Source organism: Ambystoma mexicanum, chromosome 2p (assembly GCF_040938575.1).
Source record: "Ambystoma mexicanum isolate Mex_15411 chromosome 2p, UKY_AmexF1_1, whole genome shotgun sequence".
Classification (NCBI taxonomy): domain Eukaryota; kingdom Metazoa; phylum Chordata; class Amphibia; order Caudata; family Ambystomatidae; genus Ambystoma; species Ambystoma mexicanum.
Genome location: NC_090923.1, coordinates 880,994,750 through 881,283,107, shown reverse-complemented (window position 1 = coordinate 881,283,107; position 288,358 = coordinate 880,994,750). Strand labels below are relative to the sequence as shown.

The window sequence follows — 288,358 nt, the reverse complement described above, 5'->3', positions numbered from 1 at the left end:
CCCCACAACTTATCCCATCCACCAGCACAACACCAGCTAGCTCGACCCGAACGAGCCCTGTGCGTCGCTCACAGCGACTCGCTCGCCACACAGACACTGAACTTTCTCCTCCAAATAGGGGGTGTGAATAGGACTAGTCACTAGTGCATGTGGGGATGGAGTAGTTGTGAAGGTGTTGTGGGGCTAGTGGGGGAGGGGTGTTGGGGTATTGGGTGTAGGGGTAGTGGGGGAGGGGGTGTTGGGGTATTGGGTGTAGGGGTAGTGAAAGAGGGGTGTTGGGGTATTGGGTGTGGGGGTAGTGGGGGAGGGGGTGTTGGGGTATTGGGTGTGGGGTAGTGGGGGAGGGGTGTTGGGGTATTGGGTTTGGGGGTAGTGGGGGAGGGGTTGTGGGGTCAATTTGAGGGTACAGTAGTGGTAGGTATTAATGTACATTTGTAAATAGTTATACATTCTTCAATACAGCTGGTGTGTGAAAGAAAAACACATGAGTGGACATTGCTTCTTGAGTGTGTGTCTATTTAATTGTGTACAGTGCCCAGTGCCCAGTGTGACCCATGCCCAGTGCCTTCTCTTTTTCCAGTCCATCAGATGTAGTGGGCAATTAAATATTGCTGTATCGCATGTCCTTTATTTACATTGTGCCGCTGGGGAATTCCAACATCTTCCTCATCATCATCATCATCCTCAGGTGGCATCATGTTCATGTCATGGGGCAGGGGGACTTTGTGCAGGATGCACATGTTATGTTGCATGGCACATACAAACACAATTCTTCCCACCTTCTCAGGCCCGTACATGAGGCCCCACTCCCCCGACCTGCTGAGGCAGCGGAACCGGGCCTTCAACATGCCAAATGTCTGCTCAATGGTGACACGAGTGTGTATGTGTGCACGGTTGTAGTCCTCTTCGTGCCTGTTCACTGGTTGCCTGATGAGGCTCATGAGCCAGCCCTTCAGGGGATACCCGGCATCACCTGCATGGGAGGAAGCGCATGGATACTTGTGGTTATTTTGCTAATCCCATGTTGGCACTGCCTGTACAGTGTTCATGATCAAGAGCTACTAAGGATGCATTACTGTACATGACATGTCCATTTTTGAATGAGCCAGGTAATTGTACTTAGGGGTGCCTCAAGGGTTAGCGGGAATCCCAGCAGTTGCGGTTCCAAGGACCATTCAATGTGAACCTGCACTCTCGCATATCAAGTACAAATGTCCATGATGGGCTCAAATTTCATTGATGTGTTACCAATGGAAATGGACTGTGGATGTACAGTGGATAATCACGCATTGGCATAATTGGCTTCATGTCACACAGTGGTATCCTCAGTATGCATGTCTCCATTTACATGTCTTTTGACACTCTCCCCCATATGAATAGGTTAGATTTACATTGCTGGTATGAGCCACGGGTGAAGGGTTACATTTCTGTGATACGACTGGGTGGTGTTTGGCATGGTGGCACAAAGGTTCTTTGGATGAGTCCTGCTCCTCTCAAATATATCTTGGTGGTAGTCAATGATAGCTGGTTGTAATCTTCTTCATACTTTACCCATTGTACTTGGAGTTGTCCCTTAAGGTGACATGACGGACATGCAGATCTGCAGTGTACCTGTGGAATGAGTGAGGTGACTGATAGTATTCAGTGTGGCAGATGTGTTTCTCTCAGGCAGGGCAGCATGACTCGTGATTCCTCTGCTGAGATCATGTAATTCATGCATTGTCACTACAGGGTGGTGCATTGTGGTACATTTGGGTCATGTTTTCTGATGTTCCAGATACATGTGCTGGTGTGTGCAATGTGTTTGTTTATTGCATGTGCCCACAGCTGTGTAGACTTTGCACATCTGCAAGCATTAGCTGTGATGCACATTCTGTTTAATTTACTAATGTCACAGTTGGAGTTAACCAGGACGCTGTGTGAGGTCTTCTGCCATTCTATTGTGTGTGGTTGCTGTTGTGCTGGTTGGGAATGTGGCAGTTGCTAGGTCTGATTCCTGATCCGACTTTGCCTTCTATTGCCTGACGCAGTGCCTGGTAATGTTTACGCCTATTTGCAGGAGTAATGATGGATTAATGCATGCTGTGTGCACTTCCTCATGGATGCAGTCCTATGCTATGTTCCAACACCCCTCATGTCCCAGCCAGCAGACACATACACTATGCTTGGGAATCCCCCCCAATTAACAGCACTCATGTCCCAGCCAGCAGACACGTACACTATGCTTGGGAACCCCCCAATCAACACCCCTCATGTTCCAGCCAGCAGACATGTACACTATGCTTGGGAATCCCCCCTCAATCAACACCCCTCATGTCCCAGCCAGCAGACACGCACACTATGCTTGGGAATCCCCCCCAATCAACACCACTCATGTCCTAGCCAGCAGACACGTACACTATGCTTGGGAACCCTCCCCCCTAATCAACACCTCCCATGTCCCAGCCAGCAGACACGTACACTATGCTTGGGAATCCCCCCCAATCAACACCCCCCTCATGTCCCAGCTAGCAGACATGTACACTATGCTTGGGAATCCCCCCCAATCAACAGCCCTCATGTCCCAGCTAGCAGACACATACACTATGCTTGGGAATCCCCCCAAACAACACCCCTCATGTCCCAGCCAGCAGACACGTACACTATGCTTGGGATACCCCCACCCCTGCTCAACACCCCGCATGGCCCTGTGGTTAGACTCACCCAGCAGCCAGGTACGTTCTGCAGCATGTCGTGCCATGTAGCGGGGAAGCGTGGAGATGAGCAGCACCATGGCGTCAAGTGTGGAGCCAGGGAATCTTGCACAGCAATGAGTGATGATTTTGCGTGTATTGCACACCATCTGTACATTGAGGGAATGGTACAGCTTCCTGTTGCGGTACACTACCTCCATAGCATGCCGGACAACCAGCTCCACATGTGAGCAATCGAGGGCACTGATTACATTTGGCATGCCTGCCAGTGCATAGAATGCTAGTTTGGTTGCATTCACCTCCTCCATAGTCCGTGGTAACTTGATTTGGTTGCTTTTGTGTTTCAGGAGTGCATCCGTCACCTGCAACAGGGTTGTGAGATTCCATGCAACTGCCCCACTGTGTGCTGATATGTGCCTGTGGCTAAGAAGTGTAGCACAGAGACTACCTTCAGCAAGGTGGGTATGGCTGTCTGGATAATGATCAGGCTCACCAGGTCATCATGAATGAGGTCCACTATTGTGGTGATGGTGTCCCTGTCCAGGTGGTACAGGGTGTGGAACTGAGCAGGGGTTAGGTTAATTGAGCTGACCCTTAGGCGAGGGATTGGTGGCTGCCTGCGGGGTACAACTGCCTGCAAAATGGGTATGTGCTGGCATATTCTCACACTCCTTCTCCTCCTGCGCCTCTGCTGCATTCTCTACCTCTCTGCCTCCACAATGAGTAGCAGTGCAGGCATGCCCTCCAGCTCCAGTACTGCAAGTGCTAATGGTATCATTGTGGATTTGGGAGGGGTGTGGTGTGTGGGAGTGCTCCTTTTGTGCTGTGCCAGACTCCATTACTTCCACCTGTGCTCATTGTGTGCATCTGTGGCAGGTTTCTACACACCTGGTTCCTGTTAACGCCTGCACCGCGATGCCGGTGTTAACAGGATCATTGATTCCCTTATTACTGGCATATCCATGTAGGCAATTGCATGCCCGTGCACCTCTTAACTTAAACTGCGGCATGCTGGTGTCACTGGCATGGCTGCCGAGTGTCGACGCTCATACCTGCGAGGGTGAGGCCGGTCACGGCGGGTCCCTGTCGATGCCACTAACACCGGCATTGCGGCTCCTAATACTCTGGTCCGGTAAACAATGCCGGTACAGTAATACCGGCATCAATTTTACCGGACTGGCAACTTTGTAATGAGGCCCATTGTTGTGAGCAACTAGCTTCTGGTGCTGGTGACCTGGTATCCACATTGAAGCACACTGTGGAGCCTCAAAGCAGCATACGGCTGTTTTGTAAAGCAGTATATAGCTGGGGAAAATTACCTGCTCATTAAAGTGGACAAGTAAGTGGAGGCATCTGGTGAGGTTTTGTTTCTTGGGCGAGTCGTATCCCTCTTCCCCCCTTTCCGAGCTGAGAAAAGGCTGAAAGGTCATAAGAAGAAGCAGTGACTGGCTACTTGAGAAAACAATGTTCAGAAGATGGTCTTAGAAGGGTACGCAGGGCATCTATGTGATGACAGCTACCCCAAGGACAAATATCTGGACAGGGATGTCCTGGAAAGTGCTGGTGCAGGTGGCTGATTGTATGGGCTTCACCTCGCAAGGTGCTTCTGAGACATCAGGAGACAAGAATGCCAGACAGATAAAAAATACCCCCAACATTGTTCTGCACCTCCTCTCAGATATTAGGCACAAAATCCTAACCGCGCGCAGAGACCCAGAATGATATGATATGATATGATATGGCATTTATAGCGTGCCTATACACAATGGATGCCTGTGCTTTGATTTATGTCCAAGTTGTACGTGTTTGGGGGGAATGGCAGGAAGGGGTGAGGCATCCATGTGTGAGTCTGTGAAAGTTGACCATATTCTGGCCACTTCGGTGGGCAGGTCTTCCATGGTGGCAGGGGAGGTGGTGGTAGGGGATCCAGCGGATTGGAAGGAAATGCAGCCTTCATAAATATTTATGCTGGTGCAAATTTGGCTTTGTGGGCAAATACCTATGCATCTTATATGGCTGAGACTGTTTTGGGGGCATTCAGAAGCTGGACAGAGGCATGTGATGGGGTGCAGATCTATTTTGGGGGACATACTGCAGAAGGTGGAACTTTTATCTGACCTGGCCTTTGACAGTGTTCAAGCATAGTAATGGATCTATATTCTTAGGCAAGCGAAACCTGCAACTCAAGGATTGGCATTCTGAAGGACCACAGAAGGCCACTGCAGTGAAGCTTCCAATTGAGGGTGCATAAGATTCATCACATTTATCAAGGTGGTCAAGCTCACTGTGAGAAACCTGAAGGTGTCTCACCCGCTAGTCCCCAGGGATCTGTCATCCAGGTGGCCAGGACATGGTCATCGCGTTTGAGTCCAGTTCCTGGGGGTAGACCAGTGTGGGAGCATAATCTGGATGAGGGGTCTTCGGGGAGTGGAGGAGTGGAAACTGGATGGTGAGACGCGGTGTCCCCTTCCCTGTAACACCTTTACCCCATCCTACCTAGGAACTCAACCCCACCCCCCTTTTCCAACACAAACACTTTCTCAGGGACAGCACACTGTGAGAGAAAACAGACTAACAAGAATAGAGAATAGAAAACGTAACACCCAGAATCAAAGCTGAAGAATCCTGCATTGTGTGTTGGAGGTACCCAGGGTTCTCCCGTGTTGATAGTCAAGGTGAGGAGAATAGTATGCTGCACGATGGTACTGTCCCTGGCTCCTACAACAAAGCAGCACCAGTGAAGGCAGCACAGCCGGTGAGTTGGGGAGACTGATACCAGACCAGTCTGCGTTGAAGCCATGGTTGCAGGCGGCAACATTATATAGAGAAAACTGAAGAGAACAGTGTATGAAGCATATGTGGCAAGCAACAAGAATACAATTAAAACAGCAGATGAGTGACTGAACTTGAAGCCAAGATACGATACTGTAGACAGAGTGGTCTGGCACCACTTGGGTGCTCATTCAAAAGTCTCTTAGGTATCCAACTGAAAGGTGGCAAATGTTTAAAGGAAAAGAATTGTGAAATCAAAGTGGTCTTGCAACGGGTAAAGCCAAACCCTGTGTACATTCGAAAGTCTTTGATAGTTGATATTCATTGAAATTGGTCCGAGTTCGGCCGCGGGAGATTAATTGTGTTAAAAGGGATCTCAGCCAGGCTGAGGGAGATCCGAGGTGAACCGTGAGACATCCGAAAAAGAATATCCTACGAACATTGTGTTAAGAGGATCTGAGCCCGGATGAGGGGGATCCGATGTGAATCATGAGTCATCCGAAAAAGAATATGCTGCAAACATTGTGTTAAGAGGATCTGAGCCCGGATGACGGGGATCCAAGGTGACGAACATTGTGTTAAAGGGATCTGAGCATGGCTGAAGGGGATCCCAGGTGAATAGTGAAACACCTACATTGAGTACTTGTGAGAAACTGAAAAGGGGAAAAGAATTTATAATGTATTTTGTCCCATCGACCCTTTGAATGAAGAGACTTTGATAAGCAAAGAGACTTGAGCACAGAAGGCCCTGATGCTAATGATTAAACTGTATCCTTGTGCTAAAGAAGCCAGAGACTGTGCTGCGCTCGAGTGGACTGCTTTGTCCCATGCTGAAAACGTTGGGAAGGAAGACCAACACTCTGAACATCCTGACATATCATTTTGTGAACACTTCTTTATTTTTTGTAACACTGTTTCCCACACTATTTATATTTAGATGTAAGGATTGGCAATAGGTTTATTAATATAGGCTTTTTTATTTTGACAAGACACCACTGGGACTGCGTTATTATTATTTGATGGTCGTAGCTTGCTCCCATCTATAGATTTAGAGTTAGATAGGCTTTTTTCAAACCCTTTTTGAAGTTCAATAAACACCCTTGAACTGTGGTCACTTGTGTCTGTCTTACTGTTAATACCATGCCTTCCTTATCACCAATAAACTCAAGAAGAAGGCCAAGGTAACCTACAAGTCCAGGACGCAGCATTTCACAAGCATGTCAAGCCACACTCCTCCTCGAAACCCTGGAGCAGGCATAAAGCGAAGGGGAGGTTCCCCAGAATACATTTGAATTCCAGACTCCGCCTAAGGAGGGCCAGATGTCCTGACGGTCGGTGATGCCAGTTGTGGCCAGCCTGCAGCATTTCTCTGAAGAAAGGGATCGCTGGTCATCCAATCCAAGGCCCATCATTTAGCATCGAGTTCCATGCTCCTGCACCTTGGTTAGAGCCTGTCAGAGGATACCATTTGCAACTTTGTGTAATCCTGAGCTTTTTTTTATTTTTGCTATGCAAAGTGATGGTGGTTTTCCCTTTCAGAAAGCAGGCTGTGCAAAACGGGCTTCACTTTCAAAATGCTTCATGCCCAAGCTTATTCTAGCCGTGAGCAGTTGCCTCTTGTTGAACTGAATTGCTGTGTTGAATCTTGTCAAGCCAGCTCGAACATGACGCACCGCAAAATGCCCAGAAACCCAGCTTAATGATGTTGAGTCTCAGAAAGAAGACAAGAAGGTATATAGCAGTAGTTCTGTCCCCCTGGCCTTGTTATATAGGCCCAAGAAACAATTAAGGCCCCATTTGATACCTTCAAGGCATATTCTTGAACTGGCTTGACTTTACTACAAGGCCACTTCCCTACAGATCCTGTTTTTCAATACCCAGAGTGACATTTTCTCCCCAAATCTGCATTCTCTGTGCATCCCATTACAGGGGTGGGTTGTTGGTGTTTTTAGTAGTTTGTCCTTTAGTTTAATTAAAGTCCTATTATTATAGACCCTTGTTTGGACAATTCTTTTATTTTGCTACTTACTGTACTAGTGTTGTTATGGATGTTTCCATGATGGCTCACAGCCTCTTGAAGAGTATAGCCGGCCCTCTGTTCATGTTTCCTTCAAGAAGTGAAGGAGATGTACCATTCATGGTATGCCTGTTTCACCTTTATGATTGAGACCACTGCTTGTCTAGTAGTAATGTGGAACTAAGGTCTTATAATCCCTGCTCATTCCTATATGTTTTGGCTGCAGTAGTCCTTTCATCATAGGGTCAATCCTAATTATGTTACCGAAGGGCAAGGTGAAAAGGTTGGCTCTTCACAACTGCATCCAGAAATTACTGGAAATGGGGTGATCAATGAAACCCCAGTGGACAATATGAGCTGGATGTTCTACTTGATTATTTTCCTTATTCCCAGGGTGTTTGACAGGTTTTGGTTTGTGCTAGGTTTGAAAAACCTCAACCGGTATGTAGTGTGAGAAACCTGAGGGTATTCTCACTCCTACTCCCTTTGGATCTTCTGTGCAGGTGGCCAGGTAAGGCTATCGCTCTTGGATTCTGACCCTGGGGGTGGAAAAACAAGGGATGATCACTGAGGTGGAGGGTGCTTGAGGATTGGGAGTGGGGAACCCTTGGGCGAGACATGGTACCCCCTTTTTCGATTGATGACAAGCCTAACCCTCCCCCCAACCTTTATGGGCTATTATAAACCAGCTCCCCTAATTTTTCCACATGTGACATTTGACAGTACTGGGACGATGAAGAGAAGACTAGGAGTTATGCACACCAACATGCAGCTACACCACTTTGGTACTAAGACGTGGAAGAGGGCCCCAGAGGAGTACCTGTGCCAAGACCAGTCATGTCTTACTAACGAGCCTAACTATAGTCAGGCAATTAAGAGAAAGGACTCACACCTGCAACCCTTTTACACAAGCCAGGTGTATTAAAGGGGTGTGGACAGGAAGTTGGAGAGTGAGAGGTGAGACGCTGATGGGAGCTGTGGTGAGCTGTTCTGCAGTCGAAGAAGCACACTGAGGATTGAAGCAGCTGAGGGTCCCAGCGAGTGTGAAGTGGGAGCAAAAGCTCCACCGGGCAGAGGAGAGGCGAAGGAAGGAGACCAGATGAGAGGTCGTCCTTCATTCTATCAAAATAATTGCTTGTTCTCCTGTGGCACTGCAACAGTACGAGAGTGTCTGAGGGGCAGAGAAAGAACACCTAAAAGGAAGTATCCAAGTTGGTGGCCAGCGCAATATGGAAAATGACTACAAAGTGAGCCGGTGAGCTTTACAGATAGAGAAACCCGGTATCGAGGCTCATAAACTGAAATGCCATTGTTAAATGAGATCAGACAATGTAGCTGAGTGGTTGCGTGCCTTGTTAAAGGAACAAGCATGTTTTCTAAAGTATCCGAACATTATAAATCCTTCTTTTTGAACCAATTCATGAAAGTAAAACTTGTAAAACACGTGAACTGCGAATTGAGAGAAAGCCAATGCATATTAAATACAAACTAAAGGGGAAACTTAAAGAAAGCCAATGCGTATTGAATACCAAAATTTAACATTGAAGCAAACCAGTAAACTTTGAATACTGGATGCATGTGGCACAACGAATAAACCCAAATCTTGAATCTGAATATAGTTAAGCAACATAAGACTGCATTAAACTCTGAACTGCAATTGAATAATACTGAATGATTGTTGCAAAAGGAATGAATCCAAACTTTGAAGCAAAATACATTAAAGGCTGAAGAAAACCCAAACAGCGATCCTTAGATAAGTGAATACAGTGTGACACGGCTACCGTTTGAAAAGGGGTGTGTAACACATGGTAGCAGAGTCACGAGGTGACTAAGGAGAAACAAGAGGAGCCCAAGAGCACACCATTAACCCAGAAACCATTAAGGAAACCAAATAAAGGGGACTTGGTGCACAGAAGCAAGTATCAAGGAACCTGTGTGAGACATCGAAGACTTGGGGAAGGGAACCCTGTCACTTGGCAAATCTATATGTGTTGTCTTGGGATCGGAGTCTCAAGACACACTTTTTGTTTGGATTGTGTTACTTGAAACTTGGGGAAGGGACCCCTGTGGTTGGTTCTGAACTAAGGAGGTACTGGCGTGCATGTGGGTGGGAAATCATTTCAGGACATACCTATGGGAACGAATGTTCAACCGTAAGCCTTTAGTAAACATACTAGGGCTCAGAAATACAGGCCACCATACTCAGAGGTTGGCAGGGCTGGCATACAAAATGCAGGAGTAACATTTCCAGATCGAACACATACCCAGATGGGAGAATAGACACGCAGACTGTTTATACCCCTGACTAAGGACAAAGAAGCAACGTTTGCAAAAAAGAATGGATAATAGCATGGTGCATCAGTAACAGAAGATGCTGAACAAGTAAGTTAAACAATCGAAAAGAATGGTGCACATTAGCAGGGACAGATGAAAATATACGTGAGGAAAGGATGGCCAGGCGGTAGATCACTAGTGCCAGAGTTACAAAGCTACTGGAAAATACAAAACGGTGCAGCATGAGCATGAAGGAGTTCTCATGAGAGGGGATGTATTGATACCTCTAACCAGCTGGGTCACGAGGGACACACAGGAATGACACTAACAAAGAAAAGAATAAGCGAACAATACTGGTGTCCTCAAATGGACACTGAAACGGAAAGGACACTAATTAACTGCACTCTTTGCAAAGAGGGAGATAAGAGAATGATGATCAGAATGCCACCACTACGAACAGTGGAATGACCTAAGGAAGTGGGGGATCAACTGGGTTTACCTTTCATAGGACCAATGGAACTCCTCTCAGTGGAAAACAAATGCACCACTGTCATAGTGGATTATGTGTCAAAATGGTCATAAGTGCACTTTATGTCGAAAATAACAACCTGGATACCCGATGTTAATACTCACAAACAATGGAGTACAATTTGTCTCCAAAGAAATTAGGGAATGCCTCTGTAAGAATGGCGTGCATCACAAGAGGTCCACGTTATATCACCCTCAAGGGAACAGACAAGTGGAGACAATAAATAGATACATAAAGGGAAAAAAACAAGCAGCCTTTAGAGGGGAGCTATATTGCACATATATTTTTGCCACAAAAAGTCCTTTTGGCTACTACAAAAGCCAAAATGGCTACCCTGGTTGTTTAAGCCCGTTCTTTGTGAACCACTGACTTTGTTTGGCCACAATTCTGCTGTCAAGGGTAGGACATGGCCATATTTGGCCAGGCCTCTTTGTAGGATCTGTCCAGATCCTGGGAAGAGCACCTCTATGCTTGGAACTGGTGAGGAATGCTTTAGTGTTCATGTACACTATTGCACATCCTCACCTTGGCTGATGTCAGAAATACCTATGAGCTGGTTATATAGGATTGCATGATGTGGTGCGTTTGCTGAAATCCTCATTCTTACCAGCAGGATTAGTGGGCTGCTAGGGACAGGGTTGGTCCCACAGCTACCTGCTGGGCCTCTCTGAGTGTGGACGAGGTGGGATCCAGTAGGTCCACTGATGAGTAGAAGAAGCAGTACCACCCTGGTGAACCATATGAGGTTAGGAGGGGACTTGGCAAACTACAGGTCCCAGAATTACCAGTGGATCTCTTCTGTTAGCTGGGGATCATCCAAACACTTGGTGTGCTCTGTAAGAAACAATTATAGGGTATTCATAAAACTCCTTCTGGATTTAAGGGATAACTATCAGCAATACCGCCAGACTATGGCACTTCCCTAACAAACATGGAATTTGGTTGAAGACTGTTATCACGAAATCCACAGCCTTCACACAATTCACTTTAGACGTTAGAATGGTTAACCAGGGAAAAGCTTGTGAGACAGATGTTCACGTGCACCATCCAAAGTGTCACGATTACGACGCGACCCAGACGAGGACCGTGTCATGCTACATGGTGGTTGCCATGATGCCTGGGGTCCCACTAGGGACTCCAATTCCCAGCATCTAGTTCCACAGCCCTAACGCAAACGCAACGGCATGACATCACACCTCCCACAATAGTATGTGATGACATCACGTGTCACAAGCGACTGCAATGCCAAACATCTGAATCCGGCACATAAGGAGCTGGCAAGACAACAGAAATTGCTTTCCCAACGCTTCCCGTGAGTAGCTTCCTTGTTGTTCTACACTGTTTGTCCTGTTACCATGCGCTTGTGGTTGGATCCTGTTGAGACCTCGGGCTTTAGATATTGGATTCATGTGGTATTTCCTTCTGGTTTTTGGTGTATTGGAACCCCCCTTTACCATTGTTTTGGACTTCCCTTTTGGATCTGTTACATTGACATTTTGGATATTATTTTCCTGGTTTTTGGACTGCTCTTCTGACACTTGCTGCCATTGGATTCTGAACTACTTAGTTGCACCCTCGTTCCGTTCATGGCAGGTTACCTCCAATTTCTCTTTTGTTTGTTTGTCCTCTCCTTCCTCCCATTTAGCCCTGCCCTCCTGCCGCTCGGGTCAGACCACAACTTTGTTCCTTTATTGTTTCTTTAGTTGTCTCCTGTCATCATACGTTCTCCGGCACCTGCCTGTGTGATCCAGGTAGGAAGCTTGTATTAATAGTTTAGTTTACTACACTCTGAGGTGGCCCTATCCTAATTTGTGTTTTCTCTTTTCTTGCAGTTGGAAGTAGACTTCGGCACTCCTCCTGACCTTTCGGCAGAGTGAAATATCAGTCGAGATACGGTACTCTCAGGAGGAAGGTCTGTCGTGGTTACGCCCCTCCTACTTCATCTGGTTGTGATACCTGCCTGATAAAGAGGGAGCCCCAGCGAGTTACCGGGGCTTGCAAAACCTATGGGAAGTTAGAGGAAAACCCCAGCACCTTTTGAGGGAGGACCAAAAGGTCTGGGAGACGCTGGGCAGAAGCTACTCAAAAGGGGGAGTGTTGTTTGAAAAGGTTGGCTTGGAGGTGGACTTCCACATCTCCTCACACTAAGGAAACCGGGGATCAAAAACCTAGAAGAGCTGTGTCCTAGGATCTTGACCCTCTAGTAGAGTCCTTCACTCTACCAGAGGGTAGCAGTGAGGACACTGTTTTCTGAAGTTCTGAGAAGCCGTGGCACATAAGGCTTGATGATGGAGAGCAAGGTCGAGGATTATCGAAGGGTTGGATAGTGGCATAATGGAACTTTAGAGTGGATGCCGTCAATTATATTTTGAAACCTTTGTACAGTCTGTCCAGTATTTTCCACTGATTTACCTGCACTAGGTGAAGTCCCTGTTGGGAGCACCAAGAAACAGAAAATGACCAGTAGTGTGAGTAGGAGAAAGGTGCTGCTGGTCTATGGGATTTGTTATATATATGGGTTTACTATGCTAGGGGAATGATGAGCATTCATTATGTGGAGTCATTGGGCTTTGCACGATTGATGTCACAATGCACTGCTATGGAACTTAAGATTTGTTATGTATTGTATTTCAGCAGTTGGAGATCCAATGCTGTTCTGGTTGTGGGTCTCAACTATATGTCTGATATGTCTCCTAATAAATCTGCTTTTATCCTCACCTGGTGTTTCTTGCTTCACTACATTGGCGACGAGGATTGGATTCTGAAGAAGTCAGAGAGAACAACCCAGGCAAGCCTTGACGGTGAAGGAGTTCTGAGACCCCCAGTCCGGCGAATCGTTGCAGACCTACCCTGCAGTCCTGTTAGCTTACCCAACGATTGAGGTGGTCTTAGAAGAGTGGATCGTGGTTTCTCTTCATAAGCTGTGTCCAGCGCCGTTATATGCCGCCTGGTACCTGCAGGTGCAGAAGGCGGCAGCTGCCAAACCCGAGCGTTGTCCGGCTGCAACACGACTAGTGGTAATTTGTCGAAGAAGTTTCGGGACACGGCTGTTGCCTTGTTGCTGTGTGAGCCACATGGCGAGTGCAGAGCGGTGCACAAAGTGATACGGCTCTCAGCGAGTTGTGTACGGGATCTAGTGGATCATCTCTCTGAGTTGCGAAGAGTGGGTGGTCCCACCAAATCCCTTCTTCCTGGAGTCGTAACGCCGGCTCACGTGACCCAAAATTGGATACATAGATGGCGAGTGCGTACCTGGTCACATGACAGCATCATAATTTCTTTTCCTTTCAATCTCTGTTGGTTGGGACTGACGCTTTGACCCCAGGAAGTGACAACGAGATTCATCAACCGCCCAGGGCCCTTTTGGGAAGGCGGCGACGTGCTATCTGCTGAAGAAAAAGGTCAAACATACACTATTATTGGTCCAGGTGAGAAACAACGTGGCAGTGTTTGTTGTTGATTAGAAAATTTAACAAAACCTCGGTGACGTGAGTGAAGAAGAGCACTAATGCTATAGAAGATACTGATACAGTTACTGCTAACATGGCTTTGACTGGTGTCCCTGGGCCACAAATGTTCATGCCTACCCCAGGCCCTCCTAGGATCAAGTGGGGCCCATGGAAAAGGGGATTTTTGCATTATGTTAAGGCGACATGTGGCATTGGTATGTCTACGGAAAGGAAAGTATCCATGTTAATGCACTTTTTGGGTTATGAAGGGCAAAGGATTTATGAAACACTGCCTGATATTGCGGAATTGGACATGGAAGATGGTGGTAATGACTTTGACTATGCTTTACTTAAGTTAGACAAACATTTTGAGGCAAAGATCAGCATGGTGTTGGAACGTTATCATTTCGGAATGAGATTCCAACATGATGGCGAGTCAGTAGAAGAATATATTACAGCTTTGAGACATTTGTCATTGAATTGCAAAATTGATGGGTCATTAGATGAACATATAAGGGATCAGTTCATGTTACATTGTTCAAATGATAAGATTCGAGAGGAGGTGTGGCTGAAGGACGATCCTAATTTAGATGAAGTTATAACTATTGCTAAGAGGATAGAGCACACATTGAAATGTGTGGCGAAATTGGGGACAAAAGAGACAAAACCTGTTCAGCCTATTGAAGTTTTAAAGATTAGTGATCCTAAGAAGGGGGGTACTAAGAAAAAAAGGAAATCGAGAAATAAGCCTGTAAGAGGAAATGACTCAGCTCAAAGGAAGAGTGGGGGTGGCCAAGCTCAACTGAGTAATACAAATACTCAGAAGGATGTTACTTATAGTGGTCCAAGAAGAGAGGAACGTTTATGTTTTAGGTGTGGGAGTGCGCGTCACTTATCAACTTCACCAATATGTCCTGGCAGATGAACAAATTGCTCGATATGCAAGAAGTGGGGGCATTTTGAAAATTGCTGTAAAAATTATCGTATAGCTGGGGCTAAAGGGACCATGTTTGTTGAGGATTGTGAGCTTGTATCATCAGGAGAGGGTGAAGAGTATGAGAGTAAGGTGGTCACTGTTAATATGGTGAAATGTTCTGAGAATGATGAGTGCGAACATCCTGCGGCGTGGATTAAGGTGAATGGGCAAGAAGTAAGAATGTTAGCAGACTCTTGTTCTAAGATTACACTAATGTCAAGGGGTACTTATGAAAACATAGTACATGGTCGGATGGAAGATTTAACACCATCTGATAAAAGCCCTGGAGACTATAATGGAGGGAAAATAGAGCTATTGGGGTGCTGCATGGCTCATTTCAGTTTCAAAGGGAGAACGACATATGGCAAAATATATGTTACAAGGAAGGGGGAAACTTTACTCGGGTGGAGAGAACAAAGAGGTTTGGGCATCAAACTGGACCCTAATAGCGAAGAACAGGTCCTAAATATTGGAAGTGTCAGAAGGCCTAGTAGAGGGGAGGATGTTAACAGTGATTTGATAACGAAATACCCCAAAGTCTTCAGTAATGGAGTAGGTTGTCTGAAGGGTATGGTGCACAAGATTACACTGAGAGATGGGAGTAAGCCGGTATGTGCGAAACTGAGACCATTGCCTATGACGATGCGTGATGCTGTGAAGGACGAACTAAAGAAACTGGAAAAGGCGGGTATCATCGAACCAGCCAAGGCTGCAGAATGGATTTCCCATGTTGTGGTGGTAAGGAAGCCAAGTGGTGAATTAAGAGTGTGTATAGACTTAAGAGAATTGAATAAGTGTGTCATAGCCGATCGACATCCACTACCCAATATTGGTGAATTACTGAGTCGAATTGGTAACGCTAAGTTTTTTGCGAAGCTAGACATGGCAAGTGCATACCATCAAATACATTTAGATGCTGAGTCGCCAAAACGTACTGCATTCATTACATATGAAGGAGTTTATCAATTCCGACGTATGCCGTTTGGGCTAATATCTGCTTCATCAGTGTTTCAAAAAGTGATGGACAAATTACTAAAGGGAGTGAAAGATGTCTGGTGCTTCCAAGATGATGTGTTAGTGTGTGGGAAAACTGAAGAGGCATTGAGGGAAAAAGTGGAAGTGGTTTTAAAGATATTCAGAGAGCGTGGAATTACATTACGTGGTCAGAAGTGTGTCTTTTGCACTCGTACGGTGGAGTATTTGGGCCATGAGATATCAGAGGGAGGTCTTAAACCCAGGAGGGATTTAGTTGATGGGATAAGAAGAATGCAAGTTCCGAAAAACAAGGCAGAATTGAGATCATTTTTAGGTACCATAGAATTTTACCATCGTTTTGTAGAAAATGTTGTGGATAGGGTAATAAACTTGAGAGCTCTGCTAAAGAAAGGTGTTGAGTTTGACTGGGATAGAAGTTGCAAAAAGGAGTTTGATGAAATAAAATTGAAAATTGATATGGCGAAACCATTGGCTATGTACGACACCAAGAAGAGGACTATTTTGTCGGTGGATGCTAGCGAAATGGGGATTGGTGTGGTTATGACCCAAGTAGGAGCGGATGGTATGGAAAATGTAGTTTTACATGCTTCGCGCATGTTGAAAGGAGTTGAGTTGAATTACTCGGTTCTAGAAAAGGAGGCTCTAGCGTGTCATTGGGGAATTGAGAAACTGAAAAATTTTGTGTGGGGTCAGGAATTCACTTTGAGAACTGACCATAAATCCTTAAAGGCAATCTTTGAAAGTAAAGGCCAGGATAAAGTCTCAAGAAGAGTTGCATGCTGGGTAACTAGGTTACAATGTCTTAAATTCAATATGGAAGTTGTCCCTGGGAAAAGCAATGTACAAGCCGATTATGCTTCGAGGTTGAGAGTGGATAGTAATGATGATGAAGAGAGTGTAAAATGTGGTTATGTTGGTAATATGGTATTTTCCACCACTGAAAGGGTGATACAGAAAGAAGAGTGGATTGAAGCTCTGCGGTCTGACGATATGTGGAGACGCATTATGGGTTTCGTCAGAGAAGGTTGGCCGGAAAAGAGATTGTTGGCGGGAGAGGAGAGATCTTTGTGGGAAGTAAGATTGGAATTGTCGGTGAGAGATAGCGTATTATATCGGTGGGACAAGTTGGTTGTTCCTGGGAGCTTGAGAAAAAGGCTTGTGGAAATTGCTCATTGCGGTCACATGGGTGTATCCAAGGCTAAGGATGTTATAAAGGCTAATTATTGGTGGCCATGTTGCGATCGCGAAATCGAGAGACTGGTTTGTGAGTGTGTAGTGTGCATTAAATCAGGAAAAAACTTTTCGGCTGTGGTCCAGCCAGTGAGAAAAACGATGATACCGGAAGGTGTGTGGCAAGATCTTGCTATTGATATTCTGGGCCCGGTCGATATGGGTAGGGGGCGAGGGAGGTTTATTATTGTCTTAAAAGATATGTTTTCAAGGTGGACGGAGTTTAACATATTGAGGGATGTTACAAGTCAATCTATTGTGGAGTTTTTAGAGAGTGTTTTTGAGAGGGAGGGATTGCCAAGGATCCTTCTCACAGATAATGGTCCACAATTCACGGGTAAGTTGTTCCAAGAATATCTTTTCAAATGTGGAATTCAGCACAAGAAGACTGCATTATATTATCCACAAGGGAACGGAATGGTTGAGAGAATGAATCGTTGTATAATGGATGGTATTCGAGGTGCAAGTGCATGTGGTAGCGATCGTGAAGTAGCTTTCAAAGAGCGGTTGTATGCTTTACGGATGGCCCCCAACGCTGAAACGAGGGTAAGTCCTTTTGTATTGATGAGAGGGCGAAGAGGGAACACTGTTTTGTCACCGGCATGGTTGGGAAGAGTGAGGGAAACCAATGAGGTCGTAGAGGAAGTAAAAAAAAGAATGAAAGAACGAAAGGGTAAATGGGTTGAGAGGATGAATGAGAAGAAACCAAAGAGGAAGGCAACAATTGTTGAGGTGAGTGATTGGATCAGAATACGGAAACCCGTAATAAACAGGAAAGGGGATCTGTTGTATTCGGATCCCGTTAAGGTTGTCCAAGTGTTCAAAGGGGCCGTTAGGATAGAAAGCGGACAAATTTGGAATTTGTCAAGAGTTGCGAAGTTAAGAAAGTAGATATCACAAATTATCCTTGTGGTGTGTCAACAGTACAACGTCTGCTGATGTTATATTGATATTTCATCATTTGTTTAATACCCAGTTATGTTAAGTTTCATTTGTTATTAATTTTAGGTTTGTGTTCAGATAAGGGGGGGATGTGTTATATATATGGGTTTACTGTGCTAGGGCAATGCCAAGTGTTGCTATGGGGATGATGAGCATTCATTATGTGGAGTCATTGGGCTTTGCACGGTTTGATTTGTTATGTATTGTATTTCGGCAGTTGGAGATCCGATGCTGTTCTGGTTGGGGGTCTCAACTATATGTCTGATACGTCTCCTAATAAATCTGCTTTTATCCTTACCTGGTGTTTCTTGCTTCACTACAGGATTCTGCACCATTTCCCCCACACTCCCTGATATCCCCAAAATCATTCAGCCAGAGACAACGGACTGTTGACTGTGATAGAACTGGAGCTATGACTGGTTGCGTAGTCAGAGGTAAACACAGAGGAAGCTCTGATGCGAAGTGCGCAGTAAGGGAAATCAGGATATTCACCCTGGACTGATCCAAGAGTGTTCTGGCCCAGAACGGGTCACTACTATCATCCTGGAATGATCCCAGAGCGTTCTGGCCCAGAAGGGGTCACTACTATCACCCTGGACTGATCCCAGAGCGTTCTGGCCCAGAAGGGGTCACTACTTTCACCCTGGACTGATCTCAGTGTTATGGCCCAGAAGGGGTCACTCCTATCACCCTGCACTGATCTCAAAGCGTTCTAGCCCAGAAGAGGTCACTACTATCACCCTGGACTGATCCCAGGCGTTCTGGCCCAGAAGGGGTCACTACTTTCACCCTGGACTGATCTCAGTGTTATGGCCCAGAAGGGGTCACTCCTATCACCCTGCACTGATCACAGAGCGTTCTGGCCCAGAAGGGGTCAATACTATCATCCTGGATTGATCCCAGAGCGTTCTGGCCCAGAAGGGGTCACTAATATCACCCGGGACTAATCTCAGAACGTTCTGGCCCATAAGGGGTCACTACTATCACCCTGGATTGACCCCAGAGCGCTTCTGGCCCAGAATGGGTCACTACTATCACCCTGGATTGATCTCAGAATGTTCAAGCCTAGAAGGGGTTACTACTGTCACGCTAGATTGATCTCAGAGCATTTTGGCCCAGAAAGGGATATACTACTATAACCCTGGATTGTTCTTCCAAAGAACTCGGCGCAGAAGAGGAAAGGCGGAAGGCACATAGAAGCAATTTAGCCATTTCAGCTGGAAGTCCTCCAGAAGTTTTCTGGACCAGAAAAAGGATTGCGAAAACCTGTGGATTCCTTCTTGTTGTGGAACTGCGGGTATGAAATGATTCTTGTGATTTCTGCATGCTTCATGTTATGTACGGAACTCGTACACACTAATGATGTTCAGCAATAATGTCAAAGGCAAACAATGACACCCACACTCAGCTTAGGGAATAAAATATACATCTTCTTTATTCTTTTTCTTACCGCTACTACCTCTCCTCCCTTTCCTGTCACATTAACGCTGTGTCCAAGCCCAAGGCCAGCAGACATAGACAGGGGACAAAACTATCATAAGCATAGACATGAGACACTACATCTCCCCCTTACATAAATCACTACATGCCATATTATTCAATTTCCTCATTGCACATTAGTGGTTTTCTGATCACTCTCTAAGATGGATTACAAGGCATAGCCACTTTGGTATCTCTACTAATACAACTATCATCAGTATCTACGTCAGCATCCATATAGTCAGAGCAACTCCCTTGTGAGCTGACTACATCTGCTAGCTCTTCATGATCAGGAGTACATTCTGCAAGTTTCCTGAAGAACGATGAGTTTCTGTTGATGGAACGACCAGAACCTTACGCCAACACCATAGATCCTTGAACTGCTGTTACAATCAGTTAGCTCGGATCAAATGCAGACATATCCTTCTGCACCTGAGATTGGCGTATTATCACAGAGTCACATACTTGTATTTTTGATTTTCTGGCCCTTCAACCATCTGCATAGTTCTTCATTTTCCTTTTGCTTGCGTCATCCTTCTTCCAAGCTTTATGATCCAGGTCTGGACACACCACTAGATCTACCACTTCTGGCAGCCAAGTTCGCACCACTATGCAAAATATCAGGTGCATAGTGAAAGGCTGGCGCAAACTTGAAGAGTGCGTTTAATGTTGGCCATAAAACGTTTCACAGCGCCATTGACCTGAGGCCACAATGGGGTAATCCTTTGATGTTGAAAACCCATATATTCCTCAAACATGGAAAACTCTTGCCCACTAAAAGGTGGACCACTGTCCGACTTTAGGGGAGAAGGAATACCATAGTCGGTAAACATGAGCAGCCGCAGAAGATATTAGATGTACCTCTGGGCAACAAGACATCTCGCCAATGGCCACTAGAACGTATTTACCATTTGTCAGTGGTCCAAACATGTCAATGGCCGCTTCATCCCACATCTTCAGTGGTAACAGTGTCATTTTCAGAGGTTCAGGGAAAGTGCGAGGGGCCACTGACTTGCAGATGATACATGTTTCCAGTGTCTTCTGTATTTTATCGTCCATTTTGGGAAACCACACCTTTGTCCTGAACTGTCACTTGGTGGATACAATCCCTCAGTGTCTTACGTGCGCATGATCTATTACTCGATCGTGCAGGGACGGAGGAATGACGATTCGGCTCTCTTTTAGCAGTAACCCCTGTGGAGAGATGGACAGCACATCCTTCATGAGATGAAATGCCTTGAGTAACTTCCATTCACTCTCCAAAAATAATTCATCACCTCTTCACGAGTCACACCAGTTCCCTGACATCACCTTTGACTTGTGTCAGAGCGTTGTCCTGGAGCACCTCCTTGACGATCTCTGGAATTGTCAATGACTTTCGAAGTGTGTTGTCCACTATATATTTAATGTATATAATGTATATTTAATGTATTTAATGACCTGCCTGTCAGGTTTGCGGTCTGGTGCGGCGCTCCCCAGTTCGTGGGTCCCTGACCTGCTCCTTCCGGGGTTCTGCTGGTTAAGGCCGACGTGGGAGCGGCCAGGTGTATCGGGTGACTTGGAGCCTCCGGTGACTGTTTGGGAGGATCTGTGCCCCTGGTCCTTACGGGGGAACGCTGGGCTGTCTTGGTGCTCGGAGGCATTGGTGCCCTTGGTTCTCGTGGGCTGTTCGGTCAGCGGCAACCGGGGTGTGCGGGACTGGGGCGCTGAAGACCCTTATGTCTGGAGGTGTCGGGGGCCGTTGAGCTGGTGTTTCGCCAGGCCTGTTGACGTTGACGGCGTTGGTTCCTCCGAGGTCGTGTGCCCCTGTGTCCACTAGGAGGAGCTGCTGTGCGCGACCGTTGTCAGGAAGAGAGACAGGGCGTCGTACGCCTTGGACTGTATTTGATCCCTCATGGCGAGCAGGACGGTGATCATGGGGAATGGGGAGACACCGTCTACAGCTGTTAGTGTCATCAATGTTATGTCTCCCTCCAGCGGGGCGATGGATGGCCAGGCACTTCCTTTTCTAGTGTCTGTAGGAGAGTTACACAGCGGGTGTCAATGTAAGGCTCCTGTGAGCAGAGTCGAAATGGAGAGGCAGGAGGGTTGCAGCCACCCTTTGCGGAAGAGGTGTGTGGACTCGGACACTGGAGCAAGGTACTGTGTGCGTCCAAAGAGGACATGTGAAAGGGGATGTCGGTCGTGTGGAGCTGAAGGTTGCAGCAAGGAGGATTTTTGCCGCGTATGTAGTTCCTTGTTGGCTAGCCTCAAGGCTTTTGATCCGGATTTGTATAATTTCTACATGGATCTAAAGGGACTCACCTTGAGTGAGGGTTGAGTTATTATGTGTTGTTGACGCCAGTGTGAGTGCGTGCGAGTGGGTAGCGTTCGTGGCCTCTGTTGTGTGCTTGTGTGGGCCTTGTGGTGCGTATGGTGTGGATGAATATCTGTGGAATGGTATGTGTAATGGCCCTGTCATGTGTGAATTTTGTTTTCTGCAATGTAATGGTAATTAACATGATGATTTTCCCTTGCAGGGTGAGATGCATCCAATGTGTTTTGCAACAAGGGGTGTTCCTTGTACGTTGATGTCATGGGTTGTAGTACTTGTTTAATGATGCATGGGTTCAGGTTTATGGGAATTTTGTCTTTTAGTTCTTACAGGATGGACTCTATGGAAAAAATGTATTAACATTTTTCAGCATGGACGTTAGCTGAGCGTTGTACCATGCAATTTTCTTTTACAGGTTGGACTTTTTGGGGGTGGTTCAACTGTTCGATGGACTTTACATTCAAATTGACATGTTTATTTCACAGTGGGCGGAACACAAAGTCGTGTTCATTGGGAACTTTTGCATGGTTTTGTTTTCCCAATCCCCAGGGAGTTCCTACGGTTGGGGTGTTTTGGGTTGGTATTCCATTCATGTTCAAAGGTATGTGATCATTAAGGGGTGGTTAATTTGTGAATGCTTGTGGAAGAGTGGTGAGTGTATCACCTGTGGTGTTTCTGTTGCGTGTGGTAGTTTTGAGCTTCTACTGTGTTAAGAGTTTAGGTGTAGGTGACTCTTAGTGCAGGTGGTGTCCTTATTAGTGGATAGAGGACCATGACAGCGGCCTATATTGCTATTGACGGGGGCTGAGGGGTGCTATTTGTGGTGTGGATGAGGCCGCTATTGGTGGTGTGCTTGTGGCACATTTGGCGTCAGCTTGGAGGGCATGTGGTGTGCTTCTGGAATTTTTGGCAATGGCTTGGGGCCAAGGGTGTGTTGGGTTTTTTGGCAATGGCTTGGGGCCAAGGGAGTTCAAGAGTTAGTGGTGGTAGGAATTTCTGGTGTTTAACTTCTGGAAAGTTTTCGGTTGGTACTAGGTAGAAATTGTGCGTGAGGGTGGCCGGGCCCTTCAGTAGGTAGCAGGTAGTTGCTCTGGGTTGAGCGGGAATGTACTCGGACGTGGCAGGTCCGTTGTCCTGAGCTCGGGACGGGAGGTGTTGGTGCTTGAAGGGGTTAGAATGTTAGTGTGTTCATTTTGGGCTATGTTATGGGTGTGGCAGGCCCATTTCCCAAGGGTCAGCTTGGGATCGGTGGATGCTCTGTTTTGTTATTTTTAGCTCTCGTGGGTTGGGGCTTCTGGAGCGGGTTGGTTTTGTGTACTCAGGTTGAGGAGTTATGTTTGGTTGCTTTGTGGTTCAATAAGACATTTGGAGTTTTATCCACTTTATAACAATGTTTTAGTGGGTGGCATGTAGTTTGGGGCCTGCATATTTCAGTGATGTGATGGGAGCACCATTTTGGGGGGTAAGGTGTTGGAGTTGGTGGAAATGGATACATTTCATGCTGGCCACACGTTATGTAAGGTTGGAGCATTATAAGGAATGTTTTTTCTTGTGATAATGAACAGGGATTTAATAGTTGTCGTAATGCATATTACGTTTTGGGTATGAGGTGCGCGTGAATGTTGCTGAGCATGGCTTAGAACGTGCAGTGTATGAGTTCAGCGCTAAGTTCTGTATTTGACAGTTGGGGCTAACTATTGCGGCCGGGTGGGATGTGCAGGTGTCGCTCGCTTGCTTACCATCTAACGTGATTGAGGATGGCGCTGTAACAAGTAATAAACTTACCATACATTACTTACCTGCGTGTCAGACTTCTGTAATCTTAAATTACAACAGTGGGCTACCGGAACCACTGAAAATATCACCCTACTTTAACCCCCGCTTTCAACCCCTAGTTATGTTGTGCAGGGGCCACTCCTGTTGTTATGACACATGAAAACATGGGGACTGTGGCAGGGCTCCGGTGAATCCCCTATACCACCTCTGGGTATCTCTTCATGGAGCTGGTGGGTGTCCCGTTTTCCACAACCCCTCTTATACCCACAAAATGGCCATGGTTTTGCCTCTCTCTCTGAAAATTCCTTTTACTACCAAATTCCAAAAGTGAGGAAATACTTACGCCTAAAAATCTTATCAGCCAGGTGCTGATGTTCGCTAAAGGCTAAAGCAAACTTTACAGTACTAGGGCTAACAAGTTTGAATTAAAACAAATTCGCATTCCAGGAAAATTGGTGATTATTGAAAGCCGCGCATATTAAAACGATGTTTGTATGTATGCCACATTTGGAGCTTCTCAAAAACCACGGGCACGGAGCACTTTCTATTTAACTTGCAATACAATAGCATTTCCACCAGGTGGTGGTAAAACACAATGGAAAGGGCACTGCATATTCGTGTTATGCATTCACTGAAACTGACGCCGAAGCTTTGAAATTGGCTTGTTAATGTCAGGGATTCCAAGGCAAACGTTTTTCAAAATCTATCCTGAGGAATGTAATCCGACAGCCACAATTAGACTTGAATACTATAACCTTTCCTTTTGTTTTTTGCAGACCACTTGCTAATTTAAAAGCTTATTTATTTATTTATTTATTTATTTATTTATTACATTTATAGCAGCGCACAAAACCCCGAAGCATCTATGCGCTAGTTACAGTAAGTGCAATATGACAGTCTACATAGTGCAAGGCCACGCATAGGGGTTACAACATATGGGTGGATCTTGAAAAGCAAACTCTTTTTAATTCTTTATTTACAATTTATATACAAAAGCAAAACCTTACAATGACATTCTCCATGAAAGTAGATTACAGAAATAATGTGTATTAACACAAGAAACAGTAAATATATACAATGCACGGACCAAAAAGAGAAAAAAGAAAAATGTATGGTGAAGTCAATAAAAATCAGAACATTTTCCCCAGATCTTGTCAAAGGAGGTCAGCTTGTTTTTCCAAAAATAGATCACCCTTTCAGTCTTCGCAATTTTAAACATTTCCTCAATCCAATCATCTATTGAAGGAGCTGATTTAGTTTTCCGCCCTCGTAGAACCAGGTGCTTACCCACTATAGCCCCACTGAACAACCATTTCCTTTGAGCAAGGCTCAGTTCATTTAACTCAATATCAGCTCCTAATATCATTGTTTTGAAATCTAAATCCAGACTCACATTCAAAATGTGTATACAGGCTTCACATACTTCTGCCCAGAATCTAGAGACTCGCCCACAACTTCCAACGAGCCGATTTCTTGTACACAGCACCAACACTCATCTATGTCTGACAGACCTCTTTTTTTAATCTTTCAGGACACCAATAAACTTGATTTAATATTTTAATTTGATGAGTTCTCTCCCCCAAATTCACAGATCATAAAAGTACATTTTTGCACATATTGTTCCAAATCACGGGGAGATTTCAAAATCAACTCTCCTGCTCCATTCTTCACGCAATTTATCATTACTCTGTTGGTTAGCCACAATCATTTTATATATTCTGCTAGCCAGACCACCCTCTCCAACTTTAGGTTTTGCCAAAAAAAAGTGGCCAAATCCAGTGTTTCAGACCAATCAACAGTACCAATTGATTTCTTTAAACCTTTGTAGGACTTTTCTCACGCCCAACAGAATGTCACGTATGGGACGAGATCAGACCTGTCGCTGCCCACGTTGTGCGACAGTGGAGGCGGATATGACACATATGTTCTGGTCCTGCCCGGCCCTATTTAATTTTTGGAACACAGTTAAAACAAAGAGGCAGGCGGGATCCAGATGCAAGTGTGGTCGCCGGAGTCTTACCTCCTGGGACTGTTCCCGAGGGGTGGCAGGCAGAGGACGCATATGGCAAAATTGAAGGATTTAATATGTATTCTGGCGAAACGTCGCATTGCAATGACATGGAACTTGAGCACATGGCCATCAGTAGAAATGTGGTGGCCAGACCTGAGAAAATTGACAATAGCGGAAACATCAGTGTGGACCAGAGCGGCACAGAAGGGTGAGGGGGAGAGTGGGGCTAAACTGCTCGCATGGAACTCTCTCATCCAGGACCTGTTTCGCACCACAGATGGGCAAAGTTAGCAGGCGGGAATAACATTTTGGTGTAGTTGGATAACAACCGCCACTTAAAATCGAGAAGCCAACGAATGGAGGCCCAATTCGGGTGTAAGTATGGAGTTGGGTAGGTATTTGGGAAGACCAAGGGTGGACTTCCAGATTTTTCCCTGGAGCTTATACAAATAAGGGTCAATTTGAACAAGACAGAGGTCCAGCCCATAAAGAATCAATTATTATTATTATTTATTAATGTGATACAGTTTTGAACAAATGTAAAAAACTTTACACATAAATTAACATCAAATATCTAAAATGCATACATAGAATACAGTAAACGATTCCAAATCTTAGTAAAATCCTTGATACAATTTCTAGATAGTTAATTTATATATGGATTCGGGTCAAGATCTAAAAGAGATGAGAAAAACATCCTATTCTGATTCATAATTAAGATAAAACATTTCATGCTTGCACAACAGAATGTCAATTACTTATCGGGGGATGACCCCCTTGAGTTTAATTTCATGAGAACAACTGCCACTCGCCAGACCTGAAAAAGTGCTAAATGCAATTTAGGGTTATATGTGTTAACACACTGCTTCCAAAAATCTGCTTGGCCCATATAGTCTGTATTATGGACAAATTCGCCCAGATACTTGATGTACTCTGTTCTCATCCTGCCGCAGCTCGTCAACACGTGTTGAGCCGTCTCAGGTTCAGTAGGAAGATCACAAATCCTGCAATATCTTTCTGGTAGGCTTAACCCCAGTGCAGGGCCCTGGGTAGATAGAGTCGGTAAGTGATTGAGGCGCATTAATAGGATAAACCGCCTCAGGTGTTCTGATGGGCACTGATTTAGATAGAGTTGCGCCTTTCCATAGGTATATAGCATAAATAGAATAAAGCTATAGCTTTTCAGACTATTAAGATGTTTAAAATTGTTCTGCCAATCCCACAGGTTGAGGCGATTGCGCATGCTGGTGATCAGGACTTCATTTTCCCGGCCCCATTCAGGTGACCAGCTGATTTCTTCAGTCAGAGATCGAATCTGATTTTCAAATTTAGCCTGTCTACCAGCCGCACAATCTTCCCTGATCGTCAGTAATAGATTGTTTGTTGGTTTATTATTGAGTTTAATATGGAGTTCCATCCTCTTTCTTAATACCATGGCTCTAAGGGAGAAGATTCCTAGCTCAAGTCTAATAATTGCCATGGGAATACACTGTGGAAGGCCGAGGATTTTCCTCCAGAACTTACCCTCTATCAGTTGTAACCATCCTAAGTTCATATTTATCAGTGGGTCTAAACCATACGTCACCATAGGAGCCAAACATTGAATATATAGCTGACGTGCTGCCCAAATTGAGAATCCGCATTGCTCTCGTGTGAATTTATAAACTAAAGCTGTAAATTGAGCAGCTTTTGTTTTGCGCTCCTGGATGCAAGTGAGATAGTTTCCTTTGTTATCAAATTCTACCCCCAAATATCTATACATGTATGTATATTCAATTTCGATCGCACCATCATCATTCTTGGTCTAGCCACGCTACCAACAGTGTATAACAACAACATGGTCTTACTATTGTAAATGCTAGTTCATTGCTTTCTGCATAACGCCATAGCTGTTTGGCTGATCTCAGGATACCACTAAAAGTGTGATCCTTGATCACCAAATCGTCTGCATAAGCTAGAAGTGGGCAGTGGTAGGAACCTAACTTAGGGGGACAATTATTAATCCCTAGGAGACATTTGGGTATATCTGAAATAAACAAGTTATACAATGTTGGAGCCGTAACACATCCTTGCTTTACTCCTCGCATCTGAGGGATGGGTTTGGTTACCGAACCCAAATTGTCCAACCTAACTTGAACAGTATTATTTGAATGTAATAGCTCCAAATAATACAATAGAGGTTCAGGGCAGCCTAGATTCCTCAATTTGTTCCATAGAAGGGAGCGATTGACCGAGTCAAAAGCCGCCTTAAAATCTATATATAGTGCATATAGAGGGGGATTTGAACGAGATAGAGCCTTGTTTCTCAGAGTATTCATAATAAATATATTGTTGGAAGTAGAATAGCCTGCTCTAAAACCACTTTGGAATTGATCTAAAATCCCAGCTTTCTCTACCCATATTAGCAATTCTTTCAGAATAAGTGCTGCAAACAGTTTCCCAGAGCAGTCCAGCATAGATAAGAGCCGGTAGTTCATAGGATCGGACCTGCTACCTTTCTTGAAGACAGGTATGATGATGGCTGCCTGCCAAGATGTCGGAATACCACCTTCGTGTAATATCTTATCAAACAATATTTTCAAGAGGTTTGCCCAAAAGAGGGGGTTACTCCTCAGCACCATATTATCATACCTGGGGCTCGTGAGGTGTTTAAGGCCTTAATTCTTATCTGTAGGTCCTCCACGGAAACTGAGAATGGGGGAATAGGGGGTTTGCTGGCCTTGGGAATGTAAGTCCCAGGGCTGCTCCCCATATTTCTCGTTTCCAAAAAGGAGATCCATTTATCACCTCCTATAGGATTAACCATACTGGGTATAGTTTTCCCCTTCGCCTTCCCCAATATGGACCAAATTTTGCGAGTGTTCTTACCACATAATGTTCTGACTGTATGTTGCCACCTTTCTATCTTCCTTGTGTTTTTGTGTATTTTTAACCATATTTGGTAAGTGGTCTTCAGCTTTCTTATTTTGAGAGCAATCATCCTCTTAGGGTCCGGGCCATTTCTTGTATACCTCATCTCTCCTCTAAGCTTGCGTTTCCTATCTCTGATCGCACGGTCAAATTTTAATTCGTTTGAGGCCTTGCCCGCCATCAGGCCCATTTTATGGGAACCGTGTAGCGCAGAGAACTTACTTATCCAATTTTCTATTTGTTCCGGTGATTTTTGCATAAACAAATTTAATTGTTCAATATCCCACTCTTCGGACGCCCTTGTGGCCTTTAGAATATTATTCGTTGACCAGGAAATGCGATTTAGGGAATGATTAATTACGAGATCTCCCAAATTAACCAATGCAGCATCCGGGTGGCTAAGTCCCAATGATAATATCAGCGGGTCATGATCACTCCATTTGTATTCGCTCACCTTCATATCTTTAACAATTAATGCAATCTCTACACTAGTATAGATATAGTCTAAGGTGCTCACACTGCTCCCATTCTTCCATGTAAATTTACCAGGGCAATCGTTTCTAGTACGACCATTAATTATTTCAAGGTCCCAGCATTCAAAGAAGCCCCTCCAGCACATCCCCTCTATATCCGTATAAGCCTGATTCCATATACTGTTGCTTGTTAGAAGCTGGTTATTACTTGTACCACCACCACTGTTAATTCTACAATTTAAATCCCCGGCCAAAATAACAAAATCTCTACCGTTGGTTACATTCCAATCACTTAAGAGATTATGCAGGGTATCTTGTATACGTTCTCTATGCTTTGCGCCCGGGGGGTTATATATATTTATTAATAATATTTCTTCCCATCTTGCTTTAATCCTGAGGGTCAGAGCAGCAGCACACAGATAGTCACTATCCACTGGGATCATTCTACTTTTCAGCTTATTGGATATCCCTATCGCTAGACCCCCGTATGGTCGTCCGCGTATGCCTTTCTTCGCAAGGGTGTGATAAATAGTGTACCCGTCCATGGCTGTCTGCTGTAGCAGCCAAGTTTCTTGTAATAGAAAGATGGGATATTTACTTATCATTGATAGAGAGCCCTTGTTGGTAAGAAAATGTTGATGACCATGTGTATTCCAGCTTAACAAGGTTTGATCTCATGATTGTTGTAGAACTAGGGGCAGCGAATCTGCCAGCCATTTCAGTGTATTTTGGAGGTCTGCCATCTGTACATTCTTTCCCGTTTTTTGGGTGGGTATACCACTCTTATTTGGGGCTGCCGTTGGCTCAGCACTTGGAAGTAAAGGATCTTCGTTTTCTTTACAAGCATCTACTTCCACCCCCACCTGTAATAGACATTGTTTATGAGATCGAATCAATTGAGCAGATGCCAAGACACAGCAATGGAGGGCTGTCACATTGGGATTGCATACAGTAAGTGGTTCTACAAAAGAGAAGTCCTCCAAGCGGATTACCCGCAATTGTGGGATTAAATGCAGTTTATTCAAAACCTCCGTTCTTGTCAGCCACTTGTCCCTCTTCTTTTGATTTAAGTTTTTGATAATGCATATTTTACTTGTATTAGGAGTATCAATTTCTGTTGTTTCCAGTAGATTAGGAGGTCCCTTGTTGTCCACTTTATGCTGTTCATCTTGGTGCGAGCATATAGTGTCCACTTCAACTGAGCTAGTAGAGAGGTCAGAGTTGGGGTCCTCTATAATCGTGCTGGTGATTTCCTGTGATATATCCGGGATGATCCAACTTGTTAGGGTCCCCATCCCTTTCTTAGCATTTTTCTTGGTTTTTCGCTTCTTACGTTTAGATTTTTTTTTCACGTGTTGCTGGGGCGTTAGTGGCAGGTAAAGGGGAGGCTATTTCGGCCACCAAATTTTTTGAGGCTAGGCGTCTTTGTTGACATCGCTGTTTTTTTGTCAGAGGTATTTCCAAGGCTTTCTCTATAGATTTATCTAAATTGTCGGGTATCATCTGTGGATCCTGTCCCTCATCACCATTAGGGGGATACTGGTTGGGTAGATCTTGCCCCATGGGAATGAGAGGATTGGGTAGCCCCAGCTGTATTATCGAGTTTGCGTGGATCCTCCCACATAGTTTTAGCAGTATTTTCATAGCAAATTGAAGAGAAGCCACTGAGGCTTGCAAATCTATGATGGCTAGGTTGTTACAGACTTCGGAGTTTCCACTGTCTCCTTTGTCCATACGTTCCGGATCTTCAGAGCTTATATAGAGATTTGGGGAAGTTGATAGCCGTTCCTCTGACAGAACCACTGAGGAGATAGAGGAGGGGCGCATGGGGAACGAGCCCGATAAATTTGATGTTGAATTACCTGGTTGTCTTGGGCTAATAAGTCCCCCAGGCTTTTGCTGCCCCCCCTGAGCTGCGTTTAGAACCTGTGCCTCAATCACAAGTGGGCAATCGTTGGATACTGTAGAGGGATTGTTTAATGGGGCCATTGATTTTTGAATTGATAAGCATAAATCTAAGAGGGAGTTGTTATCAATGTCATTAAAGTTAGTGTTATCCAAAGAAATACTGTTGTTATGTTGGACTGGCGATTGATAATTACTGGCTTCCGTTCCTGGTTTATCCCCAGCGTTGGTTGGCTTGGTGTGGATTTTCCCAAACATAGCTGGAATAGTCCCTTTAGTCGATCTTCCCTCCACCTCTGTAGGATTGATATTCTTATTAGCTTTCTGCAATAGAAGGTGCCTGGACCCTTCTTGGCCTTTACGCAGGTTGTATCGAGTTTTGTTCTGCCTGGTTTTGGCCATGGATTTTGATGGATTTTAATCACCCTTCTCCTAAAAAGGGGTAGTGATGAAGAGATAGGTACAGTCGTGTAAATACTATCTCGCTTCGGTTGTATCAGGTTCCACAATGTGTAAGAGCAAGAGTACACTGAGACACTGTGCTTGTAAGTTTATACTATGAATGGCTCACCTCCACAGGTTCCGAGTTGAGAGTAGCGTCACAGCACCGAACAGTCACAAAACAGTCAGCGCCCTTCACTCCTGTCGGGCTTAACGCCGCAAGGGTGGTAGCCTGAGTCTTTTGGCTGCTCCCAAAGTCACGTGATAGATCACGTGCCGTGCGTGGCTCCGCCTCCTCCAGGAAGCGTGTAGCACGGCTGACGGCGGCAAGAGTCGAGGAGCGACTCGCAGTGCCGGTCAGTAAACAGAGCTCCAATTAAGCAAGTTCCAAGGTCTCCACGTAGAGGCGCAATTCACGGAGTGGGAGGCAGCCTGAGTCTTTTGGCTGCTCCCGAAGTCACGTGATAGATCACGTGCCGTGCGTGGCTCCGCCTCCTCCAGGAAGCGTGTAGCACGGCTGACGGCGGCAAGAGTCGAGGAGCGACTCGCAGTGCCGGTCAGTAAACAGAGCTCCAATTAAGCAAGTTCCAAGGTCTCCACGTAGAGGCGCAATTCACGGAGCGGGAGGCAGCCTGAGTCTTTTGGCTGCTCCCGAAGTCACGTGATAGATCACGTGCCGTGCGTGGCTCCGCCTCCTCCAGGAAGCGTGTAGCACGGCTGACGGCGGCAAGAGTCGAGGAGCGACTCGCAGTGCCGGTCAGTAAACAGAGCTCCAATTAAGCAAGTTCCAAGGTCTCCACGTAGAGGCGCAATTCACGGAGCGGGAGGCAGCCTGAGTCTTTTGGCTGCTCCCGAAGTCACGTGATAGATCACGTGCCGTGCGTGGCTCCGCCTCCTCCAGGAAGCGTGTAGCACGGCTGACGGCGGCAAGAGTCGAGGAGCGACTTGCAGTGCCGGTCAGTAAACAGAGCTCCAATTAAGCAAGTTCCAAGGTCTCCACGTAGAGGCGCAATTCACGGAGCGGGAGGCAGCCTGAGTCTTTTGGCTGCACCCGAAGTCACGTGATAGATCACGTGCCGTGCGTGGCTCCGCCTCCTCCAGGAAGCGTGTAGCACGGCTGACGGCGGCAAGAGTCGAGGAGCGACTCGCAGTGCCGGTCAGTAAACAGAGCTCCAATTAAGCAAGTTCCAAGGTCTCCACGTAGAGGCGCAATTCATAAAGAAAGAAATAAATAAAGAATCAATGCCTCCACCTTCATAAGGTAAAAATCAATAAGAGGAGTGAGAGAAAATTTACAATATTTAAAGAAAATGAGTTTCATTTGAGCCATGAAAGGCAACACCTTAGCAGAAAGAGAAGCTTGCCATTTGGTAAGAGAGTTGCTGTTAGAAAGGTTGTACCCTGAATAGGTCAAATTAAGAGAAATATTTATTTCCTTTCAGTTGATAGACCATCTAAAGATACAAAGCTTTTTTTTTAAGAAAAAATAAGAAAAAATAAGGATGTTCGATTTCAGCGGATTGATAGATTGTTCCGTGTACAATAAAGAAAAAAATTATTAAGCTTGTTTTGTAATCCCGATTGAGTACGGTCAAACAGGATGACATCATCTACGAAAGCGAGCCAATTAAGGCATAGAGCACCCATTCTAGCAGCAAAGATATTTGATGAATTCCAAATGCGATTGATGTCGGCAAGGTAAATGTTAAAAAGAACCGCTGCAAGGTTGCATCCCTGCTTGACACCAATCACAGTTGGAATAGCATCAGTCAGCAGACCCTTGCGGTTGATTCAGACTTTGAAATTAGTATTGTGGTGAAGCAGTGAAATAAGCGTGACTATATAGGGAGGGAAACCATAATCTAGCATTTTCTTCCATAACACGTCTCGCACAACACTGTCAAAGGCCGAAGACAGGTCTAGTGATGTCATGAAGATCGGATCATTGGAGGGATGATGAGACATGGTGATAAGGTGTGCAACAATGGTCGCGTTTAATCGAGTTCCCATTGCTTTTCTGAAACCCACCTCTGCTTTAGAAAGAATAGGGTTGGCTGCCATAAAGATCTCTACTTTATTTAAAATGAGCAGGGCAAAAAGGTGGCTGCTACATCAATTAGGGCAATGGGCCGAAAGTTGTTGGGGTCATTTATAGCACCTTTTTTGTGTAGCGGAATAATAATGGTTGTGAGCCAAGAAGTAGGAATAGTTTTAGAATAGAAGGTGGTTCGAAATAACACTAGAAAGGTTTTTGGCCAAAAAAGTGGGTCATCTTTTATTACGCAGGGTGGCAAGCCATACGGCCCAGCGTATTTAGAAGATTTTAGCTTGTGAATATCATGGACAATATCCTCACAAGACCACGGACATTGGGAGGGGATGTACTGAAGTAAGGAAGTTATTTCGAATGGAGTAAAAGGGAGCGGAAGAGTATATTTAGTGTTGAAAAAAGTAAACCAGGACAGACCATCAATAGCTGATTCAAGAGGAGAAGTTGGAAGACTTGAGGGTTTTCTCAAAAGTCTCCATATGTCTTTGATGTTACGTTTGCAAAGATTATGGAGCATTTTTTGATTCACTTCCAGGTGTACTTGGAAACGTTTTTTTTTAGCTCCAATTTATATCGAGCTATAATTTTTTTTTACTAGGCGATACGAAGTATGGTCAGAGGCAAGAATTTTTGCTCTTCTCAGCTCACAGTTTTTGGATTTTTTAAGGAGAGCTATAGAAGAGGAAAAGGTGTTAGAATGGGAAGCGGTTGAAGTTGGCCAAGCGGAACAGGTCATACTGCACAAATGAGACTTAATAATTTTTAAGTTCCATTGTGCAATTTTTTCCATATAAATGGGCAAAACCACATCATTTGTTTCAACCCACAGGTCGCGATTGACTAGAAATGTTAATTTCCTACAGGTCTTGTGGTTCCAATGCATGGATAGCGGATGTGTGTCCATTTGTAAAAGAGCAAAAGAAGGCATAACAGTAAAGCTGCTTGGCATGGACTGTAAGGAGGTATACAAAATCCTATGATCGCCGAGCAGAGGATTGGTAATAACAATGGGGGGAAGGAAACCTGACACCAACCTTGAAGCTACTATGAAATCAATCGAAGAGTTTGCTGCTCCTCTCTGCCAGGTTGTGTAGGTATGCGGTAGAGTGGCGAGAATTAGAAGAATATCCCATTCTAAAAAGTGGATCCAGGTGCGCCCTCTCATAAGCAAAAGCTTATGATAAGCAGACTATCTCATCTTCGAAGAGCTGGGTGTGTCAGCATAGAGAGTGGCATTTAAGTCTCCACCGATAATAATCTCACAATCCCGACCTTGAGAAGTTGCCTCAGAAAGTGCAGAATTCAATGAGGAAATGGCTTTATCTAAAGGTGTAACAACAGGATTCCAATATAAAGAAATTAGTAAAAGGTTTTTGCAGCAGCGGTCCTCCAGTCTAAGTTCTATAATGAAACAAAGTTCGAATGAATAACAGTGCTTAACTATAAATCTCAAGTTATTATTAATACATTTTGCCAACCCCCGAAGGTCTTCCAGTTGATACACATTTAGCAGAAAAGAGGAATGACGAAAATCCAATAAAGTGTAGGTTGATAGTGCACATAGGGCCTCATCACGAGGTCGGCGGTAATGCAGCGGTTTTCTCGTCGAGCGTTATTAGCGCTAACGCCAAGCCCCCCGTCGGATAGTCTGCCAGATCATGAGTTTGCGTGCACGCGCACAGGGACATGGCGGTAGCGCAAATAGCACTCGGCGGGAAAAAAGCCCAAGAACCCGTAAATCCAGCGCACTGTGCGCTTCCGCCATACCGCGCTAATAGCGCTCGGAAAACGCATCACCGCCGGAATGGGAAATAAAGCGGTGGCCATTTTGGAAATCACAATCCATCGGATATCACAGCCCCTGCAAGCCATCCACCCCTGGGAAGAGTGAATTATGTCACAGGAGCGCACTAGGGGCAAGTCAGCCCTGGACAGGGTCAGGAAACCAAAATTCAGTGACCAGGAGCTGGCCGTACTGGTGGAGTAGGCAGATATCCACCATGATGAACTACAGCAGCACAAGACAAGTGGGCAGCATCGTGCACAGATCTGGCGGAACATCAGCAAGAGGGTGTCTGCAGTGGGGCGCGTGCCCCGGGATGGCGAGGACTGTCACAAGCGCCTCAATGACTTGTGTGTCAGAGTACGCGGCATGCTCTCACAGCACAGGAGTGCAAGCAGGGGCACTGGAGGAGGGCCACCACCACCACCTGAACTCCCACCCTGGGAGGAGAAGATGACTGCCCTAATCGACATGGGCACCATAGAGGGAATAGGTGGAGCAGAGGCTGGCACTGGTATCCAGCCGACTGCAGGTGAGTCCCACCACAAATTAATGCATCTTAAAGGACCACAAATGCAGACTCTGAGTGAATGAATGTTCATGAAATGTGTGTGAGGCACTGCAGCCACCCATAACTGAGCCCTTGAACCACTGAACCGTAGTGCCGCCTAGACTCCCCTGCACTGCATCAATACAAGGGGCAGGGGACAGACATCCATTTCCATGGGACAGCTACGTAGAGTGAGAGTGTACATGAATAAACCCCCAGGACCATGTGCATGGTGCATCCCCATCCCACATGTGATGATGGCACACAAACATTTCCGTGCAGTGTTCCTCTACACTCACACATTCCACCAATCACTACATGGGGATTGAACAAAATGCAAGTGCCATGCCTAATCGCTACTGCCTACAATCCCACTTGATGGCATGAACTGCTTGATACTAATGTAGGTTGCCCTGAACTCAATCCACACCCTATGTACCCACAGGCACACGGCGATCTTCACGGGATGACGATGACGGTGAGGAGGCCACTCCATCACAGCGCCCGATGCAGCGTACCTCGACCAGCACCACCACCCCGCAAAGGGGCCGCACGGAAGCGAACCGACACCGGACCCATCCCACATCACCACACCGCAGCCCAACCAGACCGCTGCAGCACCCACATGGCCATAGGGTGTCAGCGCCTAGCTCACCCCAAGCCACCATGCAGACTTCCGATGCAGAGGGAGTCACCTGTGGGTCAGAGCCCGATGTGGGACAGACACCTCCAGCTGTGCCTCAGGCAGGACAGTTGCATTCCCCCAGAAGTAGCGACGCCGAAGGGATGGGAACACAACAGGGGAGCCCAGGGCCAGTCACACAGGGAGCACAAACCCCACATGTGCATGTGCGTCGTGTCCGCACGCCAGAGCCTGATGTAGACACACCATCATATGGCACCCCAGAAGACCGGTACTCACACCACAACAGCCCCATCCAAGCTGCCAACATGTCCCCATGCAACCCCCCCAACAGCGCACAACTGCCAGGCCGGTAGCTGCCGCACCAGGGGTACCTTTTGTCACGGGAGCAGCTGTGATGGGACGTCTGGACATAATTGAGGCCAAACAGGCAAAAGTGGAGTCCATGGCCAAAGTGCACAGCCGGCACATCAAGGCCATCAGCGGGTCCATACAGCATGGCTGCAAGTACATTGCCCGAGACAACGCGCGCACATGGAGAGTGGTGGAGCAATGCACCTCAGCCCTGACAGGTTTTGGCCAAAGGGTACGGGAGTTGTGCGAGGCAGTATCTGCACTAGCTGAGCAGAGAAGAGAATCGAACAACCTTCTCCGTCAGCATCTGCAGGCAACCGGGTCAGTCCCATCAACCTCCATTACACCCACGGAGGGATCCCTTGAGCCTTCACTTAGGCACCGTTCATTGCGCCACCTGAGATCCCACACACCAGAGGGGCCAGGACATGGAAAGCCCCCGCGACCATCATAGATGGACATGGCATTGTTGTGGGTGCCCAGAGAAAATGCACCTACCTGCACTGTTGTGGGGAGTGAACTGTGGGCAGGGGGGATTGTGTGCTGGGTGTTCACTGGGGGGAGGGGGGATTGTGTGCTGGGTGTTCATTGGGGGGACGGGGGATTGTGTGCTGGGTGTTCACTGGGGAAGGGGGGATTATCTGCTGGGTGTTCACTGGGGGTAGGGGGGATGTGTGCTGGATGTTCACTGGGGGGAGGGGGATTGACAATCTTTGAATAAATCACGTTTAAAATTCATACAAAGCATGGACAATTGTGATTGTGATTAAGTGCTCTTTAATGTTCAAGTGACATGTGCAAAATGTAGCCATCACCCGTATCAAAAAAGAATTCTCAATCAAGCCCTGTCTGGCCAACCTCCCCTCCCTCACCCCATTCCTGTGTGCACGTGCAACACCTTCTGGCACATCAACATCTTCACTCCCATCCTCAGGTGGCTGCACATGAGAATTGGGGGGCAGTGGCACATTCCTGCAACAGCAAATGTTGTGCAGCATGGCACATGTAAGTACAATGTTTCCAACTTTTTCAGGTGCATACATCAATGCTCCTCCCGTACGGTCTAAGCACCGGAAGCGTGCCTTCAGCAGTCCAAATTCCCTCTCCACGCAGATGCGTGTACATCCGTGGGCAATGTTGTATGCCCGCTCAGCTGCAGTGTGTGGATGTCGCACAGGGGTCATGAGCCATGTGTACTGGCATATCCAGAATCACCTGCAGGGGAGAGAATGCAGGTATGGGGACAAGGTAGGTTCAGTGGGTGCACAAGGCTCAGTCATCAGTGACATTGTCAGCAGGATCAAGTTCGTGTTGAAGAGGTCATGCTATCTCATTGCAATGTTGGCATCCACTCTTTGACTTCCAGGACATGCATGGTGTGAGGTTGCCATACAGCTGTGTATCTATGTATATGTGAGTTGTTATGTGCATCACACTCATGTATTACATGTGGCCTACTTATCATTTGGTCACTTACATTGTGGAGTGTGCTGTGCTAGGGGCAGCATTGAATCAATGGAGTACTTACAACTTGCAACGCCTCTGTTTCTAAATGTAACAGTACTCTGTCCCTTGTCACTGGAGGAGGGAACCATTCTATCTGCTTGTGCATGCGACATGTGGTTAGCCCATGTGTCATTGGCATTCCCTTTGGCTGCTGTTGCATTTGCTGGTTGGCACTATTATGTACAGTTCTCCAGGTATGTGATTGGCCAATCAGGGGTCAGTGTTTTAGGGGTGTACATTGTCGTTAATCAGACTAGTTTTGTGTAGTGCTTTTGTGGATGTGCCTACTTTCGTGTAACATTGGCATGACTGTCGGGTGGCCAGGGTGGGATGTCTCTGCTGTGTCAGGGTGGGAAGCCATACTGCAACACACACCGGAGGCTTTGTGGTAGTAGGGCTTCCATATGTGACTGTGCTGCCACATGTCTTTGCCATCCAGACTGGGTGTGTTCTGCTGTGTTGGACATGTCCAAGGGTTCTCGTGCAAGGTACAAGCATGGGAATGCTGCAGTGCTGGTGCTGCCTATTGGCATGCAGGGATTTCACTGTGTATGAGCAGCCCCATCAGATGTCATTTAACATGCATTACGGACTACATTTGTACTCCCCCAGCATCCATGTGTTTTGGCCTCTGTGCCTTTCCATGTACGCTGGCAGGGTACAGTTGCGTAGGACCATGGAGTCGTGGGTGGATCCTAGGTAGCGGGCACAGCAGTGGCTGAAGGTGAGGTCAGGGCTACATGTCATCTGCACATTCAGGGAATGGTAATTATTTCGGTTTCTGTAGGCTGCCTCATGTGCCTGGGGTGGTACGAGTGCTACATGTGTGCAGTCCAGGGCTGCTATAACATTCAGAACTTGGGCAATGACATGGAATTGACCCTTCAGCTGGTTCACCTGTGCTGTGTGGCTGGCAATGCAATGTGCTCATTCACATGGATCAACAGTGCATCCAGCACCTGTCCCAGCATGACACTGAAGGTGGACTGGGCCATGCCGTGCATCATGGCAACGGTGTGTTGGTAGCTGCCAGTCCCGAGGAATTGTAGCACGGACACGCGCTTCACAAGCGGGGATACTGCTGTGCTGATGGCTATACAGCTGCCGATGTCATCCTGGATTGTGTCCAGCAACTGGGTGATGATTGCCCTGTCCAGCCTATATTCGGTCACCAACTGGCCATCAGTGTGGGCCCAGGGTGTTGGCCTGACCCTGGGGATGGCTGGCCGCCTTGCTGGTGCTGCTCTCCTCCTCCTTCTCCTCATCCCCACCACCCCATGCGCTCTCAGGGCCCTGGCCTGGTTGGCTGGCCTCTGTAGCTCCAGGCGCAGCAGGTAGATGTCCACATCAAGGCTCCCGGATCCAAATGGCAGCATGGTGTTTGGAAGTGTGTGTTGTGCATGGGTGGGTCCTTTGTAGGCCTCTGATTTGCATTGGTTTCACCCGGGCCCTTATTGCTGCCTCCACCCTGCTCCTGCTGGTGTAATGGTGTTGGGGAGGGTGTGTTGTGCATAGGTGGGTCCTTTGTAGGCCTCTGATTTGCATTGGTTTCACCTGGGCCCTTATTGCTGTTTGCTCCCTGCTCCTGCTGCTGTAATGGTGTTGGGGAGGGTGTGTTGTGCATGGGTGGGTCCTTTGTAGGCCTCTGATTTGCATTGGTTTCACCTGGGCCCTTATGGCTGTGCCCTGTGTTCTTTTAACTCCAGCATTTTGCTAGGGGTATTATCCGCCGCTTTTCTGGCGCTAATAGCGCCTACGCCAGACTCGTGATTGCTATGTTTTAGCACTAATGGATACTGGCGCTTTTACAGCCGACGCGTTTACAGATATTTGTACTCGTGATCCGACGGACCCTTAAATCCGGCGCTGATAGCGTTACCGCCGGATTTAAGGGTTACCGCCAAACTTGTGATGAGGCCGATAGTCTCCTGTATAATAATAAAATAGAAGGAAGTGTATTAGCGGACAGAGACGAGAACCATGCACGCAGATTTTTAAAACCGCAGCAATTCCATGAAAGAATGGAAAGACAGGAAGATTATGAGGCAGGTTTAGATTCCCCACCATGTGCCGCGGCTTTGATCAAGGGATCTAGCCACGTTAGTCCATTTAGGACGGAAGCCAAGGATGTCAGTTGTCACTTTGCTTAGCTTTTCTCTTCTTCTATATTAATTATAAGTCTTAATGTCTTTTTAAACAATCGCACAATGTTCACATTAGGTCCCTCTCGTTCAGGCTCAGACCTCCATAACACTTTTCCAACTTAAAACAGAGACTTCCAAAGGGCGATCACGTCTCACCGGGTCACTCAGTTGGCCTACGGCAAGCGCAAGTTTCATTCATCACAGTTCGCACAGCGTTCCCCTCAGCCGGCCGCAAATGCCAGTTCCACAATAACAAAACTTCTGCCGTGTGTCAATGACTTTCGATTGTACAAGGGATTTGGCTCTGCCCTTGGTTGACCACCTTAAAACCTTATACCGGCCTCCCTACGGCCTCTTGGTACTTGTAGTTTCTTTGCTCACAATGTTTAAAACAGTCTCTTTGTTCAGGAGAGGGGTACCAGCCAGAGACCTTCAACTGAGCACCCACGTGGCGCCAGACCGCTCTATCTCTGGTACAAAGTTTATTCACAAAAGACCTCCTGTCTATCTTCTTTATGTTGCCACTGCAAGGGGGGCGCTGTTGCGTGGCTATAAAGATGGCCGCCGCCTGATAAGCACTGGCTACGACACAAACATCCTTAATACTATCCGGCATTTAACCGGACTGCTCACCCTCCAGGGCCGTTGATTTGGAAACTTGAATGTATGAAGCATAATTAGAGCGCAAAAACAGCCTGAATCGGGGTCTGGGAGACCTGGAAGGAGGAAGTTCCAACTCTCCCCCTCTGACCCAACCTCAGAAAAACAGGCGAGAGAGAGCCAGGCATAGACTTGTGCATGTAGGAGAGAATAGGACTCCTGGAAGCGCTCCCCGCCAAGCAGCAGGCGAGCGTGGGCTCTGCTGCTTAGACCCCCTGAGATCAGGGGGCCGCAGCGTGATTGTTCGCGCTTCCCCCCACAGAGTATCTGGCTTGGCAGCGGGGAAGCGTGGTGACTGTTACCTGCGCACAGCTAGCAAAACGCCCGACGGCAGCTCCAGTAAGCGGCATACCGATACACCACAGGTGAGATCCTGCCTGCGAAGGCAATCGCCTGCAGTCATATATGCGGCCCGCGGGTCCTACGCATTGGGATAAGTGGAACAGCACTGCTATGGCACAACAGTGCCATTACAACTGATCACCCACTTTAGGTACGAACACGCGGACCCCCACTGCTCTGCATATAAAGTGGAAGCCTGCCTCTAATAACTCTAGATCGCTGCAGTTGTAGCGGATGCTTTATACAACTCCCCCATTATAAGTAGCAGCACCTAAGTACATGAAGAGGCTGTGGGCGAATAGTGCTGCTCTACACAGGTAATTTCCTGGACTAACGGCTGGGGGATTCTTGTAATGCACACGATCCGAGATCTCTCTGGAAGCACACATAACTCCTGATTGAGGCTCTCAATTGAAATTGATTGAGGACACTGAAACTGAGCTGCGAAGACGGACGGGGCGAACCCAGACCGCTGAGGGGAATGGCCCACTGTGACACTCCGGCCCACTCTTGGAAGGGTAGGGTCTAAACTTGGTGGTAGGGGCTAAACTATCAAATTACAGATTAGCAGCTACAGCAGGAACCTGTAAAGCATAGGGAGTGGCCATAATAATACCTGCAGAGTGAAGTGGCGCTATGCTGTGGATAAAGTAGCTGCAAGAACAGTGCGGCATAGCTCTGGTGGAAGGGGCAGAACACCCTTCTATAAGATTCTGGAGCGACAATCCTAGTCTACGTTGAGGAAGGTCTCTGGATTCGGCTGTTCCCGGACATCAGCCCCTCAGTACAAGAACAACACAAGACTTTCCAGTCAGTAAAGAAAATCCTACGTGGAAAGGAGGTGCAATACTCAATGGTATGCCCGGCCAAACTCAGGGTATTGCACAATGGCTCAATGACATTCTTCACCTCAACGGAAGCGGCAACGCGCTTTGATATGAACCTCCCGGACCCAGAGAGAACACCTGACTCTCACCCTGATGGCGCTTGTATATCCTTTTCGGCCCAATACCATGGCAGCCTCAAGAGGATACATTGAAGGCTCCTGAGGGAAGGAGCGGTCCCGTGGAATAACATGCAGTGGTCGTCACCACAAGAAGCGTTGTGGCCGCCCTCGGCGCTCCGTTAACCGCAGACACTGCAGTGCTTGTTGAAGGGTTGTTAATGGGGTATGTTCAGGGGGGGTGGGACAAAGGGGCCGGTTGGTTAATGTTTCTGGCGTGGGTGGGTAAGGGAGGGCATGGGGATGGGGTATAAGGGTAGCTCATTTGTTTTAGTTTATATAGGCAATAAAGGGAATGACTCGAAGGTCCACAATATGCACAACTACAGGGTCCAGTCAAATAGGACATAGACCTTGAGGAACCTAATTCTACCATCAGTAAAATGGGTACACCCAACATAAAGAAGAAATCAGACCACACAGTGTCCATAATGTCATGGAAAATACGAGTATTCACTAACCAGAAGAAAGGCTGCTTAATCACTAACTACAGCCAGAACCATAACATAAATATACTGTGCCTGCAAGAAACATACCTGGCTCGGTAGGTGCCCCTCCCTAGACTACCCGGATGGGGTATCCACAGATACTACTCCTCTTACACTACGAATTCTAGGGGTGTGGCGGTCTACATACATGGCTCCCTGGAGATTAAGCTCCAGGAGCACATCAGGGATTAGGACAGTTGTTATATTATACAGGCTGGGGAAATCACTGGTTCAAAGCTTATGGTGATAAATATATATGCACCCAACACTGACTCCCCCGATTTCTTCCATCAGTGCGCCAATCACATCCATACATTCCCAGGCTATAAAATCATCTGGTTGGAAAACTTCAACATGGCCCTCACACTAACACTGGATAGGTCCTCTTCAGTGCAACCAACACTGCCACATGCAGCCCAAGCATGGTCAACTATCGCTCAATACCACAATCTCCACGATGTGTGTCGAGAAATGTATCCCACTGTTAGAGAGTATACAGTCTTGTCAGGGGTGCATGGCAGCTCCTCGAGAATTGATTACATCACATCTACCCCATCCATAGTTAGGTCAGTGACAGATGCTAGTATACTTCCCCGAACCCTCTTAGACCATTCCCCAGTCTTCATCCGTATAGCTGGTCTGATGGGACCCCAGAAACAACTACGCTGGCGATTCAGGGCCACAGCTCTGGAATACGTTGCTTTCCGGGGGAAATTGGTCAAGACATATAGACCTACTTTCAAACCAATGTAGGCTTGGTACCCAATGCAGGGGTGAAATGGGAGGCCTTTAAAGTATATGTCGTTCCGTCAAAGACCTAGAAGAGATAAATAATATTTTCTGTGAGTACTATGACCAACTATATACATCCCGCCCCAATACGGGGCATGATATCATAATGCAATATCTAGATGAGATAGCCTTCGGGTGGCTAGACTCAGACCAGCGAGAGGCCCTAAATTCACCCATAACGGACGAGGAGATCCGCAAAGCAATACTCTCTCTCCTAAACGGTAAGGCCCCTGGACTTGACGGAATTACGGCCGAATTCTATAAAGCATATTTAGACCACCTTCTCCCAAGTTTGCGGGATATGTTTGATAATGCCCTGCATATGGGTACCCTCCCGGACTCAACAAAAACCGTACTAGTGACAGTACTCCTTACGCCAGAGAAGGACCCCCGAAAATGTACATCATACAGACCACTGTTGTTAATTAACACTGACAATAAAATACTCACAAAAATAGTGGCGGACCACCTCTTGTCGCACATGCCTGCATTGGTTCTGCCCAACAAAGCAGGCTTCATACCGGGCCTGTCAACCCAAAATAATTTGAGATGGCTGTTCACACTTCTGCATAATGTTGACCCAGAGATCCCCATGGCAGTAGTGGCGCTGGATGCGGAGAAGGCCTTTGACTCCGTGGAGTGGCCCTTCCTGTTTGAGGTCCTTCGCCGCTTCAGGCTTGGATTGAATTTCATGCTTTGGATACGCCTCTTGTACACTGCACCTAAGGCAGCATTGTACACAAACGGGATAACATCAGAATATATCTATCCAACACGGGACACACGACAAGGATGTCCTCTTTCACCGATCCTGTTTGCTCTTGCAGTAGCACCACCTGCCTATCACATCCGCACATCGAGGCATACGAATACACTCGTACCTCGCTATGGTTTCTCTCTATGCGGACAATATATTACTTTAAGTCAAACATCCTAGGCTGAACTTACCCCCGCTGACACAGGAAGTAGTTCGGTTTGGGGAACTTTCGGGATTAAGAATTAATTGGAATAAATTGGAGGTGCTACCCTGACCCCTAGCGTTCAACAAACAGATGTAGGAGACAAGTTCCGCTGGTGCCCCCAGGGCATAAGGTATCTGGCCGTCCTGGTGATCATGTCAGTGGGAGAGCTCTATAGGGAAAACTACGTCAAGGTGTTGGAACTATTGGAACACAGGGTAGACTCCTGGATCCTACTGCCCATCTCTCAGGCGGCACGTATGGCACTAGTGAAGATGGTTATCCTGCCCAAACTACTTTACATTTTCAACACAGTACCCACCTGGCCTCCCACACACTTCTGGTCTCGAGTCAAAAGCCTAATGATACGTTTAGCCTGGGCTGGTTAGCAGGACAGGATATCCTATGACACCTTTTCACTCCCCTATAAACAAGGTGGACTGGAATACCCTGACTTATTTATACTTTCTGGCGGCACAGATTCAATATATAGCAGGTTGGAGATCCCCCACATCCGATTTCCCACATTCTCACATAGCCAAGGCTGTAGAGAGTCTGAATGACATATCAAGAACACTCGGGGGTACCTGACCAAGAGTCCCACGTACCGAGGTTCAACCCATAGCGGTGACATGTAAGGCTTGGGAGCAAATCTCTCAGCTGATTGGATCTGGCACCTGCTACTCCCCGGACTTACCCATATACAATATCCAAGGGATCCCCATCACTTGAGAGAACCTTCCAGATACATTTTCAGAGATTGGAGGTCCAGGCGCTGGGAGATGTAATACATGAAGAACAGTTCATAAATTGGGAAAGCCTAAGAGCCGGGGGTGAGTGGACACCGGTGACAATGCTCCTATACTTCAGACTGAGGGAAGCACTAAGATCCAAATGGCCCATGTTTCCCCAAGCCCCCTGCCCCACCCAATTCTGCAATATGTGCTTAACCCACTATCCACCAAGAAATTGGTATCAATCATATATAAGATGGCCACGGGGAGGAGGGTGGTGGAAGGGCAGGCGTATAGAAATGCCTGGGAAAATGCTCTGAAGGTCGAGTAAGTGAAGAACACTGGAAACTTATCTGTATGCAGACACGTAACTTGTCCTTAAACAATAGGTTCAGGCTAATACACTATAAATTCCTGCACCAAGCCTACTACTCCCCAGCCCATCTATCCAGATTCTTCTCTGAAAGGGCCTCCTCCTGCAAACGATGAAAAGCACACCATGCCGATTTTTACCATGTGGTATGGACATGTCCACAAACAAGATCCTTCTGGGGGAAGATTGAGGAGGCAATGTCTGGAATGTTATCAACAACACGGGACTATTCCCCTACATTATGGCTCCTCGCACGGATTGGAGAAGGGCCCTGCCTTGAGAAGAGGCTGTTTGGGATGGCCACGGTAATAGCTAGATACCTGATAGCAAGGGCATGGGGGAAATGTAATGCACCCTGTTTTTCGAGATGGCTAGAGCTCATGAATGTATGTGAACAAAGAGAGATTCTGTATGCAGCCACGCTTCCAATCAGCAGCCGACCGCTGGACTACTGGCCCCCATTCAGGCAATACTTCTCGGACCAGAAACAAGTTGAAGGGCTGTTGAGGACCGTCAGTAATGCAAAAACAGGACCTTGCTCTCAGGGAAGAGGGAAGTGGGAAGTGATATTGTAATGGTATCATGAACGACAGAGACTACTTGAGGAGGCACATAATTAGTAGGAGACTGCCTATGGAACAACTCTATTCAACAAAACTTGTATATTAGTGAACTTGGTTACTGCGGTAATGGGCCTCACAACATGGATGGACCGTTATAATACCAAGGTATCCTATTGTGTATGATCTTGACTCTGCAATATCCTGTGTGCGGTACCATGAGCCTGATGGGGGGAGAGGAGGGGACCTGGGGGATTGCCTATTAGCTTGGATTTCGTAACTGTAGTTGAACTCCAAGCTACCTTTGACTATGATGGGAAGAGTGGCATTATTAAAGATGGTGGTACTGCCCAGGCTATTACATTATTTTGCTAACATCCTACACATGATACCCAAGTGATTTTTTATGAAACTACAGAGCAAATGCAGGGGGTTTATATGGCATAATTCTAGGGATAGAATAGCATTATGGAAGTTACAAAACGTGTATGAGCAAGGAGGTGTTAGATTGACAAACTTTGAAGTATATTATCTGGCTAGTCAACTCCAATATCTAGCAAGATCAAGCACTTGAGTCTAAACTGTTGAATGCAAAATGCACCCCTTATTTCTTGAACGAGAGGATGTGGTTGCCAAAACAACAGAGGATGGGAGAGGGTAGACTATTAGACCTGGGAGGGAAGATGTGGCGCAGAGCTTGCCAGTTAATGGAGAATCCGTCCCCGTATTCCCCACAGATTCCGCTAGTAGCACTAGAAGGAGTAGATCAGCAAATGAGGCTGAATATCAGAAGGACGTAGAGTGACAGTCCTGCCCTGCTACAGAGGACTGCTCTCCCTCCTACCTGCTTTCTGAGTCTTTTCACCATTGTTGTGCTGGTGGGTGGACCCACAGTACAAAAGCACATTTGCGCCGCGGAGCGGCCGCGGAGTGGACGTAGAGTGACAGTCCTGCCCTGCTACAGAGGACTGCTCTCCCTCCTACCTGCTTTCTGAGTCTTTTCACCATTGTTGTGCTGGTGGGTGGACCCACAGTACAAAAGCACATTTGCGCCGCGGAGCGGCCGCGGAGTGGACGTAGAGTGACAGTCCTGCCCTGCTACAGAGGACTGCTCTCCCTCCTACCTGCTTTCTGAGTCTTTTCACCATTGTTGTGCTGGTGGGTGGACCCACAGTACAAAAGCACATTTGCGCCGCGGAGTGGACGTAGAGGGACAGTCCTGCAGTCCTGGCAGGCCGGGCAGCCAGAGCCAGGGTCGTCATGGACTCCCCTCCCCCCCTTGAAGAGGACGTTGGATGGTGTCTGCGCAGCGCTTGCTTCAGACCGCACACAGCAGCTTCCACACCAACAAAAAAAACAATAACTTTGCAAGATATAACCAATGCAAAGTTGGACCAGCCATCACGTCCAAAACCATGAGGGAAGCCCAAGGCCACCAAACCGCCCAACATATCCCAAATAAACACCAACTTTATTGAACCGACAAACCTGGAGCCGTCCGCCCCTGAGACGGGGCGTTCCATTGTGGAGTCTGTGGACGCGGCGTCCGTGGAACTTGTGCCTGGGGCCTGGACGTTGACAGTCGGCGTTGACGCACCTGCCCCTAGTTCGCCGCCCCCTCGCCCGCTAGCATCGCCTCTCGGAGGGGGGTCACCGCTTGTTAGGGCGGGGGCGGCCACACAGGGTCGGACACACCCCCAAGCCAGACGCGGTGAGGGCGAGGCGGGAGCAGTGCCTGCGGGAGGCGGGGTCTCGGTCCTCCCCGGCGCCCCGGGTCCCGGCCTTCCACCCTCGGTTTCTCCTGGGGAGGGGGCGCCGGGAGTTGCAGAGGGGGTGGGCACGCGGACCCGGGTGCCACTGGCAGTGACAGCCCCGGATCATGAGCCCCGGGAAGGAGGGGGCCTCGATGAGCACTGCGGGGAGACCTCGAGGGGAGGAGTGACTGCCCTGCCTTTGGTTCCCCTGCCGGTTGGATTACAGCGACCAGAGCCAGACCTGAAGGCGACCGAAGCTCCTCCCCCGGAAAACATTTCAAATGTGCAGGCTCAGATCCATGTGGAGCCAAGCAAAGGAATTTTGCCACCCCCGGGGATGTCAAGTCAAGAAACACATGAGGACCTGACGACAAACGACAAAAAACGTCAAAGACCTACACAATCCCAAAAAACGGGGAGTATTCATAGTAGAAAAAATGTGAAAAGCCTAATAAAGGGGTTATTGACCAAAGGAAAAGGTCTAGCCCGGAAAAAAATCATAAACATTGATTGCAGTGCCACAAACTTGAGAGACTTTTTTAACCTTAAGTCAGCAATTAACAACGTTAGAAGGTTTGAACTAACTGATCTAGTAATCCTAGAGGCTTTGAAGGACTGTATGCAGGCCTCTAAACAGAGACGGATTGAACATTGCACATCACAGGCCCCTCTTAACTCGCCAAAGGAGGATCTTAACCTAGCTGGGCCGAGCAAAGAGCAGTCGCCCTACAACAACAGAGCCCCAAGTTCCCAAAAACGGTCGGCTCCTCAAACATCTCTGAACCAAGAGTCGGCCGAGGTGTCAGAAAGCCCCATCATAGTACAAAGGACTGCGGCCAAATCTCCTACTTTGAAGGAGAATGACTTGCCTCTCTCCTCACTACTAGAGATTAAAACTCCAACATTAACAGAAATCTCAGCGGCATCTAACACTATCATTGCACATCCGGAACCTAATGATTTGAAACATGCGACAAATTCAAAATCAACCACTAAAGACTTAACCACCGCTATAGACCTAGATAAAACTTCTCCACCAACATCTATACTTATTAATCTCACGGAAAGGCCGTACTTGGATCAAGAAAAGTGTGGCGGGAAAATGGAGGGGCAAGAGCCGACGCCGGCGCAAGGAGAAAACAACAAAAACACAATCACAAAGATTGATGAAGATCCTCTGGAAAATGCACAAAACAAGTTGGTTCAAAACTTCAGTCTACAGACAAACGGCACATCATCACGTTCAAAAAACAATTTCCAAACATTCAGTACTGACCAAGAGTTCTGTGACCACTCAAATCTGCCCAAATTATGCAGAAAATCAACAGACTTTACTAAACCACATCGCTTGTTCCAAGCAGACTCCCCGCCTCATTGGCTCGACCCTTTTGTGAAAGGGAGAACACCTTTACCCATAGAGCAAAACCTGAGAACTTCCATGGCAAACAATTTGGACACGCCTGCAATTATGTCGACAGTGAAAATCGCTCTCTGTCCTTTTATGAAGTTGTATGAAGGGATAAGCGACACATTGAAAGACCACACGTCAATCCAAGCATCGTTATTGACTAAATTGTCCTTTCTGGAAGCCTACATCATATCACAGGAAAACAACAAAGCAAGCAAAGTCCAAATGAGGGTCCTAGGTCCAGTAGGGACTAGGCCTGACCAGCTCCCAATAAGACCATCTAACAAAGAAGTAGGTACCCAAACAGCCCTCAGGATCGATCTAACTGAGAGCTCAAGTGCACCGTTGACAGCAGCAAAGGCCAAATCAAACGGGATGTCAAAGCTTGAGACGAGCAAAACTGCACCAATGTTAGAGCCAGTATTCATGTTAAACAACCCCAATAAAGGGACGTCCAAAGAAAATGCTAAGCCGAGAAACAAGCCTGGAAGAAAAACACCCTTGGTGGCATCAGCGGAAATAGCAACGACAATTGAAGTCTTGAGTACAAACAAGTCACCAATGACAACAGAAGAATTCTTGCAGCACGATGACTTGATGAACTTGAGTACTTATTCCGACGACGAAGTTCCGCAAAAAATAAGAACTGAAAAAACAAAAAAGGAGTTAGTAATTGTAACTCCCCGACACCTAGAAAATCCAAATAAACTCAATAAAAAAGAAGAAAAAGTTCATGAAGTCCAGCAAAAAATAAGAGTTGAGAAACCAAGAAATGAGTCCACAACTAGAACTCCTCGATACTCAGAGAACCTAAGTAAACTCAATAAAGAAGACGAAAAAGCTCACAGAGTGGAGAGTGGACACGAAAAAAGTAGACAAGGAAATTGAAAAGGGTCTACGAACACTGCAAAACCAGGAAACGACACGAGTTCTCTGCGGAAGCCATATAAGAGACACGATAGATTGTCTTCTCCCCAGAGAGCAACTAAAAGGCATAAGACATCGCCAGAGCAAAGCGAAACATCGCATGAGACTTCAAATCTCCATTACGTCTCGCAAAATGGAAAAGTACAACAAAGTACACATTAAAAAAGAGACCACAAGATGGATCATGAAACTAGAACAGATCGAGGCTGTCGACGATGAAATCACGCTAATTCGTGGCTCAGTGCTCGCTTTGTTCAGTTACATTCCGTCATTACACCAAATAAGATCTGAAGACTTAATACTTGTTGACCCGAGTCATAAACGGGGAAAGGCATTGGCCCACTTGTATATTGCTTCTAAGAATATTAAAAGTCAACTGGAAAAAGACTCCAACAAACTGCTTAAAATGGGGTATGACCTAACAGAGTCAATGAGAGAGATTACTTCAAGGCTCGGCGTAGCTCCGCTTTTGCGTAAGCGTGGCCCGAGTCAGAAACAAGACACAGAGGTTACAAATCATTTTCAAGATTGAAGGGAGAAATCCAAGGATCATTTTAAGGAAACTAGAAATTACAGTCGAGTCGAAAATAGCCGACTGGAAAAGTCTCCAGAGGAAGCATCGGGAGGGCACTGCCCAAGGGCATCGAGGAGGGACAGAAAGTGCAGTGAAAGAGAGCACACAGCCTCAAAGAGACCCTCCGCAAAGTCTCACCACGACCTATCGAGGTCAAACACTCGTGGACATGACGTGAAAACAGCTAAGACGGTGGTCTTCTCTAGTAAATATCCGGTAAGAAACCTGTGGGCTTGGCTCCCAAAAATGCTACAAAAACAACATCAAAGTTAGCAACCCTTGACCCCGGAGCATGCCGACCGACTACAACGCTACTCAAATCCAGCTACAGGAGAAATAAAGCTTTGCTCCTGGAATACAAGAGGCCATGGTCATCTCACGGCACCTAGTGACGTAAAACTAACAGAATTTGATGTCCTCTGTTTCCAGGAGACTTGGCTAACAGAGCCGCCCTCCCTCGACGGGTATGAAATATTCTTGGCCCCCGCTAAAAAGGGCCCATTAGGGCGTCCTTCATCGGGAATTTTGACAGCGATTCGACATAATTGTGATCTGTCTCACGCAAAAGTGTTGAGAAGCAATCAATTCTTACTTATGATTAGTTCAAAGTTGGCCGAGTCTAAAACAAACAAAGTAAAAAACGGAAAATCGACAATAGCTATAATGAACATTTACTGGAATCCATCCGCTGTTGAAGCCAGTCATTTTTTGACATCGATTGAACAAGCCATCGACTTTGCTACTGCCACATACGCTGCCTCATACTTACTGCTGTGTGGAAACATCAATGCTTATTGTTGCCAGGGAAAACAAAAAGAAAACTCAGCACAAACAGCCTCGTCCCCAGTCTCAAGAGGGATGGCCTGGGCTAAATTGATGTCATCTCGAGAATTACACAACATGAGCGAGGTCCTGCCTAAAGACACCTTCCTCCCCACGTGGGAAAATGGACCATCCAGTGCAACGACGACTATATTTATGTCTCTGTCAGTCTGGTCAGATTAATCACGACATACGGGGTGACACGGACCAGCAAAAGCGACCATAACTTGTTTAACGTCACCTGGCCCATAGAACAGAGTCTAACTCCAAAGTCAACCACGCTCTTGGAAACATATACTGGAGGAACAAAAATAAAATTGTCAGCTAAAGCAATAATCGACCTCAAACAAAAGTACTGTGCTCAAAACTCCAGCACTCTAGTAAATGAGACTGACTATCTACCACTCTTAGAGATCTACAAAAAGAAGAGGGGCCCTAAAAACAACGTAGAATCTAGGAAGCACGTGTATGACAATCTTTTAGTCGAAAAAAGGAAAGTGCTAATAAAAGTGAAGAGGATAGCCCTAGCACAAGGCCCCATTAAAACAAATAAGACAGTAATAGAGGCCACCAGGGTATACAAATCATGGCTCAAGCACCATCGAGCGACACTATACCAGCAAGATGCTGAGGAAATCCAAATAGCAATAGGAGGGAGCAAAAGCCGAGAATTCGGGTCGCTCTTAAATTCAACTACACCACAAGAGAAATCATCTATAATCAACAACGTAGGGGAATCTGTTTGGGTGAACTTCTTCAGAACTCTTTTTGCACCACCAGAAACAACTAGGGCAATTAAGCAGAACTCTGAACCAGCACAATGGATCATTTTGGATGATCGCGAAGACATAAGCCGCCAGATCAGGTCACTCAAGAATTCCAGAGCACCCGGTCCTGACGGGGTAACAAACGTGGATCTCAAGGCACACCCCGAAGAATGGACAGCGCTCTTGTGTGAAATCTTTCGCAGATGTGCCCAATCAAAATCAATCCTGCCATCATGGAAGTCAGCGACGGTGGTGCCCATTTTCAAAAAAGGGAACAAGAATGATCTGGCAAACTACCGCCCAATCGCCTTGCTAGATTGCATAGGTAAAGTGTTTGGGTCCCTCCTCCTAAATGAATTTAAAGCGTGGGCAAAAATGGCGCCTTGCGATGACCATTTACAAACTGGGTTTAAGAAAAACTTCGGCACATCTGCAAATATCCTGATAATGAACACCATGAAACGTAAAGTGCTTGAGGGAGGTCCCAGGATTTTCATTGTTTTTGTGGATCTTACCCAGGCCTTTGACCGTGTAGACAGGGCTCTGCTATGGGACAAGTTAGAAGCATGGAACTGCCCTCCCTCTATCTTAGAACCTATCAAAGCCCTGTACTCGGAAACCAACATGAGGGTGCGCTTGGATCAACAAGGACTCCTATCCACTCTGATTCCCACGCAAAGGGGTGTTAAACAAGGATGCCCGTTGGCTCCGGCATTGTTCTTGGCATTCCTTGGAGACATCAAAACATCTGAAGAAACCGTTCGAAGTTTTCCACCAAAAATTGGGAAATCTCATGTGGGAAGGCTCCTTTATGCAGACGACGTGATACTCCTAGATTATACACCAATAGGACTGCAACGTCAGCTGAGCAACCTTCAGTTATATATGGAAAGAAACAATCTCGAGATAAACGAAAAGAAAACCAAACTTATGTCTCTGTCCAAAAGCATAAGACCCAATGCAAAAACTAAACTAGTGCTGAATAAGAACCAGATTGAAAACGTCGCGGAATTTAAATATCTGGGCGTTATTCTGGACAACTCCAAAAATGAGATAGGAATGCAAAATCTCCTAAAAGAAAAAACAAGAAAACTTACGGCACAAGGCAGAGCCATTGATAGGAAATTTGGCCGATTTTCGTTGATCCCGGTGATCAACTTTTACAAAATGAAGGTTGTCCCAACCCTAGTTTACGGAGCAGACGCTATGCCCAACATTCCTTCATCTCTTTGGCCTACCCTGGAGGCAACATTTTGGCGGGCTATCCTCGGGCTTCCAAAATGCGTGCCGATAGCCTGCATAAGACAAGAACTCAGTCTACTTTCTCTCGAGGGATCAGTAAGATGTAACTCTATAATGCTTTACCGCAAATGCCAACTCGCGGAAAACCCCTCAGTATACTACCTGATCCAACAAGAAATAAACAACCAAAATTGCCAGATGTTAAACAGCTGGTCAAATCGGATCAAGGAAATCCTCCAAGAAGTTTCATCTGATGTAGAGACTCTCAACAACAATCCAGTAAAAGTACTGAATAGAGTGAAGGAATTCGACTGGATCAAAACAGCCGAGAAAGCCGCCTCTAACAAGCTAACGAGACATCTGCCGGTGAACATTCGCAAACTGAACGAGCTTCAACCGTTCATCAAGCTGTTTCCGTCCTAGCCTGCAAGGTACCTGTAATCAAGAGCAAGATTGAACTTGTTACACACGAATGAGATTCTATTCATACGGGGGCGTGCGTCAACAAACGCCTGCAGATTTTGTGGACAAACGGAAGTAATCGAAACCATTTGCCACTTGCTGCTTTCTTGTCCTGGGACTTTGAAGTTAAGATCATCGTATCTGAGACATATTTTTTCGGACTTTGTGTTGCAGGATGAAGCACTTTGCTGGGCAAGGCTAATAGCGGGCGACACGACTCCATGGCTGCTGGCATCCTACAACATCTTACGCAGCTTACAAGAAACCTTCCAGGACCCAACAGATTTAGTGGCGACTTGCACCTCACTAACTTCTTTACCACAATAAATAAACTGCTTCGTTGAGAGTTCCTCAGAGACTCAAGAAAGGAAAAACGATAAAACAGAGACAAATAGAAAATCACTTCTTTTGTAAAAATCTTAAAGATTAAAACACAAAAAAAAAAGAATATCACAAGAAAATGGGAATCGGTGGGTATAGTGACAATGGGAAATGTGTGGTGAGACGGGCAGGTGAAGGAGTTTGGAATATTGGTGGAGGACACAGGGTTACATCAGGGACAGCATATCACGTATTCTAGGCTGATGAGGATTATCAAAGGAACGTTGCCCGCAGTGGTGTTGGCCCAACAGCCCGAGAGTGTCATAGAAACCTTTTATGACGTGTGTGAAGGGGGCCACAAGGTATCCCATATATATGAGTTGCTGATGACTAAGGTTGGGAAAGTGGTGGTCCAGACAAGATTAAACTGGGAGGAAGATGTGGGGGAATCAATGGAAGACGGGCTGTGGGTCAGAGCGCAAGGATACCATAAAAAGGTATCAAGAAATGCGAGGTTACAATAAATTCAGTTATATGTCACTCTTCGAGCATACATGACCCTGAAGAAAATAGCTAAGTTTGAACACACTGCGACACAGACATGTCCGAAATGTGGGGAAGTGAATGCAGAAATGGTACATATGTTTTGGTCATACCCTGAAATAGGAGCATTCTGGAGGGAGGCAGAAAAAGAGATAAACTTAGACGTGAGCTCCCCTTGGGAGTGCCTGTTGGGGGTGGGGGGGTTCCCCAGGCCCTGCAGAACTAAACATGTGAGCAAACTCAAAGACCTGGCGTATATATTAGCTAAACGTAGAATAGCAATGAGCTGGAAAGTGAGCAGGAAACCGCAGGCACAGGTCTGGTGGCAAGATCTTAAGAAATGGGTGAATGCCGAAACAACGGTGTGGTATGAAGCAGCAGGCAGGGGGAGGAGGAGGAAGCAAACACGTTGATTGCCTGGAGACACATAATAGCGATACTATTCGCGTCAGACCGAGAAAACCGGGGAGGAGATAGCCCTGTAGGGGCGGAGTAGCCCAGGAAAAGTTGGTAGGACCGTGTGTGGGATGATAGGAAGGCGCTGTAGGCTGGGGGGAGAGTTGGGGTTTGGGGAGGGCAAAAATGCAACATGAAACTGTACGTAAGAGTTAATATGTACGATGTTTTGTTGTGCTGTATGGTTGTCATGTTGGAAAATAATAACAAATATTTAAAAAAATGAGTTGAATAGTTAAATAAACCAATAAAGAAAGTTAAAAAAAAATTAAATAAATAATTTTGCCACTGCAACCTTGAGCCCAACAGAGTCCAGTCAACTATCAGGTTCTTCCGACTCACCGGCTGTGCAGAACTCGTTGGCGGTTCCTTTGCTGCTGAAGTCAAGTACGGTACCACGATGACAACCTTGTCTCCCCGCCCTGGCTATCAGTGCGGGAGGGTGCTGTGAACCGCTGACATCTCCCAGCTGCGATTCTCGGTCTTATGTTTCTTTCATCTGAGGCTTTGCAGTTCTTTGTTGAAAAGGACAAGGGCAAGTCCCTTCTTGACGCTCTTTCCGGTCTCGCCGCCTTTCTCCTCAGTATGAACTGCTGTCCTGGAATGGCTGCTTCCTCGTGCGTTTGTCCTTTGCTCGGAGTGTGTTATTGTGCTTGCCCTTTTATCTCTATGGGGAAGGGAAAGGGTAGTCAGGCGTGTGTAGTTGTTAGTAATTGCCTGTCTCTGCCTGACCCTTGTGTTGGGACATGTCAGGTAAACGGCTCGGATATTACTCGGTTGTCGTTCACTCTGTGAGAAAGTGTTTGTGTTGGAAAATGGAGGGGGTAGAGTTTCTATGTATCCTACTGGGCAGGATGGTGAAAAGGTGTCATAAGTAAGGGGATGCCGCATCTCACCCTTCCATTTCCCACTTCCACTTCCCGGGAACCACTTATCCAGGTGATCCTCCCTCACTGGTCCACCCCCAGGAACTGGATCCAATAGCGATGGCCGTGTCCTGTCCGCCAGGATGACAGATCCCCGGAGACTAGTGAGTGAGACACATTCAGGCTTCTCACAGTGCCCTGTGTATGGTTGGGGAGCAGGGATAGTCTCTGCCTTGGATGCTCAGTCTTCGCCTCCGACAGAGGGCTTTGGAAAGTCAACTCACCCAACAGAGGTCCAATTAATTCTTCCTCAGGTTTTTGTTGAAGGATGATTCAAACAAGAAGTGGGAGACTTACTTTAAAGTACTGTAAAGTAAGTTCAGGTCCGCCCCGATGTGTGAACTTATTGCGCGCAGATGTCCATAAAGTAGCTGAATAGAAGGAGACAGACACTAAAGTTGCATCAGCGGAAACAGGCATACAAACACTCAAAGTTACAAGTCTCCCAACTGGTACAAATGACAAAAGCTCTGATGGCGAGGGCAGAAGATGCAGAGGGATGCTCACGCAGAAACAATACACGCACTATAGGCCTGCCGGAAGGCGAAGAGGGTGAGCCCATGGAGCTATTTCTGGAGGACTGGTTGCAACATCAGTTGGGCTCCAAAGGCCTCTCGGGATGGTTCCCTGTGCGCAAACCTCCACCAGGAACCCGCCCTGGCCAGTGATAGTGTGCATATTTGACTACAGGGACCGGGACGGTATCCTCCAGATGGCAAGACAACGTGGACCAATACCCATGGGTCAGTCCTCATATTCGGGTCCATTTTGATTAAATTAAGTGTACCCTGAGAAATAATGGAATGCGATACATGCTCCTCTACCCAGCTCGTCTAAAGATAATAAGATGGGAGAAAAAATGGTTCTGCAACTCTCTGGAAGAGGCCTGGCATGGAGGGAAGTTGGACAACCACGGCTGCCCCGGGCCAAGCAAGGAACAAGCCACAAATCCCCTGCGGGCCCAATGGGAGGTTGGGTACGAGAAACAGCAAACGCATTTCAAGGTAGCCCAAAGTGGGTAAGGTAACTGTAGTGGAAGATGGCACCTTACAGATAACGGCAGAAGAAACCAGAAAGGAACAGGGGAGAACACCCAGGCGAAAGAACTGATTTATGGGAAGGACTCCCCAGATCGACTGGAGGACTCACCTAATTCGGACTCCTGAAATGATGAAGAAGCAGAGGCTGAACTCTGGACACTACAGGAGGTCCTAAAGGACTGAACTAAGGGCGGCAGAACGGTGGAAGGGGTCATGGAAGAGGATAACAGCTCAAACCCCTGCTTTAGGAGCAGGCCCACTCCCTGCCAACTCCCTCGCCCCCTCCCTGACGGTCCCACAAGCGCTCACAATACAGGAACTCTCTGTAGATACCCCCATGTTAGAGGGCGAGTTTCCTGAAGTTTAATTAGATGGTCACAGGTTGGGGGGATTATGGGGTGGTGGGATCAGGGAATGGGAGGGGGATTCAGGACAACCAGTAAAAATCAGTTCATCCAACTCAGGGTAGGAGACAACGCGGGCAGTACTCAAGCATCAGAAGACACAGGGGGCCAAGGAGGAGAAGAACCCACACAAAAATGGGTAGCCTAACTATAATCACTTTAAATGTGTGGGGGATGAGGCAAGCCAAGAAACGTAGGGAAATATTGAGTCCTCTAAAACGGTGGAGGGTACAAATTGCTTTGCTCCAGGAAACGCACCTGATAGAGGCAGACTTTGGCAAAGTGAAAGCTGCATGGAGTGGAGAGATGTATGGTTCACAATACTCCACATACTCCAGAGGCATCCTGACGTGGATAGCCAGAGGGACTCCGCTACAGGTCTCCAAGGTTCTTCGTCATGAAGCGGGGAGGACACTGATCCTGCTGGGCACTATAGAGGGGAAAGAGATCAACATAATTAATTCCTACGCCCAAAACATAGATAAAGATACTTACCTTCCAGGGTGACGGTACTGTTGGGGGGCCACATACACAGAGAGACAATATGGGGAGGGGATTTCAACTGCCCACCCTACCCGCAGTTAGATAGGTCAGGACTGGGAGCATTGCATAAACCAATGGCAACACAATCCTCGAGGAAGGTGATGTCAGACCTGTCCCTACTGGACATATGGAGGGAACAGAAGGGCGACGAACGGGGCTACTCCTTTTTCTCCCACCCACATGGTACTCACTCCTGTATAGATATTCTTCTGGTGGGGGGACTGTGTCATGAATTATGGGGAAACTGAGTATCTAGGGAAAACGTTATTGAATCATGCTCCCCTACAGACTCCACTAAAATGGGGAAAGAAGAGAGGGGCAATACCCACATGAAGACTTGGCTGGGGGGGCACTAAGAGATGACCATTATAGGAAAGACATTAGACGGGCTATCAGGGAGTTCTTTGAACACAGTGATGACTCGATAGAGGTCTACGCTATAATGTGGGATGCATTTAAGGTGACTATACAGGGGAAATTCATAGGGGCCACCCACAGTCTGAGAGTGAAACTGGAATCCTAGCTAAAAAAGTGCTGAAACTAAGATACAAACGTTAGAGATGGATATAGCTGGGGGCACCCTCTGTGGTGCAGAGTTAGTAAAGGAAAGAGTGGTGAGAGGCGAGGTGCAGGAAAGATCGGGCAAACACAACTACGCTCAGTACACCCAGCAAATTCACAGGGAGGGGGACAAAGCGGAACGGTTACTAGCCTGGCTTCTCAGGCGGTGGAACCTGAGTAACATGATCACCCGAATCGTAATGGATGGAGGGGAAAATATACATACACAAGAAGGAATTAATAGGGAGTTCTGCAACTTCTATACACAAGCAGGGAGCCGCTAGAAGTTGAGGTGATGGTGGACATATGAGACCAAGCCTGTCTGCTGAAACTACCAGCTACACTCTGAGGAATTAGAGAATCCACTAACAGAGGAGGAAATTAAGGAGGCGATTGGGAGGTCCCCGGGAGGAGATGGACTCCTGGTGGAATTCTATGCGACGTATCCTGAGTTCCTATCTCCCAAACTGAAAATCTTGTACGATAAAGCATTCCAGATAGGGGAACTAAGGTAATCCATGCGGGAAGCAATAATTGCAGTCCTGGCCAAACCAGGGAAAGACCTGCACAGATTCAAGTCTTAACCGTCTCATTTCCCTCTTAAATGTGGATGGGAAAATCTTGGCCAAGGTGAAAGCCAACCGACTAACGGAGCACATGGGGGGGAGGGCTGATCCATCATGACCAGTAATATTTTGTAGAGGGCAGGAACACGACCATGAACCTGAGGTGTTTGCAACACGTTCTGCAAAGAACCGGGAAAGCAGATAGGGAGCTGGTGGTAGTAGCCTTGGATACCATCAAGGCATTTGACTCAGTGGAATGGGAGTGGCTCTTTCAGGTCCTGATCCAAATAGGCATAGGTCCAAACATGAGACAATGGATAAAGCTTATGTATCAAAATCCCCTAGCAAGGGTAAAAACGGATAAGGACGTTTACCCCAGGTGGACACTGGAAAGGGGAACATGCCAGGGCTGCCCTCTCTCTCCTATCCTCTTTGCTCTTGCTCTGGAGCCCCTAGCAAACATTATCCGAGACACGTTTAGGGACGCAGGCATAATGGTGGATGGGCAGCGGCATATTGTCTCTCTTTACTCAGACGATGTCCTCTTGCATGTACGAAACCCTGATGGTCCCGCGACTGAGGGTAATTGGGTGCCAAAAAAAAAAAGGTTCACAGGGAGGAGGGTTCAGGGTGCTAGGTCTAACAAAAGAAAAAAGGGGTCGAACCTTAAATATTATTCGATCCTACAGCTGTATGTTATAGTCTGAGAGAGGAAGAGTGTCTAGTAATACTTAGAGTAAGGAACATATCTTGTTGATCGGTTGAAATATGCAATTGAGAGAACAACGCCTCTTTGAGTGTGGATAAACGATCAGAGTCGAGGAGTTCGACAATTCGGTTTTCTCCTTCTCGAGGTACCACAATTTGGGAAAAGATAATCATAGTGTGAGAACTGGGTATATTAAAACCAACACTATGAACAATGAAATCCTAGGGATTTGATTTTCTAGGTGCCAATTGCGCACACAGTGTATCATGTTTGTATTACTTGCAGTATTAATTAACAAGCCATCAGATGTTGTATAATGATGGAAATAACAAGTTGCTACACCCGTTTATTTGATGTATTATCAAATAGAATTGATTAATGCTTTTGTATGTAACAGCAGTTTGATCCTTTGATACCAACCTATATATTTCTTTAAAACAAAGGGGGGTCTGGGAATCTCTCTACCAGCACGAACACAGCCTAATGACCTGTTCTTGGGTGAATAACCCCTGGGAGAGACTCTACCAAGTCTTTAGCTCACTGTCCTTTTCACAGAGAAGAAATTTCCCTGCATATCAGCCTTTGTCCTGCCCAGGGGCAGTCCAGCGCCGAAATGCTAGGCAATTCTCCTCTGAACAAGAGTACCATCAGTAACCCCATACACGTGTTTCAGCCTTGTTGGGCATCATCAGTGAGGTGAAACTGTTGCCTCTCTAAGAACAGTGAGCAAGGGGTCCACGTCTGGATCGCCCTGTTAACTTAGGGTGAAACCCAAAGTTAATTTATTCAAAACAAAGGGGGGTCTGGGAATCTCTCTACCAGCACGAACACAGCCTAATGACCTGTTCTTGGGTGAATAACCCCTGGGAGAGACTCTACCAAGTCTTTAGCTCACTGTCCTTTTCACAGAGAAGAAATTTCCCTGCATATCAGCCTTTGTCCTGCCCAGGGGCAGTCCAGCGCCGAAATGCTAGGCAATTCTCCTCTGAACAAGAGTACCATCAGTAACCCCATACACGTGTTTCAGCCTTGTTGGGCATCATCAGTGAGGTGAAACTGTTGCCTCTCTAAGAACAGTGAGCAAGGGGTCCACGTCTGGATCGCCCTGTTAACTTAGGGTGAAACCCAAAGTTAATTTATTCAAAACAAAGGGGGGTCTGGGAATCTCTCTACCAGCACGAACACAGCCTAATGACCTGTTCTTGGGTGAATAACCCCTGGGAGAGACTCTACCAAGTCTTTAGCTCACTGTCCTTTTCACAGAGAAGAAATTTCCCTGCATATCAGCCTTTGTCCTGCCCAGGGGCAGTCCAGCGCCGAAATGCTAGGCAATTCTCCTCTGAACAAGAGTACCATCAGTAACCCCATACACGTGTTTCAGCCTTGTTGGGCATCATCAGTGAGGTGAAACTGTTGCCTCTCTAAGAACAGTGAGCAAGGGGTCCACGTCTGGATCGCCCTGTTAACTTAGGGTGAAACCCAAAGTTAATTTATTCAAAACAAAGGGGGGTCTGGGAATCTCTCTACCAGCACGAACACAGCCTAATGACCTGTTCTTGGGTGAATAACCCCTGGGAGAGACTCTACCAAGTCTTTAGCTCACTGTCCTTTTCACAGAGAAGAAATTTCCCTGCATATCAGCCTTTGTCCTGCCCAGGGGCAGTCCAGCGCCGAAATGCTAGGCAATTCTCCTCTGAACAAGAGTACCATCAGTAACCCCATACACGTGTTTCAGCCTTGTTGGGCATCATCAGTGAGGTGAAACTGTTGCCTCTCTAAGAACAGTGAGCAAGGGGTCCACGTCTGGATCGCCCTGTTAACTTAGGGTGAAACCCAAAGTTAATTTATTCAAAACAATTCTTAGAGAGGCAACAGTTTCACCTCACTGATGATGCCCAACAAGGCTGAAACACGTGTATGGGGTTACTGATGGTACTCTTGTTCAGAGGAGAATTGCCTAGCATTTCGGCGCTGGACTGCCCCTGGGCAGGACAAAGGCTGATATGCGGGGAAATTTCTTCTCTGTGAAAAGGACAGTGAGCTAAAGACTTGGTAGAGTCTCTCCCAGGGGTTATTCACCCAAGAACAGGTCATTGGGCTGTGTTCGTGCTGGTAGAGAGATTCCCAGACCCCCCTTTGTTTGCATACATTAACTTTGGGTTTCACCCTAAGTTAACAGGGCAATCCAGACGTGGACCCCTTGCTCACTGTTCTTAGAGAGGCAACAGTTTCACCTCACTGATGATGCCCAACAAGGCTGAAACACGTGTATGGGGTTACTGATGGTACTCTTGTTCAGAGGAGAATTGCCTAGCATTTCGGCGCTGGACTGCCCCTGGGCAGGACAAAGGCTGATATGCGGGGAAATTTCTTCTCTGTGAAAAGGACAGTGAGCTAAAGACTTGGTAGAGTCTCTCCCAGGGGTTATTCACCCAAGAACAGGTCATTGGGCTGTGTTCGTGCTGGTAGAGAGATTCCCAGACCCCCCTTTGTTTGCATACATTAACTTTGGGTTTCACCCTAAGTTAACAGGGCAATCCAGACGTGGACCCCTTGCTCACTGTTCTTAGAGAGGCAACAGTTTCACCTCACTGATGATGCCCAACAAGGCTGAAACACGTGTATGGGGTTACTGATGGTACTCTTGTTCAGAGGAGAATTGCCTAGCATTTCGGCGCTGGACTGCCCCTGGGCAGGACAAAGGCTGATATGCGGGGAAATTTCTTCTCTGTGAAAAGGACAGTGAGCTAAAGACTTGGTAGAGTCTCTCCCAGGGGTTATTCACCCAAGAACAGGTCATTGGGCTGTGTTCGTGCTGGTAGAGAGATTCCCAGACCCCCCTTTGTTTGCATACATTAACTTTGGGTTTCACCCTAAGTTAACAGGGCAATCCAGACGTGGACCCCTTGCTCACTGTTCTTAGAGAGGCAACAGTTTCACCTCACTGATGATGCCCAACAAGGCTGAAACACGTGTATGGGGTTACTGATGGTACTCTTGTTCAGAGGAGAATTGCCTAGCATTTCGGCGCTGGACTGCCCCTGGGCAGGACAAAGGCTGATATGCGGGGAAATTTCTTCTCTGTGAAAAGGACAGTGAGCTAAAGACTTGGTAGAGTCTCTCCCAGGGGTTATTCACCCAAGAACAGGTCATTGGGCTGTGTTCGTGCTGGTAGAGAGATTCCCAGACCCCCCTTTGTTTGCATACATTAACTTTGGGTTTCACCCTAAGTTAACAGGGCAATCCAGACGTGGACCCCTTGCTCACTGTTCTTAGAGAGGCAACAGTTTCACCTCACTGATGATGCCCAACAAGGCTGAAACACGTGTATGGGGTTACTGATGGTACTCTTGTTCAGAGGAGAATTGCCTAGCATTTCGGCGCTGGACTGCCCCTGGGCAGGACAAAGGCTGATATGCGGGGAAATTTCTTCTCTGTGAAAAGGACAGTGAGCTAAAGACTTGGTAGAGTCTCTCCCAGGGGTTATTCACCCAAGAACAGGTCATTGGGCTGTGTTCGTGCTGGTAGAGAGATTCCCAGACCCCCCTTTGTTTGCATACATTAACTTTGGGTTTCACCCTAAGTTAACAGGGCAATCCAGACGTGGACCCCTTGCTCACTGTTCTTAGAGAGGCAACAGTTTCACCTCACTGATGATGCCCAACAAGGCTGAAACACGTGTATGGGGTTACTGATGGTACTCTTGTTCAGAGGAGAATTGCCTAGCATTTCGGCGCTGGACTGCCCCTGGGCAGGACAAAGGCTGATATGCGGGGAAATTTCTTCTCTGTGAAAAGGACAGTGAGCTAAAGACTTGGTAGAGTCTCTCCCAGGGGTTATTCACCCAAGAACAGGTCATTGGGCTGTGTTCGTGCTGGTAGAGAGATTCCCAGACCCCCCTTTGTTTGCATACATTAACTTTGGGTTTCACCCTAAGTTAACAGGGCAATCCAGACGTGGACCCCTTGCTCACTGTTCTTAGAGAGGCAACAGTTTCACCTCACTGATGATGCCCAACAAGGCTGAAACACGTGTATGGGGTTACTGATGGTACTCTTGTTCAGAGGAGAATTGCCTAGCATTTCGGCGCTGGACTGCCCCTGGGCAGGACAAAGGCTGATATGCGGGGAAATTTCTTCTCTGTGAAAAGGACAGTGAGCTAAAGACTTGGTAGAGTCTCTCCCAGGGGTTATTCACCCAAGAACAGGTCATTGGGCTGTGTTCGTGCTGGTAGAGAGATTCCCAGACCCCCCTTTGTTTGCATACATTAACTTTGGGTTTCACCCTAAGTTAACAGGGCAATCCAGACGTGGACCCCTTGCTCACTGTTCTTAGAGAGGCAACAGTTTCACCTCACTGATGATGCCCAACAAGGCTGAAACACGTGTATGGGGTTACTGATGGTACTCTTGTTCAGAGGAGAATTGCCTAGCATTTCGGCGCTGGACTGCCCCTGGGCAGGACAAAGGCTGATATGCGGGGAAATTTCTTCTCTGTGAAAAGGACAGTGAGCTAAAGACTTGGTAGAGTCTCTCCCAGGGGTTATTCACCCAAGAACAGGTCATTGGGCTGTGTTCGTGCTGGTAGAGAGATTCCCAGACCCCCCTTTGTTTGCATACATTAACTTTGGGTTTCACCCTAAGTTAACAGGGCAATCCAGACGTGGACCCCTTGCTCACTGTTCTTAGAGAGGCAACAGTTTCACCTCACTGATGATGCCCAACAAGGCTGAAACACGTGTATGGGGTTACTGATGGTACTCTTGTTCAGAGGAGAATTGCCTAGCATTTCGGCGCTGGACTGCCCCTGGGCAGGACAAAGGCTGATATGCGGGGAAATTTCTTCTCTGTGAAAAGGACAGTGAGCTAAAGACTTGGTAGAGTCTCTCCCAGGGGTTATTCACCCAAGAACAGGTCATTGGGCTGTGTTCGTGCTGGTAGAGAGATTCCCAGACCCCCCTTTGTTTGCATACATTAACTTTGGGTTTCACCCTAAGTTAACAGGGCAATCCAGACGTGGACCCCTTGCTCACTGTTCTTAGAGAGGCAATAGTTTCACCTCACTGATGATGCCCAACAAGGCTGAAACACGTGTATGGGGTTACTGATGGTACTCTTGTTCAGAGGAGAATTGCCTAGCATTTCGGCGCTGGACTGCCCCTGGGCAGGACAAAGGCTGATATGCGGGGAAATTTCTTCTCTGTGAAAAGGACAGTGAGCTAAAGACTTGGTAGAGTCTCTCCCAGGGGTTATTCACCCAAGAACAGGTCATTGGGCTGTGTTCGTGCTGGTAGAGAGATTCCCAGACCCCCCTTTGTTTGTATATATTTCTTTAAGGTTGCTTTTCAGGGCATCATGAGGATTAGATAGGGTACATAATTTATTTGCGTTTTGGGATCTTCATTTGGTTTATTGTACACATACACTCCCACCAAGTAGGAAGGTCCAACACCCTAGAGTGGGGTGTGCCTGTGTGAGAATAGCATGGGCTTCAATTTATATCAGTTGAATCATATCCCACATCTGACACCATAGGTAAGGAGCTCATAGTGGCAACAGTAAAGACAGAGACACAAGTGATCACAATTCAAGGGTGTTTATTTTATTTTATTTAAGTACATTTTTATTAACATTTCCAACATAATATAGCATTAAACAACCCCTCCTCCCCCTCCACCCCAGGTTCGGTCCTGAGCCATCAATATGTCCAAGTTGCACTTTGTAGAGTGCCCAAGTCTTTTCATTCCCCCGAGTTCTTTTCAAAATCCAGCTGTCCGTGGAATCCTCTCTCAAAGGCCTCTCAGTGTTTACTTTTGCTATCCTATGTTGAACCCAATATTCTCATCCTCCTCGGGCACTATGTCGTTCTTCCCATTGCTGGAGGAATCCCAACACCAGAGACCAGTCTGCGAGGAAGCCGTTATGGTCCCTCTGTATGGAGTAGGTTGCCCATTCCGAGGTTACAAATTTCCACACCTTTCCCACCCATTCATGTTCTTGGGGAGGATCTTTTGATTTCCACTTCTGCGCCAGGGTAAGTGCCCCCGCCATCAGCAGTATGACATAAACTTTTCATTCCGCCCTAGTGGGTAGGTAATCTAGGTGAGCCCCCATGCCCAACAGCACCAGACCTTTATTTCCCCTTGACGTTGACCCCAAGGTAGCCGCTAGCGCTTCTAAAATTATTCCCCAGCACCTCTGGATATGTGGACGTTCCCACCACATGTGGCTCCTTCTACCCTCCATGCTATGTTCCCTCCAGCTCATTTTTGACACTGTACTGTAACTCTTGTGTAGCCTAGCCGGGGTTAGTGCCATTGTACCATCAGTTTCACCCACATCTCCTGAGTTTGGATGGACCTGGTCAGTTTGGGAATACGCCTCTACAGTTGTTGCCAGTCCTCTCCCTCTATTGTCTGGCCTATTGAATCCTCCCATTTATTCATATATAGTCTCCACCCTAACTCCTCTCCCTGTTTGACCTTTGAAAATATTGCCCTCACTATGTGATCGTTCCCTGTTCCTGTTGCTAGATATTTTTCAAACTGGGTTAGAGCTCGGGTCACCCCTTCCCTCACTGGGCTCTGCATTACCCAGTGCCCTAGCTCGGCATATCTATACCTTTCCCCTCTCCCAGCCCGAATTCATCTTTACATTGGTTAAATGTTTTATTTTCTGTTCCATCAAACAGGTCCTGAATTTTGTGACACCCCCACTCTGTCCATCCTCAAAAGCCCTTTCTTCCCACCCCAGGTGAGAACTGTCGGTTGTCAAATATTGGAGTAAATGGCGATGGGAATGTTGTAAATCGGGCTCTTTTCACCAACTCGTCCCAGGCATCCCCCACCACTGCCACTATTTAGCTCTGATACATGTTTGCCGGTCTATCTGCCTTCGGTTTCCACAATTCCTCTGCTAGGATCCCTCCCACCACCGCCTCATCCATTGCCCTCCATAGTTTTCCCTGATCGTCACTCAAAAAGTCCCTGAGGGCCCTCGTCTGTGCCACCAAATGGTATACATGAAAATCTGCTTGTCCCATTCCCCCCCTGTTTCTAGGCAGCATCATAACTTGTCTCGACAAACTCTGATTTTTTTTTATTCCATATGAACCTTCCTGGTTGTTTCCGTAGTACTCGAAAGAAAGACTCAGGGATCTTTATTGGGAGGGTTGTGAAGTGCTACAAAAGCTGAGGGAGGACCACCATTTTTAGACTATTAATTCTGCCCATCCATGTGACATTCAGTGGGCCCCAGTCCACCAGTTTGTTTTTAACTCTCTCTAGGAGGGGTGGGTCGTTAGCCTCAAACATCGTTTCCAAAGATATGTGCTTCTCCACCCATCTGTAGGGAAAATCTTTCCTAATCTCGGCCTCTATGGTTGGGGAAGTAGACAAGTTCAGTATTTCAGATTTATGGGTATTAATCTTAAATCCTGCTACTGTTCGGAACTACTGTAGCACGCTGTCCATTGCCCTAAGGGACATGGCTGGATCTTGTAGCGTTAATAACATGTCATCCGCAAAAGCAGCCATTTTATTTTCTATGCCTCCGAAGGAGATCCCTTTTATCTCTCTATTTGCCCTGAATGCTTCCAGCAAAGGTTCCAAGTGAATCGCGTACAGTAGGGGCGATAAAGGGCATCCCTGCTTCGTGCCTCTTTGAACTCTAATGGTGGTTGACAGCTGGCCATTGCTTGCCAAGCATATTAAAGGGTTCTGATAGATGGCCTTGACTCTTGATATAAACTTCTCACCGAAACCCATCCTCTGCATCGTTAGAAAGAGCAACTGCCATTCCACTCTGTCAAAGGCCTTTTCAACATCCATGGCGACTAGGGCTCCCACCCTTTTTATTTGTTTTATCTATGAGGTGAGCTATCTTCCTAGTACTGTCGCTAGTTTTCCTTCTCTTGATAAAGCTGAATTGGTCTGGGGTACCTAGTTGGGGGAGTATATGTTCTAACCAATGTGCTAGGACTTTCGTATACATTTTAGCGTTCACATTAATCAGGGCGATTGGTCTATACGATCCGCAGGAGGCAGGGTCTTTACTGTGTTTGGGCAGTATAACCACTTTTGACTCCTCCCTAGATTGGGCAATTTTCTTAGTCCTTCCGGATTCATTAAAAAGAGGACCATCTATGGAAGCAACATTTCTCTGAAGGCCCTGTAGAATTCTGTGGTGAATCTGTGCGGACCAGGGGATTTGTTGAGATGTAGAGAAGAGATGGCTCTCCTCACCTCCTCGCTAGTATATCATGGTACAGTGCTAATCTCTCCTGCTAAGAGATTTTTGTTAACCTCTTGCTGGCCAAGTAACCCTTCTGCTCTTCCTGAGGTGCCCCTTCTGAACTGTACAGATGAGAGTAGAATTTACCAAATTCCCGGGTAATATCTTCCGTCTACATGCTCATCCCCTCTCCCTCCAATTTTTTTTCAAAATGGTCTTAGCTTTTTCCTCCCTTTTCAACATACTCACCAGCAACCTATCTGCCTTGTTTGCTTTAACATAATACTTGTGTTTGAGAAATGAAAAGGACCGCAGCGCAACCCGGATATGGAATAATATGGCATTTATAGCATGCCTATACACAAGTGTTTCAAGGCACGATGAGGCAATGGAGGGGAAACAGAGGGAAGACAGAGACAACGGTCTTACTAGGCCAGGAGACATTGAGATCGCGTAAGTGCAGGGGAGGTGGGAAAGGGAAATGTGCAGGGGGAAAGGGGAGGGGGCAGTGCAGTACATAGGATAACAGTAAAATAAATAAAGATAGTAAATAAAAGTGCAGCCAGCTGGTGGCAAGTGCAAGGGTATGTGCAGACATCAGGTGTCAAGTGCTAGTAGGGGCTGTAGGGATACAGAAACAGTCCCTGGGTTCAAGAGTTGGCAGGAGGGCAGTACAGGTGTGCAACTGGTGGGGCCTGGGCCCGAGTTCAGAGGGTAGCCAGGTAACCAGTGCAGTTTCAGAATCAGCCAGGAGATCAGCAGGGGAGAGGAGGAGAGAAAGCAGAAACAAAGAGGAAGGTCTTGAGGTGCTTCCAGAACCAGAGATTGTTCTCCTCAAGTTTCAGATAGGTGTGGTGGCTGTTCCATAGGGTGGCCCCAGCAGAAAAAAGAGATCTACCTATCTACTTGTAGAAGCGACTAACCCTGAGGGAGTTGGAGGCGGATGAGCGAAGAGCTTGAGAAGGAAGCTATTTAGGAAGAGAGAGTTGAAGGTATTGAGGTCCGAGGCCCCAGAAGGCCTTGTGGACAATGCAGAGGTTTTTTAACTTAATCCTCGCCGCCACTGGGAGCCAGTGCAGAAATTTCGGTCCTGGAGAGATACTATCCCTGGGCTTGAGGCCAAGGACAAGTCTCGCAGTCCTGTTTTGGATGAGTTGCACAGGGCGGAGAGTAGAGACAGGCAGATTTAGAAAGAGGCTGTTGCTGTAGTTCAGCCTAGAGAGAACCAGAGCTCTGGAGACAGTGAGCTTCTGGGGGAAGGTGAGGAAAGGAAGAATACTTCTGAGGAGGTGCAGCTGGTAGTGTGACTTCTTAGAGACGTCAGAGATGTGAGGAGAGAAGGAAAGTGGGGAGTTAAAGATGACACCAAGGTTTTTAGCCTCACAGGTGGTAGCAGGAAGAGGGCCAAGAGAAGCTGGCCAGAGAGGGACAGGAAAGGAGGGAGCATGTGTGCCGATTGAGGAGAATCTCGCTCTTACTGGCATTAAGGCAGACATCATTGGTGGCACACAACTCCTGGATGGCGGACAGACAGTCAGAGATGAGAGAAGGAGAAGAGGCGGCTGAGGCCAGCCCGAAGATGAGCTGAGTGTCATCCGCATAGCACTGAAAGTTGGGGCAGACAGTGGCAATGCAGTGGGCAAGAAGTGTCAGCTATTGGTTGAACAACCAGGGAAAGAGGTTAGACCCCTGGAGAACACCACAGTTAGAGATAGAGATAGAGGAGCGGAAAGACCCAAGTTGAACCGGGGAGGGTCGATCGGAAAGGAAGGAGGTCAGCAAAGCCAGGTCCTGATCGGTGATGCCCAGGTTATCACGGAAACGGTTGAGCAGGATGGCATGGTTGACCGTGTAAATGGCAGAAGAGAGATCAAGTAAGATGAGGACACATGGGGTGTTGGAATCGAGGTTGGAGAGCAGGTCTTCACGGATGTTCAGGAGAGCAGTTTCCGTGCTTCTGACAGTTCTGGAGCCAGACTGATGGTCATGAAGACAACCACCAGATTCAAAGTGAAGATTAAGCTGGGAGATGGACAGTTTTTCCAGGAGTTTGCCCAGGAAAGGAGTGAGGGAGATTGGGCGATAGTTAGCCAGGCAGGAAGGGCCGGCAGAGGATTTCTTAAGAAGAGGGTGTACAAGGGAGTACTTCAGGGGGGACTGAAAGACTCCATTGGCGAAGGCGTGGTTGCAGAAATCAGCCAGAGCAGGAGCCAGGGTGTCAATGTGGTCCTTGATGGTTTTGGAGGAACAGGGGTGAACCTGTTTTGGTGAGACTTTCATAGATCGGACTTGTCTAGAAAACTTGTCTGAGGAGAACAGGGGAAAGGCAGAGAAGGAAGGAGGAGAGGTGGCCGAAGAAGGGCCAGAGGAAGAGCAAGGAGCAGAGGGAGGAGGAGGAGAGGAAGAGAGAGAGGACAGGATGTCCTGAGTTTTAGAGATGAAATGAGGAGCCGGGGCCGTGCAGAGGGCCTGGGAGGGGGCAGGAGAGGTAGAGACTGCAGCAGGATTGGCTAGCTCCTTGCAGATTTTAAAGAGTTTGGCCGAGTTGTAAGATGCCGTGGAGACACAGGCTTGGATGTGGGCTCTCTTATTGGTGCGGACAGAGAGCTGGTATTGCCTTTGTAGCAGGCGGCAGGCCAGTTTGTCAGAGGATGTACTAGAAGCACACCATTTCCTCTCAGCCACCAGGCACTTGCGCTTAAGGGTGACGAGGTCTGAGTCGTACCAAGAGTTGCAATTGGCTTTGGGCTTCAAGCGGATCCTCATGACAGGAGCAAGAACATCAATAGTATCAGATATAGCAGAGTGGAGCATGGAAAGGGCTGTGTCAGGGTGTGAGTCAGCCAAGGGAGGGGGAGAAATTGGGGGCGAAAGCCTCAACTGATACATGCTTCATGGGTTGGATAACCGAGAATGTATGTGGCAGTGCTGGGGTTGGCTTGGCCCGAGGGGTAGGGATGGTGAGATGGGAGGAAAGGAGAACGTGGTCACTCCAGGGGAAAGGAGTGGTGAGAGGGGTCAAAAGGGGAAGGTCTGAAGAGATCAGAACATCCAGAGTGTGGCCTGCAGAGTGAGTCGGGCCAGAGGGAAGAATAGAGAGTGAGATAGAGTCGCAGAGGTCACAAAAGAGTCCAGTGGAAGGACAGGAAGCATCCAGGTGGATGTTGAAATCTCCAAGAAGGGGGAGTTGAGTGGTTGAGACCAGGAGGGAAGAGGAGAGGTCCGCCCACTCAGAGAGGATAAAGGAGATCTGATCAGGTGGCCGATAGATGGTAGCCACAGTAAGGGAATGGCCAGGAGAGAGAGAGAGCCTGCAGACAAGGCATTCGAAAGAGTAGTAGGCCTGCATAGGAATGACAGAGGCAGGAATCCACTCAGGGAAGATCAAGGCTATACCCCCTCCGGAACGGTTGGATCTGGGCGCAGAGATGATCTTGTAGCCATCAGGGAGGAGAGTGTCAAAGCTCGTGACAGAGCTGGCCGTGAACCATGTCTTGGTGAGACCGAGGACATCAAGGTCAAGTTCCTCCAGGAGGCGGCAGATGTCAGATGAGTGTTTAACAGCTGAGCGAGAGTTTAGAGTGGCAATATGGAGAAGGTGGCCATCCTTGAAAGACTTCTGGGGAGGGGTACAAATCAAAGGTGCACCCTGCAGAGGTGTAGATGCAGCCCGAGGGGGGGGCAGGAGAGGTAGAAGGAGAGGGCAAGATAGCCTACAGCAGGGGGAGGCGTGGAGGCCGTGGAGGGGAGAGAGGGGACAGCAGGAGAAGAAAGGAAATTGATGAGGCGCGGAAGCGTCTATCAAAGAGGAGGAAGTTGACTTGAGGGCCTTGGACCAAGACGGTACCATGCAAGTAAACATTAATGATGACCTTAGAGGAGTGGAAGGAGGCCAGGAGGGCCTTACACTGGGTGCCACCATTATGGGAGAGGAAGAGAAGGAGAGAGCAAAGAGACCATATGTAGAGTCCATCGGTCTGGCGAGGGAACGACAAAGAGAATGTCGGTGAAAGTTTGCCTGGAGGAGGCACTGGTATAGGTATCAGCGATAGGGAGGCCTGGGTTGGAGACCAGGATGTCCTTTTTAAACTTCTTCGTACCAGATTTACTGAGGAGAGCAATATAGTCGATAGAGAAACAGAAAAGATGGGAGAGACAAAGAGCACCATAGAGTAGGTAGGGAGAGGAGAGAAGAGGGTGGGAGTAGGAAGGGGTAGGGGAGAACCCTAGGGAAGGACACAGGGCAGAGTTCAAACAGGGTTCAAGCAGACGAGACAGAGAGACGAGACAAGTTGACAATTGGACAAGACGACAGGCGCGTAGATAGTGGTAGAAAGGTTCGCTAGTTGAGTGCTTTTCCTTTCACAATGTAATTTTAACAACAGGGGAAAACACACCTAAGTTTGAGAGTCCTGAGTAGTGAGGAAAAGGCCTAGGTTTCAAATGCAATTTTAAATCCTTTCACAATGCAATTTTGAGTACAGGAGAAAACACACCTAAGTTTGAGAGTCCTGAGTAGTGAGGAAAAGGCCTAGGTTTCAAATGCAAATTTTAAATACTTTCACAATGCAATTTTGAGTACAGGAGAAAACACACCTAAGTTTGAGAGTCCTGAGTAGAGGGAAAAAGACCTAGGTTTCAAATGCAAATTTTAAATACTTTCACAATGCAATTTTGAGTACAGGAGAAAACACACCTATGTTTGAGAGTCCTGAGTAGTGGGGAAAAGGCCTAGGTTTCAAATGCAATTTTAAATACTTAACAATGCAATTTTGAATACAGGAGAAAACACACCTGAATTTTAGAGTCTGCTATATGGTTAGATTTGCAGGCTAGACAGAGGTTCTAAACCTAACCCAGGCCACTCCTACCTTCCTTAGTCACTGCTGGTTGATGGCTGGCCACTGGCTTCCCCTGCTGATACCTGCAGACACAAGTTGGAGCCGCCTCAGTGGGAGCCGCCCTTGGCCTTGGTGCCCTTAGCCGCAGGGGCTGCTGGGCAGAGGGCTGCCCTGGGAAGGTCAGATATAACAGGTGGAGGGGCCAATCAGCATTGGCGGGAGGGCTGGGGGCAGGAGGAGGGTTAACAGACAAGGGGAAGCGAGTCAGGGAAGGGAGAAGGGAAAGGGACATCGGACAGGTGGAAATTAAGTTAAACACACAAAATGGGCAAAAACAGATGCAGCAGCTGGGGGGGCTGACCTACTCACCCTCTAGGCAGCACATGAAGTGTGCTCACACCGCTCAGCCAAGGCAACTACCTCGTCAGACTAGTGGACTGTGGCCGAGGGCCAATCAGGGTTGGAGGGAGGGCTGGGAAGTGGAAGGAGGGTTAACAGACAAGGGGAAGCAAGTCAGGGAAAGGAGAAGGGAAAGGGGCGTTGGAGCAAAACCACTTTATCATGCACTCGTTTTGGTCCCGAGGATTAGGGGATTTGATTTGATTTGTTTATTTGCATAGCGCTCCCAGCCCGTGGGCATCTGGGCGCATTTCCTACATAGGTTACAGAAGTACAGAGGCAATAACAATTTGCAGATTACAATTTACAAGATGAGGAGAGCATAGATATACAAGATTTACATAATTACATAGGTCAAGAGGAGGTGAGCATAAATATATAAGATTTACATAATTACATAGGTATATTTCTTACAAATTGCAAGAGGAACATTTGTCTGGGTTTAGATCCTTTTCAAATTGCAGGTGAGTCAAATAGCAGAGGGGTATATAAGGTTCTCTTGCTAGGAGCCATGTCTTGGCATTCCTTTTGAATGGGTCGTGGGCCTGTTCAATTCTTATTGGAGTGGTAATGTATTCCAAAATTTGGCTGCGAGGACGGGGAAGCTGCTCCCTCCTGCCTTTTGTAGCTTGAAGTGGGGTACTTTAAGGCAGTGTGCTTGCGCCGATCTCAAAGGGCGGTTTGCGTTTCTGCGTGCATCGATCATGGAGCTCCCAGCTCGGTGGCCATCTTCGAATTCCTGTTCTCATGGGTGTTTATTAAACAGTATAGGTAGGTTGGAAAAACACCTAATCTAAATCTAAATCTAAGATAGGAGCAAGCTTCGACCAACAAATAATAATGAGGCAATCCTTACTCTAAATACAAAAAAGAAGTGTGAGATAATATTGATATGAAAGAAGGAAGTGTTCTTAAATAATAAGCCACAATGTGCTAGTCGGGGTCACCCCCACGTTTTCAGCACGGGGCAAGGTAAGGCTTTGGAGCACAGCACACGCTCAAGTTTACCAGCACGAGCTAGCAGTTCCGCCTTCAGCAATCAGGACCTTCAGTGGTTAAGTCCCTTTTCTACCAAAAAAAAGTATCTTGCCTCTGTACACCTGATGTATAAAAATAATAAACAAAGAGTTCTGTTTTCACATATACTGTGGTGATGCCTTTTCCACCCCTGGATCGCCCTCTTTCGGGCGCAGATCCCTAGAATTTTCCTTAATGATATCAGGACCTCTGTTAGCTATGTTTTCTTGCTTTCGAGGGCCTGATAGGTTCAGAGTAAAAGATTCAACAAAAAAGTTCTAGAGTTCTTTTTGGGTTTTACTTGGGTGACAGTTCTTCATCCCTGGGTTCCCATTTTTCCGGGCTCAGACCCCTCTCAAATATTAGCTTTTCTTTATCTGAGGGTTTTCTGACATAGCATGCATTCAAAAAGCTTTTATTTTAATACTTTGCTTTGTTGCATTCACGGGTAGTGAGTGTTGGTTTCTCACCCTTGGATACCCCTCTTCCGGGTGCAGATCCCACTCGAACTTTTAGCCTCCCTCTGCCGGCTTCACTATGGCCGTCAATAAAAATCTTCTTAGTGTCATTCACGAAGCTTAATGTCTTTTTAAACAGTTCACTGTGGGCATCCCTCGGCTGGGTTCACTCTTGTCAACACACTGTTTACAAGACCCCTGTATGACCACTTTGACCCACTTTTCGCCTTTCCCAAGGCCTTCTGGATATGTTAGCTTCAAAAATCGGGTAATCGCTCAGAGTTTCCTGAGTGAGCATCCATGTGGTGCCGGACTACTCTGTTGCCGGTTTTCCCCCTTTTAGCATTGATAGCTCTTTATGCTTTCACAGTTCAATTAGCCGCTTGCTACTTTTTGTTCAACACAGTTCAGTTTCTTATCGACTCTCCCCTCGACTCACCAGCTGTGATGAACCGCTTGGCTTTCTTTCTCTTTGGAGTTAAGGTTGTTACCATGGAGACAAGCATCTCTCCCCGGCTTGGTTATCAGCGGAGGAGGGTCTTGTGTACCATTGACATCTGCTGCAACACACGCTGGCTATTGTTTGCGGTCTTACGATTCCTTCTGCAGAGGTTTCACTGGCCTTGGTCGGAAAGGGCAAGATTGCTTCTCTCCTTGTCACCCTCTCAGTATGCACCGTCTTTCTCCTCCTCTTGAACTGCCGTACTGAGTTAGCACTCACATCGTGCGGTTTGCCTTGCTAATTTTGCACTCTTCTGTTCCACCTTTTATCTCTGTGGGGAAGGGAGAGGGCCGTCAGGTGTATGTGGTTCTGGTTAATTGCCTCACTTTGCCTGACCCTGGTGTTGGGACATGTCAGGTAAATGGCTTGAGTTTTGGTCTGTCTTCCTTCGTAATATGCAAAAGTGTTTGCGTCGGAAAAGGGGGGGCTAAAGTGTTTGTGTATCCTACGTGGTAGGTTGGGGAAAGGTTGTCATAAGAAGGGGGTTACCACGTCCCACCCGTCAGTATTCCACTTCCACTCCTCAAGGACCCCCATCCAGGTGATCCTCCCTCACTGGTCCACCCCCAAGAACTGGATGAGGTCAGACAGAACAGTGATCTTCTGGAATAAGTAGCCAGGGCCACCCACAATCTTGAATAGCAAACAGAGGATCTGGAAAATCAGTCCCGCAGGTCGAACATTCAGCTGAAAGGCCTGAGCGAAGCAATCCTAGATGCGGATCTGAGATACACGATACATCAATGCTTTGGAAGCGTTCTGATGGATATACAACCTCAAGAAGTGAGGATAGACCGGTACACAGGGTGGGCCCCAAGAGACAGGGTTCAGGGATGAGACAGAGAGACGTCCTGGTGGCTCTTTCACCGTACACAATGAAAGATGGCATATTGCGTGCAGCAAGGGCTCAACCAGGAGTAACAGTCAACAGTGTCCAAATCCAACTCTTTCAGGACCTGGCGCTATCCACACTGCAAAAAAGGAAAGCCATGAACCCGGTGACTAAAGTGTTAATTCCCAAACACATTCCTTACAAGTGGACGTTCCCGTTTGGGCTCCTTTTCTCATGAGATGTGTGAGAAACCAGAAAGTGTCTCACTGACTAGTCCCTGAGGATCTGTCATCCAGGTGGCCAGGAAAGGGCCATCGCTTTTGAATCCAGTTCCTAGGGGTGGACCACATGAACACTTTCACACAGACAGCCTGCTCTGGGAGAAAACAGACTCATAACCAAGCATTTTACATGATATGTCCCACTACTATGGTCAGGCAATTACTGTTAACAACTCACACCTGACCTCCATTAAGCTACCCCACACACATAAAAGATGGAGTACGAGAGCACACTCTGATCGAGGCAAAGCACACGAAGGGACAATGTTTTCCAGACGGCAGCTGAACAAAGGAAGAAAGGCGGCAAACCGAGAAGGGAGAGCAAGGATGTAAATACCCTTGACCTTTCCGGTGAGAAACCGTTGCTTTCCAAAAACCTTCAGATTAAAAGGCATAAGGCCAGGAAACCAGATTGAAGAATCCTGCATTGTGTGTTGGAGATACCCGGGGCCCTCCTACATGACTGGCCAAGTCGGGGAGGAGCAGTAGCCGCTGTGTTACCGTCCTTGGCTCCAGGATCAAAGCAGCCTCAGAGAATGCAACACAGCCAGTGAGTTGGGGACACCGATGCAAGACCGGTCTGTGTTGAAGTCAAGGGTGTAAGCAGCAACATTGTATGAAGAGCGCAAGAGCAAAGAATATTTACACGTGCAATGAAAGACATGAGTAAATCTCAATTACTGATGAATGTTTGAACTTTAATATGAATCAGAAAAGGTACGAGACAAAGTAACAGAGTGATCTAGCACCGCGGTTGTGCTCAATCGAAGGTCTCTGTGTAATGTACTCAGCCAGGAAGTGGCAGAGACAAAAGAAATAAAGTGAAACTTATAGATGAAGTGAATAGAAGTGGTCCTGCGATAGTTTAAGAAAAATCTATCGCACAGTCGAAAATCTTTTGATAACAAAAAGAAAGCAAAGAAAGTAAGATTTTATGGTACAAGGCCAATCGAGGGAGACCCGTGGCCCGAGCCCGATCGAGACAGACACATTGTAAACTTGTGTTTAAGGGGGTCCAATCCCAGCTGAGGGAGACCCATGGTGAACATTAAACCTGAGAACTTGTGAATGTGAAAATCCTGATGAGAAAGGAACTTTGGTACTTGTTTGTTATGCCAGGCGCGCTGCAATAAGAGACTTTTATGGGGAAAGAGACTTTGGCGCAGAAGGCCCCGATACCTTTGTTTTGAACTGCATCCTCATGGTAGAGAAGGCAGAGTGTGTGTGAAGCTCGAGTGTGCCACCTTGTCCCATGCTGAAAACCAGGGGAAAGGGAAGCCACTATCGTGACATTGTTTCTTGAACACTTTTCTTTTGCATACATCGTTTTCCCACACTATTTGTATTTAGAAGTAAGGATTGGCAATAGGTTTATTAGTATAGGCTCTTACATTTTGACAGAGACTCCACTAGGATGTGTTATTATTATTTGATGATCGTAGCTTGCTCCCAACCATAGATTTAGGGTTAGTTAGGCGTTCAATCAACCCATTGAAGTTCAATAAACACCCTTAAACTATGATCACTTGTGTCTGTCTTTACTGTTTGATACCATGCCTTCTTTACAGATGGCAGGCAACAGCGAGTTACGACGTGCGACGAGGGACTGTCAGTGATGAACATGGAGGAAGAAGGAGGGCATCCGACATGAGCCTTTAGAACTACGTCTCCTAAAGAAGGCAATTAAACCCTGGGAATGGTCTGGAGGGTGGGAGAGGTGGGGCAACAATGGCATAAAACGGAAAGCCCCCTAGATAAAGTAGGGGATGCAAGTCCCACAGAAGAGAATTGACAATGCACCAGGGGATGTTGTACTTTAGTCACTTAAGCAGCTTATACTAACAGCAGGAGTAAAGTGGAATATTGGATTACCGAGACGCTGATTGCCAACTGCGGGTAGGCGGTGGGTGGAATAGGCTTAGACAAAGGGAGGGCAGTTGGGGAAGTAACATGGAATCTGATGGGGGTGTAGTTCACCCCCACTGGGGTGGTTCCTGGGGTTGAACCAGGACCGATGCCCCAGGATAGCATCTGGGGTGGTTCTTAGGAACACTGGCCCTGACTGGGGAACGAGAAAGGGGAGGGGGGGAATATGGTACAGGGGTTAGGGAGGAATGGAGTTGAGTTGAAGGATGTTTGGGGAAGGGCCTGAGCGGAGGGGAGGGGGTTGGAAGAAGGGCGGGAAATGTGGTGGGGGGACCCATGCCTGTAGAAAAAGTTCAAAATGCACTAAAGCTCCGGTAAAGGCAATGAAGAGGGAGAAACCCGTACAAGGAAAAATTACACAATTGTATCACATAACGTAAGCAGGTTCAATTCCTGTGTCAAGCGCAAAAAAGTCAAATGGCAAATAAAATGCTGTCTAGCATATATAATAATGCTCCAGGGGACTCACATAAAGAAAACAGATAAGTCTATTCCCCGCTTTAACCAATTCACACAGCTTTAAGAAGCAAACGTGCAGGGGAAACCAGCAGGGGTATTAATAAGACTCAGGAGCTCACTTCAAGCAAAGGTACAACACATGCTAGAGGACAAACAGCAGAGGTTTCTATTTTTGCAAGTACAATTGGGACATAGGAGGGTGATCCTGGGAATGATCTATGTGCCAAATACAGGACAAGAAGGATTCTTACGAGAGGCCCTATTAAAACTAGAAAGGTTTGCAATCAGAGAGAATATCTTCTCTGCGATTTCAATTTGGCATTGGACCCCAATAAAGATAGAAGTTCAGGAAGTAGCCATGGGGGAAGTTCCCCTACCAAACTCTTAAAGGAGAACTTTGATAACGTAGCCCTCAAAGATGTCTGGTGAGTTAAGAGAGGGGAGGAAAGTGGGTTCACCTGTTTCTCACACGTATATCAGACCCTGTCCAGAAACAACTATGTCTGGATGTCAGCAGCCCTCCTGGGAGAGATAGAAGATGTAAATATAGGAGCAATATCGCTATCAGATCTTGCACCACTGATGGTAACTATAAAGAGATGTGAACCACGCAGAGGACTGTGGGCCTGGACATTTCCCCGGGAGATATTATCAAATGTAACAGTGGTGGAGTGGTTGGGAGACAGAATAGACAAGCACTTTGCAGACAATGACAACCAGGAAGTGACACAAGAGGGAATTTGGGAGGCATTTAAAGTGGTAATGCAGGGAGGGACCATAGCTCTTCAGTCCCAAAAGCAGAGACTAAGAGCAGCTATGGAAACAGAATTAGAATCCAAGATACGGGAGATCATGCTGGCCTTCGCAGGGAAAACGTGTAAAGTCATATCCACACAATTGAAAGAGATTAGAGCCCAATTAGAACTACTTTGCAAGTGCAGGGCGGAACAATCCCTACTGAGCACAAGGCAGCGCTATAATATAAGCTGTAACAGAGCGAACAGGCTATTAGCCAGGCAACTGAGAAGGGCCGAGGCTAAACGCACTATACCGGCCATGAAACAACCAGATGGGTCGATAGTTACAGATACAGAGACGATAGTGGGCTCTTTTGAGAAATCCCTTCCAACAGGCAGTGAAGCAATATTTCAGGCAAATCCAAACACGGAAACGTACATCCTCTGATAGGGAGCGACTGGAGGAAGATATCACTGTGGAAGAAGAGGACAAGTTAATCAAGACCCAGATGGGTTTCCGGCATGCTTCTATCAAAAGTATTGCAAACATCTGTGCCCAAGGTTGGTTCTTCCTTTCAATTCAATAAGCTACAGAGGAACAGTGACCCATTCAATGATGGAGGCGAAAGTAGTGGTGCTCAGCAAACCCAATAAAGACCAGACGATCTGCGGGTCCTATCAGCCCATTGCATTATTGAACCTGGGCGCCAAGATTTATATAGGAGTCCTTGTGGCCAGACTGCCACCTCTTCTACCTGATCTGATTGGTTCAGACCAATTGGGATTAATAAAGGGACAACAAACATGAGACAGCATTAGGAAGTTGTAGCACCTGATAGAGAAGGTGGAGCTTCGTCGGGTTTCCGGCGGTGCTGATATCACTTGATGCCGAGAAGGCTTTCATCTGAGTCGAATGGCTGTCCTTATTTGAGACGATGGAGCATATGGGGATGGTCCCTAGATTCATAAGCATGGTTAAGGCCAACTACAATAATCCTACGATGCGGCTCTCTATTAATTCTCACCTATCGTACAAAGTACAAATTTCACGAGGCAGAAGACAAGGATGCCCCTTGCCCCACTCCTTCATGCGGTATAGTTAGAAGCTCTTTTAATTGCTATCAGGCAAGACTCAGCTATACAGGTTATACGGGTTGGGGAAGAGGAGCACAAAACAGCAGCCTTTGCGGACGATATGATGATGATGCTAACAAAGCCAGAAACCTCAATTGCAGCGCTACTGAACGAACTATCCATTATGGAGAAGGTCGCGGGCTGAAGGTTAATATTTCCAAATCTGAGCTGCTTAGCTTCTGGCTTACCAAGACTCAGATAACAAACTTACTAGCGTTTTCCCTGTTTAAAATAGCTAGGAACACCATCGCCTATCTGGGAGTAAATCTAAGGAACTCTATTTCAGGCATATATGGAGCAAACTACCCGGTGCTGCTCGATAAGATAAAAGGAGATCTTAACAAATGGACCGCAATGCTCATATCATGGCTGGGCAGGATAGCTACAATGAAAATGATCATGCTTCCTAGATTACTCGGCTCCCCATTAAGGTTCCACGGTCATATTTCAAGCCAGTCAACAAGTTAATATCGCAAGTCATATGTCAAAGCAAATGTCCTAGGATAGCCCTAGAGTCTTTGATGGCTCTTAGATTGAAGGGGGGACTAGGTCCTCCAAACTTCGCTGAATACTATGAAGCTGCCCAATTGCGGGTTCTACGCAAACGGCTCTCGAATGATATGACCAAGCCATGGGCTAGGATGGATCGGGCGGTAGCAGGAGCACACTTGGAAGGACTACTATGGCTAAAGAGGCAAGATAGGCCCTGAAATGTAGGCTTGAGCCAGATAATATCAGTGGTTTGAGATCTATGGGAACGCCTTCTTAGACAGGAACACCTAACCATGAACCCGTCCCCTTTCCCCCCACTGTTCGGAAATCTGCAGTTCTCTCCCGGGATGAGTCAGGGCTCCTTCGTATGATGGCAAGAAGTGGGGTATAGAAAAGTGAAAGATATGATGGTGGAGGGAGAGATCGTGACATTCGAGGAGTGTAAGCAACAACTTGAGCTGACAGAAAAAGACAGGATGGAATATTATCAGATGAGACACTGGTTGAAGCAACCTGAAATGAAATGGGCAGTGCATAGGGATCTTACGCTGTTTGGGAAGTTTATTACAATGCATACAGGGGGCAAACAGCTTGTGTCAAAGTGGGTGCGATCTTACAGGGAGAGGGCTCAGACCTACATGGGCATATATATAGCAATGGCAAAAGACACTAGGGGAAGAAATTCCTATAAGCTACTGGGAGAACCTCTGGGAACAAATACAGAAATTAACCAGATCCATCCAAATCAGAGCGGCCTGGTACAAGATTAAGGTACAGGGGCATTACACACCAGAAAGATTGCATATGATGTACCTGGTGGTAACGCAAGAATGTTGGAGGGGATGCTCTGGGAGTGGTCAGATACAACAGATGGTGTGTGGGTCTCCAACCTATTCCCCTAAGGAATGGATGTGTGGACTTTTGGACCCAGAGTTCCAAATCCCTATGAAACCTCAATGCAAAGCATTTATGATGCTGCTAATAGCGGCCTGGTTAGTGTTGGATAGGAAATGGATACAAAAGGCACCTCCCACAAACATAGAAGTGTGCCCATCCTCCTCTCTGTGAAAGTTCAATCTAGAAGTGTGCCCAATAGCCTCTCTGTGAAAGTTGAATCTAGAAGTGTGCCCAATAGCCTTGCTGTGAAAAGTTGAATCTAGAAGTGTGCCCATTAGCCACACTGTGAAAGCTGAATTTAGTAGTGTGCCCATCCTCCTCTCTGTGAAAGTTGAATCTAGAAGTGTGCCCAATAGCCTCTCTGTGAAAGTTGAATCTAGAAGTGTGCCCATTAGCTTCTAAGTAAAAGTTGAATTTAGAAGTGCATTTAGAAGTTGAATTTAGAAGTGTGCCCTATTACTTCGCTGTGAAAAGTTGAATCTAGGAGTGTGCCCAACAGCCTCTCTGTGAAAGCTGAATTTAGATTTGTGCCCAATAGCTTCTAAGTAAAAGTTTAATTTAGAAGTGCATTTAGAAGTTGAATTTAGAAGTGTGCCCATCCTCCTCTCTGTGAAAGTTGAATCTAGAAGTGTGCCCAATAGCCTCTCTGTGAAAGTTGAATTTAGAAGTGTGCCCATCCTCCTCTCTGTGAAAGTTCAATCTAGAAGTGTGCCCAATAGCCTCTCTGTGAAAGTTGAATTTCGAAGTGTGCCCAATATCCTCTGTGAACGTTGAATTTAGATGTGTGCCCATCTTCCTCTCTGTGAAAGTTGAATCTAGAAGTGTGCCCAATAGCCTCTCTGTGAAAGTTGAATTTAGAAGTGTGCCCAATATCCTCTCTGTGAAAAGCTGAAGCTAAAAGTGTGCCCAATAGCCTCTCTGTGGAAAGTTGAATTTAGAAGTGTGCCCAATATCCTCTGCGAAAGTTGAATTTAGAAGTGGCCTATCCGCCTCTCTGTGAAAGTTGAATCTAGAAGTGTGCCCAATAGCCTCTCTGTGAAAGTTGAATCTAGAAGTGTGCCCAATAGCCTCTCTGTGAAAGTTGAATCTAGAAGTGTGCCCAATAGCCTCTCTGTGAAAGCTGAATTTAGAAGTGTGCCCAATAGCTTCTAAGTAAAAGTTGAATTTAGAATTGCAACCAATAGCCTCTCTGTGAAAGCTGAATTTAGAAGTGTGCCCAATAGCTTCTATGTGGAAGTTGAATTTAGAAGTGTGCCCAATAGGCTCTTGTGAAAGTTGAATCTAGAAGTGTGCCCAATAGCCTCGCTGTGAAAAGTTGAATTTAGAATTGCATTTCGAAGTTGAATTTAGAAGTGCACCCAACAGCCACTCTGTGAAAAGTTGAATCTAGAAGTGTGCCCAATAGCCTCGCTGTGAAAAGTTGAATTTAGAAGTGCATTTCGAAGTTGAATTTAGAAGTGCACCCAACAGCCACTCTGTGAAAAGGTGAATCTAGAAGTGTGCCCAATTACCTCTCTGTGAAAGTTGAATCTAGAAGTGTGCCCAATAGCCTCTCTGTGAAAGCTGAATTTAGAAGTGCGCCCAATAGCCTCTCTTTGAAAGCTGAATTTAGAAGTGTGCCCAATAGCCTCTCTGTGAAAGTTGAATTTAGAGGTGTGCCTGATAGCTTATATGTGAAAGTTGAATTTAGAAGTGCATTTAGAAGTTGAATTTAGAAGTGCACCCAACAGCCACTCTGTGAAAAGTTGAATCTAGAAGTGTGCCCAATAGCCTCTCTGTGAAAGATGAATCTAGAAGTGTGCCCAATAGCCTCTCTGTGAAAGCTGAATTTAGAAGGGCGCCCAATAGCCTCTTTGTGAAAGCTGAATTTAGAACTGCACCCAATAGCCTCTCTGTGAAAGCTGAATTTAGAAGTGCGCCCAATAGCCTCTCTGTGAAAGCTGAATTTAGAAGTGTGCCCAATAGCCTCTCTGTGAAAGTTGAATTTAGAAGTTTGCCTGATAGCTTATATGTGAAAGTTGAATTTAGAAGTGCATTTAGAAGTTGAATTTAGAAGTGCGCCCAATAGCCTCAGTGTGAAAGTTGAATTTAGAAGTGTGCCCAATAGAACTCTATGTAAAAGTTGAATTTAGAAGTGTGCCCAATAGCTTATATGTGAAAGTTGAATTTAGAAGTGTGCCCAATAGACTCTATGTGAAAGTTGAATTTAGAAGTGTGCCCATTAGCTCCTATGTGAAAGCTGAAATTAGAACTGCGCCCAATAGCCTCTATGTGAAAGTTGAATTAGAAGTGTGCCCAATAGACTCTACGTGAAAGTTGAATTTAGAAGTGTGCCCAATAGCTTCTATGTGAAAGTTGAATTTAGAAGAGTGCCCATTAGCTCCTATGTGAAAGCTGAAATTTGAACTGCGCCCAATAGCCTCTCTATGAAAGTTGAATCTAGAAGTGTGCCCAATAGCTTCTGTGTGAAAGTGAATTTAGAAGGGCGCCCAAAAGCCTCTCTGTGAAAGTTGAATTTAGAAGCGTGCCCAATATCCTATAGTCTACTAGCATGACCGGTTGAACCGACTAATCTCCTTAATAACCTCTCTGTGCAAAGTTGATTTTAGAGTTATGCCTAATACCCTCCCTGTATAAAGTTGAATTGAGAAGAGTGCCTATCAGCATGCCCTAGTTGAACTGACTAGTGTCCAGAATAGTCTCTCTGCACATAGTTCAATTTAGAAGTGTACCTAATAGCGTGCCCCGGTGAAGTTAGAAATGTGCCTAATAACCTCTCAGTGCAAGACTTGAATTCAGAAATGCGCCTAAACATCCCCTCTGTGCAAAGCTGAATTTAGAATTGAGAAGTGTACCTAATAGTGTTCCCCAATCGAACTGACTTGTGTCCCTAATAGTCTCCCTGTTCAAAGTTGAAATTAGAAATGTGCCTAATAGCGTGCTCTGGTTGAACTTAGAAGGGTGCTCAATAGTCCACCCTGGTTGAATTTGGAACAGTGCCCAATTTCCGCTCTGTATAAAGTTGTAACTAAAAGTGTCCCTAATAGCCTCACTGTACAAAACTTGTAGGTAGAAGCGTGCCTAAATATCCCTTCTGTGCAAAGTCTAACTTAGAAGTATACCTAATAGCATATCTGTGTAATGTAGAATTTAGAACTGTGCCTAATAGTCTAATATCCCCTCTATACAAAATTGAATTTAGAAGTTGGCCTAATATCATCTCTGTGTACTATTGAATTTAGAAGTGCACCTAATAGTCTACTATCATCTCTGTGTAAAGTTGAATCTAGAAGTGTGCCTAAAAGCGTATCTGTGCAAAACTCGAATTTAGAAGCGTGCCTAAATATCTGTGCCTAAATATCTGTGCAAAACTCGAATTTAGAAGCATGCCTAAATATCCCCTCAGCCCAAAGTTGAAGTTAGAAGTGTCCCTAAATATCCTCTTTGTGCAAAGCTAAACTTAGAAGTAGACTTAATAGCGCACCGAATTTAGAAGTGTGCCTAACAACGCACCCTAGTTGAATCCAGAAGTATTCCTAATACCCTCTCTGTGCAAATTGAACTTGGAAGTGTGCCTAATAAGCTCTCTGTATACACTGAACTTGGAAGTATGCCTAATATCCTCTCTGTGTACATAATATCTCTTTCTGTGAAATAGTGTGCCCAGTAGCATTCAGTTAGTAGCTGAATATAGAAGCATTCCTAATATACTATCTGTACAAAACTCAAATTTAGAAGTGAGCCTAATGGCGCCCCTTGTTTGAATCTAGAAGTGTGCCTAATAGCTGAATTTAGAACTACAATTAGAAAGCCCTCCTAAACTTCTCCTAAAAGTCCAACTAAAACCATACCTGTGGTGTTGCTACATTCAATTTCTCCCTAATAGCTTACCTGTATTCCAGCTTACTAGAAGAAAGCCTACCCAACAGCGTAACTGTGCTGTAGCTGCAACTAAACAGGCCACCTAATCAGCATATCCTAAGGTCTAGCTACCTTAGAGAACCTCAAAATGGCCTAATATCTGCAACCTAGTACAACTAGTACACTAAAACCTAGAACAAGTGAATAATATCACCCGGCTTAGTGGAACCCTGAAACCAAGACTAATCTCACCCAGTGATATAGCCGAATTTATAAAGTCCAATAAACTGTAAGTTGCTCTTGAAACCACACCTAATAGCTTGTACTAATCATGAGTGCACCCATTCCACCAGGGTTTGCCGGAAACGACCACCGTGGACTGCCCCCACTCCACGGTCTGCCTTCCCTCCTGTCCCCCCGCCCCAAATCATCCCACCATCCTTCACATTCCCTACCCTTCCCCTCTCCAAACACCAAGCCAGAGAGGCACGATGGCGAGCCAACCACCCTAAGACCACTGCTCCCCGAACCCCACCACCGACCAGCCTACGTTGATCATGCCCGTTCCCCTCACTATCATAACGGGTACACCCCGCCCTGCAATCATCCACCCCCCACCTTTCGCACAAACTCCCACCACTCCCCCGACCGCACCCTTTCCCCTCCCTAAAAACTGCACTTCTAGCCCTAGCAAGAACCGAAGCCTCATCCCTCTCCCACACTCCAATCGCAACAAAGACACTAAAGAGGAAACGTACCTGGTCCCCCTCAATCTCTCAGCACTCTTTGCCTCCCCTATCTCGACCCACCACCTCTTTCCCCCAATCACCTCCTTCCCCCCTCACCTCACCCTTCCTGAAACCCCTGTCCCTCGATTTCTCATCAACTGCCACTGAAACTCCTAACTGCCACACCCCACCCTCAAATCCCCCGAGCCAAACCCAATCATCCTAATGCACGCAGCCACCCACTCCCGCCCGAAACCCGCCAACATTTCTGCTCGCCCACTATTCCCGTCGATCATCAAACGCCCTACCCCTCTCCCTCTCCAGCTTCCACTTTCTCCGCCCCCACCCCTTCCACTCCAGCTCCGACACCAACCTGGCCTGCTGAAGTGAACTGCATCCTATTCAATGCCTGATCCGTAGCAAAAAACAGACACTGCATCTTTGACCTCCTCACCTCTGACAAACCAGACCTGGTTTTTATCACCGAAACTTGGTTCTCTGACAACTTCGCCCCAATCGCCAATGAAGCCTTCCCCCATGACTACTCCCTCATCCCACTGAACCGTCCCTCTAGAGGTGGGGGAGTAGCATTCATCTTCAAGTCTCACTTCCATGCCGCAATCATCGACAACCAACCTTTCATTCCTTCCTGCGAATCACTCCTCGTTAAAATACCCCTCTCCCCGTCGTTCTCACACAACTTCCTAATAATCTACAGGCCCCCTGGCTACGATAGACAATTCTCAAACAAACTATGCAACTCTATTGTCACCCTTCAACTAAACCATCCCAACCTCACCCTTCTTGGCGACTTCAACATATGGCTCGACATCCCCACCAACCCTATGACACACTCTCTGGTTGACGGTCTAGACGCATTTAACCTCCAACCCCACATAAATGGCCCCACTCACTATAAAGGACACACTCTTGATGCCATCTTTAGCTCCCACAATCTGATTCATTTAAACCCCCCCACACCTATCATCTGGTCCGATCACTTCATTGTCTCTTTCGCCATTCGCTCACCCGACCCCCTTCCCGTACTAGAATCTGAACCTCTGAATCTACGCAAATGCTGGAAAAAACGAATATACGTTCCGGACCTAGCCGACGCACTCCTCCAGTCTCCACCACCTACCTGCCAACTCAAGAAACAACTAACCCCCGACGCCTTTGACTCATGGCTCAGCGCATCACTAATGCGTTCACACCCTCTTGCAAACCATCAACCCGCCATCGCCTGTTCCCCAGACGGTTCACTCCTGAGTTGAAGACCACTAAACAGCTATATAAATACCTAGAACGCAAATGGCAGAAAGACAAAACCCACGAGAGCAAAGCCACCTTGGCCCGACACCTTCATCAGTACAAGGCCGAAATCCGGAAAGCAAAAAAAGCCCACTACAACTCCCGAATCCTAAACTGCAAAAACCCCACCAAAGAACTTCACAAAATCATCTCTGAATTCACCAAACCGGCACGCACCACGACCGTCCCGACCCCCTCACAATATCTGTGTGACTCACTCTCTCTCCACTTTTAAACCATGGCTCTCGAAAGAACAAATGCTCTAGCCACCAAAATGGCTCTCTTACATCCACCAGGCAATACTCCCCCCATACCGGCCAACCCTCCGCCTGCGACCACTACGCAACGAACATTCGAATCCTTTAGTCCAATATCACCAGACCAATTTCTCAAACTTCTATCTGCCCGCAAACCATCTGGCTCTCGGCTGGACCCTTGCCCGGCCACAACCCTCAAAGAAATGTTCGCTTCCACCTGCGCAGGAGAACTCGCAAGATCCATCATAAATTACTCCCTTTCCTCTGGTATCTTTCCCGACGCATTAAAAACGGTTCATGTCAAACCTCTAATAAAAAAACCTTCCCTCGACCCTCTCGAGCCCAAAAACTACCGCCCCATCTCAAACACCAGGTTCCTTGCCAAACTCATTGACCGAACCGCCTACTCCCAACTAAATGCCTTTGTCGAAGCCAACAATCTCCTAGACCCCACACAATCAGGTTTCAGAGCCCGTCACGGAACTGAAACCACCCTAACCTCAATCTGGGATGACCTTAAAATGACGGCAGACTCCGCGGGATGCACCGCATTAATCCTTCTTGACATATCCGCCGCCTTCGACACAATCAATCACTCAATCCCCCTGGACCGCCTCCACTCCCTAGGAATTCGTGGAACCGCTCTTAAATGGATAGCTTCATTCCTCAAAGATAGGTACCAAATAACGATACTCTCCACCTATTCCTCCCAAGCCCGACCAGTCGACACGGGAGTCCCACAAGGAGCATGCCTATCTTCCCTCCTGTTCAATCTCTACTTGATCACCCTCCCACCGATAATTCACTCACACAACATCATGTGTTACAACTACGCCGACGACACTCAACTAATTCTAAAACTTCTGAACTCAAAACCTAACTCCTGACCTGACCTGGCCTCCTGCCTCCTTGACATAGAGCTCTGCATGACCCAAAGCCACCTCTTGTTAAACCCCTCCAAAACTGAAATCATGGTATGTGGCAACTCCGAATTTCTTCCGCACCCACTACCCTGGCCATCCGCCATGGGAAACTCACCGACCCCCTCCAACTCAGTGAAAAATCTTGGATGCACCCTTGACTCCGACCTAACACTCTTGCGCCAGGTCAACAACGTCTCAAAGTCCTGCCACTACCACCTTAAAACCCTTAGGCGCATCTTTCCATATCTCTCCTTCCCCAGCAGACTCTCCGCGGTCTAATCAATCGTTATATCAAGACTGGACTACGCAAACCCCCTATACCTCGGAGTCCACGCGTACCAACTGAATAAACTCCTAAGGGCACAAAACGCTGCAGCCAAACTCCTACTTGCGGTCGGCCGAAGAGACCACATCTCCCCAGCCCTTAAGACGCTGAACTGGCTTCCAGTGGCCTGAAGGGTGACTTTCAAAACCTTATGCATCTCCCATCGAGCATTGCATAAAACCGGACCTCAATATCTTCAAGACAAGCTAAAACCCTATCACCCTCCACGCACCCTAAGATCAAGCTCAGCCGGCCTCCTAGTCATACCTAAGACAAACTCAGTCAGGTTAGGCGCATCGTCATTCTCAGCCTTGGCCCCCACGCTGTGGAACTCACTCCTTCCCCACATCCGTCTAACTGAGGATTTAATGTCTTTCCACAAACTACTGAAAACCTTGCTCTTCCCCTAAAACCAACCCGTACGCAAACTAACCCAAACAGACTAACAGCATCTCAATGAAACCAATCCAACAAACTACCTGATGCGAGAAATCGACAGCTAATAACCCCTAATATAAACTAAAAGGGCAAACAGAATTAAACGAATAAAGTAGATCAAAACAGTGAAGTGGATAATAAGAATAAATCATACGGAAACAGCAATGAGATTTAAACTAATGAAATGGATATAATGCAGGATGAATGAACGAAGTGAATGGCGTGGATGAAATAGTTAGATTGGATGAAGCATGTGGAATGGATGAATGCGCTGAGTGGAAGAATGCATTGAACAGATGAGTATATAGATCGGATGAGTGTGTAGATCGGATGAGTGTGTAGATCGTATGACTGTATAGAATGGAGGAATATGTCGAGCGGATGTGTGTGTAGAGCGGTTGGGTGTGTAGAACGGACGAGTGTGGAGAGCGGATGAGTGCGTAAATACAGCGAAGGCAGTACAACGCAGGAGTGTATAGAACAGATGAACGTGCAGAACGAGTGAGCGTAAACCAGATGAGTGTGTAGAGCGGATGAGTATGTAGAGCGGACGAATGTGGATAGCGGATGAGTACAGAAGTGCAGAGAGTGTGTAGATCGCTGGGGCAGATGAATGTGCAGACCTGACGAATGTATAGAGCGGATGAGTGTATAGAGCGGATGAGTGTATAGAGCGGATGAGGGTATAGAGCAGATGAGTGTAGAGAGCAGATGAATATATAGAACGGATTACTGCGTATGAGCGAACGACTTTATAGGGCTGATGAGTGCATATAGCATATAGCAGTTGAATGCATGGAAAGAACGAGTGCTCGAGTGGATGAGTGCGGGGAGCGGAGAAGTGCGGGGAGCAGAGAAGTGCGGGGAGCAGAGAAGTGCGGGGAGCGGATGAGTGTGGGGAGCGGATGAGTGTGGGGAGCGGATGAGTGCGGGGAGCTGGTGAGTGCGGGGAGCGGGTGAGTTACATAGACCGGATGAGTTGCGTAGAACGGATAAGTATGTAGAACAGATGAGTGCGGAATGCATGCAGAGCAGATGAGTGCGTAGAACGGATGAGTGCGGGGAGCAGATGGATAAGCAGAGCGGGAAGGATGAGCAGAGTGGAAGAATGTGTAGAGTGGATGATTGCATTGAACAGACTAGTGGGTAGAGCAGACAAATGCATATGAGCGAATGAGTACATATGAAAAGAGGGGTACGTAGAGCGGATGAGTGCGTAGAGCTGATGAGTGCATAGAGCAGATGAGTGCGTAGAGCGGGTGAGTGAGTAAAACAGATGAATGTGTAGAGCGTGTGAGGGCATAAAGCGAATGAGTGCCTAGAGTGAACGAGTGCCTAGAGCGGACGAGTGGCGTAGAGCGGACGAGTTGTATAGATCGGATGAGTTGCGTAGAGCGGATGAGTTGCGTAGAGCGGACGAGTTGCGTAGAGCGGATGAGTACGTAGAACAAATGAGTGCGTAGAACAGATGAGTGCAGAATACATGCAGTGTGGATGAGTGCGTAGAACGGATGAGAATGTAGAGCTGCTGAATGCGTAGAGCGGACGGAACGAGTGAAATATGTAGATGGAACGGATGTCGTATATGGATAGAACAAGTGATGTATGTGAATAGAACTGACCACATATATGGATGGAACAGGTGTTGTACGTGGATGGAACAGGTGACGTATATGGATGGAATGGGTGCCGTATGTGGATGGATCGGGTGCCGTATGTGGATGGATCGGGTGCCATAAGTGGATGGAACGGGTGACGTACGTGGATGAAACATGTGAAATAGATGGATGGAAAGGATGAAGTATGAAGATGGTACGGGTGAAATATGTAGATGGAGTGCATAAAACAACTTAGAATACACGGAATGGTACGGGGGAAATATGTGGATGGAGTGCATAAAACAACTTAGAATACACGGATCGGAGTAAATAGAGCAGATTTGAGTGCGTGGGGCGGACAGGAGTGCGTGGGGTGGACAGGAGTGCGTGTGGTGGAGACGAGTGCGTGTGGCAGAAATGAGTGCGCGGGGCAGAAGGGAGTGCGCAGGGCAGACAGGAGTGCGCGAGGCAGACTGGAGTACGTGGGTCGGACTGGAGTGCGCGGGGCGACTGGGGTGCGCGGGGCAGACTGGAGTGCGTGGGGCGGACTGGAGTGCGTGGGGCGGACTGGAGTGCATGGGGCAGACTGGAGTGCGTAAGTGCGTCGGGCGGACTGGAGTATGTAGAACAGACTAAGATGCATGGAGTGGACTGGAGTGCAGGGAACGGACTGGAGATCATGGAACGGACTGGCGCGCATAGAATTGCGCAACGTATATCGTATTGTTTGGAGTGCAGGGAACGTTTGAAAGAGCATATAACCTATCATATCACACCACCACGATTACTCTCTTCTTTACACCACCACTCAACTAGAACACAGAGATACTATGACACCATTCGGTATAACTGTTCTCATACCAACATCTGCCGCACATTCCCCATCATTCTAAGTAAACACTCCTGGTTACACACCCCCCAGCCAAGCGTTCCCCTCAGGCCTAACGCAGCCACATTCGGTCTGGATAAATCCTGCCAGAACGAACACATACTCCTGATCTCTCAACCACCACACCTACCGCTAAGAAGCAGCTATCACACGAATACCGCACCTGCTGCACACATATCCGGTGCTCACACGCACCTTTGACTCTCTCTACTCTCTCTACTGATCCGAACTTCGGTTCCCAAGGGCGTTCAACCTACCAGCGCCTTCAGACCATACCAATGGTATATAAGGCACTATATAAATGCAAAATAACATAACATAACATAAACTGTGGGGGATAGTAGCTATGGAATGGGTGAAATATGGGATAGAGAAAGAGCCAAATACCAGCAGGAGTGGGAAATGGTATTAGATTTCCTTCGGAGAGACTATATGCAACAATGGTGCCCCCAGAACATGAGAATACTGGAGATAATCTAGAAGTTGGGTTACTTCTTGAGGAGATAACTTATGTACTGCCTTACTGGACTTGGAATCGGACATGGGGAAGGGAGGAAAATTGGGGGGAGTGAATAGGGTGAGGGGATTGTTCTTTTGGTTTTTGTTATTTACTGTACATGCTGGAAATACCAATAAAAATATGTTTTTTTAAAAAAAAGGGATGCATAAGACCTGTCAGAGGAGAAGTGGCAGAGCAAAAGGGAATGGGGGATCACCCAAGCTCCTTCCACGTGTGTCTGGTTGCGCCCCATACCACCTGCTTGACCCCTAACTTATTTTGACATTGCAGATTGCGATTACATGCGGAAAGGTCCCAAACGCTTTTGCACATTACAATGCATACAACCTAAGCATGGTCAGTGGAGCTTTGTGGCATGCTCATTGCTTTTCCCAATCTTCAGGCTGTTTAGTTTCATTGGTGTAGGAGCCAAGAGGTGAGCAGTGATTGGTGACAGCACCTTGGGGTGTTGGAGCAGAATTGCCATTTCTCTACTTTTATTTGCATTGATTTACTTTCTGTAAATGCCCAATAACATCTGTAACCCAAAACCAGCCTGGAAAAGACATAGATGCTGTAATTGTTTTTAACTCCTGTGACGAATCCCCAGATTTCGTCACTTCTCCCCAAAGGGGAGCCCCTTCCCATGAGGCCAGGCAGGTGAGGCTGCGGGTGGTACTCAGTGGGTGGATCTCATGGGGAGGGAAGCCCCCTATAGGATTAGTGACAACCTGGGTAGAACATGGTATCCCCACAACCCACCTTACCCTAGCCCACCAGCCCATACCAGTGCAATTACCACTGTTCCCATGTGTTTCTCTTATACTTCAAGTATAGGAAATACTGGGAAGAGGAAGGGGAAGTGCAAGGAATATCCAACTAGAGTTCAACTTCACAACACCAAGATAAAGATGGGCTCTATCAATTTAAGGGAGACTGATCCATTTAGTACTGGGGAGAGGAAGAGTAGTGACGACCCAAATAGAGTTCTCCTTCCTAATACCAAGACAAGGATGAACTCTGTTAGTTCTTGGGAGGTTGATACATTCAGTACTGAGATGAGGAAGAGGCGCAGAGTACTAAGGAGTAACCAGCAGAACCAAAGTGCGCAGTCTAGTCAATGTGGACTTGATCAGTGTTTAAAAAAAGAGCAAGGACTCAGACTAATGTCGAGCCCTCCCTGGAGGAACCAGGAGTTTAGAGAAGGAAACACTGGAGTGAAGGCAGACAGGGATGCCACAAAGGGAGCACACCGCCACAACGAGGGTCGGGCGTCTAGGAACCGCTCCACAAAGGTGGAGGAAGTAGTTCCTGGGGCCCCTTTGGGACGGCAAACGTGCAGAGCAGGAAGCACAATTGCTGGAAGGAAATTTCTGTCATGGAGCCGCCGCAAGCAGAAGGAGACCGCTGACCTGCAAGGAAACACTGAGGAGAGCCAGAATCATCACCAGAGCCCTGAGAGCATTGCGCACCACAGAGAAAGGTATGCAAGTAAGAGAGGGGGTTAAAGTGGCCCAAGACAATGGTGTAAAAGCTGGGAACCTGGAGGGAAACAAGAGTCAAAGGTCTGGGATTCCAACCCCGACAATACAAAGAGATCTGAGAGCTTCCAAGTTAATCATTATAGCCTCAGTACCTGGCAGGGGAGTATACCAGGTGGACTGAATGTGTAGAGAACCAAGTGTGAGTCTGAAACCAACACCCATAAAGGAAAGCAAGGCATCCAGGTTAATCATCCTAGTCTCAGTACCTGGCAGGAGAGCATACCAGGTGTACTGTATCTGTGATTCTGTGACCCGAACCCACAAAGCATCTTTGTTGATCCTCATAAGAATAGTACCTGGCAGGAGAGTATACCAGGTGAATTGTGCACGTAAGTATGGGACTCGCACCCATTGAAGTATCCTCATCAATCTTAAGAATCACAACGCCTAACAGCGAAGAGAGTCAGGTTGACTGTGAGTACTAAAGTAAAACAAAGTAAAGGAAGCATTACCCTTGACACAGCTTCATGAACATTGTAAAAGCAAATATTGGACTAACTGAGAAACTAAGTTGGTGATAAGACCAGGAGAAAGGAGTTATACCCCCTGGCGCTTTGTGAACATTTTGTGAACAGCCAAGAGAGGAGATTTTTTCTCTTGGCCCTCTAAGAAGGTTGAAAACTGGGGAAGGGAGTCATACCCCCCTGGTGCTTTATGAACATTTTGCAAACAGCCAGGAGAGGAGAGCCAACCTCTTGGCACTATAGGAAGTCTGAGACCAGGGGAAGGGAGTCATATCCGGTGGTGGTTTTTAATAAACATATTGTGACAAAAAAGGAAGCCATTCTTTTGGCATCCTAAGGAATCTGAGAAAGACCTGGGGAAGAAGAACATTCCCGCAGGAATTGTGAACATTGTGAAGATAAGAGACTTAATTTTCTTTGCCCTTTTGTGGAGAGTCAGTCCAAGGAACCTTTTGAGACTTTGTTTTGGCCACTTTTTATTAATGTATTTATTTCTAATGTGCCGAAAACCTGCAGGCATCATGGCACACAAAAACACAGCAGTACAAACATCCATGACAGGACCATTCCATACCCTTGACAAAGAACAGAGAGCGAGAGAGAGAGAGAGAGACATTCTTCTGAACTAAGAAGATCATCCTTTTTTCTTTTGTTGATTTAGAATGTAAGGGAAGGAAATAGGTTTCTGAGAATACGGTGGACCATTTACTTTTTTTTACAAGACCTCCTGATAGAATCCTTAGTTTATTTGAGGCAGGGAAACCCTATTCTGAATAGGGACAGTTAGGGTTTTCTTTTTCTTTTGGTTTTAATAACAGTCCATAACCAACAACACACCACCCATGTGTCAGTTTTCTATTTCGGCACCCTTACTGTCGCCACTCAGGTCCCATGTCGCAGCCTCCGCTGCCTGCCTTAAATTTGCGTGCCTGCACATCAGCCATCAGCTATTTGGTGCCTGCACATCAGCCATCAGCAGGGGACCAGTTGCTGTGTCCAACCCTGCTGGTGGACTGGCTGGTGCCTTGGCTGGAGGGAACAAGGACACTGGCACACACTGGCCTATCACATTGAAAAGGGACATTTCAAAAAGGGGGGAAATTAGTTTGTATGCCATGAATGTGGGGGCCCACACGATTAATAGGATTTACAGTGGCAAACTAGTGTGTGTGGTCAACACCATCACTAAAGTGTTTGACAGTGGTAATACAGGCCTATAGTTTGGCACAGACAGCATGAAAATTTTTTACAGGGCAGTGCTAGCATGTATGATAGACACAGGCATCATGAACATGTGCTTTACAGTGGCAATACTGGCATATACTGCAGACTGATCAGCTTCATGGAAGTGTTTTACAGTGGCACTACTAGCATATATTTGGTAATGCTGGCATATATCATAGACATAGGCACTAAGAACAATTGCATCACAGTGCCTGCCTATGCTGGCATATATTCTGGACACAGGCATCATGAAATGTGGTACAATGCTCCTGGTAACTCTGTGTGAACTGGCATTCATTTATTGGATTTTTCTACAGAACCAATTGTAAATTGTTTGGCTTTTTGCCCGGTTTTATCAATACTTTTGATTTAATATGCGCCATTTCAATCCATTATTTAAAAAATTAAATCTTTTGGGTGGAGCACCACCCAAACCCTTTGACATTCGTTCTGCTCCCTTGATAAACTTGGTCACTCACATAGATTCAGGGAAAATATTCACGCTCCTCCATTAAAAATATCTACAGCTGCCACTGACCTGGTATCATTGATAATCGAAATGTCACATCAGGATCCCCATTGCCTCAGCACCAAAAACTTGGTGAAGAGAAGAACTCCTCATCAAGTAAGGACTAAGACACGGATCAATGAAAGTGGAGGTAAAGACTGCTCCTGACCATATTTATCGGGAGAGAAAACCAGCACACAGAGAAAAACTTGGTTTTAAACATAAATGTGCTTAAGCCCAGAAAAATATGTCACTGCATTAAAATTAGAAATAAGAAGAGCAGTATAAAAGTCATACTTTCGTCATCTGCTCTTTGCTTGGGTTCCATTCTCCTCCTTTTGTTCCAATGTAGTTTCGTTTTTAAAATAATTTTCTGATTACAAACGTGCCGGCATTTTGTTTTAAATACACCCCCTATTTTGCTATTAAATACACCAATACATGAATTTACTTTTTCGTTGGGATTGCTCCACAAAAACACGCTACATATCACACACACACTTTGGTCATACATCATGAACAACAGATGACTATGGGTTCTTAATTATTAAAAACACAAGAAAATCTCACTCGCCAGCAGATGGAAATCAAAGGAAGGCCCCCTTCTTCCCCTGTGGTGGACCAAGGTCTGGGACATTCTGGTGTCGGAAAAGGTCACGGCAGCCAAACATGGGACATTATCCCGCTTCATAGATTGCTGGGACCCAGTCTTGGAATATGACGGAGCCTTCCCAGCCCTGACCTTCCAGCCACGACAAGCGAGACTCTTCATTCGGCCGAGGAGCAGTTGGAGGGACAGTGAGAAGGGAAGGACTTTAAGGGAAAAGGACCAAGCCGCCTGAACAATGGTATAAGGGGTGGGGGGATGAGGGGAAACTAGGGGTTACAAGCGATACCATTGTCTCTGCACAACTGTAAACTGCTGCATCTAGATTTAAATGAAGTTGTTCAAAAAAGCAAACACAAGGAAGCCTTCCAGAGTATCCTGTGTTTAAGTAACTATGCCCTATTTCAGTCCCAGCATGCAATATTAATAACCTTGACTTTGTGACAGTGGGGCCGACTTGGCAGCTTTGCAAACCTTTTATGGTATATACCTCTTAGTGGGGGCCTCAAAAACATGAAAGCATTTCCCAGGATGTGCACGACTAAGATTATGGATTGGGTAAAATAAGACCGCCCACATTGAAAAGGCACTCGCAGTTCCCCAGCTGCAGCAAATGCAGCATGTGCTTTCCCTCTGCATCACTCACTCTCTCTTAACATCTCTTTATCACTCTCCCCCCCAACACTCTTAGCAGCATGAACATGTTTTACAGTGGCAATGCTAGCCTATATTTGAGCAGGAGTTCGAATTATTTGTAGACACACCTAACTAAAAGGGGGGACAGCATTGGCAACTTTCTAAGGCACTGAGACTACTATGGCAATCACCCCTGAGTCAGGTGTCGGACATGGCCGGTAACGGCCTGCCAGCCTAAGCCTAGGCAGGCCCAAGCAAAGCGAGGGCTGGGTGCCATTACTGGCCATGTCCGCCCCCTGGCAAGGGGGTGATAGGCATTCACACACCGGGATTCATCCAGGGTACGAAAGGTTTATTTATTTTATCCCAGAGATTGGCTGCGCATATTGGGCAACACCAGTCTCCAGAGAAAAAAATAATTTTAAAAAAAGATGGCTGCCGCCATATCAAAAGGGACTAAGGGAGTCATTACGAGTTTGGTGGTGTATGAAAAAAGTGGAGGTAATAACATTTACCTCCATTCTTCCCGCACTGCCAAACTATAAGTTTGCCGGTACTACCTATGCCAGTATTACCGTATGGTAATATCGTACATTTTTGGAGGTAAAGTGGAGCAGTTACCTCCAGCTGGAGATAACTCCTCCACTTTACCTAAAAAAATCACGGGTATTACTATCCGGTAAAACCAGCACAGGTAATACCGGCAAAAATCCCCAAAAGTGTCCTATGGGGATTAACACTGGCAAACCGCCACTTGTAATCAGCTGCTATTACCACCAGAGGTTATACCTCCAGTGGCAGTACGGCCTGCCCAAGTGGCAGTATTGGTAATTCCATTTGCCGGTATTCTAGTGGATTTATAGCCAGAATACCGGCATACTCGTAAGGAGTCTCTGGGCCTCATTACACGGAAGGCGGTGAACCATGGCGCTATTAGCGCCATGGTTCATGCCGGTAAAATACCGGCACCGCCTTGGTGGAAAGGGGAATTACCGCCCCATTCCAAGGTTGGGGGGGCGGTAATTCCCCCTTCCACCATTGCCCTTCCCCATTCCCATTTTTGCCCCATAGGGCTCTATGGGAATGGGGAAGGCGCTAATTACGGTACCGCAAATTGCAGTACCGTAATTAGCTCCACTGGTCCCTTTGCGGGTTGGTTTTTAATGCCTTAATGGTTTTTAAGTAGCTGCAAGCAGGAGCAGCGCCGAAAACCGGCGGACCGGAGCTTTGAAGTGTGGAGGGAGGGACAGAGAGAGGGGGTGGGGAAAGGTTATGTTTTGTTTTGGAGGTTGGGAGGGAGGGTGGGGAGGTAACAGGGAGGGGCTCCGTGTTGCCTCCCCACAATAAATAAATAAATAAAAGATATTGCGATCCCTGGAAGGGCCTCAGGTGGCTGGAAGGAGCAGGCGGTATATAGTGTATTCTCGGCCATATTACAGCCACCTGATTGGCTGAGCGCCCTTCCACAGATGTGAATGGAGGATGCATATTCTAAATACCAAAGCTAAATGTACTAATAGCAATTTATGAACTGCTACTGTGCTGATGCTCATATCATGAATAAAATGTGTTTTTGAAATGTTATCAGATGTAATTTTTTTAAAATCGTGTGGGGCGCATGTTGGCTCCACCCCCAATCCCACCCCAAAGGGTTATAGACACGCCCCCAATGTCATGACCCCACCCTGGTGCTTCACATTTTTTTAATTATTGAGAGCTGCCAGTGGGTAGCAGTGCTATGTAACCTGCCCTGAGGTTAGCGTTATGTGGCCAGGAAAGAGTTTAGTATCTGCCTTATTTATCCAGACCTGATTGAAGACGAGTGGCCGCCCATTTCGAAATGAGGTTTGGGGTTCACCTGGCCTACATCTGTAAAAAAAAACAGCATGCATGTGGCAACAAAAACGCATTGATGTCATGTACTTTAAGGTTTTCAAATGCAAGAAGGCAGTGTAAAAAAATGGAAAAAACGTTTTTGTGGCAGAAGCCGTTTCAGTTCATGCATCGTATGCCAGGAGCACATTTTTGACCACACGAGCAATATATTACTTATTTATTTATTTATTTGCATTCATCAAGCGCGCTTGCAGCCCATGAGGCATCGAGACGCTGTTACAGATGATAAGCAGACTTGAGTTACAGGCGGGTGCCCAATGGGCTCATGGTTACACAGTAACGAACAAATATGCAGGGAATTGCTCAAACCAATTCGTGATAGATATTCTGTTTAGACAAACAGTCTAGTTTTGATAGCCTTGCGGAAGGCTAGGTGTGATTCAATCAGTCTTAGGTGAGGTGGCAGTGCGTTCCAGTGCGTGGCTGCTTGGGTGGGGAAGCTGGAACCTCCAGCGCGCACCTTTCGTGAGGTAGGTGTGACAATCGTGTTGGCATAGCGTGATCTTAGGGGTCTAGTGGCCGTGTGCCTGATGATTCTGTCGATCAGGTAGGGCGGGGCGAGCTCGTGGAGGCATTTGTGGATGAGGGCAAGCGTTTTAAAGACAATTCTCTCTTTGACAGGGAGCCAGTGGGCTTGCCTTCTGATTTCAGAGATGTGGTCTCTTCTGGCGGTATCTGTGGCTGCCCTGAGCGCATTGTTTTGAGCTAGCTGCAGTTTGGCCACGTTTTTGCTGGAGGTCCCAGCGAGGAGGGCATTGCAATAGTCTAGCCTTGACCCGATAATTGCCTTGGAAATGGTGAGGCAATTGTGGCGGGCCAGGAAGGGCCTAGCAGCGTTGAGGATTTTAGAGTAATAGGCTGAAGAGGTGGCGATAGCATTGACCTGTCTGTCCATGGAAAGGTCGGAGTCAAGGTAGACTCCGAGGGTCTTAACATGGTTTGAGACCTTGATAGGAATGTTATCGATGGTGAAGGAGGAGTACTGGTCTCCAAGGTTGCCCAATGTGAAAGGTGATCCTATGAGGAGGAGTTCAGTTTTTTCACTATTGAGGCAAAGCCAGTTCTTTGCCATCGAGGATTGGATGGTGGAGTAGATAGTGGTGAGGGTGTTAGTGTCTGCTAGGTAGTCACCCGAGAGTGGGATGAGTACCTGTGTGTCATCTGCGTAATTGGTGTAGGATATGCCAAGGGAATCCAAGATGCTGAACAGGGGCCTTGTGAAAAGGTTGTAAAGCGTAGGTGCTATATAGGACCCCTGGGGAACACCGCAGGTGAGGAGGCTCGGGGTGGCGGATGCAGACTCCGAGAAGACTTTCATGGCCCTTTCTTGGAGGAAGGAGGTGATCCATTGACAGGCTTTCGGGGAGAAGTTGGCTTGGGTGGCTAGATGGTGGCACGAGGTGTTGTGGTCCACGAGATCAAAGGCTGCGGATAGATCAAGGAGCAGTAGGAGAGCAGGTTTGCCTGCATCTCTAAGATCATCCATTTGATTCTTAAGGTCTAGGAGGGCCGTTTCAGTGCCGTGCCATGGGCAGAATCCAGATTGCTGCAGGCCTAGGAGCCGGTTATCCTCTAAGAACTTCTGGACTTGCAGGTAAGCTGCTTTGTCCAAGATTTTGAGCAGGAAGGGTACAGTGGTAATAGGTGTGGTAATAGGTCTGTAATTACCAGGGACTGTGGGGTCAAGCGAGGGTTTTTTGAGGAGTGGGCGCACCCAAGCTTCCTTGAGTCCAGACGGGACATGGTCTGACTGGAAGGAGGAGTTGATAAAAGCTGTAAGGAAGGGGGCTAGGGTAGGTGATGAGTCTTTGATGAGGCTAGCTGGGCAGGCGTCGCCCCCTTGCAATTGGAGGGTTTGATGGAGTTGAGCAGGGTGATGACCTCTCGCTCAGTGATACCTTTGAATTCAAATAAAGGGGAGGCGTTGGTCTTGATGGGTGGCTCAGCGCGCAAGTTGGCTATGATATTGGAGAGGGCTTTTTGGTGGCTGCGGATTTTGGTTTGGAGGGTGTTGAGCTTGTCTAGCATGGCCGACTGAATGCTATTACACCACTTATCATCTTTGATGATTGATGGGGCGGGGGGCAGATGATTTTTCCAGTTCCCTAAAGATGGTGAATAGTTCCTTGGACCCTGACTTGGCTTCCGCGATCCTGGTGTTAAAGGAGGCGCCCTTGGCTAAGGTAATGTTAGTCTTGTAGGATTTGGAGATGGTTTTGAACTTCTGTTTGATGGCTTCAGATGGGCTAGCCTTCCAAGCAGAGAGGGCAGTCCTTTTTTGCGCACGTTGTTCAAGAAGTTCTTTGGAGAACCATCAGTTGGCATGTTTGGCTTTTTTTGAGTTTTTTAGGGTCAATGGAGCAATGGCGTCAACGGCTAACGTGATGATATCCTTAAAGGTGTCAGCTAAGGTTTTGGGGTTGTTAGAGGAGGGAGCCTGGAGGGCAGGGTTGAGGAGGTAGGGTGTTAGATTCTCAACTGTGAGAAGGCGAGAGCTCCTAGCGTAGGTTGCTGGGCACGGTGGGGGGGGGGGGGCGAAGGCCACTCTCTTAGTTCCGAGGGTGAATTGAATGTAGTGGTGGTCCGACCAAGGGATGGGGGTGTTGGCAGTGATGAGAAGGGAGCAGTTGTGATGACTGATCCAGTCGAGGGTGCGCCCTTTTATTTGAGTGTGCGAAGCCGAGGTTGGACAGGGCTTTCTTGAGGGATTTCGCAGGGGGGCCCTTGGGGTCGTTCAGCCCTAGGTTGAGGTCACCCAGAAGTAAGACCCGTGATGATTATATTAAATGGAATTGGAAGAATGTAGTCAGTGCCACATAGATAAAGAACTTCCGTTGCGAGAGGCAGCAGCGTGATTCAGAGGTTATAAGAGGACATACGTTTCCTTAAGAAAATTGCAATTGGGGATCTCTGTTTATCACTTGTGTCGCATAAAAGGAGCCCCACTTCGAACGTCATCAATCTCCAAGCATTTTCACTGCCCCACACGAGAAAGCTAAATGCAGGATAAAATATGTTTGTTATGCTGTGCAGGGGTGAAAGGATCCACACCACACACAATTTATATATCGCCTTTATTCTTGTACACCTCTGTCTCCTTCCAAATGTCTTTTCCTTTCTGCCGCCTTCCTCGTTCCACCTCCTCCCATGTGGCCCTCCTATCAGGTGGGTCCATGCAGATGTCACCTGGTGACATCTAAAAGGGGCAGTGTCCCACTGCTGCCGCAACATCACCCCCTCACAAATGTCCTTTGGTCGTCGCAACATTCTTCCACCAGGTCCAGTGATCTCTTGGTCACCCTCTGAGGACTGCCTCCTTTCTCTCAAGTGTCCCTTCCAGACCTCCACCTTCTTGCTCACTGTTGCTTTCAAGCTCTCCAGCATCCTTCTGCGGGTGTCCTGGCGAGTCGTCATTAGTTTCTGCCTGTCTGTTGGTTTCCACATCCTCCTCCTTTCTTCTGAATAGATGTTTGAAGTGTGAAGCGTTCCTTGTCAGTTCTTGCTCTCCACTCTGTGAGGGGTCAGAAATGAGAGACGGACACAAGGTTGTTGTATTCGTGATCAAAGACATTTTATTAAATAAAAATGGGTTGGAAAAACGCCTCTCTAACCCTATTCTTAAGAGGCACTTCCATACCCACAAACTAAAACTAAGGATCTTTCTGTGTCAGGATGTCAGTAAATGAAAACCTGTTCTTGTGTCTAAAGCAACCCATCCTGACTATCACACTTGTAAACAAACAACAAAAGGTGCAAGGAAATGTCTTTAACTTGATGGTAGAAAAAGTGTTGAAAACCAAAAGTGTTAGAATGACTCTAACGAAAATGTTCTAAAAAAAAAAGACCTGTGGATCCAGAAGGATGTCCCCTCCCCTGGATTCTTAAACAGGTTGGTATATTGTCTCTTTAGCTAACAATTCCTTTGTGTCTTTACTGGACCCACTGGACCCGCAAAGTTCAATCAGAACGTTCGGTAATAGTCCTTCTGTAAAGGTTCTTGTAACTTTGCAGATTATCTGGTATACTCCCCTGCCAAGAATATTTAGACAATTTTCAGCGGTCGGGTGTACTCGCCTGCCAGGACTTCTCTTTAGGGTTTTCAATCACCCGGTGTACTCTCATTCCAAGAATCTTTGTACAATTTCAACTGCCTGGTATACTCACCTGCCATGACTTCTTATGTGTTTCTAAGTTCCTTGATCTACCACAACAGCATGTATCATGTGGTGCTTGGTATATCTATTTGTGATAATATTTGCTCAAACCTCTGAACCCACATTGGCATCTCATGTGTCTGTATTTGATTGGGTTGGCCTTTACACTTTGTCTTGTCTGCATTCAAACATTCTTCTTATTGAATCTTGCATTTGTACTTTGCCTTAGCTGCATTCAGCCAAACCTTGCCTTTGTATTTTACCTTGGTTGCATTCAAACATTATCTTACTGGGTGTTGAATCTGTACTTTGCATTGACTGCATTCAAACAAACTTTGTTTTTGTATATTTTCTGCATTAGCAATCTTGTACCATTCAATCACTTGTTGGTATGTTTGTCAGAATGCCCCGGGGTCCCCAGCTGTTTTGGGAAGACTCACCAGTTTCTTCCAGCATTTCTGATGCTGCTCACACTACTGCGTTATGGCTTCTGCAGCCGACTTCCAGCATGGCTCTCTTATCACATGCCAGCTTTCCCTCACGACTTGGGGTGAAGACTGCTGTACCATTGAGCTGCCCAACCTCCAGGAGCTTCTGCGCTGCTAACGGCATCTCCACAGCCCTCCTTGCTCGGACACAGCATCCTTCTCCCTGTCCTGACAGCCTTCTCTGCTTTGCCATCTCTCTCTGTATTTTATTGGGATTTGTCTTTATACTTTGGCTTGTCTGCATTCAAACATTTTTCTTATTGAATCTTGCCTTTGCAGTTTGCCTTGGCTGCATTCAAACAAACTTTGCCTTTGTACTTTACCTCGGCTGCATTTAAACAAACTTAGACTTTGTACTTTGCATTGTCTGCATTCAAATACAAACTTTGCCTTTGTACTTTGCATTGTCTGCATTCAAACATTCTTCTTATTGGGTGTTGAATCTATACTTTGCCTTGACTGCATTCAAATAAACTTTGCTTTTGTATAGTTTCTGCATTAGCAATCTTGTACCATTCAATCAGTTGTTGGCGCAGTTGTTCCCAGCTGCTTTGGGCAGACTCAACGGTTTCTTCCAGCGTCTCTGATGCTGCTTGTGTTTCTGCAGTATGGCTTCTCCATTCTATTTCAAGTTCGGAGTATGCAGACACTTCCCCAACATCCAGCGCGACTCTGTGGTCATACGCCAGCTTTCATTTGCGGCCCGCCCGACCTCCAGGAGATTCTGCACTGATCTCGGCATCTCCATGGCACTCCTTCCTTGCATGCAGTGTCTCCATCCCTGTCCCAGTGACCTTCTCTGCTTCGTCAGCTTTCTCTGTGTGCCTCGCGTTCAGGAGCCCCAGTGTGGATGACAAAGTCCCGTTCTGCACTGCTCACTGCACCTCTCTCTTCAATAGCACGGTTACCGTTTTTAAATGTCCTGCTCATTGCAGGTTTTGAAAAACAACTAGTCTGCATGTTGTACTACAAGCTCCTGTCACTTTGCACAAACTCCCTTGTCCTCATCTCAGTACCTGAAAGGTTATTGGAGTTGAAGTCCATACGTTTCTTTGGGCTTTTAACTCCTGGATGGTTTTTCTCACGGATTTCACAAAAAGACACATCAAGAACAAAAGGTGTTATGTGTGAATTGTGGGTGTTTGGGAGAAAGGTGGGGGCCTGACTAGAATGATGATAGGCCATTAAGAATTCAGGTATCAGAGGGTCTGCCTCATGGGGAAGTGGGGAACAATGTGACTCCTCCAATGAAGTCATGACATGTCCCCGGTAGTTGTCTCCTCCCATGTGATCCTCCCTCATTTAACCACCCCCAGGGTCAGGATCAGGTAGTGGCTGCCGTCCCCTGGCCACATGGGAGGAGGTCACTTCCGGGGAATCAGTGATCCTTTCACTGCTACTACATGGAAAGTGGTGGCTGCGTATCTTGAGACCGTCTTCCTCTGTTATCATTGTCTTATTAGTACTTCATCTCCTGCCCTGAACTCCTTCGGTCTTGCTCCTCTTCTCTGGTCAGCTTCTTCCTTCACCCAGCGTTTGCTCAATGCATCATTTTCTTTCACCTCTGCATTGTTGTCTCTACGATCTGCTGGCATTTTGATGAGTCTCTTGTTCACTTGATATGCCATCATGATTTTGGCTGGTGCCTTCCCTGTGGCCTCATTTGGTGTATTTCTGTAGTCTCTTAGCATCCTGCAAAAGGCCTGCTGTGTTGATGTGCCTTCGAAGATTGCTCTTTGAATTGTCTTTTTGTTCGATGACGTGAATCTCTCGGCCACCCCGTTGGCTTGTGGCTATAGTGGCATATTTTTCTGGTGAATGCAATCCATGTGCCTTGCACATTTTGTTGCATTGCATTGCTATTGAATGGGTTTGTTTGACTATTGGGAACCTGAAGAATTAATCTATCATTACCAATAGGTGCTCCCCTGATTCCATCGGACCGTAGAAATCCATGGCGACTCTGTGCCATGGCTTATCCGCGATCTCTGTATGTTATAAGTGTAGCAGGAGGAGTTCTCCTGGCCATGCACTGGCATGGTAGGCAGTGGCGTATCGTGTATTCCACAAGGGTGTCCATGAATGGGAACTACATGTGTTGGTGAAGTAGTTTCTTTGTGTTTTCTGCGTCCCTGAGTCCATCTTGGGCTGTCCGTAAGACCAACCTCCTTAGCGGCATGGGCATAATGAGGAGGCAGCCTCTGAGCAGTATCTTCTGATCCATTACTGCTAGCTCTGTATGTATCTTCGCAAGTCGCACCAGCTCTGACCTGCTTGCCTTGGGGTGGAATTAAAATTGCCTGCTGAAGTTACGCCATTTGTTGTGGTTGTTAGCTGTATAGCCATTACCAGTGATGGATCTCTTGCTGACTCCTGTGCCAGTGCCTCGCGCAGGAAGCGCTGGGGGCATCGCGCTGGCTGTAACGTAATGGATGTACTCTGCATCCCCTTTTCTTGTTGTTGGCTGAATAACACCAGGTGCGAAATGTGATCTTGTGGGTTGCAATTCCTGCCTGGCCTGTACATGATGGTGTAGTTGTATTCTTGTAGGTGGACCCCCCACCTCTCGATCCTTGGCAGCATCTTGGTGCAAGGATTCCCAAATAAGAAGAGCAAGGCTTGGTGATCCGTCACCAGGGTGAATCTTTTCCCTATGATGAAGTTATGGAAATGCTCACATACCCAGATGGCGGCCAGGCTCTCCTTTTTGGCCTGTGAGTATGTGCTCTCTGTGGGTGGCAGGGCCCTGCTGGCGTAGGCCATGATGTGTCATGGTTGTGACTGCTCCTCTTCAGTTTTGGCAAGGATGGACCCTAACCCCACTGGACGTGCATCGACAACGATTTCAGTCTGCCAGGTCGGGTTGAAGTAAACTAGCCATTTCACTTCTGCAAGGGCTGCTTTGATGTCATCGAATACCATTTGGCGCTCGTCCGTCCACTGGAATGTGGAGTCCTTCTGCAGGAGGCGGTGCAGGGGTTTGGTCTGTGTGACATAGTGCAGGAGGTACCTGGCGCAATAACCCGCCATGCCAAGGAAAGATCACATTTTGGATATCTGGATGGGGGCTGACAGAATAGTGATCGTGCGGACCTTGTCCAAGTCTGGTGTCATCCCCTCATCCCAAAAAATGTGCCCAAGGAACCCCAGTTTCTTCCTGTTGATGTTCAATTTTTCAGAGTTAAGTGTCAACCCTGATTCTTGTAATGCTTCACAGACGGCCGTCAGTGCCTGGTCATGTCCCCCTTGAGGTGTACCAATCACCAAAATGTCATTGCTATAGTTGAACACTGACTTTATGGGGAGGATGACGTGGCGGGTGGCCTCCTGGAATATCTCCGCCACTGAGAACATTCCGAAAATGTAAACGTTGGTATCGAAACAATCTCTCGTGCATGGAGAACGTTGCTATCACACTGGATGTAGCTCCAGCTGATGGTGTCCCTGGTTTAAGTTTAGCGTGGAAAACGTTGTGGCCTTGTTTAATTGAACAATCATGTTCTCTATGTTGGGACCAGGGTGACGTTCTCAATGAATGGCTGTATTGGCAACCTTCATGCTGATGCACAGCCTAATGCGACCCCTGTCCTTTGATACTTTTACCAAGGGGGATATTCATGGTATCGGGCCAGTGCTCGCTCTATGATGTCGTGTTGTAGCAGCTGATGGATCTCCTGTGACACTGCATGCTGTAGATGGAACCCAACCCGTCTTGGGTGCTGGGGGACAGGACTTACTGAGTCATCAAATGCAGTTTGACTATCATTCCTTTTAGTTTGCCTAGCCCTTGGAATAATGCTGCAAACTTTGTCCTTATCATGTCTTTGGGCAGTGGTGTGGGCATCATTGTGCATATGGTGTCCCTGCCGCTGCGTGGTCCTGTGTTGCACTGCACTGTGTCTGTGGTCTGGTAGTGTATATCAATGAGGCCTACTTGGTTGGCCGTCTTGTAGCTGAAGAGGTAGCTTCCTTTGGTGGGGCTGTGTACCACATGGATAGTGGCTATTGTCGATCAGTCTTTGTGTACCAGCGTGCGTTGAAATTGATCAACCGATTGTGGTGGCTTGCTTGCGCCACACTGGAAAATTCTTGCTGTTGGTTTTGCGAGGACATGTTCATCTGCTTTTTGTAGGAATTCCTGCTCACTGTGAGGAACCTGAGGGCATCCTCACTTCTGTTCCCCCTGGATCCTCCTCTCAGGTGGCCAGGGAAGGGCCATCGACCTTGGATCCTGACCCTGAGGGTGGAGACGAGAGGGAGGATCACCTGGGTGGAGTGACCTTAGGGAGTGGGGAGAGGATGTCTTTGGGTGAGACATGGTATCCCCCTTTCCCTTCTAAAAAGGAACCCTATAGTCCCCCTGCCTTTATAGGATATTATCAGTCTTTGGCCCTTTCTGCTAACCAAAATATCTCACAGCCATTTTCCTTTAAGGCTGGGACGAGGAAGAAGCTACTGGGAGTAATGCACACTTCCATACATTCACACCACTCTAGTACTGAGATGAGGGAGAGGGCTGTAGAGGAGTACTATTGTAAAAGTGAGGCATGTTAAGCTAATTAGCTTAAAGAGATACTGCGCTCAAAAATGTAATTGTCCCAAGCGTTCAGGCATGTGTTTTTAAGCATAATGTGATCAATCGTTAAAAAAAATTCCTATGCATCTTACCTTAGTTTTCCTCACTTTTACACATGCACAAACAATGGGTTGGGTGCAGCCATCTTGTGCTAATCTTATTCATTGCAGCATCGCCCTAGGTTCAAATGCCCTTGCAGCACTAAATCATATCACCCGCCCCTGAAGCTGACATCACTAGACGCTTATGCCCCTTTTCTCAACGCCAATGCACGTCTCGTGTCAAGGTTCTCTGTGCGTAAGCTATTGACGTGACTCCATGGAAATGGCCAGACGCTTCTTTCCTCAATAAGTATAAACAGACCCCTTCTCATCAGACAACATCAGAGTTGCTTTTTAAATTGTTTCACTGTCTTCTTTTTTTGGAATACCTGTGACTCGGTTCTGCTCTGTTCAGCTATCTTCGTTGCACGAACCCCCTGCGAACAGATACTTACACTAGCATTACTATTGTTTTCAATCGTTACTTGCGTTTTATTTAAAAACTTTGTCGTATAATGGCAACAATACAGGCCTACCAGTACGTGCCTGAGTATTCCGAGGAGGAACTAATGGAAAGAGAAAGATGCGGAAATCATGGGGAATCGAACAATAGTTGGGAAGATGAATCACCGGATCATGAACCTGAGCCTAGTCGCATGGAAGACGTTTCCACCTGGTGTACCTGCAATCGCTGCAAGGTCATGCCAACCGAGGTGGAGAACTGCTGCTGCAAAGAAATCTCTGGATGCTTGGCCTACATATCAGAAGAAGACACACCACTGCTATGCGTTACCGAGCTGCATGACCTCAAGGCAGTCTGCCTGACAAGGTCCGTGTTGAGGATTATGATGGTGCTTATGCACAAACTACGCACAACAGTTCACCCTCGCAATCCAAGTAACAAGTAAGTGTACTCTAGATGTGATCTCATTTTGACCACTGAGACGACTAACATTTCATGTTTGTCTCCTACATTGTCGTAACTTTGAGAGATCACTGACAAATGAATGTAGTCTGCAAATTGATTGTTCATCGCTGACGTGTCTTTCACTTTCAACTAAGAAACATTATTTCTCTGCGGCCCAAACCGTTATGGATTGAATGGGTGTTCACTTTTGTAATGTGTCAAGACTTCAAAGCCCAAGTTCATTTATCCATGAAGTAACTTTTGTACGGGCAACTATGCCATAGAATAGAGGGTGCATTTTCAAGTATACAATTTGTAGTTTCTATGGATCCATCAACATCACCGAAATAAATTAAATACAAATGAGCAAATACGAATAGTTTTTTCAATTTTTCAGTGAATCAAGAACATGCTCACTTGTTTATGAGGGACATAAAAGAATGGTTGGTGCCCCTTTAGGCTCACCTCGTCCGCATAAATCCATCCATCCCCACTCCATTATGCCACACTCTGGTACTAGGTGGGTGTGAACGGCCAAGGTGCCAAACACCATGTACACTTCAAAAGGGTTCTTCTGCATGGTGACCATTGTTCTCATGGCCTCCCCAGACCCAGTGTCTCCAGGATCCCCTCTTCAAGATCCCTCCCCTGCAATCCACATAAGTGTGTCTCCCTTAAGCAGTGTTCTGGGCTTTTTGTGCTTGCCTCATGCCCATTCATCCCCCCTCCAATATCAATGGCAGTTTGCACCTGTGGCCATGCACTCGTAAGGTGGCTGGGAGGATGGGAACGGCCAAGGTGCCAAACACCATGTACACTTCAAAAGGGTTCTTCTACACTCTGACCATTGTTCTCATGGCCTGCCATGACTCAGTGTCTCCAGGCTCCCCTCTTTAAGACCCCACCCCTGCAAACCACATAAGTGTGTCTCCCTTCAGCAGTGTTCCGGGCTTTTTGCGTTTGCCTCATGCCCTTTCCCCCCCGCTCCAGTATCAATGGCAGCTAGCACCTGTGGCCATGCGCTCGCAAGGGGGCTGGGAGAATGGAAATGGCCAAGGTGCCAAACACCATATACACTTCAAATGGGTTCTTCTGCACAGTGACTATTGTTCTCATGGCCTCCCCAGACCCAGTGTCTCAGGCCCCCCGCTTCAAGACCCCACCACAAAAACCGTCACAGATTCACATACACACCCACTTTTCTAATCCTTTATTAACAACTTTTTACAGGAGAACATCTCTGAGCTCTGCAAGGTATCTCTTTATTGTGCTACCTGTTTCCCGGCTACTTGCTCCCCTGCTTGCTGAATCAGCTTGTTTGTTCATCCAGGCAAGGGTAGGTCACCTATTTACTTCTCTATATTCATCGATTGCTGATCTAAAATTTTTGATCTATTTCCACCGAATGTACCCAGTATTGTAATGTTAATTTATCTCAGTGACTTCACCATTGTCCAATGTTTCAAGTATTTTGATAAATAGCACATTGCATCAATATCCATTGTAATAGAATGGCATCTTTCGTGGTGCATGTCTGTAAGCATGTTTCCTTTTGATGCATGAAAGTATATTCAAGGGACAAGTAACACGTAATGATTTGCGGTATACTAATCAATTCTGTAAGAAAGTCATTGCCGTGTTCATTCGACTAGGTTACACAGGTTTTCCTTCTTTGACTAAAACAAATATTGCATAGAAAGCTGTGTTATTATTCCATCAATCACATGCATACAGTATAATTTTTTTAAATTATTTATATTTTTTTATACAGATCTTATAGACCATACAAGAATGCCTGGTTGTATGGTTTTCGGTTGCCCTTTGGTTGCCCTTCTAGGAACCATGCCAAAAGTCCAGGCATAGTCCTGCATACATTCCCGAAGGATATATATTTAATAAGAAGATGGGTTAAATATTCTGTTTTTCTAGTGGACGAGATTGAAAGTAGAGCACAGAATGACTTGAAGGATGTGAGGGACAATCGATTCCACATCGGTAGCCTGCACTTTACAGATGATATGTATGAACAATCCAAGTACACAAAAAAGCATTGACCCATAATTTGTCGTAAATTGCTTCCAAATGCAATTCCAACTCAATTTATACACACGCTGCCTCAGGTGAGTCCTGGATGATGAATTAGCTGTCTTGGTTGTTATGTAGGAAGATGGTCTGCTTAAATAAATATGATCTACGATCTCTCTATCTAATTAGGGTAGGGTAGGGTATTGAAAAGGTAACTTCGTGAACTGATTGGTGCTTTCGGTGTATATTTACTTAAAATGTGTCTTACTAAAGTTTGCATAGTTACCAGATTGTATTGAATTTTTACTATTCTACATTTTACTATACTACATCCGTCCCCGCTTTCTGGAGCCTCTAATAAATCAAGGAATTATGACCACTAGAAAACAATGGCATAGTGCCCTTTAAAAGAAGCAAAATGTTTTCGTAATCGTTTGCTTAACTTGTCCCTTTTTTTCGTAGAGCACACTGATGGAAGCACAGACCCTCACAAGTGATGAAACCACTGACACGTCCAGTATCCCAATAGTGAGCCCTACCGACATGCACAAAGTGATATTCTCAAGCGTTGGATCTGCCCAAAGATGTTGTTTGCCAAACAGATTTCACATTGGAGCAATTACTAATTGGGCCACAGCGTGGTCCAGTCAATAAGCAGACTTGTGTTGCTTATGCCCAATAGCTGGAAACTGAATGGAATATGACTACCGATCCATGCAAAGTAGCCATGGACCATTGCTAGCATGTGACAACTGGACAAATGGACACGATGAAGCTGAATACAATGAAGATGCATTGCCATTCCTCTTAGACCCCTTGACACAAACTACACCTGCAAAAGAATTTCCACCTAACAAAACATTCAATGTTACCTGTTTCTCCAATTCATGTGCAAATATCACAACATGAACTAACAGAGACTGAAGCTTCAAAGCAATTGACCGAGGAACTTGCTAAAGATCTCAACTTCCGTTTGCACGATTTGTCCACCATAGTCAAGTCACAAACCACATTCATGCCGGACGATTGGCTAAGAAAGGAGCAAAAATACATTGTATTCGACAGCTACAGTAATCTGCTAGAGATTGTACAGATGCTGGAATGTGTCCATACATTGAGGGGAAACATATGGGGGCAACCATTGGTAAATGTTTCTCGTGTATTACAAGGCACTAACCTGAAAATCCAAGCCAGCTGTGTCCACCTCCATAATACATTTTCATGGTCCACTCAACCGATGCTGGGCAAAGTGCCAGCTGGAAATCTACTATGTTCAGCAGCTTTACTTTTCAGTGGGTCGACTTTCGGTAAGATTTCCCGTTTCTGTCAATTTGTGGGAGTTGAGTTCCTTGCTAAAACCCAGTACTACAAATATCAAAAGGAATTTTTATTCCCCGCTATTAATCAAGCCTGGAAAATTGAACAGATGTCAATTGAAAGCACATTCTCTGGCAAAGGTTTCTGGCTAGCTGGCGACGGACAGTGTGACAGCCCCGGATTTTCTGCAAAGTACTGCACATACCACTTTCAAGACATGGAAAGTAAAATAATGGCGAGTTTGGTGATCGTGCAGGTGTCCGAATGTACATCTTCTGTGGCCATGGAGAAACATGGTTTGATCAAATCAGTCGAACATCTTTAATCGAGGGGAATGCAAATAGACTTGATAGCCCCACACAGGCATATTTCAATAGCCAAGGCCATGCAAGAGCATTTCCCCAACATTTGTCATCAATTTGATGCATGGCATATTGCCAAATCAGTCAATAAAAAATACCAGCTGCTGGTAAATAAAAGGGTTCAGAAAATATTTTAACATGGTGTCAGTCTATCAGCAACCATCTTTGGTGGAGCTCCAAAACTTGTGATGGGTCTGTAGAAATTCTACTTGAAAAATGGCATTCATTGATGCACCATTGTTCCAACGTGCACTCATGGACAGAAAACCAACATTTTCATGATTGTGCACATGGACCTTTATCGAAGGAGCAGGAACGCAAGAAGAAGTGGTTGGTGCCATGTTCACCTCCACACAAAGTTCTTGAGAGGATCGTTGTCACGCCACTTTTGGGGAGACCGGGGTCTGTTGCACCCGCTCCCTCTCCCATCTCCTGGCGGATCTACCCGCGCTTTCGCACTTGGGTGTTCGCCGGGGGAAGAGGTGCTAGGGCCGGTGCTAGAGGGCTGCGGCGCATGCGCGGGAAACCACTGTCTCGGTTCCGCGCATGCGCCGTAGATTGGGCCTCCGCGCTGGGAAGGGCTTGCCTTCCAAGCCTCGTTCTGGGTCCGCCAGCGCTCAGAGACGAAACGGCTTGCGTTCCAGGCCTCGCGAGTGCCGGCGGCCCATAAGAGGAACTGCGAGCAGTAGCAAATCGTGTCTCAACGCGGTTGCTACGGTCGTGTTGCTCGCTCCTGCTTCTTATGGTTCCTGTTCCCTGTGCCTGGTCTTGCTTCAGCTCCAGCCTTCTCTTTGGTCTCCCTGCCTTGCTGTCCCCAGCCTGCCTGGTTCCCAGTCTCCTGTTACCTGCTTGGGTTCTCCTTGGCTCCTGTCAGTTTCACGAGCCTCCCTGGGGTCCAGTTCCCAGTCCCCTTCTTTTCCCTGGGGACCCCTGCTCCTTGTCCTGGGTTCTCCCTGGGTCTTTCTGGGCTTAGCCTCTCCTCCAGCTTTCCTCGGGCCCTCGTTCACTGTCCTTGGATTTACCTTAGGGATCCCAACTCGTGGTGGTCTCCCCTCCCAATCTGGTTCCCTCTTCCTGTCTGGACCTGCCTGGTGCCTCATCCTTTGGACCTAGTGTACCTCGAGCAGATCAGTCATTCCAGACCAGTTACGTGAAGCTGCTTGAACTTGTCTCCCTGTGGACTGGGGGCCTTACCTTGTATTCATCTGAGAGGTTCCTGGACTATCTTGCTTCATCACCGGATCACGTACCTTTGGAATAAACTCTTTTGGACTTCACCCGTATCCAGTAACTTTCCATCAGACTGTGGCCTCTCCTGCCTGTGCTTGCACAGTCCCTTCGTCACGTTAATCAGGAGAGTGCTTTCCGTGACGCTGGGAGTTGGTCCATTCACCACCCTGTGTCATTAGGGTGGTGGAGAGGCTGGTTCCCCAAGTCACATGCTCGTCATTTCACTGGATGCAGCCTGGCAGTCCCAACTAGATCCACTGTCAAGAAAACAGGTACACAGTTCTCACGCACTTCTCTGCTTGACAGATTGAGACGCCTGCCTTCAGACCCAGAGATGGAGGATTCGCAAGAGATGCGGAACGAATTACAAGCACTCAGAGCGGAGATGACCGCCTTACGCCAGGAAAATCAGACTCTACGCCAAATGATAACCCAAGGGGCTATGCGTACCTCGCAGGTTGAAGGATCCTTGACACATACAACACCAATCAAGTTCGATGGAGATCCACGTCGAGTGGCTGAATTTTGTAACCACTGTCGAATCCATTTTCTTTTCAGGTCGACACATTTCAACAACGATAAAGCCAAGATTGGCTACATCTTGGGGAATTTAACCGGGAATGCGCTGGCCTGGGCGACTCCGTTTGTAGTAACAAACAGTCCGACTCTGAATGACTTTGCAGCCTTTGAAAAAGCATTCCTCGAGGTTTTCCAGACGCCAAACCTGGCCTCCGCTGCGCAGAATCAACTGATGGATTTAAAACAGGGGAGTGCCGACATGATAACATACATCAGTCGCTTCCGCCTATTGGCAACCGATTCCCAATGGCCTGAAATCACACAAAAAACTCTGTTTCGTCGTGGGCTGAGAGAGGAGTACAAGGATGAGCTACTCCACATTCCTGAACCAGAGTCTCTTCAACATTTAATCGATCAGGTGCTCCGAATTGATCAGAGACTGGCAGAACGAAAGGCCGAGAGACGTCGGCTTGAGAGAAGTTCTCCCAGAACGACCAGTTTACCTGCCGGATCGTTTGGTTCTACCGAGTCTGGGCCAGAGCCAATGCAATTGGGTGCCATGAGGGGTCCGTTATCTGAGGAAGAGAGAAGACGGAGAAGAACGTTTCGGTTATGTCTCTATTGTGGAGCTGCCGGGCATTATCTGGGTACGTGCCCCTTACGACCCCAGAAGAAGAAAGAGGGAAACTAGAGGACCTGTCGCGTATTGGGAAGGCAGCGACAGGTCCCATTTCCTCCTCAGATCTTTCCCCGTTTTGCTCAGAACTTTACCCCATGAAACCCGCAGTGTTACAGACTTTGAAGATTCAGATCAAGTTGCCTGACAGAACCCTGGAAGTGTTTGGCCTGTTGGATAGCGGGGCTTCCGGCAATTACATTGATGAGACCTTTGCTTCTGTAAACCGGATTCCACTCCTGCCCAGACCCACTGCTCTGCCCGTGGAAGTCATCGACGGAACCCCTTTGTCTTCCGGACCCGTCCGTCAATGTACAGTGGGCCTACTTCTTCAGATTGCCAACCATTTTGAAAACCTCGCTTTGGATGTTATCAAGTCCCCTACCTACAAGGTGGTTTTGGGGTTACCCTGGCTGCAACATCATAATCCGGCAATTGATTGGAGAACGCACACTTTGACCTTCTCCTCCGCAGTTTGTGCCCAGAAGTGCGGTTTGTCCGCTCCGATCCGAGCTTCTTCGACCCCCTTGGAATCTATTGGCAAAGGGGTCAGTGTGTGTTCCACCTCTCAAGTTCCACTGGTATATGCTGATTTTGGACAAGTGTTTTCTGAACCAGGCGATATACCTCTACCACCACATCGCTCGTTTGATTGTTCAATCGAGTTGTTACCGGACTGCGTGATTCCTCATGGGAAACTGTACGCTTTGACACGGGACGAGAGACAAGTGCTTCAAGACTACTTGTCGGATTTTTTACAGAAAGGATACATAGTTCCGTCCAAGTCGCCCGCAGGGTTTCCCCTGTTTTTTGTGAAGAAGAAAGAGGGCACTTTGAGACCTTGTGTGGACTATCGACAACTAAACGACATAACTATCAAAGACCGGTACCCACTTCCATTTATTCGCAGTATCCTGGAAACTCTACACACAGCCCGGATCTTTACCAAACTAGACTTACGTGGAGCCTATCACCTTGTGCGCATCAAGAGTGGAGATGAATGGAAGACTGCATTTAAGACACCTTTTGGGCATTTCAAGTATAGAGTCATGCCATTCGGTCTGTGTAACGCCCCAGCTATCTTTCAACGGTTCATGGACAACATCTTTGGTGATCTTATTGGCTTGTCGGTCTGGGTATATCTGGACGATATCCTGGTTTTTTCCAGAACCATCGAAGAACATGTGGGACATGTACGTGAGGTCCTTCGCCGTCTGTCTCTCAATCATTTATTCGCAAAGGAGGAGAAATGCTGCTTTCACCTGCCCAGTATAGAATTCTTGGGGTTTGTGATCAATCAGGACGGGGTAGAGATGGATCCCAAGAAAGTTCGAGCTATTCAGGAGTGGAAACAACCCCATGACATAAAATCTTTACAACGCTTCTTGGGATTCGCTAATTTCTATAGGCGCTTTATTCCACGGTTTTCTCAAATCTCAGCGCCCCTCACCAGGCTGACCAGCAGTAAGATCATTTTCAAGTGGGATTCCCTTGTGTCTCAGGCATTCGACACCTTGAAGTCGGCCTTCATGGCCGCCCCGATTTTGCGTCACCCACAGGATGACTTACCATATATTGTGGAAGCAGACGCTTCGAATTTCGCAGTTGGGGCGGTTCTCCTGCAAAGAGATCCGGTTACGTCTGTTGAACATCCAGTGGCCTACTTCTCACGCAAGTTGAATCCCAGCGAAAGAAATTATGCGGTCATCGAGAAGGAGCTGTTGGCCATCAAAACCGCATTTGAGGAATGGAGGCATCACCTACTTGGAGCCCGTTTTTCGGTAGAGGTTCGTACCGATCATCGTAACCTGCAGTACCTGCGCTCCCTGCAATGTCGAACGCCCCATCAGGCTAGGTGGGCCTTCTTTTTATCCCCATTCGTGTTTCATGTCACATATGTCCCGGGAGCCTCCAACTTGAAGGCGGATGCCCTCTCCCGATCACTGGAAAAAGTGGAAGAAACGTCCAGTTCGGATCAGCCGCTGATTTCCCCTCACCATTTCCTGTTGACGTTGTCTCCTCGTCTACAGTCAATTGCGGATGCCACCCGGACGGATCCTGAAAGATCGGCCCTTCTTCGGCGAATGTCAGTATCTGAGCATGACGGGCTCCTGTTTTGCCGGAAGAGGCTTTACATCCCCAAGGGTACGATTCGAGATGGCATATTGCATGGGTTTCATGATTCACCTATTGGGGGTCATCGAGGGGTGAGAGCTACACGTGAGCTGATATCCCGACAGTTTTGGTGGCCTAGGTGGGCTACCGACGTCCAGAAATACATCGAGAGTTGTCCCGTCTGTGCCCAATGTAAGGTTTCTAGAAGACGACCTTTGGGACTGCTAGTACCCACAGAATTAGCACCATACCCATGGCATACCATCGCTATGGATTTTGTGGTCGATCTACCTCCTTCTAACGGGTTTACTTGTATCATGGTCGTGGTGGATAGCTTCACTAAATATGCTCATTTCATCCCGTTTAACAGGATCCCTACAGCTACTCAGATGGCTTCAGCTTTTTTCCATGAGATCTATCGACTACATGGTCTTCCTGAAAAGATTATCCCGGATCGTGGTTCTCAATTTCTCTCTGCTTTCTGGAACAAGGTGTGTGGTCATCTGGGAATTCGTAAAGCTTTGAGCTCTGGCTATCACCCGCAGACCAACGGGCTCACCGAAAGGACAAATCAGACTCTGGAGGAGTATCTCTGTTGTTTTGCTAACGCAACTCAGTCCAACTGGAAGGCGTACCTAGATCTTGCAGAAGTCTCCTACAACAATACTGTCCACGCTTCTATTGGAGTTAGTCCGTTCTTCTGCTCAGCGGGTCAACATCCCAAGTTGGTGCCATTTCATCCCGTGCCCACCAGTACAGTTCCATCTGCTGATGTCATGGTCTCTACCATTCAACGACAACAGGAATTGGCTTGCAGGATCCTGAAGGAAGCCAAGGAGCGGATGAAGGCCCAGGCTGACAGGAAAAGGAGTGTGGAACCAGACTTTCGGGTTGGGGATAGGGTTTGGTTGTCATCCAAGAACCTGCCACTTCGCAATTTACCGGTCAAATTAGCTCCCCGGTATTTTGGTCCGTTCAAAATCACCAAACGGTTGTCTTCTGTGGCCTTTCGCCTTCAGCTACCTCCTTCTTGGCATGTACACCCTGTTTTCCATGTCTCCCTATTGAAGCCCTATGTGGTCGATCCCTATGGCCGATCCTGTCCTCGCCCAGCCTCTGTCCTTGTGCAAGGGGTCCCAGAATTCGAGGTTCAGGAGATTTGCGATGCCCGCTATCGCAGGGGGGTGCTTCATTTTTTGGTTGATTGGAAGGGGTACCCAGCTTGTGATCGTACTTGGGAACCACGTCGGCATGTGCATGCTCCCCGCTTGGTTCGCGAGTTCTATGATCGATTTCCTTGGAAGCCTGGGGCCCCAGGCCTTTCTGGGAGGGGGCATAGTGTCACGCCACTTTTGGGGAGACCGTGGTCTGTTGCACCCGCTCCCTCTCCCACCTCCTGGCGGATCTACCCGCGCTTTCGCGCTTGGGCATTCGCCGGGGGAAGAGGTGCTAGAGCCGGTGCTAGAGGGCTGCAGCGCATGCGCGGGAAACCACTGTCTCGGTTCCGCGCATGCGCCGTAGATTGGGCCTCCGCGCTGGGAAGGGCTTGCCTTCCAAGCCTCGTTCTGGGTCCGCCGGCGCTCGGAGATGAAACGGCTTGCGTTCCAGGCCTCGCGAGTGCCGGCGGCCCATAAGAGTAACCGCGAGCAGTAGCAAATCGCGTCTCAACGCGGTTGCTACGGTCGTGTTGCTCGCTCCTGCTTCTTATGGTTCCTGTTCCCTGTGCCTGGTCTTGCTTCAGCTCCAGCCTTCTCTTTGGTCTCCCTGCCTTGCTGGTCCCCAGCCTGCCTGGTTCCCAGTCTCCTGTTACCTGCTTGGGTTCTCCTTGGCTCCTGTCTGTTTCACGAGCCTCCCTGGGGTCCAGTTCCCAGTCCCCTTCTTTTCCCTGGGGACCCCTGCTCCTTGTCCTGGGTTCTCCCTGGGTCTTTCTGGGCTTAGCCTCTCCTCCAGCTTTCCTGGGGCCATCGTTCACTGTCCTTGGATTTACCTTAGGGATCCCAACTCGTGGTGGTCTCCCCTCCCAATCTGGTTAACTCTTCCTGTCTGGACCTGCCTGGTGCCTCATTCTTTGGACCTACTGTACCTCGAGCAGATCAGTCATTCCAGACCAGTTACGTGAAGCTGCTTGAACTTGTCTCCCTGTGGACTGGGGGCCTTACCTTGTATTCATCTGAGAGGTTCCTGGACTATCTTGCTTCATCACCGGATCACGTACCTTTGGAATAAACTCTTTTGGACTTCACCCGTATCCAGTAACTTTCCATCAGACTGTGGCCTCTCCTGCCTGTGCTTGCACAGTCCCTTCATCACGTTAATCAGGAGAGTGCTTTCCGTGACGCTGGGAGTTGGTCCATTCACCACCCTGTGTCATTAGGGTGGTGGAGAGGCTGGTTCCCCGAGTCACATGCTCGTCATTTCACTGGATGCAGCCTGGCGGTCCCAACTAGATCCACTGTCAAGAAAACAGGTACACAGTTCTCACGCACTTCTCTGCTTGACAATCGTGTACCATAAAACTCTTTCAAGAGACCTGAAAAGACTCACAGAATTCCGTCATACCAGAGATTTGGAAGTGTTCCATAATATGTGCCTAAAGTACAGGCCCAAAAGGTTGCATTTTGGCATAGACGATATGGAGGACAGAACAAGACTAGCTGTACTTGCGCACAACGAGAACGTTGGGAGGGAACAAGTAAAAACTGCTGGAAACTTCGGGATGCTTTGTTACCTCTTGGCCTTTACAAAACGAAGCAAACAATGGGTGGCCAAGCCAATATACCAGGAAATGGAATACGAATTTGTGAACGATCAGACATTGACTGTGTTGGCCATGCATACTCATGGAATTGATCCTGATTATGTTCCTAGGACACATACAATGCCACAAAACATTGCAAACAAGCCCTGTCCGCCTAAAGCGGAACTTGTTGAAAAGTTGACTTCCCGATTTATGTGTTTGTACCTGTCTTCATAATGTGCTCACAGTAACATTTTTGATATGTTCCCCAATGTTTGGACATTCTACATCAACAATCAAATGCTATCACACTCAATTTCAATGCTATAAAAAGTATTGTAAAGTATTTAATTATGCAGATTTAATCCAGTGTATGATTCATTAATGTATATCTTTTACCGTCCCTTCATTTATATTATTGGTCCTCGATTGATAAGAAAAATGTCTGTAGTTGCTATTGGTGACATATTTCATAATAGAATTGCCGTAGCACATCGGCACTGCACTGCCCATTTGGACTGCTGAACTACTGATCGGCAAATGGATATTTGCCATCAGGCAAAGGTACATTGAGGCTTGCATGGCACTCGTGTTGATGGCCTATGGTGAGTAAGATTTTCATAGCAATAATCAATCGCCTGACCTGTGTCAACCCCATAACTTACAGAACGTTTTGCTTTAGCAGTGTATTATTTTTATAAACACCTCAGCGAGTGGGCACCTTATTACACACTCACAGAGTATTTTGGTCTTTTAATGCGTGTTTGTGTTTGGGTTCTCCATAGCTCTACATAGCTTACCATAGCGTCCAAATTGTCTTTTCAAATGTATCCCCTTTGTCAACTTTTTGGCAATAAAGGCCTGTTTTTGCTATGTTGCCATACAGTGTAACTCTGGGTTTTGCTTTGCATGAGCCCCTCCCTGTGACCTTCCTTGTTTTCTCCCCGCCCACTCTCCCACCCTTTCTCATCTCTCCCAATCTATCTACGGTGCTCTCTGTCTCTCTTATCTTTTCTAACTGCTTCTCTATCGACTATCCTGCTCTCCTCACTAAATCTGCTAGGAGGAAGTTTAAAAAGGACATCCTGGTCTCCAACCCAGGCCTCCCTATCGCTGATACCTATTCCAGTGCTTCCTCCAGGCAAACCCTCACCAACATCCTCTTTGTCGTACCCTCGCCATACCTATGGAATCTACATATGGTATCTGTGCTCTCTCCTTTCTCTTCTCATTCCTATGCAGGCCTACTCATCTTTCAAATGCATCTTCTGTAGACTCTCTCTCTCTCTCTCCTGGCCATTCCATTACTGTGGCTATCATCTATCGGCCACCTGGTCAGAGCTCCTCCTGGCTGTTCAACCAATATTTGGCACTTCTTGCCCACCACATTTCCGCTCTCTTCCCCAACTTTCAGTGCTATGCGGATGACACTCATCTCATTTTCAGGCTCCCTTCCGCCACCACTTCTCCTTCCCTCATCTCTGACTGTCTGCTATCCAGGAGTAGTGTGCCGCCAATGATCTCTGCCTTGATGCCTGTAAGCCCGAGATTCTCCTCATCAGCACACCTGCTCCCTCCTTTCTTGTCACTCTCTGGCCAGCCTCTCTTGCCCCTCTTCCTGCTCCCGCCTGTGAGGCTAAAAACCTTGGTGTCATCTTCGACTATTCACTCTCCTTCTCTCCTCCATCTCTTAAAGTCACACTACCAGCTGCAACTCCTCAGAGGGATTCTTCCTTTCCTCGCCTTCGCCTTCCTCTCCTTACCCCATAAGATCCTTGTCTCCAGAGGTCTGGTTCTATCTAGTCTGGACTACTGCAACAGCCTCTTTCTAAATGTGCCTGCCTCTACTCTCCGACCTCTGTAACTCATCCAAAACAGGACTGCAAGACTTGTCCTTGGCCTCAAGTCCAGGGATCGTATCTCTCCAGGAATGGAATCTCTGCACTGGCTCCCAGTGGCAGCAAGGATTAAGTTCAAAACCCTCTGCATTGTCCACAAGGCCTTCTGAGGCCTAGGTCCTCAATATCTTCAACTCTCCCTTCGTAAATACCTTCCTACTCAAACTCTTTGCTACTCCACTTCCAACTTCCTCTGGGTAAGTCGTTTCTCCAAGCAACGAGTTGGTGGTAGATCTTTTTTTCTGCTGGGGCCTCCCTCTGGAAAAGCCTCCCTGCCTCTCTAAAACTTGAGGAGAACCATCTCCGGTTCCAGAAGCACCTCAAGACCTTATTCTTTGCTTCTGCTTTCTCCACTCCTCTACCCTGCTGATATCCTGGCTGAAACTGAAACTGCACTGGTTACCTGGCTCCCCTCCGATCAGATCACGGGCCCATGTCCCCTCCCTGCCAGTTGCACACCTGCACTGCCCCCTGGCAACCCTTGCACTCGGGGACTATTTCTATATCCCTACAGCCCCCTACCAGCACTTGACACCTGATGTCTGCACTTACCCTTGCACTGCCACCAGCTGGCAGCACTTTTTATTTATTGGGCCTCATTACACGGTAGGCGCTAAAAAACGGGATTTACCGGCATGGCGCTATTAGCGTGTCCGCCCTCACAGGAGACCGCCAATAGCGCACCATTACGAGTAAGCGGACACGCGCATAGGGCCATGCCGGTAAATGACCCTACCGCCATGGCGCAAAAGCACCTTACCGGGCCCGCCCAAAGTGCTGATAGCACCTCCGCCCTCACTGTACATGCTATTTGCGGTCACCGCTATTAGCGATGACCGCTATTTGCATCGACCGTTAAATAGCGGAAGCGGAAATAGCGTCATCGCACCGGAACGGGAAAGAGCACGGCGGCCATCTTTAAAAACACAATCCATTGCCATCCTCTGCCCCCTGGACCATATTGGAGTAGTGAGCTGTGTGAAATCGACCGTGACACCTGCATCATGCCCAAGGCCCTGAAGAAAACATGTGACAGGCAGCGGAAGGAAAAGTACACCAACGAGGAACTGGTCATGTTGACGCAGACCCTTGCAGAGCATGCAGAGGTCGTCTTTGCAAATGATATGCGCCGTGCCACCTTGCTCAAGAAGAAAGCCATCTGGGAGGAGGTGGCAGTCAAAGTCAGTGCCGTGGGCACCAGCACGCGCACTGTGCGCGAATGCAGGAAGAGGTGGGACGACCTCAGGCTGCGGGTGAGGGGCATCCTGGCGGAGAACCACCGCATGGCTCCCCAATACGCCTGAAGGAATGGGAGGAGACATGCGCCAACATGATTGCCACCGGGAGCATTGAGGGAGTGGGCAGCATGGAGGTCGGCGTGGCTACCACTTCTGATGCAGGTGAGTGTACACATGACAGGATGCGGTGTGAATGCACAGTCACCCCCATATGTGAGCCCAGACCCCACTCATGCATGGACACACATCCACACATCCACACACATCCACACATCCACCCATCCATCACCATGTCAGTGTCAGACCCAAACACACACACACATGCACACATCACCAGAGACAAGTCCCAAACTCAAACATGCATGGATGAGGCACTGAACTGGCACATCACCTGCATCCATAACTGCTAAGTCCCAATGTCCACAACTGCATAATCAGTGTAATTTACATTGAGTATATTGAAATGCAACCAATGACATCCCCCTTCTCGTCCCTGACAGGCTCACATACAGATGGGGAGGATGCTGCTGATGCATCAAAGGCACCACCTACATCAAAGAGGCCAAGGGCACAGGAGCTGGAGAAACCCCTGCAACATCCAGGGGCAAGGGTGGTAGGCCACACCTGAAGAGTGGCAGCCTACGTCACAGTGCCACTGCCAGGGCAGCAGTAGCTGCACCACCAACTGTGGCCCCACCACCGGAGGCAAACCCACTGGCAACAATGCCAGACACCCAGGGCCCACCATCAGCTGCGGCAAGCTCTGCTGGTGAGGCAGCCGCCACTGGCCCCCAGTCCGATCCAGAGGACACCCTACTCCAGCACATGGAGATGCACACCCCAAGCCCCCCAGGAAGCCCAGAGCCCATGGCATCCCAGACCCCTGGTTCTGATGGGACTTACGAGGACACCAACCCTGCAATAATGTCACCCATGCTACCATCACCAGTTGCATTGGAGCCATCTGTGGGCACGGCATCCAATGCACGGTCACCCGGCACTGATCAGCAATTCATCGCCATCCTGCAGCGCCAACAGGAGCTGACCGTGCTGGTTGGGCAGCATGTCGCTGAGGCAGCAAATCTCACCGAGAAGATAGTCCAGACGGCGAGGCACTCCACTGAGCGCATGGACGCCAACACGGACAGGATATGCAATGAAATTGCAAGTCTTAGGGAGGTGCTTGTCCGCATAGCAGACACAATGGACCGCCACTTTCACCCACAAGGCCAGTCTGCCCCATCCTCGACTTCCGGGTCGACTCAAACAAGCCCCCTCAGGCGCTCGATGAGAACCACCAGGCGCACGTCTGGCAACCCTCAAGACCCTTCCAAGGACAATTGCAATTAGGGGGCTAATGGGGATACCCCGGTGTGCATTGGCCATGGCAGAAATGGCAGAGACATGAGGGACTGTTGTGGGGGGTGGTGGGAAGGGTGTTATGGGTCTGTTGGGGGGGGGAAGGGTGTTGGGATGTTGTGGTGGGGGGTGGGAAGGGTGTTATGGGTCTGTTGGGGGGGGAAGGGTGGTGGGATGTTTTTGGGCTTGCACTACTACACCTTCATGTCACCCAATACACTGGTTTCTGAACAAAACACAGGCTTGGACATCTTCATTGTGTGTGTGTACTTTATTGGCAACAGGGTCCATAGCGTGCTTCAAAACATACACCAGTGCATTACCCCCCATATCCATGTGACAGTACGGAAACATGTTCCTCAGAATATTTGGTGGATCAGATGCTGTCTCACAGCACGTCCCTCCTGGCCATCCCCTCTTGCAACACCTGCATCCCCTTCACCTCCGTCCTCATCACATCATCATCCTCATCAGGTGCTTCTATTTCTACGTCAGGGGGCAGTGGCACATTCCGTCTGATACACATATTGTGCAACATGACACATGCCATGGTGATCTTGGACACCTTCTCATGTCCATACAGGAGAGCACCACCAGACCTGCTAATGCACCTGAAACGTGACTTCAATTGTCCAAAAGTCTGCTCGATCACGATGCGGGTACGGGTATATGCACGATTGTATTCCTCCTCGTGCATGTTCTGTGGGTTCCGTACAGGTGTGAGGAGCCAGGGCTTCAGGGGATAGCCCGCATCACCTGTATGGGGGAATGAACGGGGTCCTGTTACTGTTCACCTCAAGATCGGCCTGTTCACATCACACAAATTGACATTGCATTGGGATTCAAGTACTAAATTGACAGCATTCATGCAGATGGTCTGTGTGACAGCAACGTGCAAGGGGGAGGTCGACCCTGCAAGTAGAAATGCCACATTCATGCCTCCAACAGTAATTGACATGTCCTGGGTGAGGCCAGGTCTTAGGTGTCCCTGGCCCATACAAATTAGGTAACACAATGCTAGTGTACTGACATCCTGACGCCGATGTTGCCATGCTGTGAAGCATCACTTCAGTGGTGCCATAGGTGTGTGGTTCAGTGCTATGTCTAGGGGTGATCCCTTTGCATGCATTCAAGGGCGCGTTGCTGGATTGATGTTGTGCTGCACTGATTCTGTATTACGGTCTTGACACCATGTTGCAGGTTTGTGTAATATGTGGCGTGGCATGATGTGCAATGTGGATGGATGTGTGATATTTTGCAACCTGCATTGTTCACAATGTTCTGCACCTTCGAATTGCATGTGGGTTCCTCTCAAGTACATCGTGGCCTTCCCTGGTGGACATTGGCGTACATCTGTATGTCCATTTTCCCTACGGACGCCAGTCAACACCCAGTTGGAGTATGTATCTCCCCCCCCCATTCACACCCAGTTGGAGTATGTATCTCTCCCCCCCCATTCACACCCAGTTGGAGTATGTATCTCTCCCCCCCCAAATCACGCAGCCATGTGCTTGCCCTGCTACTCACCAAGTAGCCACGAACGTTGTCCGGTGTGTCGCTCCATGTAGCGTGGGATAGTTGAGTTCCGCAGAACCATGGAATCATGTGTTGATCCTGGGAATCTGGCACAGCAATGTGTGATTATCTTGTTGGCGTCACATACCATTTGGACATTGATGGAGTGGAATTGCTTCCTGTTTCGGTACACTACTTCATTGTGATGTGGGACCACCAATTTCACATGGGTACAGTCGATGGCCCCGATGCAACTTGGAATGCCTGCCAGTGAATAGAAGCCAACTTTTGTGTTTGCAATCTCCTGGGCAGTCTGTGGCATGGATATGTGTTCAGGTGCATGCTTCAGGAGTGCATCGAGTACCTGGTTCAGCGTGCGTGAGAATACTGGTTGTGAGATGCCATGCATCTGTCCCACTGTATGCTGATAGGTGCCTGTGGCCAGGAAGTGGAGCACACTCACCACCTTCAGTAGCGGGGGGATGGCAGTTCTGATGTCTATGAGGCTCACAATGTCGTCGTGGATCATGTCCACGATGCTGGTGATGGTAGCCCTGTCCAGACGGTACAGGGTGTGTATCTGCTCAGGGGTCAGGTTGAATGGACTGGCTCTGATCCTGGGTATTGGTGGGTGCCTCTGTGGTATGATTAGGTGGCGTTGTGGTGCCTGCTGTGCCTGTCTTGCCCTCCTCCTCCTCCTCCTCCTCCTGCGTCTCCTTTGTGCTGCCTGTTGTTGTAGCAGCTGCGCTGCAATGAGGTCCTCCAGGCCTTGTATTGCTGCCAGTATTGGAACCATCTTGGTGTGGGGAGGGGTGTGGGAAGGGGTGTGGTGTGCTCCTTTTGAGCTGCCACAGTCTCCATTGCCTTCACCTGTGCTGATTTGGTGCACCTGTGGCAGGTGGGAACACTGCTCATTTCCCTTAACGGGTGGTCCGCGATGCCGGTATTTGCACCATGGCGGTAAGGGGTTTGGGGGGATTTACCATGCCGCTATTAGCATGTGCACTGGCCTTGTGATGCTGTGCTAATAGCGGCATGGCGTAATTAACGGGATGGAGGGTCGCGCGCACGCGGCCTGCCCGCTATTAGTGGCACCGTGATTAGCGGTGCCGCTAATAGCGGTGTGCCGGGTCGTGATCCACATGGGGATTTAACGTTACCGGTAATACATTACCGGTAACGTTAAATCCCTACCGCCATCCGTGTAATGAGGCCCATTGTCTTTATGATGACTGTTTATCATATGCACTGCACTGCCCGCCCATTCCCCCTGCACTTTTCCCTCTTCCCCCCTCCACTGCACTTGCGCGATCACAATATCACCTGGCCTAGTGAAGGAACCCAGCTTGCACGTGTCCCAAAAACCAACAGAAATAAAGCAAACCCACGTCATGGGAATGAGACCAGGAGATTAATTGCAAGGATAAGAAAGTTTATATAATCATAAAAATTGCCAGCAAAGAACTCTGCTGCCCGAGAGCGCTCTGCTGAAACATTGCAAGGTCAGCACATTGAAAGGGCAAACAGCATCACTTTTGACGACATGAATAGGAAGCACATTCTAGCATCGGATTGGTGAGGGGCAAGATGACAATTGACCGCCATCTCTCTGTTGCTCTTGGCACACGTGGGTCAGCTGGGTTCATCTCCACGGTGTGAAGGTCAGGGCAAGGGAGCAATGCATCTATCTAACTAAACTAAACAACAGGAACTGATAATGCAGAAATAATGGCACACGCACACATAAAATCTTGCATGAATAGGGGTACTTAGGTCACATGAGCTAATATATTGCATTCTAACCTCTAACCTTTGGAATCTATGTGATACCACAATCTCTGTACCCAGGTGCCCACCCTAAAGGTTTGATATGCCATCGGCCCTGCGTGTTTACTCATGAGATAGGTAGACGTGTTTTGCTTTTTGGGAGACTATATTACTACATAGGATTAGGGCTGTGATGTGGGTACTGGAGTCCTGGAGTGAGCGGGACACAAGAGGTTCTGATGGATATCAGCATGAAAGGAACTGAGGGGTCTGAGCTGGTGGGCTCTGGCCTGGCGGGGTGTAGGCTGTGAGGACACAGGCAGTTTAGTAGAGATGAATGGGAACTTGGGCTTATGACTTGTTACTGTCTCACGCTCTCCGCAGAGCACATACTTCCGTGAGAACAGGGCTCACGCAGAGCTGTCAAGGTGGAGGTGATGGTGTGGGCTGACTGTGCAAGGAGCTGGGGATGCGAGAGCTACATTTCTACAGAGAGATGGATTTTCGGGCCTAGTAGAAAGATGGTGTTGGGCCTAGTTCAGAATAGTTTTCTAATGCAGGGCTAGAAGCAATAGTGTATGTGTTATTTTCTATGGGGTGTGGTGTAACAGAATGTCGACAGGGGTGGCTACGTCTCCCCCCTTGGTTATTACATATGTTATGTTTCTAGGGGGGGCAAGGATTGTCTCCTTCCCAACACTAGTAAGATTGTTGTCTCTGTCTTCCCTCTGTTCCCCCTCCATTGCCTCGTCACGCCTTGAAGCACTTGTGCATAGGCGCGTTATAAATGCCATATCATATCATCATAGGATAACATGGTCTGTTTTAGACAGAGACAAAAGGAATCTTAGGTTACAACAGCCTTTCAGTGGCTTGTAGTATCGGTTTTACTTACCTTGAGTGTAACTGTTATGCAAAACTAACTTGAAGTAATTGCTTCCCCTACTCTGAATCGAAAAGCAAATGTAATTGAATATTACACCCCAAGGTCCAACTCCCCTAAATTGACAGTTATCCAGAATACAATTCATAGGTTTATACCGGTCCTATCATATGAGTATCAGAAGATCAGAAAAATGTATTGTCCAGTTTATTACACAATGTGATTTCTTGCTGAGAGTCACGGTACAATGGATAGGGACTAGTAAACGAATTCGATGTTGGCTTGGTTAGCCTGCACTCACCATGTATTTTCACGTTTTGAACTCTGATCTGCCGCTAAGGGCACATCCTACTCGAATAGTGGGAAACAATTCTTCATTGCCTCAGGCACCTTCCTGACTTGCTACGGCCTTCCCAAGAAGAAACGCATTTTGCTTGAATGTCGCGATTGTGCGCTTTCGCGCCCTACTGCAATGTTGAGCACAAGGCTACCGACATCTCAGGTACGCATCAGAAAGTTAGGGAACGAATCAGAAAAATTGTTTAACGCTCATCCTCGCTTACCCTATGCACTTGAAGAGCCAATTGACACAAGGCCTAGTCAGATCATGAATGCAACTAACTTGGTTTGGGCAAGCAGTGTAACCTGTCTTGCTTGAATGTAGACAGGGAGGATTCAGGTGGGCTGGATAGTCTGAACGGACATGCATAAATTATAGATGGCAGTGTGCAATTGAAGCCTTTCCCCTGTTACACTCCCAACATAACGAATACAAACCTCTCGGGAAAGAAGTCAAGAGATAGCTTGCAGGGTTTAACAAGGTTAACTTTTTCCGAAATAAAAAAAAAATCTTCAAAGGTGTCTGCTCTTCGAGAATGTTGAGACTCCAGAATAAATGATTTTGCCTATAGAAAGGCCACAGCGTCATGAATGACATCACGTATAGGTTCATAACCCGCACTTGTGCTGGGTAAAAAAGTATTCATGATCACGCTGCATAGGTTCATAACCCGCACTTGTGCTGGGTAAAAAAGTATTCATGATCACGCTGCATTGGTGGATGCCAGCAAACAATTTGTTTATTTTTCAGGCGTATTTCGAATGCAACGTTGATCAGCTGGGCTCATCACTCCCATAGAGTGAAGGTCACTTTGTGGGATGATGCTTGTGGGGATAGAAGAAATTAATCAGTTCACACTGACACGTCTTGTCTGGTATGTTTTATTATTGTAGAATTCTTTCACAAAAACGAAACCTACCACGCATCCATGCTGAAAACAAGCTTCAATTGTTATTCAACCTTGGATGAAAGGGAGCAAACGCTAGGTTTGAAGGACAGAATGTGTTGAATACCCGCAAAAATTATAACATTTACTATATCGAAAGTGGACATTGGAACATTAACAGGCCGATTCATGGAATAAATGTGCGCCGAAAATTCCGGCGCAGAGGGGCCTATAAAATAGCGAAAAGCGCAGGGAAACCAGCGCACGTCGATTCATGGAAGGTCCGTGCGTAAGAAAAGCATAGGACGTGCGCTGAAAAAGTGCGCGGCGCACGCCGGCGCACAGGTCAACCAACGGCGTGCGCCACGGCCACTGCGCTATCACTCCGAGCGCAGCGCACAGCTCTAAAGTAGGCGGAACACAGGGCGGGACACTCGGAATGGGGAATAAAATGGGGCACAACACTCGGAATGGGGAAGAATGTGGGCGGCACGGGGAAGTACAGGAGGCAAGTGCGCGGAACGCCCACACGCTCTCCGGCAACACGTATTCATGGATTCGAACAGGGCAAAACAGCGCTCGATCAAACCAGCGCACAGGCCCAAAAACGTACGCCACAAGTAAGCAGGCGGTAGCGTCCCGATGCACTCAACGAAAGTGCGCCAAAACCTGCGCCAACAAATACCACCCACATACAGCAATGGGCCATACCGTGACCCCAAAGGACTAATGATGTGCAAAGGTGTACGCCATTTACACGGACACCCACTGTTCAAAAATTCACGCGTGTGTGTACAACGGGTTGCGCGAGAAGTCACTCGCGCGATTGCCCTGGGTACGTGTATCCCGGGGTGCGGGGAAGTCCCACACGCGATTGCCCTGGCCACGTCGATACCAGGGGTGCGTGTGAAGTTCCACACGCGAAAAGCCAGGGTACGTCATTTACAGGGGTGCGCGGGAAGTTTCACACGCGAAAAGCTAGGCTACGGGAATTCCAGGGGTGCGCGTGAAATCCTACACGCGAAAAACTAGGGTACGTCATTTACAGGGGTGCGCGGGAAGTTTCACACGCGAAAAGCTAGGCTACGGGAATTCCAGGGGTGCGCGTGAAATCCTACACGCGAAAAACTAGGGTACGTCATTTACAGGGGTGCGCGGGAAGTCCCACACGCGATTACAGCAGGGTACGTGTATTTCAGGGGTGCGCGGGAAGTTCCACACGCGAATAGCCTGGCCGCATGTATTTCAGGGGTGCGCGGGAAGTTCCACACGCGAATAGCCTGGGTGCGTGTATTTCAGGGGTGCGCGGGAATTTCCACACGCGAATAGGCTGGGCGCGTGTATTACAGGGGTGCGCGGGAAGTCCCACACGCGATTACAGCAGGGTACGTGTATTTCAGGGGTGCGCGGGAATTTCCACACGCGAATAGCCTGGGCGCGTGTATTTCAGGGGTGCGCGGGAATTATCACACGCGATTTGGCTTGGTACGTGTATTACAGGGGTGCGCGCGAAGTCCCACACGCGATTACAGCAGGGTACGTGTATTTCAGGGGTGCGCGGGAAGTTCCACAGGCGAATAGCCTGGCCGCGTGTATTTCAGGGGTGCGCGGGAAGTTCCACACGCGAATAGGCTGGGCGCGTGTATTTCAGGGGTGCGCGGGAAGTTCCACACGCGAATAGCCTGGGCGCGTGTATTTCAGGGGTGCGCGGGAAGTTCCACACGCGAATAGCCTGGGCGCGTGTATTTCAGGGGTGCGCGGGAATTTCCACACGCGAATAGGCTGGGCGCGTGTTTTTCAGGGGTGCGCGGGAATTTCCACACGCGAATAGGCTGGGCGCGTGTATTTCAGGGGTGCGTGGGAAGTTCCACACGCGAATAGCCTGGGCGCGTGTATTTCAGTGGTGCGCGGGAAGTTCCACACGCAAATAGCCTGGGCGCGTGTATTTCTGGGGTGCGCGGGAATTTGCACACGCGAATAGGCTGGGCGCGTGTATTTCAGGGGTGCGCGGGAATTATCACACGCGATTTGGCTTGGTACGTGTATTACAGGGGTGCGTGCGAAGTTACACACGCGATTAGGCTGGCTGGGTCCTGTCACCCTCGACGGCCCCTGCAGGCAGCCCACAAAACAGGGGACTACCCTGCACACCTGCTCATGTCTCCCACCACCCCCACCCCCCCAGTCACCAGGGGTACCCTCCACCAGGCCCCCACTCATGTCTCCCACCACCCCCACCCCCCAGCAGTGCAGGGGCAGCCTCCACCAGGCCCCCAACCATGTCTCCCACCACCCCCACCCCCCAGCAGTGCAGGGGCAGCCTCCACCAGGCCCACACTCATGTCTCCCACCACCCCCACCCCCCAGTCACCAGGGGCACCCTCCACCAGGCCCCCAACCATGTCTCCCACCACCCCCACCCCCACCCCCCCAGTCACCAGGGGCACCCTCCACCAGGCCCCCACTCATGTCACCCACCACCCCCACCCCCCCAGTCACCAGGGGCACCCTCCACCAGGCCCCCACTCATGTCTCCCACCACCCCCACCCCCCAGCAGTGCAGGGGCACCCTCCACCAGGCCCCCACTCATGTCCCCTATCACCCCCACCCCCCCGCCACCAGGGGCACCCTCCACCAGGCCCACACTCATGTCTCCCACCACCCCCACCCCCCCAGTCACCAGGGGCACCCTCCACCAGGCCCCCAACCATGTCTCCCACCACCCCCACCCCCCACCATCCAGGGGCACCCTCCACCAGGCCCCCACTCATGTCTCCCACCACCCCCACCCCCCCAGTCACCAGGGGCACCCTCCACCAGGCCCCCAACCATGTCTCCCACCACCCCCACCCCCCCAGTCACCAGGGGCACCCTCCACCAGGCCCCCACTCATGTCACCCACCACCCCCACCCCCCCAGTCACCAGGGGCACCCTCCACCAGGCCCCCAACCATGTCTCCCACCACCCCCACCCCCCACCATCCAGGGGCACCCTCCACCAGGCCCCCACTCATGTCTCCCACCACCCCCACCCCCCAGCAGTGCAGGGGCAGGCTCCACCAGGCCCCCACCCATGCCTCCCACCACCCCCACCCCCCCGCCACCAGGGGCACCCTCCACCAGGCCCCCACTCATGTCACCCACCACCCCCACCCCCCGCCACCAGGGGCACCCTCCACCAGGCCCCCACCCATGCCTCCCACCACCCCCACCCCCCACCATCTAGGGGCACCCTCCACCAGGCCCCCACTCATGTCACCCACCACCCCCACCCCCCCAGTCACCAGGGGCACCCTCCACCAGGCCCCCAACCATGTCTCCCACCACCCCCACCCCCCACCATCCAGGGGCACCCTCCACCAGGCCCCCACTCATGTCTCCCACCACCCCCACCCCCCAGCAGTGCAGGGGCAGGCTCCACCAGGCCCCCACCCATGCCTCCCACCACCCCCACCCCCCCGCCACCAGGGGCACCCTCCACCAGGCCCCCACTCATGTCTCCCACCACCCCCACCCCCCACCATCCAGGGGCACCCTCCACCAGGCCCCCACTCATGTCACCCACCACCCCCACCCCCCCAGTCACCAGGGGCACCCTCCACCAGGCCCCCACTCATGTCACCCACCACCCCCACCCCCCCAGTCACCAGGGGCACCCTCCACCAGGCCCCCACTCATGTCTCCCACCACCCCCACCCCCCAGCAGTGCAGGGGCAGGCTCCACCAGGCCCGCAACCATGTCTCCCACCACCCCCACCCCCCAGCAGTGCAGGGGCAGCCTCCACCAGGCCCCCAACCATGTCTCCCACCACCCCCACCCCCCCAGTCACCAGGGGCACCCTCCACCAGGCCCCCAACCATGTCTCCCACCACCCCCACCCCCCCAGTCACCAGGGGCACCCTCCACCAGGCCCCCAACCATTTCTCCCACCACCCCCACCATCCAGGGGCACCCTCCACCAGGCCCCCACTCATGTCTCCCACCCCCCCCACCCCCCAGCAGTGCAGGGGCAGGCTCCACCAGGCCCCCACCCATGCCTCCCACCACCCCCACCCCCCCGCCACCAGGGGCACCCTCCACCAGGCCCCCACTCATGTCACCCACCACCCCCACCCCCCCGCCACCAGGGGCACCCTCCACCAGGCCCCCACCCATGCCTCCCACCACCCCCACCCCCCACCATCTAGGGGCACCCTCCACCAGGCCCCCACTCATGTCACCCACCACCCCCACCCCCCCAGTCACCAGGGGCACCCTCCACCAGGCCCCCACTCATGTCTCCCACCACCCCCACCCCCCAGCAGTGCAGGGGCAGCCTCCACCAGGCCCCCACTCATGTCACCCACCACCCCCACCCCCCCGCCACCAGGGGCACCCTCCACCAGGCCCCCACCCATGCCTCCCACCACCCCCACCCCCCACCATCTAGGGGCACCCTCCACCAGGCCCCCACTCATGTCACCCACCACCCCCACCCCCCCAGTCACCAGGGGCACCCTCCACCAGGCCCCCACTCATGTCTCCCACCACCCCCACCCCCCAGCAGTGCAGGGGCAGCCTCCACCAGGCCCACACTCATGTCTCCCACCACCCCCACCCCCCCAGTCACCAGGGGCACCCTCCACCAGGCCCCCACCCATGCCTCCCACCACCCCCACCCCCCTGCCACCAGGGGCACCCTCCACCAGGCCCCCACTCATGTCTCCCACCACCCCCACCCCCCAGCACTGTGGGGAACCTGCCAGCAGGCCCCCACACATGTCCCCCTGGCCCCAGGTCCTGACGATACACAATCATGGCAGTAATGGCCAGCATACCCAGCACAAACACCCAGGCAAGGATTGCATCCACCCACATAGTGAATGCAATCACATGACACAACCCCAATGCCAAGTATGCAAAAGAACACATGTCCGTCACACACACATACACAATGGGTGCAAGTGAATGTCAAAACCCATATCATGACATGTAACAAACCAATGAGAAAATAACACAAGTGTAAGAAAATATAAAAAATGTATTAAATACCAAAAATAAGTGAAATTTTCAAACATACAACGATGTGGCTAAGTAAATAAATGGTTCATGTCCGAGAACAAAAGTGATAAACAAAAAAACAAAGGAAAAAAAAATTAAAATGAATTTGTCCAAAGCAATATCATGTAATAGGAAATTAATGAAAAACCATTACGTCATGGTGAAAACAATAAGAAATTAAAAAAATGTATCTCCCCAAAAAAACAAACTATATACAGGAATGTTCCAGGGTCCATGAGCCCAACACCAAAAATGAAACCTACCACTAACTAATGAAAAATATATGTACAAAAAAGTGGCCATTGTCCGAGCGGTCCAAAATAATAAAAATAAATAAAGGAAACCTAGCACTAACTAACTAAATAACTATATACAAAGGCAGCGGGCAAGTCCTGCGGCTCACTTGGTGATGTTGCTGGCCAGGGCATCATCGAACTCCATGTCGATGTCCTGGAGGCGGGACTCTGTCCTGGCCCCGAGGTCTCGCAGGGACAACCCCATGTCCACCTCAAACTCCCTGCGAGCTTCCTCGAGGCACTCAGCCCGCCTCAATGCCCGACGCATGGAGAACTCCGCCCTGACCATGGCGAGCCGCTCCTCTTCCGCCCGCTGCCGCTCCGCACCTATCCGCTGGCCAAACTCCTCCCACACGGAACACACCATCATCCCAGGGTTGCCCTGCCCTCCGGCCGATGCCTGCCCCTCGGATCTTGATGGCCCCGAGCCATGATGCCTCCCACGTCGAGCCCGCTGCTGCCTCCGACGCCACTGCCTCTGCCAGCACGACGGCATCCAGGCTGATGGAAACCACCGACGCCGTCGTGCACGTGCCCTGCCCGATGATGCCGTCACATCTTCCATCTGCTGGGGTCCACTTGCTGTGTTGTCCACCCCTGCTGGACCTCCGACTCCCAACTGTGGCAGGGATGGGATCCCCACCGAGCTGGCTGCATTGGTCGGGGCAGGTCCACAGGGGGCCCTGGTGGCATCTGGGCCGGAAGACGGCAAGGAGAACGACCGGTGGATAGCCTGCACAGAGGAGGAGAGGGCCGTCAGATTGGCCAACACATGCAGGAAACCCCCGAACATGGCCGATCCCAATTGGGCCACGTCGGCACGGTGCACTTCGTGATGACGTGCGTGCTCCTCCCGGGAAGCACGCATGTCATCACAAATCACAGCCGTGCGCATCGCGACCCCAATCAGGACCTTCTCCATGCGGCCAGGGGTTACCACGTCCGCAGGTGGAGGGGAGTCAGGTGACATGGACATCCCCTCTACCTGCGGACGGGCCTGGGACGGGGCATCCCTGCTGGTGCATGGTGGTGCACTCACAGGGTCAGGGACAGTGACATGCACAGGCCCCTCCACGGTGACCTGTGCTGCCTCCTGCCCCTGGCCCTGGACTGCACCACTTGCACCAGCAGGGATGCTCCCACCAGGCCCCATGTGTGCACCAGTGTCGGCCTCCTCCTCCTCTGTGCAAACCACCAACCTGGATGGCTCCTCACCGTCTCCCGCCGTAGCAGGCCCCTGTGGGGGCTCACCCACCCCTTCCGCTGCAGCCGTGGGGGCATCCCCGCCGCCTTGCTCCACAGCGCCGTCTCCGCCCTCTTCTTCACTAGCCGCTGCGTAGAGGGAGACAAAGGACACAAGCATCAGGCTACTGTACAATGGTCCCCTAGACAGGAAGCAATAGCAGATGAGCACCACTGTCAAAGTACACTTCCATCATGTCCCTCCACAACACATGGGTCAGTCCAGGCAAAACACACACAGTAACAGGCATGGTGCATGCCATGGACATTTCCATGCATGTCCAATGGACTCTAGAAACATTCAATGATATGTAACTCACATGCATCATGGCTCATGCATATCACATGCACACACTTCACCTCAGTCACATCCATCTGGCCCCAAACACACCGAACACAGGCGAAACAAGGGTAAGTTGGGTGCGTCACTGAATCTGTGCATTGTCACACACATGTGTCATGCATCCATGGCATGCACAAGTCACAGACACGCAGGTCAGGCACACAGACATGGCTACCATATATGTACCTGGCATCAGCACCCATCCTTCACCCCCATCCATGTCCAGGTACAGAGACTGGCATGCTCTCATGTCCAAAATCTGCATAGGGCTCCCCATGCCGCATTTCAACACATGCAACAACCATGTGGGTCACACATCACTGGTCGCACATGCATTACCATGATGTCCCTGCACACATACATGCATACATGGCCCATGGCACACATACAGGCAAGTATCATAGAACCAGCACACCGCAACATGCCCTGTCTCACACAGTAATGCTTGGACACATACCGCTCAACTCCAGACGGGCCTCCCTCTCAAGGACCTGGGCGTGGAGCGCTGGGCGTACGCGTTCCAGGACCCTCTTCTGGATGGAACTCATGCGGCCCCGGCCCCCCTCCACGAGGCGCCGGGCCTTCACAAGGGTCCTGGACCTCAAGTCCTCCCAGCGCTTCTTGATCTTCTGGACGTTGCGGGTTGCCACCCCCTCCGCGTTGATGGCAACCACACAGTCGGCCCAGATCCTCTCCCGTCCTTCCTTGCTGGCGCGGGACGATCCAAAGAGGGCATCATACTGCCCCAGGACATGCTCCACCAGGACACCAACTTCGGTGGCAGTGAAGCTGGTGCCCCTCTGCCCCTCTGGCCTGGGGTTGCCACTGGTGCCAGATGTGGAAGTGCCCGACATGGCAACCCCAGAGGCAGGTGTGGGTGGGCAACTGGGTCCTGGGGCTGGGCTGTGGAGCGATGTAATCCCAGTTGGGAGTCTTCAGTTCCAGCAGGGGTGGACACAGCAACTGGACCCCTGCAGATGGCTGATGTGCAGGCACCAAATGGCAGGGCACGGTGGCAGCAGGCAGGCAGGCAGGCAGCAGCAGATAGCATGTGGGAGGCTGCTCGGGGCACTGGGGGGCAGTAACTCGGCCTTCTGGGCAGGAGCATGGTGTTCCGTGTGTTTTCGGGTGGCCAGCTTGATACGGAGTGATTTGGCACCTGAAAATCCTGCACGTCAGCGTGAAATCCGAGGAAAGGCCCTTAGCGCGTAAGCGCGTCAGCACGCATACGCGATTCTATTGGACCAGAGTCCCTCAGCGCATAAGCGCGTCTGACGTGACCCGCACGGGCGTTCCCCACTCAGCACGTGATGACGGAACACACGTGGAAATACTGCACGTCAGAGTGTCATCGCGTGATTGGCCTATGTACGTGTATTTCATTGCGTGTAATTGGACAAAAGTGCGCGTACACGCGATTGGCCTATGTACGTGTATTTAATGGGTGCGCGGCCACTTACACACGCAAGTACGTCAGCGAACCTGTATCCCGTGGTGCGTGTGAATTTCCACACGCTATTGGACTGGGAACTGGATTCCAGGGGTGCGCGGGTCACACGCTGTATCCCGTGGTGCGTGTGAATTTCCACACGCTATTGGACTGGGAACTGGATTCCAGGGGTGCGCGGGTCACACGCTGTATCCCGTGGTGCGTGTGAATTTCCACACGCTATTGGACTGGGAACTGGATTCCAGGGGTGCGCGGGTCACACGCTCGCCTAGAACACGCGCAAAGCATAAAATTGCGGACTTTAACAATAACAAGCTCAGACGCCAGGATGAACATACCGTTCCTAGCAGCAGTGGCAGTGGGCTACCAAAGGAGGAGGAGGAGGATAGTCAGGGCCAGAATATTCACACCCAGAACCAGCCTTTTCGGGATGCCTGATGACCAGGTGTATGGGAGGTACAGGTTTCCACCACACATCATACTGGACCTGGTGACTGAGTGGGAGGATGACCTCACATCACCCACCCTGTGCTCCCAAGCACTCAGCCCCCTGGAGAAGGTCCTCAATGTACTGCACTTCTTAGCCACTGGATCATTTCAGCAGACAAGTGCCATAGTGGGTGGGGTGTCACAGGCCACCCAGTCACGCTGCCTACACCAGGTCTTGAACATCATGACTGCACGCCCATCAGTCCGCAGGCACATATACCTGCCCAGAACACCTGCAGAAAGGCATGCTGCCGCCCTGGATTTTTACGGAGTGGCACGATTCCCCAAAGTGCTAGGTGCCATCGACTGCACCCATGTGGCTCTACGTCCCCCCAGGGCATCAGAGCACATCTATAGGAACCGCAAGCACTGGCATTCCATCAACGTGCAGGTAGTATGTAATGCCAAGGGAATCATCACCTCAGTATATGCCAACTATCCCGGGTCCACCCACGACAGCTTCATTTACCGAATGTCCACCCTATGCCGGGACATAGATGCTGGGCGGCATGGCGATACATGGCTGCTTGGTGAGTATGTATGCCACTGCACATGCATGCATGTTGGATACTGAGCAAGGTCACAACCCCACCAATGATACCAATCACCACCTCCACAGGGGACAGTGCCTACCCTCTCAGCCCCCACATGATGACGCCAATTCGGAACCCCACCACGCCACCCCAGGTAAGATATAACACAGCCCACATTACAACCAGGGGCATAGTGGAGCGCACATTCGGAGTGCTAAAGTCACGCTTTCGCTCCCTTGACCGTTCTGGCGGGCAGCTGTTATACGCTCCCCCAGTAGTGTGCAGGATCATAGTGGCAGCATGTGTCCTGCACAACGTTGCAACACGCCGGGGCCTGGCCGTGGACATGGTGGTGGCCCCACATCCCCAACCACATGCACAGCCGCTGCGCATGGGAGGGGAAAGGGCACGGGGGGAGGCAGCCCGTACACAGCTAGTGGCTAATTACTTCACATAGAAATCACACCCCTGTGGAGTGCACACTGCCCTGGCACATTCCATCTGACAATCAATGATGACTCAACCTGACACTGATCCTGAATGTCTGGAGAATGAACCGGGAATACCATGTCAGCCTGAGATTGTTCACCTGGAAGTGTCACAATGTGTGCATCCCTACCCACACAGACACCACCAATGCAGTTTTGTGAAGTTACACATTGAAGCAGCTAAAATGAATACCCACTTGCAAAATGCAACAAGAGGACAGTGCCATGTCAGCCAACCCAACCCCAGCACCGCCACACGACACACCGTGCCATGTCATGCTAATTGCAGGTAAACAAAGTAATCCCCACAACATGACATCAGTCTCACTATGTACAGTGGCACTATTAGAAACCTGCAACACCTGAAATGCTCACAGCAATGCCGGACCAACAACATACTTGAGCACTTAGTACCATTAACATGACATCACAAATGTTACATATTAGTAGTCTCACCACCTGGAAATGCCTGCACTCCCACCACTACCAACTGTGCAGTGTTGTCGCCATGTAGAGTTGTAGGTGCACTGCTGCCAACATGGTCCCCATCTCCAGACTAGAGGTCCTTGTGTGGACATGAGGAAGGGACCTGCAAATTGGGAGGTAGACACAGAAGAAGAGTTACACATCAATGCAACATGCAGTGTACAACACAACAGCAATATGCACTATGAATGTATACACAGTATTGACTACAGACTGGCCACACAGCTCATGGGAGTCCAACGTCACTGTGTAATTCACTGTCACTTGGGCACACCCTTTGCAAGCCCATGGAAACGGGAAGCAGGAGGGGTGTGTGTGACTCAAACCCAAGCATCTGAACCAAATACATTACAAGCCTGCATGTGCCCAGCCACAATGCAGCGTATGCCCACAGGAACCACGGAAGCCAACAGATCGAAGCCAACAGATCGAAGCCAACAGATCGAAGCCAACAGATCGAATCCAACAGATCGAAGCCAACAGATTGTCCCAAAAAAATTGGGAATAAAAGAAATCAAAATAAAAATAAAAATAAGAAGCAATCAAAAATGGCCATTGATGGGCCCGGGGGGGTTGGGGAGGCCACCCAGGAGGTCCGAGGACAGGATGCACACCAGAACCCACCTGCGTGGATCCTGGGAAGATAAAACACCTCCATGGGCTCATGGCCCACACGGCTACCCTATTGTGGGAGTATCACTGCTGTCGCTATTATCACCCTGTGCAGCTGCATCCGGAGGTGGTTGCACTATGGGAGGCAGCCCACGCAAGGCCCTAGTCTGCTCCTCCATGGCTGCAAGCATGCGGGTGTGGTAGGTCTGGTTCTGGAGGATGAGTGTGCGGAGGTCCCCATGCAACAACTCACGGGATGCCCGGACCTCCGCCCTCGTTGCCTGCATCTCAGCTGAGAGCGTACGGGTGAGACGCTCCAGCTGCTGTTCTGTCCTTTGGTGTGTTGAAGCCTCAAGCTCAACAAGAGTCGTCCTGAGGTGAAGGAGCTCCTGCCTCAGGGCTTCCCTGTGGCCCTGGGACTCAATGGAGATGGCCTCCTGCAGAGTCGCCAGTGCCGCCCGCCTGTCCCTGTTGGACCCCAACATGTCCTCCCTGTGTGACTGGCAGATGGAGTCGGTTGCCTGCTCTAGTCGCTCCATCAGCCTTTCTGGGGGGACAATGGAAGTGGCCACCCTATCCATGGCCTGAGCCATCATCTCGGATGATGCAGCCTGTTGGGTAGCCATACCGTAAATGGATTGCTCCCATGCGGTATTGCCGGGTGGCGTACGGCCACCACGTCGGCGGGCACCACACCTGTCTGGGGCAAGGCGAACTGCGCCTTGCTGTGCCGGCACTGCCTGAGGCTGCAGGACTGCATTCCCCCTCTGATCTGCTGGCCCAGGAACAGGATCAGATGTCGCGGAGTGTGACCCTGCATCCCTAACCACCGAAGGCGTAGCTGCCAACACCGACATCCCCATGGAGGGTACTGACCCTGGTGCAGGTGGGTGAGACAGAACAGAATCCCTCCCTGGAACACTCACCTGCGACGGCACGTAGGTCTCATCCGAATCAACACCTGAGTACAGCTCGGGGGAGGTGCAGCCAGAGACACCCCTTGAGAGCACGACCTGCAGCACTTGTGGGTTCTCCCCCACCACCACACCACGTCCCTCACTGGTGGTTGGTCGGCCCTGGGACACCTCCTGGGTCTGCACCATCTCCACAACCCCAGCAGTATCAGGTGCGTCTTCCCCTGCAAAGACATGAAAACAAAGAAATGGAAACAGGCATTAGCACCATGGCACACATTGAGGGCTGAGAAGCAAGAGAACCAGTACTTGATTGACACATGTCCCACATGACTAAAACCCTCCCATGCATGCACCCTCACTGCGTATGAAGTGCAGGCAAATGGCACACACTGATGACACCAAGATGGAAGATGAACACATTTTCTGCATGCTGCCTGGCAGTGGCATCACACATTGGCCTGTGATTGGCAGGTGAAACACACATGCCATCACACAGATGGCATGTACCATTGCTATTGAGTGAAGATGGAGAGGAGGGCAGCACCTATTCATTCAGTCCAGTTCCCGCATGTAATAGCTTTTCTAATTCTAACAGGTCAGATTTTTCACCTGGAGCTGCCAGTCTGAAATGGTCAAATTGCACAGGGACATGTGTGTACAAATGATATCCAGGTAACAAAGTCACTCCACTTTACCATACCCATGTCAGACATGTGACTAGTGGACAGCGACATGCCTAGTGAAAGTGGTGGAATGCAAACAAACTGACTGAATGAACAGTGAAAAAGAAGCAAATATGTTGTGTCAAGGTGACACTTCAAGGGCAACTGGCGTGCAGTTGTGCTAGATGTCTACTGTTGGCAGAAGGGATACTGCTATGGCCAAATGCAGCTGCGCAGGAAGGATTGCATGAAGCACATGGCTGACCCATACGACTCAGGCGCACACACTCTCACCTGGCACCCGAACAGAAGCCCTCACACACACACCATGCACATGGATGACACACACATGCATGTGCACTCACCGGACAATGCCTCGTAATCAGCCAGATCTCCCACGCCTTGGATCTGTTCCTCCGTGACGTAGGTCCCAGCGACTGACTCATGTGGAGTGAGTTCCATGTCTACTACTGGAGACCCACCTCCAGTCACTAGAGTTGCGGCATGACTTGAGGCCATCTTACTCTTTGCCCTGCGCTTTAGGTCATTCCAGCGCTTATAGCAATCATTGGCTGTGCGCCTCACGATTCCAAGGGCACTTACGATGTCCGCAACGGTCTGCCAGTGTGCCTGGCGTTGTGCAGGTGTGGTCTTGGATCCTGCAACAATGACCATCTCGTTGTCATGTCCGGACACATACTCGACAAGTGCATTCAGTTCGTCATCCGTGAAGCTGGGCTTCCTGGACGGGCCGGACTGTGTAGCCGTGTCTGGGGCATCAGCCTGTGCCGGACGAGCACTCTTCCTCTTCCGCTTGGAAGGTGGTGGTGATCCTGAGTGTCCTGCGCCGCTCTGGACACTAGGGGCAGGAGCCCTGGTGGACTCTGTATCAGGAGTGTGGGATTGCACACTCAGCATGGGAGTTGGTGCAGGCATTGGCTCTAGTGTGATGGTGTCAGGGGGAATGTCAGCAGCATGGACTAGGACCGACACTGTCCTGGCTGGGTGTGTGAGGGCTGGGGTGGATGGAGCCGCAGCTGCCCCTGCAGCCTCTCCGCCCTGCCTCCTTGGTGCAGCAGATGACCTTGCTGCCCCAGATCCACGTGGCATGATGGCATCAACGTGCACCAGCGCACGTGTCGTAGCCCTGCTGACCTGGAAGTCAGCCATGGAGTCAGCCAGGTCTGGTGCCACAATGGGCTGGTCCAACAAGGGCTGAGCATGGATGGTGTCAGCCACTTCAGCCTCAACGGGAGGGGGGGAAGGGGGGAGGGGGGGGGGGGATGATGGGTGCCCTTGACTGGTCCTCCACACATGGGGGGACAGGCTCACCCTGCAAGTTACGACCACGTCCCCTACCGGATCCACCACGGCCACCACTTGTGGCTCTTCCACCTTTGCCACCCTTACGGAATCCTCGCCTCCCAGCCATGGCACTGATATTAATGTGCGTATGGGAGTGGCTGTAGACAATTGTCCTGGGCAATTGGGGGTCAAAGGGGTTGGGTACCAGATGGTAATTGTACCCTAGTGCTCTAGCACGGCTGATTGTAACCCCTGGGGAAAGATGACGGGTCACGCAACGCACAGGAGGCCCAAAAAAGGGAGATGACGTGCACGCAACCCCTCCTAGACCACGTGTGCAGAAAGAAAAACCTGCACTACGCTGTGGCACCCAGTAACACAAGAATGAACGTATGCGTGTCACACGCAGCCTAGAATGACCTCTGAAGGGGTAGGCTACACACGGGGCAAGCACAGAAGTTGGATACGTGCGTGACTCACCGTCTGCCAGGTAAAAGAGCGTGAAAAAAAAGCGCGTTTGGCTGGCTAAACCCCCGCCAAAAGAAGATGTGTACGCTGTCTGAGAAGACAGGACAACAGTAGAAGGGGACACTGTTTGAGGGAACAGGCCCAGGTAAACCAGTAAAAGAGAAAAAAGAGAAAAAGCTGTCAGAGGTAACAGGGAATACGAACTGGAAACGCCGTGAAGTAAATCGCGTGTGAAACGACAAGAAGTACAGAATTCACCCACTCGCTCTCCACGAAAAGCACGTACAAGGAAATGGTGTTCTACATGTACCTTATATACAGGCCCACACGTACAGCGTCACTTACGCGGCGTGTACGTTCACCAATCACACGCTTTGTCACTCCTGCGTGTAGATCCATTTTCACCAATCACACGCTTTGTCACTTCTGCGTGTAGATCCATTTTCACCAATCACACGCTTTGTCACTTCTACGTGTAGATCCATTTTCACCAATCACACGCTTTGACACTGGGACGTGTCACGCAACAATTTCCTGCACGTGCAGGTGACTATAGGCGCGCATATGCTGTTGACGGGTTTACGCGCTAAGGGCCTTTGCTGACGTGTGGGATTTCACTCCCTATCAGGCTGTCCACGCGTTCACACACGAGAGACCACGCTCCTGGCCAGGAGGCCAAATTACTGCCCCCCAGAGCCCTGAGCACGCTCCCACCTGCCATCTGCTGCTGCCTGACTGCCTGCTGGCCACGTGCCCCACAGTGCTGGTGGGTGGGGGTGTTGGGAGACATGGGTGGGGGCCTGGTGGAGGGTGCCCCTGCACTGGTGGGGGTGGTGGGAGACATGGGTGGGGGCCTGGTGGAGGGTGCCCCTGGTGGCGGGGGGGTGGGGGTGGTGGGAGACATGGGTGGGGGCCTGGTGGAGGCTGCCCCTGGTGGCGGGGGGTGGGGGTGGTGGGAGACATGGGTGGGGGCCTGGTGGAGGCTGCCCCTGCACTGCTGGGGGTTGGGGGGGTGGGAGGCATGGGTGGGGGCCTGGTGGAGGCTGCCCCTGGTGGCGGGGGGGTGGGGGTGGTGGGAGACATGGGTGGGGGCGTGGTGGAGGCTGCCCCTGCACTGCTGGGGGTTGGGGGTGGTGGGAGGCATGGGTGGGGGCCTGGTGGAGGCTGCCCCTGCACTGCTGGGGGTTGGGGGTGGTGGGAGGCATGGGTGGGGGCCTGGTGGAGGCTGCCCCTGGTGGCGTGAGGGTGGTGGGAGACATGGGTGGGGGCCTGGTGGAGAGTGCCCCTGGTGGCGGGGGGGTGGGGGTGGTGGGAGACATGGGTGGGGGCCTGGTGGAGGCTGCCCCTGCACTGCTGGGGGTTGGGGGTGGTGGGAGGCATGGGTGGGGGCCTGGTGGAGGCTGCCCCTGGTGGCGGGAGGGTGGGGGTGGTGGAAGACATGAGTGGGGGCCTGGTGGAGGGTGCCCCTGGATGGTGGGGGTTGGGGGTGGTGGGAGGCATGGGTGGGGGCCTGGTGGAGGCTGACCCTGGTGGCGGGGGGGTGGGGGTGGTGGGAGACATGAGTGGGGGCCTGGTGGAGGGTGCCCCTGGATGGTGGGGGCTGGGGGTGGTGGGAGACATGAGTGGGGGCCTGGTGGAGGCTGCCCCTGGTGGCGGGGGGGGTGGGGGTGGTGGGAGACATGGGTGGGGGCCTGGTGGAGAGTGCCCCTGGTGGCGGGGGGGGTGGGGGTGGTGGGAGACATGGGTGGGGGCCTGGTGGAGGCTGCCCCTGCACTGCTGGGGGTTGGGGGTGGTGGGAGGCATGGGTGGGGGCCTGGTGGAGGCTGCCCCTGCACTGCTGGGGGTTGGGAGTGGTGGGAGGCATGGGTGGGGGCCTGGTGGAGGCTGCCCCTGGTGGCGGGGGGGGTGGGGGTGGTGGGAGACATGGGTGGGGGCCTGGTGGAGGCTGCCCCTGGTGGCGGGGGGGTGGGGGTGGTGGGAGACATGGGTGGGGGCATGGTGGAGGCTGCCCCTGCACTACTGGGGGTTGGGGGTGGTGGGAGGCATGGGTGGGGGCCTGGTGGAGGCTGCCCCTGCACTGCTGGGGGTTGGGGGTGGTGGGAGGCATGGGTGGGGGCCTGGTGGAGAGTGCCCCTGGTGGCGGGGGGGTGGGGGTGGTGGGAGACATGGGTGGGGGCCTGGTGGAGGCTGCCCCTGCACTGCTGGGGGTGGGGGTGGTGGGAGGCATGGGTGGGGGCCTGGTGGAGGCTGCCCCTGGTGGCGTGAGGGTGGGGGTGGTGGGAGACATGGGTGGGGGCCTGGTGGAGAGTGCCCCTGGTGGCGGGGGGTGGGGGTGGTGGGAGACATGGGTGGGGGCCTGGTGGAGGCTGCCCCTGCACTGCTGGGGGTTGGGGGTGGTGGGAGGCATGGGTGGGGGCCTGGTGGAGGCTGCCCCTGGTGGCGGGAGGGTGGAGGTGGTGGGAGACATGAGTGGGGGCCTGGTGGAGGGTGCCCCTGGATGGTGGGGGTTGGGGGTGGTGGGAGACATGGGTGGGGGCCTGGTGGAGGCTGCCCCTGGTGGCGGGGGGTGGGGGTGGTGGGAGACATGAGTGGGGGCCTGGTGGAGGGTGCCCCTGGATGGTGGGGGCTGGGGGTGGTGGGAGACATGAGTGGGGGCCTGGTGGAGGCTGCCCCTGGTGGCGGGGGGGGTGGGGGTGGTGGGAGACATGGGTGGGGGCCTGGTGGAGAGTGCCCCTGGTGGCGGGGGGGGTGGGGGTGGTGGGAGACATGGGTGGGGGCCTGGTGGAGGCTGCCCCTGCACTGCTGGGGGTTGGGGGTGGTGGGAGGCATGGGTGGGGGCCTGGTGGAGGCTGCCCCTGCACTGCTGGGGGTTGGGGGTGGTGGGAGGCATGGGTGGGGGCCTGGTGGAGGCTGCCCCTGGTGGCGGGGGGGGGGTGGGGGGTGGTGGGAGACATGGGTGGGGGCCTGGTGGAGGCTGCCCCTGGTGGCGGGGGGGTGGGGGTGGTGGGAGACATGGGTGGGGGCGTGGTGGAGGCTGCCCCTGCACTACTGGGGGTTGGGGGTGGTGGGAGGCATGGGTGGGGGCCTGGTGGAGGCTGCCCCTGCACTGCTGGGGGTTGGGGGTGGTGGGAGGCATGGGTGGGGGCCTGGTGGAGGCTGCCCCTGGTGGCGGGAGGGTGGGGGTGGTGGGAGACATGGGTGGGGGCCTGGTGGAGGCTGCCCCTGGTGGCGGGGGGGTGGGGGTGGTGGGAGACATGGGTGGGGGCGTGGTGGAGGCTGCCCCTGCACTGCTGGGGGTTGGGGGTGGTGGGAGGCATGGGTGGGGGCCTGGTGGAGGCTGCCCCTGCACTGCTGGGGGTTGGGGGTGGTGGGAGGCATGGGTGGGGGCCTGGTGGAGGCTGCCCCTGGTGGCGGGAGGGTGGGGGTGGTGGGAGACATGGGTGGGGGCCTGGTGGAGAGTGCCCCTGGTGGCGGGGGGGTGGGGGTGGTGGGAGACATGGGTGGGGGCCTGGTGGAGGCTGCCCCTGCACTGCTGGGGGTTGGGGGTGGTGGGAGGCATGGGTGGGGGCCTGGTGGAGGCTGCCCCTGGTGGCGGGAGGGTGGGGGTGGTGGGAGACATGAGTGGGGGCCTGGTGGAGGGTGCCCCTGGATGGTGGGGGTTGGGGGTGGTGGGAGGCATGGGTGGGGGCCTGGTGGAGGCTGCCCCTGGTGGCGGGGGGGTGGGGGTGGTGGGAGACATGAGTGGGGGCCTGGTGGAGGGTGCCCCTGGATGGTGGGGGCTGGGGGTAGGTGGGAGACATGAGTGGGGGCCTGGTGGAGGCTGCCCCTGGTGGCGGGGGGGGTGGGGGTGGTGGGAGACATGGGTGGGGGCCTGGTGGAGAGTGCCCCTGGTGGCGGGGGGGTGGGGGTGGTGGGAGACATGGGTGGGGGCCTGGTGGAGGCTGCCCCTGCACTGCTGGGGGTTGGGGGTGGTGGGAGGCATGGGTGGGGGCCTGGTGGAGGCTGCCCCTGCACTGCTGGGGGTTGGGGGTGGTGGGAGGCATGGGTGGGGGCCTGGTGGAGGCTGCCCCTGGTGGCGGGGGCGTGGGGGTGGTGGGAGACATGGGTGGGGGCCTGGTGGAGGCTGCCCATGGTGGCGGGGGGGTGGGGGTGGTGGGAGACATGGGTGGGGGCGTGGTGGAGGCTGCCCCTGCACTACTGGGGGTTGGGGGTGGTGGGAGGCATGGGTGGGGGCCTGGTGGAGGCTGCCCCTGCACTGCTGGGGGTGGGGGTGGTGGGAGGCATGGGTGGGGGCCTGGTGGAGGTTGCCCCTGGTGGCGGGGGGGTGGGGGTGGTGGGAGACATGGGTGGGGGCGTGGTGGAGGCTGCCCCTGCACTATTGGGGGTTGGGGGTGGTGGGAGGCATGGGTGGGGGCCTGGTGGAGGCTGCCCCTGCACTGCTGGGGGTTGGGGGTGGTGGGAGGCATGGGTGGGGGCCTGGTGGAGGCTGCCCCTGGTGGCGGGGGGGTGGGGGTGGTGGGAGACATGGGTGGGGGCCTGGTGGAGGCTGCCCCTGCACTGCTGGGGGTTGGGGGTGGTGGGAGGCATGGGTGGGGGCCTGGTGGAGGCTGCCCCTGCACTGCTGGGGGTTGGGGGTGGTGGGAGGCATGGGTGGGGGCCTGGTGGAGGCTGCCCCTGGTGGCGGGGGGGTGGGGGTGGTGGGAGACATGGGTGGGGGCCTGGTGGAGGCTGCCCCTGCACTGCTGGGGGTTGGGGGTGGTGGGAGGCATGGGTGGGGGCCTGGTGGAGGCTGCCCCTGCACTGCTGGGGGTTGGGGGTGGTGGGAGGCATGGGTGGGGGCCTGGTGGAGGCTGCCCCTGGTGGCGTGAGGGTGGGGGTGGTGGGAGACATGAGTGGGGGCCTGGTGGAGGGTGCCCCTGGATGGTGGGGGTTGGGGGTGGTGGGAGGCATGGGTGGGGGACTGGTGGAGGCTGCCCCTGCACTGCTGGGGGTTGGGGGTGGTGGGAGGCATGGGTGGGGGCCTGGTGGAGGCTGCCCCTGGTGGCGGGGGGGTGGGGGTGGTGGGAGACATGGGTGGGGGCGTGGTGGAGGCTGCCCCTGCACTGCTGGGGGTTGGGGGTGGTGGGAGGCATGGGTGGGGGCCTGGTGGAGGCTGCCCCTGCACTGCTGGGGGTTGGGGGTGGTGGGAGGCATGGGTGGGGGCCTGGTGGAGGCTGCCCCTGGTGGCGTGAGGGTGGGGGTGGTGGGAGACATGGGTGGGGGCCTGGTGGAGAGTGCCCCTGGTGGCGGGGGGGTGGGGGTGGTGGGAGACATGGGTGGGGGCCTGGTGGAGGCTGCCCCTGCACTGCTGGGGGTTGGGGGTGGTGGGAGGCATGGGTGGGGGCCTGGTGGAGGCTGCCCCTGGTGGCGGGAGGGTGGGGGTGGTGGGAGACATGAGTGGGGGCCTGGTGGAGGGTGCCCCTGGATGGTGGGGGTTGGGGGTGGTGGGAGGCATGGTGGGGGCCTGGTGGAGGCTGCCCCTGGTGGCGGGGGGGTGGGGGTGGTGGGAGACATGAGTGGGGGCCTGGTGGAGGGTGCCCCTGGATGGTGGGGGCTGGGGGTGGTGGGAGACATGAGTGGGGGCCTGGTGGAGGCTGCCCCTGGTGGCGGGGGGGGGTGGGGGTGGTGGGAGACATGGGTGGGGGCCTGGTGGAGAGTGCCCCTGGTGGCGGGGGGGTGGGGGTGGTGGGAGACATGGGTGGGGGCCTGGTGGAGGCTGCCCCTGCACTGCTGGGGGTTGGGGGTGGTGGGAGGCATGGGTGGGGGCCTGGTGGAGGCTGCCCCTGCACTGCTGGGGGTTGGGGGTGGTGGGAGGCATGGGTGGGGGCCTGGTGGAGGCTGCCCCTGGTGGCGGGGGGGTGGGGGTGGTGGGAGACATGGGTGGGGGCCTGGTGGAGGCTGCCCCTGGTGGCGGGGGGGTGGGGGTGGTGGGAGACATGGGTGGGGGCGTGGTGGAGGCTGCCCCTGCACTACTGGGGGTTGGGGGTGGTGGGAGGCATGGGTGGGGGCCTGGTGGAGGCTGCCCCTGCACTGCTGGGGGTTGGGGGTGGTGGGAGGCATGGGTGGGGGCCTGGTGGAGGCTGCCCCTGGTGGCGGGAGGGTGGGGGTGGTGGGAGACATGGGTGGGGGCCTGGTGGAGGCTGCCCCTGGTGGCGGGGGGGTGGGGGTGGTGGGAGACATGGGTGGGGGCGTGGTGGAGGCTGCCCCTGCACTGCTGGGGGTTGGGAGTGGTGGGAGGCATGGGTGGGGGCCTGGTGGAGGCTGCCCCTGCACTGCTGGGGGTTGGGGGTGGTGGGAGGCATGGGTGGGGGCCTGGTGGAGGCTGCCCCTGGTGGCGGGAGGGTGGGGGTGGTGGGAGACATGGGTGGGGGCCTGGTGGAGGCTGCCCCTGGTGGCGGGGGGGTGGGGGTGGTGGGAGACATGGGTGGGGGCGTGGTGGAGGCTGCCCCTGCACTGCTGGGGGTTGGGGGTGGTGGGAGGCATGGGTGGGGGCCTGGTGGAGGCTGCCCCTGCACTGCTGGGTGTTGGGGGTGGTGGGAGGCATGGGTGGGGGCCTGGTGGAGGCTGCCCCTGGTGGCGGGAGGGTGGGGGTGGTGGGAGACATGGGTGGGGGCCTGGTGGAGGCTGCCCCTGGTGGCGGGGGGTGGGGGTGGTGGGAGACATGGGTGGGGGCCTGGTGGAGGCTGCCCCTGCACTGCTGGGGGGTGGGGGTGCAGGGGGACATGAGCAGGTGTGCAGGGTAGTCCCCTGTTTTGTAGGCTGCCTGCAGGGGCCGTGGAGGGTGTACAGGGAACACCTGTGAGGACCCACCCAGCCTAATCGCGTGTGACTTCCCACGCACCCCTGTAATACACGTACCCAGCCAAATCGCGTGTGATGATTCCTGCGCACCCCTGTAATACACGTACCCTGGCTAATCGCGTGTTAAACTTCCCGCATACCCCTGTAATACACGTACCCTGGCCAATTGCGTGTTAAACTTCCCGCGTACCCCTGTAATACACGTACCCTGGCTAATCGCGTGTTAAACTTCCCGCGTACCCCTGTAATACACGTACCCTGGCTAATCGCATGTTAAACTTCCCGCATACCCCTGTAATACACGTACCCTGGCTAATCGCGTGTTAAACTTCCCGCGTACCCCTGTAATACACGTACCCTGGCTAATCGCATGTTAAACTTACCGCATACCCCTGTAATACACGTACCCTGGCTAATCGCGTGTTATACTTCCCGCGTACCCCTGTAATACACGTACCCTGGCTAATCGCGTGTATAACTTCACGCGTACCCCTGATATGCACGTTACCCGCTTTGCGTTCCTTGTTTGGCAGCCCTGTAAACTGGTCCAGGGTTAGCGCAGCCCTTTGCGATGATTTAGCGATTTTGATGGCTTTTCCTTGCGCGAGGGCGTTCTTGGGGGCGTTACTGGCGCTGCTGCAGGGTCGCTGCGATACTCTGCGCCACGGCTGGTTTGGGAGCCTAAAATCCATGAATACGCTGTGCGCCGGATTCGGTTTTGGCGCACGCGGCTGGCGCAGACTAGACTATCGTACGCGCACGCTGTGCGCCAGCCGCGTGCGCTACTTGTGCGCTGAATTCTATGAATTACCCTCTTAGTTTCAATTTATGCAAACCGTTGTTCTGGGAGGACACTCTGAGTTATGACAAGAGAATGGAACTACCAAACATAATGTAAGTTCAGCTGTCCATAATATTTTTTAGACTAAAAATGGTATTTGTGCTGTGTGCATATGGAACAATTCAGCAACGTACGAATATCCCATTTGACGAAAATTGTGTACACAATACGTTGTTCCGTTGATAAAATGTATACCCGGCCATATTAAAAAAAACAATTGCGTAACTAGCAGTTTGTTGGTAACTCTACTAATAATTGTTATTTGTGTATAGTTTAAAGAGGAATGAGTAAAGGTTTGATTTTTTTTATTGCTTACTGACATTGTTATGGGTTGTTAGTTGGAGCATATTGTGACGATTATTCATCGACGACCCACAACCTGTATGCAGGCTAGCGATATCTAAACCACTTTGGCCCATGGAATATCAGGGTGTGTTATCAACGTTGCATTGTTGGATGTGCCGGGGGCAGAACATTTTTTAAGGGATCTTAGTTTGCTTTCCGATATATAATATTCCCATTTCCGTTATAATGCCATCTGTCTGGTGTTCCATTTATCCGTCAGCTTCTCCATCACATTGGGAGCTATACCTACTTCACAGCGCTAATCTTTCATGCACATCATAGTCTCAAATACTCCCCCATGTTGTCTGTGTGTGTCCATTATTTGTGGTTTGTGTTCGTTATTAGGTTTCATCCGGTGCAGAATTACAGGGTAAATGGATACATTTGAATAAAGAACGGCTGTTAAAATATATATGTTATGTTATCTACACAGATATATTGTGCTGTTCTGCAAATGCCATAGTTGCCAGCTACCGTGGGACGGTTTCTTCACACAACAATGGCATATACGCCTAAACGCATCGATTTGCATCACCCTCATTTGGGACGATAGACCGGGACCGATATGCCCTTTGGTGGTACCAGCGACAAGGAGCAACCTGTCATCATTTATGGTCTAGCAAGAAGCTGATGCCAAAGCCTTGCAATTGAAGGTGCGTTGAATCCGCCTCTTCTCCTGAAAGGAACACTATGTGCTTCATTATAAAGTTTTGATGCTCTAACCCAAGAACATACAACAATTGGTCTTTGATCGAAATCAGCAGATCATGATAATGTTGTTTTTGAAGCATTCTATGTTAAATAAAAGCACTTGCTAAATTGCTGATAAATGATGTTCCCTTTAAAAATATTGTTTTCAAATCCGTTTTGGGACACACTGTGAGAGAATGTGTGTGTTGATCTTCCGGGTTCTGCGTTAACTGATGTTATGACATGGGTGATGACTGGGGGCGTTTGGCTATGCTGCCCACTAACGTCATAGAAATAGGTGGAGCATATCATTTGGAATAGTAATGACAGCTTCAGGGGTGGGTGATATGATTTAGTGCTGCGAGAGCACTTGAACTTAGGGCGATGCAGCAACGGATAAGATTAGCACAAGATGGCCGCGCCCAACCTGTTGTTTTCGCATGTGTAAAAGTGAGGAAAACTAAGGTAAGATGCATAGGAATTCTTTTTACGATCGATCACATTATGCTTAAAACACATGCCTGAACTCTCGGGACAATAACATTTTTGAGCGCACTATTCCATTAATTATGGTCAGGCAGCCAGAATGAAGGACTTACACCTGAAACCACTTCATAGGTCTTAGGTGTATAAAATGAGGTTCTGCACAGCATTAGGAGAGAAGTATCCGGAAGAGAACCATGCTGGTGTGAACTTTCCAGTAGAAAACACGGTGTACAGAGACAGAGCGGGCAGAAGAGGAACCATCTGGAGTGAAGCCAGGTTGAGCAGGAGGACAGAAAGGATGCTGAGGCCAGCGCAGGCCATGCAAAGGTCAAGAAGCCTGCCACCCCCTTTTCCCAGTGTCCACAGCAGGAGCTGTGGGACACTGAACGCTCTCAACCGCCACAAGCCATTGGTAGCCTCCGCTAGAGGAGAGTGGGGCTACGTGCAGCTGAAACCAAGGACGGCGAGCGCTTCTCGCAGAAGCTCATGTGAGGAACAGGCAGAGCTTGAAGAAACAGAGAAGCAGAATCGGGAAGCCAGGAGGAGCGATAAGAGGCTGGTGAGTTTAAGAGAAGGGAACACTCAAACCGGGGCACTCTGGACCTGGAGAAAGGCAAAAGGGCATAGCAAACGAACCAAGAATTATTATAATTGCTATGGAAGATTGAACTTCAATGTTGTTGAATGCCGATCAAGTTGCAAGTTGGCATAAGTACTTTTAAATGTGCTGCAAGCATAGCTCAATATTGAATAAAGCTGAAAATGGTTACAAGTATCCCTGAGAGTGCTACAAGCATGCAACGTATTATAAGTACTTTTTGTGAATCCTGCAACCATTGTTAAATACCGAACTAACTGAGAGGTGTGATGAACCTATGTGAATACAGCTTGAGATCTAAGCAAATGATGAACACTTATGAGCAAGGTGAAAGCAAGATGGTGTAAAAAGGGGAATACCACGGAATGAGTTATGTGAAATACACGTTGTGGCAAAGTCAAGAGAATGCCAAGGAGGATCTGAAATCAGTGTTGATTGATATATTTGAAGAAAAAAGAAGTGTAACAAAGTGCCATGGGTTATCGATTGCGTGCCCTGTAATGGGTGGACCCTGTGGTCCGACAACTGTGCCGAGGAAAAGCAAATGTGGAGAAGCTTGCATTCTGCTACCATTGTATGTGCCTGAGAAACCCAGAGAGAGGAAAAGGAACCTTTGTGAACTGTTGAAAAGCCGGAATGGTTAAGGAGTTGAATTGGAACTATTTTGAAAGTCAAGAGACTTGAACTATTTGTTGTTTGGAAACCTGGAACTGTGTTGACCTCTTGGGGAAGTCAACCCTGGAACATTCAGAACTTTATCGAACTCTTGGGGAAGGGTATCCCAAGGTCTTTTGGGAATTTTTCAGAACTTGGGGAAGGGAAGCTGAACTTAAGCCATGAGCTGGAAGAAGCTCAGAACTTTGTTTTGACCACAATTTATTTTGATAGTGATATCCCTACACATTTTATATGGTTAGTTGTGAGGGCAAGTATAGATTTGGACACAGACAGACTTTTAAGTTGAACCTACTGGCACAGACTTTCCTTAGTTTTCTTTAGGTAGGCAAATCCAAACTTAGAATAGGGCAAGTTAGGCCTTACTCCATCCTGACATTTAAGAAAATAAAACATATATTTAGAAAGTTGAATCCGGTGTCTGTGTCTTACTTCATGATGCCTTCATCTCACCCATGATGTTGACGGTGGCTTCTGCGTCTATGAGAAAGCAGTGATTCATTCAGCTTAAGTTGAGTAATTACTCTCGGGGCTTCTTCCTCCTTCTAGCCCTTATGCATTAAGTTTGCGTACTCATCTGAATAGGGTGCATAGTCTTGGTAATAGTCTTGTCGTTCATTGTAGAAGTGATGTTGTGGGTGATCCCTGTATCCCAGGTGTGGGTTTGGTGGGCCATCGCATTCATTCCTGCGTCGTGCATATGGACCAAGGAGTTCTTCCCCTTGTTCAGTTTCATAGTCTAGTGTCTCTTTAATTGCTTGTATGTACTTGCATGGTCCTGGGGGCTGTCCTTGAATTGTCCTCCATTGCCCCTTTGTCTCCAGGGTGTCATGGTGCTCGATCTCATCATGGGGAATGGCTTTACATCCCTGCAGACTGTTTGAAAGTGTCCCTCTCTGCTGCAGTTTGAACATTGCTGAGTGATCGCTGGACAGACTCCTATGTGAGGGAATGCAAATCTGCATCTGTAGCATGATCCCTGGGGTCTAACGGCCTGGTGAATTGGTGCTTGTGAACGACTAGGTGCTCTTCCTGTCATTTGTGGTCTGTTGCCTGGTCGTTGCATGTGTAGGGCCGCTTTCATTTCCCCTTTCTCCGTCCTTTTATTTTGTGGGGTGTCCATGGTTGCTGCTTGAATATTGACTCTTTCATAGTGTAGAGAAGCAGGTGGACACCTTCTCACTGCCCCCCCCCTTAGCACCGTCCTATTGGATTGACAGACTATGAGCCACAATTGGGAAACCATGCATGAATCCTTGCAATATTCCTGTACCACGTTGAGTATATGAGAGACGATATGCACTCAGGCAATCATTTAGAGCATACCCACAAGATGACATAATGGAGAAAAGTTACCAAGAAGGATGCACTTTGCCGACCTGTCGAAATGCAACCATGAACAGAACGGATGAGGGCAGACTAATTGGGAAAACAAGGGGAGAGCTGATGTATCACAAGCACCTGGGTTTTGTTTCAATGTACATGCTGCTAGCGAGCCAAATGTCTAGGGTTGGATTTGGGTTGCCAACCAATCAGAAAAGCCTGCCATGCACTTTTACATACAATGTTTCAAGTATTATCTCGCTGCCATATTCTCTGCTGTAATCAGTGTTATACGTATTTGGAAGTAGCTCAGGGCATGTCCTACAGACAAGGTACCACCAATGGGAGACTAATATTCACGCATTCTATATGTAGACATGTTCGCCTAATCCAATCCCACCCCTCAAAAGGTTTTTGTAATATGCCACGTAGGATGACATCATAGATAATGCATCTAGCATTATATAAACTAAGTGTAACCAAAAAGACATTGGGCCTCATTATGAGGTTGCCGCCAACCCCATAACAACGGATCCGGCGCCTAACTTCACATTGCCACTGGAACATTACAAGTCCCGGCGGCACAAGAAGTCAGGCCCCAGATTTTCTAAGTCCCCATTCCCATGGAGTACATGGGACTCCATGGGAGTGGGGAGACAGAGCGGGGAAGACGGAAGCACCGGCACAGTTGCTAACAGTGCCGATGCTTCCACGACAACTCTGCCTAAAGGGGGATCATGCGCCAGGCAGGGTCAGACCTGCCGTGCGCAGCGGCCCCGGCAGGCAGACTCGTAGTTTGGCAAAAACAAGGGTGCCGGTGAGCTTACCGCCACCCTTGTTCCCAGACCTTCACACTTGTAATGAGGCCCATTGTGATCCTGCATGAATCAATTTGATAAAAGATGATGCACCCTGCCTTCCTTCATTGAGATAAAAGCAGCATTTTACCATCTTCTTTGAGTCTGTCCAGTTATTTGGTCAGAGAAATGTTATTGGTAATTCCATCTAGCACAAAGACGCTTCAAGGTGCTAGAACACATTTGGTAGCGGTACAGATGGTTCAGGTCTAATTGATCTAGAACCCAGACCTAGACTCCTGGACGATCGACAACTCTCTCATCACGAGCCAGACGATTGCAGAATTTCCTTAGGAGAGCAGCGCGCAATCAATCACGTGATCAACATACCGTCGACAGGTCCCCCTTTGATGAAATTCCTGTCCGATCCCCGTAGGTGCCCCGCAGATGAAAGGCAAACTGGTCAATTGAGGGAGAGTCGATGCCGAAGCATTCGAGATGAACCACGAATGTAAGTAGACCATTGCAGCTGGTAAAAACATAGAGGGGAGGGCTGTAATTGTGTTATGTTGTATATATAAGAGACATAAAGAGTAAAATAACACAATTACAGTCCCTCCCCTCTATGTGTTTTCCCCTCCCCTCCCCTCTGGATTTTTGGGGATTTTCAAAGGAAAAGAGATAAGAATACCTCGAATTCATGGGCTCAAGAGAGACGGAAAGAGCACACGTTATAGCTCCATATTGGAGTTTTAAGGATTCCTAAAGGCAGAGCCAGTTAGAAGAGCGTGTGTCAAACTCCCAGATAGAGTAACAAAAAGAGAGGAGTTACATTTACTAAGACAGTAAAGGAAGGCGTACATAAGGGGAATATATATATATATATATATATAATATTGAAAGTGCACCTATGTAAGGGGTGTAATATGTTTGTATAAAGGATAACATGTTCCAAAAAATTGAACGATAAATAAGAAATGGTAGCATTAATACATAAATAAATAACGATTTTTTTTCCTTGCATTTTTTGAACTAAGGATTGTTGACTTCAATCTAGTAGCTAGAAACACACGAAACCAAAATATAAATAAAGAAGACAGTTTAAAGATACTAAAAATAACGAATGATATAAAAATAATTAACAGAAAGTGTAAACGAAGGAGCAAGAAGAACAGTGTCAATAGGTTCTTTCAAAAAATAATCAATAAAGGTAGGGAAAATATTCAGATTTCCTGGAATACGAGCAGCGATTGATGGTGCCTGCTCAAATATATTAAAACGATATATTTAATAAACTTGGAAGGAAGAGGAAAAAATTGGGTAAGTATTCGCAGTCTGAATTGACTTGTCATCATGGAAGAAACACCTCTCACACATGTATGCAGAACATTACTAAGATATACAGCCAAAATTAGACGGTATCATTCCGAATGAATTAAGGGCACGACCAATAAGACATTTGTGCCCTGGCCTCCAGGAAGTTTGTTGTCAAATACGGTATTATGTAATCTGGTGACATATTTACATGCCACACATAAGGGAAAGAAGCTAGAGAAAAGATTGGCAGTATTGGAGCTCTGGAAAATGTACCAGAATGCGAAAGAAGACCCAGTCTACAGGGAGTGGATGCTTAGTCAGCATAAAGGGGAAGATGTAACACCTTCAGCTCCTCTTTCCCCTCCCTTGAAACAAGACGTAGAGGATAAAGAGGAGGGATTTTACCCTCTAAAGGAACTGAAAGCAGCAGCAGAGTATGTTAATCCACAATACGAAACTTCTGCCTATACTAGTGAAGAAGAGAGTAAAAGCAGAGAACGCAAATATATACAGACACCCGATGAAAGTAAACAGCATGATGAGAAAAGGGATATACAGAATAAACAGATAGAGACAGAGGAAGAGGCAGAGAAACGAAAATTAATAAAGGATATAGCTAAAGGTACGACAACAGTACAGAACGCATGAATGGGAGGACACATATTGCTGAAACTGGATGATAAAGGTATTGATGGAGTTTGAGAAAGAGAGGAAAGGGAAGAGCGAGATAAGAAAGCAAAAGAGAAAGAAGAAGAGGGGCTATAAAAACAAGGAATGTAAGCAAAGGGAAGAACAAAGAAAGCATGAGATGAAAAGAGAAAAGGAGGTGCTAGAAGAAGAGAAACAAAAAGAAGTAGAAGCCCAAAGACTGAAAGCATGAAGTTTACAAAGACAGCGAGAGGAATTAAGGGAAATAAGGAGAAGAGATGAAGAAATGAACAGAAGTAGGGGATTTAAAGATGACATTGAATATTTATTCTGTAGAAGCACGATACCCATAGAAATGCAAGAACGAACCGAAGAAGAGAGAGGGTCACAACCGTCCCGTGGAGGTTTGCACGGATTATTAGAGATACCAACATGGAGAGAAGAAGACAGAGACCAAAGGGACAAGGATTGGGAAATGATATTTCCAAAGGAGGGATAAGGATGGATATAAAACCCAAGAGGGTGAACAAGGAGTCTATCTTAGACAAATAGGAAGAAGCTTAGATGACGTCAGAGCATACGGTCATTGAACATTGGCCTCATTACGAGTGTGCCGGTCCGTTAACAACAGTGCCGGTAAGCTACTGGCACCGTTGTTACCAGACCAGCACACTTCGAGGTCTGCGAGCGGGTGCCTTTCCTGGAGGGCGAAACGGCACCCACTCGCAGACCTTGCCGGATGCACCGGCACCATTTGTAAATGGTGCCGGTGCATCCGTCCTCCCCATTCCCATTGAGTCCAATGAGACTCAAATGGGAATGGGGAGTAATATTTTCGGGTGCCCGGCAATAGGGAATTTACCGGGACCGCTGGGGCTGTAATGCCCCGGTAGGTCCCCATTGCCGGGCGCTGGAAAAGTTTACCGGCATGGCTACTGTCGTACTCATAAGGAGGCCCATTATCTTTAAATAGGTTAGATCTTGTTGACGTGGAAGAGAACAATAGTCATACGAGTTGGGGCGTAATAATGTCAGACGAGGAAAGGAAACAAAATAAGAAGATGCGAGAAGAGGAGGCATATGGACTTTCAAGAGAAGCAAGTGTAGATAAAGGGGTAAAATTGTTAGATCTAGAAGACCCTATAAGAAGAATACCAGAACCAATTCCATATACTCAACAATCACAAGTACGACCGCAAAGTACAGCGGATGCGTACGCGCTCTATGTGAACAGATTGAGGGCATTGCCAGGGAGAAAACAAGCAGGCAATGATAATGCTACCTGGGGAACAAGGAGTGTGGGTAGGTATGACCAAGGACAAGGCTTTACACAGTTCCCACTATTAGAGAAAGAAGAGGATGGATATATACCTTGCCATAGATAAGCAAAATTTCAAATGCACACTGCCAAGTTTGACTTCCGGTGCGGGAAAATGGATTAAGGAATTAATTAGAGAAAAGGAGGTCAGGAATGACTTTAGCTATACGTGACATAAAAGGCCTATTACCAGCTATTCTGGGGGAGAGAGCTGATGACATTTGGAGAAGAACAGAGTACCCAAAAGTAACTGTGCAAAACACAGTGCACGATAGAGCATCATTCAATAATTGTAGAGCAAATATATAGCGAGTGCTTAGAGTACAGTATCCAGATACATCGGATATTGGGGCGATGATGAATAAGAAAATGAGGGAGGATGAAGACCCCATTGCTTTTATTCAGGATATTCAGGATAGATGGAGTTCAGAGAGGCACAAACCGTGGGATAAAACGGTAGCAATATTTTATCACATATTATGTCAGGGACTGCCAGAACCAGTACAGAGACAGTTAGAGAAACAGGTGGGAATGGAAGCAAAACCATGGCCAGAGATACATAAGAAGAAAGCCGAAGGTAGAAAGCAAGAAGAGGCGAAGTTGGTGCAGAAGAAATTATCAAAGTTCGCCATAGAGGGAGCAATGTGTATAAGTAAAGAGGGAAGCACGATGCAATTGATGCAGTTCCCACAATTAAATAATATAGCCAATACCCAAGATCAGAGTGGGTATAATTATATGCCCAGAGGCAGAGGGAATGGGCCTCGTGGAGGAGGACGAGGAGGATTTAAGCAAGTGTCAATGCAGACACAATTGTCACAACCTCAGCAAATCCAACAAGCACCAATGCAGACACAGTCATTACAGGGGCCACAATAGCAAACACTTATGCAAATGCAACAGGCAACCACCCAACAAATACAATATATCCCAATGCAACAGATCGGTGCATCCCAATGACAAATGGACAGGGGAGCTACACAAGCAGCAAAACCCAAATTAGGGAGTGTGACTGTAGTGGGAGGGAATCCTTTCACAGGCACTGGGATAAATGTATACCGACAATAGGATAGCCCACAGGACAACCTGATGTGTTCAGTACTATCTGTAACACCAGACCCCGAAGAGGAACCAAGGGTCAAGGTGTCAATAGGAAGCAAGACATTCTCATTTCTTGTAGGCACTGGAGCGACTCGTTCCTGTGTCGGTGAGGGAAAATATCCACTGTCAGGCATTGCCATGAATGTTCAGGGATTTTCTGGGGTGACAAATCTAGTTCCATTTAGAAATTATTCATTTTTATAGGGGAGCACAACATGTCTATGCCATTAATATACTCTAAAAAGACACCATTGAATATATTTGTCATGATGCCTACCCCCGAGGACCCAGACCAAGTCCAGCAACCCCGGAAGCAGGCATCAAGTTATACTAAGCACACCCAACAGCCCCTGCTAGGGGCTATTTGGGTGCAGTCCTTGCGCCTATGGCGCCTGTAACGCTCACCTGATTCCCACGGAGGCACCGATCTGTTCTGGAATGCTATGACCTCTTCTAAGGTGATGCGCAGGACTCGGAAGACGGACTGGACCGGACCCCCAAACCTCGCCTGTCTGGCCCGTAGAAGAATCCTTCTGTAGATGGAAAAGGGGATTAACTGTCTGCTGGATAATGTGTCGGATTCCCCCCTTCCCCCTCTCACACTCCTCGAACCCCCTCCGCGATTCCCCATAGAGTCTCACCTTAGAGTCTGAAAGGACGAGCTCTCCATCCTGCTTCCGATGCAGGGGCGCGTTGATTTCCAGTTACTTCACTGGATCTTGGGTTTGGTGAGTATTCAACTCCGCTTGACTTTTCCGATATGAGGCCGTAAGTATTCAGTTGCAAAAGTTCAAGCCTTAATTGTCCGTTGTCCTTTTCTCTATTTAAGATGTAGGATGAAGAATCCGCCTAGAGGAATGGTTTCGCCGAAGGTAACTCTGGTGAGTCTTTTTGATGGATGGTTCCCTTAGTGATCTTGCTTTCACCCACTAATGCCTGTGTCTTTTTCCCCTTAAGGGCCGGAGTACGGAAGTGCCAAAGAAGCGGCGCCGACCCGAGGTGAGGAAAGATTGTCCCAACAATAATCAGGTAAGTCTTAAGGTGGAAGAATCAGGCCTTCCTCGATCTGTTCCTTCGCTCACCTTTGGTTTGTCTCTTTTTCCCCTTAGGGGCCAGGGTACGGCAGTGCCAAAGAAGCGGCGCCGACCCGAGGTGTGGAAAGATTGTCCCAACAAAATCAGGTAAGTCTTAAGGTGGAAGAATCAGGCCTTCCTCAAGCTGTTCCTTCGCTCACCTTTGTTTTGTCTCTTTTTCTCCTTAGGCGGTGAAAGGCGACAGATGGTGCCAATGGTGGCTGAAGAGCCCGAGGGCGCCTCGTGAAGGGGAGTGGAACGCGGCGCTGCAGCGAGCGATGCAATGCGCTTCTAAAAATAATGTCTTTTCTCAGGATCGTCGGAGTGATGGTTCCGGACTCCGGATGGAGGTAGGTAAAGTTCAATTATTCACCTTGCTCTCCTTTCCTTCCTTTTCAGGTGTTCCAGGTTGTAGGCGGGCGTGGCTGGAGTCAGGATGCATGAGCAGACACGGTGAGCGTCCAGCTGCTAGATGCAGAACAACGCGAAGGGTGAGCTGCTGCCTGGGCGTGGTTTAAATAGCCCCCAAAGTAGTTCCAGGTAAGTATTCTTCCTCAGTCACGCCCGAGTGGTAAAATAGTCCCATAGGTAAAATAGTCCCTTTCAGACCTCAAGGAGGTCTGGATCCGGCAGCATGGTCTGCATCAGGTAAGTCCATCCAAGCACTCCCATAATGAGCCTGGCGCCTATGGTGCCAGGACTGATGCCTTCTATGAGCCTGGCGCCAAAGGCGCCAGGACAATGTTCAAAGAGCCCCTACAAGGGGTTGCTCGGTCCCTCCCTGGGGACATGATGTCTGCTTTCGGGGACGCTGGCCCTGAACTGGCTTCCCGGGAGTAGGCATCATGACAGCACTCTCCCCCAAGGCCCCTCCCAAGATTGTTCCCTCCGGGGGTTTTGGTTTGTTTGGGAAGATCCGGTGGAATTTCTTAATTAATCGAGGTGCATGTACATGTTCACTGGGTTCCCACGACCTCTCCTGAGGCCCGTATCCCTTCCAATCGATTAGATAGAAAAGTTTTGACCTTAACATCTTTGAATCTAAAATGCTCTTCACCTCGAATTCAGGTTCTCCATCTATTTGAATGGGTTCTGGAGGCTTGATTAGTCTGGTTCCAGGTTGCACTGGTTTCAAAAGTGACACATGAAAAACAGGGTGAATTTGCATGTTAGCTGGTAAATCAAGTTTAACGGCCGCTGGATTGATTATGGCCGTAATGGAGTAAGGCCCGAGATATTTTGGATTAAAAGTTCGAGGTCCCTTGAGCGATAAGTGCCTGGTAGCCAGCCATACTTGGTCCCCAATCTGGTACTGAGGTGCTTCACTCCGATGCAGGTCAGCATTCTTCTTGTATTTTCTCTTGGCTTGTTGTAAATGTGTAGTTGCTTCTTTGAAGGCTTGGGTAATTGTAGAATGCAGATGGTCCACTGCGGGCATTCCGAGGCCTTGAGGCGAGTCGAGGTCTGAGGTTCGAGGGTGATGCCCATATAAAGTATAAAAAGGACTTTGCCCAGTTCCAGAGTGTACCGAATTATTATATGCATATTCGGCTATCCAAAGAATGTCTTTCCAGTTACTTTCAGATTGCTGCAACATACACCGTAAATATTGCTCAAGGGTCTGATTCGTCCTCTCTGTTTGACCATCGGTCTGAGGGTGGTGACTCGTCGATAATCTTACATCGATTTGTGCCAATTGACAACATCTACGCCAAAAGTGGGAAATGAATTGGCTTCCCCGGTCTGAGATTAGTACAGACGGGAATCCATGTAAACAAACAATATTTTCAAGGAATTCTTTGGCTAGAACTGAAGCTGAAGGTAAACCTTTCAATGGAATGAAGTGGGCCATTTTGGAAAATAAATCCACAATAACAAGAATAGTGTTATTTCCTGAACAAGGAGGTAAATCCGTAATAAAATCCAATGACAGGGTGTGCCAAGGTGCTGGCGGAATGTCTAAAGGTTGAAGGAGACCTGCTGGTCTTTTCTTTTGGCCTTTATTTTGGGCGCAAACACCACAGGACATCACAAATGATTTAACATCTTTTCGCCAAGAAGGCCACCAGAATTGTCGTTTCACCTTTTCTTCTGTCTTGGCAATACCGGGGTGCCCCTCTATTAGTGTATCATGATAATGAGAAATAACGAGCTCTTGTAATTCCTTGTGTGGCACAAATAAGCGGCACCCTTGGAAATAAGGTAAATCATTATTTATAGTAAAGTCAGATCCCTTTTGTACCCAATCCTGTAAGTCTGTAGGGTCCAGGAGTTGTTTAACTCTAGCTTGAATGTCTTCAAGCGTTTGTAGAGAAGTCATGCCCAAAATTCTCTGTTCGGGAACTATCGGTACAGGTTCTGAGTTAGTATCAGTTTCTCCCATTCCTATTCGGGATAGAGCGTCCGCTTTGCCATTCTTACAGCCAGGACGGTAGGTGATTACAAAATCGAATTCCGCAAAAAACAAAGCCCAACGGAGCTGTCGAGATGACTGAGCCTTGGCGGTCTTTAAATACTGTAAGTTCCGGTGGTCGGTGGTCACCGTGATGGTATGTCTAGCGCCAAGTAGATAATGCCGCCAGGCTTTAAAGGCGGATTTAATGGCTAACAGTTCTTTGTCAGTGATTGTGTAGTTAACCTCGGGTGCCGAGAATTTTCTGGACCAAAATGCAACGGGATGCAGTTGGTTAGTTTCGGGATCTCTTTGAGACAGGACAGCTCCCATGGCTAGGCTGGATGCGTCAGTTTCGACGACATAAGGGAGATCTGGGCGCGGGTGCTTCAATACAGGTGCAGAGGTAAATTTAGCTTTTAGTTCCTGAAAGGCCTGCTCGGCTTCTTCAGACCATTCGAAACGTTTATTTTTCCTTAAGAGCGCAGTGATGGGTTGAACAACACGAGAGCATTCCGGGATAAACCTGCGATAAAAATTGGCAAAGCCAAGCATGCTTTGAACACCTTTCACGGAGCTTGGCGATGGCCATTTGAGGATAGCATCCACTTTTCGTGAGTCCATGCGGACTCCTTTAGGTTTCAGGATGAAACCAAGAAACTCGACTTCCGTGGCATGGAAAACACATTTTTCAAGTTTAGCAAATAGTTTGTGTTGGCGCAATTTCTCGAGAACTGCCCTGACATGTTTTCTATGATCAGATTCCGAAGAGGAGTACACAAGAATGTCATCGATATATACGACAACACAAACGTCGATGAGTTCCCGAAAGACATTGTTCATGAAGTATTGGAAGGCAGCCGGTGCATTGCACAATCCGAAAGGCATCCCCTGGTACTCGAATAGCACATATTTGGTGCGGAAGGCAGTTTTCCATTCATCGCCTTCCTTTATTCGCACCAGATGGTAGGCCCCCCGGAGATCTAACTTGGTGTATATGCAGGCATCCTTCACCTGGTCAAGGAGTTCAGGGATCAGAGGCAAAGGGTATCGGTTTTTAACAGTTATCTGGTTCAATGCGCGGTAGTCAATACAAGTTCTGAGGTCGCCTTCTTTTTTAGGCACGAAGAATAAAGCCGAGGATGCAGGAGACTTAGACGGGCGAATAAAACCATTGGTTAGGTACTGATCTAGATATTGTCGTAAATGAAGATTCTCGGGTTCGGTAAGGGCATAGGATCTGCTGCAAGGGGGTTGTGCACCGGGCAATAGATCGATCTGGCAATCGTACGACCTGTGAGGCGGTAGAGTGTTGGCCTGTTCCTTTTGGAAGACGTCTTGAAATTCTTGGTATTCTGGCGGTATTTGCAAAATGACAGGGGTTACTGTAGCTAGGCCAATATTTGGATTTCTTGGATAACAGGTTTGTGCACAATCTGGAAAGGTTATCCTCTTTGCTCGCCAGTCAATTCGAGGATTATGTGTTTCCAACCAAGGGATTCCTAGAATTACTTGAAATTGCGGAGCCTTGATTACATCAAACACAATTGCCTCCCGATGTCCATCTTGACCCAACAATGTCACTTCAGTAGTGGAGTGTGTTACCGGCCCAGAGGCGATTTCGGTTCCATCCACTGTGGTGATGACATCCTTACTGGTTTTAGGGCAAAGAGGGAGGTTGATCCTGGAAGCCAATTCACGATCCACATAGTTTCCTATAGCCCCACTATCGATGTATGCCTTAATGGCATGTAACCGCCCAGGCTTCTTCGGATTTACGAGGACCATTGGCATGATGAAATGCGAGGTCACAGAGTTAGTTTTTAAGCTCGGCAAGCGGACCCCTACGCTTGTCGGGCGTGGTCGTTTCCCGACTCAGATTCCATCAGGTTCTTATCAGCGACTCCTACCGCCTTCTTAGACGGTTTTATAGGGCAATCTCGTAAAGTGTCCAGAACCCCCACAATAAAGGCATAATTGCATTTGCTGTCTTCGTTCACGCTCTTTTTGAGTTAAAGGTCCTTTAACCCCTCCAATTTGCATAGGTTCAGCAACATCGGCACCCTTGGGGTTAACATGGGTTTTGACCAAAACCCGGGTCTCAAACTTGGACCGATCTGCCTTTCTCTTTTGAAGCCTGTGATCTAATTGGACCACCAAGTCTATATATTCAGAGCAGTCTTGGCGTGGATTTACGACCTGGGCCAGGACATCCTTAAGTTCTCCACGTAGACCTCGATGGAATAACGTGATTCTTTTATCCTCCGGCCATCCAGTCTCCACAATTAACCTATTGAAGGTCGCGATATAGGCTAAGAGGTCCTGGTTACCCTGTCGTAGGGATAGAAGCTTGTTGTCCAGGGCCTGTCCCTGAGAATGCCGCGCAAAAAGTCTTTCCATGCTTGTCTGGAAGGCTTGAAAGTTCCGAAGAATTGGGTCATCTTGAGTAACCAGTGGAACTGACCAATCCGCAGCACAGCCGCTGAGATATGATAGTACAAAAGCGACCTTGGTTTGGTCGTTAGGGAAGGCCCCAGGTCTGCAGAGGAAGTGCAATCGGCATTGATTCATGAATACGGTGAACCTTTTGGGGTCCCCGGCAAAATGTTCCGGTGGGGCCAGTGACATATTTCCAGGTAGATTAATTTGCACGGGGTTATTTGAAACCACTGGGGCGGAATTACCCCCAGAACCTGGTAAAGGAGTTTGACCAGCCTGACCTTGTAATAGCTGTCTGGCAAGATCATCCGTTTGTTCTTTAGATACAATTAACTCTCTCCTGAGGGCATTCGTCTCCTGGCGAGCGGAATGAACTTCAGCCCGTAATTCCCCCAATAGCTGGGCCAGCTGGTCTGTCTCGGAAGTCTCCATAGCGCCCGCGTGGGAAATTGTAGGTAGGCTTCGCGTTCTGTAACGCTCACCTGATTCCCACGGAGGCGCCAATCTGTTCTGGACTGCTATGACCTCTTCTAAGGTGATGCGCAGGACTCGGAGACGGACTGGACCGGACCCCCAAACCTCGCCTGTCTGGCCCGTAGAAGAATCCTTCTGTAGATGGAAAAGGGGATTAACTGTCTGCTGGATAAGGTGTCGGATTCCCCCCCTTCACCCTCTCACACTCCTCGAACCCCCTCCGCGATTCCCCGTAGAGTCTCACCTTAGAGTCTGAAAGGACGAGCTCTCCATCCTGCTTCCGATGCAGGGGCGCGTTGATTTCCAGTTACTTCACTGGATCTCAGGTTTGGTGAGTATTCAACTCTGCTTGACTTTTCCGATATGAGGCCGTAAGTATTCAGTTGCAAAAGTTCAAGCCTTAATTGTCCGTTGTCCTTTTCTCTATTTCAGATGTAGGATGAAGAATCCGCGTAGAGGAATGGATTCGCCGAAGGTAACTCTGGTGAGTCTTTTTGATGGATGGTTCCCTTAGTGATCTTGCTTTCACCCACTAATGCGTGTGTCTTTTTCCCCTTAGGGGCCGGGGTACGGAAGTGCCAAAGAAGCGGCGCCGAGGTGAGGAAAGATTGTCCCAACAATAATCAGGTAAGTCTTAAGGTGGAAGAATCAGGCCTTCCTCCATCTGTTCCTTCGCTCACCTTTGTTTTGTCTTTTTTTCCCCCTTAGGGGCCGGGGCACGGCGGTGCCAAAGAAGCGGCGCCGACCCGAGGTGTGGAAAGATTGTCCCAACAAAATCAGGTAAGTCTTAAGGTGGAAGAATCAGGCCTTCCTCAAGCTGTTCCTTCGCTCACCTTTGTTTTGTCTCTTTTTCTCCTTAGGCGCTGAAAGGTGACGGATGGTGCCAATGGTGGCTGAAGAGCCCGAGGGCGCCTCGTGAAGGTGAGTGGAGCGCGGCACTGCAGCGAGCGATGCAATGCGCTTCTAAAAATAATGTCTTTTCTCAGGATCGTCGGAGTGATGGTTCCGGACTCCGGATGGAGGTAGGTAAAGTTCAATTATTCACCTTTCTCTCCTTTCCTTCCTTTTCAGGTGTTCCAGGTTGCAGGCGGGCGTGGCTGGAGCCAGGATGCAGGAGCAGACACGGTGAACGTCCAGCTGCTAGATGCAGAACAATGCAAAGCGTGAGATGCTGTCTGGGCGTGGTTTAAATAGCCTCCAAAGTAGTTCCAGGTAAGTATTCTTCCTCAGCCACGCCCGAGTGGTAAAATAGTCCCATAGGTAAAATAGTCCCTTTCAGACCTCAAGGAGGTCTGGATCCGGCAGCATGGTCTGCATCAGGTAAGTCCATCCAAGCACTCCCATAATGAGCCTGGCGCCTATGGTGCCAGGACTGATGTCTTCTATGAGCCTGGCGCCAAAGGCGCCAGGACAATGTCCAAAGAGCCCCTATAAGGGGTTGCTGGGTCCCTCCCTGGGGACATGATGTCTGCTTTCGGGGACGCTGGCCCTGAACTGGCTTCCCGGGAGTAGGCATCATGACAGCGCCAGGCTCATATGGAGAGTCAGTCATGGCGCCATAGGCGCCAGGCTCATAGATTAAAACTTACCTGATGCAGACCATGCTGCAAACTCACCTGATGCAGACCATGCTGCAAGAGCTCCAAGCCAAAGGAGGCTTGGAAGGGACTACTTTACCTAAGGGACTAGTTTTTACTCGGGTGGGCCTGGGGAGGAATACTTACGCGGGACTACTTTGGAGGCTATTTAAACCACGCCCGAAGAGCAGCACATGCTTCGCGTTATTCTGCATCCAGCAGCGTAACGCTCACCGTGCCTGCAAGTCTGCATCCAGTCTTCTGCCACGCCCGCCTCGAGTCCAGAGCTCCTAGAAAAAGGGGAGAGAAGGAGAAAAGGTTAGAACAAGATCAATACCTTTGATCCTTACCTGAATTCCTGATCCATCGCGCCTTGGAGCTGGAAGAAAGAAGTTATTTTATGCGCGTTGCCTCGCCTGCAGCAGCGCCGCGCTGAACTCACCGGCCTTCGCAGCATCTTCAAATTCCACCGCATCCTTCTGCATGCTCCTGCCGCACTCCACCGCCTAAGGGGAAGACAAGAACAGCAAGGTGAGCCAAGGGAATACACAGAGGCAATATTAGTTACCCACCATAGACTTACCTGATTTTACCACCGGGGGTACTATTCCTCTTCACGGGTCGGCGCAGCTTCCACTGCATCCTCGCCGAACCCCGGCCCCTAAGGGGAAACAAACAGAGAGCAAGGTAAAACAAAGGGACAAACAAGGGGAAACCTCCTCACCATAATAGACTTACCTGATTTTACCGCCGGAGGCATTATTCCCCGAGACTTCATATTTTCTCTCAGCGCCTGAATAAGGGAGAAAGCAACAGGTTACATATTGACATTATTTTATCGAACTGTGTTGGATAATACAAATCCTTACCTGAATATTACCGGTTGCCACGAGGAACTCTTCGCTAGGGTTAAGCTGCAACCTGCAAGGAATCGGACAAGAGTGAAAGTCAGACATTTGAACTCTTACGAACTACATACTTACAGCATCTTGCCGGGAATCTCAGAGTCAATATTATTCTGGAACTCACCAATTCCTTCGAGCCAGTGAAACAACTGGTTATCAACGCGCCCCTGCGGTCAATGCAGGATGGAGAGCTCATCTTTTCAAACCATCAGGTGAGACTATAAGAGGGGAAGTCAAAGGTGATCAGTGGGGAGAACAGCAGGAGTGGGGGAGGGTTAACGCTCAACTCCACTGGTGGTTAATTCCCTTTCTCCATTTGCAGAAGAATATTCCTACGGGCCAAGCAAACGAAGCTAGGTGGGCCAGTCCAGTCCGTCATCTCGGCACTATGCGTCACAGTGGTGGAGGCCGCAGCTGTCCAGTTCAGATCGACGCCCCTGTGGGAGCCAGGTGAGCATAACAATATTAGGACATGATTTAGAGCTTAACATGACAATGGGCCTCATTACGACCCTGGTGGTAGCCGTGCCCTTACTAAGGGCATGGCTGCCGCTGGTAATGATTTTTTACCGGGTCCCAGAAAAGGGCAATAGCCGGGTCATGCCAACCTTGGCGGACCCGGTAATTGCCCTTTTCTGCGACCTGGTAAAAATGAATCCCCATTCCCATTTGAACCTTATAGGGCTCAATGGAAATGAGGAGGATGCCAACACCGGGCCCGTTAATGACGGGCCCATTGTTAGCATCCTGGACTGCTAGTGGAACCCGCTAAGGACACCTGGTCTGACCAGGCGTTCCTTAGCGGGTCCGCAGCAGTCCTCATAATAGGGCAGCCCGCAATGAACGGTGCTGGTCCTGTACCGGCACCGTTCATTATGGGACTGCCAGGGTCGTAATGAGGCCCAATATATTTTACTGACTAAGGCATAGTGTGTTCAACTCCCAGGATATATTATATGAATGCGAGGGAATTTATATTAGCCTTTTCATGAAAGAAAGCCTTAAGGGGAGTCCCTCTAGACAAAGAAGTGTTTTTATATGGAGTGACCGTTATAAGCATGGTTACCTAAATTGGCAGGTTAAGTAATAAGGATGCCTGATGCATTTTTGTTCAGGCCAGAAATCCCTGTTTATTGAGGATGGGCAAGGTATTCCTCTGGAATTAGAAGCAGCAGTGGTAAGACAAGGGTGATGCTTCATGGGACAGACGATGAGGGAAGGGGATGGAGAACAGTGATAGCCCTCAATGAAGGATATAGAGTGGCAGATTTGACAGATGAAGAACTGTTCAGGGATGACTATTCAGATGATGAGTTAGTATTCTTTATGTCTCACTTATTGGATTAAAGTTGAGAACATGGAGGTACCACAAATAATGGCGTTGGTCAAAATGAAATCGCCATTTTTTCAGGACGATGTGGAAAAGGTGCCAAGTGTGTTATCGACTACAAGTTCATATGCCGTGGGCCCACTGAAAGGAGTGGGAGCAGTGAAAGTTAAGCTTAAAACAAGAGCTATTTTGCTATGTGCAAAACAGTTCCCGATGTCCAGAGAAGCAGATGAGGGAATATTTGAAACTATATCTGCCCTAATGAAACACAGCATTGTAGCACCCACCATCAGATACTCCATGCAACACGGCTGTGTACCCTGACAAAAAATCAAAGGTGTGGGGGTTGTGGAGATTTATACAGGATCTCTGCCCCCTAAATAATATAGTCGAAGCAGAGTTTCCTTTAGTTCTATACCCTGAGACAATATTTTGCAATATCCCATCAGCAGCTAGATATTTTACTGTTGTCGATTTGAAAAATGCATTTTTCTCAATTCCCCTACACAAAGACTCACAAGATTTGACTTCCTTTCCATATAGAATGATTTGTCTAAAACATACTTCTTTGGCCCAGGGGTACTGTGTGCCCCCTTCTATTTTTAATAGAGTCCTTGAGATGGACTTGGGAAATGTTCAGCTCGAAAGCACCATAATTCAATACGTGGATGACATTTTAGTGTGCAGTGAGATAGAAGAAAAATGTAGAGAAGACTCTTTCAAATTTATGACGATACTTGCAGAAAAAGGGTATAAAGTAGACAAAGAAAAATGTCAGTATTGTCAAGAAAAAGTATTATACATAGGCCAGGGGGGTGTGGCTTGAGGTCATGCCGTAAGGACGCCTTCACCCGCGGCTCCTTCCCTGATCCTGGAAAGATCCTGCAATCTTCATTTAAAAGACACAACCGGGTGGCTTTGCGCATACCAGTGGACACGGCAGGCATTTCTCCAGCCCCCGGACCACAGGAATCACAAAACCAGAGTGCGGGCGGGAGAGGAGACGACGGTGAAGCTGAGGCCCCCCGGGCTCCAAGATGGCCGACGCGACATCAGCTTGGCAGTGAGGGGAGGAGCGTATGGGATGCACGGCACTGAGCAAGCCCGCCGGCGCTGTGTGCTCTGGCACACTGAGAAGGTGCTGCGGAGGACGCCGGGGGACACAGAGATCTACTGTGGTGGCTGCCTGAACTCCCTCGCGCGCTAGGGCGAGGCTGCAGTCCTAAGAGCGCAGGTGGGCCGCCTCCTGCTGCAGGCGGCCTGGGCTGCCCATGGTATGCGCCCGCTGCCCTGGAGCACGGTGGTGCGGCCCCGCTGAAGGTGGATGAAGATGGGGCGCCCTGCCCTAATTGAGGATCGGCGTGTGCGGGCTGGGAAGTAACTGCCACTCTCGGCACACGTGTGCAGTGAAACGCTGAGAGGGACAAAAGGTACGTGGCACATCTGCGCTCCCACAGTCCACGGGGATAAACATATTGCGAGCACAGGGGCTAGGGCCCTGTGACACCTGGACACAACCTCCTGTGGTCCCCCACAGCTCGCGGGTGACGCTGGCCATAGCGTGGGTGGGGAGACGCAACAATGGATGACCCAGAGCTGGGACACCATCCTCGGGACCACTACAAGGCACTGGGCAGGGTGCTGAAGTCCACTGCCTGCCATATCACGCTGGGGATAATTCATCCTGTGCCGAACCGAGGGCATCAGAGCTCAGGGGAGGTCTTTATTTGCTGGGTTTGCATCCTGTACACTAATCCCAAGGCAAGGGTAAAAACAGGGAGGTTGGTGTCTGCAATCTGGGACATTGAGAGGGGGACTAGGCAGCGCTGCCCGCTCTCCCCAATGCTGTACGTCCTGGGCCTTGAACCTATAGCGATATACCTTCGGAAACAGTACTTAGATGCGGGTATCTGGGTCGGGGGAGCGGGGCATCTACTGTCACTCTATGAGGATGACGTGCTTTTATATGTCAGGGACCCACATCTAAACGTCCCAGTAATCCTAGACATACTGGACAATTATGCCAAGGTATTCGGAATCAGCTTTAGCAGATCCAAATCCTGCATATTCCCAATAGCCGGACTGAGAGAGAGAGACTCCAGCACGCTACCTGCGGTTGGCCTCAGATGGGAAACTGTTTTGTTTAAGTACCTGGGGGTCAACATCAAACACACGCTTGAACAACTACATGAACATAACACGGCTAGAGTGCTGCATGGCATGAGAACTCCATGAAGTTCTGGGCCAAGCTACCGTTACCACTACTAGGCAAAGTAGCCATCACCAAGATAATCATTCTCCCGAGGTTCCTATACTTATTTAACAATGTGCATTATTATATCAAGGCTTCCTTCTTTCGCACAAGTGTAGAAGCTGATCCGGGGGTTCCTATGGGGCGCTGCTCGCCACAGACTTTCACTAAAAACACTATACCTGCCATACGACCAGGGGGGCATGAAACTGCCAGATCTAGAAAAGTATTACCTGGCAACCCAACTTAGCCACGTGGTCAAGTGGCTGTCCAATGACCCCACCTCGGAGACTATCTTGCTACAACAGTTGGTTACGCCAACCACACTAAAAGAAGCACTCTGGGTAACCCTTGGGTGGTGGAGCACACTCCAATGGTGGTAACGCTGGGGAGGAAAATATGGAAGAGGACACGAGCTGTACTAAAGGTCACGCACCCTTGCTCGCCAGAAATACCAATAGCGGCAGGCGCATGCCAGGACAGCACAGACTTGGCGGCGCTGCGAAGATGGGAGGGGAATGCAATATACACGTGGGGAGACATGTATGACGAGGGGACCTTCAGGGAGTTCAGCTCAATACAAGAATGGGAAAGGGTCCCCGGCGGACAGTTCCTGTGGTACCAACAGGTTCGAAAGGTGGCCAGAGATGGCTGGGAGGGCTGGCCGCATGAGCCGCAGGCTGAACCAATCCTCACCCTGATGTACAGCCTTGTCGATGGCTGGCTCCCAGTCTCTAGACTATATAGCATGCTCATAGACACACCCAACCCCAAGAGAGCAGCGCTAAAAGAACAATGGGAGGAAGACTTGGGCACGACATTAACCGAACAGGACTGGGAGAGGGCACTGAGCTACCCCAGGGCAGTGTCACGAAATCACTGTTTCAAATTGATACAGCTGAATGTGTTGTACCGCACCTACATGACCCCACACAGGATAGCTACCTTCAATAAGAAGGCTAGTTTGCAATGCCCATGGTGCGGAAGGGAGGAAGCTGACATGATACACATGTTCTGGGGCTGTGAGTGGGTGAGGGATTTCTGATCACGAATAGAACAAGCTTGCAGAGCAGCCGGTGTTGCCCGGTATGAGTGGTCACCAAGGGAGTGCCTGCTTGGAACTTACCCCAGGATCAGCAAACATAAACATGTGCTCAGATTCATGGACCTTGCATGTATCCTGGCCAAAAGAACCATTACCATGTCATGGAAGAGGTTTGGGGGCCACAATACCAACTCTGGCACAGGGAATTTGAGAGATGGGCGGAGGCTGAAACTAAGGAATGGATTGAGGCGGTCAACAGATCAGGGTTGGATGGCAACGACAAATGGGTTGCTTGGAAAACACTCGTATGGGACATTTCACCCATCTGACGACAAACCCCCATGAATGAACTGCACACCATGAAGTGCGCCCTCCCATGCCCAGGCGGCAAACTGCCCACTCCTATTACATGAGAACCGGGGGGGATGCCTCGTGGAAAGGGGCAAGAACTGCACCCCGGACACCGGGATGCCCACTCGGTCCCATGTCCCCACATGCCAAGATTGTATTAGATAGCTGCTTGACCTGTTTTGTTCGGTTTGACAGTTATTATCAAAAACTGGCATTACTGCATGATCTAATCAACCTCATGTAACACAAAATGTTTTTACTAAATGACAATAAAAATATTTAAAAATAAATATACATAGTACAGTTAATCTCGCATGAAGAAAAGTGACAACATGAAAGTGCAGACGCCATTATGAGAACCGTACAGCCAAAAATGGTGAGACAAATGCAGCAATTTTTAGGTCTATGCAATTATTGCAGGGCCTGTGTCTTTGACTACCGTACATATATTAGACCACTCTTAAAAGCGCTTAAAGAGGCACAGGTGGCTAAAACAAAATGTGTGTGCACAGAAAACATGACTGAAGGATTTAATGAATTAAAAAATGTGATTATTACAGCTCCTGTATTAGGAATTACAAATTGCATTGAATAATTTTACTTATTTAAATGGAGAAGTCATGACAGCAGTCCTTACACAGAAAACGACATTAAGATATGGTCATAAACCATTATCTTATTACAGTGGGATTTTAGATTCAGTTATGAAAGGACACTATCCTTGCAAACAATCTTCGGCAGCTGCTGCATTTGTCATAGAAAAGGCTTCAAGTATAATTATGGGGTGGTCTGTAACTCTATTTGTAGAGCATGTATTATTTGAAATTTTGGAAAACCCCAAAAGTACATTGACTACTCAAAGAGCATCGGGGTACAAGGTGATTATCTTGAACCCTGCAATCAAAAGTGTTAGGTGTAGCACAATTAATCCAGCAATGTTTATAGCTGAACCAGTGGGAGAAGGCGATGATGTACATGACTGTGTTACATAAACTGAGTGTTATAATGATATTCCCCATGTTAGAGAGAATGCTTTAGGAAGAAGGGAAGTGGTTTTCATTGATGGTTCATCTAGAATCGATCAAAAAACAGGGGTGAGACATTCGGGATCAGCAATAGTAAAACTGACCCGAGGAGGTACATTTGAAGTATTGATAAGTAGAAGATTGCCTTGCCTGCTACCTATTCAGCACAGGCTGCAGAATTATCTGCGCTTATTGATGCACTACAACATTTTGAGGATAAGGAAGTGACGGTGTACTCTGACTCAACCTATGTGAAGTCAACTGTACACACAGGCATGTTATGTTGGAAGAGGAGGGGCTTCCTTTGCGCAGACGGCACTCCAGTGCAACATGCAGGGCTATTAGACAAGCTCATTGAAGCCTTAAGCTTTCCAGAAACCATAGCCATCGTGAAATGTGCAGCGCATTCAAAAAGAACAGATTTAATCTCTTGTGGGAATGAAGCCGCAGACTTAGAGGCCAAACGTGCCGCATATTATTGAACCCTAGTTGAAGATGAGATAAAAGATACAGGGAAAGCGGCAGGGCGATGCATGTTGGTTAAAGAAGGATTTAATATGATGTCCATTGTACAGTTAATTGAGCTACATGGATGAGCATGGAAAGAAGAAAAGGAGCTATGGAAAAAGCAGGGGTGTTGTTTATCCCCAACTGATACAATTTGGAGGCAGGACAGTACAGGAAATCCAGTTATGCTTCTAACATTGTTGAGAGTAGCATTGGAGCAGCTCCATTACCCAGTGCATGTGACTCAAGAGAGTCTAGCTGCTACTATAGCAGAAAACTGGTTTGTGCCGAACCTCAGCGAACATGTGGCACAGTTCATTGTAAACTGTATTTATTGTGTGCCCAGAATTTACAGCAGGACACACCCTGCGAAAGGTGAGAGGAGCAATCCCTAGACCTAATGGCCCCTTCCAGCATCTGCATAAAGCTTATATGGATATGTTGCAAACATGTAATGGTTATCAATACATGTTAGTTGTAGTATGTCCCTTTTCTAGATGGATCAAAGCAGGTCCGTCCACACATCCCGATGTTGCATGTGCTGCAAAGTTTCTAGTCCGCAAAGTGTTTCCAAGATGAGGTGTGTGCAAAGTTTTGCGATCCAATAATTGACCGCATTTTGTGAATTAACTCTTTGAAAATATAGTCTCACTCTTAGGCATCAAGCATAAGTTTGCTTCGGCCTATCACCCACAAGCCAACGGGATATGTGAGAAATTAAATTGCCTTCTGGAGGAGAGAATAGCAAAGCTTAAAATGACATTGAAGAAGGGATGGCTGCATTGTCTACCCCTTTCATTGTATGCATTACGCAACCAGCCTGGTTCAGATCACCATTTAACGCCCCATGAGTTGGTGACTGGATACCGAATGAGAACTCCTCTCACCCCTTCCACCCAACAAGGGCAAATACAGATGCCCACAGTGTAGCTGTCATGACTACTGGGTTTCCCCTCACAAGGTCTTCCAAAGTTTCTTGGCTAACTGCATATAGGTCCTGGGCTAAGGGAAAGTAGGACCTGGCTATGCTGTTCCTTGCATTGGGATGTGCAGCCTAGTTGTCCTCACAATTTCAGTATTTAAGCCCCTCCCCCTTTACGTTCCGCGCTTCGCGTCTGTTTTCTTTGCTTGGATGCTTACCGCGGATCGAAGTTCCCTTCAAGATTCACCTCACCACCCTTTCATTGTTTCATGGTTTTTAGTCTCTGGTCCGGTGAACCCGTTATTAATTGTTTCCCTTTACCCTGTTCATTCATGTAATTCGCCTTCTGTGAACCGCGATACTTTTGTGGTGAAACCTTCCATTCGAAGTAATTCAGCGGCAACGTTCCTGTTTGCACTCTATGCCGCCTGTATATTCCTTGCATGTTCATTTGGTGGTGGCTAGAGCGTTTATGCGTTGCGCACATTGGTATTTCCTGTCAGGTATCGAGTGTCGGGGCTCCAGCACTCGAACGCATGTGAGGAGTGTGGTTGTTTAATGACTTCACAGAAGGCTAGTGTGTGTGTATACTAGGCATACCTTGTTTAGGGTTTTAGAAAATTCTGTCATAGAACACAAAAGGGAGTCTGTCAATAATTTCACGTAGGTTTTTAGGTTCCCAATAGCTGTGACATTTTAGTGGAAATTTTGATGAACAGTTACACGTCTTTTGAATCCGCAATTGTTTAAAAACTGCATTCTTTATCATTATTTATTTTGGAATACGGAGTCATTAGGAATTCCCGTGGCATTCAAAATTGGTGCCCCTTTTAGTTTTCACCTCAGGTTGTGTTTAGTCATGTGTCACACCTCACATTATGGTTCCACTCTAGTCCAGTTCTAGGGTTTAGGAGTCATTCCATTTTGAATTAGAGTTGTCGGTGGACCATTCCTACAGTGCCTTTAGTGGTTCCATCTCCAGTTCTCTTGTGCACACACTCCACTGTAGCCCTTCCTCATAAGTCCCTGTCTCACCTCCCCCTTCTTCAGAACTCGCGCCCCTGCGCTGAAGCAGGATGGATAGCCCACCATATCCCAATCTAAGGTAAGAGTAGTGAGGTTTCACGGAAGGGTTAGAGAAGGATTGTAGACACTCCCAGGCAACCTTGGGGAGTTATCTATTGATCTGTGTCCCTGTGTTTACTCTTAGATTTCAAGTCTAAAGAACTTTGGGGTACAGGAAGTGAAAAGGTGAGAACAAGGCACTCTGAGAAGAGAGTTAGAACTATAGGGAGTGGTGTCCCCGCAGAGTCAGGTAAGCGTTACAGAACGCGAAGCCGTACTGAAAAATACTCTGCCTGGACATCATGGGATATTCTGAGGTAGATCAGCTCACCCAACTATTGGGAGAATTAAGAACTGAAGTCCTTGCAGCCCGGTCTGAAACTAGTGCTCTTAGAAGAGAACTAGGAATAAATAGAGAACAGACTGAAGAACTAGCTCGTCAACTGTTACAGAAGCAAGCAGGGCAGGTGCCTTTACCCCATGGTAGTGATCAGGCCTCTTCCTCCACTTCGCCCCCAGTTCCTGTTCAGGTGGTTATTCCAGGGAATATACCCTTGGCTCCTCCGGAGCGCTTTACAGGGGACCCAAAAAGGTTCGCAGTGTTTTTAAATCAGTGCAGATTACACTTTCTGTGCAGGCCAGGAGTATTTCCCAATGACCAATCGAAGGTAGCCTTTGTGTTGTCCTATCTGGGAGGTGTTGCGGCAGATTGGTCCATTCCCCTGGTAAATAGGGATGATCCAGTATTACAAAACTTCACAGAATTTCAACGAGAATTAGAGAAACTGTTTGCTCGTCACACGCAAGGACAAGCTCTGGACAATGAGTTGCTGGGCCTCATTACAACCCAGGCGGTAAGTTCCCTACTTTACCACCATGGTGTAAACTCTGTTTACACCATGGTGGATGGCGGATTTACCGCCCCATTCCAAGGTGAGTGGGGCGGTAAATCCCCATTCCCCATTTACCCTTCCCCATTCCCATTTTTGCCCCATAGGGCATAATGGGAGTGGGGAAGGCGCTAATTACGGCACCGTAAATTACGGTGCCGTAATTAGCACCAAGGCGGGTTAGCGCCTTGCATTTTAATGCCTGCTAAAAGCAGACATTAAAATGATAATCAGGCGTTAAGGGTTAACGGCGCCGACGGCGCCGTTAAACCCTTAACGCCTGGGTTGTAATGAGGCCCGCTGTCTTTAAAGCAGGGCAACCAAGAGCTGCTTGCATATGTTGCAACATTTAATAGGTTGGTGGCAGAAACCAATTGGCCTACAGAAAAGAGAACAATACTATTCTATCGTGGTCTACGCAGTGAATTGAAAGATGTTTTGGCTCAAGTCGTCAACCCGCCTGAAGGCATAACGGATTTTATAGATTTAACTATCCAATTGGATCATCGTCTTCAGGACAGGAGAACAGATCGAGCTCGTCAAGACAATCGACCCTTTCTGGTCCGTCCCAGAGAACCAGTGGTTAAGTCGGGAGTGGATGCTCATTCGGAACCCATGCAGTTGGGTGGAATCAGAGGCCCAATATCTCAAGCTGAGCGAGAGAAGAGACAATTGCAGTTGTGTTTATATTGTGGCAAGGCTGGTCACTTTTTGAAAGATTGCCCAGTGAAACCTGCTCGAAAACCCCTAGGAGGAGTTAATCAGGACAAAAAAGAACAGATGGCGGAAAACTGCAGTGCCCGACAAGTCTAGAGGTCCGCTTGTCGAGCATGGAAAGGGTTACAGCGACCTCACACTTTGTGTTCCCTATTATCCTTTTTAATCCGGAAACTCCCACCGAAAGGCATGCATTAATGGCATACATTGACTGTGGGGCAGTTGGCAATTACATGGATCAGCATCTGGCAAGCAAATTGGGATTCTCTTTAAGGAATAAGTTGGAAGCCGAGAATGTTTCCGGGGTCGATGGCACTCCATTGGTGTCAGGACCTGTTACACAGTGCACCAACCCACTCACTATGCTTTGCCAGGAAGGACACAAGGAGAGGATCTCTTTTGACCTAATTCGAGCTCCACAATTACAAGTCCTCTTGGGTATACCCTGGCTGGAGAAGCATAACCCTATTATTGATTGGTGTGCCCGGACCCTGACCTTCCCCTCTAAGTGTCAGAGTGTGTGTTTTTCAACAGAAGGATCACAAGTTACAAGACAACCTGAGGCATCTACTCAATCTACCTTGGGTCTAATAGGTTCATTGCCAGGTGAATATCAAAGATTCCAGGATATATTTCAAGAAGAAAGACAAGCAGAAGTATTACCGCCACATAGACCGTATGACTGTCAAATTGACCTCATTCCAGGAGCTCAGCTTCCGTGCAGTAGAATTTATGCCCTCACAGAAAAAGAGAATGCACACTTGAAGTCTTATCTGGACCAGTACTTAGCCAATGGGTTTATTAGGTCATCCAAGTCACCAGCGGTGTCCCCTCTTTTTTTGTGCCCAAGAAAGAGGTTGATTTAAGAACATGTATTGATTACAGAGCCTTAAACCAAATTACTGTGAAGAATCGATATCCTCTCCCCCTTATTTCAACTTTACTGGAGCAGGTGAAACAGGCACGAGTATTCACTAAGCTTGATCTGAGAGGTGCCTATCACCTTATCCGTATTAAGGAAGGTGAGGAGTGGACAACCGCATTTCGAACGCAGTTTGGGCTCTTCGAATATCAGGTTATGCCCTTTGGGCTTTGCAATGCTCCAGCAGCCTTTCAGTCATTTATGAATGACATCCTTAGAGAATTGTTGGACATCTGTGTGGTGGTTTATGTGGATGACATTCTCATCTTCTCTGCAAACCATTCGGATCATGTGAAGCATGTAACATCAGTGCTGCAAATACTGAAGGATAACTCTTTGTACGTTAAATTAGGGAAATGTCAGTTTCATGTCCCGGAAGTGGAGTTTTTGGGTTTTATTCTGTCTGCACGAGGAATTAAGATGGACAACAGAAAAGTTGATGCCATTCTATCTTGGCCCGCCCCTACTTCAGTCAAAGGAATTCAGAGTTTTCTTGGATTTGCCAATTTTTATAGGCGATTTGTTTCTGATTTTTCTCGCCTAGTTCATCCCATTACCTCGTTACTCAGAAAAAATAGAAAATTTGATTGGACTAAGGAAGCGGATGAAGCGTTTAAAAAATTAAAGGAGCGATTCACCGCCGCACCAGTTCTCCAACATCCAAGACCTGACCTTCCGTTTGTTGTTGAAACGGATGCTCAAATGTTGCCATGGGAGCTGTTTTGTCTCAGCGCAATCCCAACACCCAAGAACTGCACCCAGTGGCCTTTTGGTCTAAGAATTTCTCCGCTGCTGAACTGAACTACACCATCACCGATAATGAGCTTTTGGCAATTAAGTGTGCACTAAAAGAATGGAGGCACCATCTGCTCGGAGCAAGACACACTGTGACCATTTTCACTGACCATCGCAACTTGCAATATTTGCGCTCTGCAAAGGCACAATCCTCGAGACAGTTGCGATGGGCTCTCTTTTTTGCCGAATATGATCTCATCATTACCTTCAGACCAGGAGTGCGAAATGGTAAGGCGGATGCCTTATCGCGTATCGGGAACGGTGATGGAGCTTATGTGCCTATGAATCCAGTGGAAATCATTTCTGGAGAGAAGGTACTTGGAGTTATGGACACTGCTTATTCGACATTTGAAGAACTACAAAATGAGATTAGAACCAGCATGCCTAAGGACGAGTTGATGAGATGGGAGTTGAAAGGAGAACGTTTCACTATGTTGGATGGCGTACCTTTCTATCAGGAACGCCTGTACTTACCCACACCGAAACTGCAAGAACAAGTCATTGCTAATTATCATGGAGCCCTGCTGGAAGGTCATCCCGGAATCACTAAGACTTTGGAAAAGATAAAGAGATCGTACTGGTGGCCAACTTGGAGAAAAGATGTCATTCAGTATTTGAAAACATGTGGCAACAGCGCTCAAAATAAAGCTCAAACCACACACAATTTCGATGGACTTCATCACAGATTTACCAAATTGTGAAGGTTTTGATACCATTTTAGTGGTAGTGAACTTATTCTCAAAGATGGCGCATTTTATCGCATTGAAGGGACTCCCTTCAGCTGCAGTGTTGGCAAAGACTTTTCTGGAGAATATCGTGAAGTTGCATGGCTTCCCCACAATAGTGGTTTCAGATCGGGGAAGTCAATTTGTCTTTAAATTTTGGAAGAAGTGTTGCGAGTTGGCAAAAATTGATGTATGCCTGTCCACGAGCCATCATCCCCAAACTGATGGCCAAACTGAGCGAACCAACCAAACCCTGGAGCAGTATCTCAGATGCATGCTACATCAACTTGAAGACACCTGGCTAAACGTTTTATGGATTGCAGAATATGCATATAATAACTCAGTGCATACCTCCACTGGATTGAGTCCTTTCTACACCCTGCACGGCAGGCATCCTCGTACATCAGCCTACGACCCACCGGAACCTTTGGAAATGCCAGCAGTTAAGTGTCTGCATGAAAAAATCACTACAGCCATTGCTCAAGCAAGGGAACATTTATCTTTGGCTAAGGAGTCCCAGAAGAAATTTGCTGACAGCAAAAGATGTAATGCTCCTGAGTGTAAGGTGGGGAATTTGGTGTGATTATCCACTCAGAATTTGGCCTTAAAGGGATCGCGAAAATTCCTTCCACGATTCCTGGGACCCTTTGCCATTGAGAAAGTAATCAATCCCGTAGCCATGAAACTCATCCTTCCAAGAACCATGAAGATCCACTCAGTGTTTCATGTTTCCCTTTTAAAACCAGTTTATCCAAACACCCGAATCCAAGAGGCTCCAGCTCTGGTGGAAGTGGAGAATGATGAGCTGGAGTATGAAGTTAAGGCCATCTTGGACTCAAAGATTGTGCGTAATAAACTGTACTACTTAGTGGATTGGAAAGGTTACGGTCCTCAGGACAGAACATGGGAACCTTTTGAAAACCTTCACGCCCCTAGGTTGCTAAAGACATTTCATCGAAATAACCTGTGCAAACCTGGGAGGGGGAGTTCCAGTCCCGGAGGGGCTTTGGGGGAGAGTACTGTCATGACTACTGGGTTTCCCCTCACAAGGTCTTCCAAAGTTTCTTGGCTAACTGCATATAGGTCCTGGGCTAAGGGGAAGTAGGACCTGGCTATGCTGTTCGACACTTCCTCATCCTCCAACATGGCTCCCAGGGAAATTCCTTGCATTGGGCTGTGCAGCCTAGTTGTCCTCACGATTTCAGTATTTAAGCCCCCTCCCCCTTTACGTTCCGCGCCTCGCGTCTGTTTTCTTTGCTTGTACGCTTACCGCGGATCGAAGTTCCTTTCAAGATTCACCTCAGCACCCTTTCATTGTTTCATGGTTTTTAGTCTCTGGTCCAGTGCCCCCATTATTAGTTGTTTCCCTTTACCCTGTTCATTCATGTAATTCGCCTTCTGTGAACTGCGATACTTTTGTGGTGAAACCTTCCATTCGAAGTAAGTCAGCGGCAACGTTCCTGTTTGCACTCTATGCCGCCTGTATATTCCTTGCATGCTCATTTGGTGGTGGCTAGAGCGTTTATGCGTTGCGCACATTGGTATTTCCTGTCAGGTATCGAGTGTCGGGGCTCCGGCACTCGAATGCATGTGAGGAGTGTGGTTGTTTAATCACTTCACAGAAGGCTAGTGTGTGTATATTAGGCATACCTTGTTTAGGGTTTTAGGAAATTCTGTCATAGAACACAAAAGGGAGTCTGTCAATAATTTTACGTAGGTTTTTAGGTTCCCAATAGCTGTGACATTTTAGATGAACAGTTACACGTCTTTTGTATCCGCAATTGTTTAATAACTGCATTCTTTATCATTATTTATTTTGGAATACAGAATCATTAGGAATTCCCGTGACATTCAAAATTGGTGCCCGTTTTAGTGTTCTCCTCAGGTGGTGTTTAGTCATGTGTCACATCTCACATTATGGTTCCACTCTAGTCCAGTTCTAGGGTTTAAGAGTCATTCCATTTTGAATTAGAGTTGTCGGTGGACCATTCCTACAGTGCCTTTAGTGGTTCCATCTCCAGTTCTCTTGTGCACACACTCCACTGTAGCCCTTCCTCATAAGTCCCTGTCTCACCTCCCCCTTCTTCAGAACTCGCGCCCCTGCGCTGAAGCAGGATGGATAGCCCACCATATACCAATCTAAGGTAAGAGTAGTGAGGTTTCACGGAAGGGTTAGAGAAGGGTTGTAGACAGTCCCAGGCAACCTTGGGGAGTTATCTATTGATCTGTGTCCCTGTGTTTACTCTTAGATTCCAAGTCTAAAGAACTTTGGGGTACAGGAAGCAAAAAGGTGAGAACAATGCACTCTGAGAAGAGAGTTAGAACTATAGGGAGTGGTGTCCCCGCAGAGTCAGGTAAGAGTTACAGAAGCAAAGGCATTAGGTGACAAGATGCATGATTATTTGAAAACGATGACTTAAAGCATTTCTTTTATTTCTCAACAGATCAAAAACCAACAGGAGGGGTCAAAAGTGAACAAAGAGGACAATTTGCTTATTAGTTTGGAAGACTCATTAAAACCTCCATTACTGTACCCAGGGGACCAGGTGCTAGTAAGAAAATGGGCCTCATTAGAAGCTTGCTGGTCCGGTAACAACGGTACCAGTAAGCTTGCCGGTACCGTTGTTACCGGAATGGTAAACTTCGAGGTCTGCTCGCAGGTGTCTTTCCGCCCACCATCTCACGAATGGTGCAGGTGCATCCGGACTCCCCATTCCCATTGAGTCCGATGGGACTCAATTGGAATGGGGACTCATATTTACTGGCGCCCGGGAATGGCCAATTACTGGGTCTGCCACGGTCATATTGCCCCGGTAATTGCCCATTTCTCTGCGCCAGGAAAAAAATGGTTCCGGCGGCAGCCATGCCGGTTTTACCGCCACGGCTACCGCCGGTCTCATAATGAGGCCCAATATGTTTGTACCTGGAATACCCCTAGTTTTAATGGACCTATGAGGTGAAGGAAGTAAGCCCTACAGCCGCGAAGCTCAACGGCCGACGGGCTTGAATCCATCTGCACGATATCAAGCCCTATAAAGGTGAACCATTGAGCTCTCCTGCACCTACCCCCAGTGAAGCAAGTATCCGCAGTGAAGCAATATAAGAGTGGCAAAGAATGACAATGCAATCTATGGTCAAGATCACCGATAAAGAACGTGAAAGATTTCTAGATTAGGGTTGTTTTATGAACTGATTAATGTAACCATAATGTCATGATGCCTGCCCCCGGAAGGCCAGACCAGGCCCGGAAACAGGCATCATGCCACTTGGAGCATGCCCAAAAGCCCCAGTTAGGGGCTGTTTGGGTGCAGTCCTGGCGCCATGGGCGCCAGGCTCATTATTGATAACTTACCTGAAGCAGACCATGCTGCATACTCACCTGAGACAGACCATGCTGCATGAAGACTCAAGCCAAATGAGGCTTAGGAGGGACTATTTTACTGAAGGGACTATTTTGTTACTTGGGTGGGGCTGTGGAAGAATACTTACCTGGAACTTCTTCCAAGGCTATTTAAACCACGCCCGGACAGCCACACGTGCTTTGCGTTATTCTGCTTGCTGCAGCGTAACGCTCATCGTGTTTTTAGCAGCTCCAGTCTTCAGCCACGCCCGCTTCAGTCCTGGGACTCCTGAAACAAGAAGAAAAGAAGGATAAAGGTTAGAACAGGAGTTTTAACTTTAATCCTTAGCTGAATCCTGATCCATCTCGCCGCGGAGCTGAAAGACAGAAGTCTTTGAAGCATCGCTTTGCATTCCTACGGCGCCGCGCTGAACTCACCTGCTTGGCGGTACTTCAGCATTCCATCACGCTCTCTCCATCTCGCGGCCGCCCTCCGACACCTAAGGAGACAAAGACAGCAAGGTGAGCAAGGGGACTCTCTAAGGCTATACAAGCTACCCCCAAGGACTTACCTGATTTACCACGGGGGGTGCTCACCTCATCTCGGGTCGGCGCAGTCAACTCTGCTTCATCGCCGTACCCCGGCCCCTAAGGGGAAAATCACAATAGACTTACCTGAATCTTACCAATTGCCATTTGGAAATCTTCGAGTGGATTAATCGGCAACCTGCAAGGAATCGGACAGAGTGAAGATCAGACATTTGAACTCTTATGAACAATTGGACTTTAGAGTCAATACTGGAATTTACCAATTCCTCTACGCCAGTGAAGTAACTGGTCATCAACGCGCCCCTGCGGTCGACGCAGGATGGAGAGCTCATCCTTCCAAACCATCAGGTGAGACTAAGGAGGGGACATCAAGAGTGATCTGTGGGAAGACAACGGGAGTGGGGAAGGTGGGTTGACACTCAATTCCACGGGTGGTTAATTCCCTTTCTCCTTTGCAGAAGAATATTCCTGCAAGCCAGATGAACTAGGCTGAGCGGGCCAGTCCAGTCAGTCATCTCGGCGGTACACGTCACGCTGGTGGAAACAACAGCAGCCCAGTTCCGGTCGACACCGCGTGGGAACCAGGTGAGCGTAACACATAATCATGGAACACTTTTCCTAGATTAAGCCAAAAGAGATAATATGAGAAGAGTTTGTACATTGAAAAAAGAAAAGAGGAAAAACATTTTTTGATCTTCAGTGAATATACCTATTATTATATTGGTATACTCATTCTTAGTTATTCTTTTGTCTTACATTTGTGAAACATATCCAGCTTTTACCCAAAGGGGAATAAACAATGTCGTATTTCTGGAGAACCCCAAGAATAGTTGGATCATTTGGAGAGTGATAATTGAAGCAATACTCCAATTTCTGCTATAGAATTGATTAAAACAGGAGGTAATATATTTGCATATTTATACAATGGAGAAGCTTCAACAGTTTAGAGATTCATTGCCTTCTAGGAAATTGGTAGGCTTTCATGTGATCTTAACAGTGATATCAATCGGTTCTAGGATTTGTGTTTCCCTCCTCATTATGATGGCCTTCAGAAATGTTATAAATGATGATAGCATAATGAATGGTACAGAAACATCTACTGTTCTCTCTGCCAAAGATATAATGGCCAGATTTCATAATACAACAATGCACCTGGTTCGACAAAGAAGAGAGAGTGGGGAAGATCGTCAAACTATAAACACATATTTAGATGAAGCAGTACATTAAAAAAATTACCTATGGTATCAACACATGAAAGAAGTGGGAAGAAGTAAGTCGGACAAAAGATGTTATGTATGTTTTTTGATATCCTATGCCTTGTCAACATCCAAAATATTCATAGCTACAGAAGTAACAATTAAAAAGGCACACTGTTTGACACACCTTGCACTTTGCCTAACCGGAGGACAATTCCATGGTATGGCTGAATAAGAATACAAATCAGAGAGAAGATGATTATGTACAGGATACAAAATCAAGAGAAAACAAAAACACAATGCATCGAATTATCAAATATGAACAAACTGGAATGAATGGAGTAGGCATCAAGAGGGGGGAGAACAAGATGTTGAACTGCAAGGGCAAGAGTGAAGAAGAAATACGAATATGTTGCGAGAGAGGACAACTGCAAATAAAGTGGACAGTGCTTACTCTTAGAGGATGGTCCGAAGGATTGGTTGTGTGCCAAAACACTGCCATTAACGGGACAATGGGAAGCAGTCGCGATGAATGCCGAAAAGGAATTTAAAGACCAGTAGCCCGAAAATGTAAAATCACTGACTTGGGTTGATGATGGTGGGGACCATTACATATATTGCCCCAAAAGAATGCATCATTGTGCTACAGAAATAATGGTACAATAAAAGTTGGAGAAAACATCAAGCGTGGCTGTATTTTCAATGTTCCAGGCATGAAAGGTGGAACCGCAGTCCTGATGGATCCTTTTTAGGCCTGTGGAACAAGAGCATGTATAAAGTTACCATCAGACTGAGGTGGACTTTGTTCATTAGTACTGGCAAGCATACCAGCCTTGGTAGTACCGCAGAGCGACCTACAGATAATACACTTCCCAAAGAGGAATGCACACCTGAGGAAGAGAAGATCGCTTCATAGAAATTGACAAAAAAGAGAGAATGGGCCTCATTCCGAGTCTGGTGGTAAAAATCCGGTGTTACCGTGATGGCGGAAACAAGGTAGAATTATGCCACATGCATCCCCTATCTAAGGAACCGGTGCCACCGCCATCACGGTAACACCAGTGGAGACGGATGTACCGCCACCAAAGTTGGCAGTGCATCCACCTCTGCCGCGTGCATGCCGGATGTAGCGGCACCACGGACACAGAGTACACATACACCAGAACCGTAAATAACGTGATCGCCAGAACAGAAAAGAGCCCGGCGGCCATTACAAAAATATCAATTCATTGCAATCCCCCTGTGCTGGAAGCCATCCACCCCTTCTGAGTGCCTGAGCTAATCAAGGGATATGTCAGCCAGGATCATGCAAACCAACCAGCGCAATCCACGCTTTGGTGAAGCTGAGCTCAACGTGCTTGTTGATCTCATTGTGGAGCATGTCGGGAGCTTTTTTCAGCAGCCCAGTGCCGCAGCACGCAGCTCTGGAGGAAGGCAATCTGGGCGGAAGTTGCCCGGAAGGTGACTGCTGTGGGGGGCACACCACGCAGTGTCATGGGCTGTCACAAGCGCTGGGAAGACCTGTGCCTGAGGGTGCGCAACCTCCTTGCTGCACACCGCAGGCACTGCATAGCTACCAGTGGTGGACCATCCTCCCCCATAAAGCTGCTGCCCAGGGAGGAGAAGTGCAGCAGTGTGCTGCATATGGTCGGGATTGAGGGAGTTGGTGCACTGGAGGCGGGAGCCGGGATACCTGTTGAGGCTTGTGAGTACAGAAAGTGCACAAATGTAAAGCACACACTTGCCCACACTGCACCCCCATACTACCACTGCACTGAAATGGCCATAGCACTGCCCACATCACCCAGACCCGAACCAGCACTTCCATGGCCCCCCCCACCTAGTCAATGTGGTGCAAAGGAAGTCACATGCCCTGCCTCCCATACTTCCCCATACACAACCACATGACAAGGCACCACACAGTGGCCCACATCCTGACTGTGGGGGTCCTGAAACAAGGATGCCTGTAAGTTCACCGGCACACATGTCACTGGACCGGCACACACATGATGATGCCCCATTACAGTGGCTGCCAGGGCTGCAATGCCCAACAGGCCTGTCCCTGGCAGGTGCTGGGGCCCTGACATGTTAAGTTGCCAAGGAAGCACCAGCACTGTCAACAACGTTGCAGCTGCTTCTGTGTAGCCACTCCCATATATTCCTATGGGACTCTATGGGGATGTGGATCATGAAAAATTCTGGTACCTGACTTCCCGGCCTCTGGACTTGTAATAGGCCAGTGGCAACGAGAAGTCAGGCGCTTGTAATTGTTTATGGGTCCAGCGGCAACCCGCCGTAGCACCGGCAGGGTTACCGCCAAATCCGTAATGAGGCCCAGTGTCACCTGCACACTGCATTACACCCACCCCCTGAGGGGACTCCCATACACACCTGCATGGACAACATGGGTACAGCCTTGACCATGCACCCAGCCCCCCCCCACTTACCAGCATCTGAGAACACTGATAAACAACTCATAGCCAGCCTCTACTGCCAAGTAAAAAAAACAGATTTCTTTTTTTTTTATTATTGATATCGTTGAAATGAATTAACTTTTCAATACAAAATATTACATACAATTGATCTTAAAAAGTACATAAGATTAAGAATTAAGAAAGAATTCATTATAATTGATTAAGGCGTTAAAATTGATGCATTAGGATAGTGTACAATTCACATGAACAATAAGAGGGAAAAAGAAGTTATTCAATTCAGTTCATATAAAAACACGTCTAACTAGAAATACTGAGAACGAGAAAATTCAACATGCCATTCCTGGATAAATGATAGGGAACTCAAGTAAACAGCAACAACTATTTAACAGGTTAAGTTCACTCCATAAAGAAAATTGACAATGGCAATTTGAAGAGAAACATTGGTCGTCAGCAATAATGTGGACCATCTTTCTACTGATTCTAAGTTCCCTAAATAGCTACAATGCCATGAGAAAAATTGTAAGCGTTTTTGAATTAGCGCGGGGCAAAGCGAAAGTACATGCTCTAAGGTTTCTAAGGCTTTAGTATCACCGCAAAATCTACAAAAGGAGGCCACCTCCTCACTGCCCTTCCGTTTGGCCAAAAGTTCATGAGTGTGCCATAAGTTCAGGCGCATTCTGAGGATGGCTGAGCGTGTTCTCTTACAGGGAAACTTTAAGAGATAAGGTTCAATACATCCCAACCTCTTATGTCGAAATTTTTCAGGAATTGCAGACTTATATTGCAAGCATTTGTTTCCAGTGTTAATCCAATCATTGCGGTATATTAATTGTTTTACTTTGTTTGGATTGGTCAAGAGCAATTTAAGTGATGCATCTGCCTCTACCAAAGTGCGATAAATTGCCCGCAACCACCGTTTGACAAAACAGTGTTCAGTATGAAAAATATAATTTGACAAAAATTGTAAAATATTGTGCTCACGGTGAGGTAGGGGAGTTTTCCGCAATAAGGCACAAGTTCTCCACTGATACTGGGCATAAAGAGAAGTGAGACCCAATTCATACCGTATCCAGACGATCGGAATACATTGAGGCAGCTGAAGAATGGCTTTCCAGAATTTGCCTTCGAGCTTATCAAAGACTTTTGGTAGCCATGGTGATTGAGACTCTAAACCATATAGGATACATGGGGTGGCTTTTTGTTTCCAAAAGAGGACAGCTGGTTGCATCGAAAAAGCACCATATCGATGCATTATAATTTTGGTTTGGGAGATAGCAGAGTTAAGCTTACACTTAATAGCATCGAGGTGAGCATTAGCAGTGACACTGACATCAAAGACCATACCAAGGTAAACATAGCTTGATACTATCGCCAGATTTATATGATTAATGGACCAAGATGAAAGAGATCTTGTTGTATTACGTGGTCTGTAGACGACAACTTGGGTTTTGGTTGTATTCACATGTAAATCATTGGCCAGTATATAGCTATTAAAGCCATCAAGAAGTTTTTGTAGTCCAACTGGAGTTTTGGAAACTAACACCAAGTCGTCGGCATACATTAAAGTTTGGATCTGGCAATTGTTTATCCTGGGGGAGTCCGATGTTATTTCCTCGAAAACCTTGCGCACGTCATACATAAAGTAGTTGAAGATTGCTGACGCAAGAAGGCAGCCTTGTTTAAGGCCACGAGCAGTTGCAATTGCTCTAGATAGAGGACCTTCTAGGTTCAGTCTAATGCGCACTGAATAATTTGTTGTAGAGTGGGCGGACACTTATCTCTGGAAAGTTTTGCAAAGAGAATTGGACGAGAGATGGCATCAAATGCCGTGTGGAGATCCACAAAAGCAAAATAAAGTGCTTGTTTGGTATTTTGCGCTTGAGATTTAAGAGCGTTAAGACAGAACACGTTAATGTTTGTGCCTAGCCTTGCAAGGAAGCCCGTTTGAAACGGGTCTCTTGCATGGGCTGCTTTGGTCCAGATGTTAAAGTCCCTCAAAATAAGTTTTGAAAAAAGCTTTCCAGGGGCATCAAGAAGGGCAATGGGTCTATAATTGCACGGTAAAGTGCGGTCGCCCTTTTTGTGAATAGGAACTATAATAGATGTTTTCCAAGAGTTGGGAATCTCGCGAGTCCTGATGATAGATTGGAAGAGATTATTTAATATTTCAGCCCACTTTGTAGGGTTCAATTTAAACATATGATTACTAAGGCCATCAGGGCCTTTAGCCTGAGAAGAGCTAATATGTCTGATGTATTCTTCAAGTATAAGTGGGCAACAAGCAAGAGACCAACGCTCGGAATCGCTAGGTAGTTTGACCAAAGGCACAAAAGACGAGTCTGCATATAGGCTAGAATAGTGTTCAATCCATTGGGTCTCAGTAACACTGGAGACCTGTAAAGTACCTTGAGATGTATTAGCACATCGGTTGAAAATTGCCCAAGTTTCGGCCGTATTCTTATTTGCTATTAATTTGAGCATATGTTCACCATCTAGTTGTAAAATGTGTGCACGATGTTGTTTCATCCAATTATGGAATTTGCTTTTAACGATTCGCAACTGTTGAATGGAGTTAGGCAAATTCATTTTGGGAATCATTCTTTTTTCATTATGGTATTCAGTCTTTTTACCCTTGATTAATGGATTGAAGGTATGTTTGTGTGGAAGGAGCTCATTACTCTTCATACGGGAATCAAAAGTAAGGAGAAGGTTAGTATACTGTTTCGGACAAATAGAGCTATCATTTAAGATGATTAAACGAGCGAAAAAGGACAAGTTACTATTTGACCAACAAAGGCGCGTTTTAGCATTATTGACTATTAGGTCATTCGTATAGTATGACCTTTTGATGGGTAAATAATTCCACTTAATTGTAAGTACTAGTAGGTGGTGATCACTATGTACTTGTGGAAATATTTTAAAAGTGCTTATTTGTCCAGTTAGGTTGGTATGTGTATACATATAATCTATTGTAGTAGATATGGAACCTCTATGCCATGTAGGCTGCGCCGGAATATCACCTTGAATTTCACCATTGGTCATGTGAAAATGGCGATTTGACATAAAGGAGGTCCATCGCTTAACCTTCTCCATTGTGATTTTTCCTTTAGGATTAATACAGTCCAAGTTAAGATCACCTACGATAAGTGTATCTGTAATACCTTGGGAGAGGAATACCAAATCTAAAAGTCTGGACAAACCTGAATAGAAAGCAGTATCAGTCAACCCTAAAGGATTGCGATAGATATTAATCAATGCAATGGTATGTGCTGGCCCTATAATCTTGACAAGTTGGATAAAGGCAGAAACGGAATCCCAGGCTTCAATGGCGAAACCACTGGAAATGTTTACTCCTGTCAATAAACCTGATGATGGTCGACCTCTTTGACTCCCAATGGCTGGAAGCAGAACAATCTCGTAATTGTTCCATACAGGTGTTTGCAGGAGCCAAGTTTCCTGAAATGCTATTATATCCATGACAGCTGGGAAGTTAGCAATAGAGGTTTGTAGATGAGAATAACCTCTAGTGTTAATGAGATGGGCTTTAAATGTTTCTAATGGTTATGACATATACGACTCGGCACGACCAATGTTCTGCATCAAAGGGAGGCTTGCGCTAGATTGATAAGATGGTTGCTTTACATTAGAGTCCTCATTTATAAATGCTGGGTCTTGTGCTAATAAGAACCCCATCGAAAATAATTGCATTTTTGATTTCCAGATGGTATTTAGAACGATACCCGAAGGTATCCACAAACGCACCACTGAACAAGTATTCTCAGAGATAAATTCAATCTGCTCAATGTCACTCGAGCTTATGTCTTCGAGCTCCACCACTTCAGAGAAGATGTTGAGCACACTACAGCGGTTTAAATCATAGGTGCCAAAGTTTCCTCCTCGACACTTCAAAATTAAAGAATGGCATTTGCGCCGTGCCAAGGGATGAGAAGTGGGTACCACTGGGATGTTATTTTGGGAATTGTGGGTTACAGAATAAAAAGGATCCTTTAGATTAGGTTTAGGTAGATCTGAAACGTGAGATGGAGTAGCGTAAGAGCGATTGTCAGTACGCAGAGAAGATTGTTGAATTACTATGGATGTTGGCATAGAACTCGGTAAGAGCCACTGGCTCAGCGACGAATTTGGACCATTTGGTTTTTGGGGAAGCTTAGAAGGGATAGACTGAGAGCAGGAGGCCAAATAGGCATCCACAGCCTCACGTATTTGTTCCGCCGAGACTGTGGTGGAAGAGTCAATGCTTTTTTTGGAGGCTGAAGACACAATTTTGTCACTAACAACTAGGTTTGTTTGGCCTTTACATGTGTTGGGAAGTCGGCAAGTGGAGGCTAACTCAAGTTCACGAATCAAAGCATCTAAGGGAGGATGGCTAGAGGCCATGGTAGTAATCGACACTGGAGACGACACTGGGATAGTGGACCCAATATTGGACTGTAAAGGGTTCTGACACGGAGGTGGGGCAGTTAAAATCAGGTTTGGAGGAGACGCTACAATATTAGCCAGAGGTACAGTAGGAAGTCCTAAAATGGATTTAGGATTCTGCAGAAAAGAGGTAGGAAGCACTAAGGAAGAGGATATTGCTATTAATTTTGTAGGATCGAGAGTTTGAACTGGCTTACTTGCCAAAGAAGCAGTTGTCGCTTGAGTCAGAGGACAAGAATTTGCACTACTAATAGTAGAAACTGAATCGGGAACGAGCGGAGGTGAAAGCAGTTTAGACACTGACGCTTGTATTGGATCTTGAGGAGCTTGTGGAGCTACCAAAGACTCAGGTACCGGGATTAAAGTTTGAAAGAAAGTTTTCATAGTTTGCTTCTGTAATGTCAGAGTAAACAGATTAGAGTTTTTCTTGTTTTTTTTCTGGGTATTATAAGAAATTTTGGAGGTCTTTTTTCTGTTTTTTCTTGCGGGTAAGTACGTAATATCATTTCCTTTCTCAACAGTAATCGCAGAAGACATAGGGGCTGGGGGGGTGAGAGCACTAAGGTAGAAGAATCAGTTGGGAGAATGGTGTGTGCATCATTCACCAGATCATAAGTGGTGGCAGGATTCAGCCGTCCTTCAGAAGTAATAATATCCGCAATTGCCGGTATAATCGTCGGAGGTGGAAAATTAAGGGACATGGGAATTGTAGATCCGATGGTCACAATTGAAATATCGTCATCATGAGCATTGTTAGTGGTACAAGAATCGCGAGGATTTGATGACAGATTATCAGCTAAAGTGTTGAGTAGTACTAAGGTTTTGTGTGCTTCCACTGAATGAGCAGTAACTTTGGCGTCTAGACATTCAAATAGTTTAAACAGACTTCGCAAATTTAGCTGCATAGCGGCCAAAGTAATGTCGGATGTTGATAGAGCAACCCTGGCTTCTATTGGGAGGGAAGCCGAAGGGAGATGAGAATCAACTGGTAATATAGTCCGCACTGATGATGTTGTTGTAACAGGAGATAGGCTCTTAGATGGCATATTTGTTTTGTCCACCAGATTAGCTAAAGAAGTGTTAGATGGATTCTGAGAAGAGAGTTTTCCCACAGCACTTTGAAAGGAAAGTTCCTGTGGGACTTGTATTTGGACTCTGCGAGGAGTCGGATAGACAAAGGAAATTGAAGGGGAAGTTGGTGAACACTCCAAACGTGAACTGGCTGAAATAAGATTAATTACGCTCTGAGAATCCTGCAGTATCGAATTGTTCGAATCAGAGTGTCTAGCATGTAGTGAGAGTTCAGGCTCGAAACATGGAGAGGACGTTAAAGGTCTATCCAAGTACGTAGCGCCTCTTCTTTTCGTAGTCATACATGGCAAGGGTGTATGCAACATTGTGTTGCCTGAGAGTGGAAGAGCCGCTCTCATGGCGTCACTTTTAGTGTGTTCCTTCGTTAAGGGCTCATTGGGAGACAGAGTCTCAAAAACTGGGAGAACTTCACTAATGTGATCAAGGGTTGATGGGATCTTTGTGCAATGGGAGCTACCTGACATAGTAACAGAAGGAAGATGGACAATCCTACGAGAAAGACAAGGGAGTCGTGCCGCAGGTATTGTCAATCCCTTCTGACGTAAATTTTGAGGCATACCCGAAGTTAATAAATAGGCCATATGAAACAAATCAGAAATGGCCAACAATTCAAATTTGAAAATTAGAAGAAATACAAAATTGAGTTTTTCTCAATGGTATCACAACAATAGACACACAGTGGTTGGATTGGGTGCTTTCAAGGTTCGAGTAAAATGCTTAAAATAGAATATAACAGACACTTGGTTCTCTAGATTCAAGCAAAGGTTCACAATTTATCCAGCCACAGGGTAAGGAACGCCCGACAGCTTAAGGAGCTGCCAGAGTCCGTCTCTCCCCCCTTACCCTTATGGCAATTGAGGGCTTATGTAGCTTACGGAACAGAACAAAGTACCTCTAAACTTGAGTACTCACTGCACACGGACACGACCACAGCCAAACAGCAAAACAGCGTCTCCAGCCCTTACTGCCTCCACGGCTTAACGCCGCGGGGGTGGTTGAGCCGGCACTAAATGCGGGCTGTGAGTCACGTGATTCGTCACGTGACCGCAACGAAGTCCGCCTCCTCCAGGAAGCGAGGTGTATCCAGCAAGAGCAGCGCTCGCAGTGCTGGTTTAGCAAAGTATGCAACAGGCAGGTGGGTAAGGAGTCAGCAGGGCACTCCTTGAAAGGTAATTAGCAGACGCCGCTCAGGCGCTTGAGCCGGCACTAAATGCGGGCTGTGAGTCATGTGATTCGTCACGTGACCGCAACGAAGTCCGCCTCCTCCAGGAAGCGAGGTGTATCCAGCAAGAGCAGCGCTCGCAGTGCTGGTTTAGCAAAGTATGCAACAGGCAGGTGGGTAAGGAGTCAGCAGGGCACTCCTTGAAAGTTAATTAGCAGACGCCGCTCAAGCGCTTGAGCCGGCACTAAATGCGGGCTGTGAGTCACGTGATTCGTCACTTGACCGCAACAAAGTCCGCCTCCTCCAGGAAGCGAGTTGTATCCAGTAAGAACAGCGCTCGCAGTGCTGGTTTAGCAAAGTATGCAGCAGGCAGGCGGGTAAGGAGTCAGCAGGGCACTCCTTGAAAGGTAATTAGTAAGGTAAAAAACAGAATCCATGACGCAGACACTGCGCATCCTTGCCGTGAGTACTGCATATGTGTCTGCCGTGCTGCCACTGCCACCAGAGCACAACCCTGGTAGGCCTCACCTCCACGCACACATGGGCACCCACCCACCCAATGGGGAGTACATGTTCCTTACATGACCCTGCCAGCCCTACCACAAAAACCCCACACACATCCTGGGCATGCAACCAGGTCACACATCGACTCCAGGCACGCACCCCCCGAATGCCACCCTCAACACATCAGAACTACCTGCACACAGGCAGGCCGACATGCCACTAACCACAGCCAAATTCGGGTGTACATGGAAGCAGTCCCAGCACAGCTGTGTTTCATGTGCCGCCTGCACAGTGCATGAAGCTGTGGCCACACAACACATGCATGTGTTTGACATACCATGCAGCACTGCATGCCCCCACAATGTAATGCTGCACAATCACCCTGTTGCATGTAACTGCAATCCCCCAGATGCCAACGAGAGAGAAGGAGGGCAGGAGCCCATCCCACACCTCGCTGCGTGACTGTTTCTGAAGAAGCTGTACCCCATCCAGATTACAGCACTCAAGTGGGTAAGCCAGCCTGGCTACACTAATTTCTACAATCTACCTTGTGCCGTTGTGCCCGTGCTGCAACCCTGATCACCAGCAATCTCCTTTGTGTCTTGGAAACACACATGTAGTCGACAGAAAATGGCCGACGCTGAAATTGTTGATCTGGTTGCTAGGCAACCCTCGAAGTGAGCAGCGCTCCTGGATTGGGCGCTCTGCCTGATTTCCGGGCCTGCACAATGCCGGAAGGCGAGAGCTGGCCCTTTCCATCGAAGGCCCCCGTATAAAGCCCTTGCTGCCTATCTGTGCCCATCCAAGACTACACGGGACGCACGACACCCCTCTCTGTCCATTGTTACCCGTCGGACTGAGCAACGACCTCACCATGCACCTCAGTCCAGCCAACTTGCATTCGATCCTGAAAGACTACATTTCACAAGATTTCTCGAAGCATGAACCCTGCCGACAAACTATACCATTTGGTAAGCATGCTACTTCAGACCTCCACCCCATACTGTATGCTACCATTTTTGCTAATTGCGAAGCCGCCGCAATATCCAATCGCAGTACCCACAACAGATGATCGGATTGTGCATGTCACGTCCCTCCGCGCATTGACCTTACAGAACTCTTACTGCCTCGAAATGCGGTATACCGTTCATGTTGCCCATCCCCACTTTTAAAATATTAGTCACCCATACCCTAACCGTCGTAAGCAATCATGATAGTACTGCATAATAACTTAGTGACACCGATCCCTGCCAGTCTTTACTAAGACACTAACGGCCCCACAGCTCGCCTATTACGTCGCCAGTGGGTGGTACTATTATTGTTACGGTTAGAAATTGTGTCACTGTTAACCTAATGCACTAGCAGTGTTCCATATCCAAATATATTTAGCCTATCTTGTCTCTGGTACGCTGCATTGTCCCATACCTAATGTACTGTGATTCTAATGCTTTCAAACTGATTCAAACTGTGCCACATCTAGCCTATTGCATTGCTAATATCCTGTTATATCCTATCTAGTGTACTCCTAGGATATTGTGATGTCAGTTATCTAATTGTTTTAATGTTTCATACTGTGCCACATTTACATCACTGTATTATTAGACTTCTGTATTTAACCACTCCAGTCCACCTTGTTGCCTGGAAAGTGCATTGCTCTGTACTCTGTTCACCATGACTTCAGCGACGTAAACTGTGCCAATTGTTAGCCTACCACAATATCAAGTGTACTACATAAGTTCCCTATTTGTCTTTTGCAAATGTATCAAACTGCACTGGTCCACACCTAGGCCACCGCGTGGCCAGCGCTCGGCAACCAATCCCGGGAAATGTAACTGTGGTTTCAATATCCTACATAGTATGTATATTCCACCCCCCACCCCCATAGCTAGTCTTTGGCTCTTGTCAACAGCCACCTTACACCTTGCTATAGCAATTAACCACTATCAACCAAAATCTCTATATTCAACCTTAAACATGACATCCTCTACGCTAGTGGAAATCAAACCTAACAAATTCTTTCCCCCACTTAAGCACAGCCTACCTGACTCCAATACTAGACTGACCCTATTCCTCCCAGAATTAAAACTTAGTTCAAGTAACTACAATACTAACAGCTATACTCCCACCCTTGACAATGGACTAATCTGCCGTGCCCTATCCAAATTAAAAATACAAGATAAGGGGGGGCGCTGTTGCGCTTAAAGAAAATGGACGCTTGAGTGTGAGTTCTGGACCAGGGGATCTCCTGAACGCAGAAACGTGCTGTGGTACAATTAATTTCCTCGTGAAGAGACAACTATCTGTGTGCTAGCGCTTTCCCCCGGCACCTGCTGCAAAATCGCATGGCGGGGCCTCGCGCAGCAAAGATATTGCAGTTACAAAAGAGACCAGGAATCTCCTTTACCCTGACCCGCATCTCGCTTCCAAGGGAGGCGGACCCTTGCAGGTGCGAGCGCTGTGGCGTCGGAGGCCTGCGTGGGGGAGGGGCACCCCGGTGTCCTGGCTGGCCCGCCTCCCGCTTTGTTGGGGAACATCGGCTACGGCTCAGCGAAGGACTCAGCTGGCTCACGGGCGCATATACACTTAGCCTGGTGCCCCTTCAGATAGCGGCCGCATGTTGGAAACAGACAACGGAGCATGCAGAATCGCCCGTGCAGCCCTGTGCTGGTCTCGCAGCGATTCTCCTGTTGCCGCAGAGCGTGGCGAATCCACCCAGCATATGGGCCTGAGATGGGACATGACTAGGAGCCACGACCGGATTACCTGCGTGCGTTCCTGGGGAGGTGAGAAGTGGCCCTCTGTGAGGACTGGTGGGCATTGGGCACTAAGCGCGGTCCCGACGCAGTGAGTACGGGGGATTAACAGCCTGCGTAAAGTGCCAATTACCCTTCCAGCTGCACGAATTCTGCCTTGTCCCGCGTGGCGAGGCAACGACGTTGGGTCCCTGCGCACTGTGACTGCCGCGGCGCAGCCCCCAGCCCTTATCCGGCCCGGCAGCAGCGGGAATGGCTGATCAACCTGCGGTGCAGGCCCCTCCTGATCCAAGTTATGGTCCGGCGATTGCTCAAGCCCACTGTCCCACACGTGTGAGCGGCTCTCCTCCGCATTCTACCAAGGCCTGGGGGTCCACGACGGATTACACCAATGACTAGTCCCTTGCAGGCTCCTACACCCATTGAAAGCCGTGGAGGCCACCATACGTGGGGGAACACAACCCATCCGGATGATGGAGAACTTGTCCCAAGGAGACACCGCTGTGGATGCTCTCCCACCAGGCGCCTACCTTCCCGCGCCCAACTTAATATTGTTGAAGCTCCTTACCAGGTTTCACGACACGCTCCAACTCCTCGAGCTCATATCCCACGGCCCTTCTCCATTATCGTGCGGGCTGATCTCTCTGAGACTACTCGGTCCCCCGGCCGTGTCTGAGTACTGGGACACGAATTGGAGCACAGGGATCTCCCAACTGACCTCCCACAAATCAGTTGAGTGGACAATCGCACCTTTCATCATTTATCTGGGTCCTAATACTCCAAAGTCAGTCTACCCTTGCGCATACACCCGCCAGAGGTGCCCTTGACGAACGGCTGGGGCTATTACCACACGGATAATAGACACTGCACTTCTGAGCCTCCCCTATTACCTCCTGCTGTACTGTCACCTGACAACTGACCCACGCATCGCTCGTTCATCAAACAAGGGACCCCACTGCCAACACGGTCCTGCTGTCTGCTAGCAACTGGTATTGGATACCCACTCCCCTTGCGGATACCTGCTGAAGGTAAAACATCTGATCCCATCAGACTGCAGCCGCTCCGGGTGCGCCATGCAACTCGTCCTGTGTGGCTGCAGCTGGGACCATGACAAAAGGAGCTCATAAGAAGCAGAGCTCCATCAATATGTTTGCGAAAACGCCACCAAAGTCCTCGGAGCTTGCGCCCGAGCCAGAACCTATCACAGAAAATTCTGGACTACATGCGTGAAGGATTCGCAACCCTACACTCTAAATTGGACGACATGAATGGGACCATATCATCAATCAAAGCCCACATGGAAAAAACGGACACCCGAGTTACGGAAGTAGAGTCTAGGGTTGGAGTAGCTGACGATGACATTACCGCCCTTCGAGCGGAGCTGGCCACGCTTTCCAGACAGGTGCTGGATGTCAGTAAGAAGAATGAAGATCTCGAATCGTGCTCTAGACGCAACAACCTGCGCATTATCGGGGTCCCAGAGAATAAGATAGACAGTCCTATGGAAGACTACATTGAACCTACTTTGCTCATGCTACTGATTCCTCAAAACTCTCCCCACAATTTGCAATAGAGAGATCCCACCGAGCCTTGATAGCCAAACCTAGGCCAGTTGCGCCTCCTTGCCCAATCATTACCGCAATTGAGACTTGCTTCTTCGGGTGGCGAGAGCCAAAGGGGAACTCTTCCTTGGCTCCTCCAGGATCCACTTATATCCTGACTTCTCCGTGTCTGTCCAACAGGAGCGCAAGACCTTCCTGGCTGCTAAAAAGAGGCTGCGAGACCTGGGGGTCAAATACTCGATGCTTTACCTGGCCAAACTCAGGATTGAACACTCAAATTAAGTCTACTTTTTCACCATCCCCGAGGAAGCCTCCAAATTCATTGACGAACATTTCCCAGGATGATCATACACATTCCAGTAACCAGGCTTGTGACGCTCTGTCTATCGATATCCTTGTATCAATTCCTGTTGTGTACCGGAGCCTGGTGGAGCTGGCCACAGGATCCACGGTTTACTCCAATCCAGTTGGTTCCTTGGCCAATGTCACGCACCTGTTCCCTTCACCCGTTATATGTCTTCTTCGCACTATGTACCACTAAAATGCCTAGTCTTTCCTGTTTTTGGAGCACTACCGCTCATAGCTGCCGCACAGCCCCACAGGCGATGCTGCCACTGTTTCTGGTATTGTTGGTCATTTTCGGGGTGTTCACCCCTCTGTTTCAGAGAAGGGTGCGTGTGGTGGAGGGTTGGGAGGGGTGTTATGTTAAAAATTGATTGACATCAAGCGGGACCCGAGAATGCTTGAACATATCCAGTCTTACAGTTTCCAATCAGGGGCCTATTCGCACCAATTTCTGACTCAACATCCTGTTTCGCAAATGCACACTAAATGGACCGATGACAGTTGATAATCTAGTTTGTATGAGTTGGAATATTAGGGGGCTGGGTAATTATGCAAAGATGCGAAAGCTAGAGCTATATATTGAACGGCACAGAGTGAAGTTGCTCTTTTTGCAAGAAACCCATGCACGCTCCGGTGGATGCAAGAGGTTTGCTAAATCCTAGGGCCCCCAACGATACTATGCGGATTACTCCACCCGGAATCATGGTGTCATGACCTTGATACACAATAGTCTTAAGTTCCAGCATAAAGCGGTCCATGTAGACACCCTAGGCCGCTATGTTTTGATGTTTGGGACCCTATTGGACTGTGAAATTGTACTCCTCAATGTATACGGCCCCTATGTGGAGGACCACAAATTTTACACACACCTGTCCTCCTTATTGACAGGGTTTCCTCTTGTCCCTATCCTCTGGGGTGGGGACGTCAATGCAATTTTAGACGTAGATCTGGATAGGTCGGGCTCCAGGCCCCGTCAACTCACTAGAACCATTATAGAAATCCAGATACAGGTAATGGTAACAGATGCTTTTATTCCTCAGTGCACGACTCATCGATAGGAGGCTTGTGTCAGATATACTAATCAGAACCATTACACACGTGGCAATTCTTCCCAGAACATTCTCTGATCATTCCCCAGTGATAGTCTCCCTAGATTGGGGGTCTTATAACAACTTCCTTCGGTCCTGGAGATTGAAACCGCATGCTCTATTAGATGTGACTTTTAGGTCCGAACTGGAAACCACCATAGACGATTTCTTTACATTAGATACTGGTACAGTCCGCATACAGGCTACCCTTTGCAACTAGTTTAAAGCCTAAATTATAGGCATAGCGATCTCCAAGGAATCTGGGATCCTTAAGGTGATCCGGTGTGACATTGCAAGGAGTGAATCCCAACTCTCCTCTCTTGAGACCCAATATGCCCTCTCACAGTCACTCACTACCCTTTCTGATATTGGCATGGAGCTTGACACATTCCGCTCCCATGCAGAGAGGGGAGAGTTAATTCCTGGATGACCCCCACTCAGCTCGCAGGTATGGAGAAGGAGGGCGCCCTGGCCGTGTCCTGGCTAGGCTCCTCCGGGAGGTGTCCGGCAGGTGTCCGGCTCGCCCCATATCCCAGCTATTGAGCGTCCTGATGGCACATTGGCCTTGTCGTCACAAGCTATCAATACATAATTTTGCTTATTTTACGAATCCCTGTATTCCAACATTGACAGTGTGCCGGCAGAGGATGTTGAGGCATACTTGGACAGCCTCCCACTTTCGGTCCTTTCACCGAGAAATGGGATTCTCTGGATATACCTATTACACTTGACAAAATCTCTAAAGCCATGGACTCTGGGAAAGCCCCTGGCTCTATGGCCTCCCAGTTGAATTTTATAAGCAGTACAAAACCTGCCTGCTCCCTCATTTACATGCACTTTGGGAGGAATCATGTGAACTGGGTATCCTCGCCCATCCCTTTGTGAGGCTATAATCTCAATGCTCCTCAAACTAGGAAAATCCCCCACCCAATGTGGCTCGTACCAACCACTTTCCCTTATTAACTGCGATGTTAATATCTTTGTCAAAGTGCTAGCTCTGAGACTGGCCCCATATTTGACTTATATTATACACCCAGATCAGGCGGGATTTATCCCGGAATGCTCTACATCCCTTAATCTGCTGTGTCTCTTTAATATCCTTGCCTGTACAGATCCAAGCATACAAGCCGTGGCAGCCACCCTGGACATGCAGAAGGCGTTTGATTCCATTTTCTGGAGCTACCTCTGGCGGGTTCTTGAGAAATGCAACTTCGGGCCCCATTTCTCATGCCTGGGTTAGACTTCTCTACTCTCATCCAGTAGCCAGGGTCCGCACTGAAGGACAGATGCTCGACCCCCTTCCAAATTGCCCCTTCTCTACGTTTATCTTTGCCATCACCATTGAACCCCTGGCTGAAAGGATACATCAAGGACCAGCACCCATAGGTCTGAGACTTGTTGGCTCACCCAAGATCATTTCCCTATATGCCGACGATACTCTCCTCTTCATTTGCTCCCCTGCGGACAATCTAGTCCCGATACAAGACAACGTCATACACTTTGGTGAGAACTCTGGTCTCAAAGTAAACTGCTCCAAATCTAGCTTATTTCCATTGATCGAAGCTACGCTCCCCCTCCCGACCCGCACGGGTTCACGTGGTCACAGAATGAGCTCACCGTAGTCGTCGCTCGTCAACCTGATCCTCTACATGCAGCCAATTTCGGGAAATATCTTGCTACATTCACTAAGAAATGCACGGGCTGGGCTGGGCTGCGCTGCCGATTTCACTAGCAGGCAAAATTGGTATACTGAAAATGATCGTACTTCCCCAACTCCTCTACAAGCTCCTCAATATCCCATGGTGGCCAGGCAGTGAGTTCTTTCAATCATTGACTCGCATCGTAATAACTTCCTGTGGCATTCTGGTGCGGTCCGCCTTAAATTAGACACTCTAACTGCACCCATGTTTAAGGGCGGCCTTAGTGCCCCTAATTTCGAAAGGTATTGGATTGTAGCCAGGCACAACATGCCTCATACTGGTTTGTACTTGCGGATCCCCGACCGCATAACAGGCTCAAGCGGCTTGCTGTGGTGGACCGCGATATCCGCTCCCCATTCCTCCCCTCACAACATGTTAAATTTGAACCTCTGGACCCTGTAGGTTCTACATCACTGGCCTTAACTAAACTACTGAGATGGACTGCCACCCCTCACCCCTTTCATGGTAATCTTCCCCTATGGAACTTCCCCCGTATTTCCCTGGCTGCAATACATCGCTGGGCTGGCCAGGGATTCAGGGATGTTCGAAATGTCTTTCATCAGGGTAACTTTATTGAATGGCCAGCCCTTCCTATATCCCTGCGTAGGAAACCCTCCCATTGGCTCCAATATATAGGTCTTCGCTGTTCCCTTAAAAGGAGATACCCGTGATTTCCTGTAATTACACCGGATGATCCCATATTAGATAAACTCCTGAATACCATGCCCTTTAGAGAGAAGGTCTACAGACTGTACGCTTTACTTCAGGCAAGGGCCTCCCCTCCCTTTGATAAACTCAGACGTATTTGGGGGCAGATTTGGGGATTGAAATGACTGACCAGTGTTGGAGCCACATGTGTGCTCGCATCGCTGACATCTCATTTAACACTCTCTTTAAGCTGATCCAATTGAAAGTGCTCCACAGATTCCATTACACTCCAATTAGACTACACCATATGTCGAAGGACCACCCCCCCAAGTGCCCCAGATGCGGCTTGGACGATGCAAATTACATGCATATGTAGTGGTCTTGCCCGCACCTCTCCCATTTTTGGGAAGAGGTTTGCTCCACGCTGTCTGACATTCTGGATTGCACGATCACCCCGACTCCTCTGGTATGTCTATTTCACAATCTCCCGGAACTGGGCCGCAACGCCAAAAAACGAACAGGTTTGTGTATGTTGTTGGCTGTTCGTTGTATACTGCTGTGCTGACTCTGCCCGGGGGTCCCCACACATACTCAGTGGCTTCGAGCTGTGACTTGGGCTTCGGATATGGAGGAGGCTTGGTCGGCCCAGCAATCATTGGTATCACGACCCAGGAATATCTGGGCTTCATTCCGTACCTATATCTCCTCTATGTCAGCAGACACTGATACAGACTCTGATGACCCCTCCTCTCTAATCCCAATTACTGGTTAAAAGTTCTGCCTTGACTGTTACTCCATCATGTACACTTGCATATTATGTTTCCTGCCGGTCTCCTACCCCCAGCACATGTCACACCTATATTGTGTATAATGATTGTATTTCAGTTTACTGCTTGCAAGCTACTAGTTCTCTTGTTGTAATGTCGAGCATAATAAATAAAGTTTAAAAAACAAAAAAAGAAATGCAAGATTAGGCTCTCAAGTCACATATCTACTCAGACCTTACCTCGGAATAAACCTATCCTGTCACCTCAGTCAGATCATCATACACCCATTTCTAACCAGTCTAAAAAACCTTGCTTACAGCATATCACCAGCACCATTCCCTTCACCACTATGCTAATCCCCAACCCCTACCTGAACTCACCAGCCCAAGTTGGAACACTTTGCTGCCAAACCCACTCCTAATCCTTGCGCTTTGTATCCTAGGAACCTCAGACTAGACTCCAGATTCCCATGCGCAGCCCCACGATCATACATTCCCTCCATTGCCACCAAATCTCTCATTAACTCTGTCAAACATACACAAACACCCAAGATAATACCGACGAAGAACACCCCACTCAAAGTTCCCTCTAATATCGACGATATCAATCATACCACTGACAAAGTTACCACGATTAAGGGTGCCCTTATTAATGCAAGGTCTCTCCCTGCCCATGCGCTGGATATTGGAGACTATATCATAGCCCAAGATCTATGCCATTACGGAGACCTGGCTACACTCAGCAGCAGAACCATTACTCTCACTTGCCATCCCCAATGGCTACTCCATCACTAGATGCGACTGAGATTTCAATCCAAAAACGCAGGTGTTGCCTTCATCTCCAGAAGCTTCTTAAACCTTAGACTCTTCCACAATCAGCATATCCCCATCAACTGAGCTATTGTCCGTCAAGTCGCCTGTCTCACCCACCCAAACTATCACCATGGACCTCATCTACAGGCCACCTGGAACAGTCTCCACCTTTGCAGATGACATCACCACCCTCCTATCAGCCAACACCAAACCCAACTCACAAATCATCTTACTATGTGATTTCAATCCTGGTTTCCAAGATCCTGAGGACCATAAAGCCTGAGACATCGCCAGTACCTTAACTGAACTGGGCTTCTCCCATCGTATTCAGGAACCCATCCACATCAAAGGGAGAACCCTTGATTGGTTGGTTGATTTGAAATGCAGCATCATCATAGTGTCCAACATACCCTGCACCTGGTCGGATCACCATATGATAACCTTTAACATCATATCGAATAACCAATGTTCTAAACAGATCATCGCACCTCCCATCAGCACGAGAAACAAAAGGGAGAAACTGCTCTCACTAATACTATCCGGACTAAGCAATGCCTCAGCATCGTGCGCTGACCCGTACGGTCCTAGTTAACACCTTTAATCAAACCACACTCAAAGCCATCAACACCATTGTCCCACTTAAACTACGGAAACGCAAACCTTGCGCACACCTCAACTCTTGGTTCACGCCACATCTTAGACTATTATGTAAGGAAAAGGGTAGCGCAGAGGCCCGTTGGAAAAGCCTACCCTCAGTCGCGAATAAAGACAGCCTTACACTAGCATCTCTCAATTACAAAGAGGCAATCTTCCAAGCCAAAAAAGACACGTATAACAATCGGATTTCGCAAGCCAAATCAAGCACCAAAGAGCTCTTTAAGATACTTAAAGAACTAGAATCACTGTCAGCTCCTCCCGATACCTGTGTCAAAGATAGTACATGGTGCGCTAATATTCAAAAAGTGCTCTTAGATAAAATCACCATGCTAAAATTAACGCCAAAAAAAGTAGCTTATCGGTTGACCTACAGTATAATATTCCCACTGGAGCATTTCACCTCCCCCACCGCCCAACACAGCCAAGAACCTTTTATCTTTGCACCACTTTCCATCAAAGAGGTAGAAAAGTTCATCCTCAAAGTTAAACCATCTAATTGCCAGAGTGACACCTGCCCAGCCCCCATCATTAAGGAGGCAACCAATGAACTAGCACCATTTATCACCGCCCTTATAAACGCCTCATTCAACACAGGCATCGTGCCTGATAACCTTAAGGATGCTTGTGTCCTCCCCCCCACTTAAAAAAACGTTGTTAGACCCGAACACCCCTACTAACTACAGGCCCATCACCGCCGTCCCCTTCTTACTCAAAATCCTGGACAGAGCTGCTTACTTGCAAATCCAGGATTATCTAGAATCTAATAATCTCCTTGGCCTTAGACAATCTGGCTTCCGTCCTAGGCACGGAACAGAAACAGCGCTAATCGATCTAAAAATGCAAATTGAAGACCTTAAAGATAACAGCAAGCTGGCCTTCTTATTACTGCTCGACTTATCGGCAGCATTTGATCTGGTTAACCAGCAAATTCTCTGCCAACATCTCAAATCAGCAGCCCACTTTTCTGACAAAGCTAACACATGGATTAGATCCTTTTTGTGTAATAGATCCATTAGGGTCTTCTCCCCCTTGGCCTCTGCTGAACCTTCCCCAGTTCTGTATGGGGTCCCACAAGGATCATACGTATCACCCACACTTTACCATGTGTTCACTAAGCCCCTTTCAATATTGTTGACTATTTGGGTGTCATCTACACTAACTACGCAGATGGCAACAAAATACTCATCCCCATCACCAGAGACCACATAGTTGACTCCAAAGCACTAATCGATGTCTACCTGGTCATCCAGGCCTGGATGGCACAACACAGGCTCTGTCTTAACGATAAGACAGCTGCTCCTCCTTGGATCCCAATACAGACACAACAGATTAGATCCAGCCTTCAAATCTTTCACCATCGACGGCAACATCATAAAGGTATCCAAGGACACAAAAACCCTAGGCATTTATCTTGATTCTACACTATCTCTAACAAGACAAACTAACGCTGTAATATCCTCTTCAGCCTACACATGTAAACTTATCACAGCCTGTAGACCATTCCTCACCACGGCCAACTGCATCACCCTTGATAGAACCCTCATTATGTCGAAACTCGACTATTGCAAAGCGCTCTATCTAGGGACCAGTCAGCGGAACTTAAGTAATTTACAGGTAACACAAAACAGCGCCATCAGGGCAGCACTAGATTTCCTGAGAAATCATCATATCTCTGACACTAGACGTAGCCTACACTGGCTATCTGTCACCCCAAGAATCTCCCTCAAAACTCTCTCACTCACGCACAAATGCCTAGCCAACCAGGCACCTAAATACCTGGCGAACCTCTTCGCACCCAACACCTCCAATCGCCCTCATAGAGCAGCCCAAGTACACTGCCTTTCACTACCAATGCAGAAAGCACGGGGTGGCAGCTTCCCAGTGCTCGTCACCAAGCTGTGGAATTCGCTTCCTAGTCCACTCAGATCTGAACCCTCATTACACTCCTTCAAAAGTAAAACTAAAACCTGGCTTGTAGCGCAGGACGGTTAAAGCCAACTCCTAACACTTTATTCATAACATCCTACGCTGCCCACTGTTGCTTTGCTCTGCCGTCTTGACAAACACATTGTAAATATTATTGTATGTAATTGGATATGTATAATGTTCTATATTTGCTGTCTCTGTATATTTATGCTATTGTAACCTTTAATGAAATGCGCCCAGATGCCTTGGGGCCAGGCGCGCTATACAAATAAAAAAAATACAAATACAAACTGTACAATTGTTAGCCAGGCAGGTCAGTGACATCATGTTTTTCATTTACCCACAGAGACATCATCTGACACGGACGGTGGCCAACCTGAGACATCAAAGGGCACCGGACGTGCAAGGCGCATGTCACAACGCCCGTCAACATCCCGTGGCAGTACATCTGGCAGTGTGCACATGCACCAGACAGCCCCTGTGGTGTATTCCCCAGCTGCCCCTGTGCCCCAGGCACCACCTTTGGTGGGTACCCCAGCTGCCCCTGTGCCACAGGCAGCTCCTGTGGCAGACACCCCAGCTGCGACAGACCACCTGGCAGTATCTACAGTAGCACAAGCACACACAAGGGGAATGGCATGGGGACATGCACCAGCCCCACCCCAGCCGCCTGACTACCATGCCACTGACACCAGTGATGGGTATGCAGCTGGAGATGCTGGACTTCAAACGGGGGACGACACTGATCACACGCCGGATGTGAGCGTGACATTCAGCCCCATGAGCCTACCAAGCCCACAGCGCTCACACTACCCCTCTGTCCGGGAAATGAATGCGCATCTCAGACGCATGGAGGAGCGTCAGAACACACTCACTGCCCTGGTGCAGCATGACCTTGAGGAGTTCAGCCTCATGAGGAAAGCAACCACACCAATGGACAGTGGGTTGCCCGTGCACTTGGGCAGTCAACTGTGGCCACTGTACATTTGGCTAGGAAGGTCTGTTAGGGTAACAGCATCCAGTCACTATTGCTGACACAATGACACTGGCCCTCCAGGTATGCATCGCCCGAATCGCCAGCGACCACACACCGTTGGCCTCCACCAGCTCCATGCCTGCGAGCTCCCAGCTAGGCAGCCCTAGGAGGCGATCCATGCAACTGTCTCGCACGGCACACAAGTACACACATGCCGCCAAGCGTGGGCACAAGTAGGGCATAACCATGGACATGGCAAGGATCACACATGGGCATACAACACTTGCACCACGTATGACTAGCTAGAGAGGGGGAAGGTAAATTGGTGAGAGGGAGGGGGTTGATAGTTGAGAGTGATAGTTGGGGAAGGGAGGGTAAGTTGGGGAGGAGGAGTGGGGGTTGACAGTTTGGAGTGATAGTTGGGGAGGGGGTAGGGTAAGTTGGGCAGGGTGTTAATGGTCCATCTGCTGTTAAAAGGCTTAATTTACAAGTCACTTGGTTCTGCATATAAATCACAACTGGACATTCTGTTTCTGCGTGAGTATTAAGTGTTTAATCGAATGTGCTCAAAAGATGGGCCACCAGTTGTGCACCATGTGCTTGTGAGTAGTGTTCAAAAGAAGTTGTTTACCAGTGCATCCCATGCATGTTGTCCATCCATGGCCTCCGAGCGGGGTCGCAATGGCATCCTGTCATCGTTGTCATCCCCATCCTCCTCCTCATCATGATCCATGTCCAGGGGCAGTGCAATGTTGCGTCTAATACACATATTGTGCAACATTGCACAGGCCAGGACAATCTCGCCCACCTTTATGGGGCTATACATGAGGCAGCAGAACCTTGCCTTGGGTAGTACTAATGTCCGTAGAATAGTGCCCCCTGTACGGATATGTGCACAGTTGTAGGTCTCTTCATGCATGTTCTGTGGCATCTAACGGGTGTCATCAGCCATGACGTGAGGTGTTATAAGGCATCAGCTGCATGAGCGTGACAGAAGGGGGATGGAATCATTGTGTCACTGTAATGCCATAACCACATTCAAATGGTTGGTTACTCATTTGATCTGAGAGTGTTCGGTGTGCTCACTGTCTGCAGTCATATATTGAAATGGCCTTGAATGCTTCTACGTGTTTGTTTTGCTGGTATGGAAACATGAGTGCGTGTCTGCCTACTAGGAGCCACGTATCTTGTACGATGCTAACAATCAGTCTACCGCACCCGCAGCACCCAAGAGACTGGCGCTGCTGGCCCGGTAGGGAGTGTGCTCACGGGAGCACGAGCAACGTTTTCAACCGTGCCAAACCTCTGATGTCCATATCCCCATTGTGTAATATGGCACTCCATGGTAAGGGGGACTTGCAATTTACAGGCTCCTGGCTTCCTGTGCCACAGCAACCTGTAATGGCCCTGTGGCACCGGTAAGCCAGTTGCATGTAAGGTGTCTGGTGTCCGGCACAAACCCGGCGGGTGCACGGTCGGGATTCCCGCAGGCCTCCGGATGTGGCCCATGTGCGTGCTCGCTTTGATGTCTCTCACATATTGATGCCCAATCCCACTGCATTGTTGCTTCATGTTGAGTGTTTTGCTTGCTTCACCATGCTATTGTACATCCACGGAGTGCTCATATGTCAATTTGCATGCCTGTGATCACAGCTATTTGTATCATGATGGCACACAGATGTGCATCCATTTGGGATATATGCACATGTGTGCAGTGATACATTTTTTTCGTTCATCACACATGATGCAGCATGGGTGTGGTTGTCAATCATTGTCAGAATTGGGCACTGTTTGCAGTGGGTGTATGCCCTGTAATGTGCACTTGGTGCTTGCTGAACAGTTGTGTAGGGGATGGTGAGTTGCTGAGAGGCATGGAGACAATTGCCTTACTCCCTATGCAGGGTTGTTGACTGGTTGTTTTGTAGTAAGTTTTCCCTCACTGATTCTCACACACCTTGACATGTTGGCCTATGCCTCCATGGCGTCCTTCTATGTCCATTGCTTCAGCCCATACTGTGTCCCTTGATATGTTGTAATTTGCTCATCACTGACATTCATTCATGTGTGCCACATTCAGGTGCACATACATGTCACATGCATATGGGTATGTTCTCCTGTGACAGGCATGTGTACTGGCTACATGCTGTGGGGTTCACTGATGATGGTGTGTAGGAGTGCATTTATTTGACTTGTCTGTGATGCACGTGGTGGGTGATGTGCACTTTTGTAGGTTGTCGGATGCATTCTGGTACATTTGGTACTTTTATGTTGCCTCAATGACTTCTGAGGGATTGGGTGTGATCCGTATGCCCGTTTGGTACAAGCCTTTCAAATATCACATGTACACCATACCTTTGAAATCAGGGATGCAATGTATGTGTGTTAGGATGCATTTGCCACATGCTCTGCTGACTGTGCATCTATCCCTCCCCCCCACAGAGGGCATGCATTGGTCATTCTACTCACCAAACAGCCAGGTGCACTCTGGTGAGGTGCCTATTGTTAGGAAAGTTTCCCATTTATGTGTAATTTTCCCTCCAGTTGTGAACCCCCCCCCATCTTTTTGCTGTTGTCTGACAAGCCTAGCCTGACTTTTGCCAATGGAGCACAGCCTTCTTCTGCACTCTGCCGGGTTTTCCCTCACTTTGTTATGGGGAAACCGACATGCCCTTAAAGACAGTCAGTACTGGGAGACTTTGTTTCCCTTAGTCCTTGCCTATGTTGCAACTTTTCTGCAACATGTTACAAGTACACAAAGTACCTTACACTACAGTGCGCTTGGGTCTACCTTTCGTTTCCAAAGGCCTTAAACTCCCTCAAAGGATTCTTTGGTAGAAGTACAGATGTGCTTTGGACAAGGCTGGTGGCAGCTTTTACTTTCACTTATTTTTAACCCTTTCTTGCCATGCAAACCGCTTTTACAGTGGTTGGCACAGGAAGGTGGCCTGGCTCCACAATAGCCATGCCACAAGGTTCTTTGTCCTGTCCTTTGGCTATCTTGTCCCTTTGCCTTCCCAAGGTTGAGCAGACCCAGGTCAGTCCTTATTTGGTCATGCATTCTCCCACGAAACGCCAAGCTTTCACAGGCTTCTGTGTGCCTTGTGTGTGTGCCTCCAGGACGTGGGCTGGACTGTCTAGTTCCAATACACATCCTGGTTGCCAGAGAGTCTGGTGTGCTGGGAATAACTGGAACCACTGTGCTCCGTGATTGGTCCACATCTGGTGTGCCTGTATGTGAGCAGATTTCCCACTGGGTCCTCTTCATTTTGGCGCAAAGGAGATTCTGGATAAGAGAAAGCTCCAAACACCCATACCAGGTCAATCTCTTGAGTTCTCACTGAACGTAGGATAGGATCTAAGCATCCTGAAACCAAGAAGCCGAGTCGAGGAACCGCTGGTGACCTGCTGGAAGATTTGGCACCCTGAGCCAGCTGTTGTCCCGCAGGACCCCTCTGCATCTGATCGAATTTAGAAGGTCTGCAAAGGCGCTTCGACCCATTTGAATAGTGGGAACAACTATTCACGGCACCTTCATCTTAACCTGCAAGCGAGCCTCTTCAGAAGTGTTCCTGGGCCAGCCAGCAAACCAGCTTGTGCAGGACCTTTGCTCTGAAACCGCCGCCATTTCAAGTTGACACATGACACTTGGTAGATCGTAAGCACTGGGTCCAAGGCACTCTTCTGCTGAGTTGCGTACACCTAGGCACCCTAGGTCTGGAATTAGGAGAGTACGCCTGAACCCGAGTGCACGCAGTCACCGTCTCACCCAGCCGTGGTGACGAACTTCACAGGTGCCTTGCTGCTGTGCCCCTCTGTGTCCTAAATCCCACTGCAGTGAAACTGGCTTGATAACTTCATCAGGAGCAGAGATATCACACCTGTCCTGCCACAGAATCATCGCTGTAACTCAGCCGCTGAAAGCTGCAGACCCGCACAATTGCTGCATTTGAACCTGCAACTGAAGTGGACTCGACTGACGAAGTTTGGTCCGCAGTGCCCCTGGGGTCAGTGAGTACTTGCAACCCTTACCAGTGGCCCCTAGTGCATCCATCAATTTGTACGCTCTAGTGTCCCCCGACGGCCACTCACCTTTCCACAGGTAGCCTGTGCTACCATCCTATTCCCAACTCCTGGAACCTGTTCTGCCCTCTTGGGGAGACCCTCCTTGAATAGTGGGAACTTATTCTTCATCGCCTCCACACCTTCCTGAGTCAGTACAGCCCCTGCAAGAGACCCCGTTTTGGCTCTAGCGCACCAATGCATGCACCTGCATCTGAAAGTACTTTCAGGCTCCACTCTTCGTAGGGACTGGACTGCCTCTTAGTTAGGGTATTAGCAACTTTGAGGCTTTGGTACTCACAGTTTGATGGTCGCTGCGTCTTAGTCAGGCGAATTGTGACAGTGTCCCACAGGGTGTTCAGAGGACAGCTACTGGGCTCTGTGCACCCCGTGGGCAGCGCCCTTGGGACATCCTCTTGGGGAAGAAAACCTGCTGGTGTGGGTAGAAGGAAGTCCACAAACAAAAGAAAACAAGGCAACTTTGCCTTATTATAACTGCCGCTTCTCAGTTGGCCTCTAGAGAGGGCTGCAAGTTCCCAAAATATTTATATCCAACGTTCTCATAGAGTCAAAGCATCAGTTAGATCCGTGCAGTTTTGGCCAGGAATGTTTTATTCACATCCCTGTTTTTCTAATTAAATTTATTCTGAATGTGATCTGTTGGGCGATCATATTTTGCAATCAATATACATTTAGCCAATGCATTTCGGTGTAAACCTTCATCAGGGCTGTACATAGGCTCTTGATTACATCATCAAGCTATGCATAGTCATACATTTGTCAATACAAGTTCATTGAATGATTTGTATACAATACATAAACAAATTCACACATACCATTTTGTTTATCCCCCGAATATTCAATTGGTACGCCAGAAAAAATAAATGAAAAACAGAAATTTTCATTTAGTATCAGCGTTACAAAATTCTATGTACACAGTTTAAGGACAGAAGAGTGTCCTACCTGATCACTTTCAATGCGCTCTCTCTGTCAAATCTGGTAAAGGCTTTTCTTTTTGCAACCCTCACGGCTCCAGCCACGTGTGTTGTAGATGCGTGGTGAAACGCATATGTTAATTGTGTCTCTGTGAAAGAAACAGGCTATTTAGACAGCCGTTCTAGTATGTCTTTAATGATTGTATGAATCAAAGCGGCGGATGTTCTCCGACATTTACCTTCAGTTCCTGCGTTGTTCTGCCTTCTGCAGAGAGACATGCACGCGCATGTCTCTTAGTTCTATTTAAACGTTGCCTTGGAGATGGAGTCGAGGCGCCGATGTCCGACACTAATGCCAGAGCACGTACGCCTCGTGCCCCACCCCCGGGTGATTACCCTGGGGCAGGGATGTCTCCATGACAACTCCTGAAACGCCATGTGTTACCAAGCTGTCAGTGCCGTTCTCGTTCATTCAATGAACTTGTATTGACAAATGTATGACGATGCGTAGCTTGATGATGTAATCAAGAGCCTATATACAGCCCTGATGAAGGTTTACACCGAAATGCATTGGCTAAATGTATATTGATGGCAAAATATGATCGCCCAACAGATCACATTCAGAATAAATTTAATTAGAAAAACAGGGATGTGAATAAAACATTCCTGGCCAAAACTGCACAGATCTAACTGATGCTTTGACTCTATGAGAACCTTGGATATAAATATTTTGGGAACTTGCAGCCCTCTCTAGGGGCCAACTGAGAAGCGCCAGTTATAATAAGGCAAAGTTGCCTTGTTTTCTTTTGTTTGTGGCTTATGGAGGTCCTTGTGCTATAGCACCAGTTTAAACTGGCAGCTCCAGGTCAAAATTATTGGAAACTAACTGAGAGAAGTACACATTGAATAGAAGGGAGTAAACATAGTGGTGCCCACCTCTCCGGTATTTTTTCTAGAGGGAAGTCCACACATCATAGAGAAGCCTTGTGGAGGTGAAGAAGAAGCTGTTGAAGACCTTGTGGCAGTGGATGTAGGAGGCAGGCTGAATTCAATATTAGGAACAGTTGAAAGGAGTCCAATGCCAGGTTTGAACCAGGAAGAAGAAGAAAGGAAGAGGAAGAGAAGGTGAGATGGATAAAAAAGGAAATGGTGATGGGGAAGCAAGTGCGAAGGCAGAAGGAATAATTAAAAAGGAAGGAGCTGAGAAGGCTCAAGGCAAAAGAAATATACCCTGGGATGCAAGCACCCAGAAAACCAGACAGGAAAGTAACGAAGGAAGAGAGGTAACTTCGCTGCAGCTGGCGGAGCGCGAGTACCGGAATGGAAAGGGCAGGCAAGATAAGCGATGGAATGGCAAGAGGAGAAAGGAGCAGAGTGCAAGAGAGCGCTAGCGAGAGTAGTTGAACTCTGAGTGGACAGAAGCAAGGAATCCCAATTTGGAACAGAACGAAAGGGGGATGTATGAGAGCACCGAAGGCGCAGAATGAAGAAATGCAACAAAGTTGCATTTCGCAAGGAAGGGAAAAAATACAGTGTTTTGCGAGAGCAAACCGTGATGCTAGGCGAATTTACTGCACTTACCTACCTCATCGGAACGGCAACCTTTAAAGAGATCAGTAACACACGGCCGTCGACCATGTTGAAAAAGACTAGATCTGGAACTTGTTCTTCTACTTATGGCATCAAGGAGGTAATGGGAATGGTACTTTCTCCAGTTCCTCCATAATGTTCGAGGGGTCTTCCTAACATAGGGATTGATTGATGAAGAACTGCCTAAAGTCTATTTGCACTGTTTGCTCCCTTTCTTCATAGGTTGTGGACCCATTCTGTGCACTATTCCTTTAGGTCACTTGGTAACTGTATATATGTTTCATAGTAGTGTTGTATTGGTTTGAAGTATTACTGTTGATATTTGTTTTGTGTTTGATTTCAAAGGCCTTGAATAAATCTATATGTATTTTTGATATATACGCCTGACTGGGAGTAATTTGTAGTGTCCTTTACTGTGTGTGCTCATTGTGACCTTTCAGTCACCCTCGCCCCGCCCGAGACCTAGTCTTGACCGCCGCCAATGCTACCTTGATTGGTTTGGCTTGTCCAGAAGGTTACTCTGTTCCAAGAAACTAGGCTGGCCTTCTGAATCTCTGCCCACCATGTCAGAGTTCAGAAATCCATCTGAACACCTATTTACCCCCACACACCCACTACACAGAGGTCATGCATTGGTCATTCTACTCACCCAACAGCTAGGTGCACTCTGGTGAGTGCCTATTTACCCCCATCCGTACTACACAGATGTCATGCATTGGTCATTCTACTCACCCAACAGCCAGGTGCACTCTAGTGAGTGCCTATTTACCCTCCCTCCACTACACATAGGTCATGCATTGGTCACTCTACTCACCAAACAGCCAGGTGTGCGCTCTGCTGTGCCGTGCCATGTACCCTGGCAACGTGGTGTTCCACAAGACCATTGAGTCATGGGTGGATCCCGGAAACCGTGAGCAACAATGGGTGATGAGGTGTTCAGCATCACAGACCATCTGCATATTCAGGGAGTGGATTTGTTTGCGGTTTCTATACCCTGCCTCAACGGCATGTCTGGCCACGAACTCCACATGGGTGCAATCTAACACACTGGTGCAATTAGTCATGCCTGCCAGGGCATGGAAGGCCATTTTGGTGGCATTAACCTGGGCAGGGGTTCGGGGTAGGGTGATGTGGTCTGCAACATGGCGCAGCAGTGCATCCAGTACCTGGAACAAGACCCTTGAAAAACAGTGTTGTGACAGCCTGTGCAGCTTACCCACCCACGGTGTGTTGGTATGTGCCGGTTGCAAGGAAGTGCAGTACCGACACTGCCTTCAGCAAGGGGGGATTGCAGTCCGTATATTTATCAGGCTGCTGATGTCATCATGAATGAGGGTGACAATTGATGTTATGGTCTCCCTGTCAAGCCGATACAAGGTGTGGATTTGGCTTGGGGTCAGGTTCCAGGGCAACGCCCTGATGCAGGGTATTGGTGGATGCCTGTGGGGTGCTAGCTGCTGGCCATTGATGTTATGCATGGCCAACTGGTTCCTCATTCACCTCCTGTGCCTACGCCACCCCCTCTGCCTCTCTGCTGCTTCATCCTCAATCCCTCCTTCAGTTTCCCCAGCCCAACTGCTGCTACAGTGACTGCCAGCATGGTTGTGTTGTGAGGTGGGTTGGGTGTGATTGTGGTCCTTTTGTACCTTCCGAGTGGTCAATGGTGTGCAGCTGGGCTAATTCAGGTCACCTGTGGCCTGTTGGGCAGCATGGTTGTGTTGGGAGGGGGGTTTGGTGTGGTCCTTTTGTACATTCACAGTGGCCAATGGTGTGCAGTTGGGCTCATTTTGGACTCCTGGGGCCTGTTGCTGCTCACCTGGCACTGTTTAACGCCTGGTCCGCGGTGCCGGTATTACAGGCGCAGTATTCACAGCGCCACCGGCATTTTTATGGCAGTGTTTTTCTGTGTAGGCGGTACTCTGAGTGTACACGTACTAACGCTGTGCTGGTAATTAAGGCACGTCCGGCGACCCTTTCCACAGTTTACGGTCACAGTGCTTTTTGTTCAACGCACCCTCAATTTAAGCCATTTCTGAGTTCTGCCCCTCTGACTCCGACCTTCCTGTTGTCTTGTCTTGTTCGTTCTTTGTGCGCCCTGAGGCCCTCGGGTGAATTGGCACATTACCCAAAATTTTAATAAATAAATAAGATGACACCCCGAACCAAGACGGAGAGGCCTGAGCCCTCCCAAATATGGATGTTAACAAACATTGAATCATGCCAACATAATATGAGTGCTGGAAAAAATTAAGAACAGGTCCGCTCCGTTATAGGCTGCTCACAATGATCTCTGAATGAGATACAAGCAGAAGACAGATTAGCAGGTCAAGAGCGGGCCTGTGATGATTTTTGCTATACACGGTGGAAATTGTCGCTACTTGGTCGGAACGGGTGACTAAGTCCACTAGGAGATGGCTACACCACCTTGATCCACACGGATTGTCCACACAACTTTGTTGCAGACCTAATGACCGGTGTCAGAGAATTGGCACAACCGCCAATGAGCATCGGTTGGCCCGAACGGATAGACCTGCAGGGCACTGTTTGTATCCCATGTTCAGGGGCTTGTTGGTAATGTTTTGTTTAATATACCTAAATTGTACTAAGATGCCTGCCTTCTACCTTACAACTCACACTGGGATAAGGGTCAAACAGAACCTCTTACTGCATAAAAAACGTAACGCCACTAAATGTGCCAAACATAGAATTAATATGGTCATGTACATTCTACCACACACAGAAAGAGCTTGGGGGACCACAGACCGTGGCCACAAAATGACAACACTAAAAGACCATGACATAGATAAATATTCTGACATGGAATGTGAGGAGCCTTGGCTCATACATTTGCAGAAACAGAGTTAAATCATATCTCCAGCACAAAAAGGTTTCAATTGCCCTGCTACAGGAAACCCACCTGATGGCTGAAGAGCAAGAAGTAGTGGCCAAATGCTGGGGTGGCACTGTGCACGGGTCTCCATACTCCAAGTTTGGTTGCTCATATGGGTTGCTGACATGCTTCCGTTTCGGTTACTGAACCTAGATAAGGATGCGGGAGGCCGATACATAATTCTGCAGGGCTACCTTGGTAATAAAGAACTATCCATAGTGAATTCCTATTTCCTGAACTATGTGATGCCCTCACACATACAGACCCTTGCGCACATATTACCCCATATAGGGATATCTTTTTTATATGGGGGGGACTTCAACTGCCTACGAGATATGACACATGACAGATCCACTCTATCCAGGAGCGACCAGTCCCGGGCTACCACAGCACTTAACACTACAGTCACTGACCTGGATTTAGTAGATGTCTGGAGGGAGCTCCATCCTGGGACCAGGGAATACTACTTTTTTTTGTCCCCACATAAATTGTACAACAGAATAGACTATGGGCCTCATCACGAGTTTGGCGGTAACCTTTAAATGCGGCGGTAAAGCTATTACCGCTGCATTTAAGGGTCTGCCAAATCACGAGTTTGGCAAGATTTACCCCCAGCTCAGAACTGGGGGTAAATCTGCCGTGAATTTGCATTTTTCTGGTGCTATTACCGCATGCAAATACCGCCACGGTAGTAGTGCTGAAAATTCCCCATTGGGCCCAAAGGGGAATGGGGAATTCCTGAATGGGCCCAATGGGGAATTACCAGTCTGACAAACCCATGATCCGGTGCCAATAGTGCTGGGGGGGTTGGCGGTAACGCTAATAGCCCCGGCGGTATTACTGCCGGGATACCGCCCAACTCGTGATGAGGCCCTATGTCTTTGCCGGGTACTGGCCAACTACCTGAATTTGTAGGTGCGGAATACATGGGTAGTACCATATCTGATCACTCCCCACAAATAGTCTTATGGGCTCAGGGAACGCCCAGAACCCCCATCCCGACGTGATGCATGCCCACAGATGCATCATTAGATCTTGCCTTTAGAGAACAACTTTGTGTTATGCTGAGTTCTTGCCTGAAAGATAACGTGGGCAGTGTAGATAGCTGGGGAATTATTTGGGAAACCTTGAAAGTTGTGACTAGGGGTGAGATCATTGCTGGCGTGGCAGGCATCTGAAAGAAGCTAAGAGGAGAGCTTGAAACCCTTGAAGCTAGAGTGAAGGAGCTAGAGGGGTTGGATCCCGGTAAGCCATCGTCTGAGAGAGTCCTTGGGGAGATCAAATCTAAATGCCGAACTGCAAGGGAGAAATTATCAAAGCTTGACTACGTCACTAAGACGACATGGACACACACTGAGGGAAGCAAGTCTGGGAAATGATTAGCTTGGCTATGTCAAAAAGAACACCCTAAAGCACCAATCACCCTATTACATGATGAATGCAGAGCCCCATGGCGAGTACAAACAGTAATCAATGAGATATTTGCTAGTTACTATGCCAAGCTGTACAGCCACAACAGACAAACACCTCCCGAAGAAATTGCAGAGGCCTTCACAGCGATTAAACTCCCGAAGCTCACTACTAGCCACTGGGACCACTTGGATCAGATCTTCATGCTACAAGAGCTAGGGGAAGCGATAACTTTACTAGCTTCTGGTAAGACACCAGGAGTTGACGGCCTCCTGGTGGAATTTTACAAAACATACCAAACCACCATAGCTCCGATACTTTTAAAAGTTTTCGAAGAGGCTTTTGACACTGGCACACTCCCCAGCACTATGCGATCAACACTAGTAGTCCCGGTCCTTAAACCCGGAAAGCTTGCTGAAACATGAGACTCATACCACCTACTGGCCATGCTAAACTATGATTTAACACTACTCACTACCATGCTGGCCACACGACTTCGCTGGTGCATTGCTACATTAATACATTCTGACCAGAGCGGATATGTGCCAGATACTGGGAGCAGCCTCTTGCCATGGAATAAGTGCCGCATAACATCCTGCATCTGCGGGTCTGGGCTGGTGCATAAAGCGGCCCAAGCTCCCGGTACAATTGGCGAAGGTGCTGCGGCAAAGCGGGATGCTGATCCGGTGACTGGGGAAATCACTGCATTACTCCGAAAAATAATGGATGTATTGGCCAGATGAGTAAGGGCCCGCGTGAACCTGTTGATTCTTTGGGCTGCGTTGCAACGTGGGTCTCCCGCTAACCTGAACATTCTATCCCACCGGGAGGGAGGTAAGACCCAGGGAATTAACACTATGGACGAGATACATAATTACAACTGAGAGGCCCCATTACAGCCCACGACTTGCAGCGTAGGCACGGGTCACCTCAGAAGAGAACGATGATGACACGTTAGAACCTTGTGTTACACTGTGATGTGGGATTCCCTCAGACATGCTCTTTGTAACGCGCCGGAAGGGAGGCAGGACCCATGAGTAAACAGTGTGGATGATACGCGTCCCTGCAACAGAGAAGCTCCATTACAACACTCGTTCTGCAACGAGGGCACGGAACGCTTGAACACTGACAACACGCAAACCCAAAAAATAGCACGATCTGGGCCCTGAAACACCTACTAGACCTCTGTGTATACCGACACGTCTGCCTCCGCCGGACAAACCACTGGAGCTCCTACCTTAGTTTGCCCTGTGAACACGATACCCGAGCCCCAGCTCTCTATCAAGGACACCTACGAACACAGAGAGTACCCTAAATTGCTGATTCTCAGACTAGGACTGCAGGACTTTCTCAGATTACTACCCGATGATCTACTAAGAATTGCATGTCGATACGACTGCTGGGATGCTCATATTTACACTACAAAGTGCATTTGTATACTACTCTTTCTAGCAATACAAACACAATGGTCAAGGACAAAATAAAAAAGACCTCCATCCAGAGCAAAATGGACCAATATGCGACAAATGTCACTAATGTGCCTGCAGATCAGGCAACACAAAGCAACACCTCTGTAATATAAGAGTCCCTCTCCCTAAAGGACATGATGGCCGCTATAGCAAATTCCTGTTCCTCCATGGAAACCAAAATGGACGGCATAAGTGCAGAGGTCAGATTCCTAAGTCACGATCTACAAAAACTGTCCTCCCGCATGGGAGAGGCGGAACACTGGATTTCCGAGGCGGAGGACGGACTCAAAACTGTGGAACAGCAAATGTTGAATGTGAAGATGTGGCTCAAAACAATGGAAGACCGCATTGATGATGGAGAGGGCAGATCACGGTGCAACATTGAGCGTATACTGGGGCTCCACGAGAAAGCAGAGGGGCCTAGTATGGAGCTCTTCCTTGAACAATGGCTAGTGAATATTTTTCCTCCCAAAACTTTTTCAAACTTCTTTTCTGTGGAGAGAGCTCACTGCATGCCATCGAGGAGGCCTACCGCGGGCGTGCCACCACTCACAATCATCGCCAAACTATTGAATTATAGGGATCAAGATGCACTGCTTCAAATGGCCCGGCGAAAGGATCCATTTCATTTAATGGATCTCGGATTGCTTTCTTCCCGGATTATACCAGAGAAGTGCAGCGCGCCAGACAATTCTTTGACCAGTTGAAGCAACACCTATACTCCATCAACATCAAATATGGTCTGCTGTTCCCAGCGCAACTAAAGATTTACCACAAATCCACCAGGGTGCACTACAATGACCCCCGCGAGGCATGGTGCCGGGCCGAACTTGGAGGGCGACTGGGGCCCCGAAAGGGATGGTGTGAGCAATACATCCAGGTCTCGCCCTAAACAACCTCCCTTGGGACAATTACTGTATAGGCAGGAATGGGCCCTGGCTGCACCCATAGAAAACACCTGAGCTTAGCAAGCCAGAGGTATATGGAGACAGCAAAGACACTAGCAACCTAATACACACCCGACTGCTGTGCAAGCACTTCCTGGTGCTCTGCAACGGATTGGACCACAGGGCTGCAGCGGCTTTAGCAACTGTTGTGCAGTTCAGCGCACCACGCCCCATGTCTGATAGTTCTAACGCTGATGGCAGGTTACCATAGTTACCAGCAAGGGTTGGGGCGACAGATGCTTCAGGTTGGGGCGGAGAATGGGGTGCGGGAAAGGGAGGTTGTTTGTTTTTGTTTGAAAGTTAAATTGCCTTGAATAGTCACACATTCACTTACCCAAATCACAATCCACGCAGAAATGACACAACCCACACTCTACTTAACAATCAAGCAGACCCTCGACTTACATGCTCGAAATGGCCGGAAACAAGAACACATCCCTCAGATTTGTCACGTGGAATGTCAATGGCCTGGGTTAGGTATCAAATGTCTTGTTACCCAATTTCTTAACAGACACTCCCCTGACATTGGCCTCCTCACCGAGACACCCTTTTTCGTAGAACAAACTATTGCACAGCAATACATGGAGGCTTCTCTATGGGCTCCAGGGGGGCCTTGGTTTTACTACACAAACGCCTTCCCTTTACACTGGCATTGGTGGAACAGAGATGCATAGGTAGATTTGTGATGATACATGGCAATGTGTGGGGAGAAACCATAGGTATACTGGCAATATATGCCCCGCCACCACTCATGGCAGAACTACTTGATGACATCATAGCCATAATCACGAGCCATCGACCCGACTTATGGATCCTTGGTGGTGACTTTAACAATGTCATGGATATAACACTAGATCGTACACATATGCGCAGACGGAACCCTAATATACCCACAAAACTAGCGGCCTTTGCTTCAGCACTGGGTTTAAGTTATGTGTGACAAGAGCTTCACCCACAAGACCGTGCACATAGGGTGACTACCGCAACCCTGCTTCATCTGGGAATCTCTCATCATTAACCCTTGATGGTGGAGATAAGCACGAATAGACCAACCCCACCCTTCTCTTGGCGACTGAATAACTACTACCTCGGCTTCCCGGAGTTTGTAGCCCATATCCAAAGTAAGACTACTGACTATTTTGAAATCAACAACGGCACCGTGAACAGCCCAGAAATGATGTGGGAAGCCTATATCCACAAAAAAGAAACTGCATCTCCAAAACGTACTGGACGCAGAAAAAGAATCGGCTGAATGGGAGGCAAAATACATACTCACTGGGTCGGCCGAAACACACTGATCCCTCCTAACGGCCAGGAAGCGCCTCCGTAATATTGCCCTGGATAACGGCAAACACGCTCACTGGGAAATGTGCACCCGAATTTATGAAACCGGCGTTAAGCTGACAAGATACTAGCCTGGCTTGAAAAGCAGGATGTAGGCCACCTTCATGTTAGGGAAATAAGGACGACACAAAACAAGGTGGCTCAAACAGACCGCAACATCGCCAAAGCCTTCACGGACTACTATGCTGCAGTATATAAGAGCCCGACCCTTCCGATAAATGATACGATACTCTAGGACATTACACTCCCCCGTCTGTCCGATGCCCAGCGAATGCAACTAGACAGGGATGTTACTGAGTCTGAAATTGCAGAGGCCATCACCAAATTACACTCTGGTAAGACACTGGGTCCCCATGGAAACATGGAAGAAACTAAGAGGGGAAATAAATGGCAACCCCTCTACATAAAATGTTTCTTTACTGTAAGGATCAGGGAACCCTCTCTCCTGATCTACGCAATGCTAACATTGTGGTCATCTCCAAACCAGGGAAACCTCCTGAACTATGTACCGCCTATAGACCAATCTCACTGATCAATAGTGAACCGAAATTTCTTGCAAAAGCACTTGCAAATAGACTTCAAGTAGTAATCTCCTCCCTAATTCGCCTGGACCAATGCGGTTTTATGTCAGACAAATCAACGCGTATGAACATTTGCCGATTTTACCTGCTGTTAGAGCGGGCAACTGTCCTTCAAGAACCTCTTGCGCTATAAGCTATTGATTTTGAGAAAGCTTTTGACTCAGTAATATGGGAGAGTCTTTGGATAATCATGTGGAAGATGGGATTCGGGGGAGACCTTTCTCGGCTGGGTCCAGTTATTTTACAAAGCCCCACTGGCAGAAGTCAGAGTCAATGGCTGGCCCTCCAAAACGTCCTCGCTGGGTAGAGGAACGTGCCAAGGTGCCCCCTGTCCCCACTATTATTTGCAATCGCCATTGAACCCCCTTTCTAGTGCTACTCAGCCAGACTGTACCATGCACAGGATTTTGGTGGCCAGGAGGTGGGGAAGACAAAGTTCCCTATATGCTGAAGACCTCCTGCTATATCTGAGTGACCCGACCCGCTCCTGTCCAATTGTCACCCAAATTCTAGAACAGTATGGTACATTTAGAGGATTTTGAGTCAACTGAAGTAAATCTGTTGTCTTCCCATTCAAAGGAGCAGACCACACACTTCCATCATGCTGCCCATACCATATCAAAAACAGTCACTTTCGCTATTTGGGGATTTAAATTACAGTGGATCTCTCAGAATATCTCACCCGCAACCTACACCCGATCACTGAACGATTCTCTACTGACGTCCGACATAGGGCACTGCTTCCATTGACCTTGTTGGGTAAACTGGACCTTTTTAAGATGTTAGCGCTGCCACGCTTTTTATATGTTATGCAAAATGCCTCCTTAAAAATCCCCGATTCAGAGTTTCATAGGATGGATGGTATCCCTAGGAGCCTCCTCTCGGGAGGAGGACACCCACACATTTCTCTACGCACGCTACAACGTTCAATTTGAGGGGGTATAGGGCTACCGCACCTCAAAGCATATTAATGGGCGAGTCAAATGATGGTCGTCAATGATGTGATTCATGGAGACCAGGAACAGCCACCCACATGTTCGTGCAGAGGTCATGGAATTGCAGGACATGTCACCACTCGTGAACCTATACCAACCACTTGGTAGATCTCCCTCCACCCCTCGGACGATGGCAGCACATACTGCATTCATATGGAGGGAGGCACACAAGTATATTGGCTGGAATAACAAGGTAACCCCACTACAACCCTCATAGCATAATTGTAACCTAGCAGAAGTAGACAAACTGCTGGTTTGGCCGGAATGGGTGGAGGTCCGGGTCAGGGTGGTGGGGGACATACTCACTGAAGGAAAATTCATCTCTTTTGAGGAGTTGAGGCGCAGATTTGGACTCCCAAACACAGAACGGTACCACTATCTACAAATCACCCATGCACTGCATAAGCAGTGCATAAGCACCTTCCCGCACTGTTTGACAGTCTCTTGGAACAAATACCCACCAAGGTCACCTCCACATTATATAATGTCATAACTGCCTTTGCATCACTGGAATTGCTTAGCCTTAAAGCAAAATGGGAGGTGGATGTTGGCGGATGTTGGAGCCATTGAACCGGAGGACTGGATACTTCTTCTGATACAACTTAAGATCCTACATAGGGTGTACTACCCCAGGGTCATGTTATATCGATGGAACGGAGCTACTAGCCCAAACTGCCTACACTGTCTGGGGAGGAAGGTTTGATTGATTGATTGATATTTTATTTCTATCGCGCTCGTACACAAGTGTTTCAGAGCGCGACAAGGCAAGGGAGGGGAACAGGGGAGAAAGAAACAGCGATCTTACTAGGCCCAGTGACATTGAGAATGCGCAAGTGCATGGGAGAGGGGGAGGGGAAAAGTGCATGGAAGGGGGAGAGGTGGAAAGTGCGAAGCAGAGGAGAAACAGATAAATAACAAAAAATAAATAATAAAGGCAACAAACAGTGGTAATGCAACCAACAATGTGCAAGTGCTAGGTTTCAGGCAGCAGACAGGGTAGATCTGATAAGTGCAGGAAGAAAAAGGGGGGGCTGTATGGGTACAGATACAGACCCCAGTGCAAGGGGTGGCCCGGAGGCAGTGCGGGAGGGTAGCAGGATGAGCAGGTACCTGGGCCCAAAGGACAGAGGGTGGCCAGGTGCACGGTGCCAAGAGAGAACAGATCAGCAGGGGAGAGGGGGAGCGAAGGCAGAAGAAAAGAGGAAGGTCTTGAAGTGCTTCCGGAACCAGAGATGGTTCTCCTCAAGTTTTAGAGTGGCAGGGAGGCTGTTCCAGAGGGAGGCCCAGCCGAAGACAGAGATCTACCCCCAGATCGTTTCTTAGAAAAACGACTGACCCTGAGTGAGTTGGAGGTAGAGGAGCGAAGAGCTCGAGAGGGGAGGTATTTGCAGAGGGATAGCTGAAGATATTTTGGACCCAAGCCCAGAAAACCTTGTGGACAATGCAGAGGGTTTTGAATTTAATCCTTGCATACACTGGGAGCCAGTGGAGAGATTTCAGAGCTGGAGAGATACGATCCCAGGGCTTGAGGCCAAGGACAAGTCTTGCAGTCCTGTTCTGGATTAGTTGCAGAGGGCAGAGAGTAGAGGCAGGTAGATTTAGATAGAGGCTATTACAGTAGTCCAAGCTAGAGAGAACCAGAGCTTGAGATACCATGAGCTTCTGGGGGAAGGAGAGGAAAGGCAGAGTACCTCTGAGGAGGTGCAGTCGGAAATTTGACTTTTTAGAGACCTCAGACATGTGGGCGGAGAAGGAAAGGGTGGAGTCAAAGATAACCCGAGGTTCTTAGCCTCGCAGGTGGGGTAGGAGGAGGGCCAAGGGAGGCCGGCCAGAGAGTGAGGGGAAGGGAGGGTGAAGGTGTGCCGATGAGGAGGATCTCCGTCTTGCTGGCATTTAGACAAAGATCATTGGCAGCACACCAATCTTGACCATGGTACGTTCATTCATATCCTGTGGGAATGCCCTCAGATGCAGCGCTTCTGGTAACAATGCTGTGATAAACTGACAAGAGTGTTGGGGAAAGAGGTACCGATGGATCCCAAGATGTTACTGTTGGGCATTAATGAGGAGGGATTTGCTAATCGATATGAGAAACCTTTCCTGTACACAACGATTCGATTGATCAAGCGTAATACTGCTCGGCGGTGGGGGTCCCAGGAGTGAACCCTCTTTGTACAATGGGTTGCTGAGGTAGACATATGTATGGCCATGGAACACACATATATACAGCACAAGGGTGCCCCGAAAAGGCAAGAAAGATTTGGAGCAAGTGTGAAGAAGGGAATTGACACTGACATTGTGATTGAATTTCTGTGTGGTGGGCCTGGGGGTGATTGCCTAATGCGAATATGGAACATGAAAGTAATGAAAATCCTGATATGTGATGATGAAGTGAATGTCTGTTATGATTTGTGACTAAAAATCAATAAAATTGTTATATTACAAAAAGAATGTATCGTGCAATGCTAGATTCAGACTCATAAAGATGAACTTGCTCCACCGCACATACATGACTCCCTCCAGAGTGGCCAAATTTAAAAAAGATGCATCCTCTAACTGTCCCCCGTGCGGTCAATATAATGCTCACCTAATGAGTATGTTCTGGGAGCGCAGGTGTTAGGGAGAATTCTCATTTAATGGCTAATTTCCCTTACCTATAGAGTCCCCCAGCAGCTTTGCTGGATTTGAAGAGTTTATTTCTTTTTACCTGCTAAGAGTGAGACTCTTTTTCCCACTCGTAGGCATTTTTGCTACGTGTGTTCTAGGCTATTTTTGTGTTTAATGCCTATGGGATCTTTTCTCTCACCCATAGGAACCATCTTTATGCACATGTGTCACACAGCATCCTCTGTGCCGTGACACAGGGGTGTCGTAGTGACCCCCAAAAAAAGACTTCATGCCCTGGGACTGACTACTGTCTCCCAGGGCATGTAAAGTTCCCATTGACTTTACTAGTTGGTTTTTATGAACTTAACCAGTACACCCCATCTTAATATGGAAGTACTGGAAGGGGTTGATAGTTTTTCCCCTATGTTCATTTTCGAGAGGGTACCTTAAAGTCCCCCTCTACAAAGTTTCTGGCTGGTGGCAGTGGTTACTACCTTTTATATTCGACCGTGAATATTTCTCTATGGGATTTTTCCATTGTTCGAGGCTACCACTTTCACTGACAGCCTCTAACATAACGCCGGTTTCTTTTATTATTAACTTTACTCCGGTAGGTTTTATTTGCCAGAACTTTGATAAAACTTCCTTCTCGAGTCTTACTCCATTTTCCTAACCCAGGTCGGGGATCCTTTGTTCGTCCTTTTGGCGGGCTTCTGCCAAGAAGCCCTCCATTCGGCGCCACTGAGTCTGGGGTGGGTCTGTTGTTTGGGAGGAGGAGTAGAACCCCCGGACAGAGTTGCCACAGCAGCTCAGGTCGCACTCTAACCTGATAGGCTGGAGGGTCTCCCGCCAAGAAGACCACTCCACTGTGTGAGTGACAGCTAGGCTGTATGAATGGGTCTCTTTCTGCATAAAAGCACGGTCCTGAGGACTGGAAGAGCAAGACGTCGCCACTGGAACTACGGAACCGAAGGGAAGAGAAGCCAGAGACATCTTCAGCATCTACACCACCGGTGAAGCCCTGCCGGATCGTCTCACCACTTTTCTTCCACACGATGAGAGAAGATCTCCAGCTGTTACATTTTCTATGCGGAATGCCGGCGCCGGCTCATCCGCGGCGTTCACGCGAAGAACAGCACACTCACGGGCTCCCCTCTGGAATCGATACAGGTTGCCATGGCGCTTGTTTACACGCCAGCGTGTCTCGTGTCAGCTGACACCTTACAGGCATGAGGAACGCGCACCAAAACCACGCCCCCCTGTACTTTAAAAGCACCGCTACTCGTACAGCTCACTGCTGCTAATTGTAGCATTACTCTCCTTGCGGTTACGCTCCGTATTCCCTTCTAACATCCAGTCAGTGCTCTATTTGATCTCCTGGTTCCCGACGCTTGGCTATTCTCTTTGAACTGCATTTGGATACTCCTTTGGTTTTGGTTACGCCCGCTCCATTACTGACCTGGACTCCTTCACGGACTGCCTGCCTTTTTCCTCAGTGACTTCCTGTTGCTACGGCTCACTAAGGTACTCTATTTGGTTGTCCTCTGTTCTCGTCCACGGTCTCTTTGTTGTTTCCCTGAGCCCATTTTCACCTGCAATTATCATGAACTGTTCATACTAGAGAACCCCTCTCTGCTGGGTTCCACCGTATATTTACTTTTGGACTTGGTTGCTGCATCTTTTGGGACTTCAGCATTCTATAGTGAATCACTCGCCAAGTGCATATTGTGACGCTTTCCGGTACATGCACCAACCCGTCACTAGTGCGACCCTCGTGCCGCTTGGGTTACTCTCCTGTACTAACCTTCCTTTTTTTATTTTATCCTTTCGTTGTTTCCCTCCATTTGGACTTTACTCATTCCTGCCAACTCTTCCTTCAGGTCTGTATTTGAATTACTTATCCATTTTCTGGGATGATCTAGTTTACTACATTGATGTATAGGGTAATAGTTCTATTTCTTTTATAGGTGCATTCCTACAGCAGATTCCACTCCTCAAACCCCGCCTAGGTACTCCTTAGTACTATTGTTTTCTTGCGTTCCTTTCATACCTTGACTCTTCTAACCATCTTTGTATTCCTTTGCAGCATTGGTTTGACGGTGTGTGTTCTCCCCACTCTTTTAGGCGATTGGCAATTCTGCCTGTTCAGGTTGAAACAGCAGAGAGGCACATCGCAGAAAAGAGCCCCTCCTTGAGGAAGCCTGAATCTTAGAATTCAGGGGGTGTCGGGTTACCAGAGGCTGTCTTGTGAATATCTGTGGAAACTACCGTCTCCAAGGTCGCCTATCTACAGGCAGTGATCGATTTCCGGAGCGGTGAGTAACAGAATTAGCAGCCTTATAATGTCCACAGAGGCTAGGGATGGCTTGACACAGATTGTGCAAATGGTCACGGATTTGAGAACCGACCTGACCAATGCTCAAGAGGCACTACGCCAGCGCATGGACGCTATCCAGGCCTTGGTGACTACTCCGGCCCCGCAGGTAACCAGCGCGTGGGCTACGGCTCGGGGTCTGGTTTTCCAGCTCCTACTCAGGAGTCGGCACCCATCATGCTTCCCACACAATTCCCTCTGGCACCCCCAGAACGCTTCCTGGGGGATCCTAAACAATACAGGACTTTCATTAATCAGTGTAAATTACACTTCTTGTGCCGTCCTCCTTCTTTTCCCACTTCTACCACTAAGGCTGCGTTTGTCTTGTCACATTTGGGTGGCACCGCGACCGCTTAGGCAAACCCATTATTAGAATCCAACAGCCATGTGCTTTACAATTGTGATGCTCTTCTTACGATGATGAGTAAAGTATTTGATACACGCTACACTACTCAAGCTACCGATCTGGAGTTACTAAAGCATAGACAAGGAAATAATTCCCTCTTGGTTTATTTAGCCCGCTTTAATCAACTGGCAGCTGAGACAGATTGGCCCGAAGAGAAGAAGACTGCAATCTTTTATCAGGGTCTCTCTGACGAATTGAAGGACATACTCTCCACTGTTCCGATCATTCCCACAGCCTTCGGAGCATTGCTTGATTTAGTCCTCCAAATCGACACTCGCAAAACTGAACGACGAGGCGAGAAGAAATCTACCCTATTTGTCTCAGCACCTGCGGAAACCTCTTCCACTACGCTTCCTGCTCCTGAACCAATGCAGATTGGTGTTGTCAGGGGTCCGCTCACCCCCGCTCAACGTGAACATCGAAGGTCAAATACCCTGTGCATGTATTACGGGGCCTCTGATCATTTGTTGCCCGAATGTCCTAAAAAGCCCAAAAGAAAGGCGGGAAACGCCAAATCCCGACAGTAGACGGAGTCCCTACGTCGGGAAGAGCTACTCTGGACTCTCCTTTGTCTAGTATTACTCAGTTGATTCAGCTTCCTGTCCGTTTTACTGTGAACCAGGGAGGGACATTCAAAGCAATGGCAGTGATAGATTCGGGAGCAACGGGTAATTATGTGGACCAATGCTTTGCTTCTATGTCTGGAATACCACTAATTCGCAAACCTACTCCTGAACTGGTTAATGCAGTTGACGGGTCAGTTCTTGTCTCTGGTATGGTGACACATCAGGCGGTTCCTTTGGTCATGAGCACTGACAAAGGCTATACAGAAGAGATAACTTTTGACGTTATTAAAGCCCCTGCCTACAAGGTCATCCTGGGTATCCCGTGGCTGCACTTCCACAACCCTGCCATTGATTGGTCAACTCACTTGATCCAGTTTCCCTCTAATGTCTGCAATACCCGCTGCACTTCGTTGCCTGGAATCAGCCAGGACAGCCCTGCTAGAGCGCTAGTATCCTCTACTATGCATGTTGGGGCCATTTCTAACACGGTTACCTCCATGGTCCCCTCTCAATTGCAGATTTGTTTGACAAAGGGATGGCGGTGTCATGATCTCTGCTTCCAAAAGGTCAGGGTTTTCCCAACTCCCTTGGAAGCAGATTCATAACCCAGGTTGCGAGTGCCAACCAGTCCCAATTGGGACCTTTTGGACCCAGTCCTGACGCCAGTGGCACCAGGCTCATAAATATGCCCAGTCGCAGCGCTGGAAGCGCCGAGCTCATAATGCTTGGGTGGACTTACCTGCAGCAGACCATGCTGCTTACTTGCCTGCCAGTTGAAGCCTCTGATCCTCTTCTGTTTGGAACTTCTTTTCCTGTTGGGTGGGGCAGGAGCCACTCCCTAGGTTCAGAACACTGGAACTCTTCTGGAAAGCAGGAACTCTTTTCTTACCTAGGTGTGGCTGTGGAAGGAGACACCTAAGCACTACAGGAGGCTATTTAAACCACACCCGATGGATGAATCTTGCTTTGCGTTATTCTGCATCCTCTGCAGCAGAACGCTCATCGTGTCTTCTGCATCTGATCCTGGGCCTAAGGAAAAAGGATTACCATCCTGATTCCAGTCTTCAGCAACACCTATAAAGACAAGAAAGAACAGGTTAGCATTACGGTCTTCAGTGACAGCTCTTCACTTACCTGGGCCATCGGCTGTCACCAACGCCTCGCGCTGCATTCTGAAAGACAAAGGCTTACCTACTCTTCGTGCGCTCCGGAGGTCTTCACACTGCATTCCGGCATCTGAAAGACAAAAGCTTACCAACTCTTTGCACGCTCCGGAGGCCTTCGGCGCTGCATCCCGCATCTGAAAGACAAAACAAGGTGCGTTTAAAGACATTGGGGAACTTTAATACTCACGTGCCATTACTCCTTTCCACATCTAACCCAGTGGGTATTCCGGCACCCTGCAGCCGCTCCGAACTTGTACCTGCAAAATAAAAAGACAGTTAGAGCGCATCGTGAAGCAGGCAACAAGCGCTTACTTACGTGCTTCCAGGCGCTTCTATTCATCACACGGGCTCCATCTTCAACTCACTTCAGCCCGTCATCCACCGTCGCCGGAACCCTGCAAAACAAGAGACATCATTACTGAAGACTTTAAAGACATTAGAATTACTCGAAACTTACCGTTCGTGCAGTAAACGACGGACAGCAGTCCTCTGAAGTCAAGAGGCCTGCTCCCCTTATCCAGTGAAGAAACTGGTTACAGCACCCTGCCCCGAGGCAGATGGAGAGCACGGCGTTCACTTACCTAATGTGAGAGCGTTAACCTTCGGGGTTCTACAGGAGAAGAGAAAGGGAAGAAGAGAGAGACATTCAATAACCCAGTTCATTAATCCCATATTTTCTATCTGCAGACATCTTACCCTTCGAGTCAAACATACAGTGCACAGAGGTCCAGCCCAAAGAGCCAGCCGTGTGTTACACATCACCTTTGAAGATACGGTATACGCCCAGTCAAGACCGGCGCCTCTATGGGAATCAGGGACCGGCGCCTCTACGGGAATCAGGTGAGCGTTACAGGCGGAGGTCCTAGCCCCGCATCGGATCTATGATTGCCCAATAGACCTAATACCGGGAATGAAGATACCCACTGGTAGAGTGTACTCACTCACCCTCAAGGAGGATGCAGTATTGAAAGAGTACATTGACAAGGCACTTTCAATGGGCTTTATCCACCTGTGACAATGTGCTGGGCTGTTCATACATATAAATGTTTCTGTACCGGGGAAAAAAACACTGTTAAAGCCTGGATATGAAGCAGGAAGCAAATCCTGTATGGACCTTCCTCTAATGAGACTGTATGTTTTGGTATCCTAGGAAACCGGTGCTGACGAGGAGGAGGCGAATCCCAACGGTTTCAGCTGGGCTTACTGAGGTGAACAGCTGACAACGTGAGGGAGAGATAAAAATGTCTACGCCGTTGCGCGGACTACAATAATAGTTTGTCTGGTTGATCGAGGTTGCCGAGTGAGCAGCGAGAAAGGCACCGCTGTTGGGCTCACCCTGTATGAACAAGGAAAGGCAGCGCCATTGCGCTTGTTTACAAATACTTTAGAAAGACGACCGTTGTCGCTCATTATAAGGAAATATTGAAGTAGCGCCGTTGCGTTGTGCCAGCAGAACGGAAACGACCGCTGTCAGTATCCCGAAGAAGGAGGAGGAGCGCTGTTGCGCAGCGAAGAGGGAGAGAGCCAGAACGGAAGTCTCTGCTGAGGTTGGAAGCGAAGAAGAGTCGGAAACTACATCGGACCAGAAACCGTAAAGTATACATGAGATGAGTGAAGGATGTGGAGGCGTGTCGACTGAGTCACATCAATGGAGAAAGGAAAGTGTATTTCTAAGAGAAAGATGAAGGGCCATATTTGATCAAACAAACGAACGAGAGTGCCTGAATAGCAGACGGAGCGAAAGTCTCGCAGAAACAAGTGAAGGGACAGAGAGCTACCGAAAGAGAGAGAGAGAGAGAGAAAGAGAAGTTTGAGGAAAAGGTTTGTGTAAAGAGCAGAGAAACGACAAAGCTTGAAAGTAGATAAAAAGAACAAGTTGGCACCAAGACCTTATGCTTCAGAACCCTCAGTGAAGCACTGCTGTGATATCTAAAACACAACTAAACATAAGAAGTAAAAAAATAAAGAGAAAGAGACTATTGTTTCTGACAAGTTGTTTCAAAGCAAGGGAAGGAGAAATACAGAGATTAGTAGTAAACAACAGGAAGTAAAAAGAATCGCTGTTGAAGATACTGGGAAGAAAACAAAGAGAGAGAGAGAGACATAAGGGAAAGAGAACAATATAAAGACTATTAAGATCACCAAGAACTTACTTGCTTTGTCTGCAGTCATTAAACCTCCCATGAAGACTCCAAGGCGATGAGAAGACATATCCTTTTCCAGTAGACCTAGGAAAGAAATTTAGTAGTTAATAAAAGAAGTGGGTTCTCTTGTGATTCACACCAACTACTTATTGGCTCAGACTCATTTTATGCAATACTAAATTGACAAACGTCACACCACCCCTCGAAGTCTCCAATGGCGTCTCCACTCTTTTTCGTCCCCAAAAAAGAAGGGGATTTACATCCCTGTATTGATTATCGTGCACTAAACGCAGCTACCATTAAAAATCAGTATCCCCTTCCTCTGATTTCGGTCCACCTCGATCAACTGGGCTTGTTTAAATTCTTCACTAAGTTAGACCTCCAAGGGGCCTTCAATCTGGTACGCATGAGAGAGGGGGACGAGTGGAAGACTGCATTCAAGACACGCTATGGTCTATTTGAATACCTGGTGATGCCTTTTGGACTCTGTAATGCCCTGGCTACCTTCCAGGCATTCATGAATGACCTATTTCACAATATCTTAGATCAATATGTCGTAATTTATCTGGATGGCATATTGATCTGTTCACAGAACCTGACGGATCATATCCAACACGTCAAGACAGTACTTCAAAGACCACCATTTATTTGTAAAGGCAGAAAAATGCATTTTTCATGCATCTGAAGTTGAGTTTCTGGGATGCAACCTTACTGACCAGGGAGTACGTATGAGTCAGTCTAAGATAAAAGCTGTCTTGGAGTGGCCGGTGCCCAAGACTATCAAAGCTTTGCAATCATTTCTGGGTTTCTCCAACTTTTACCGGTGATTCATCAATAGTTTTTCTGAGATCTCTGCGCCTCTCACCTCCTTGACCAGTGCTAAGGTGCCGTATGTTTGGTCACCGGAGGCTCAAAAGGTATTCGACCAGCTGAAATCTGCCTTTACTACAGCTCTGGTTCTTAAGCATCCTGACTCGGATTTTCCTTTCTTTGTGGAAGCAGACGCTTCAGGCTATGCGGTTGGCGCTGTCTTATCGCAACAATGCCCACACTCAGGCGAAGTGCATCCCATCGCCTATTATTCCCGCAAGCTGACGCCCCATGAGAGAAACTATTCTATCACGGAACCCGAACTTCTAGCCATTAGAGATGCCTTCCTGGAATGGAACAGAGTAACAGAGTGTTTAACAGAGTGTTTAGCCCCCATCTTCTGGGGGCTAAACACTCTGTTACGGTCTACTCTGATCACAGACTTCTTCTGGCCTTCAAATCAATTAAGTGCCTCACTGCCGGACAAGCGCGTTGGCACTTGTTTTTTTCACAATATCGGTTTGTTATCACCTATCGTCCTGCTAACGCTCAGATATCTGCTGATGCTCTCTCCCTCCTTCCTACGGGGAATCATTGCCTACGGTCCGAGCCATTGTTTCTACTGCCAAACAAAGTCATCTGTGGGTGTTCAGTTCAGCCTTCCTTGCGTTCCATCATTACTGATTGGGTTTCTACCCATCCTACGGAGATCGCTGAACTCAACTTGGAATTGGTGCAAGGATTGCCCTTCATTCAGGGGCACGTCTTCATCCCACCGGGACAGGCCCGGATCTTGGCTCTTCAGTGGTCCCATGACTCGCTGATTGCAGTGCATCCGGGGACTCAAAAGACGTTGGAGGCTTTACGACTTTGGGCCTGGTGGTCCACCATGTCTAGAGACATACAAGACTACATCACGACCTGTGCCATCTGCGCTCAATGCAAGTCTTCGAGAGCTAAACCTATGGGTTTGTTACAACCTTTACCGATCCCGTACAAACCCTAGCAGATGGTGTCAATGGATTTCATTGTCGACCTACCAGATATACAAGGATGCAACACCACATGGGTAGTTGTTGACTATTTTACGAAGTATGCCTTATTCGTGCCCTGTTCCGGATTACCGTCTGCCCCAGGGATGGCTAGATTGTACATGATGAATGTATTTCGCTTTTTTGGACTGCCTTCTGTCATCGTCTCCGACCGGGTAACACAATGTACCTCACGGTTCTGGAAAGCTCTTACTGCTTCCCTTGGTATTGAGGATAGGTATTCATCAGTGTACCACCCTCAGACGGACGGGCAGACTGAAAGAACCAATTCCACCATTGAACAGTATCTACGTTGTTTATGTCTACAGTTTCAGCAGTCTTGGCTCACGTCCTTGCCACAAGCGGAATTCGCATATAACAATTCTATGCACACGTCCACTGGGGTCTCTCCGTTTTTTGCTCTGTATGGTTGTCATCCTAGGACGCTTCCTCTTGATCCAACTCTGCCTGGTTCCAATCCAGCTGCACGTGACTGTATGTAATCTGGACCAAATACATTGAGATGTCCGATTACATTTGCTTCATGTTCAGAACCGTGCCAAGAAATCTGCGGACCTGCATCGTTCTCCAGCACCAACCTACCAAATCGGCTCGAAGGTGTGGCTTTCCTCCCGTAATTTAAAGATAGCAGGGAAGCGCTCTCTACTGCCTCGATTCGTGGGTCCTTTTGTTGTCTCTGCTGTCATTAACCCTGCTGCGGTCCGGTTGTCTCTGCCCCATTCCTGGCGCATTCACCCTGTTTTTCATGTCTCTCTGGTTAAACCCTTCTTCCGCTCTACTCGGTTGCTGAAACTGCCTCCTCCCGTTCTGGTAGATGGTGAGGAGGAGTATGAGGTCTCCGGCATACTGGACTGCCGGTTTTCTGGGGGAACTGTGCGGTACTTAGTGGATTGGAAGGGTTTCGGTCCTGAGGACCGCACTTGGGAACCTTTTGCCAACTTGCATTGTCCCGATCTATTGAGGGAGTTCCACTCTGCCAGGGGGTTGCCGGTGTCTTTGGGGGCGGATGCTGTTACATTTTCTATGTGGAATGCCGGCGCCGTCTCATCCGCGGCGTTCACGCGAAGAACAGCACACTCACGGACTCCCCTCTGGAATCGATACAGGTTGCCATGGTGCTTGTTTACACGCTGGCGTGTCTCGCGTCAGCCGACACCTTGCAGGCGTGAGGAACGCGCACCAAAACCACGCCCCCCTGTACTTTAAAAGCACAGCTACTCGTACAGCTCACTGCTGCTAATTGTAGCGTTACTCTCCTTGCGGTTACGCTCCGTATTCCCTTCTGACATCCAGTCAGTGCTCCATTTGATCTCCTGGTTCCCGACGCTTGGCTATTCTCTTTGGACTGCATTTGGATACTCCTTTGGTTTTTGTTACGCCCGCTCCATTACTGACCTGGACTCCTTCACGGACTGCCTGCCTTTTTCCTCAGTGACTTCCTGTTGCTACGGCTCACTAAGGTACTCTATTTGGTTGTCCTCTGTTCTCGTCCATGGTCTCTTTGTTGTTTCCTGAGCCCATTTTCACCTGCAATTATCCTGAACTGTTCATACTAGAGAACCCCTCTCTGCTGGGTTCCACCGTATATTTACTTTTGGACTTGGTTGCTGCATCTTTTGGGACTTCAGCATTCTACAGTGAATCACTCGCCAAGTGCATATTGTGACGCTTTCCGGTACATGCACCAACCCGTCACTAGTGCGACCCTCGTGCCGCTCGGGTTACTCTCCTGTACTAACCTTCCTTTTTTTTATTTTTCCTTTCTTTGTTTCCCTCCATTTGGACTTCACTCATTCTTGTCAACTCTTCCTTCAGGTCTGTGTTTGAATTACTTATCCATTTTCTGGGATGATCTAGTTTACTAGATTGACGTATAGGGTAATAGTTCTATTTCTTTTATAGGTGCATTCCTATAGCAGATTCCACTCCTCAAGCACCGGCTAGGTACTCCTTAGTACTATTGTTTTCTTGCGTTCCTTTCATACCTTGACTCTTCTAACCATCTTTGTATTCCTTTGCAGCATTGGTTTGGCGGTGTGTGTTCTCCCCGCTCTTTTAGGCGATTGGCAATTCTGCCTGTTCAGGTTGAAACAGCAGAGAGGCACATTGCAGAAAAGAGCCCCTCCTTGAGGAAGCCTGAATCTTAGAATTCAGGGGGTGTCGGGTTACCAGAGGCTGTCTTGTGAATATCTGTGGAAACTACTGTCTCCAAGGGCGCCTATCTACAGGCAGTGATTGATTTCCGGAGCGGTGAGTAACATCAGCAGAGGAGCCTCCTTCCCTTGAGCTGGTGGGGTCAACCAGTTCTTCACCTATCGCATTCTCGGACCTGCCTTGGTCGACTCGACAGTGCCCCGCACTTGAAGACCGGATAGCCAGGCAGCTATCTACCCGGACTGCGATTAAAAGGAGCATACCTTTTAAACTTTGTGGCTGGTTTCATCCCTGGGTAGTGCCGCGACTCGAACCTTCCTCCACGACGAGAGCCTCTCTTACTCTGTTGGACCCCTCGACCTGCCGGAACTACCAGGAACAACCGCAAGAGCCACTTCTCCACGTTTAAGGTACATTGTTCCGCCAGGCCGCCCTTTCTCCGTGGTAGCCCTAAAGGTGTTTTAAATCGTTTAACTACTTGTGGGGTCAGCCGCCCTCTCTCTTAACATTGTCTTTTGCCTTGCATCTACCTCTTCAAAGGTTTTCTACTAAACACTTGGCTGCAGCTACAAGAAAATGTTTGCACCTGAGCTCTTGGTCCTGTACTACTGACTCCGGCTCAGGCCTATTGACTCTGGCTGATTTGTTAGATCTGCTCTCACTAGGTTTGTTTTCAATGAGAAATGTGTTGATGCACCTAAATCCTCTAAACCCCTCTTCCTTCCTACTGTTTTAACTTGTGGAGTGCCATTTTGCTCAGTTTTCATTCACTTGTCTTTTGGTTAAAGTGTTACTGTGCATTACTTGTTCACAAAACTTCAGGGAAGTGTTGCTAGGGGGGTGTCTGAAGATATTTCGGTTTAACTCGTACTTTCCCTCCCTTTCGTTGAATTGGTAGAGTGCCATTTGTAGTAGGTTTTCACTGTGCCGTTTTGCTCAGTTTTCACTATACCGCAAACATGTCTACAATTGAATAGGGAGCTGTACATGCTTTTCTTTTGTCTAAACTTAACTTACTTTATTAACTGTGATCTTTGTGTTGACTTAGAAGTGTATAAAATAAATATATATTCTCTTTTTTTTAATACAAAACTTTGGTCAGTGTTTCCTTGCTCCATAGTACTGTACTATCTATTGTGTCAACCCTGAATACTGCTCATCTCCCTCTTGAGATAAGTCTGACTGCTCAGCCACAGCTACCAACTAAATCTTTGTGGTACAGACTTATACCAAAGGGGATTTATTGCTCTCACCTGTAGTCCTAATCTGGGGTAGTGCTCCCTAAGGGAACTGCCCTGGATTCTGCCTAACAGCGGCTGACACAGTGTTTCTGGTCCCGAATCAAACAGACCTGTGAAAGAGCGGGGATCCAAAGATTCCAATGGAACCAACTCAAATGCATCCTGGGAGCCTACCCCAGAATGAATAAGCATGAACACATCTGTAAAGGTATGGGCCAAGCTTGTATACTGGCCAAAGGATGTATAACAATGACCTGGAAATCACACAAAGGCGCACAATTTGAAGCTTGGCTCAGAGAGTTTAAGCACTGGAGCGAAGCTGAGACCACTGTATGGGGAGGGACAATAGAGACACATGGAGAGATGTTACACTCAACTTTGAAGCTTGGAAAGCACTTTTCAATTCTGTTTTTTACCCCTCGGGTGATAGGCCACTGTGAACTCTTTCTACAGATATTGTTGACTCATACTTGCTATCTTTGTAACATTTAGATTGTATGGACTGAACTAGACCATTCTGCTGAAATATTAACGGCGCACTACTCAGTTGGCCCAAAACGAGATATGTCATGTTACTAAACATGGAGTGACAGAAAATGATTTTGTAATATTTGGTATTTTGTTATTTGTATTATTTGTTTTTGATGCCCTGGTTGTAACACAGGAAAATTACAGATGTGGACACTGTACTCTAGAGGAGCAGTTGACACCTTCTCCCTAATCTCTGCCTCCTTATCACCGTCCTATTGGAATGACAAAGAGCCACAATTGGGAACCCATGTATGAATCCTTGCAATATTCCTGCACTACATTGAGTATATGAGAGACGATATGCGCTCAGGCAATCATTTAGAGTGTACCCACAAGCTGACATAATGAAGGAAAGTTACCAAGAAGGACGCTCTTTGCCGAGCTGTCGAAATGCAGTCATGAACAGAATGGATGCACGTTAAAACAAAGTCTGACGACACTGAAAGAACGTCATAAAGAAGATGCAAGAACCTATGCTGAAACGATATAAAAATACTTAAGGCGACATAACTGAAGCACTCAGAGAATCATGTACCCCATGATACAGTAATCATGAACATAAAGAAAATTAAGTGACTCACTGGTCAATAACTGTAAATAAGCCGAAACGCAAGGTAGAAAGACCATATAGAAGCTTGCTAATGAGAAGTATATATTCAATGTTTAGCATGACCATTAGAAGAAGATGGACAACAGCTTATGTCAATCAACCCAGCTACCTCAAAATACAAGCCCAGGGTCTTAAAGTGAAAAGATGAAGTTGTTTTTCCCTTGCAAAATAGAGGAATACATTGGCCTAGGACCAAGGATGCTATTTCGAGATATGAAGGCAAAGTACAAAGGGAGTCCAATGAGCAGACCTTGTGGGAAGGACATATTTCTCAAGATTAGGAGTAACAAGAACATTTAGGGATGCCAGGTATTGGACAATTAAAGTGCATAAAGCTTATATGGGGTAGAGTGAGGAAGGGCCTCATTACAAGGCCGGCGGTAAGGGGTTAACGGCGCCGGTAAGGATGCCGGTGCCGTTAACCCCTTACCGCCGCATTACGAGGTCCCTTAGCGGGTCCCGCTAAGGACGGCTGGTTTTACCAGCCCCCCTTAGCGGGAGCCGCTAAGGGACCAGGGAGCGAATGACGGGCCCGTTATTAATGGGCCCTTTATTAGCTCCCTCCCCATTCCCATTGAGCCCTATGGGGGCTCGAATGGGGATGGGTATTTTGAATGGGGATTTACCGGGTCCTCCAATGTTGGAATGACCCGGTAAATCCCCATTCAAGGAACCCGGACCCAGACATGAGTTTGGAGGCAGCCAAGGCGCTAATAGCACCATGGCTACCTCCAAACTCGTAATAACCCCCCAAGTCTCTAACGGCCAAAAGGAGAAACTGCACACATAATAATTTCATCAAATAGTGCTGAATACACTGTTGAAATTGACAAATTCATGGTCTTGTAACACGTGACGAAGAGCTTGCAAACAAGGGCTATTCATTAGGCTTGAAGCTAAAATAATGGTGTGCCTACACTCCCTTGAATGTTCTGAGACAGTGCAGACTGGCAAGGTCAGCCTTCAAACAGAGGACACTGGCATGAGGCGTACCGATGAGAGAGGGTAGACTAATTGGGAAAAAAAGAGAGGGATGACGTATCTCCAAGCACCTGGGTTTCATTTCTATGTAGGTGCTGCTAGCGAGACGAATGTCCATGGTTGGATATGGGTTGTCAACCTATCAGAAAAGCCTGCCATACAATGTTGCAAGTATAATCCTACTGCCATATTCTCTGTTGTAATCATTGTTATACGTATTCAGAAGCAGATCCGGGCGTGTCCTACAGACAAGGGACCACCAATAGGAGACTAATGTGCATGCATTCCATATGTAGACCTGTTCCCATAATCCAATCCCACCCCTCAATGGGTTTTTGTAATATGCCACATAGGATGACTTCATAGATGACGCATCTATCATTATATAAACTAAGTATAACCACAAAGACATTGGGCCTCATTAGGAGTTTGGAGGTAGCCATGCCGTTCATACCGGCATGGCTACCCCCAAACCGGGTACCGGGTCGGGTCCCAAAAATAGTGAATTACCGGGCCATGCAAACTTTAGCGGGACCGAAAATTCCCATTATTGGGACCTGGACCCGGTACATCCCCATTCCCATTTGAGCCCCCATAGGGCTCAATGGGGAGGATGCTAACAACTGACTCGTTAATGACGGATCCGTTGTTAGCATCCTGGTTTGCTCGCAGGTGGCGGTATGCACGTCTGGTCTGGACCAGACGTGCATTCCGCCACCCGCGAGGAAACCCGGAATGTGGCGGCCCAGAATGAACGGTGCCGGTAACTCTCCGGCACAGGTCATTCCGCGGCCGCTAGACTCCTAATGAGGCCCATTGTTATCCTGCATGAATCGATTTCATAAATGATGATGCATCCTGCTTTCCTTCATTGAGATAAAAACTGTATTTTACCGTCTTCTATGAGTCTTTCCGGTTATTTGGTCTGAGACATTTTATTGGTAATTCCATCTACCACAAAAACGCTTCAAGGTGCTAGAGCACAATAGACTCTTGTAAGCTCGATGATGTCATCCAGCAGGAGGGGCCATTTGAGTAGTTGTTTTCTGAATGTAGACGAGGAACACCCCCTCAATGACTCTCAGTTTGATGGCCTCATCAGAAAACTGTGTATTAGCTTTTGCTGCAGCCGTAGTATGAATTTGTCAATGGTCTCCTGGGCTTCTTGCATGCATTAGTTAAATACATATTGTTCATAATCTGTTTGGCTGAATGATTAGCTTATTGTTTAATGCTTCTATCAGGGTGTCATATGTCACTCTTTAAGCTTCCGGTATTGTCGTTATGATGGCTTTGATTTCCTTCCCTGCTAAGTTGGTGAATACGTCGGATATGGCTAATGACTTGTCTTCCCCCACTGCTTTGACAAGGTCATTAAAGCCCTCAATCCATCCCACCCATCAGGGGCCCTTGTCATGTTGCAGCAGCAATTGGAATGGAAATGACTTGCAGTTGAATGCCCCCTTTGAGTTCGATGGGGACGGTCCTGAGGGCCCTGTGCACCCTGTTCCATGGTGGTCTTTCTACTGTGTCCACCAATGTAGACCCTGACTGTCTGAGGGAGGGACAGAGGTGCGAGACTTGTGGTTGGATGTCTGAGCAGGCGTCTATGTGGGTTGTGCTCTATTAACGTGGAGGCTGGCGGGTAGTTGGAGGTGAGCCTGCATCAAGTCTGGAATGCCTACAGGACAGATGGTCTGGATGCAGCCAGCTGTGTCAGAGTGACATACATTACATGACGGCCTGCAGTGGTAGGCTGGATCTGCCTTGTAGGGCTTAAATGGTGGCCTACTGTGTCAGGATGGAGAGGGCCTGGATGGCGTCTGACTGTAGCTGCCTTGGAAGGCGTAGATGGTGGCTGTTGCGAGTGGAAAAGGACAGAGCCCCTTTAAGAGGGGAGCCCAAGACGATGGGAAGGAGCGGGAAGCGGGAGGAAAGGGAGGGTCAAGGGAAGAGGGAAGTCAATAAGCAGAAGGAGGAATAAAGGGAAGGTCATGGGTAAACACGGCTCCTGTGTTTGGTGTTCGGAATGCATGTGAAGGGCCTGAGTGAGAAGTACAACAGTGGCCCCCTGTGCCAAGCGGCCGGAGATTACCTGGATCACGTCTGACCGGCGGATTGCCACGTGGTCTGGGTTGTGGAGAAGGCCTACAGTTGTTGGGCCTACATTGAGGCTCGATGGACTGGTCCGATGGCGGCTGATTACCTTGTCTTACACTAAGCCCGCGGTAAACCAGGCGGCAGAGTGATTTGCCTGACGGCGCACTGCCGTAAAGGAGACGGATTGCCAGATGGCGGATTGCCGTGATCAGCATCTGGGGTAGGGCGCCTCAGTGGGTTACTGGATGGACAGCGCAGCTGGATGTAGGGCTGAGGACCGGCGGAGTGCCGGATGGACGCTGCAGCCAGATAGAAAGTGAATGGTGGTGGGATCGCCGGATAAGCGGGTGCCTGGTGGCGGCGGGATCGCCGGGCCAACACGGTGCGATCACTGGTGTGTTTGGACGTCCGTGTATCGGTGCGCTGGTTCATGGACTTCGGCGCCCGTTCTTATGCTGTGAAGGGGTGAAAGAACCGACACCACACACAGGGCCGGTTTACATATTGCCTTTATTCTTGTACACCTCCGTCACCTTCCATATCTCTTCCCTTCCTTGTTCCCCCTCCCCTTCCTCCCACCTGGCCCCATGCAGAGGTCACATGGTGCCATATAAATGGGGCAGTGTCCCACTGCTTCTGTAACAATGTCCATGGTAATGTAACACTTTTAGGTGAGTTGTCTTTGGCCAGCCATGTGCATGTGTAGCATGACACAGACGTTATTATGTATGAACAAGGCTGCTTCCTTTGCCAATATACCCCCTCCGTGCCTTTTCCAGCGATATCTTCGCTTGCAAGGGCGGACTTATACATTTTATTTACTTCCACTCGATCTCTGGCCCCTACAGCAAGGTGGTATATCAAAGGGGCTAGTTAGGCGTGATGTTTACAGCGAGGGGGAACTTCGATAATCCACTGATTTCAGGCAGACTCGCTGAACAGCAGTGATTTAGTTAATCGCATTGTGGGGAGATCGACAGCAGGCCGTGACCAGAAGACACATGGCTCCATGGCACCAGGGCAGGATGTTGCGCCACGCCATTCTGTCAATAATACGATTATGACCTTTTGACTCGCTGTTCCGCGAGTTCTTTTTAGTGGCTGCCTCCACCCGCCCCTTGTTTACCACCGTTTATTTGTGGAGTCTCAATTCCACTCCGGGGTCACAGCTGATAAATTGGAAGCACAGCAACTTCCTGTTGATTTCGCCAACTAGGTTCACTGTTTTCATTTTCTTGGAGGGTTTTACTCAGAGCTGAGACTGAGCCATGAGGGTCATTAGAGGTCCATTATTTCATGGCAGGCCACAGGATCCCCTCTTTCATTACACGCAGAGGGGAGCACTTTTAGAAAGATGAAACGTTAGTCTTGGAACTTGACAATACAGGGCTATCTCCCTTTCATTCTTGAGCGCATATTTGTCAACTTTCGGCATTTTCACAGGATGCAGCTTTAGAGCGTCCGAGCTGCGGGCTGATAGGCCGGAACAGCGTGGAAACCTAGCACAGGGTGTGCGAGATTATAGCCCCTGCTTTTCTGGCCCGGATGAAAGCACAAACCAGTTTTCCCCCAGCCAGAAATGTACCATACTGGAACCATCCCACCATCCAGACCAGCTGATAAGGACGGAACGCTGAGCAACCTGCAATGAAAATGATCTTATGACAGGAGATGGGCCATAGACCTGAGCACCTGGCCGACATATAAAGTACAGTTCATGGATTTTTTTTTTTTGGACACTTATAATAAAAACAACACTTTCTTTTTTAAATAGCAGTGGTAAATGCGGTATGCTGTTACATGTTCGTCTAAGTCCTGATATGTCTATTATTGTCTACATATAACAAGTCAACAAACAGTACCTTCTAGCACTTAAGTCCTTTATTATCCACTACTGGTGTAACTCCCACCCCGCAGTGGGTGGCTGGCATGGGCTCATTAGCATGCCCTTCAGGAGCATGGCATGGTGGTTACCACAAACCCCTTTTTTCTCTGTGGCGGTGCCATTTCTAATGGGGCTAATGCACCCCAAATTGTCTCTGTGGCAGTGTGATGTTAATTGTTTCCTCTGCGGCAGTGTAATCTCTTATTTTCTTCTTTGGTGGTGCATTTATTTTTTATATGTCCTTGGCCTGGCTCCCAGGGGTGGGCCAGAGCAGGGGATGTCTCTATTTTATTCTGGTCAAGTCACGGCTACCTGGGTGCAGCCTACAACAAGTTGTGCACTCATCATCTGAACTCTGAGTAAGTCTCTACTCACCACGTCACCATCTCCGTCAGCCCTAATAGGGTGTAGACGTTGCAGGCCCCTCGGTGGTGTGGGAAGCCCTCGTTCACGCTGCTCTGCCTTCAAATCAAATCTCCACTGCCCACCCGTCACTTCAGGAGGGGAGAACTGTCTCCAACAGGCCATATACTCTTCACCCGGGCCACCACACGCTATGCAGCCTGGGGCTTGAGATCTCTTCCATTACGCCCGGTCTGGCCTTCAGGAGAAAACGCATGCTTCACAGGCTTTGCCACTCACAGGGTTTTCCACAACGCTGCAACCCCAGGCTGGAGTGCCTCTTCCCCCATTTTAATGCTCGCCAGCCCTACCGGTCTGGACCCCGAATGGGCTCCCCGGTTCTGGAGCCATTTGGTGCATGCTGCCCCCAGATTGTGCTGTCTGTACCATTGAAGAGACACATGCGGCGGAGTGATGTAACTCCGCCACGTGTGGGTAATAAAGTGGGCGTATCACATGTGCGCTAGTTCGCCGGACGAGAGCAGCATTTCTTGTGTGCTCTGTTGGCTGTGAGGCCCATGGGGTGTCAGATGAACACGGCACAACACAACATTGGCGACGAAGTCGCTCTGCTGATTGGACCTGCGGGACCAGTGCAGCAGTGATTTTTCAAGCGCAGCTCAATAGATTCATGCCACTCGGTCTGGGAACATATCGCATACAGCGGCAATTTTGTGAAACGTGGTGTAGAAGGTTGCGGCTCCTTCATGGAGTGGTTGTGCGCCTCCCACGTAGTTTGGGACCCCCACATGGTGACGGTTGCTCTATATACCTGCATAAGTGATATTGATGTATCTGGACCTTTTAACCACCGGATGACAAGGTGAGGAGGGGGGGAGGCCTAAGAAGAAAAATAAAATGTTTTCTTCTCTTTTTGTGCTTTTTCGACATTATCAGTGGACTGGGGGAGCACGACTACTGGTCTGTGTTGGACACTGCGCAGAATGTGGCTCTCTCAGCACGCTCAATTTTTGTGGTGGGATTCTTGGACTCCTTGAAGCAGTGGATTGACCGCCTGAACATCTACTTCAAGGCCACGGGTGAGACGGATGAGGAGAGAAAGGTGGCCACATTACTATACTCTGCAGGCCCAGTGGTTCATCACATTTTTCAGTCTCTGCAACCGGTCAATGACTCTTAAGGCCAAAAATGCTTTGCGTAAACAATTTATGCCCCTTGCCAACGCGGACTATGAGTGTTTTATCATGTGCAGGGCAAAACAAAAAGACGAATCCCTGAACACATTTTATGGCCGCCTCTGGCGCATGGCAGTCTCGTGTGTGTGTGTGTGTGTGTAGGACAATGAACAGTCCAGGATTAGGAACCAGCTTATACAGGGCTGTTCGTCTGGGATACTCAGACGTCAGGTGCTGCGTGAACCTGGCCTCACACTACCCCGCGTACTCGAGTTGGGTCGATCGCATGAAGTGGCAGAAGTAAGGGTGTCAAAGATGGATGCAGCTATTCGGCCAGGAAAGAGAGTAGATATGTGCCGTTGGCCGAGGACAATGGGGGAGAGGTGCACGTCGGCCGACTGGTGTCCCACGAGACAGAGGGGGAAGATCACCTGAGTCGTTCCAGAAATGTGGATACGACCTCCTGCATAATGCGGAGTGCCCCGCACAAGGGAATGCATGTGGAAGGTGCGGAAGAATGGATCACTATGCACGTATGTGCAGGGCACCGGAGATGGTACAGAGGGGACCGGTCCAGACAGGATTCTTCCGACAACAACGCCCGCCCTATATAGCCTTGGTGGACCAGGAGAAAGAAAGGGTAGCTCAGGAAGTGGAAGAGGAGGACGATGAGGAAAACATATTTTTCATCTCCAGTGAAAGTGCATTGCATACAACACCCGAAGACAACCAAAATGCCTGGTCCATGTAAATTTGTCAACGGTGCCGGTGCTGGTAGACATGGGTGCATCGATGAATGTGATGGCCAGAGTGCACTATGACGCCATTACTGTGCCGCCCACGTTACACAAGCCGAAGGCGAGCATCTTCACATTTGGGGATGAGCAGCCCATTCCACTTGCTGGAGCGTTCATGGCAAGGGTGGAGCATTGCAGCACCTCGATCAAGGCCTGTTTCTATGTAACTGATGTCAGCCATAACGCCTTACTGAGCTATGCGGCGGCTGAAGCCTTGGGCATTGTCAGTTTTGCCTATGGGATGTATGTAGAGGATGTACAAGGGATTCCCTAGAAGTATGGCTGGGTGTTCGACGGAATTGGCCAGATGGCTGGCGAGCCAGTGAGGTGACACTTCGTCGAGTCCATTCAACCGATATCCCTCAAGCACCGCAGAGTCCCGTTCCACCTGCAAGACCTTGTGGACGAGGTGCTGGACAATTTGGTGTCTTTGGACATAATATAGAAGGTCGATGGGCCCACGCCTTGGGTGTCACCCATAGTCATCGCTCGCAAGCCGAAGCAACTTTATCCGGTCAGAATATGTGTGGACATGAGGCTACCGAACAAGGCGATCAATCGCGAGAGATACCTCACACCCACGATTGATGCCATCATGGCAGAGTTGCAAGGCGCCAAGTTCTTCTCGAAACTGGACTTGAGGGCAGGGTACCACAAGGTCGTGTTGCACCCTGACTCGAGGTACATCACAACCTTCACTACACATCCAGGGTTATATCGGTACAAGCGTCTGAGCTTTGGTGTGTCCTCGGGGGCTGAAGTTTTTCAGAACATCATCCAAAGAGCCCTGGCAGATCTAGATGGCATACTGAATATTGAATATAAGTGATGACATCCTGGTATTCGCAGAACAGAGGTTGAACACATGGCACGCCTAGTGAAGACCCTAGAGCGACTCCAGGACCTGGGACTGACACTGCACAAGGATAAGTGTGAATTCTTGAAGACTAACATCAAATTCTTCAAGTTTGTATTTAAGGAAGGAGGGGTGTCCCAAGATCCTCGCAAAGTCAAAGACGTTATGGAGGCTAGACCACCGGAAAATGTGACTGAGGTCGCAGCCTCTTTGGGATAGTGACCTACTGTGGACGGTTTATCAGGAACTTGCCTTCCAGGTTGGAGCCCCTGCAGAGCCTCACCAGAAAGGATGTCATGTGGCAGGTGGGCACACTAGAGCAGGCTGCATTTGAGGATTTGAAAGGGGCACTCACGGCAGAGGACACCATGTCCTTTTTTGACCTCTTGCTCCCATCAGAGGAGGTAGTGGACGCCAGCCTGTTTGGTCTAGGTGAAGTCCTCACACAGACGGATGCCCAAGGGGAGGTCAGGCCCATTGCCTATGCGAGCAGAGCCCTGTCGGAGACAGAGCACTGTTATTCCCAGATAGAATGGGAAGCTCTGTCAATGCTATGGGGATGTCGGCACTTCGGCTCTATGTGCTGGCCCGGCCGGTAACTGTCGTGGCAGACCACAAGCCACTGCTGCTGATCATGGCTGGATCCTCCTCCAAGCCCCCTGAACGTATTGAGAGGGGATTGCTGGCGCTCCTCGAATACAGTGTGTCGTTGGTGTATCGCCCTGTCACCAGCAATGCGGCTGACTACCTGTCAAGACATCCGCAAGGTGGGGTTGAAGAAGGGGAGAACACGCTTCAAGTAAAAATTGCCAAAAAAACCTAAATGTACCAACATCCAATACTCAACCTAGAAACCATCTGATCTCACCTAATCCAGAACTTTGCTTCAACTTCATTTAAACTACAATATTAGAAGTAGAAACAATTATACTCTCTCTCAATCCTTCTAACTGCCGAGGAGACCAATGTCCGACCCAAATTATAAAAGACGCCGTAAGAGATCTCTCACCATTTATCGCCAAGCTTATTAACGCATCATTTACCTCAGGCACTATTCCAAGCAACCTAAAGGAATCTTGGGTCCTTCCTCTTCTGAAGAAACAAACACTCGACCCTGCTATACCCACAAATTATAGACCAATTACAACGGTGCCATTCCTCCTTAAAGGATAGTTCCGGGACTTTTTTTTTTATTGTCCCTACGGTTCGGCCATGTGTTTTTAAGCATAACTCGGTAGATCGTAGAAAACTTTCCTATGGACCTTACCCGACTTTTCATCCATTAACGCACTCGAAATCAGCCGCCATTTTCTGATAATCCTATCATTTCCCCCCATCGCCCTGGCTCACCTGCTTTTGCGGCACTAAATCAAATCCCCCGCCCCTGAGCCTGACATCAGCAGACGCGTACCGCCCATTTCCCAACGCCAAAGCACGTTTCGTGTCAACAATCGCTGCGCCTCAGCTAATGACGTGTCGCCATGGAAATGGCAGGACGCCTCTTTCCTCAATAAGTATAAACACACCGTTTCACAACACACAGCAGCAGATTTTCGATTCCATTACTCTCTCTGTGTTTTTTTGAGTATTCTGTGACTCGTTTCTGTGCTCTGGTCAGCTACCTTCATTGATTGTAGCCCGTGTGAACAGATACCAGTACCACCGCTATAAATTATTTTACTTTCTTTACAACACAATGGCTACAATAATGCCGTATATGTACGAGCCCGAGTACACCGAGGAAGAACTACTGGAAAGGCAAGCACGCGAAAACGATGGGGATTCGGACGGCAGTTGGGAGGACCAGTCAACGGATGAAGAGCCTGGACCATGTCGCATGGACGGCGTCTCCACCTGGTGCACGTGCAATCGGTGCGAGCTAATGCCAACTGAGGAGGAGAACTGCTGCTGCCGTGAAAATTCCGGGTGCTTGGCCTACATTTCGGAAGGCGAGCCAAGTCCGCAATGCATCACCGAGCTGCCAGAGTTCAGGGAAGCCTGCCTCTCACGGACCGTGTTGAGGATGATGATGGTGCTTATGCACGAACTTTGCGGCACTGTTCGTCCGCGTAATCCGAGTAACGAGTAAGTATACTCTGGTTGTGATGTCAGTGATGCCACTACTATTTCATGGTCGTCTCATCATTCGAATGCATGTAAATTGGTTCCATGTTGTGCATTTTCTAGATAGAATTTTTTTCAAAGCAGCATGACATTTTTTACCTGAATCGACAGTGATAAGAAAGTTGTCATTTTAATACAGTTTGCATCTTTCATTTTCACAGGTGGTACAGGCTGGTGGCCTATCGTTGCTTCACTTGGTGGCTTCACGGGAGGCTCGGACACCGCGTTCGTAGAGTAATACCTGCCTGTGCGGTACTTGCCATTAGACAACATTTCCCCAGCGACAGTGGACAATACCGCGGATTTTCCCTGGATGTGCTGCAACCGCAACTTTACAATGTGTAATGTTTATTATTTATGTTCAATTGAAATTAAGATCTAAAATAAAACCCAACATATATTTTAACAATGGTTGTTTTGATTTTTTAAATGAATCTAGTGTGTCTCCATTGAATAGTCTTCCTGTGCCTTGTCTTGTCACACCACATGTCTCCGGCCAGCATCCCCCCTCACGCTGGACGGCCCCCTGCAATCCACATAAGTGTGTCTCCATTCACGAGTCTTCCTGTGTCTTGTCTGCACGACCACCGCCCCAATCCACCCACCGCCCTATCAAAGGCAGTTCGCACCGGGGTACTTGTGCTGGCAAGTGGAGCTGTCAGGGAGCGATAAAGGCCAAGAGGTGCCAAAGACCATGTACACTTCAAAGTGGTCTATAGAGCATGGGTTGTTGTTCCCATGTCTACCGCCAGACCCCGTGTCTCCCGCCAAGCATCCCCCCTCACGCTGGACGGCCCCCTGCAAACCGCATAATGCCACGACATATACACGTCATTCATTCACAAACACACCCCTGTTTCGAATTCTTTATAACCCACTTCATATTTCTAATGAGAACTTCTTTGCACTTTGCTAGTCAACCCGTGAAGGTGCTGGTTATCTGCTCTTCGTCTCTGTGAACTTCCGTGACCACTTCGAGGAAACTCGTCAGTTTGCAACCTGTGAACTGCTCCCTGTTCTACGACAAGAAACTACTCTGATCCCTGCATCTAACTGTTTGCTTGTCAAGGTAAGGCCATGTACCATACTCATTTTGCGTCCAATTTATTTTCGTTCAAGACAGTACATGCAAGGAACTAGTCACATGTTCTGAGTTTAGTCAAATTATTTTTCTATTTTTTTTAAAGTTATTCAAATACTTATCCGCATGTGAATAACGTGTATAGTTCCAAGAACCAAAACATACCTTGCACTGAACCTTTTATGTGTCATTTAATTTTTTAACCCATTGATATTCATAGAGAATTGTTGATCTTTACTTTTCAGAACTTTCCACAATGCCTGCCTGTTCCATTGGCGGTTGCCCTTCGAAGACCCATAATAAATCTGAAGGTACTATAATGCATGTTTTCCCTAAGACAATAGATCAGATAAGAGAATGGGTCCGATATTGCGGACATCCACCCTCTGAGCTTGAAAGTAGAGTCCTAGAAGTCTTTGCGGACAAGAGGGGTGATCGATACCGCATCTGCAGCAGGCACTTTACCTCTGACATGTACTCCACATCATTGCTAATAAAGAAGAACACACCGCGAGCGATGCGAAAATTGCTCTCAACCGCTATTCCCACTCTATTCGTCCACATCCCTCCACTGGTGAGTCAAGTTTACGTATTTATCTCTCGGCCTTGCGGTAGTGTGTAGCATTAGCTAACAATAATTTCCCCATTTATGTATCCACTCAATATGAAGGCGGAAGATTCTCCATCCGTGTCGTTATTGCAGTCATCAGCCACTTCAAGCGCCTATCGGGTAATCTTACTTGGCTATTCTGCCACTGACTTGTTTTAGGCATGTAAATCAATAGTTTTAATTTATCGTGTAATTATTTTACCTAATGGTACACCCTTGTACTCGTCCTCTAGTCTTTGTTTTCAGTTATAATTATTGTTATCCGAAATAATTCAAGTACTGTCTTTCAGGGAGATGCTGAGGAGTCCAACGTATTGACGACTACCGTTGATGTCACTCAGATGCTCGAGGTACGTTTCAGGACAGTTCCATCGATGGAGATCATCAGATCTTGCATTCTTGTAGCGTGATTGTTACACACAATGTTTCTTTCGTTTTTAGCCATTGATATGTCCTTCTGTCGTCGCCCTCCTATGTGTCTTCTTTTTTCAATATTGTGTTCATTACTAATGAAAGTCCTATGTTTCAGGGAGTCAATGGAGCATTAGTCCAAGAAGAAGGGGGAGCGTGCAGTTACGGGTCGGCGCAACAGCTTGCAGAAGTGTGCACCGCAGTTACATCGTCCCTTGATGTTCTTATGCATTTCGAGGTATGGATACTGACAGTTCAATCAAGCGAAATCATATGACGTGATTACATCCGCTATACTTCCTTCTTTATTAACGCAAGTACTATGTTTCAGGGAGATGACGGAGCTTCTTCTACAAGAACATCACCCCTAGTAGTTGATGCAGATCTCTGGGTGGTGACATTTCCAACGATCGAGCAAATCGAATCATATTTACATATCCATTATTTATTTTAGACAACTGATCATTTGTGCAGGTCTATTTAGATGAGCCGTTCACGCCTGCACAAAGTTTCTGTTCTTTTTATCAAAATAGAAAACCATACTAATGCAATTACTGTGTTTCAGGGAGTCACTGAAGCATCATCTTCAATAATATCATCAATGGAAGTCTATGAGGAGCCCGAGGTATGGATCTTGACAGTTCCATCTAACTAGATCAACAATGCGTGAATAATTGTTGTTTGAATGTTCTACACAAAGCGTTCAATTGTGTTTTGCTATTGAGATGTACGTGGGTATTGGTCCCCAAGTACATTTTGTGTTTTCGATATTATTATACATACTAATGAAAGTTCTATGTTTCAGGGAGTCGATGGAGCGTCAGTGCGTGATGGATGTGCTTATCAGGAAAACATAGTCGTTGCAGCGCAAGAGGAAGTGGAGACATGCACACACGAGTCTGAGCAACAGCGTCCTGATGTTGAAGTTCGAGGCAAGAAAGTTTCAAAGAAAAGAAAGCAAAAGAAGGTTAGTGTCCTGGTCACTATATTATGTTGTTTTTCACTGTTAATAGTTCAATACTGTAAGTTGTGTTTAAACTGAACATCCCTTTTCCAATCTGTCCTCTAGTTGCGAGTGGGTGTACGAACTAGATCTACACAGACAGTGAAGCGAACGAGAGATGTTGCTTGTCAAACCTTTTGGCAGGGACTGGAGATGCATCGTGCCAATGGGAAGAATATGAAGTGATTGACAACGGAGCTATACCACCACCAGCCATTGATAGTGAATGTCCTCCTGGTAGTTCGGATGCAGTCGGAGATCAATTCACAGAATCCACACCCGCAAAAACTAAGACCGCGAGAAAGTTGAAGAAATTGTTTTATTCACCCATCGCCGGAGAAGGAACAGATGTTGCAATGGAAGAGAATGAAGTGGACGACAATGAAACACCATCAATATCACTGAACATAGCGGAAGACGATATCAGAGATTCTACCTTTCATGTGAGTGACATGTCCTCAACGTTACAGGCCGAACCAGCTGGGATGCAGAGTGACAGTATAAGGAAAGAGGCCAAATTCATTGTATTCGATAGTTGTTTGATTGATCTTATTATTCGGATGAAATGTGGGCATTCGGTTGGTGGGGAAGTATGTGGGGAGCCATTGATTAATGTGACTCGTGCAATTCGAGGCACTAACCTTAAAATACATGCCACCTGTACAAAACATCATCCGTTCACATGGTCTGCACAACCTATGCTGGGACAACTGCCAGCAGGCAATCTACTTTGTGCAGCGGCTGCACTTTTTAGTGGTTCAAGTTTTAAAAAATTAGAGTCTTTCTTTCAATTTGTGGGAATCCATTTCATTGCGAAAACTCAGTTCTACAAATACCAAACCGATTATCTATTTCCAGCCATTAGCGAAGCTTGGAGAATGGAAAAAATGTCTATTGATAGTACATTCACGGGCAAACGGTTCAGGCTAGCCGGTGATGGACAGTGCGACAGCCCAGGATTTTCAGCCAAGTACTGCACCTACCACTTTCAGGACATGGAAAGTAAGAAAATTGTGAGTTCGGTGGTCGTGCAGGTGTCACAAAGTACATCCTCAGTGGCCATGGAGAAAGTTGGCTTTGTAGCATCATTGCAAGAACTACAATCGCGGGGAATGGTGATCGACCTGATAGCCACGGACAGACACGTTTCAATTGCCAAGACAATGAGAGAACAGTACAAAAATATAAATCACCAATTTGACGTTTGGCATCTTGCAAAATCAATCAATAAAAAATTGTCGGCTGCAGGTAAAAAAAAAGAATTGCAAGGTATTTCACAGTGGTCCAAGTCAATCAGCAACCATCTTTGGTGGAGCTCAAAAACATGTGGAGGGTCGTTGGAAATTCTACTGGAAAAATGGCGGTCAGTAATGCCACACTGTACAAACGTTCACCGATGGAACACGAACCAACATTTCCACAATTGTGAACATGGCCATTTGTCCACAGAGGAGGCACGGAAGAAGAAGTGGTTGATTCCTTCATCACCCACTCACAAAGCCATTGAAAAGATTGTATTTGATAAAACTATAACAAAAGCTTTGAGGGGACTCACGGAATTCTGCCACACAGGAGATTTGGAGGTGTTCCACAATATGTGCCTAAAGTACAGGCCAAAACGATTGCATTTTGGCATGGAGGGCATGATAAATCGGACTATTTTAGCGGTCTTGGCACATAACCATAATGTTGGCCGTCAACAAAGTAGGACGACCGGAACTTTAGGGACGCTTCGCTACAATAAGGCCTTCACTAAAAGAAGTAAACAATGGGTGATCAAACCAGTGTTTGAGGATATGCAATATGAGTTTATTGAGAAACTTATTGTTGACGTCCTAGATAGGCACATAAATGGAGTTGTGAACGAACCTGTGCAGGGGACAACTGCATTGCCACCCAACATTGCCTCTGTTCCATGTCCACCTAAAGAAGAACTCATTGAGAAATACACATCACGGTGTAAATGATTGTAATTTGATTGTCTGTTCTCTCGAGTCTCCTCATGTCGCAGGCCCATTGAATATGTGTAGCTATGTATTGTGTAAATAAAAGTGATTGCTCAGTGTACATGCAATGTGTCTCTCCACCCTTGCCCCTCCCTTCACCGTGCAGTAGTGCGAACCACCCGGGTGTCACCTGTGACTTTGCTCTGGAGTCTCCTCATGTCGCAGGCCCATTGAATATGTGTAGCTATGTATTGTGTAAATAAAAGTGATTGCTCAGTGTACATGCAATGTGTCTCTCCACCCTTGTTCATTTGCGCATTAAATTAAACCAAACAGTAATATAAATCATTTTTCAAAAATATAGAATGTCTCCGAATTTATGGTTCTGTGGGGCTGCAAAGCACGCAGACAAAATGCAAAGATGGAGTGTAAATTTCAAGTCCTGTGAGACGGCCTTACACTGAATGTAGCTAACTAGGAATGTGTGCTCGTTCAAAGTGAAGGTCAGCTGCTTGATTTTTTCTAGGGTGCCAGAATGGCCCACGACTCAGTATAAGGTTCTATTGTTATTTGACCTCGACAGGCCGGGACCACGTAAGAAACGATAATGAATATAATTTCAGAAACGAAAGCCATTTCATGTTCGTTCATTAGAAGAAATAACGTCTGCATAGAAGGAGTGGTATTTCGGGGCTGCCCTACGCACAGACACAATGGAAAATGCAAATATAATGTAAGTAACTCTTTAGATGAGTTTATACCGCAATTTAATTACTATACAGTAGCTTTAAAGACGGGTTAAATTGGACTTGTTCGTTCTATGTGGCATATTGTTTTGTACCGCGCACTATCTTGGGGAGAACCGTCTCCTTTTACGGAAGCACCTCAAAACCTTCCTCTTTGCTTCTGCTTTCTCTCTCCCTCTCCCCTGCTACAACTGTTCCACTGTCTGCGATCTCGGTCCTGGGCCCTTCCACTCTCCACCTGCACTCCCTGTCAACCCCTGCACTGGGGGACTGTCTCAGTATCCTACAGCCCCCCCTTGACGTTTAAAACCCAGTTGCACTGTCCTAGCTATGAAATAATTTACCGACCGAATATATAAAATGAATAATTTTAATAAAGATCTGATGGTGAGACTAATTTCATTTTTTATGTTTTTCAAACAGGTACTTCACCCATTATTGTCTGTCACGAGTACCAGACACCGGCGGATGGCTTTTATAACCGCCAGTTGCTTCTCCGCGTGAACAACGTTACCACCCTGACCATTTTATGGGACGATCGCCAAGTACAAGTATGCCCTTACGCAGTACTAACGGCTAGATGCAACATACAGACCGTTGTGGTGGCCTAGTGCCTCGTTGTTGGAACAGCCATGCGATTATCAGTGCGACCGAAGAGCTTATGTTATCGTAAACCAACACCCTGTGTACTGCACACGAACATCGCTTGCCTCAAGACGAACTATTTTGGATCGAGAGCAAAGAAAAATGCAAATCGCTGATTATTCTCTAAACATTTGATGTCCAATAAATGTACTTTGCCAAATGTACAATCTTGCAGTTTGCTTTTAAACCACAGTTTCATATTCCGAATTGTGGCGCTGTATTGTGAGATGATCTAAGATCCTGTGTACAGCAAAGGAACATCGCGTGCCTCAAAATGAACTTTTTGGAACGTGAGCAAATAAAAATGAAAATCGCTGAATATTCTCTAAACATTTGATGTCAAATAAATGTACTTTACCAAATTTACAATCTTGCGGTTTGATTTAAAAGTACAGTTTCATATTGCGAATTGTGGCGCGCTGTGTTGTGAGCTGATCTGTGTTGGTTTCCGGGTTCTGTGTGGAGTCGCGTAGAAGACGCCTGGGCGCGTTTGCCTACGCAGCACAGTCACGTCACGGATAGAGGCGGGGAATATGAATGTTTTGATAAAGTCTGTTTCAGGGGCGGGGGATTTGATTTAGTGCCGCAAAAGCAGGTGAGCCAGGGCGATGCGGCAAGTGAGAGGATTATCAGAAAATGGCGGCTGATTTCGAGTGCGTTAATGGACGAAAAGTCGGGTATGGTCCATAGGAAAGTTTTCTACGATCTACCGATTTATGCTTAAAAACACATGGCCGAACCGTAGGGACAATAAAAAAAAGTCCCGGAACTATCCTTTAAGATACTAGATAAGGTGCCATACCTAGAGATTCAGCACTTTTTGGAACAGAACAAACTCCTGGGTACCCGGCAATCTGGTTTCAGACCTCAGCACGGAACTGAAACAGCACTCATTGACCTCAAGGCCCAGGTTGACTAGCTGAGAGATCAGGGTAAATGCACCTTATTACTCCTCCTAGACCTCTCAGCAGCGTTTGACCTGGTGGATCACACCGTTCTTTGCAACCGCTTAGAATGGGCTGCACACTTCTCACAACACGCCATAGCGTGGATCCAATCTTGAGCGAAAGAAAAATGAGTCTTCTCCACCTCAGAAACAGCTGATCGTATCCCCATTACATGTGGTGTCCCCCAGGGATCCTGTGTCTCCCCTTCTCTGTATAACAAATTCACCAAGCCCCTCTTTGATGATCTGGATTGTCTGGGTGTTACCTACACTAACTATGCAGATGACACTCAGATTCTCTTCCCACTTACAGGCAATTACAACCAGGATTTGGCCTCGGTGAATAGGATATACCTCATCATCCAAGCATGGATGCAACCCATGGCCTATGCCTGAATGATGATAAAATGGAGCTCATCAACCTGGGAACCCCACCTAATATTAACAAACTCGGCCATAAATATACCTCCTTCAACATAGATGGCAACATGATTAAGGTTATGAAGGAGGTAAAAACACTAGGTTTTTACCTTGACTCTGGCCTCACCTTGACAAAACAAGTAAACGCCATGGCATCTGCCACGGCTTATATGTGTAAACTGATCAGATCAGCCAAACCCTTCCTCTCTACAAGTAGCTGTACCACATTGGCAAGAGCACTTGTGTTATCTAAGCTGAACTATTGTAACGCTCTCTACATTGGGGCCAACAAATATATCACTAAGAAAATACAATTACTCCAAAACAATGCCTTAAGAGCGGCGCTGGGAATGTCTAAAAAAGATCACATCTCCTTAGCAAGGAGAAATAACAACTGGCTATCTATTCTTGATAAAATCAAACTTAAATCTGCCTCCCTTTCCTTCAAAGCCCTCAATAATGCAGCACCCACCTATCTCACTAAGAGGTACAACAGAAGACCGACAATCCGACCTACCAGATCAACCTACACCAACTGCTTGACAGTTCCATCATTCAAACGAGCTACCATTGTTCCACGCCCTGATACCTCCGAGTCTGGCGCGCGTTACAAATAAATAAACAAACATCAGTGTGGACGAGCCTGAGGAGCATGTACAGTTGCTCTTCGAATCAGCGACCCCGAACTCCCTGCCCCTCCAGGAGTTGGCGACGGCGGCAGAGGTGTATGAGTGCTTCCAGATCCTCAAGAGGGCACTACAAAAGGATGAATGAAAATCGGTGGTGGTAACCCAAGGGAGAAGAACCCAAGAGGGGCATTCAAAATTAAAACATCTATGGAGAGTGAAGGATGAACTAACATTTGTGGAGTCGGGACCTCTTCTCTGCGGAGACCGCATTGTGGTGCAAACGAGCAAAATTCAGCAAGTCGTCGAGCTGGCACACGAGGGACACCAGGGCATGGCCAAGACAAAAGCCAGGCTGGGGCAGAAGGTGTGGTTCCCCGAACTCGAAAAGCAGGTGGAGGACTTTGTCGCGGCTTGTGTGTGGTGCCAAGCAGCCTCCCCAGCATAGCGGGAGCTCATAATTGAAGACATACCCTGAGGAACACGGCCCTGGGAAATCTTACATGCAGATTTTGGGTCCACTAGCAGGGACGTTCATTTCCTCATGGTGATGGATGAGCAGTTACGGTATCCCCAAATTGAGTTTGTCGAGTCAGTGTCGTCCGACAGGGTCGGGGTGGCTCTCGAGAAGATCTTTGCCACTCATGGGCGTCCCAAGACCCTGTTCTCAGACAACAGAGCACCATTTCAAGGGGACAGTTTTGCGCAGCTCATTGAGGAATATGGGATCCGTCTCCGAAAGATCACACCCATCAGGCCGCATGGGAACGGCGAGGCAGAGCCATTTATGAGGACCCTCAACAAAGTCTTCAGAATTGTTCATGGACAGGGCCAGTGCCTTCAGCGGGCACTATACCAATTCCCGAGGGACTACATGCATCGAGCGGAGTGGCACCGGCGTAGGCAATGTTTGAGCGATGCCCGAGGGGCCTGATCACTGATGTGGGTGTGCGGGAGCCAGCACTGATCGACGATGCTCATGTCGAACAGGAAAGAAGAACATGGACGGAAAGTGAGAAGGTGAGAAGGGGCCTCCAACAGCATCAGCTAAGCACCAGAGATGAGGTACTTTTGAGAAACCGCCGCCCTCAGGGCAAGCTGTCTCTGACTTATGAACCCACCCCCTGGACATAGTTGCAGTCAATGGCTCAATGGTGATGGCGTCCGATGGAACCACGACTGTCACCTAGAACGCCAGCTTCTTCAAAAAGGTAGAGGGAACCTGCCGAGCGGAGATGACAGTGAATGCCAGGCCGCAGGTGACCCTGAGGAGAGACTGTCACGAGGTGCCCTATGAGGGCGGTGGTTCTAGCCACCCGCCAAGTTCCCTGGGTCGAGGGGACGCAGGTGAGGAGAGTTCGAGAGGGGAATGGGGCAGGAGTTATCCTCAGAGAGTGGGAAGAGGGAAGCCTGCCCACCTCCATGACTATATATTGGAACCCTGAACTAGCGCAGTCTGTCCACCGGACTGAGAGGGGACTATGGGTGCCTGTTGAATAAAAGAATGGGGGTGAAATGTTATTATGGTTAAATGTTTATACCTGTTGATACCTACTGTTGGGTTTGTTGTTATGAAAAAGGAGGAGTGTGGTGTCTGTACCTTTAAAGAGACACACGCGGTGGAGTGATGTAACTCTGCTGCATGTGGGTGATAAAGTGGGCATATCATGTGTTCACCAGTGCACCCGTGGAGCCTGGACAGAGAGCAGTGTGTCTTGTGTGCTCTGTTGGCTGCAGGCGCTCCCTGGGTGCCAGATGACCATGGGACAACACAGGTTCATGCTTCACCCGAACTGCTCCCGACACACAGCCCAGAGCTTTGTACAATGCCGGGCTACAGCTAGCTATGCCGCTTGGCGGTCAGCCCTGGAGGGGGCACTCTAAGCCACAGCTCCCCCAGGCACCACTCTTTTTTTCTTCTTACTTGCTCGATTCTCTCTCTCTCTTCCTCACTTCACTTTCCCTCCATCTCGTGGTTTCCCCACACTTTGTTTTCAATGGTCCTTCTTTTCCAAACCCTTTCCAGAAATCTCTGTAGGAAAGTCCATTGTTGGTAAAAGGCAAGACCTCCCTATTGTTATCAGCCTGAAGGTTCTATGTTATGTTAAATTGACTACTACCATGCACCATTACCATTTGCATGGTCTCCAGGAACTCACATGGCTCTGTAAAAAAGTGGGTTGATAAGGTTAGTGAGGGAAGAGGGGATAGGATAGAGGTTGTGCTTTTCTGTTGGTGCTTGAAGAACCAGGAGATGCTGGCGTCTGTGCATGTCAGCTTTCTAAGTGTGTTTGGATTGCACACACTGAAGTTATTGTGTCCAGAAGCGCAACGTCCAATTGACTGGATTGTTTGTTTGCGGCAGTTGGTTCTTAAGGTGGATGTGTGGTTTGTGTGTATCTGCGAGTTGGGACTGGCTTGTGAGTTCCGGTGAGGTATGTGTGGAATGGTGGAGAGGAGCGAGGATCAGGGATGGTTAGTGGTTAGTATGGCATGTTTGTTTTATTGTTGGTTCCAGAATCAGTACTGTCATTTGGTTGTCTCTGGTCCCCAGTGATATTGCTGGCAATGCCCGCTTCTTGCTAATCACAGTGAGTTGAATTGCCAGGTATTCTGTTGTTTTCTGACGGTGAAGTGGTCTACTGTCGTTCTTAATTCCCTCAGGACTAAGTTGCATAGATTGGCAATTAGACGTGAGAATGCAGTTCCTCCGAATTTCCTTTTTTCTTAAGGTTTTGTTTCGATTTGGAAGTCGTCGCTTGATCTTAGGTTTCTTCCTGGTTGGGAACAGTTGATCTTGGCTTGGAGGAATTCAGCTCCTTGTCCATGTAGTGATTTGTGGACGACGCAGAGGGCTTTGAAGTGAATGCGTTTTTTCACTGCTGCAGTATTTTGGATGCATTGGGGTTTTTTAGTGAGCCGTTCTGGCATCCCAAGGTAGAGGCTATTCGTGTAGTCAATTCTAGAAAATACTAAGATGATGATTGTGAGAGTTCTGTGTGGGAAGGAGAGGTAGGGGAGGATCCTTCTTATTAGTCGCAGCTGTCAGTTTTATGAGCGGACTCTAGTCTTACTTACCTCAGTCTTGCGTGGAGTGCTGGATTTTGAAAATATAGGGCCTGTCTCTGGAGGAGGCCAGTCTGACACCCCAGTCACTAGTACAGGTAGTCAGCAGGGCCACCACAGAGCACAGACCCTGATATCACACAGAGGGGACACCCTCCAGGGACACAAACCCCTCTGGGTAGCTAATTGTAGTCTGCAGTTTTCCAAATTCTTTCCAAAAAATTATCCAGAAGTACTTGATTGTGGATTCGTAGCTCCTCCAGAAAACGATCTGTGTGTACAGGGATCCAGAAAATCAGAGCAGAAGGAAGGACCGGAAAAAAAGGAACAGGCAAGAAAACAAGAGGCTCCAGAGATCAGGAGAGGAAAGGCTGAAAGTAGTTCACAGGAGAAAACAGAGAAAAAATTAACAGCGCCTTAGCAACACAGAGAGTTGCGACGCAAGTGGCTCCGGGGATTAGCTTGCTGATATCCCGGTCTTGCGTGATGTCATCCCGTAGGCATCTGAATCCGGAAGCCTGCAACCACTACAGTATTACGTGCACCTTCCAAAAATGCTGTGTTGGCCCCACAAGGTGTGTTGGAAGCACTTTGTGTGCTTCTGCATAACAGTATGCCCCCTCACAAGGCTGTGGTACCCGGGTTTAAAGGGTTTAAGATGATGAAAGCGATGAACCAGAAGAGGAGCATGAAGATGTTGAGAGAGTTCCCAGGTCCTGTCGCATGGTCTGTAACCTTTCCAAAGTACACAATACTGGAGAACACCACGTCTAAAACGTGAGTCACATATCGCTTTGACTTCAATTTCCTGGTCACCATTGACAAGAATCGGAGGTGATCGGGCATCAGGTAAGGAATCAACGGGTTGTCCCAAGTATGGATGAAGAAGAGACACATGAATGACAGGATGTATCTTTTTCCATGTAGGTGGTAAGTCCAAGAGATAGGCTACTGGGTTGATACAACAAAGCACTCGGAATGGACCAAAGAATCTAGGAGCCAACTTAGATGGTACCACATGTCGAGGTAGAGTTTTGGAGGCCAACCAGACCAAATCTTGTCCCTCTTCCTGCTCCCACCTCTGAGGCTAAAAACCTCAGTGTCATATTCGACTCCACACTTTCCTTCTCTCCTCACATCGCTGACGTCTCTAAAAAGTCACACTACCAGCTGCACCTCCTCAGAGCTATTCTTCTTTTCCTCTCCTTCCCCCAGAAGCTCACTGCCCCCAGAGCTCTGGTTCTCTCTAGGCTGGACTACTGCAACAGTCTCTTTCTAAATCTGCATGCCTCTACTCTCCGCCCCCTGCAACTCATCCAAAACAGGACTGCAAGACTTGTCCTTGGCCTCAAGCCCAGGGATCGTATCTCTCCAGGGCTGAAATCTCAGCAGTGGCTCCAAGTGGCGGGGAGGATTACGTTTAAAACCCTCTGAATTGTCCCAAAGACCTTCTGGGGCCTGGGACCTCAATACCTTCAACCCTCTCTTTGTAAATATCTTCCTTTCTGAGCTCTTCGCTCATCCGCCTCCAACTCCCTCAGGGCTAGTCGCTTCTCCAAGCAAGCAGCGAGTTGGTGGTAGATCTCTTTCTTCTGCCGGGGCCTCCCTGTGGAACAGCCTCCCTGCCTCTCTGAAACTTGAGGAGAACCATCTCTGGTTCCGGAAGCACCCCAAGATCTTCCTCTTTGCTTCTGCTTTCTCTCCTCCTCCCCCCCTGCTGATCTCCTGGCTGAATCTGAAACTGCACTGGTTTACCTGGCCACCCTCTGATCTCTGGCCCGGGCCCCCTGCCAGCTGCACACCTGCACTTCCACCTTGACAACCATGCACTTGGGGACTGTTTCTGTATACCCACTGCACTTACTAGCACTTGGCAGGTGATGTCTGCACTTACCCTTGCACTTGCCACCAGCTGCCTGCACTTTTTATTTATTGTCTTTATTTATTTTACTGTCGTCCTATGTACTGCACTGCCCCCTCCCCTGCACTTGCACGATCTCAATGTCACCTGGCCTAGTAGGATCGCTGACTGTCTTCCCTCTGTTTCCCCTCCCTTACCTCGTCGCGCCTTGAAACACCTGTGTATAGGCGCGTTATAAATGCCATATCATATCATATTACCAACCGAATAAATAGGAGGGTCCTGTCCATGCTTGTAAGCGTATTTCTTAATGCGTTCGCGAGCAAGTACAAGCTGGTTTCGAATGAGACGATGATTAGACTGCAGTTCGGAAATCCACTGGTCAGCAGTTGGAACTTGAGTCTCAGGAATGGGAGAATCAGGTAGACATTGAGGATGACTGCCATGTATGACAAAAAAAGGGGAGGTCTTAAAAGAGGTGTGGTATGCATTATTGTAGGTAAATTCTGCCAAAAGAAGCATAGTAACCCAGTTGGAATCTGAAGTAGTGGCAAAACATCTTAGGTATTGTTCCGTACTTGATTAGTACGTTCAGTCTGGCCGTTAGATTGAAGGGGATAGCCAGATGACAGGTCTTTACTGATGTTAAGAACGGAACAGACCTGTTTCCAAATTTTTTTATATAATCTGTGGTCCTCTGTCTCATACAGTTGAAGATGGTAGACCATACAGTGGATAGATATTCTGAAGAAATACTCGTGCCATTTCCAGGGCATTGGCTAACTTGGGTAGTGCTGTAAAGGGAGTCATTTATGAAAATCGATCTACAGTTACCATTATAGTTGTCATTCCTTCAGATGGTGGTAGTTATACAATAAAATCAGTGGCTATGGCATGTGGGGATGGTGTGAGAAACCTGAAGGTATCCTCCCAGGAAGAGCCCAGGAATCCCTTATCCAGGTGGCCAGGACACGGCCATCGCTGTTGGATCCAGTTCCTGGGGGTGGGGGAGGATCACCTGGGTTGGGGAACCCGGGATTGTACTCTGGGAAGTGCCCCAGGTGAGACGTGGTACTATATCGGGGAGGATGGTGAGGGGAAATAAGTCCCTGAAGCTTTAATAAGCTATTCCCGCTCATCATCTCTTCCCCCCATTGAATCTCTCTTACCCAAAGGTAAAACCATGTGCTGACTTAAGCATTCATAATGTAATTAACGGTTTTAGGTTTCATGAAAAAATAACTGTAAGGCAATTATTACCTTTACTCGGAGCAAATCGCGGTGAATTACTTGGCCGAAGTACCGTAATGGTAACACTAGTGCCGTGTAAAAGCACGTGTTTAGTGTGCTAGTTCCGGGTATCCAGCCCGAATCTGTAAAATAGAAATTTCTTTGTGTTTGCATGAAATAAAATCAAATGCGAGCAGTGTGACTTGCCAAATGCGAGAGCAAGGGCTTGCCAAATACGATAGCAAGGGCTTACCGGCTTGTAGATTGCTCAGAGTAAAGGTAATAATTGCCTTACAGTTATTTTTTCATGAAACCTAAAACCGTTAATTACATTATGAATGCTTAAGTCAGCACATTCCAATATACTAAATATGCTGTTTTTGCTTTAAATTTCACAGCATATTCAATTGATCAGCAACATGTTTTGGGAAGCATCCGTTGCTTAATTTTTTATAGTTTAACTATGAATCCATTTTAGAAAAACCATAACAAGGTATGCTCTATTCATATAGTCTACATATTTACTAGTAGAGTCACGGTATGTACGTAGTAATCTAATACCATGCTTTTATTTTTCTCTCCCTTTTCCAATTGTTCCTTGCTCTGACACGCTTCCCCCTACCCTGGCAGGTTTTTGGAATGAATACAGTTCAGGTTTAGCAATAGCATTATAGTCCAACGCACTACTTGTATCTACATGCCCTGATGACGACCTTATAGGTTGAAACACGTGTTGGCATTTTCTGTTTTTCTTGACATTGGTTGCCATTTTCGGCATTTTCTATATTTCTTGGCATTATCTGTTTCAAGCACCAAGTACCTTACAATTTATGATTAGGTGTACCAAGAATGTACCATTTTCTCTTTTGAAACTATAAATCAGCATTTTCTGTATTTCTTGACATTGTTTGGCATTTTCTGTATTTCTGGGCATTGTTTGTATGCATTTCATTTTGGACACTACCTTGAATTTATCTGTTTCAAGTACCAAGTACCTCACAATTTGTGATAAGGTGTACCAAGAATGTATCATTTTTTCTTTTGAAACTATAATTCAGTATGTACCATTACTCATTTGAATTTAAAAAGAGTTGGGCGTATTGAACCATAAACCAATTGAACCACAAATCAGTTGTGCCTTTTTGTGAATACTCCCCATCTACCCTGCTCTAACTTACCACATCTAGTGAGTATATTAACTGGTAGTTAGCGCAGTCTGTGTAGATGGTTACCCCTCACAATTTACTATTACGGGGTTGGACTAGAATAGGGCTCAGATTTGTTAGTGTTTGCAAAATGTTGAAATTGAGGAGTAAGTCCAATTTGATCAATGGACGCGCCAGCGCGTATATATATATATATTTTTTTTTTTTAAACAATTTTATTGATTTTATTCCAAACAAAACCAAACTTGCAGTACATATCACATTATTTCAATTTTATACAACTCAAACAATTTCGACTGTGCCTTCCGTTCCCTCACCCCGTCTCGAGCCTACTCTACATCCCATTCTACTTCTTCATCTTGCAAAGGGTTTCCCTCTTCTATGTCTTCTGCTGGGTCCTGGTCGCTTGACCCGTCCTGTATGGGCCCAAACAGTGTAGCTATTAGATTTTTCCAGGCTATCAAGGTTTCAGCTTCTTCATCCCCTCCGGTATTACTGGCTTCCTGCCATACTGCAGTTTCAGCTACCTGCCTATTTCTGAAGGTCTTTCCACCATATTTCTATCTTTGGTCTATGGCATACCTTCCATCCCATGGCAACTCTACGCTTCGCAAGTATATATGCCAAATCCTTTAGTTTACTTACATGTTTAGATTTGCGTGGTCTATGAAACCCTCCTACTAGGCATGCCCATGCTGTGTCCACAGTTATCTTAATCCATTTTTCTTCTAGTCGATGTGCCACTTCTGCCCAGAATTTCTCACTCTCTGGGCATGCCCAGAACATATACGTCATCCCGGCGTTTTCTTCGCAGCATTTGGGGCATGTTTGTCGCTCTGTGTTCTTAAATTTAGCTATCCTCTGGGGTGTCATATGCTCTGTGGGTTATATACAATTGTATTTGCTGTAACCTCGCATTTCTTGACACTTGCTTATGATACCCTTGGACTCGCTCCCACATCCCATCACTCATCGAGGCACCCACTTCCTCCTCCCAATCCTGTCTCAGTTGTACCACTTCCTTCCCCACCTTGGACATTAGCAGCTCATATATTCTACATATCTTGTGCCCTCCTTCTGCTATGTCCAATTTTATGTCTATGGTGGCGTCTGGTTGATCCTCTAGTACTACTTCAGACCATGTCTCTTTGATTCGCCGCACCATCCTGTGATATGTAATATATTGTCCCATATGTAATCCCGTTTCCTCCACCAACGTCCCAAATTCTTTTATGCTCCCCTCTTGCCATATGCCTCCCATTGTTTCTACCACTACTGGTTCCCAGTGCCTCCTAATCATCATCATTAGTTGGCTTCCTTTTCCCGTCAGTGCGACTAGTGGCACTTGCGGGGAACACAGGGATGGGTTCTCCATTATCTGACAGGCCCTGTGCCATATTTCCCATCCCAATATCATCATCTTTGAGCGCTCTTTCATATCTGATTTGGGCAGCCATATCATCTCTTTCAGGAAGAATGGGGCACATTCCAGTCTAAACAACCTAGATTCTGAGGTTGCTTCTTCTGATAACCATTTTGCCACATATTGTAGCTGGCTTGCTAAGTAGTAAATTTCATAGTTTGGCAGTTTTAGACCCCCCTTTTCGTGCAGATTTTGTAACTTCCAGAGGGCAATTCTGTTCCTCGTCCCATGCCAAAGGAATTCCCTACATATGCTGTATATCCTAGCAAAGAATCGCCTTGGTATCAGATATGGTATGTTCCCAAAATAGAGCAGTAGTCTTGGCAGAACTACCATTTTCAGCATTGCCCCTCTTCCCATCATCGCCAAGGGGAGCTTTACCTAGAACTTCATACTATTTTCGATGTTCTTGACCGCTTTCTCAGTATTATGTTAGTGTTCTGCCTCCACCGTATGGTGAATATCTATCCCAAGATATCGGAACGTGCTGACCTCCCTTGGAATTTGTAAAACAGGTAATTGATCTAGCGGGATCCCTTTGTATCTACCCAGCGGGAATATGCATGGTTTTTTGGGATTCACCGCTATGCCGGACAGCGACACAAATCGCTCCATCACTTCCAGAACATATTGGAGGTTTTCGTCGGGGTAGCGTATATACAACAGCATATTGTCAGCATACAAGGAGACTATGTGCAGCTCCCCTTTTATGGTGATTCCTATTATGTCATACTGCTGCCTTAGGTATATCGCCAGAGGCTCCAGGGCTAGGATATACAACATGGGGGACCACGGGCATCCCTGTCTAGTACCCCTACTGTGTTGCCACCTTTCCGATATTGTTGCTCCCGTTTTAACCCTGGCCAGCGGTGCGCTATATAATAATTTGACCCATTTAAGATACCCAGGCCTTATCCCATAATTGGTCAGGGCTGCAAGCAGCCAAGGCCATTTGACTGAATCAAAGGCCTTTATTGCATCTAACGATACAATTGCCATTTCGCCCGCGTCCCCTTCCACATGTTCAATAATCAGTGAAGTCATCCAAGGTTGTTGGTTATATTCCTATTTGGGACATATCCGGTCTGGTCGGGGTGCATTAATGTATTAATGATCCTTCTCATTCTGTTTGCAAGGGCAGCTGTGAGTATTTTGCTATCCTGATTTAGCATTGACAGCGGTCTGAACGATCTGCAATCTTTACCAGGCTTATTGGGTTTAGGGAGTGGTATGATAATTAACTCCTAGGGACTCCGGCAGCCCTCCTGCTTCGTATGCCTCATTTAGCATCGCTAAAATCGTGGGGAGCACCTCATTTCTGTACATTTTATAAAATTCGCTAGGGAGTCCATCAGCCCCCGGAGTCTTGCTGGTGGGCAACTGCACTACCACCTCTTCTAGTTCTTCTAGAGTGATCGGGGCATCTAACGCCTCTCGCTCCTCTGCACTGATTCGTGGCAAGCCTATATCTTCCAGTGTCTCCCTTATTTCACTGCTATCGCTTCCCTTTTCATCCCCATACAAGTGTTGAAAATACTCTAAAATTCACAATTCACACCCTCTTGGGTGTCCACTATGCGTCCATCTTCTTTCGGTTATTGCTCTGATTGTAGGTCTGGGGGTCTTGCTCTTATATAACCATGCCAGCACCCTCCCTGGTTTATCTCCACCTGCATGCTGTCTCTCTATATACTTCTTATAATTTCGGTTGCACAGTCTATCCAAGTGTCCAGCAAATTTCTTTTGCAGCCTGAGTATGGTCTCACCGTCTTACTTGGTGTTACCTTCTCTGCTCAACGCTGTTTCTAGTTCTTTTTCCGCCTCTCACATTTCAGTCAATATCCCTTCTTGTAGTTCCTTGGATTTAGATATGGCTATCCCCTCACTACCACTTTAAAGGCTTCCCACAGCATGCCAGTTGACTCCACACTACCGGTATTGGTCTCAAAGTAACTTATTATTTCCTCTCTCAAATCCTCCCTAAACATTGTGTCTTTTAATGCCTCAGCTCTGAGGCGCCACGTTGGTATCCTTGCTCTTGGGGGTCGGTATTGCCATATTAGGACCATTGGTGAGTGGTCTGATAGGACCCTCGCTTTGTACTCCTTCTGCACTATTTCTGTCACAAGCTCTTGCTTGGCAAACATATAATCTAGCCTAGTGTGCAAATTCTGTGGGGTGGAATAATGTCAATACTGTCTATCCCACGGGCGGCGCACCCTCCATACATCCTCGAACCTGAAGTCCGTCAGCAATGACTGCAACGCCCTGGCAGCCTGGGTGGGTCTGTCTATTTTGTCATCTGATCTGTCTGATTTTGGGTTTAGTGTGCTGTTAAAGTCTCCTCCCCAGATCACCGCCCCCCCTAAGTGCATACTCATTTTGTTACATAGGGTCTTAAAGTATGCCGCTGTGTCCTGGTTCGGGGCATATGTATTTATAATGCAAATGTCTTTATTTTCCACCAGCCCCTTTATCGCAACCATTCTCCCATCTGTTTCCACTGTGGATTGTAGTAACTGGAATGGGACATGCAGTGCTATCCAAGTAATCACCCCTCTAGCATAAACTGAATATATTGCACCAACAACCGTCCCCTTCCATTTCTTCTGGATCACCTCCAATCTTGCTTTTGTGAGGTGAGTCTCTTGGATGAGGGCTATGTCTATTTTCTGTCTGCGCAAATACATCATAACCTTGTTCCTCTTTAAGTATCTATGGAGCCCTCTAACATACCATTTGATCACTTTAAGGTCTCCCATGATCCAATAGCTTCCCACTCCACCCCTCGCAAGTGTTCCATTCACACTTGTAGACCATCGTTCATGCGTGCAGGCTGGTTCCCCAACTTCAAACTATCCCTCCCCTTTAACCTAACTCCCCAACTTAAACTACCCCATCATTACCCCTCCAATTCCCCAGACTTCCCTCCCCCCCTCCCTTCCCAGCCCCAACTCAATTTCCAACTCCCCGCCCCCCCCTTCCCAACTGATGCCCAGTTCAATCCTGGATCTCAGGCACCCCCACATCTAGCCCTTTTTCTTGGCGTTGCCAATACTCAGGGCCCTGCAGGGAGATGTCGCCCTACTGGCGCTCCTACTACTCTTCCTATTGGGGATAGGTTGACTACGACAAGTGTCTCCTATACTGCTCATGGTCACTGTGCACTTACTGCTCATATTCAATGTGCATGCTACTATATTCCAGTCCAACTAGTCCGCCTTTCAAAATTATTAATGCCGGTACACCCGCGCCCAGCAATCTTAAACATGGCGCTGTATCACTTATCCTGTCCATCTCGCTCCTGTCCGCCTTCTGTAACCGGACAGCTTTGAGTGTCCATCCAACATACCGCCTCCTCCGGGGTGTCAAAAAAGTGATCTTTGCCTTTGTGAAGGACCTTTAACCTTGCAGGGTACAGCAGCATGTATCTGAATCTGGCTGTTCGCAGTCTTCTCTTCACTGCCACGTAACTATAGCGCTGTCTCTGCACTAGCATGGTGTAATCTGGGTATGCGGTAACATTCACTGATGCCCTCGTTATCGTTCCGCCTTTCCGGAAGAATTTCAGGATCTTTTCCCTGTCTTTATAGTTTAATATCTTTGCTATGTTTGCGCGAGGTGGTGCCCCAGGTTGGGGCCTCCTTGTTTGGGCCCTGTGCGTGCGTTCAATTGCGAACCCCTGGGAGAGTTTGCTTGCCCCAATCTCCTGGATTATCATATTCTCCACGTAGTCAGTGGGGTCCGGGCCTTCTTCTCCTTCCGGTAGGCCAACCAAACGTATGTTGTTGCGTCTCGCTCGTCCTTCTGCTTCCTCTGCACAACTTTCCAGGTTGCGTACTTGTTGCTGTAGTATATGGACCTCTTTAGCGTTGGCAATGCCGACGTCGGTGTTGGTCTTCACCTTGCTCTCTAGGCCGCTTGTGCGTTCTGCCAATGTTCTTACATCCTGTCTCAAAGATTGACGTCCATACTGACTGTGTCAATTTTGAATTCTAGAGCTGTTTTTAGTTCCGCCATGACCGTGTCTATCTTGCTCCCCCATGTAGCTTTGAGCTCAGCTATGACTTCCAGAATCTGGTGATCGTCCCGCTGCGGGGTGGTTATCCCGCATGGGTCACCTTTCGCATGTGCGGCTGCTTCCGGTGATTGCGACGGTTTAGTAAATATATCCATCGTAGGCTGCTTCCCCTTTACCTTACTGGCCTTGGATGTTATCTCTCTCGCCGTCTCTCTGGTTCACACTGCGCTATGTTATTCGGTACCTCCTCCGATCTCTTCTTTGGCTGTCTGGGAGTTTCTGCAAAGCTGATCCGTGTACCTTGCATGGGCTAGCCGTTGTTAGTCTTTTCTATCACCTTCCTTGGGACACTTATTCCTTGTTTCCTCGGCCAGCTCTCCCGTCGTCATTCAATTGTTGTAGGTATCAGTGTGCCCTGGTGTTCGTTGTTTCTAGGCAGTGTTCCAGCACCTGTTCATGAGCTGCACCTACTCAGTGCTACAGTTGTAATTATTGTCCCACGCTGCACCGCAGCATGTGCGTCAACATGCTCGCTTCCCCAGCTCTTTGTAGTGCGTGTTGTTTTTGCAGCCCTCTCTTATTCTTGTGGTTACCCCCACTGGCTTCTACAGTCTGTTCCTAGTTGTTTTTGTTATGAGCATCAGCTCAGGGGGGTATTGTTCCAGGTGCAACCGCTCCCTCTAGGAAATTTCTGTGTTTAGCGATTCGGTGGGGATTCAATTCAGTATAATTCTGCCCCAGTGCTGCTTTGTCGCTCTTCGTATGGCCTTTGGGTCTCCGTTTGCTTAACCTTTTCTGCGTGTGTTATTTTGCACAACCTTTACTTCTCTTCCTTTGCGTGGAGCTGCGCGCACCATGGCATCTGGGCTTTGCCTCTCCTTCTTTGGGCAGCGTATGTTGACAATATTGCTGACTGGTATCTTCTTTCTCATCAAATCTGCATTGCTCTTAATGTTATTGCAGAGCCTTTCTCTAATGCTTTGTTGTCACTTCCATTTTGTTTTCTCTATCATCTCTCAATCCTTCACAGTGCTTACTTCCACCTGAGCCTCCCCTGCTTGGGTTCAGTTAGCCTCATGCAGTAATCTGCGGCACTGCTCTTGCCTCTCATTAGCTCGTCCCCTTTGCAATGTACGTGGATCACCCGGACCCAGCTTGTAGGCAGACACCCCTGATGTGGGTGTCGGCTCTGATGAGCTCCTGCCAGCCATATGTGGCCGCGTACCGGCTGTCTAGAAGTTTTAGTTCCACACTGTTCATGTACTGTGGCAATGATCTTTAGCGCCGGAAGCTTGCCCCTCCTCAATCGCCCGCTCATACGGGCCGACACACTTGCTTATTCAGGGCCGATTTCATGTCACATGCAGGTCCGGGTGCGCACGGGGCTGCCCCGCACAGCTGCCGTTAGCCCGCTTCCATTGAAACTCCTTATCTTACAGCGGTCCGCATTGCCGGGTCTTCGACGAAAGCCTGCAACAGTGTATCACCGTAGTATTCACTTTGTGTAAGGCTAGTCATTCACCCGCAATGTGTTCTAACACGCCGGTTTGCCTCTGGTCCATTGCGCTGTGCGTTGAGCTCCATCTTTGTCCCGTCGGGTGCACTGGCGAATTCCTTCTGCCATCTTGGTGCCGTCTTCGCTGGGTCACGTCTCTGCACTTATAGGGCCATATCTGACGATTTGCTCATCAGTTTCGCTTTGTCATACGCTCATTCTGCGCTTTTCATTTTACGACAGCTGCATGTATGTTTTTTCACCATTCCAGCCTTCTTTATTGTCTCGCGCATCAGGATCTTTGTCGGATTTATAGCAGCTCACGGGAAGAGCTGCCTACTCCATGGCTGTTAGGCCACGCCCCCCGCCAGCGCACATATATAACCAGAATACGTGCCTGTATAAGGAAAACATGGGACTGGAAGAATCGAAAATGTTGCTGTAGTAAACAATGAATTCTAACATGTCAGATTGGAGTCTTAAAATGAATAATGAGAGAGTCTAATGGTATGAGAAAAGGCACAATGCTAGTGCTTATAGAGAGAGGGGACTCACCCCTAATGGCAATTGCCAAAGTGTAAGGAATAAAATAAGTAATAGGGTTCGATCCCTATAGCACGACGTCTTCTAGAGGGCGTCGTTGAGTGAATGAAGACATTTTGAAGAGGTCCGGGGGAGTCCGACGCAATAACGTGATGACATCACGCGTAAAGCATGCGCATGACGTCACAGGTAAACAATGAACGTCACCAACTGGATGGAAATTAAAGTAAGATGACCAGATGAGAATATACTACGAGAAATTATGTACAATGAGGGTTCCCAATTAGGAGCCTGACAGAATATAAATGAATGCTGGGCATATTGAAAATACAATGGTTGACGTCATGCGTAAAGCATGCGCGTGACGTCACAGGTAAACAATGAATGTCACCAACTGGATGGAAATGAAAGTAAAATATAGGGAGATCCCTTGATAACTCCATTCAGGTGTTTTTCTTAGGGCAAGTCAGGTGTTTCACCATTTTTGTAAAGAGACTCATGTCTATGACATTTGAAAGCTTTCCAATTTAGCATTTGTTCTGTGTTAATCTTTCTTTCTTGTAGGCATCCGTCCAACCCAACTTCAACCCCTGAACTGTGGTATTTTAAATTATTTCATTTTCAAATAATTTTTTCTTTGATTTGTTTTCATTATTACTAATTTGTATTGGTATTATCCATCTCTTTGTTTGACTTGACACTATCTATGCTCGCTCTTTATTATCATTCATACAACTGTCTACATTTGTGTAACAAAAACATAATTTTTCTGTTATTCACTCCTTATGTTTAATGCCAATGTCTTTGTTTCGTTTATGTGCTGTACAGCCTTGAGAATGACCCACATGGTCGAAACACGTGTCAGCTGTTCACCCTAGCATTACATTTTCTTTACGCTACCTAACTGAACTGTATCCATGATTATACTTTTGACCGAAAAGTAGAATCCAGGCCATGCGAGTTGTATGTTACTTCCAAAAACCAATTTGATAAATGTGTAACTGATCTGGGCTCTGTTAGGGGTATCCCATTGGAAGTAATAACACAGCAGGCCTTCTCCTTTTTCAACAATCAGTTACAAGAAATCTAAAGGTGGTGATACTAGCGCACTGGTGTTTTCAAGACGAACCCCCAACCTCTCTATCCCTCGTTCCCACAATCCCCCTTGTTCATTTCACGATTCCCACAACCCCTCCCCATCGCGTCCCTCTAGTTGTCATTTTCCGAACACCCAATCCACTATGCCAGAACACTACCGTTCTCACAATCCCCTTTGTTCTGTTCTCCATCCCGGTCATTCTCGTCCATTTAACAAACCCTCCAAAACCCACCGGTCCGAGAGCACCCCATCCCTTCTGACTCTGTAGGATGTTCTGACATTCAAACCTTCCCCTTTTCCAACACAAACAATTGCGCACACCACAAACGATGGTTGATTAAAACCGTGTACCTGAAATGTCCCAATCCGAGGGTCAGGCAGAGTCAGGCAATTAACCTGAATCACACACACCTGATGGACCCACAGGGATAAAAGGTGGAGCAAAAAGGCACAGTACAAGCGAGGCGAGCACGGCAGACAGCACAACAAGACAGCTAACCCGACGCGGCAGGTCAAGCGAAGGAGAAAGGCGGCAGGAATCGAGAGGGTGGCGAGGAGAGAAGTGACCTTGCCCTTTTCATCCCAGGCCCGTGGAAACTTTGAGGAAGAAAGCCTAAGACCACGAACAATAGCCCAAGTGTCTTGAGGCAGATGTCGGTACATGGGGTAAACCTATGCCGATTAGGAGGGGCGTGGGAAGCTTCCTCACCAGTGGTATCGGCCTTGACTCCAGAAACATCAAAGGGCCAAGTGGTTCATCGGAGCCGGTGAGTCGAGGGGAGCGTAAGAACTGGGCTGTGTTGAGTGAAAGAATCGCAAAGTGGTAAGTTTTAACCAAGTTCAAGGAACTGTGAATGAACTGTAAAAGTGTTAAGGGGAGACCAGCTGCAGAGGGAAACCGGCACCACATGGGTGCTAACTCAAAGGTCTCAGGTTGATCCCCATTTTGAGAGAAACTACAATTACGTGGAGGCCGTAGAAGGGCCAGCGAAATAAGTCAAAGTGTCATTCAGAGGATCGAGCAAAATCCCAGTACAATCGAAAGACTTTGATCTACAAGCACTGTGAAAGAAAGGGAAGTGAATCCTGCAAACAGTAAACTGTGTAAAAACAGAACATTGAAAGTAAAGAGGGATCAACGCCCAGAAGAGGAGGACCCAGAGTGAGCCCCTATCACCCTGATCGAGAGCCACAGTAAACGCAGTGAAGGGAGGCTAAGAATCAAGAGGGATCGGAGGCCGGGAGAGGGAGATCCAAGGGTGATAGTTGTCAACCCAAGATTGAGAAAAGTGAAAGCAAAAGATAAGAGACGGTAAGAGTGATCCCGAAGGAGGGATGCCAGAGAAGAAGGGTCCAAGCTCGGCAGAAGGAGATCCAGAGATGAAGCTATCACCCAAGTACTAGCAGTCAAGAGGAGTCCAAGCCCAGCAGAGGGAGATCCAGGGTTGAAGCCATCACCCAAGTACTGATAGTCAAGAGGAGTCCGAGCCCGACTAAAGGAGATCCAGGGGTGAAGCTATCAACCAAACTTCAAGTGAGAAGAGCATTGACATATAAATTGAGGAATACGATACGTGAAGGGTCACCGCCCAGAAGAGGGGGACCCAGGGGTGAAACCGTCACCCAATCTGAACTGTGCATTACAATTGAGAAGGGTTAGCGGCCAGAAGAGTGGGACCCAGGGGTGAATCATTAACACCCTAAAGAACTTTCATTTGGTTAAAGGAACTTTTGGTTTTTGTTATTTGAACACAGCAGGCCCGAAGGTAAGAGACTTTCAAAGGAAACGAAACATGGCCTTTGACGGTCCTGAGAGAGCATTTGAACTGTTGTCTCGTGCTGGAGAAGCCTGAGACCTTACTGTGCTCTAAGCTCCCATCTTAACCCGTGTCCAAAATGTGGGGAAGGTAGACCCAAGCCACCGCATCCGGACCTATTATTTGAGAACACTTCTTTTCTTGAGAACAATCACACACCCCTTTTTTGTATTAGTTGTGAGGTTTGGCAATAGGTTTTTTAGTATAGGCCCCTTTTATTTTGACACACCGCCACACTAAGACTGCCTTATTTTTCATTTCCTGGTCGACACTTGCTCCCATCTTAGTTTTAGGTTTAGAATAGGCATTTTTCCAACCTGCATACAGAATTAATTGTTCAATAAATACCCTTGAACTGTGATCACTTGTGCCTGTCTTACTTGTTACCACCATGAGTTTCTCACATAGGGTAAAGGTTCCGGTTTTCCGATGGGTTTCTGAGGTATGTTCTTGTTCTGGACGCATAGTGTACAGGACCATACATACCTTTCAGTGTCTTGTTGCCATTTTGGCCATGAGAAATAGTGAGATAAGGCCCTCTTAGTCCTAGATTGTCCTCTGTGTCCAACTACGTTATGGTTATGAAACATTTGAAGGGCTTGGTATTGTAATTCCACTGAGGGTAAATAGATGTTATCCTTATAAAGGAATCCCTGACGTTTATGTAGTCTCAAGGCAGTTATCATGTCGTCAGTTTCTTGTTTGGTAGCTGTAAGAACAACCTGGAAGAAGTAGTTGACAAAAACAGAAACAAAGTTGAGGCCAGTAGCCTTTCTGGGAGTACCTTATAAAGGTGGATTACGGTTTCTTTACGGGACAATGCATCTGCAATGGTATTACAAGCACCAGAAATATATGTAATCCAAAAATCTAATTGTGCAAAAAAGTAGGCCCATCTGGCCTGTCTACTATTTCTGCACTCCAAATTTTGTAATGCTTGCAGATTTCTATGGTAAGTATGGAACTCGAAGTGATGAGTAGCTCCCATCAATAAATGTCTCCATTCCACACAGGTTTGTTTCAAGGCCAACAGTTCCTTTTCTAATACCAAATAATTCAATTCACTAGGGGTTAGAGTCTGTGAAAGATAAGCTATAGGATGTTCCAACAAGTCAGTGTGGGTCTGTAGGAGGACTGCTCCAATTGCTTCCTCTGAGGCTTCTGCCTCCACTACACAGGGACGTCATTTACGGGTCACCAGAGGTCGGAACTGCGACCTCTGAGGTCTCCCTTGCGACCTCTGTGGTGTCCCTTGCGACCTCTAAAAAAAACATATATTTTTTTTTTGGTAATGCAAACTCCTGGGCTGTGGCCAGCGCCATGTGGCTCTTTACGTCTGGAGTGGCTGGCTTTCGTGTTCAGGCTCCTTAAAAAAAGAAGAAAATAAGAACAGGAGTGCCACAAGTCTAACACTTTCAGCACTGACCCTAAATAAGAAAGAATAGGAATACCAAATAATGTGTCTTTCTGGAATTCTATACAATAATTGCTAGACTCATTAAAGGTTTATTTCAGGCACACTTCAGGGGGTGAGTCACTGATCTAGTCTGCTCTTAAATGACTCAACTCAGCCTTTCATCCTTTTGAGGTCGATGATTTAGTACCAACACAGGTTGGGTGATATTGGGTGTATATTTTTTCTATATAAAGCGCTTAAGCGTAAGTGCTACATAATAACACATCATTACCATTTGGTCATGGACGTCTGCTTGCATTCACAGTAATTTGGTAATAGGGGCCTATACACCTTGATCTTAACGATACATATGGCGATCCATTTTTGTATGAAATGTACATGATATGATATGCCATTTATAAAGCGCCTAACAAGTGCGTTTTAAATGGCTGTGTGTCCACATTATAGTGATATTGTAACTATATTTTTTGTAGTGTACAATGCTATGTGATGCCACTTCCTGTTTTGTCAACGAGTGAAAGGTCGTGTTCCATCGCTTCCCGCAATATCACTTCTGGGTCGGGTCAAATGACATCACTTCCTGTGATTTTCATCCGCTTATCGGGAAAGAAAACACTTGGAGATAGTTAATGTTGTAATGTTAAGTTGTTATTGTTTAAGATGCAAAGCTCCTTATCCTTTGATTGCAGATGTGTTGGTTACCTTGTGGTTGTACCAAATAACAAATGCCAATAAACAAATTTGAAAATAAAATCACTTCCTGTGATGTCATCAGTGGGTCAAGGGTTGTGTGATGTCACTTCCGCTACACCTGGCATTTTGGTGAAATGACATCCCTGCCACTACAAACGAAAGAGTCGTGTCAGGTTGACTAAATATCGGTGCTTCATGAAACACCTTCTTCAAGTCTCTGAATGCCTTACCCTGTAGGTCAGACCAGATAAAAGGGTGGTTCTTTCGAAGTACGTCAGTTAAAGGTTTTACCCAAAATGAGAAGTGGTCAACAAACTTCCAATAAAAATTGGTTAAGCCACGGATATTACAAGACTTTCCGAAACCAACTACTGGGCCCACTAACTAAACTTTTTAATCATATAAGGGAAAGTGGTACCTTCACGTCCGACATGGGAAGGTCAATCACAGTCCTAATAATTAAACAAGCTACCCGTTGATATAATTGCTCAATAATGATGCCAAACTATATGCTAAAATCCTTGCCGCAAGACTGATGAAGGTATTTCCCAAAATGATCACGAGGGCCAAGCTGGCTTTATAATGGGGAGGCACACGCAGGACAACATAAGGCGGGCGGTGGATGTCATAGACCTAGGAATTAGGACGGGGCAAAAATTCGCTATAGCGGCATTAGATGCATGACGGCCCTTTGACAGTCTAGACTGGACATACTTGAAGCTGGTCTTGAGGAAATTTGGCTATGACCCCAATTTCATTAGGATGGTCCTAGAAAACCTTCGACTCCCAACTACGACCTTCATGGTCAATGGGAAAACCACAGCCCAAATTAAAATACAGAGAGGTACACGCCAGTGATGTCCCCTATACCCCCTAATATTCGCCATGGCAATGGAGCCCATAACTGAAATAATAAGGCCGGTCCAAAATGTGGTGGTGGTGATCTGTGGAGGGGCAACGCACAAGATAGCACTATACGCCAATGACATTCTGCTCTTCCTTTAAGACTTTACAAGCACATTACCAAAAAACCCATGGATAGGCTACAAGAATTTGCTAGGATTTCAGGGTTCACCATATTTTCACTAAATCTAAGGCACTGAACATAACGGAAGAAGAGGGAGAGATCTATAAACTGAGGGCATTGTACCCCTTAACGTGGGAAAGCGAGGCAATAGAATATCTGGGGATACAATTAACAAAGGATTACAAAGGTCTGTACGGGGCAAATATAACACCCCCGTGGAAACAATTGAGGGAAGACTTACACAAATGGGATGCCCAGGAACTATCCTGGTTCACACGCATTGCGGCACTGAAGATGACATTGCTACACAGATTGCTTTATGTGGTGGGTTTCCTTCCGGTGGAGATTCCCCCTAAGATAAGTAAGGCACTACAGAAAGAGTTAACAACTTTCGTGTGGCACGGGAAAAAACCCAGAATACAAAAGAACGTTTTGACGAGGCCATCAGTTTTAAAGGGACTTTGGGTTCCCAATATCGAGAGGAATATCCTGGCCACGCAAATAGCACCAAATCAGTGCTCCAGATGAGGTGGGAGTATTTTACTCCCTATTTTTAAACTTTGAAAGTAAATGTGATATTAAGAGAGTAAAAATGACATTGCCTCTTTGCAAGAGAGTAAAATGTATGTGACATCCAGCCAACGTGTGCAAAACCTGTATGGAAATCATTACGATGCAGCATCTTTCTGCATTGTGGCAGAATACACCTTTCATTATTTCTCTAGCTTCAGAGAAATACATTCCGTTTCAGAGGCATTTATCCCTGGCTTGCAATTAAATCCGTGCAGATAAAAATCAAAAGTAGCCTTCTGGCTTCTTTCAAGTAACTTGACCTTTGCACTGCCCTCTGCTCTAAACATGTGTGTAAATGTACACAGGAAAATAATAATGCTGTCGTATTTACAAGATTTTCATGCGTAAAAAGGCCTAGTACGCACCTTATCTGGAGGGCTGCCACCAATGTTGAAATGGATGGGAAGAGACACTAAATAGCTGGATTGGAATTGAGCAAGGGGTGACTGCTATCCCTCTGGAAATGATACACGCGCTGCGAGTAAGGGCCAGAGGGGCAGAAGGACAATTCCTAGAGGCCATCAAAACATAGCTAAGGGGATGGGATAGAGCCCTCAGAAAGCGCCACATCACCCCGGGTCTAGGACCCTTTACCCCAAAGGCACATAATCAGGACTTTACCCCGGGCAAGCAAACCAGGTTCTGTCATCAGTGGGGACAGGCACAAACAATCTACTTAAAGGAATTTTTCCAGGGGGAAAACCCTCTTTTATTTGAGGAATGCAAGCAGAAATTTGGCATAAGGGAAAGATATACAGATATACAGATTAGGCACTGGTTATCACAGAAGAAGGTTAGGAAGGCGACCACGAGGACCCCGATAGGGTTGGAGCTGACTCTGCAGGAGGGTATGACGACAAGGGCAATATCGAGGCTATATAAGCTGCTAGATAAGGCACAATGGGGTATACACTCTCATACAAGGACAACTGGGATAGGGATTTGGGCAAACCCATCACAGAGGAGGAATGGGGACAAATCTGGAGGAGGGCACAAAAGGCATCCAAATGTATGCTGTTTCCTAAATAGCAGTACAATATATGCTACAGGTGGTACCTAACCCCTCATAGGTTGCACAAAATGAATCCCTGCCACCCCCCCACTTGTTGGAGACAATACGGTGGCATAGGAGACCTATACCACATGTGGTGGTCATGCCCTAAGGCTACGATATATTGGAAGGAGGTCCTAGGACACATAAAAGATATTACAGGGAAACAGTTGTCGCCCACACCAAAGGTAGTACTTCTGAGAACAAAGGTGGAAGGAGTTTACGCAGCAACCAGTAACAAAGCTACCCTCATCACCCACCTGTTAATGGCGGAAACAATGACCCTGTCCCAGGGGTGGAAAAATGCGGATGGTCCCATAAGAGCATGTTGGTGGGTCGAAATCTGGAGCGTAATGGCCATGGAAAAGGTGAGGGCCCTGAGAGAGGGCAAACATCAGAAATGTCTGTCCGTATGGGACTCATTCCTCGAGTTTCTTAAGGACAGGTAAGGTCAGTATTACAGACCAGCAATACTGAGAGCGATACATAACTGAGGGACACAGAAATGGGAACAGGGGATAATTGAAATCAGGTGCTATTCCTAAAGAGTGGATAGTCCGAAATCAGCAAGTAACACAGACATTGGAACCATACCGGTTGGGGATAAGGTTGGAAGGGAAGTGGTGGGGAGGTTTGAAAGGTTTGGAAAATGTTATAATTGAAGTTGGACTGAATCACTTAAATGCACAACCTCCGTCCCTAGGTGGAAATTGGCTATTACAGCTACTCAGAACTGAATATGAGATACTTTTTGAAGCAACTATGCCGTCAATGCCATGTAAACTGTGATTGTGTCTGCATAAAGTTTTGAAAAAAAATTAATTGGTTAAGCCAAGGTATTGCTGTAGATGTTTCACCGAAGTGGGAGCTTCCCAATGTAATATGGCGGTCACTTTTCTTGGATCCATGGAAATCCCATCAGCGGTGAGAATGAAGCCCAAATACGGGACAGCTAAAACATGAAATGTGCATTTCTGTAACTTGCCTTTAAGTTTTAATAAGAATAACTATTGAGCGCCCCAGATTCGTTAGAATTATTTCAGCTTCCTTTTTGAGCGAGCTCATAAATTTCCCTTTTTGGTCTTTACCTAAATGATGAATACATGGAATATATTTTCCTCGATAAACATTTTCTCAACAGAGACAACTTTTTCCAATACATAATGCTTTAGAGTGATTGCAGTCTGAGTTCATAATGTATCATCTCGATAGGAATGCATTTGGGGATAAAGAACAAAACATTACGCCAGACAATTGCTTCGATTATCTTTAAGTACGATGTTAACACATCAGGAAGAAACTCTAGGCCAAAAGAGACTCGGGGAATAACCTTCATGCGGTAGTATTGTATGCAAGGAGCCAATGAGAATCTACACACGTATACAACAAAAGATTGAGGGGAAATTATTAGATGGCTCCAGGATTCTTCCCCCCTAACAAGGGCTTCTGCAAACTTCCAGACTAAGGAATCCTGTTGCCTTCATGCCATACCCCATAGGTAGTGCGAGGAACACTACACAAACACAAATCTGTGTTTGTTAACTAAAAATACACTGAGGCACTAAAAAATTAGAACATTATAGCACATGACTTTATTAAGATAATACATTTTTTTTAAATGTATTAAACAATTCATATAAACATTTCATGATCCCAAAAAGCAATTAATGTAAACATTCAAACACCTGAAACTCGTAATACGCTACAAAGCGCTCTCAGGGTGCAAACGTACTTGCTTATCACTCACAAACCTCTCATACCTATATTAAACCTCACTCTTCACCATACAAAGTTATGTAGACTCCTGTCGAATACACAAAAACAGAGAGCTCTCAAGTTCTGAATTGCTCCCTCTAGCCAGTTTGTGCCCCTGTTGAATGAATCCTTTTAAATAAAAGGTTCTCATTAATTTAATTAATTTTTTACATAAAGTTGCCTATTAATAGAGCAACCACAATGCCCAACATGTTTCGTTCTTATAACAATGTTAGACAAATGACAGAACTTCTTCAGGGGAAATTCGACAACCAGGTTCTCTTGGTCTTCTTAAACTTTGTGTGGAAATGTTCCTCTAGTACCATATGAGGGACAGCATAAAAAACAGCTATAAGTAATGCTGTTATTTAATACATATAATCATACCATTAGAGCGCCTAATCTCCTGTGGTTGACTAACCGTGATAACTTCAATAATTTAACCAGTTCACGTTGTTGTAGGCTCGTTTCCGAAATCAAACGACCCACCGTTGTAGTTGACCACCACGCGCACCGGCGCCACTGTCTTGCTACAGCTCTGAAAGAAACACAACTCTAAATGCCGTTCATCAAGCTTCATTCCACATTCAATACTTTGAGTTCGTCAAAAAAGTGTCATCTTAAAAAAACCTATCTTATAATAGTAATTCTAATAGAAACAGAGAAACAGAAAAAAAGAAAAAAGACGCATTATAAATTACCACCTTAGTGGAGGGCTAGAGACTATTCTCATGCCCTACCTAGCGTGCACATGGACACTCGACCCACATTGGTCCATTAACGCCCATCCGCCCATTAATGTGGCACATATTTAACGTTTTTTTTTAAATTCCTTCTTTCTCTTGTTTTCATCCTTTTCAAGTTGTGTTTACGACCTCCCAAAAATGCAACAATGTTATACACATTGCAATGGGCATAAATGGAATAATTGCAGAGAAAGAGGCACTTACGCGTAGGGCGATGACTTCACTCGAAAGCAAAGGTTAATTGACGGAGTTCGCTAGATCACGTGGCGGGGACAGCCCCTTCTGATAAGACGTCGGATTGCCACTGCTACGTGGAACCGCTTGACTGCCCTTCTGTAAACGGCTGTAAACAAAATAATATAATGTTACGTTCCATGTGTCTCGTAACGAAAAACCTGGGCTGCACGTCCGCTAACTGTCAACATTCCAACATCAAACTGATGCTATATATCCTTCAGCTCGTGAGAGTAATAATATTCAGCGAGTTGAAATGGTAACTGATGCACGGTCACATTTCTTCGCACTTACTTTCAATTGACTTGACGTCTCATGATGTGTCTCCCGTGTTGCCTTCAATTGCCTGGTGCTGGGAGGAGCATTTTACCGTCCTCTTTTTAAAGGGACGTTAAAAAAGCACACGTGCCTGCAATTACCATTACCTATTTTACGAACAGACGGAGCTGCGTCCAACAAACATGGCAGTAAGTGTTGTAAAAGCTAACGCCTTAAACTACTCCAGTCGTCTGCTTTAAAACATTCCCTGAATGCGAATGTTAAATACATCTTGCATTCGACCGAGGCTATTCAACATCAAAAGCGGCTAATATGCCTGCAATGAGCACCATAATCACTACGCGAATTACAAGTGTGCATTGGAGCTGTTAAACCAATGTTTTCTCAAAAGTGGCATCCCAACGCCTCAAACCGCACCCAGTATAACAGACTTTCCGGTCCAGTACCATAAAGGCTAATGGAGATACCTTAATAAACTGGAGTTGTTAGTCATTATT

The 288,358-nt window shown here is 48.1% G+C and overlaps 1 long non-coding RNA gene across 1 annotated transcript; it reads right to left on the bottom strand.

Annotated features, from left to right (window-relative positions):
• Positions 1-126,214: 126,214 nt before the first annotated feature.
• Positions 126,215-287,685, bottom strand: LOC138565950 (uncharacterized). The gene is made up of 3 exons (XR_011301730.1): positions 287,553-287,685; positions 237,262-237,336; positions 126,215-126,465 (listed from the first exon to the last, which is right to left on the bottom strand). It is a non-coding gene; the product is annotated as an uncharacterized lncRNA (long non-coding RNA).
• Between the last annotated feature and the right edge of the window lie 673 nt (positions 287,686-288,358).